The following is a 271724-nucleotide window of genomic DNA, read 5'->3' as shown; positions in this document are numbered from 1 at the left end:
GCAGTTTTTAGACATTGCTTCTCTCCTACATCCCTCCATGAAGAACAGGACCACATACAACCTATGTGTTATGCTCCAGCAGGTTAAGATAATTTCTTTTCCTTTACAGCTGGATTGGATTAGGAGACTGTTAATTCCTATAGCTCATCTAGAATGCAAAACCCCAGTGACTTCTGGTAAATCAAGAGGAGTTATGCTCAGAAGTTCAGCACTTTGGACACTGAAATTAATACTTTGCTTTCATTTTTGTTCAGTGCTGGGAGTAGCAAGTGGACAACAATTACTTCTGCAGACGAGTTATTTTTGTTCCTTGAGGGATGGGCAAAGAAAGGAGGAACAGTGTCAAGGCTGTGACAGTGCTATTCACACAAACATCATTTCAGGCTGAGTACCCTCATCACATTAATGAAGGAAGTAAGCACTCAATAAAAGCACGGCATATCGTTTTCATCTGACTTTCTACTGCCTGAATGGCTTGGCTGAAGATGGAGAAGTGCCATCACTAGGAGCACATAAAAACAGGTTAAGTGTCTACCTGAGATAAAGCACCATGGTTTCAAGCAGAAATCTTACTCGTATTTCTGTAGAGTCCTTGCTATTCTCAGAGTCTTCAGGTAGAATCTCAGTCTGGAAAATGTATCATTTATCAATGTATTAATCCACTACTTATCCAAGTTCTGTCATCACCCACAGATATGCAGAACCATTTTCAGCCTGCATGTGCAGACCATAGCTGGGGATCCTGGGGGTTAGTCCATCAGAGTAACAAGATGTAGTGCAAAGTCTACCTTTGGCTGCCCTAGGTGTCAATTCTTCAACATGGCCTGTCAAATCCATGTGTTAGCAAAAGATGGGTAGAAACAGCCCAGATGTGTGACATGATATCCTGAATTGTCACATTTACTGAAGTGGATATGATGACTGCACAAAACTCCTCCTCTGCAGGAGTATTACTGTACTGACAGAAAATTCACTTTTGCAGAGTACCTTCATCTGCATTAGCAGAACTGTAAAGTATTGGCATTTGTTCAGTACTCCTTGAGGAAATATAAGATTTTTATTTCATTTAATTGGCATAACCATTTTCTGTCATCCTTGCTGCATGACAGAACTTTATGAGAATAGAGACTGTTTCGACCTAGCTTATAGCTGCTGAAAATCACTATATAACCTGATACTTGGATCAGCTTGCAGCTAGCACTGGATCAGCTCAGTACTTGAAAGCAAAAAAAAACATTGGAAAGTACATAAGGAAGTAATATCTAGACATTAGAGCTGCTCCAGCAGAACACCAATGAGCAAGGGGCAAGAGGAGCAACACCTCACTGCAGCCAGCCCCTGCTCTGTGGTTTCCCTGCTTTGATTGAGCACATCTTTATAGCAATCATACCTTCCTTTTGTTGGTTTGGTTGGTTTTTTTGAAGGGGGAAGGGGAAAGGAAAGCTCCTGCACTTCAATCTCTTGGTAGCAACTGGTGTTAGAGGTACTTTCATTTTCCTGGGATCTTGTTGTTTGACTGGGAGGCCATGGGGTGAGTCACTGAGCCACCTACCACAAAACAACAGGAAGAGTCACAAAATTCTTCAAGAACATCAGTGTCTGGGAGGTGTCTTCATCCAGGCTAGATTGCTGGTTGCTGACAACTCTTGCAACTGCATTAGAAATATGCTCCTTTCAGGCCATATTTTTATTTTATTCCCTCTTCTGAAATGGATTTTTTTCACAAATCTTTCAAACAGTAGAGCTGATGGAACACTATTTATCAAGCTTAAAATTTAGTGAGTTTTTCTGCATTTTGCTAAAAGATCTGTTTGATAAAGAATTGCTTAAATATTTGATCATCTTCACAGCTGGTGATATATATGATTTCAATGCATGCTTTGGGGAGTAAATAGCAGTATTTGCTGAGGAATTTAATGGAAAACAATGTTTCCTGGTGCCCAGCCAGACCAGATCTGTGCTCAAGCCAGGCCAGAGCTGCTCTCTAGATAATGTTACTGGGAAGATTCATCAGATCCTTCCAGACCAGACTAACTGTACTCCCAGTGAAGTCAATGAAAAAAAAAAAAAATCCAGAACCATCCTTTCAACAATTTGGGTGAGCAGCAATAGGGCTGATTACTTTGGAAAAATCTGCTCATGTCTATTCAGTATTTACTTCAATGACAGGTTAACAAATCCATATTTTGAGTGTGTAATCATTATTCCTATTAAATTCAGCTGGAATTCTTAATGCTGAAAGTTATACATTCAAGTGTTCATAGAAACAGGTCCTGGACAAGGAACAGTGGCATGCAAATAGCAGTCATGTATTTCTATTTTCTGCAAATCTATGGAATCCTACTCCAGTCTCATATTGCTTTCCCATAGACATTACTAGGTTGGCCTCACTCAGGGTGGCCTCATTCAGGGTGGGGATTATATGGAATAGGGATAATCTTTATTTCTATTGGGCATTAGCCCAGTTTATGTGACAGAACGGAACCTGCAAGTTAGAAACAATACCAACAACAGGAATTTTCTATAACAACAGGAATTTTCTATCACATCAGATCTAGGGCTGAGGTTTTTGTGAACTTGGTGAACCATTAGCCTGTGACATTCACTGGGTATGAAAACAAGCAAGCATATGCAATTCTAGCTATCAGGGCATGGAACGAGAAGCATACATCCCATTCCCTTGGACAGGTGAGGCAGATGGGATCTCTATGTCAATAAAACACCTGATATTGCACTTCTGCAACTCAGCTGCTCCTTGTGCAGGAATCAGCTCTCTCTCATAACCACATGTGACCTCGCTAATGTGACCTCCAGATACCTGAGTGCCCAGCTGTAGCCAAATATACCCCCTTGCATACAGACTTGTCATGGCAATAAATAAAGCACTCTTAGGTGGCCAGTTCTCCTGTGTTCTATATCTCCCATAACAACATGGAGCTAAAAGCTTGGCTGAACACCTCTTTTTTCTTGCTTTGACTTTTGCAAGACTTCTGACATTTTGTTTCACAGTTTTCAGCAGTTTTGACATGCTTTCCATTTCCCTGTAACAAACATTACTTCTGTTGGCCTTTCCCCCTCTGTTGTACCTTTATACATTCTTCTCCCCTTTGTATCTGCATTGAAAATCAGCAATGTTTTTCCATGTTTACACAACAGGCAATACAGTTCATACTCAGCTGGAGTGGGTTCTGGCCATATGACTGCCTGGCAGACCAACACATCTGAGGTCGCCCTAGCCAATTTATTCTCTTGGAGGTCATGAAAATATGATAAATAATTGGCCAGGAGTGAAAAACGAAGATAAAGCTCACACTTCTGCAGCTGGCTGATATTCCTACTTAAGTTACTAAGGAGAATTATATCCAATGTGCAAAAGCTGGGGCTACTTTACTGCTAACATCCTCCTTCAGTTTAATGCAGTTTTCACTTTTTGCCAAATGCATTTCCTTGGCCTGTAAAGCAGGGAGAACTGCTGGCAGACTTCAGTCAGTAAATCTGAAATCCTGTAATATTCAGTGATGGTCTTTGGGATAGGTTTAGGCAAATGTATTGCCAACACTATCTATTAACACAAGACATTAAGAGCAGTTTCTTGTATTTGGAAAATAAACTTCACAGAAATAAAAATACATAAATCGGGAATGAGCTAAAACTCAGTGTCAGCATGCTCCAAAAATGAGTGTCTAATGTTAGGCTCCTAAATCCTTCTTAGCCACCAGGATTAGTAGCTTGATCTTTGCTACTGGTAACTGCCCAGCAGGTTCTGGGAAAGTAGCTCATTTAGGCACCTAAATGTCAGGTTTAGGAACCTAATTTTGGCTTCTAAAATAAGAGCACCAGGATTTTCAGTTACAATTAGAGTTTTACTTTCAGGTCAAACACAAAATCAGAAGGGCTCTAATTTTCTAATTCTACTTCAGATACAACCCCAAATGTCACCACTGCCATAATATTCTATAGGTGGACAAGAGAAATGATGGCAGGGTCCATGGAGGAACACTGAGCTCCAGAACAACTCTGGTGCCACAGCCTCGCTTCCTTTCCTCCTTCTGGCTTCTTGTGAAGTGCTCTCAGGTCTTGCTGTGTTTGCCCCAGTTGCTTCTTTCCTCTCCTCTCGTTATCTGTGCAAAAGGCACTCATGGCTTATCTGTCTGCCAGGGCTCCAGCAGGACCACACAGGCTGTCACATAGCTTCCAGCCCATGCAGTGGCACCATTCCCACCTTCTGCAAGACAAGGGACCCCTGAGATCCCAGGGACCTCCTACACTCCAGCAGCTGAAATGAACTGCTTCTTTCTGCTGAAGAAGTGGATTTGCCTCTGCTATGCAACTGGTAACAGGATGGTCTACAAGGAATTGGTAGAAAAAAACCCAAAAATAAGGTATTTTGATTGGCTACTTTTAAAGAGGTGCTGTATTCCTTCTCAAGACTCTCCAGAACACAAAAGCATAACTCCAGAGTATGCTTGAAATCAAAACCTAGGCTAAACTTAAGCAGAAGCCAAAGCCAAACCAGAAGCACAAATCAAAACCAAATGTGTTGCTCTATTCCTAGAAAGTCCTCTTTTCAAATAAAAATGTAATTACCCTCTTATTTTGTCATGTCTCGCCTATACACAGAGCTGTAACCATTTTACTAACTCCTTTTAGAAACTGATTTTTATTTTAATTAGTACAACCCTGTTATATTATTTTGGTTATCCTCAGAACACCTTGCACTGATTTGTCTTAATTTATTCCTTACAGACCAGGGCAGCTTTTGTCTCTGACGTCCTCAGAGTGCAAGTACTACATGTTTTCTGTCTGGAATTTTTTTTAGTGAGTACATTTGAATAATTTTACATAGAGTAAAAATCCTTCCGAACTCCTTAACTGAATTTAGTGTAAGATGAATTCACAAAAGTCATCCTCTGCAGGACTTCAATGCAGACTGTAAGATTATAGTGTTGACTGGTCATATACAAGCAGGGAATTAATCCAAAGAGGCACTAAAAATAACATAAAGAATAAGCTTTCTTAAAACTGTAGCCACTTTAAACAGTGAGTAGAGCAAGGTGGCAAATGTTTTTACTGACAGGACTGAGAAAACAAAGATCAGAAAGGCAAGTCATGTGAATTTGACGAGTTTACACCTTTAAATATTCCCTGGATAAAAGGCGAAATTATTTTTGCAGGAGATCCTTTTACAGGATCTCCAACTTTGTAGAATGACTTTGAGTTTATCTTCTAGAACTGCTTACCCGCTGAAAAAGGGCAGAAAGCAGGGTGAAAAACTAAATAAGGATGGATAGGACAAAGTGGGATGGCTTTAAAATAAAAGAGGGTGGGTTTAGATTTTATATTAGGAAGAAGTTCTTTACTGTGAGGGTGGTGAGACACAGGAAGAGGTTGCCCAAAAATGTTGTGGATTCCCCATCCCTGGGAGGGGTTTAAGGCCAGGCTGGACGGAGATTTGAGCAGCCTGGTGTAGTGGAAATTGTACCTGTCCATGGAGACGGAGTGTTGGAGCTGGATGATCTTTGAGATGACTTCTAACCCAAACAATTCTGTGACTCTGACAGTGAGAGATAACATTAAGTGAACAACTGCAGTGCCTTGTTGAAGCTGTACTTTCAAGAGCTCACCTAGGCACAGTTGCTTTTAGTGCACACTTGTGCACACTTGTGCTCAAGTACAATGTCAAGAAACTTTGCAGACCAATTTTCAAGGGCTTCCACTTGGAGCATTGCCATGTGTGCAAGACTCAGATCATTAATTCAGGAATGGCTAAATCCTAGCTTTATTTTCACCATTCTTGCTGGTAAAATACAGCTAGTAAACTGATAAGAACTGTTTAGTGGTAGATACCCGCAGTAACAGAAATGCAGAATTGGATTTGCTCTTTCCTAATGTGTCTGATTTGGTTGTGATTGAAGAGTAATTCAGTATTGCAGCAAAGGAAGCTACAATAGCAAACATTATTACAATTATGAAAATATCCCACCTATGATTTGCTTAAAGCATAGCTCCACAGTAATTAACAGAGCCTTATGCATTTTCAGCTCTTTCATTAGTCAAAGGCTTAATGAAATCTCTCTAACGAAAAGAAAGCCGGAAGGGCTGTGCACAGATTCCTGGTGATTCATTGACTTCCTTCCTTCCATCTCCAGCTACTGTTTTACTGGACAAGTCTGCACAGTAACCAGTGTGGTGCTGCACTAAGTAATGCCCAGTGCAAGAGAGAGCCACCAGCTCCTCACTTGCCTTCCATGGGAGGGCAGTGTCATCACCAGCACTGTCCCACAAATGCCCCCAGCATCTCCAGGTGACCCATTGGGCTCTCTGAGGAACAATTCTCACTTCCAGGTGTACCCTGTAGTCCCCTTCAGTGAACCCTGCAGCAGGCAAGCATGTCTGTGGCCACCAGCCTTGTCTTGCTTTTGTGGCCTGACAGACCTCTCAATTCTGTATATCTGAGAAACAAGGGGATTGATCACCAGCTCAGACCATCTCCCACAAAAGCAAGTTGTACAATAAGAAAAACATAAATTTTAAATAAATGTGAAGGTGTTTTCTTCCCTCAGCTGTCATACAGGATTTCTCCAAGGTATCTCTGCTGCGGTGATTCAGATAAACATGGTAAAACCCTCCCACAGAGACCTGTCTATTTCAGTGATATCAGAGATATCTGGTAGGGTGCTACTATGTACAAGTACTAGCTCTTGAGTCCTGATTTTTTTCTTCAAACTAAAAATAAAAATGTAAGTAATTTACTCCAGGAGATCTCAAATGTGTGGCATGACTTAAATGAGCTTGTGATGTCTGCAGGGGTATAAAAGACACAGTGTTCCCAAGTGTCCTGGAAAGGTCCTGCAATAAACTGATTTCTCCAACTGTACCCCAGTACTTCTTGAAAAACACCCCAAAAAATAGACAAGGTTATGTTTGCCTATTTCGTGACCATGAAACACACCACAATCCTCATGTCCCAGCTGAATGGCTGCTGGATAGTCCAGCTGTGTGCAGGGAATTAAATTGTGTTTGTACCTGTGTTTCTGGAATTCCTTGATTTTTATAGGATAACCTCAACAAAGAAGATCAAGAGCCTTCCAAGGTGGCTGGAATAACCTTTATCAAGCTTCTTGTACAGTAAGCTCTAGCTAGCAGTGTGTTTTTATTACTGGTCAGAATAATAGCAGTAATTAGATGTATCACAACAGTGAACCATAGAAAATTCATATAAAAATGCTAACCTTCTTTAATTTTTTTTTTCCATTAGGAATTGACATTGGGGAAGGACTTCCACTGGACTAGGGGTTGTAAGTGGGCTTTGATTTAGGTTATGTTCTCTCTACAATGTATTTCCCTGACCTGCCAATGGGAAAATCCAATTGACTTGAGAAGGAAATCTCTGTTGCAAAGGCCACCCTTAGTCTTCTTTTTATCTTCAAAGAATCCATGTAAGATCAGTGGGACTATTTCAAAAGGAAGTTTTAACATAAAAATGCTAAAAATAGCTCCACAGTTTCACTGAATTGATGTTTCAACTTGTCATTCCTCATATATCTTGATTCTTTTCTTGTAGCAACTTTTGCACAAAACAAATAGACTAAACATAATTTATGTGTTACAAACTTAGTGGCATAATTCCCCACTTTTTAAAGCCAATTGGAGTTTTCTCAGTAATGTGGAAAGGGGCAAAACCTGATCTCTCATGGCTCCAACTCCTGCCCTATTAAGAGCCAAGGCAAAACAGCTACGGATTTTAATGAAAGCTAGAGCTGCCATTAGGTTCCTACCTCCCCTATTTGAACTGCAAGAATGATTTGGGTGCTCTATTTTCCCCTCTCTTGAACAGGATTTCATCACCTGTTCTTGTCCAGACTTTTCCCTACATCAAAGTTCTGTATATTCAATTTCAGTCCTATTGCCAAGTGTGCAGTGCATAATGCCACCTTATCCTGTAAAAGGACTTGGCTCAGCTCCCAGCAAAATCAGTAAAATAATTTCCATTTCATCCTGCAAGCTGAATCACACATAAGTTCGTAACACTGAGGTTTCCTCCACAGCCCCTCTGCTCTTCAGCCTTGAATTCCCATAGGCTCTCAGGAATTCACTCTGCTTTTCCTTCCAAAGCTTTCAAAACAAAACTGATAAAGTGATTTTTCTCTCTGCACCTTTTCAAGGTTCTTTAGAGAGAGCAAAGTGTGAATTGAGAAAAAACAAAAACAAAAATTTGGCTTAGTGTTCTACAAACAGAGGTCTCAGGATTGATGTTGTGAGTAAGATGGGAACTGCTAAGCCAGGATACATAACTGCTGCCTCCGTTCCTCTGTAATTCTGTGGATTTCAGATCACACAAAACTGCCAAGCATTATTTCCTCATATTTTCCTCCAAATCAACATTGTGGATTCTGAATTAGCTATACATGAGAGGGTATTTTCAAGGCTGTGAAAGTTAAAGAGCAGCTATAGCCCTGGCCTGAACAGGAGGGTAGTGCACAAGGAAGAACCATTTACCCTTGGATTTTACACAACAGCTACAGGACATTGGAACCACTGCTAAGATTCACAACTGACTTGCTGCCCATCAAAGATCCAGCAGAGCAGCAGGGGTGCTGGAGATGTTGAAGGGGGTACACAGACCCTACTGCACTGCATAATTTCATGTGCTGAAATTCCTTACTTATGGGAAGGAATGCCTTTCTCTGTCAGACTGACACAACCAGCCTCTGAAAACTTGTTCAACGAACCAGTAGCAACACTGTCTATCCCTACAGGTAAAGTTGTGAGTCACACTTTAGTTCTCACTCATGTTCAAATCCAGATGTGTTTTCTCACTGCAAGTGGTCCAGAATGTTATAACACATGTAGAGAGGATGTGCATCACTGTTTTAATAATGTTATTTTTTTTTAAATTAAACTAATGTTTAAATACAAAATATGGCATTTTTTTCAGTTTCAAAGGCAATTTAAAAAAAATTTAAAATGCTGTTTAAGATTTATTCTTTTTGATTCACTTTTCTTGTTGCAACCCTTCCAATTCCAAAGTCAGAGGTGCAGAGCGATCCTGAAGGAATTTTCTTAACAGAACTGTGTTCCAAATACTAATAGTATTAGTATTGTCTAAACTAGATAATTGGCAATCCCCAAAGAACAGATGGGATCTGTTGCCTATATATTACAACCCCAGGGCAATGTAATGGCCAGCACTAATTGATTTTCTTTCTTTCCAGTCATGCAAGTATAAATCACAATTAATAATTATCTCAAGTCATTTCTAAGATAGTGTCTATAGTAAGCATGCTGCCACCACAAGTAATATCTTTGATAAGCTTTCCTCCTAGAAGAGACAGAAAAACACCATTCTTCATCCTGTCATTAAGCACAGACTGGAGATTTAAACATGCTTGGCCAAAGCTCAGACTACAGTGGTACATGATGTATAGAACAAGCGACTGCATATATCTGAGTTCCACCAAAAAAAAAAAAAAAAGCAGACACTATTAAATGTCATGATCAAAATGCAGCCTCCCTGGCTCCCACCACACTCAACTACACTTAACAAGTCACATAATGCAGCAATAGCTACCCTCACAAACCTTTGCACGGGAAGTGTGGCATAACTGCATTGTGGAGTTCCAGGACTGTTAAAAAGCTGGTTAATTGGACCTTTAAATGTATTAAATGTCTACTGAAAAGCCAACAGTAACAGCCCCTAAAGGAGAAGGGCATTAATAGCTTTACATATTTATGCATATATGTGTTTAGGTGCAATAAATACATAATAGAAACATTGTTATTTAAGCATGTTAAAATAGGCATCGGATGAACAACACCTTTTACAGAAACATATAAGTATGCAGATGCAAGAGCAGCACTGGTGAGTGCAAGGTTTAAACGTACAAGAGAGAAATTCTTTGGGCCAATGAAAAAACAACACATCAATGCTTTTTGTTTAAAGATATCCTGCAACATCCCTGAATAGGATATAAACAACATAGCAGCCACAATGCTCTATCTCATCAAACAAACAAATGATGTTAGCTAGCAACTGTGAGAGACTGATAGAATCTGAAATAACGTCCCAGACCTTTTAGAGCAGTTGAGCTGTGCTGGGTGCATATCACAGTGGGAAAAGCAAGTAAATCTGGCAGTAACAGTTTCCGTCATTTAGAGCTGGCTGGTGGTATCAGGAGTGGTTCTGACATTGCCTTGCACCATGCCAAATGCCCACTGTCCTCATGGGCCAGAACAGCAAGGAGAAACCATCTGAATATAAAAAAGCCTCTTTCTTTTCACCAGATTCTAACACAGGACTCCTTTTCAGGTATAACCAGGAACAGGTCCATCTGAATCAATAAAGCAAATGCATCCCACAGCACCCACATGGGTGTAATCATTACCCTGCATATAATCAATAAGCTTCTTTATGCTAAGCTACTTCCATATTTAAATGGAAGTTTTTATGGCAATTGAGGCAGGTGGACTAATGCCTGAATGAATCTAGGATACATAGTCTCAGATTAGACATATAGTCAGTGAAGCTATTTGTTTACTAGAGGTGTGTTACCTTGCACAACCTTTCTCCTTTTTTTCTTTCTCATTTTTACTCAAGCAAAGCTAGTGGGAATTTCTCCCAGGGCAAGAACTGAGTTGAGTGCTAAGTCAGTTAAGCACTCCTTTGTTTCAGGTTCTATCAAATTAATATTAATCTTATATTGATAAGGCTTTTACACTGCATAGACACACTGATGTATGTAAAAATTGCAAGTAATTTTGTTATGGTTCACCTTTCATAAAAATTCAGACCAAAAAACTATTACAGTGAGAATTTTCAGGTGGCCTGCCTCAAATTGGTGGAATTAGTTAGGATAATGTGAAAATTGCCTTTCATTTAGGTCAGTCACCCTGAGACGGGTGCTAAATTGCATCCCACTTCCAAATAAGGAATGAAGTTTCTGGAAGGGGTTCCTGCCACAGAGGGGTAGCATCTCCATCCACTGATTTCACAAGAAGTCTGGTCAGGGCCTAAGTCAAATGAGGAGAAAAGTGCTCTTGTGTACTTTTGAAACTCCCTTTTGCTTTCAGCCATCAGAGTACAGAGGTTCAGATGGGTGAATAGGTGGACCACAAACAATGATCTGTGCTTCCATATTTACTCAGGAATGCTGTACTTGGCAGCGCATGTTTCCAGCGGCGGAAATCTCACATCCTGATGTAAATATAATATTTGGCAGCAGTTAACATATATTCCCCAAAGAAAACCCTGCCACAGTTTGAACCCAATGTGCAAAGGACTTCAGTGTTCAGACAAACTGGCTAAGCTCTTATATTTTGACAAATCTTGCATCAAAATGTTCAATACAGAAGGGAGAAGGCTTAAGCATACAACCTAAACAGACTTCAGACTGTTGTTCCAAAAAACACCGAACAGCAACTATTGGAATATTTTCTTTGCATACGAATGCATTGCAATAATCCCTGAATAACAGCAGGTCTTTGGTTATTTTGTGGAATAAATATTTTCCTTGTGTAATACTGCACAGTGGATTAAAAATCAAATTAAGTACAAGCCTGTGCCTACATTATCTAAAGCTCCAGGATCCCAGGAACCACTGTCTTGCGCAGCATCACATGTGCAGAGCATCATTAAGAAATGTCAAAGTCATATTTTACTTTGCTTTCTTCAAACATACAAGAGAAGAATTTTGTTTACAAAAAAAAACTCATCTCCCTATTATAGACCAAAAGTATGAAGTTTCCTTGGGAAAAATCATGAATTCTAATTTGGTTTTGCAGGAAGTAATCTTTTTTCTTGGAGGATCTGATAAAAGCAGCAGCCCATGATTACCTAATCTGAAGGTCATGTCACATTCAAATAACTAACTTATCCACACAGTGGATGGAAGCTGTGCTGTCACCACCCATCATGACAACTGTCAGCAAAATAAAAGTAATGCTGCTCGCTGCCTTCCTGGTACATCCCAAATTGTCTGGATGATAAAGATAATTCCTAAGAACAAACAACAAAAATCTCTAATGTGTGGATTTACCAGTAAATTTTCAGAATGGAGATAAAGAGAGGTCAAGAGGAAAAGGAGCTTAAGTAATAACTACATGTTTGCAGCTGCAGGAATTTAGCCATGCTCGATTTAGACAAGCAAGAGGGGAGGATGGTGCAGGTCTGAGAAGCCAACACACCACACTGTGAGACGTGTTAGCAAAGCCTGGTCTTCCAGGAGCGTGAGCAGCCCCTCTCTTTCCCTTTCCCCACTCTTAGAATGCTCTCATTTTCCCTGTTCCGACCCCTCCCCACGTGCTCCCAGCATATATCCCTTGTACCAGCACCACCTGGGCACCTCTCCTCAGCCCAGCTTCCAAACACAACAGGGCAGCAGGGAGGGCAAAGCACAGGTCAGCAGTGTTAATTTCCCTTCCCAGAGGCACCACCTGGGGATCTCCCTCCTCTCTCCAGACACCAGTTTTCATTTAATGCTTCAGGAGTTCATGTCTCTGAGGCCTCTGCTCCCGCTGCCAGGTGTGGACGACTTCATCCCAGGCACTGCTGGGTGAAGAGGGCTCTGTGGGAGCCGGCATTCCACCGGCCAGTGCCTTCAGCCAGTCCTCGGGAAACAAAACACAAAATACCTACATCGTCCAGAACGGCGCTTATTAATAAATACCAGTGGTGCTGAAGCGCTCCCTGACCGCGGTGGAAGCTGTGAATAAGCACAAGTGCCCAGGCCTCGCTGCTTGTCCAGCTGTCCCAGGAGCCCGAGTCTGGGGTTGTTCCCTCTGTCCCTGCGCTGCCAGGGGAGGGAAGAGGGGGCAGCGACCACCCCGGGTGTGACACCATGGCTGCCAAACTGCAGGTGATGCTCCTGGCTCCTCACGGCAGCTCGCAGGGACAGAGTGCTGCCCGCAGGAAGATCCCTGCCACTTCCCCGGCCCTCAGCAGGTGGCACCAGCATTCAGCCAGGAATCAGCCAGGAATCAGCCAGGATCCAGCCAGGAATCAGCCAGGATTCCAGCCAGGATCCAGCCAGGATCCAGCCAGGAATCAGCCAGGATCCAGCCAGGATCCAGCCAGGAATCAGCCAGGATTCCAGCCAGGATCCAGCCAGGAATCAGCCAGGATTCCAGCCAGGAATCAGCCAGGATTCCAGCCAGGATCCAGCCAGGATTCCAGCCAGGATTCCAGCCAGGATTCCAGCCAGGAATCAGCCAGGATTCCAGCCAGGATTCCAGCCAGGATTTCAGCCAGGAATCAGCAGGATTCCAGCCAGGAATCAGCCAGGATTTCAGCCAGGATTCCAGCCAGGAATCAGCCAGGATTCCAGCCAGGATTCCAGCCAGGATTTCAGCCAGGATTCCAGCCAGTATCCAGCCAGGAATCAGCCAGGAATCCAGCCAGGATTCCAGCCAGGATTCCAGCCAGGATTCCAGCCAGGAATCCATCCAGGATTCCAGCCAGGATTTCAGCCAGGATTCCAGCCAGGATTCCAGCCAGGATTCCAGCCAGGATTCCAGTCGGGCTGCTTCTGCTCGCCCCGGCGGGCAGCCGGCACTGGGCACTGAACCCCGCAATGAGGCCTTCTGAAGTGAATGTAACATAAAAAAACCCCAAAACACAATAAAGCCCCCCTCCCAAACAGTCCTTGCCTATACCTGAAAAGCCTCTTTGTTTTTTTAAACGACATGTTGCCTTCTCCCTTGCAATGTGAAGGGAGCCAAAGCCAGCAGCTCTGGTGACCAAACTCTGATTCCAGGCTTCATTTTCCGTGAACCTACTGCTCTTAGTTCCTGGTTGCTTGACCCTTCTTATATCGTTTGTTTGATGCAAAAGGAAGGACAAGACTTGATTCAGTCAAACTTTTTCAGAGCAAACCCAAGCAGTGTAATTGTTAATTAAATCACCTGAACCAATTAAAATATTTGGAAAAATTAAAGAAATTGAAAAGCAAGTGGGAATGAAAAACTTTCTCCCTTAGTGTTACTCTACTGAAGCGTTCATCTGGAATCGTGGATATGTTTTCCTCCTCTGAGCTTTTGCAGGTTTAAAAACAGTGTAGCCCCCAGATCTTTTGTCTCTGCACTTGAAAACCTGGCAAGGAAACAGCAAATGAGAAATAAAACTTCTTATGGTTAATACTTAGATAAACAGCAAGTGTTTGCCACACAGCTGCAGCAGCAGGGGCTTTGTGCAAAGGCTTACTAAGTGACGTGTCCAAGGCTGGACTTGGAAGTGTGCTAGAAAGGCAGTTTTCTTTCTATTGCAGCAAAGTCTGCATGCAAAGTAAAGAGAGGAAAATAGGCAGAACATTAATTTTTAAAAAAATCACTTGATCATCCCTTAGGTCCTTCCGCCAGACTGCTCAGATCTGAGGAACCTGAGCCCAGTGCCCTGAGCTAAGTCCTGGGGAGGAAAGGAGAGGAGATGCTTCCCCCTAGTGAGGATCCAAGCGGCTTCATCTCCACTGGGAGCTGCTGGTGCTCCCCAGGCCCCTTTGTTGATCACACCTCGTGTAGCTGGTATCAAAGTGCAATGGTTTACATTTAAGCGGTATCTTTATACACAAAGGCCTCCACATGTCTTTACAGTCTTTGTATCTAAAGTACACCAACTCCTGCTGAAATTTGAACAGATATATTTGATATGCAAAATAGCTGTAGTCTAATTAACAGCACTGCAGCTAGATTGCTCTGCATGCCACACTTGGATCCAAACAAGACTTTATCCTGTATATTTTATGAGTTAAACAGCAGTTGTACGGAAGGAAAACCACATCATCATGACACAAATGAAAGGCAGAAAGGAAGATGATAAAATAATAATAATAATAATAATAATAATAATAATAATAATGATGATGGTGATGATGATGATGATGTTACAATCTTAATGATTTTGTAATTAATTATAAAGCCCCATTTGGAATGAGACCACAACAGTGCTATCACAGTTATGTCACAATAAGAATTAAAGGTTCTGCTAAGGTTTTGAATATCTTTCCTTAGTTGTCAAAGAAATTCTGCAATTACATTTGACAACCCATTCCATCTGTTTGGAATATATATTCCCACAATCTGGTTAACTTTGTATTCTTCTCTTAGAAGATCTTCATTAAGGTTCTACTATTAGAGATAACTTTTTACATTAAATACTGTACATTTGCAGTTTCCAAGACTTTCTGAATGTAGGAGAGGAAACAATAAAGACACTTTTTTAGTGACTGAACACAATCAATATTTCTTCCAAAAGGAACTTTTAGACTTTTGTCTTTAGACTTCGTGCTTTGAAAAACAGGGCAGGTTTCATACATGAAGAAGTTCATACAAATAGATTGACTGCAGTGAAGAATTTAAAACTAATTACTGCCTCATAAATAATTTTTTCTTCAAAAAGAACCCATATCTTCACATTATGACCTGTCCCTGAAGGCAAGGGTAACTCAGGTTGTCCTTAATAGATCCCTTGGGGTAAATTAGACTGAAACAACACTGAATGATCAGTGTTCATAAATATATATATGTAGGGTTTATTTTAAAACAATTTGGTTGCAATGGAAAAAATGTAGCCTTTTTGGTTATTACCTGTAGGAATACAGCAACATAAAAGCATAGAGACAACAAGAAAATATGTAAAAAAAGGAAAGAAAGAGAAAGAAAGGATAAGAGTAGAAAGATGCCACCACACACGGATCCTGTGATGAGTTGTTGGTTAACGTGATGATTGCAGTCCTGTTTCATCAGGAGTGGGGATGAAAGGCCCCAGAAAGGCACTGTGGGCACTTTGGGGGTCTTTGATGGTTTACAACCCCTTCTAAGACATGACAGCTCCTCTCAGGTCAGCATATGTGATCCAATTACTCACCTCCACAAATGGCTGATTGTTTTGAGTTATTAACCATTATTAACATTTCAGTCTCCCCTGCAGAGTGAAGCAGGAACACTAGAAAAGATTTTCCTTTCAATGCAATTAACTCATAATGTCTATTAGGGAAAACAAACTTACCTTAATAGAGATATTTTTTCCTCAAAAAAAAAAAAAAAAATCTTTATGGGACATTGCAATGGTTTTTTAAGAGTTCAATATCATTTGTATGAAGACTATCATACCATGTGTATATGCTCATACTTGAATCAGGAAATAATCTGGTATTTCACAGGTTACAACCATAAAATATTGTTTATGTTTCTAGAGTTTTCCTGTCTTATACTTTATATATTCCATAAAATTTGTGGAATCTTTTCTTATGTCTACACACCTGGACAGACCCCAGAAAACTTAATAAAAGCTCTCTGAGAGCAGAGTGCAAAACTGAAGCCAGCTCCAACCATTTCTTTAAAGAGCCCCATAATACATACATATGGTTTCAGTGAACAGAAGTATCTGAAATATATTTGAATTAGTAATACTCTTCACAGGTGAGCAGAGGAGAGAGTGAAACAGAAGAGAAGGACACGACACTACAGCTCAAGGCACACTTAATAAACTAAGATGTTGGAAGAGCAGTGTTAGGAATGTAGGAGAAACTAAAGCAGTTAAAGTCACTCTGGTGAGCTTTGAGACACTCAGTGCAGCAGCCCACAGCTATCACAGGCCATCTGCTCTTCACAAAGTCAGGAGCCACTCAAGGCAGATGAATATTATGTTCAAGTACTGAAAAATACCTAATTTGGATGGCTAGGAAAAGAGTTGTGGCTGCTCCTTGTAAGGGCAGGACCACAGAAGAAAGAGAATTTTGCATACAGCTAAGATTGTTTTCTCTTTGCAGCTTCTGTGAAAAGGCTTTTTCCATTCTAATTTGACAGTGTATGAGCTAAATAAATATGTGGGTAATGGCAGTCCCTGTAATACTGGGGACAAGCCAGAAGATGCTTTTTTTTTTTCAAAAAACACTCAGTGGAACAAAAAATACACTTAACTCACTGTTAAGAGGCCACAGAGTTCAGTCACATTTGACTAACTTACTGAAAGCTGATTCAAGCCTATTGAAGACAATTTGTTGAAGTCCAGTAAATACCTGACAAATGACAGTGATGCAGAGTCAATGCCATATAAGAGCATTTTTCAGATGAATTCTTTGGTAGTCAAACATTTTCCATTGTGAGTGCACCCTGGTCACCAACATTTTCCCAAAAGTTCATGGCCATCACACCTGAAGGTCTAAACTCTGTTTAAACTAATAGGGACTCAAATGATTTGAAAGTTTGTGTACAACTTTTGGCTGACACCAAAAAGTCACAAAGAGTGTTGCCTTTCACAGCACTTGGAACTCTCTGAAGCTGAGCAACGGTATGAGTATGGCTTTCAGGAGCATCTGCAAGTTGCTGTTCTACAACAGACAGTAGAAAATGGACACTTAACAACACCCTACCTATTGATCTTTCCAAAAAGAAGTCCCCAGTGCCACAAAGATTGTGAGAGTGGCTCCTGTGCTCATCCTAAAGCTGCAAAAGGCTGAAGAAAACTTTATTCTGATTTTTAACCATCCCCATGAATGACCCTTGGATATCAACTACACTGGGCTGGATAAAGAAAATGAGCACTTAGCATAAATATAAAAGAAGAAGGAAAAGCTCTCTCTTCTCTGCTTTTCCATTCCTGTTCTGTTAATTTCTTGGTGTTGTTATTTTACTGTGTCCTGGTAGTCATTGACCCTGTCCATGGCCCTATTTTAATATGCAACTTTTTGGCCCTCCTCAGAGCTCCTGATTATCACAATCTCCCTTCCTTGCAAAATCTCCTTTGTCATCTTTGCTATCTTTTCTCCATCTCTCCCCATCAAGCAGACTGTTTCCCAAACCTCCCACTCCAGGTTGCCTGGTGCATTGTACTGGTGCAGCGCTTTGCTTGCAGTCTGTCATCCCACTGCAGCCAGCCCCAGCCCAGAGAAGGCATAGCTACCTAGCAGAGAGCAGTCACATTTCAGCTCTGGTGGAGGTTGTCCAAGCTCCAAGTTCTGCTCTATTTTCCACTCTCTAGCTGTACCTCTGCATATAACCAAGAGGTGCCTCCTACACTGCGCTCCAGGCTTGGCAAACAGGTTTGTGAGGAGAGGATCCATACCCTGCAGAGCTGTAAGTTGAGGGAAACCAACAGGACACATCTATAAGAAGCAAACCCTTAAGCAATACAGTCTTGAGAACCAAGTCTCTGCTGAATGCAAGTGTGCTCTGCTTGTGCTTTAAGGGCTTATTGTTACTATTTTCTTTTACTTTGGCTAAATGTGCTTGGTTTGCCATATGTTCAGCAAACAGCCTTTTCACCTAACGGCTACCACCATGCCAAATCTCAAAGCAAAGAAATTGTAGTGATCTTTTAATATAGAATAAAATATTGCCCCCCGCCCCCTCACTTGGCTTTAATCTGGAAAAAATTACATCACTTTTTTTTTAAAACTTATATTTCACAGGTGCAGGCCTGTGCCATCCCAGCATGGTCAGTCTCATCCTAAATGGTTAATGCTTGGCTGAAATGTAAGCATCTAAAAACAAGATATTACAGCAGAAAACCAGATAAGTGCAGTAACAGTAGGAGCTGCAAGGCCCTTCCCAGCTGTCCCCTCTCCCCTGCCCATCAAAACAAATAGAGATAACATCTCAGTGCATTCCTGTCTAGTTAAAACCCTCTGCAAGCAAATCGACTAATTTAATGCAGATTTCTGATTTGTGGCAACTTTTGTTTGTGATTACCAGTGCTACAAAAGTTGACACAGACGTTCAGAACTGTGGTGGAAAGAGTCCCTCTTGAAGACTTTCTCATCAGTACCAGAGAAACATCATTTCCCTCCCTCCCCCCAGAACAGGAAATGGCCAGAGTGACTCCAGGCATGATGTGTCACCTTCTTTCCCACTTGCATTTTTCTGGCCAGCTGATGGGTTCACCTTTGCTGTGCCGTGCAAGGCAGAAGGTAAACAAGGCAGAAGGTAAAGAAGCATCCCAAGAGGGGACCAGCCAAGGAGTGAGATGATAAGAAGTGACAATTTCTGCCTTCCTTCCCTTCCACACCTTTCATTTGTGAACAGAGGAGGAGGGGACCACATCTGCCACTGGTCTGTGCAGATGGCCCTGCCTGTGTGAGCAGATTCACACCCAAGATGAAACCAGCCCAATATTTGCACAGTTGTGGAGTCAGGGACACAGTAGCTTTAACTCAAAAAAGTTCAGATTCTCTGTTCCCTCTGTGCAATGATGCATATAGGAGAATGAAGGGGAATGTGCTTCTCCCTTATTCCTTTCCTACCCTGAAAGAGGCAATCTACTTTTCAGCCTTGACCTCATCTTTCTGGACAGCAAGTTATTTACTTGCATGTGTTCAGAGCCAGAAACTCCTGTGGCGGCGTAGGAACTGTTGGGATGGCAGTGGATGGGAAAATATAAATGCCACACCAGAATTAAGATTTTTCTCCAGCAAAATTTTTATTTCATATGGCTCAAGTCATGTTGGCTTTTGCTGTTCAAATCTATTTGTGTGTTCATTATGTCACCAGAAAAAAGGGAGAAAATTTGTCATTCTCTAGAAATTTAATCTTTCCATGAGAATTCCTGAAGTTCCTCTCTTTATTAGATTTCCATTTAATTTTGTATTTTGTTTTGTTTTAATGTGGAAGTGCCTGGAGCTATAAAGCAAGAGGCTGATCTGCTTTTCCATTGCATTAGCTGCTTCTTGGCCAAATCTCAACATGTCCCAAGTCATGCACACTTATTCCCTGCTTTAAAAGAAGGAATCCACGTTTCCCAGAAGAGTCATGAAAAGAGGGGAACCAGTTGGATAAGCCACATTTCTTCCTGAAAGGGAGAAGTAGCAGAGAAGGGAAGAAGGAAAATCGCTGATGTAGGATGTGTTCATCCTATTAGCCTAGCAACAAAACACACTGGAAGGCAGCAACGCTTTCGGCATTAAACACACTGAAAGTCTTTATGCCAAGAAAACAAAACAAAACTGCATTTGTGATGGGAAATTTCACCTTCACTTGATGTATGCAATTTTGCCAGTACCACCACTAAGGAAATAAATCCGGCAATATCCGTTTTATGTGAGTCTCTATTTACCATAACAAGATAGATTTGTTCTGGAAAATTTTTTGTCAATATATCGTTTGTTAGGCATTACCTTCATCTCCTAGCAACAGTGTGGGGAAATCCATCAGAGACATGGAATTTAACTGCAAAATAGGATGGCCCACTGTAGCTTGTAAGCTTTTGGAAACCTGCACTGGCATGCAGATACTCTCATGCACTTATACTGTTTATGTCCATTGATGGACGGAAAAATCAAACTAGAGCGTGGAAACTGGGAAAAAAAAGAGACCAAAACAAAAACCTCTTTCTCTCATTAAAAGCATATTTCACAAGGCACATGAATACTGAACTGCTCTACCTCTTGCTTTTGGGAAAATTGTTTCACACCCATACGTATTGCCCACACTTTGTAGGACACTGGATACATACATGCACCACATTTGAAATTTTTGTGATGACACTTAAAATGTTTAAATGTCATCAAAACAGAGTTTTTCCAGGCTCAGAGATTTGTGGAGTAATTTTCCAAAAGGTACAGCAGGAATAATAAACCTCTTGCAAATATCACAGTCACTGAGCAAACAGGTACAGAAGATGGCAATACTCCTCAGGTGCCTGTGCTTTTCAGGGCATGTACCAAACTCTGCTCTTCTTCTCCTTCCAGAAAGAACCTGTGCTCCATTTCAAGGAAGTTAAAAGTGAGCTAAAATGCTTTAAAAAGTCTCTAAGGGATCTGTTGCAGCTGAGCTCTGCAATACACCTTTGATCTGCATGCCATCCTGCTGGCTGTTTTCCAAGGTTGGATTTGTCCCTCAGGCTGGTCCCAGGAGGTGGCTCCTCGCCTGCCATGGAACGGACATTGTTGCAGCTCAGCCTCTGCAAGCACAGAATAGAAAGGGATGGTACTGCAGCCTTGTGGCTTGTCTGTAGCATAAGAAAATGGGAATTCCCTATCTGTCCCAGCCTGGCCACATCTGGAGCCTTGCAGCTGACAAAGCTTAGCCATGTCTTGGGACACTCCTTGAGGGTGAGAACATCTTGGCTTCATTGGCTACTGCGCTCCAAAAACACACAGGCTGCAAGAGCAGGTCTAGCGTGTGGAAATACTTTGCAGAAGGGATATTGCCAGAGACTTTGGGGGAATGACTGAGAGGATTTCCTTTGCTCCCCAGTTCCCTGAGCATATTACCACGTATAGAAGCCTCCACATAAGTAAGGGCGGCTCATTCTAGAGATCCCCATGAGACAGCACTGTCTGAACCAGGCTGTCACCTACAGGTTCTTATGGACACAATTCAAAGCCCAGTAAAGATTCTTGAAGTCTTTGTGAGTTTATACCCATACTCCATGAGAAACCTGATTTTATAAGTAAGTTACACAGTTTAATCTCCTACACTAGCACAAAAGCAATTAGTTATATGCCAACCAGAAAAGAGGATTATTTCTGTGCCCTTTTCCACATCTTCATAAAGGGGACACTACTGTAGGAGACTGCCTATATATGTGTATGTCCCACAGATGGGAAATCTTCCAACATACATTGTAGAGGGTTTTTTTAATAAAAGAAGATGTGGCACAGAGGTACAGTCAAGCATTCTGAGGGACTGAGTTAATGTGCTGTTCTCAGAGATCCGTATTAGTTCAGGTGGGGAGAGAGGAGGCAGCTGAGGGGACACCTCCATGTGACTGAGTCAGTTCCTAGGAGGACATTAACATCATCACCAGATCAAAAGGACTTTATTAACTACATCTTATAGATGTGCAAGGGCTTTAGGGGACAGTTATTTGGCAACAAGGCAAGTAAATAGCTCCCAATACAAAATCAGTTATTCAGATATCTGCTGAACTCTGAAAAGGCATCTGGGGAGACAGGCTGGGGAGAAAAACAGTTTTGGCAAAAGTTTGTGTTTCCAAGGGAAAAATACCACCCAATTATTGGGTATTGCTGCTGCATGGGGGAAATCTGAGCAGAGACACAAACTCCCTTCTGCCCATCTCTGGAATGAAAAGACTTGCTGCAAGAAAATGCCACGACCTCTTTTCACACTGCCTGACCCTCAAATATTAGTAGAAGACACAAGAACCAACCCAAGTAAAACTCATTTTAAAAGACATTTATATTGTTGTTTCTCACTTGGGCATAACAATTTCAGTGAATGTGAATTTATTTCCATCTAAACTGTGTTTGTTCTCAAACTTTTTGCTATTGACTCGCACACATGTTCAGTACACAGAGCAAACACTTTGGTGTGAAACAACATCATACACAATGAGTCATCTGTGCTCTGGTCCACAGCCATCCTACAGAGAGCTGGGGCTGTCAGTAACTCTGTCAAATGCAAACATAGCTACAAATACTCAGAACCAGACAGTTCTCTTGTATAACACCTTATGGAGACTCTGCCTTAAGCAAATAGGAGCCATGTTAATGTATTTTTGGAAGAGCTAGAATAGAAAAATAGATTATTTGGTAAGGAAGAAGGTTTTGAACAAGTCCTGTCTACACTGATGCATCTGAGCAAGATTATTTTAAAAATAATTATAAATTAACCTTTGACTTACAGAAGAACCTGTCCTGGTTTCTATGGTGATGTGCAGCTATCATCAAGCATTAGCATCAAGCGCACAGAAAAAAATACATTTACTCATCCTGGGGAATAGCACTAAATAAATTAACAGTGTTAACTCCAGGAATCCTGATGACACAGGCAGGTGAAAGCGGGAAGAAAGGGGTAAAGAGGGGCACAGGAAGGCAGGGAACAGCAGAGAAGATGGCAGAAAAGAAGGGAAAGGGAGTTGGGGGCATGGCCTATAGTGGTTTTATAACATGGGGAACAGCAGAGTAGAGGAGGTGAAGGAGGACAGAGAAAGGCAAAAAAGGGTTGAGAGCAGTGTGTAGAGCTGGACAGGCAGTGACCAAAGGGCCAAAAGGTGTGTAAAGGGGATAAAGAAGGGCAATAAAATCAAAGAATGCAAAAAAAGGGCAGAATGGGGCAGAGCTGGGGTGAGTGCTGCAGAGAAGAGCAATGGGCAAAAGATTGGTAAAGAAGGGTGAAAAAGGAGAAGAATGGCAGAAAAGCAGAGAAGAGTGGAGATGGGCAGAGGTTAAAGAAGGGCAGAGAAAACAACAGAAGTGAAGGTCAGAGATGTTCAAAGAATGTCAGAAAGGTCAGACAGAGCTGGGTAGATGGAGCAGTACAGCAGAGAAGAAGGGTGGAGATGAAGGAGGAAGAAGGACAAAGGACCAGGAAAAAAGAGAAGGTCAGAGAAGGCTGAAGAAGGGCAGAAATAGGAGGCAGGCAGAGAAAGGAGGGAGAAGAAAATGAAGGGCAGAGAAGAAGGGCAGAGGAGAATGAAAGGCAAAGGAGATGGGCAGAAACAGATGGGCAGAGAGGGATGGAATGGGGACTGAGAAAGACAGAGAAGAGCAAAGAAGAAAGGTGAAGAATGACTCAAAGTGAAGAACTCTCAAAGGCTGTAAATTCACTATACCAATATTGGCACTAAGGGTATATTAAGGAAATTTGTCCTGTGATTGATCAGAGCTGCTTAAGGATCCACGATAAACAGAGTGAACCTCATTTCCCCCAATAATAGGGACACACAATAATAGACACACACATGCCTGTGTCTAAATCTATATCTATATGCATTTTTCAGTCTGAATGGGAAATGTGGGAGTTTTGCTCTCCACTTTCCCAACCACATTCCTTCTGATCTGGGAACAGAGAATTCAAATTCTACTCGGCCCTGTCACTGCAAACAATTTCCAAACCATCTGCTATCTAATAAAACAACTCGTCTAGACAAACCCCAAGCCAGGCAACAAATCTGATATTGTGCTTGAAGTCATCTAAGTATTAACAACCTGCCATTGCTAACCTGTCAAACTTCTTCACTGGGAAAAGCACTCACATTTACAGTCTCAGGCAGAAGGAGTGGAAATAGGAAAGATTTTTTCCATCATTAGATACAGGAAAGCTGCTTAGAAGATGGGACAGGATTCAGCCAGCCCAGCCTGAGCACCATTTACACCCACACAGTCCATGTCTGCGAAAGCAATGAGCAGTGGAGAGAGGTGGGTGCTTTTGAAGGCACCCATCTGCTCACACTGGGACTCCTGAAGCAGGTTTGCTGATAGTCACATAGCTGGGGCCCATCAATCTTGCCTACTCCAATAAGATGGAGAGCCCAGTGTATTCAGGACTTGCTAAGAAACTGCTTTTAATTTGTTATGCCTGAGAGAGTGGAAACAGATCCCAGGTTCACTGAACTCAGACTCACTTGTGAGAATTAGATTAAAAATATTGTCCGTCTCCAATGACATCAAAATCAGCTTTGTGCTGTGTGAGCTGAGAGGTTATCTTTCCTGTTCCTCTTGTGCATTTTTTCTCTGAGTTGATTTGAAAAGAAAGTTCTCGTCTTGATGACAGAGCTCTGAAATACTCAGAAGCACTGATCAAACCTGGCTCCAGTTTCTGAGCATTTCACTGTGCAGTTCAGAGCCAAAGTCAGAGGGCGGCAGTCTTTCCAGGGAAGGGCCATAGGGGCAAGAGATAAGTTGAGTTCCAGCTGCTTCAGAGAAGAGGTTTTGAAGCTCCTTTTTTCCCTGAAACCAGGGAAATCAAGTTATGGAATCATGTAAGCCATTAAAAGACTTTGCTGAATCTTATTTTATTCTGTTCAGAAAGTCAGTGAGGAGATAAAAAAGGTAAGAAATAAAAAGCATGGTGCTATAACACTTAGACACTTACTTGTCTGGAAGCTCTTATTCCCTAGACCTTATATCAGTATCTATATCCAATAGATCTACAACCAGAAAGAAAATACCTCTGGTAGGGTTTGACCAAACACCTTCTTTAAGGCTCCCATCACTCAAGCTGAGCAGCAAGAGAAATTTAATTAATAGGAATTAGGCATCTATTTTCAGTAGGGCTTCTGCCTAGCCTACAGTGCCGGTCTCCCTCAGGGTGCCGTCTTACCTCTGATCAATGGAACAGTGTTTATCTGTCCAAGGTTTTGCTCAAACACGCAAGTCCAAAACTCCCTCTCACGTGACGGCTGTGAAGGCAACAAGGGAGGGTTTGTGAGAGGGACAGAAGTTGATCAAACCTCTTTTGGGTGCATTTGGGCTGAGCTGTGACCAAGTCCCACTGTATGCCCAGAAAGTGCCTGGCAGTTTCATTGAGTGACCTATCCCAAAAATGTCCTGGTACCAGGTGGGTGACAGCAAAGAGGGATATACTGAGTAGGGACTGGTGCCCTCTAATATGGGAGCAGAGTGTGCCTGAGGCATGCTCAGAAACACACTTAGGTCCTCCCATGAAACATAGTCAAACACTGACAAAGAATGTTTATTCAAGGTGCACATAATCAACTCCACTATTCTGAGAAATCTGTGTTCTTCATTCTAAGTACTGAGCTGAGTTTGTGCTGCAGCTCTTCCCAGTGAAATTGAGCTTGGTTTTAAGAAAAATCGCGGTGAACTGGTAGACACAAATCGGGAATGGAGAAGTATATTTGGACAAGTGTAGTGAAGTGAGGAGTTGTTATCACCCTGAGTTATCACTCTAATGGGATGATAAGAGAAAGTTTATGATCCTCAGGGGTTAAAGAAGGAATCAGACAGCTGTACCCACCAGCAGCATCTCCTCTGCTGTAGGCATGGATGTGTTATAATGATGATGGATTGAGTCATTAGACGTTTTGAGATTCTTTCATGATATAACATTGCTGCTCATTAAACCAAGCCTAGGTGAAGGAAAGGCACTGGGAAATGGAAAAAAAAAAAAAAAAGAGCTAGTTATTAAGTCTTGCTGGGTTTGGTAACTGGAATTAGAATGAAACAATCGACTGTTTGGAAATGGATTCTGTAGCAGCTGGGTGACAAATTGCAGGACATCCATGTCACCTTTAGCAACCTGGGCAACACTTAAAAACCTATTTAAATTCCAAGAATTATTCCTATATTGATTAGGAATTACAGTCAATTTAGCAGTTTCCTTGTAGTAAAGTGGAAGTAAGCTGTTAATCTAAACTGTGGTAAGTGTTATAAACACATCCAGTTTTGATCGAACTGTTACCAATGTAAACATATTATTATAATGAAATATAAGTAGTAGCAAGAACTGTGGTACAAAGTTCTGGCCAGATCTCAGTGATACCAAGAAAATTGATAGAAGAGCAAAAAGTATTGATCTTCTGTGACTAATAGGCTGCTTAACACAGGGAGAAGGACTTACACAGCAAAGAACTGAAGATTAAAAAAAATTAATAGCAAATCTGAAGTGCTGCTTCAGTGCACGCTTGAAATATCACAAGATGTTGGAAAAACTAATTTACAAATTAATATTCTTTTCATATTTATGAAGTATGGGAATCTAGGGTACTATATCTGGTGTTGGTACATAGAGCATTGTAATGATATAAATTAGACATAACTATACTGTGAGAGTTCACTTATATCTGAATATAAAATAAGAATGTAATTCTGTTTAGAGAGAGCAAAAAAAGGTTTTTCTTTTCTTTTTCACTCAACACCATAAATCATGTGTTTATGTCCTTCTATTTTTCCATTTGTAAGTTGGAGCTAATATTGGTGTGACATTTAAAAGGACTGTTCTGAGAAAGGAGTCATAAAAATAACAGAGAATTCAGCTATTGGAGCACTGAATACCATCTTAATTATGTATTTTTTCTCATTACATCTTATAGGGTGGAAAAACTTGCTGTTTATTTTCCATCTGTGAAAGCTATGCCCAGTTCAAATTCAGATTTCTGCCCTGAGGATAACTCAGGGAGAATTGCTTCCAGCCTCTACATCCAGCAAGTGAGAGATGAGGGGACCCTTACCCACTTGTAAATACTGATAAATGCTCTCCCAATTTCACAGTGCTGGGTATGACCAAGCTGCAAGTCACTCAGCCACAGCAAGACAATAACTGAGCTCAGAGGAAGCCACCAAAGGCTTCCAAAAGAAACCTGCTCTGAGATGAAAGAGAAAATTATTACGGTAATCAACTCTGCTAAGAGAAAAGGAAAGCTGTTTCTCTTTGGGACAATTTCCACTGCTGAAGAAAAGTGAGGGGAGAAGGCAAGAAGGGAAGATGATAAGGTCTCACACATCTGACTGATTGTTCACATCTAACAAAAATAGCCCCAGCCTGTTCCCATTGTCCCACAGCTGCTGGCTTCATCACACTCATTGTGCATTTCCTCATGGCTGAGCAGTGCAGTTGCCCAGTTTCCTCCCCTTCATTTCCTAACAAGATCTGGGATGAACTGTAGGAAAAGCCAGCAGCCCTTCTAAACAATACCTTTCAAGTTTCCCTGAGTCCATCTAGAAACCCAGGCTACTGTCTTAGAGCAAAACAAAGCAATTTCAGACAAGTCCCAGTGCAGGTACCCAGATCCTATCCTGAATCAGGATCCTATCACTTGCATATTTTTATTTTTTATTTAATTCCTGGGGCACATCTGAATTTATGTGGACTTTAAGCTTGCTCATAAAGTGACAGGAAAAGCTTCCTGCACTCAAGGCCAAAACATCTTGAGAAAAGAATGTGCACAAAGAGGTGAACATTGTGTTTAAAAGGTTTCTTTTCCCTCTATGTATTTAACAGCCAGTGTAAATTCTCCGCAGAGACATTCCTGTATATATGGAAATGGGTTTCAGATATAGAGCAAGATGTGAGACGTGTTCCTTCTCATTCCTTCAGTGGTCTTGGAGCCATTTAAACTGAAACAAATTCACCTTTTCATGCCATGTGACACTTCTTTTTCTTTAAGAAGTGTTTTCTTCATTGAGGAGTCACACTTCAGCAGAAATAACATCAGATGTTTCAGATAAAACCAACTGAGAGAAAGATTTCCTCTTGCTCAGAACCATAGAATGGTTTGGATTGGAGGAGACTTTAAAGACCATCCAGTTTCCACCCCCTGCCATGGACAGGAACACCTTCCACTAGAACAGGCTGCTCAAAGCCTTATCCAGCCTGGCTGTGAATGTTTCCGGGGAGGGAGCACCTACAACTGCTCTGGGCAACCTGTGCCAGTGCCTCACCACCCTTGCAGTAAAGAATTTCTTCTTAATGTGTAATCTAAACGTTCTGTCTCAGTTTGAATCCATTCCCCCTTGTCCTGTCACTAAATGCCGTTGTGAGAAGTAATTCTCAAGCTTTCATGTAGGCCCCCCTGAAAGGACACCATAAGGTCACCCCAGACTCTTCTCTTTTTCAGGCTTTCAGTCAGTGCTTTGTTGTTATTCTTTACTATTTGTCAATACTTTAAATATTCTGGTTTAAATCAACGTGAACAAAATCCTGTGGGTAAAACAGAATTAACTTCTGGTCAGAAGTGCTGGATAAGAGGTCCAGACAATCTCAAGGCTATTGTGAAGCTCCCTGCCCTGATATTTCATCAAGAAATGGCCCTTTAAGTAAAAATTTCTGACACCCAGGTGCAGGTGAGCCTTGCACACAGCTGAAAGAAAGAAGCTATTTGGGAATAATTGTCAAAAGAGAAGAACACCGGTGAAAGTACTCTCAGCGAAAAAATATTTTTCCATCTCCGCTCCTCCCTTGGGGGTGTGTATACTTCCTGGATGAGGGACTTGTTAGCCCTGGAAATCCAGCCAAACAGATAATCTACACTTTGGCTCACCTTTTTTGCTGCCAGATCTTCAGTCTCAAAAATACTCAGAGCTCAACAATTCTTAATCCAAATGTCAGCCTTCTCCTCTTTCCTCTGCTCAAATAGTTTGCATAGCTTGGAGCAAGGAAAGCCTTTGTAGGCAGTTTCAGAGCTGCTCACGCTCCTTGCTGCAGACCTTTCCTGCTCACACTAAACGCTTGAAACATTTATTTGGACTCTTAAACAGGGACTTAATGACACATCAAGCCTTTAAGAAAAACTGAGAGGGTGAATAAATGCTTTTCTGTGTTTCAAATTTGAAAAGAAGAAGGTATAATATAATGACCAGTCTGTGAATTATCCATGACTGCAGGCAACACCTCACACAAAGCTCATTCAAGTACCTGAAACCCACAAATTAATCATGGTCTTCAAATTGCTCATAGGCTCTATTCAGAGCCTCTTTTCACTGTAGTTTGATCTAAATTCTCTAATAGTCACCAAAAAACCCCATTTGACTCGGGAGACCATAAAATAAGGTCATTTCAAATGCTGCTATTAATGCTCTAGCATGGATTTTAGCAGCTTTTCTAATACTTCAGTTCAACATCACAGTAATGGAATCATTCTACCTGCATGAAGTCCCTTGAATTTGTATTCCGAATGAAAGATGAAATTAAAGAAAAGAAGAAAAAGCATTAAGTAGATAACGACCGGGAAAAAAACCCAACAAAGCAGTTAATGTATCTACCTCATAAGCTTTATGGTTGTTTTAAACATGCCATACTTCATTAAGTTGAACTAAGACCACTAGAGATCAATTAATATTGATTAAATGTGAGAAAAAAGGGAGATGACATTAAATAAATGTCAAGTTCATTCCTACAGCATAAAAAGTGAACTGTGGTGTTTAGGCAAGGCATTTTCTTCTGAGTTTGTCTAAGTCTAGTTAAAGAAGGCAGCAAATTTGTTCCATAAACAATCCCTATTAATCTTGGGAGATGTAGATGTAAAAGCAAAGAACAGGTGTGCAAATGGATAGGGACTGTGGCTATGTCATGATGTGCACAGAGAAATACCATCCAGAGAAATAATCCAGTATTATCTCCTCCTAATCACTTCTTTCTTGGACATTTCTTGGACTAAATTATGCATTTGTTGTCCCTAAAAATCTCTAAATCCTTACAGATATTTTTCATTACTATGGTAACTGTTTAGAGAGAACTGGTGATACAGTCAGAGGCAAGCATCACTACACAAACTAAATCAATCATTGTTTTATTCGTTTTATTGGCTCCTTTATACTGACAGAGCTAAAATTGGAAAACAGTCTGCTTGATCCCTGGCCTGAGGAAATTTGCACTTCAGGTTGGATAGGCTGTCTAATGATGGGAACTGGGCTTTATATCCCACCAAAACCAGTCATCTCAATTGTCTCAAAGTATTGAGTCCTCCAACAGAGCACAATTTTATTCGTTTTCCTGCTACATCTTACTCCTCAGGCATACTGGGGTAAGCCTTCAGAGGGCTGTGCTTGAGATGGCCAGCCAGGAACTGGAAGCAAGCCTTGTGCAAGGAGAGGTTCACATCTGGGCATAGGCACAGGTGCTGTATTTTAGCACCTTGTGCTTATGCCTCCATTAGGCTTAGGAAACTACATAGGGAAGCTCCAGAATGAGTTTTGAGGAAGACATCCCTTTTTTATGGTTACAGCTTTGCAATTACAAAACTCTTTGGAGATCACAAATGCAGCTTTAAAATTTCTTAGGCTGGCAGGAGATTTGAATGACACACTTCTAGTATCTCCAAAATGCCTTCAAGCAAGAGCTACCACAAGCCCCCTTCATATTTTCCAAGGCAAGAAAAGCCCTCTCTGCTTTCTCACAGACCTGGGGCAGGGGGAAAGCTACATCCTCAGGAGAGGCAGGAGCTGCTATTGTTCCTCACAGTGAAGACACCATGGAAGCAAGAGTGATAATAGATATTAAAATCAAACATTTGTTTTTCCCAAGGACTACTCTCTGCAGTGTTACTGTTATATTTTCAATCAGAACCATAACCTGGGCATGCTGACATCTGATTGTTCACTTCTTACTATAATTCTCCAATTTGTTCCTTTCCTTGCTCACATATATGAGAGTTTTAAAATATTTTTTGTAATTTTTAAACAGGATTTCTCCTAATATCTTACAGAATACCACCATCCATGGATCAAAGTCTGAGAAACAGCTTGAGTAGGAGTCACTACTCTGATATCTGTTTATTCATACCAAGATGAAAACACTTACTGTGTCCCAGATATCTAGGAGTCATGCACTGCAGTGCCTGCAGGTATTTAGGCTGGTTTTTGCCCTAGTTCTACAACCATCACTGAAGAGTTTTCAGCCCAAAAACCACGCCAGTATTACTTCTGCCACCCCCAGGAGCACCAGAACTTTCTCAGTCATATTTTGGAAGGAATAAGTATGTCTGACTGGATAAGAGTTTTATGATGTTTTGAAATACTATAAATGCGTTAGGGAACCCTGCTACTGATACTCTCCTTGCCAGCAGCTGCTCATTTTTGCACATCCTATGACAACTCATAAAACTCCTGCATTGCCATTTTGAGACTGAATTGAGAATTCTGGCTAGAGACAGGCTCCCATTCTTCTGCAGGCAGCTAAATAAAGCTAAAACACACATGTACATCCTTTTTGAAGATTTCCACAACTGTAGTCATACTGTGTATCAACAGAGAGGTTTTACCAGTTTTCTATTTGGGTCTGCTGCAGATCCCTGCAATTATCAGTGCCACCTCCTGGTACAGAAAGATACTGAGATCCAGCCACTCAGGAATGGTAGGATGAAGAAATACAAAATGTTCCAACCTTCTCTTCCTGCTCAATATTTGTTGTTCTCTACGGCCTTTTATAAACAACTATGAGTCCTACAGGAAATCAAAAAGTGAAATACTTTTGTAGCTATATGTATTGAATGAAAGGGCAGGGAAGCTGTCAAAGGCAAGAGGTTACCATGGATTTTCCTTTCCAGGATATCCATAACAAAGCTAAACCCAAAAAAGATATGTATATATATGCTCATCAAACCAGCTGAAGCTGAACAAGAGAAAGCTTGTGAGTTTAAAGTTTTATTCAGAAGTGTCTGTTATTCATTTCAGAACTGAGGAAATAATTCTTGCAGCATTTATGAACCTTGGATACAAAACCTGAGATTTTGACTGAAGATTTGAAACCTGGGGAGATTCCATGTCCCCATATCTTAGGTATAGAATTTCCACTGATTTATCAAAGCAAATGAAAGTGAGAGAGGCAAGACTACAGGGTAGGACACAGCTGCTGGCAGAAGACAGCAGAATGGGACTCTAGTCAGGGTTTTGCCAATTTACTTTCTAAAAATGACCAAGATGTGCCCTTTCTTACCACAGCAAGTCAGATGTTTTCCTTAGTGCCTATCTACTTCAGTAGCCTAATCCTCAAGTAAAACGCCTTCAGCATTATTCCTCAGTGCCCCCATGGGACTGGTCACACTTTTATCAGCCTATTTACAGGAAACCAACTCCCAAAAACGCAGGTGAAGGGGAAACATATATGCAGTGAAAGCAAACATTCCCAAAAGTTGAAGCACAGAATCTATTTTTTCAGTGATACTTCCCATCCCTTCCCATCTGTCTCACTCAGAGCCTCAGAGCAAGAGAAATCACAGGCTCAGGCCTGAAAAAGCAGCAGTGCTCTCCCTGTGTCCCCAGTACTAAATACATTTTTGCTGGTGCTGGGGTACCAAAAAGACCTAGAAGGCAACAAAGCAGGCAGCCTCTCACTCCAGGAGAGGGCAGTGAAATACGGTTTAACTTGTCCAGGAAAGGGCAGGTGCACCATGAACTGCTCAGCAGCTCCTGCTTAGTCAACCCAAACGCTGACCTTGGCAGCTCAAACATGGGCAAGCTCAACAGTGGGGTCTCAAGAGTGGGGTTCACGCGTCGCAAGCTCTGTAAATTGACTTGGGTCACGATTTCCTAGGAAAAAAATTATGCAACCACTTGCTCACTCCCTGTCCACAGAGAAGAAAAAGTGTCATTAGGAGGCAGTGTTTTCTTGTGCTTAGGTTAATAGGACTTATTTGTTCTGCTAGTGTGGAGGGAGGCAGAACCAGTGGAAGAACTTGTAATTCTCTTTTCTAATTAAGATAATGTGCCACACCAACCCTCAATCATATTTTTGGGATGCTGCAGTGTCCACGACACATCTTGGAGAGACCACAGCTGTGATTAAACATTTTTGATAACCCATAAATATAACATTAGTTGCCTCAGTTAGGTTTCTGATAACATCATTCATTTCAGATCATTCAATTAGTGTAGACAAAAGGGCTCTTTCCAGGAGACATAATGTCATTGTCTCTGGAAAGGAATGTACTTCCCAATCACTGTTTATCACTCTGTAATTACAGTGCTGTAGCAGCCATGCTCTATATTACAAGGAGTCCTTTTTGTGCCCAAGGATCCAACAGTCCTTTGTTTTAATTTATTTTCCTCTTAAATACCTCCTGCTATTTAAGCAATAATTCCCTGTAAATCAATTGTTAGCAGCAGTTAATGACTGGTTGGTTAATTAATAGCTGAAAGCAAATCTGAGGGTGTTTGCCACTCTAACAAACCAGCAGACATTAACTGTGGGGTTATTGCTCATGTACCCTATAATCAAGGACTTCTCACAGCCTATGTATAATTTAAATAAGGGACTGTCTGGGTTGCAATAGGTGGTGGCATTAAGGGTGTCTTTGTTCTGCTGGAGAGCTGCATTAAGATGTTTTTAATGCAACAGCCTGCTCTGCTGCTCTCTCCAAGGAACAGATTCCCAGATAATCTTTTTCACAACATTGTCAATTAATATTTATATAAGCCTGTTTTTTCTCTTATCTTCCACGAAATAAGCTTTGGAGTGATGCTGCCGTAGAGAAGGAAGGAGAGTCTAAAGCAGGCAGTAATTGATGTTACAAAGAGGGTATGTGTAATGGACCAGCTGGCTTATTATGAACTAAAATTCTGCAGTATCTTCAATACAGAGGATGGTAATGGGGAATAAATGTTGACATTTTCATGGTGAGCAATGCAAGACCATCAAATCAAACTATTTCTGGCATATAGTCAAAGCAACATTTAAGTGGAAACTTGAGAGATAAGAGCATTTTTTTCTTTTTTCTTTTTTTTTTTTTTTTTTCTGAGTAGAAATGTGCAGCTGTAAGAGAAACTGCATGGCATGAGTTCCCCACACTGACACAAAGCCAGGAGTTCCCAAAAGGGACTGTCTGACTTGTCCTAAGAAAAAGAAAAATACCAGCAGCAAGGAGCATCCTTGCATGACTGAACCAGCCCTTCTCACCCTGACATTAACTGGTAAATGTAGACAATTTCTACTTGCTGTCCTCTCCACAACCAAAGAGAACAACTCCTTGCTGTTTTGGTCACAGCCCCCACCTCTACACTGGACATCTGCTGCCATGTTACTGTCAGCCTTCCTTTTTCTAAAGTGAACAAACCCAATTCCCTTGGCATCTCTTCACAGTTTGTGCTTTTCAGTGCCCAATGTTCTGTCTGATTTACTTGGATTTTTTTGTCCTTCTCTTCATCTGCAGGGAAAGGGAGCACCTGGTTGCAGTACCCCAGTGAAGAGAGGAAAATAAATATTGGTTGTATCTCAAGGATGATAATTCTGAACCATAATCCAGAACATTTAATTAATGATTCCCTTCAATACTCAGTCTTCTATAAATATGCTGCTGCCTGGTTATTTCCCCACCTTTCACCCACCCCTATCTATCTATATCTCTCTTTCCCAACCACAGAACTCTGAATTGTTCCTGAAGGAATTTAATTTAATTATTTGGGAGTAGTTTCTCCAAGTTGTGAAGATCATTTCAAATTCAGATCCTGACCTCCAAGGACTTCTATCATCTCCTAGTTTTGACATCCACAGACTGACTGTGTTCGCTAGTTGTTCAGTTGTCAAAAAAAAACTATTTAAAAGAACTGAGTATAAAGAAACTGCTGAATGACCTTCTTGAAATATCTTCCCTGACAGTGATCCAGTGATAGCTGTTGCTGAGGAGCTATTTTTCAACAGGCTGTGCACCTACCCCATTGTAATTATATCTATACCATATTCTTTAGTCTGTCATGTATGTCAAAAACCGTCACTAAAAATCAAGCACCAGTGCATTTGCTGCTTCCTCTTTAATCATAGACATGCTACCGTGACAAAGAAGGAAATTAGATTGATTTGAAATCAAATGTTCTTGACAAGCCTATGTTTTCCTGTATCAGCTGGCTACTTCAAAATTGATTGTTTAATGATTTGTTCCTGAATCTTTCAAGGACTTAAGTTAGATTGACAGGTCTGTAATTCCCTGGGTCCTCCTTTTCCCTCTCTTTAAAATATAATACACAGTGTATGCCCTTCTCTTGTCTTCAGGGACTTCCTCTCTCCTCTGTGAGTTCTTAAAGATAATCACTAATGGCTCAGCAATTGCTTCAGACATCACCTCTAAATACTCTGGGGTGAATTTCATCAGACCCTGCTGAATGGAGTACATTCATCTTACCTAAATATTCTTTAATCTATTCTCCTCCTCTTCCCGTCTTTATTTCTGTCCCCTTGTAAAAAGTAAGTTTAAACAACTGGTTGTATAGCCTGCTGACTGATACACTTCATAATTCAAAGCAATTGAACATTTGTCAGTACATTTAAAGTTTTTAATATTTACCAAGCTTTATATTTCTGTTCTCCACATTACAAATTCTAAAAACCCAAACTCATCAACCCCTATTCACTGGATGCTAAACAGACACACCACTCCTATGGACAGATTCATTGCTGAGGATGGAGCAGAAAGAGGATACATGACTAAAACATTGTGTTTTGCCACATAGAACTTCAGCAATCACTGACAGATCTATGCTGATTCAATAAAAGGTTCCCATTTCTGCTCAAGCTGTTCCTAAAATATAACTGGCATCTTCATATCTGGGAGTGCACCCACAGCAGTGTCCCTGAACCAAGCACTGTCCTTTGAATTGGTGAAACTGCTAGGCCTGTTGTCTAGATTTGCTCTAAATTACAAACATTAAGGCCATGTGTTGTTTGAGGTTTTTATATTAAACATGAAAATCTGTGGAAGTCATGGTGGGTTTTCCATGTAAGTACTATGTGGAGATCTACTTCCTGTGCTCTTATCAGACACCTGATGCTAGAGTACTCAGTGAGAAAATAATTCAGGTTTCTACCTGTGATAGCCACACAGAACAATCTTTATTGCTGTCTTTAATAAAATCTTCTTTTGTCTACCTCTCCCCTCAGTAGTTCACTATCATTACAGACCTGAGTGACAGTGTTTGTATACCAAGGCTCTCTCTAAAGCAGGGCATTTGTACAGTCAACACTCTCAGGTTTGCTTTTACTAGCAGTTCAAGGACTTTCTACCAGAATAAAGGATATTTCATAGGAGAAATTAACTTTTTAGAGGTCTGTAAGCTTAAGTCCCATCCCATTCCTTACAAGTCAAGATGATTGCAAAAAGTCAGCTTTTAAATGAAAAACATTGTGCTCAAGTGAGTTTGCTGACAAGCCAGTCATCAAAGGAGGAGGAGGAGAAAACTGGAGAACCACTGAAGACCTTCACTTGATCACTTGACCTGTCCACATGGCTGAGTCCTGCAGTATGGGGTTTTTTTGTTTTGTTTTTTTTTTTTTTTTTGTTTTGTTTTTTTTTTTTTTTGTCTTGAAACCGTGATCAAACTCTGATTTGAGAAATTGCCCACAGTGACCCTGATCCATGTGACTGACTCCTCTGCAAACATCCTCTTTACCTGGTGCTGCATGTGAAGAATATGTGAGAGTACCAGCTGCGGGAGGGTCCAGGGTTGCTCGCTTCTTTGCCTTCTCTGTGTCTAGAGGAATACAAGAGGATTGTCCTGAAGCACTTCTATTTCTTAGCTTTACCTTAGTGTGGTTCAGACTTTAAACTCAGGATTCAGCTGTGGCAAAGTCTGAATTTTAATGTATTACTACCAGCAGCTGCTGTGTGTTTCCAAAACAAGGCAGCCATAAAAATCTAGCATAAAGGTTGTGATGGCTCAGAGTAAGCATTCTCATTTGAAGGGATCTGTCTCTGGGAATGCATATTTGGAGGAAATAGGTAAAACAAAGACTTAGTCCTGCTAACACAAAGCTTTTCCTTTATAGAAGGAATGATGCTGACATTTGAGATAGGAGCTGGTTTGAGAATTTTCTATCAGAAATTTTTCTTAAAAAAAGAAAGTATTACAAATCAAATCTGACCCTTTTTGCAGTAACATACTGGTTTTGATGAAACTCACTGGCAACACTGCTCAAGTCTAGAACAGAAATTATATGACATTCAAGAAGGGGAGAGGCAAACCACAGAGGGGGCAATTGCCAGATGGAAGGGAATTCACCCAAGACACAGGATACTCTCCCATTTGCACTTCTAATTATCCACATCCTATATGAATACTATCCTGGTGTTCTGTCATCACACCTACCTTCTGACAGACAGAAGATTTCAGAAACCCCCACAAACAGACCAGTTCACTGCCTCCTAAATAAAAATAGATTTGCGATTCTCGTGTCTGGGATGTTGTCCTAGAGAAAACAACTTTTGAGCCATATTTGAAGGAATTAACTGCCAGATACAACTTTCCCATAATGCCTCAGACTTCCTTTCTCATTTCCTTTTTGGAAACAGCATTGTTGGGTTCATCAGCTGGGACAGCTGATGGAGTCTGTTCTCTGCTACTTGTGTGGAATGAGCCTCATGAACTCTATTTTCTGAGTTTGGAAAAATCATAAAAAGGGAGTAATTGTCTTCTCATGAATCTTCTATACCTTATCTGATATAAAAAATAAATGCTGCTTAAATGGTCCTTTTCTTTGAGCTTTACTGCCATCCTCCTTGCTTAACCCATCCTCATTCTTTCCACTATTTTTTCAGATATTTTATTTTGAAGGACTCTTAGCAGTCTAAAAATGTTCATTTTTTTTAGATTGAAGAATCTCTTCAACCTACACTTAGGTTATTATCTTGAATTTTGCATTTTTATAATATATTTGCATTTTCATGCCTAATTTTAAACTCCTACTTATAATTTTGACTTTTGTTATAAAATCCCCTTCATAACTCCTTGAGTGAGACGACAATAAGCAATACAGTCTCCACTGCCATCTTCCTCAAAGTTCAGTAACTCAGCAGGACAGATTCAGCAGCCAGCTTTGAGTTCTGAATTTTCCAGTTCTTCAAGCACTAGAGGAGCCAAGACTATAAATCAGTTTAAGAATCACTTGATAATGACCTATCAAAAATTGGCAGGCTGTTGGTCGACAGGTTGGCCTTAACCAAATGTTAAGCCAGTTAAAACCATTCATGAACTTTTTCCCTTGTCTAGAATGGCACTGAACCTTTGAATAGAGATTTTCACAGTAAGTATCTGTAACAAAATAAAATAAACCTCATCAGAATGAGGAACTTCTCCCTGTTTACTAGTATCTTAGGAGAGCAACATTATTTTTGGGAAATTAGCTGTCCATGGGGCTTTGCTTCCCACTGAAGACTCCCTAGATAGGCCCCTTATCTTCTCTGCATGAATTTGCTCATCAGCTGGAGAAGGCAAAACTTGACTACACTCATTGATTTGAGTAAACAGCTCTGCTTTAGTGATTTTTAATGCTACACTTCTGGTCCTTAGAAATGGTAAATTTTTCACTAGAATAAATTCCCTAATACTGCATGAAGGATTCAGAACTTCCCACTGAGCAGCTCAATAAAAGATTTTTTTAAAAAGGAGGGGATTCACTGTTATCTTTATTGGGATGAAAAAAATACAGCTCTTGGATCAAGCTGCTGTCCATGGCATCCAATTATTTGTTTTCACTGCACAAAAGGGGAAAAAAAGAAGAAAAAAAGAGTAAAAAGAAAATTAGCTACATTGATTGCTGGCTGGGGTTTCATTTTGGGTTTCCCCTGTGACTGCAGCATCAGCAGGAATGGTTTCTTAGTCATGAATGTGCTGCACAGCAAGAAATCAGATTGCTCCATGTGAGAAGCCTGGCTTTTTTCTGTTCTCTCAGTTGTGTGAGGAGGAAATCCAGCTCCCCTTAATCAGAGCCTGCCACCACAGAGGACACATAACTCACTGCTACAGCCTTTATTATGTGGTTCCCCAAAATGAGAAGGGCCTGTAGATCTTGGCTGTGGGGTATTGGAAATTAGTGTTATGCAAAATAAAATTCTAGCAGATCAACTTAATACTGCTTTTTAAGCTTTTTCTGAAACCAGGATATTTTAAACTGTATCTTGATAAAACTCCACCTCTATCTATAATGGGTTCCTGATTATTAAACCCTTCTTATAATATGATCACATATTTAAGCTGCAATTATGTTTAATTGAATAAACATAATTCCCCATGTGCCAGAAGCCCTACAATGGAGGGATAGGGCTCTTTCTCAAGTAGTAATTACACAAAAACATAATTTAAAAAATACAATATAGTAAGTCATTGGGAGGAAAAAACAATTCTGGGTCAAGCTAGAAGAAAACACTAGAGCAGGTCAGAAAACCAAAGTTACCTTGTACCCTGGTTCCTGTTTTCAGCTAGAAAATGGCAATAAAAAATCTCTACTCATTTAAAGGTTACCTCTATAAAAGTGAGTTTGCTACTATTTGTAGCAAACATATTTCACTTAGCCACTGATAACAGAAAAACAGTGATTGTCAGAACCTGGTGTCCCAAACGAATCATCAGTGATTACAGTGCACCTGGGCAAAAATCTGAAATCAGATTTTGTTTCTATGCCAAAAACATGACATTTCAGTCAGTGCTAACCTTACAGCAAATGAAAAATTTAATTTGCATTTTCCTTTCTACAAAACCAAAATTCTTCCTTTGTAAAAGTTTGATAGTGGAAGAGCTACATTTCAATGTGAAATTCCTAATGAACAGTATTTACAAGCATATGACAGGGCTGCAATGAGCCTAACAGAGGCTTCTCAGCTATTAAAATATTCAGAAACAGATTAAGAATTATTCATAATCAGAGCAGCAATATCCAGTGCAAGAGGGTTAAATAGATGGAAAACTGCAGAGTGAGGTGGCACTGGCTCCTAGTCCTTTACACAGCCCCTCCAATAAAGACTGCTTTTTTTGGCCATTCCCTTGAAATACTCATGCTCCATAAACCCTCCCTGATAGCCTCAGTGACATCCCACTCCCTGGTTCCTCTTACAAAAGACCTCGCAGCCGGCATGCTGAGGCTAAATAACACCATCATCTTTTCTAAGGTAGCCTCTACCCTGCAGTGTGAAGCAGTAATTTTCCACTTTACGAGCTGCACACTGTGCATTGCCTACAGCAGCTTGTTTAAACACCCTGTCCCTCAGAAGAGAGATGCTCAGAGGGTAACTCCTTGTGCTGCACCACCAGTCCCTCCTCTTCCTCCTTGCTTGGCTAGGAGGAGCAAAGGGACCCCCAGAGCGAAACAGGGAGGCTGCAGTACAGGCACAGCACCACTGTGCCTCAGCACCACATTATCCTCCAAACTGAAAGGAAAATAAACACAAGTAGCACAGCATATCTTAATTTTCACTGCTGGTAAGTGGCAGTTTTACTCAATTTTAGTCAGCTATCAAGTAATCAGAATGAATTAAGCAGCAGAAGGAAGGACTGTGCCAGGATCCAATAAAGTAGTGGGTACTGGAGTGCTTCAGGGAGTCACTGCACATCTCCCTATTATCATCATCCCCCCGGGTTCCCCATCACTGCCATCAGAAAACATCTCGGAGCAGCTCCAGAACACCAGGAAACCAGCACCTCCTGCCACTCCTATCACCAGCTTTCAGAATCGGCTGTCAGTCCAGCTTGTCTCTGTGGGATGGTTCCACACACATGCCTGCCTGTGGATCTTTATCTGCTTTGAAGAGCCTAATAAGAAGGCTTGAAATTGCTATTAATTCCCAGCAAGCCCCACTCACACCTTCAAGTGAGAGCGGTGCTTGCACTTGGTCAGCACTCAAGAGCCCTCCTGTGTTCCACCAGCTGAGATGGACAGGGTAGGTTGAAAGGTTTCATTGGAAGGCCAAAGGCAATTTCTCCTTTAGATCTTCCAAGGAAAGGAGTAGTCTTGGGGACACTTCAGTCCATGTTTGCCTTCTCTAAATATTATATCTGCTTTCAAGGGCTTTGGTCTCAATGGTCATCTCAGTTGCAACCTGCCAATTGTAGGGATTGGATATTGTTGACTGTAGTAAAGAGGGTATTTTTATTAACTCCCCATGGTCAGAGATCAACTTTCAGTCCTCAGTTCTGTGTTTTGCACACTGTGGAAGCCACAAGGGTATTTACAAATGCAAACTTCCAAGGATGTCTTTAGGGCACAAATTAGAATGACTCTGGTGAAATCTCTGACTTCAGCTGTGTTTTACTACTGCCATTAAGCTGTCACGCAGGGGCTGTAACCTGCAGTGATTCCATATATGACTGCACACACAAGGCAAATGGTTAATGGCTCCTTCCTAAATCCTGATGGTCCAGCAGTAAGGAGGCTGTGGACACAGCCTCTATGAATTTAGTCAAGCACACACCTTCTCTTTACAACACTAATAAATAACTATCACCCTTTGGGGAGGCACACAATGGAAAAATGTCCTGGCAGGCTAGGAACGGACATCTAAAGAAAAGCAAGTCTTGCTCAAGGTGGTCATTCCTCATGGCTGTGGTACCTTCCCTGATGCGGGGCGATCCTAGCCCACATTAACTCTGGTTAGAGAACAGATTTAGCCAGATAGTGGTCAAATTTATACTGAAAGGGATGGAAAACACTTCTTCTGTTGCATGAAGAACATGCAAACAGCCTTTAATTATGGAACATTACAAAACTACACTGATCCAAGACCCTGATTATTTTTTTTTCTCCAACAGTTATTTGCCTCCTCCTACGTGAAACACGCCCACCTCTCGGCAGCTCCTACTTCAAGCTCTTTGCAACATCTCAAGAAATTCAAATGCCTGCTCTTAGAGGAAAATAGTTTCTAATTAAACATAGAGTGTGGGTGTGAATGAAGCTGGGCCCACTCCTTACCTCGCTGAAGTCAACAGAAAAATGTTTTTCTTTTTTACCATGAGCATCAGCAAAGACAGGGGTGATGGGTCATTGCTCCCAGGCACAGTCTTGAGGAAACACAGGGTCACTGGTACTGACAGCTAACGTGGTTTTTCTTTAGGTTTGGTAAAAGAGCCTGAAGTTTCCTGAATTTCAGACTTAGGGTACAGTCTTGGCTGGAAACGTGTGCACTAGAGATTGGTGCATGCCCAGTGGGCAACAGCAAGCCAAGAAGATGGAGTGCTCATGTAAACATTAGCCACTTATAGGCCCACTCCAGGTGTGAGCATCAGAGAAGAACATCTTGCAAACCTTCCTCTGCACTACATCAGAGCATGGTTGTGTGAGTTTTGAACCAAAATTAAGTATTTGGGAAATATTACTCGTCCTTTTCATGGCAAAATAAGGTATTTTGCAGACTCAAAATCTACTTACATAATTTTCAAATATATTCTTTCATGGATCTGAGGTCTAAGTTTAAAAGAAAATATTCTAGCTCATAATTTATCTCTTTAAACATCCAAAAAGTAGAAGAAAGTGTTGGAAGTGCAGATAAACCCAAATCTTGCCAGCCTCACAGGACAATACAGAAAGACAAAGATAGACCATGGTTTCTATTAATCTAGGTGGCAATCCTATATCAGGCCAGAGTAGCTGTAGATGGTGTTCAAGCTCCTGATGATTTGGTCTCCACTTCCTCAGTTCTTCCCTAATCTTCCTCCACACCACTTACACAGCTCTCTGCTCCTTGAGCAGCACAACAGCATTTTGACCAGTGTGGTTGTGGCTTACATTTGGTAGTGACTATACAGAAAATACCCACTTGGAAAACTGGAGGGGAAGAGATAAGGAGCAGAAAGTTTTTCCTGACACCAGTAGGAGCCCCGTAGTTTGTTTGAGATAATTTAGCTTACAGCAGCACAATGGATCTTGGTGGTGTTAGAAGAGAGGTTCTGCCTCTACTCCAGAAAACACTCCTGCACTGTGTGCAAGAAAAGCTGAGTGTGCTGACAGATTATAGCACCTCGTATTCCATTTAAATTCTCAGTTATGAACACTCCAGTTATTTTTGCAACAGTATCTGGTAAAGTTAGGGCCTGTGTGAAGTAGGAAGAAATGAGAAATTGATTTTATTTCAGTAACACAAAATTACATTTTCCTTGTAGAGCTACTCAGACTCTCAGGGAAAAAAAAAATCAGTAGCTGATCTCCAGAGGTCCATCCAGCCCTATAGGCTCATCAAAGTTCATATTCCTGCAGCTAACGATATATTTTCCTTCTGAGCTTAGCTTGTCTGGAGATGGGAAAAAGAGATCTGTTTTTTTCATTTTGATGAGGCTAGCACTTTTCAAAGTTCACCTATGCATAATCTTGGCAGGGAGACGTGCATCTAGCTGATTTAGAAGACACATTTGTGTCAAAATCCATCTCTGCTGATTTTCACTGAAGTGCTTCAATATGCTATGGTACTTCACAAGATTGAAATAAATGCATTTCATAGCTCTCATCTCCCCCAACTCCCACCTTCCCTATAACTACGTTTCCATTCCTTTTTAGCAGAAATACCTGAGGCTGCTTTTGTTTTTCTTAACACCAGATTCATACTCAGGGTGATTTGAAGACTTCTCTCTTGGGCTTGTTTCCCCACAAGTCATAGCTTATCAGCATGGCAGCATCTCTTCTCCTGCATAAGACTGGCTCCAGGGCTTTTCAGGTGCTGAGTTTCCCTGCAGAAGAGTGAAGTGCCAAGACAATCTTCCCTTGCATTGACTATGCTTCCTCCACCACTGCCCCCCTCCCCCCAAAATGTAAACATGTCACAATGCTTGCTCTCATTTAAGGCTCAAATGGGCTTTTTGGGGGAAAAAAAAAAGTGTTTTCCCTTGTCTGTAACAGACACCATGGCAAGGTTTTTGAAATTTCACAGGATATGTTTATACCCTTTAAAAGATCCTGCAAAAGACTAATCACCTTCAGGAACACCCTGAAATTGTGGCTCCAGCTGTTTTAACTTCCTACTCAGCCTCTTGGAAGAGTGATTAAAGCCAAGGTTTGAAAGATTTCGACACAAGGCTTAAAGGTATTCACACCCCCAGCCTCATCCCAGCAAGCATTCTTTTTCTTGCAGGGAAGGCAGGAGACCAAGCTGTGTGACCACCAACTAGCCACCCTGGTTCACAGTCTTACTGTGGTCCAGAGCAGTGATCAGTGGTTTCACACTGTGTTTTCAGTGTCTGAAATGCTGGAACATTTTCTTCCTCCACCCCTGGGAGAAGAAGGGGCAGAGAAACAGAAGGTGCTGAAGGGGAATCTGCTACAGGTTCTGGTAAAACCTTGGGTGGAAAGCACAAGCCCTGAACTGCAGGTTCTTATTCTACTAAACATGGAAACCCTTCTCCTTTCTGACCCCTGTGCAGCGTGAGGGGACCTCCAGAAGGATTGAGTGTTGGGGGCAAAGCATCCTCCAACCTCAGTTTCTCAGCAGCCACCACTGTGGTTGTCAGTGACCTGGGCCCCATTACCTATTCTCCGGTGGCATTTCACACTGACTGCTTAAACACCACAGTATGCAATGTTAATGACTTTCATACTTCTTACTAGAGTAAGCTGAAGGACACAAGTAGAATACAATAAATTTTTTGACCTGAAGAATGTTTTTTTTTCTGTGTGTAAGGGTGAGCCTTTACATACAGCACAGAAATGCTATAATGATATATGGAAAGGGACAAAGATATTGATAGCAAAAGACAAAAATCTTTCTATGCTAACTGAGCAGCATTATTCCTCAGACTTATTTAAAACTGAACCAGTTCCATCTGGCTTAAAGAATCCCCCAATACTATGTTTCTGTATCATGACAGAAAAGATTTGCTGTGCCCCTGGGATAGTAGCTGGACTCCTACAGATGTCATGCAGGAAAGCAGAATAATGAGTGCAATGGGAAGAGCAAGAGAGAGAAAAAGAACAGAGGATTCTCTAATCCTTGCTATTTTTTTAAACCTAAATTTGAATTTTACTTATGTAAAGGCATGGAACAGATCTTGTTTCACCTTGGATTGCTGTGACCTTGTCACAGCAGAATGCCTGGCTTTGTCTATTTGCTATGTTCCATCAGTAAAGGGCATAACGAGTATCAGAAATCCTAGGGGATTGAACTTGGGGGTCTGGAGGTTGAAATATCAGAATAATCTTGCCAGTTCAAGAATTTCAAATAATGAGTAGAGCTGCTGAATTCTTATTCAGCTTAAACTTCAAGGGTATGACTACTGGCATGCCATGCTAACACCAGCCTTGTAGGGTTACAGGCGCACTGCATGGAAAACAGCTCCCCATCCCGCTCCCCATATGTCTGAGCTGCTCCCAACCCGAGATACAATCTGTCATGCTGATCTGAGAGGAGAAATGTGCCCTGAGCACAGAAGATATTACTTTGTCCTCCAGTAGAGGAAAATCCTTTCTGAAGACAGTTGCATTTCCTCAAAAAATGCGGAGATCTGGGGTTGGGATGTTTTGGAGCCTGAGTAATCCAGATCTCCCATGCAATAGCATCCAGGCCCCTTGGGAGGTTTTGAAGAACATGGGCTTTCTGTCAATGCTAGACCATAAAAAAATCACACAATGCATTTCTGAAGAACATGTTTCTTTGACCCTGCAGTGAATTTAATGTGGAAGGGCCTAGGGAAAGGAAAAAATTACTAAATGGGGGAAGCTTGTCAGCTGTGAGAGTTCTACCTGCAGATGCTTGAGTGACCCTCAGATAAGCTGGAATTCCTGAAAGAAAAGAAGGGCATGGAGGCAGAGAGGCCGTAAGGAACCATCAGAGGAACAGGAGCTAGTCCCTGTTTGTGCTCCAGTATCCCAAGAAAACACAAGGACGTCTTTCACCAGCATGCAGTACTATGTCTCGTCATTTCTCATTCTAGCAAAAGTTTTGGCATGTGAGTAAAATGATTGATGGCATTTGTGCTCAAAATTTTGGTCTGATAAAAAAGCCAAAATGATACAGTGGTGATTTGATCTGAAGTAGCATAAAACAGAGACAACCCACGTTCATTGTCCTTTACACAAAGCACCTTTTTTCACTGCCCCAATTTTTGCAGAGGATGCAGCACACACGTATGCCTTGTCATACACATACATCCTTGTCATTATACCCACTTTTCCAAGGGTCAGCTCTGTAAGACAATTTTCACCCTTCCACATAGCTGTCCAGTGCAAAACTGCTGTATCACATATGGTCCTCCACTTAAGCCTTCTGGGACTAAAGCTATTCATAGGTTTTCCACTGAAATGATGGAGAGGAATGAAATTCAATTCTGGCATAGGGTCTCTTTTGGCATTAGTCCTTTCCAGCTGGTAACTTCCTGCTCTTGCTTTTCCCCTCTCTATGGGGGAAAAATAGCCCAAATAATCTACACAGAAGTTTAGCTGTTGAGTGAAATTTCACAGCTTTTTATGGGTTTCACAGAATGACTAAAAGAGCCTATTAATTTGCTTTTCAGATTTTTTAGGTTTAAAAAGAAAATGTCTAGCAAGTCCTAAAATCCTTCTACAGAGCCTGGCTGGTAATGTTCCTCTTGGAGACAAGTGTTTTTTGTTCCTCTCCTCGGCTGGAAACCCACCACCTCCACCATCTTAATTTAGATTTTACTTCTAACAGAGCAATACGAGTTGCACCACAGCTTCCTCAAGGGACTGCGTGCTGGTCCCCATGAAAAGCAGCACAGAGTGAAATCTCCAGGACCCAGGGAGAGAGAGGGATGAGCTCTATGCTGCATTGGATGGAGATGTGCTCTCTCCCTTGCACAGACTCCTAAGGCCTCTCAATTTCCTTGGTTCAAGCTCAGGACCAGCACAGCTTTATTTTAACTTAGATTTCTGTGTCAAAACTAGACTAAGAAAACACAGAAGGTCCATCCAGTCCTGGAATTAACTTAATTTTACTTTGGTGAGAGAAGGTCGGGGGGAAAAAACCAGTCTGCCAGTCTCTGAAAAATGCTGATTAAATGCAACTTGGTAACAAATCATCATGGAGCATCTCTTGCCAAACATGATCTTGTACTTGCAACTTCCACTGAATTTCATTCCTATTGTAGCTGAACTTGGGGGAAATTATAGGGGAAGGATATTAATATATTAGGGGCTGAGCGAGAGCTGTTTTTCAAGTGAGACAGGAGCAATGAGTGTTTCAAACCCCTCATACTTCAGTGAAATCCAATTTTCTGTCACAAATGTTGCACTAAAGAAAGAATGCACTTGGAAGTCAGAACCTGGGATGCTAAGCAGCATCTATAAAATGCCTAGGAGATGAATACTTTCTGTGCCCCTGCTGCTTGCAAATGTGCCCTTCAACCTGCAGAAGGAGCAAACATTAGCCACTGGTGCAAGGCTTTGTAATCAGAGGGCTTTGCAGAGAATCCAAATGGCAGCTTATAGTTCCCTGCAAAGGCTGAAGAAAATGGCTGTGAATTCCCATGCTCAGGAGTAATGTGTGCCTTTAAACATTTCATAAAAATAGGGATCTCTGCTGAGACAACAGCTCACAAAGGCAGGCTCAGCCTTCAGCTGATATGAGCTCTGGCCAGCAAATTTCTGTGCTTAATCCTTGGAGAGTCCCCTGTGTCATGCCTGCTGGCAAGCTCTAGTTGGCTCTGAGTGAGACTCAAAGGGTAGATGGAGGGAGTCCATGTGATGGGTTACAAGCTTGGATTGTCTGGGATGGGATGGCAATCTGTAATCTTCTGACCAAATTTGTCCTGCCAAAGAACATGATAATAATAACAGCCCTCTTTAAGGATAAAGGCAAATCCCAGCACTGAGATTGGTGGGATCTCTAAATTCTTTGCAGCTTAATCACAGCAAAGCAGTCAACCATGAGGTTAGTTCTTAAGGGTTATGTGACAAATGTGCTGGCCTTGAAATACAGCAAACCTACAGCTATTTATTATCTCCTGGCTGTTCTGCAGGCAAGAGACCACCGTGGCAGCAGTAAGATGCTGCTGCCCCTGCTCCTCAAATCCGACAGCCTGAAAGCATTAATGGAGGGACTCCCATTGCCACCCCAGTGAGGGCAGTTCCTTAAGTCAGAGCCTTCTTGAACTGAAATATTTCATTAGCTTCGGCTGAATTGGATATAGCTAAGCCCTCAGACCGTGTCCAGAAGAAGTAATATGCATTTTACCTCCTGCCCAATTCACCACTATAAACAATTTAGAGATACACTTTAAGCATGTCATAAACCACTCCTGGCTTAAATTTATGCAGTCTTAATAGCATTGCATTCAGAATAAACTTCCAAGTAAAATAAACACAGTTAGAAAATAAGGCTTTTGCTCTCCTGGAAACAAAATATATTCTTTTGTCACTACTAAATAACGAGAACATTAGTTCAAAACATCAGGAAGCATTTCATACAACTAGGAGAAGGATTTAGTAAAAAAGAGTATGTAATGGCAATTCTTTTCTATCCAGGTAAAAACCACCTGGGTGAAGCCATGCCACACCAGACACCAGCATGTGGCCCTAGCTGTCACTTCTGCCTTCCCATCCTAGGAATGGGAGCCATGGACAAGCACAAAAGCCTGTTTCTTAAAATAGGGTCGGTGACCTGAATGCAGGAGCCGCTGGAGCTTGAAGCTTTGTTTTATTAATCAGTTTTCATGCATTTACTTGAGGATTAACATAGGCTGCCAGCTTTATCAGCATTAATTTAGAGTACCTTGAGTTATTGAGGACAGAGCTGTCTGCTGCTCATACAGTGTCAGCTCACCACCCCTGCTCCCCTCCTGCTCAAGATTAAGACACCATTAGGACAAAGTGAACACAGTGCAGAGCTTGCTACAGCTCTGCACTGTGACAGAGCAGAGGGGAAAGGGAACATGCCAGAGGCAGCACTTGCAGGTTATTTTGCAGCCAGAGGATGGCTGGGGCTGTGAGGCTGAATGAGCAGCAAGCCCTGTGTGCTGCTGTCCCCCCGAAGCAAATCTGATGCCTCCACAAGAGAGCACAGCTTTCCAATAGCACAGAGGCCCTCAGAGCTCAGTACCTGAAGCATCTTTAAAACACAACACTAAAAAGAATAGGACATGAGATATGTCCTCTAGACTGTGGTACAGAGGCTCAGCAGGCACCCCTGCAGGTCACCCCCCTTCTGGCAGCCTAAACACCTCTTGCCAAAGCCAGTCCAGTAAGCCTGGAGGGGCACTCGCTCCTCTTCTATCCTTCCTGTACTTTCAGTGGATCCTCTGCCATGGCAAAGGTTTCTGTGCTGCAGCAATCCACATGGACACCAGGAACCATCTTGGGGGTGGAAGGTGCTGTGGCACAGTTTGTTTACAGCCTCAACTAACCAGCTGTAGCTGTAACAAGACAGCAATTAATTGTTCTTTGCTTCAGATGGACACCTGGACACAGATGTGCTAGAAGAGCTGAACATCTCCAGTCATTATCTAAATCCAAGGGCCCTGAATCAAGGACCACCACCCACAATGGCAAATCTTCTCCTGACTGAATCCAGGCATCAAGTCAGGTCTTAGTAGAAAGTATGTAACAAACCTCTGACACTATTTAAGCAGCTCAGACACCTGTGGAGTGTAACTATCTAGTCTTAATCTAAAGCACCTCTTTGGCATGGGCCAGAAATACAGTCTGGGGTCTTCAAGAAGAAGGACTGGGAACTGTGATCAGATGAGAGAGACAGTTTATGCTCTGGGAGTGACTGAGCATCCACAGAGGCCTCTTCTTGGCAGAACATATGGCAGACCTGGAAGAGCAACTGTACTCTTGTGTTTGTCTACAGTACACTTATCATTTCCTCTGGGATGCAATTATGAGATGAGAATAAATTAAATTCAGAAATAGGTGCACCAGTTGCACAGCAACATTGACAACCTACCAAAAAACAAAAGACACAAATCTCTAGAAAGTCACACCAAGAGGATGCAATGAAATAGCAGCTATGGTTTGTCCAAACCAAGCTCCTTTAGACCCAAACCTTACTTGATCCAAGAGATTGTTTTTCCAACACTGAAGAAAGGAATGAGGGGCTGCCTTGGGTGAAGCACATTTCTTGGCTGAAAACCACAGTCCCAAAACCACCAGAGTTTTACCTCAGGCATCCACATAGTTTGGAACCTCTCCTACAACAGCTGTGCTCCCCATTGATCTCTGCCAGATGCTGCAGCCCTCTCAGATCAGTAGCCTCTTATCATATCTCAGTTACAATCAGCTGCATCTCTTTTCTCACTTCCTTTGGACGGAAGGAAGTTTGAGAGGACCTACGTGATCTCCCACACTGTCACGTTGGAGGTGGCTGTCACAGCATGTGAGGGACAGCAGCTTCAGCCAGCACCACAGCAGCTGGAAAAAAAAAAAAAAAAGAAAAAAAAAAAAGAGATACAGTTATAAACCAGGAAATATTTTCCCAGGGTGAGGTACCTTCTTCTCTGGTCACACCCAGGGCCAGCATATCTGGGCTGCCTGCTTCTTAGGGGCTTTGTATGAGATGGTGTCATGCATTTGTTCCACTTAGATTTTGGCATGTGTCAGTCACAGAAATTACTTCTGGACTCATGATTGAGACTTTGTGTTGATCATACAGATGAGGGGAAATCTACTGATTTACTGTTTGGGTCTAAGACAAAAGCTCCCTTGAAAAAATATTTTGTGGCCTATGGAAAGAGTAGGTTATGCAGTCAGTTCTGGTTAGCCTGCTCCCTCGCAGGAGGGGGCTGCTACCGAAAGGAATGAACCTGCAGGTACTTACCAGTGTTCTGTACAGGCCCGTGGGACTCTAGACATCTGCCTTCATCAGTGCCTGAACAACAGGAATGAGGAGTCACACAAAGACAGTGAAGTGCTCCAGGAGCAGCTGTTGTGGAGACGCACAGGGCACTAAGGCACAAACCCTCTGACCACCCAAGGAAGCTGGTTGTGGTCCTGAAAACCAGCTGGCCAGCAAACCAGGTACTGCATGGGGCTGGAACCCAAGTTAATGTAGTTTCTGAATTGCAGCTGGCTCCACTTTCATTGGCTCAGGACACAGGCAGTGGCCTGTGTGCCCACCCCTAACCACTTCACCATGCCCTGGGACAGTCACCATCGACTAGAGCAGTGACAGTGGCCAATGCTCAGCAGCAAATAAAGCCGTCTCAGGGACAAGCTTCCCATTAATTGTTTCTGAAACAATCAATCAATCAATCCCCCCTTCTGTCTAGGAGGGCTGCCATGAAATCCAGCCAGAGAATAAGATGATTGCTCTCATGCCACCTTGTGTGACTCACCAGAGAGAAAGGAGTACAGCAGTACAGGGAGGATAATTACCCTTTTGTGAGTCGGTGCCTGGTTTCAGTGTATTTAAGTGTTGTTTAAGTGTCTAGTTCTTGGCTATTGTATTCAATCTTATTTTTATTAGGGTCTTAAAATTTTTACAGCATGGAGAAGTTTGTACCTCAATGGGAGCTTTCAGAATACAGTGAAAAACACAACCATAAAAGACAGAAGTACAGGTTGCTCCCTGGCATTTACCTATAGTGCTCTTCTCTTGCCTCATTAATTTTATAAGCATCCAGGTTTGCTAGAACTCATGGTAATTTATACTAAATCAGTAAAGCAAGCAAACTAAAATGCAAACATGCCGACGCCACTCTTCCACCACGCACGAGAAAAGTGGTTGCTTGAGGGAGGGCTGTCAAGGCCACCACAGCTGTGCTATTTCCCTGACAAGCATCTCACTGGACATGTACTGAGGGGACCTGTGGGTAGGGACATGACTACAAAACTCCTGTGGGCAGGAGCAGCACCACCCAGAGTCCAGGATGTCTGCCAACCTGTGGATCCAGGTGTGCAATATCCTGTCTTGGGTGCACTTTCTTCTTTCTGTAGTTTTCTGCCCCTCAACTTGTTCAAGTGGTTCAAGTCTGAGGAAGGAAAAAGGCCAGCCTGTTTTGCTTTGTGGGCTATATTTCTATGGGATGCTGCTCCTTAAAGAGCACAGCTTCATTGCTGCCAGGCAAACACATCCGTCCGCCAGGACTCAAGTTTGTTCTCTATGGGTGGCCAGACTATATTCTCTAAAAAACATTGAAAAAACACCCTAACCTCACAAAAAAATTACCAACAGGCATGTAAGCACTTCCACATTCTTCGCTTGCTTGTTCTGTATAAACAGCAGAATTTTATTTTTCTTTTTGCCACATGCATTTTTAGCCAGCTGTATATCACTCCTGTTTTAGAAGACATTGCACAGAAGAAAAAAAAAAAAGAGAGTGTGAAGAGACTTTGCTTTTTATTGATGGAGAAATACATTATCAGGTGTGGTTCATAGGGCTAGTCCCCCTGGTCTACCAAGAGGGAGATTTCAAGACTTTGCAGATTTGTTTTCATATTTCCTCTGACCAAATAGGTCACTAAAATTGATACATATTGATGAAGTCCAATCAGCCCACTATCCACTATTCCCTGGGAAGGAAAGCAATGAATGTAAGGAAATAAGAAAGCGCATACCTCTAAGAAATCCTACCTGTTCAACTTCCTCATACCAGCAACTTCCTCAGTGGGATGCTGTTCATGTTACTGTTTGCTTCCAAGCAGTCCAATCAATACCACTTCTAAGCAGGAAAAGTAGATTTCAGAAAGAATATTGTTCAGCATTATTGAACATAGACTTCGTCCCTCTCCCCCACAACCGCTTTTTACAAAAAAAGAGCTCATCTAGCAGGGTCTTTTCTTAGCTAGAGTACAAAGATGGGCTTCTCTGCACCACAGGTCGGGAGTGCTGGGTAGCAGTGAGAGGATCTGCAAAGAACTATCAGGACATCACAAGCCAGTTTTACTGAGTTTCACTCTGTGTTACTCTCTGAGAATACCTAATTCCTCTATTTCTAAAAGCAGGAAGAGATAAAAATGCCATAATTACCTTGGAAAGGTATCAAAAACTTAATGAAATAATATTTGTTAAGCACTGAAGGATCTTTAAATATTGTGAGCGCTTTTGTGGCTTTACGTTGTCCTGTGGTGGTCATTTAGAAAAATACTGAAATGAAGGGCAGAATTTGAAAGTGACTATTTCCACAGACCTCCAGCATCCCCCAAACCCGCTTGTCTGAGCATGCTCTGAGGTAGTTAATATTTGCCAGGTGTTGAAATGCTCAGACACATTTCTCCCCAAGGTATTTAGAAATGCAATCTGTGGAGGCAAATGAAAGGGACATACTAGGAAACACATTAGAGTTCTTCCTGTGATCTTGTGATTTTTTTCCCTTAACGTTTTTGCACAGTTTCAAACCAATGATTAACTTTCCATTAGCAAAATCAGGGCTGTAAATGTCCGGGGAAACTTGCTAGACGTGCACTTGCACTCACGCTTGGGCTGAGCTGGCTCACGTGCTGCTCCGGCACTGACGTGCAGTGGGAGTGCGCAGGCCAGAAAGAGAGCCGTTAGTGCAGGGGAAAGCCAGGAGAAACTTCAGCTGCAGAGACACTAAAGACTGGGCCTTTTTACCTCCACAATAACTGATCAACCAGATTAGGCAAAGCTGGAGTCAGCTGCCTGTGCTGTGGGCTGGCTGCCCACAGGGCACGAGCCTCCCAGAGGTGCAAGATACTCAGGTGACATTCCGCTGCGTCCCTTCAAGACAAGCAAGGACAAGGATCCTGAGGGGGAAGATGAGGGGACTTCTGCAAAACGTTCTCTCCAACACAACCAAGAAAACTCCCAATGTAAAACAACAACAACAAAAAAATCAGCCATGAAGATAAGACCTGTTGAGGATCTTGAAATGGTGGTGGCTGTGGCAGTTCACCATGGATGGGAATGGGGGGAAGCCTGCCGGGGACTAGGACATGGAGTCGCTGCTCTGGCACGGTGGGTAGGGGGTAACACAAGTCAGGAGTGCAGAAAGCAACTGCGTGGTTTTCACCCTCTGCTGATGCTCACCATGGTGGCCTTGCAGCCTCCAGGATGCTGGTCATGGAGGGGTGACACACGCAGTGTGTCACCAGTGCACCATGGTTTGCTCACCAGCTGATTTCAGCTCTCAGCAGTTGCTAAATATGGGGAACAGAGGTATGTATGGTAAAGCTCAGTGCTTTTCCACTTGTGTTCAGCCACGCTGGAGCTCAGCTTCTGTGTTAGGCCCCTTCATACAACGGGTGGTACGCCAATAAAATTGCTCACAGGAGAAAATTCTGCTAGGTGAGGGTAAGAGTGGCAGAATGAGGTTCTTAACAATCTTGATAGAGGCTGTAAGCAGTCTAAAGAGAAGCCTAATTCAGATGCCTCGGTATGCAGCCTTTTTGATTACACCCACAAACCACCCACAACCTCCAAATTGCTATTCTTTAGAAACACCCTGCAGCATTTTCTGGTTTCCAATATACAGCAGTGCTCTAGGCTTAGCTGCTGGATTTGTGCATGCACATGCAAAAATAACTAATGGAGAGCTTGATCAGACAGCAGGATCTTTTCTCAAATGACACATTTTAGTAATAAAGGAAATGTATTCTGTTATCCTGCTAGCATGGAATAATGAAACCATAGCTTTCCCTTCACAGTTTTTCCCCTTCCTCTCTTTTGAGTGTTGCAAAGCAGAAATGATCCTTGGCTTGTAGGCTGCAGCAGCCCACAGGAGCTTTAAGAATAGTGTCAGAAACCCACAAAGCCACGCTGTTAATTGGGGACTGGATCATTGGTGACACTTCGGAGAGCTGTGCTCTCATTCCAAAGCAGCAAGGTACCCTGCAGGTGCCAAAGCCTGACATTTCTGTGCAGAGGGAGGAGGGTCCGTGCTGCTGAGACACATTAGTTTGGCAGCTTTGTCAAGCACACCGTGGCCTGGGAGATCAACCCTTCTTCCTGCAGGTCCGTGCCCATAATCTCTGCCCCTCCACACCTCTGGGAGGTGCAGCCATCACACAGACCAGTGAACACGATGTTTCCATGTTTTCTTTGTAAGACGTGTGCTGTTATTCAAATCTCTGTTTTCACATTGCTGCCTGTATTGCCCAACTGCTGTAACTCTCAAAGCAGAAGGCTAAAGGAAAACAAGATGAGGTTGATATTTAGGCCACCTTGTGAATTTCTGTTTTGTTTCTTGGGCAGCTGGGGCTTTGTGTTAATTGCAATCTCAATTTAACGCGCAGGATGGAGGGAGATCGAAGGGGAAAAAGAAAACCTCAACTAATTTTCTTCCCTTTCTTGCTGTTAAGTGTGGTTTAAGAACAAAGTCTTCCCAGAGAGCTTCTATAATCACAAATAAAAGGGACAAGAAAATAAAAGTTTTCCTGCTAACACTCCTGGGTTTTAAAAATTTTAAAAATATTTCAGTGGTCTTCTCATGTTCTTATTAATTTCAAACCTCCATATTACCTCTTGTAACCACTATCCACACACAGACCTAATAAGGTGGAAAATTCCAGAATCTGCAAATCCTCCAGAGATATCAGAGGTAGGAAGCTGGCTTCTGCTGTCATGTCAGAAGCAACTGGGAGGTATAACTACACATTTATTGGCCTTTTCACCCAAGGAAACTGATAGCATGAACTGCAACTTGTACTCCATAATACAAACTCATCAAAACAAGAGCACAGGAAGCTCATCAGCTCAAGCTAACTCTCAAACAAAGCTCCCTCCAAGGCTACCCCCCAGACTTCTGCCTCCTTGGCTCCCAGGTCTTCAAAAAGAGCCTCCCTGCCAGCCCTGTGGCAGGAGAAAATCCCATCCATCCTCTCGCAGAGAGTTTTCCCAGTGCAACTCACGCCTACATGTATAACGCAGTTTCTTGCCTTGCTAATGATTCTATAAGCTATCTCAGAGGCCAGCTGCCAGAAGCTGATGTCTCTGCAAAGTGAGAATTGTTTGGAGCATGCAGGAAGGTACTGTGCTCTCCTAGCAACCATAGTTGTAAAATAATGTAATCATATCCAAGATAATGTGATAAAAGATTATATGATGCTTGTATCGGGTTGTTATGGCAACTGAAATAAGCTTAAATGCGTGTATCCAACATTTTAAACAAATAATGTAATTGTCTGCAAAATTACCTTCCTAATTAACCCCATTCAGTTTGCCATCCTCTCCATTCATATATGCCTACTGGAGGGTTGTTGTGAAACCTTATTTTCATAGACTCATAGAACGGTTTGGGTTGACAGGGACCTTAAAGATCATCAAGTTCCAAACCCTTTGCCATAGGCAGTGACACCTTCCACTGGACGAGGCTGCTCAGAGCTCCATCCAGCCTGACTTGAACACCGCCAGGGATGGAGCATCCACAGCTTCTCTGGGCAGCCCGTGTCAGTGCCCCATCACACTCACAGTAAAGAATTTTTTTCTTGTGCCTGATCTAAACCTACTCTCTTCTAGTTAGAATCCATTTGCCCTTGTTCTCTCAGTACAGGCTCCTGTAAAAGACCCCCTCCACCTTTCTTTGATCTGTCCATCCTCTCACCCACCAGCACCCCAAGTCCTTCTCAGCAGGGCTACTCTCGGTCTGTTCATCCCCTGCCTGTGTTGATACCAGACGTTGTTCTGACCCAGGTGCAGAACCTCACACTTGATCTTGTTAATCCTTATGAGATTGCCATGGGCCCACTTCTCCAGCTTATTCAGGTCTCTCTGGATGGCACCCCATCCTTCAGGTGTGTCAGCAGCACCACTCAGCCTGGTGTCATCTGCAGATATGCTGAGGGTGCACTCAATCCCCCTGTCTACGCCATAATGAAGATATTTAGTAACTCTGGTCCCAGTACAGACACCCAACTCTGACATCCACTGACCACTCAGAGCCATTGACCACTACCCTCTGGATGTGACCATCCAATCACTTTCATATCCATTTGACAGTCCACACATCAAATCCCCCTCTCTCCAATTTAGAGAGAAGGATGCTGTGGGGGATGCTGTCAAAGGCTTTACAGAAGTCCAAATAAATGGTATCTACAACCCTTCCCTTGTCCACTGATGCAGTCCCTCCATCATAGAAGGTCACTGGGTTGGTCAGGCAGGACTTTTCCTTGGTGAAGTTGTGCTGGCTGTTCCAAATCACCTCCCTGTTTTCCATGTGCTTTAGCACACCTTCTAGAAGGATCTGTTCCATGATCTCTCCAAACACAGAGGTGAGACTGACAGGCCAGTAGTTCCCAGGCTGCTCTTTCCTACCCTTTTTAAAGATGGGTACAATGTTTTTCCTGTTACCTGGGACTTCACCTGACTGCCATGACTTTTCAAATACCATGGAGAGTGACTTGGCAACTACATCAGCCAATTCCCTCAGACTCTGGGATGCATCTCATCAGATCCCAAAGACTAAAGCACACTCAGGTTCCTCAGACTGTCATGAGCCAGATCTTTACTTACCATGGGAGGGACTCTGCTCCCTAGTCCCCATCCTGCTGTCCATCCACTTGAGAGGTGTGGGAAGAGAGGTTGCCATTGTAGACTGAGGCAAAAATTTCTTGAGTACCTTAGCCTTCTCCTCATCCATAGTTACCGTTTTTCCAGCATAGCTTACCTGGGGGGGTAAGGGGGAGCATTGCACATTCTCTGACCATTTTCAAGGCCTTTATCCTGCCTCTGCCCAACTCTGTTTTTATTTTGTTTGCAACCTTCTTTATTTTGACCCTGCTGATGTAAAATTTGTTATTTCATCCCTGCACGTTTGAGTCAACAGCTATTTGCATTTCAGTGCATCATCTAAGATGGGCTTATTTTATTTTCCTTTTCAAAACAATTTTGTTGTTTATGGAAATGTCCTAAGGTGGTAGGATTTACTTAACTCCTCCCCCTCCCTGTATCTTGATGAATAACTAAAACAGAACATCCAAGAAGTGAATATACCCAGCCAAAGCCCAAGTGAAGATGACCCATCATCTCAGCCATGCTGACAGCAGCCAGGAAAAGAAAGACATCCAAAAGAGGGCACACTGCAGCCTCATCCATGCTGGCAGAATCTGGCACCCTCTCCTCAATTTCAGTTTCCCGTACCAAAATAATAACCAATTTCTCAAGAAAAATCAATTGCCTTGCTCCAAAATTTCCAGTTCTTATCACAAGATACACTTTTAAAAAACATTTTCCACGTCTTTTGATTCCTTCCCTTTGAGCTTTCATAAAAGTCTAATTTCCATAGAGTGCCGTTCTGAAATCAACCCATCTTCTGTAATAGTCCCAGTGGGCTGATGTGGGGAGATAATTGTTTTCTGGATCAGAGTTTTAGTCTATGGTTCATTTCTGAGCTGTGATTTTTAAAGTGATTCTAATAGATACAATATTTAAACTGATACCACTGTCAAAATTTTGGTTTTTTTGCATTTTCTCTCTTTCCCACTTCCCAATCCTTGCTGGATATGGGGCCAGTGGTGGTGGGTAGGGGCTGGGTCCCGTGCCACAGCTGTGGGCAGGAGGGTACAAACCACCCTGCAAACCCACTGGAGCTGTGCCCTCCACAGGCTGCTCCTGCTGAAGATGCCAAGGCAGCTCAGCCAGAGGCGGCTGCACGGGTGAAGCAGCAGCAGCCCTTTCCCTCCACCGCGATGCAGAGGAAGGTGGTTAATGATCTTTTCCCTCTGTTCTTCACTACCTGCCCTCATGCTGACAGCACAACCTGCACTCCAGGTGCTTCCCCTGCACTTCGTTCTTTCTGACCTGCTAACCACTCACCCGAAGCAGCACTAATGTACCAGAGAAAGCTTTGCCACTTTCAACACCTCAAAGAAAAAAAGTCCCCATAACAAAACAAAGCAGCAGTAAAGAAGTTGGAAAGAAGGAAATGGGGTTAATGAATAACCTCAGCTGCCCCTGCAGAAGTGTATCAGAGGGCACCACCTGCCTGGCCAGCACTGTGCCTGCCTGCTGGGAGAGCCCAGCGGCACACCCAGACACAACCCACTCTCTGTGCCTGCTTTCCCGTCTGCTGGAATATTTGGGGTGTTTACCCTGCCCTTCATGGGCTGGCTCTGAGCTCTTCCCCATGTGATTGCAGTGTCAGCCAAAAGCAAAGATAAGTGAGCCCAGCAGGTGCTGTGTGGAAACCAGTGTTGGCAATGGGCTAAGCCTAAAAGCATCAGAGCAGTTTGCCATGTACGCCTGACATGCTGTTTGGTTTTTAGCCCTACCAGCAGGTTCATTTCTAGGCTGCAGAAAATTCCCCAGAGGGGATAAGGAAAAGGAGGGAAACAAACCCTTTGAAAAGATAATTTATCTAGCTTTTATTTCTTTTTTGCACAACAACGAAAACAAGACAGGTAATGTTCTTTCTGTAAAGGCACAAGTAGCTCTTTGGATGCACTAACAATGCTTTTGTGAAATAGTAACACAAGGGCTTTTAAAATAGTATGCTCTATAGCCAAATTTCAGTAGCATCATGCATAACACTCCTTAAATTTACTGATAACTTCCTAGCTTCCAGTTCTTCTTGGGGATGGGAACTAGATTAATTTAACTTTGATATTGCACTAAGACCCAGGGAAATGCCTGAGTGGCATTGTGTACATCATCATATGTTTCGCACCAACTGCACCATCCTTCTGCACTTGCTACCAATTAACCCTGGGCTGCAATACCTTTCCTCCATCTAAGCATGATCCAAAAAGCCACCCTGGGAGCTTCAACAGCAGCAGCCAACACATAACAGGAACTCTGAAAGACATAAATTATAGTGCAAGGTAGGCATTGCACCACACAGGTGCCTGTTTTGAAGCCACAAACCAGGAGCTCTAATTCCCTGAGAACATGCTGAAGGACACCCACAATATGGTCAGCAGGATAAATTTTCTTATTGTATAACTTAAGTGCCTCCAGACAGTTAGGGTTAGGATTCATATTTATTAGGAATTTACCTAAAAGGGGATACCTGGACACAAATTTAATCTTTCCATAGGTCTGTTTTGCAGACAAGAAAATATCAAAAATCAGCCTATAATTTTGTTTGCTCACATATGAACATTAAAATGAGAAGAAAGGAAAAATATCCGTAATTTTTGCCTCCTTAGAGCTCACAAACTTAATTTGAAACTCCAACTCTTGACAATAATTCTAGTGGTGATATGTAAAGGGTTGGAGGAGTTTCACACAAAACGATCTTGCTTTAGCTACTTATTTCTGTGAGGCTTTTTGCATTCGCTCCATCAGAATGAGTTATACTGGCTTTATGAGAGTGGATCATTTATAAAGCTCATATAAATGATGTATTCAGAGAGCATTTTGTGTTCCACTTGATAAGCATTAATTGTACGCAAAATGGCATATAGCAACTAATCACACCTCTTTCTTGCCAGGTAGTTGTGGCCACTCAGGTAGGAAGCCCATTTTTTTTGGATATTTCTAAGCTAGTCTTACAAGCATTTTAAGCTCTTTCTTTAAGAAATGAGCAAGGTAAAATTTGTCCAGTTGTTATAAATTAATAAAAGATGCAAATCTAGTCATCTGCATGAAGAAAATAGGAAGGTAGGAGAAGCTCTTTCTAATCCAAATCCCCACGCTGACTCCCTCTGCAGCAGCAAGGAAATTATTTTCTCTGCTCTCAGCCCCAGTTTTCCCCCTCAAGTGCTAGTGCTAATTATACCTGCCTCACTGAGGTTTTGTAACAAACAGCCTGCGTGTGAAAACTACTTTGATGCAAGCAAGTGCCAAGTTTTAGTAATAAACATATGGTGAATGACATTTTGCCTGGATTTATGCATTGGAAGAGTTTATTTAAATCAGATTTGGAAACCGATAGTGAGTCGAAGAAACACTGCACCATTTCTCAATCAATAAATAAATACTTGCTTGTATGCTCTGCTCTAAATACATGGAAGTCTGGCTCTGTGCCAGGCATTAAACAGACGGTGTGCTTGGAGTTTTTGCCCTTATCTTCATTTTTTTTTGGAGCTCATCGTCCTCTCTTCCAATGCTTAGTTTATGGGCAGAGGGGGAAGGTGGGAATGTGCTGGGACTATCTAGGGCAGTGTTGCAGCACCAGTGAGCCAGGGCAACACCCTTGCACAGGGAGAATTTTAAAGCCAAAGAGCAAGGAGAGGGAGATGGACTGAATCTAGATCCAGCCATTCCTAAAACTAGGCAGAGATGGAAATATGCTTTTTAAAAACTTTCTCCAATAACCAGGCTACTCTAGCCAGAAACCCTAAAATAAACCCTAAAATAAAACCTTACCTGGTGTCTGTAATCCTGAACTTCAAACTACCGTACACATTACATCAGTGCACTTAAAGACTCTATCTTAAAAGGGTAGCCACTCACTTGGACAATTTACAGACTTCAATTATTTATAATTGTCTCTTTGTCAAAGCAGGAGGAGAAGGAGGAAGGGAGAAGAATGAACCCTGACAACGCTGCAGTGACCTTGTGCAAACCCATGAGCACACAGAGGTTTTCAGCAAAGAGCACAACCCCAAAATGCTTTGTTTTAACTGCAAGCCTCCTAAGAGGGAAACTGCTTTTCTTTCCTTCTGTGCTCTGTAAACTCGTTTTTCATTTTCAAATTATTTGGGCCAGGCTGACTTTGTGGCCACGATCTCAGCCCTGCCAGGGTCCAGTAGCTTTCCATGAGGCTGGGAGCACCCTGCCCTGAGCATGCAGCCTCCCACAACTGCAACCCCCTGTGAACACTTTCCTGATGGCTCCACAGGCACACCAGGAATGCTCAGCAGAAATTGCTGTTGTTCTTCTGTTAATATTTAATGCAAAAGTTTCATCTTGGAGGAGAAAGACCTTTTGGTTCAGAGGCAAATCTAAAATGATTTTCATATTAAGGCTCTCAATTACTCCTTCTCAAATAAGTGTTTCCATATGGACAATTGTATGACAAGTGGGATAGAGTGGTTTCTGCTTCCTTCAGCTGCAGTTACTGATAATTTCTGTAGCACAGGATGGATTCCTTCACTTCAGACACAAATTAACTTTCCAAGATACTTGCATCTTCTCCTCTCCCTTCCCCCCAGTCTTAAATTACCAGTACCACAATCCCACTGGGGAACTGGGAAAATGAGGGTATAAAAATGTTTAATTTTTCTAATAGTTTTAATTACCATGTATTTTTAAAGCCCTGTGATTTCCCACGTCGCTGTGGGATAGCTGTTCTAATTTGAGTGGTGACAATGTATGTGGGTATGGAATTAAATTTAAACCTTCCATGGTTACTAACAGCTATCGTCACCACCCTGCACAGGATAACCCTGATGCTTTGCTCTGGGGCCTCCCTTGCCATGGCCATTTTCCTATCTCAAGATTTAAAAGGGATCTCAGTGCCTGAACCTCACCAGTTCTTCTAGCCAGGCTCTGGAAACCAGAGTCACTTACATATCACCCTGGGACTTCTTCATCAGGCCATGGGACTGCTCTTGATGAGAAAATGAGACATCAGAGTGTCCAACTGAGCCACACTGTGGGACTCTGACATTTTTCCTCTGGGCCTACTTCTTCAGTCCTGTTATCTGAGGTTTGGGACACACAGACATGAGAGATGGGTTTTTGGAGTTAGTCAGGATGGGCATGTCCTGGAGAACAGTTCTACCAGATAGAAAAGGGGTAATAAACCACCAGCAGTGCTCATCACAGAGGCCCTTCTCTGGGTTCTCTAAGTCTCATGCAAGAAAGGGGTTTAGGGCAGTTTGTCACTACCCAGAGTGGCAAAATTTGAAAGCCCCAGTGACTGCAGAAGGGATTTGAGGGTACCAAGGGTCTGGGTGGTAGAAGCAGAAAAGCTCCCTTAAGAAAGGTCATGCTGGCAAAACAGCCTCACTCCTCGCAGTCTAAAAACACTCGGAAAAACAAGATAACCAAGCAGCTTTCTTTCAGTAAAGACAATGATCACACTGCCTTGCCTCCTTTTTTGGTCTAACAAAACATTCTAACATTTATGAATGGACCCAAGCCTACAGGAGCAATTGGGATCATCCCAAAGCATAGACCAGGGAGTCCCACCTGCAGCATGCATGAGTGCCCTGGCTTTTGGGCAGGCAGCTGAGTATCCTGTCTATGCTAACAGAAGATTAAGATGTCTATCTTAACAGAAGATTAACACGTAAAAAGAAAAGCCAAACGACAACAAGAAAAGTGACAAAATAACAGCATAAATTACTATGTAATATGAACATATTCATAAATTACAGGGATAATGATTTTTAAATTACCACTTCATAGATGATGTATTTTTGCATTAGGCAGTATTTCACGATCTGTATGAATTGTGCTGCTTTACAGATGTTGCTTTTTATAATTCCCATTGAAAAACTGAAATGCTGATCCAGATGACACAGCTGGTTAACATAAGTATTGTATTTTCAAATTTCCAAGAAAACTGTCAGGATTACTTGAAAAAAACATTTGGTTTATTATTTATAAGGAACGCTAGCTTTCCAATGCCAGCTAATTCACTTAAAATGCTATACCAGTGTGCTAGGTTCAGCTGAGCAAGGGATTTCCAGCTTTGCACAATTATGGCTTTGGCAGCTAATACTGCTTGCAGCAGGGTTTTTTCCCTTTGGTTTTTGGTTTTTTGGTTGTTGTTTTTTTTTTTTTCCATGCAAGTTAACTGAATCCCTGAGTTTGTTCATATGCCCTAGAATATAAATCTGCTGGTTTCAAGGCAAATTTGTTTCATTTCAAATCATGTTAATTTGCTTTTGAAGGTAAACCAATGATTATTTAACTGCTTGGATATTCTCAGCTCACACTTCTGGATGTGTGTGCAGTGTCTGTCCTGCATGTTGAAACCTGTGGGACCAGAAGATCAGCAATAGGAGGATGAGGACAAGAGGAGTGGGGAGATGTTGGGGTTTGCAGTGCATGTGACTGCATGGAAAATCTTCAAACCAGGTCCTGTAGTGGCACAGCTGAGGTGAGGGCAACTCCATTGGGAAAAAGCAGGGCCTGGAAAGCAAGAAGTGGCATTTTCTTTCTGTCAGACACCGCAGAAGGGTGGTGAGCCTTGAGTGCATTTTTAATACCTAATGGAAGACAAGTAATTAGTAACAACATTAATGATCATAAGCATTGGTAGTTTCAGCCCTCCAAGATTTTATGATGTGGGAAGAATAACTGTACACGTCAAAGGTTGGAGGTATTTGGACTCTTTGCTTTTCCATTGAAAAATACAAATATTGACTTCCATTTCTGTCCTCCAACACTTTTGTTCTCTGAAAAGACAAACGCTGATGGAGGAGCAATAATCTAATACTTCCCAGTGCTCTGTCTTCTAAAGATGGAAATAAAAGAGAAATACCTCAGTTTTCAAAAGCAGGATGAGGGGTTTATTTCTCTCTTCATACATAATTCATTAGGAGCCATCAGGTCTCAGGGGGCATCAGAGGCACTGGGACCAGTCAGGTACCAGCTCCCAGGCTGTCTCTGAAGCTGGCACGGAGACAGAAATGGAAAAGGGCATCACCAGCACATCCCCAAGGAGCAGAGCTATTGCACAGCTCCTTGCCAAAGGAAGGAAGGTGTGTGTGGATAAAGCTCCATCACCCCCAGAACTCTTGTGAGTACTGTGCTCCCTGCTAGAGGGAAGAGAGCAGATGCTGTCCCACAGAAAGTGCCTCAGGAATGCATGTTCTCCCCTCATCCACCAGCCCCTTGTGCCAATGTGACCTTGTGCAAATCAACGAAAAGCCCCCAGATTTCTCCCAAAACCTGAAACAAAGCAAAAGAACTCCATCCAAGGAGGAAAAACCCTGCTGGCAGCTGGCCACCGCACTACTGCTCTGAACCATGCCAAGGTGATGGGCTCAAGGACATGATGCAGAGAGCTCAGCCAAACTTGCAAGGCAGAGCACTGAGCACAGGAAACACTTATCACCCCCATTTTGAGAACAGCTTGCCTGATTTTTCACTGGCCTGAGGCAGCCTGCTGAGGGACCTGCAGCCAGAAAGAAAAGTGAATAAAAACAGTCATGGATTACTTGCCGCAGGGAGCCCAAACTGACTGAATTGTGGATCTGATAAGGTGCCAGAAAGCTTTATTAATTAATTGACTGGCAATGGGAACCATGCAGGCAGCAGCAGCTCCTACCTGCATCCACTGACAGCTCCCTCTTGCCAGCCCCACCAGCCAAGACACCAAGAGTTTGTGGGGAGGAAGCAAAAGGAGCATCCTGGGGATGCACGTGCCCACCACTGCTCCCTCCCTCCTCATGCTCCTGCTATCAGGCTTGAGTCCCTGCCCAGAGGCAGTGCAGGTGCCTTCACATTTGTTTTTAATGAAGGATGCAACTGTGCAGTCCAACAGCACATGGATGCGAGGAGAGCCTGGGACTTTAAACATAAGCTCTTGAGATATGCTTGCCATAAAAGCAAACATCCCTGCCAGCACACACACTACGCAGCACACAGCGCTTCCCTGGGCATCCCCCAGCAGCCACCTGTCCCACCCTGCAACTAGCAACAGCCCCAAAAAACTGCAGGGCTGGGGCAGATGCCCCCAGACAAGACCCCGACACCAACACATTTTATCTTGTTTCAGCAGTGCAAATGATGGAGACCAAATGTTGCCACCAGTCCAATCCTGAGCCAGCCAGACTCTGACAAACTGCTGCCAGTAACTTGCAATCTCCCTGGAATACAACAGTGGGCTTTGCAAAGAGTGGCACCTATATTTGTGGATTATGGTGATAGGGCTTTTCATTTATTTATTTATTTCTCTTTGCCTCTCTCCTCCGTGTCCAAACAGCCCTGGGTTGTAATTAGCAGCATGATGCTTTCCCAAATGTGCAGAGAAAAACCAGAATGTGGTGGGTAGGGAAACACAAGCAGGATTAAATACCAACATAAATCATTCTGAGGGTGTAGGACCAGGAACATTTTTTTCACATTTCACTCACTATTTAAAAAGTACAACCACCTCCAACCTCCAAAAGACACCTCCTCGCCTCCATTGTGAAATGGAAATGAGGGTGGTGTGTGATTTCCATCCTCCAGGCTCTCCCTCTGATTCCCACTAAATTCTTCTCTGCCCCCTTGGATGCTACCAGCTACGGCCCAGCCCCAGCCCCATGTGCCTCAGACTTGGCCAAGTGTCTTGGAGCAACCTGGAGACCAGACCCAGCACAGAAGCCACTGGTCATGTACTGGGGCACCCGCTGAGGGTGGATGTCCCCGATGGCCCTTACACCATCTTGGTAATTCCTGTTGCTGACCTCTCTTTATGTATACGTGTTTTTCATCTGCAAAACTGGTGTGCCTGGCCCCCCTTTCCTCTCTCTGCTTTTCTTGCAAGCAGCTGTCTATTTCAGGGCTGCCTCACAGTCTTCTCTCCCTCTCTGCCTTTACTTCTAGGTTTGCTATGTAGCAGCTACAATGGCTTCTGGAAGTTTTGCAGTATCATTTCTCACTCTTTGCCCTTTTTCTCCCAATGTCTCATACCTCAAGAATGAGCTATTTGTCATTATTCAGGAAATCTGTCTTACAAAGGTTTTGGCTGCTCCAAGAAGCTGGGAAGCTCTAGGAGATAGCTCAAGCAGGAGCTGTAACCTCTGATTCCCTTCTCCACCTCCTTTGCATGCTGTGAGGCATAGGGGGATCCTTACCTTGCACCACTTCCCTATATCCCTCCAGCTCCATCTCATCCCATGTGCATCTCCCACAGTTTGCAGAGATGAGTGTGTGGCTCCTGCTGGGCTGCCTCGCTGGCTCCAAAACCCGAGCAGAGCTTTCGTCAGTGGGGGCTGGACGTCCATATCCTGCCCCACACTGTGGGGAGCCTTGCACTGAAATCTGTTGGGAGGGGAGCCCAGAAGCTGCTCAGGCTGTCGCAGGGAGCTGGGAGCACTGTGGACTCATGTCCTGCTGCTCCAACAACCCCCAGCTCAGTGTGAGAGCTGTGCAGATGGGCAGACAGCACAGAAAAGCTCCCACCTCCTGCGAGCAAACGCCACCCCCGTGCCTGGGAGGGACGAGCATCATGGGGACCGCCAGCGCGTGAACCTCCTGCCTCTCCTCAGTGGGACACTGCCGAGCAGAGCTGGATGGACACACACACAGCCAGCCCTCCAGCCTCGCACACCTTGCTGCATTTCACACCACAGCTCTCGATGAAAGCTGCAGGAAAAGGACTGGCAAACACAGTCTTCCTTAGCCTGTAATATTCCCACGCCTGAATCTTACTAGATTCGTACAGTAAACCCAGGAGAATGTCTGGGGCTGCTCCATGCAATTACAAGACTGATAATTGTATCAGGTGTATTCTCACCCTCCCTCCATTACAGATAAGCATGGGAATGGCTACGTTGCTCTAGGCAAGGGACCCTGCCATGTCAAGGCGTGAAAAGGCTGCAAGTCCCCCCTGCACTCGTCAGATAAATCTACAGCAGCCTCTTACCAGCTGCGGCGCAGGGTGCCCGAGCCAGTCTGCATGATCTGGGGAGCACCGAGGTGCTGTGGACGATAAAAACCAGCAACCCATAATTGACACCACCACCAGAGCAGGGCTCTGTTCACTCACCAGTGCAAACACCTTCCCCTGTGGTGAGCCACACCAGCAGATTTCTGGCGTCGGCAGCGACTCTGTGCGCACCTCAGCTGTTACCACCCACGAGATTTTGGGCATCAGAGGCCATATTTAGTAAGCCCCACTGTCACCATGGCAACCAGTTTCGCTTAACCGTAGGGATGCAGAGGCCAGATGCTCCGAACCTCGCATGGCAGGGGGCGATGGCACAGCCAGCTCCTCACCGGGGCTACGCAGCTCCCGCCGTGCAGCAGGGCAAGGCGGTGCCCATAAATATTCTGGCCTCTCTGAGTGGTTTTGCTGGATGTTCAAATGAATTGCCTGTCATGAAAAAAGGAAAAAGAGAAAGGAATTACAGTTCTTTTTTTCCCAGTAGGGGCAATTCAGTTCAGGGAAGGTTCAATCAGGACCCCCTTGAAGGATGTACCTTACAAGCCTTTGTTGTTCTGAGCTACACTGTGAAAATGCAGCTCCAGGAGAAGGCTGTGGAAGACATCAGGCAGCCACCAACCACCCTGCACATTACTAGGGATGGTGGCAGCTTTTGAGGAGGACGAGATCCTTACCAAAGGCCTGGAAGTCTAGGTGATCAGCAGGAATTATTAAGGTTGGAAGAGAGCTCTAAGATCATTGAGTCTAACTGCTAATCCAGGACCACCGTGTTCATCCCTAAACCACATTCCTGAGTGCCACATCCACACGGCTTTTGAACCCTTCCAGGGATGGTGATTTCCAAGGCATTGCATTCCTCAGCTCTCAGCAGCCACTATGGATGTGATCCACTGATGGATCAGCAGCCTGCCTGTAACCAGGCAAGCCCATCCTACAACAGACATCCCAAAGACTTTAGTACCCAAGCCAATTGCAAAACCCCAGGGTTTTATTCCAGTGATGTACAAATGCTCACACAAGCATGACTTAATTTAATTTTCAGTGCTCAGCAAAACGCATTTTTTGTTGCATCTCAGCTGTGTTGCAGAGATAAATGATGCGTTTAGACTTTTGACAATTTTGCTAAAGCTTCATTCCCAGCTGATGTCTTTCAAATGATGTATATTGCAGGGATTTTTATCCTTAATTAATCTTTGTTATAAAAAGAAAAATAAAAGTTTTGGAAAAATGCATTTTCTGCCATCAAAATCATATTTTCTCTCATTCCTCTCTTACTTCCTTCCATTCCCTGAGCCTTGGCCTTTCACTGCCCTTGCAAACAAGCAATCCCTAAGACCTCTCCAGTACATTTGATACTGCAGGAGCTTGGAAATATTTCAGAGCCAGGAAATAATGACAGTTATTCCATTAGATACAAAGATATTCCTCCACAAGCCTCACTAAAAAAGCATTACACCGTTAATAATATTACCCAAAACTCCCTTCCAGCTCTAAGTAGCCCAGATATCCCTTTGTCCTGCTGCTCTGCACTGTATCCCTCTCTTCTCCTGAGAACACTTTGGCAAAGTTTGCTGAACTGCACAGAATATTTTTGCCCTAACACATGTGCTCTCATCATCCTGATGTGAATCCCAGGGACTGACCGAGCAGCCCCCGAGCTCCCCCAGGCTCAGGTTTTCTACAAACACCTGCAGTGTGCTCTGAGCAGGTGAGCTCCTGACCTGGCTGCTGGCTTTGGCTCCTCTGCAGCACATCCTCACCTTATGGGGTCACCTCTGGCCTCCTGCTTCACCTGAAGGAAGTGCAGGCAAGGGCAGGCAAGGCTGCCAGACCAACAACAGCAGGAAAAGTAACAATAATGTTACCCACAAATACACTTTTCAGCTCTAAAGTGCTGTTTGCTGGGCTGTGCTCTGATTCCTGAGAAATTCTGGCTTAGTGAGCTGCAGTTATCCCTCCCAGCCCCAGTCCCCTTGGACCCGGTGCTGTGGGGATGGGCTGCAGGTGCTCTTGGTGCTGGTGCTATTGCCACACAGGCTGAGAGGCTTTAAGCCATCACTGGGTCATCTCTGTGCATCAGCTTTCCCAGAGAGGGACTAGAAAGTCCCTCAGTTTTCCTAGCAGAGGGCAGTGAAGAAACCAGAGGAAGGGCCAGATTACACGTGGGGACACAGCAAGGAGGGGAAAAGGCACACATGGCAATATCCCACTTTTACCTCTTGTCTCTTGATAACTGTGTGATACTGAGACAATCTAAATGCTGAAAAAAGATCATGTTCTCTCCCCAAAACACCCATGCTAGCTAACATACATACATGTATGTGTATATACACACACACACACACACATCTATGTATGTAACTTCTTGGAGGCAGAGCCTGTGCTGACGCTACATTCACACTCCTGATGAAGCTGTGAGGAGCTAGGAGTAATTCTGATGCACTACATACAAAGGTGAACTTGGGTTAATTGTGTTAAAAAACAATAATAAAAGCACAATCCACAGGAAGTGGAGAAAGTAAAATATTTCTATAGATAGTTTTACTTAGATCTTCATACTCTCAGTCTGGCATGGGAGCAAAGATGCCAAAGACCAGCCCAGCAAGAAATTCCAGGCAGTGTAGAGCAACTGTCCATTCTGTAACTAGTGCATGAATATCTTTATTTTACTGGCTAGCTATATCTTAATAGAATAATCACTATAGATGATAGAATCATAGAGTGGCCTGGGTTGGAAGGAAACTCAATAGTTCCAACCCCTCCTGCCATGGGGGAGTAGGTTGGAATTAGATATCACAACAGATATTCTCAGTCATTATAGAAGACCACCCCAGAGGTGCTCATTCACAAGGATGAACCCCTTGAGTTTCAGACAAGCCACATGATGGCTCTGGTGGTTTTAACAGAAAACATGTCATTTAGGAGCTGCCAGCCAAGCCCCAGTGGGAACCGTGGCTGGAAAGCTGGGTGAATCAGGACCACAAGTACTGACACATCATTCCCCCCACTCCCCATTGGGAAGCTGCAGACAGCACATCCCCAGGGAGCCTGGGCCAGGGCATGCCTGCTTTTCTACCACTTTGGGTGTAAAGCTTTTGGTCCCCACAGAAGCAATTTGCTCTGACTTGGTGGGCTGGATGGCATCTCCTGGTGCAGGCTCTGCCAGGAGCTGCTTCCCTGGCAGTGAGCTCTCCCTGTGCCCCCTGGCAGCAGCAGCAGCAGCAGGGCTTTCTGGGGACGGGAATCCCTGCACCCCCCCAAAGCCTGTGTGAGTCATCGAGCTGTTAGAGATGGAAGGTTATTTCTGGATTTAACTCACTGGACTGAGGGAAGCACTGCGGTGTCAGCGCCCAGCTGTGCTTTTAGGAGGTGCGTTGTTTGGCAAGTCTTGCAAATCTATTTCCATCTGCAGGCACACACATGAATCACTCCTTACAAGAAAAATCTGCAGGGGTGAAAGGGCCAAGACAAAGTTTGCTGGGAGATAGTGAAGGCAAAACCATTATTTTTTTTTCTCCACTATAAATAAAATAGCCAGACAGAGGCAGAAGAGGCCAGAAGCCCCCTTTCTCCCCTTACCCAGAGCTGATCCCTCTGCTTGTTTTCCCCACCAGCTCCTCAGCAAGGATCACTAGTATCACCTATTGATGCCAACCTACTTCTGCAGCAATGTCAGCACTTTTCACAATGTGTCTATAGCTTATTACCAGGATTATTTCCCCATCTGCTAAGAGAAAAATTATCTTCTTCTCCTGTCCAGTCACTCTTTCCCCACAAATATCAGTGTTTTCCTAACACCACCTATTCCCAAGGAACAAAAATAGGAGCTGTTTATAGGAACAAAAAACCTGAGCCCAGCACGCAGGCAGCAGCAGCACCCCAGAGGATCTGGGAAAATGAACCAGGGGCAAAATGGTGGCTTTGATAAAGCAAAAGAACAAGGGAGAGAAAAGAAAAAGGGGCAAGAGAGGAAGAAAATAAAGAACAGGAAGAGAAACATGTGGAAGAACTTCCCTCCAGCAGTGATCCCTGCTAGGAAATCCTGATGCCCCTCAGTAATCCTAGTCTCCCTAGGAAAGTTGAAACCTAGGAAAAGTCTCACCTAGGAAGCTGAAAGTGGACAGAAGCAGATGCAAAAAAGGAAGCATGAAACAAACTTACAATGCCAGAAGCATTTCTTGCTTGGCTAAATGTCTATCTGCTACATCTGAGGAAGCTTTTCAGTATCTATAACTTCCTCTCCAATGTTGACATTTGTGATCTTCCCTCCATCTGGCTCCTTTCTGCTTCAGCTTTCATGTACGTGTTCCTAACAGTCATTTGTGTCTGTTTGCCCCACAGTGCCCCACAGTACTGCAGCAAACAGTCCCTCACACACATTGTGGTCAGTAGTTCCTTCTAGATTTAAATCCTTACATATGATTACACTCAGACCAATCACCCTGTGATTGCTCCCGATTTATATAAATTTCTGTATTTACATATTCTTCAACTATATTTTCAAAACATACCACCCATTTAGAGAGCTGTAAAAGAGTATTGCTATTTGATGAGCAAGCAAATGTGGTATTTCCTATTGTGACTAGGAAAGAAACTTTTGCAACTTCTTGGAATAAGTGCTTTCAACTCTTAACTTGCTTCTGTCTCGACTCCTGTAGTCCTTGTTTCCATACCCTAAATCTCATTCTTGGCTTTCCTTCCACAGTCCTTTAGCCAATACTTTAGACCTCTCCCTTATCCTCATTGCATCATTTCCCACTTATTTAACCTTGCTTTTTCTATTCAAGTGTCTGGAAAAGTTTTCTGCTGCTTTTCAACCATGATCAGCAAAAATAACTTAGCTGGACTCATGCTGGTTTTCACTGTATTCCTAGACTTTACTGGTCATGTCCAACTTACTTGGCTAACAGGTCATTTTTCCATTCCTTGTTAGCTTTTTATTTTTCTCTGACATGGTTAGTTGCAAGCCTTACCTTACACAGATACCTGCGATTTAAGGTCCTCATAATTCCTGCCCTCATATCCTGCAGAGAGCCCCGGCTTTAGCCAGTCATCCCAGCTGACTTCATGGCAACTCCCTTGTACAAGGTCCAAACTCCTTAGTAATATCATCCTTGCACCAAGGCTGAACTGATTCAACTCTTCAGCATGTAATAAACATATCACACTATCCCACAATCTGTGCTTCTTCCTCTGCCAGGGCTCTGAATCCCAGCTTGTTCCTTATCACAGGTCTGCCCTCCAAAACTTTACTTCCCATGCCATTGCCTGCTTTCCTTTTCTACATGACTGCCTTCAGGTCAGTGCCTGAACTCCACTATAATTTTTAAGTGCCCATCTAGTCTAAGATGAATTTTATCAGCCTAGTTTCTGTCATGGCCTACTCAGAGCCCTGGGAGCTTGGTATGGCTTCCTTACCTTATCATCTCAGACTTGCAGTGTAGCACTGCTACCATCGTCTCTTCTCCTAGCTACCTTGAAAAAGGAATGAAATAAATAACCCAATCTCTCCTCCCAGTTCCACTACTCATTCCTTTCCTTTCTCTGGCACTCTGGTCCATGACTGCAGGTTCTTCGCAGTCCATCAGCTCTGCAGCTTTATTTAAGCTCAGCTAGAGTGTCAGACCCATATTCCCTTCAGAGTGCTTTTTCTCTTTAGAAAAATGCAGTCTGAGTACAAAGCTTATTAAATATGTACTGAAAACAATAAACAACCAAGTGACAGATAAACAAATTACCTCCTCCTCAGGCAATCTTGTCAGAAGGTTACTTCTTCCTCCCCAGGGAGGCACAAGATCTGTCATTTGTGTGATGTCGGGATAACGTGCAGATCGGCACCACAATAATGACTTTATACACATCACATGCTTCAGGGCTTCAGCCACTTGCTTGCTGAATGCAGGAAGGGACTATTTCCCTCTGTACAAATTTGCTGAGATTTTTTTCATGACTACTTCACCTTCTGAAGGATCAGCAGTAGGTAGGACACAGGAGTGGACAAAGAGTGAAGAGGGTTCTCCCTCTTGCAATTGATACTTACCTGGATAATCTGGCAATCAAATTTATTACCAAACCTGGCAAACATCTATTATTCCAGTCTTTCACTGTACTCTTAGTCTGGCAAGGCATTAATTTTCTCTTACCTTCTTGGATCTGTACCTTAGTATATCTCAGCTCTGCACTTGCAATGTCCCTCTGCTTCTTCCATTTTTTGAAGTATGGCTCTCATCTCTGCAACTTACAATGCCAGAAATGTCTTTACTTGTCTTAAATTACTGGCATATATTGTGGAAATGTAATGGCACGTACAGGCAACCAGGTCAAGTCTTCTCCCCTCTCACTCTCCACTGGTCAGACACACCTGGAGAGCCGTATCCAGGTCTGTGCTCTCCAGCACAAGACAGACGTGGACTTAATGGAGTGAGTTCAACAAAGGACCACAAAGGTGATTAAGGGACTGGAAGACCTGAAGAGACGAAGAGAGCTGGGACTGCTCAGCCTGGAGAAAAGGTGTGTAAGTACTTGATGGGGGGAGTAAAAGGAAAGAGCCAAGCTCTTCTTGGTGAGACCTGGCAACAGGACAAAAGCCACTGGACACAAGCAGAAATACAGAAAATTTTTAAATGTAAGAAAAAGTCTTCTGTACTCCAAGAGCTCTCAAGTACTGGCACAGCTTGCCCAGAGAGGTTGCAGAATCTTCATCCTTGCAGATACTCAAGACCTGACTGTACATGGCCCCAGTCATGTTCCAGCCGGTCTCAGCAGTGCCTGCTGGCCTCAGTGACTCTCAATGCTGTAACATAACAGCAGTTATGATCTATGCCAGTCTCCTCTGGCATAGAACACTGGGAAATTAGCCCAGGTCACAGTGTTCAACTGCTCATTTAAAGCAAAGGAGATTATTAAATAGCCAAATGTTGAGAGCAGTGGGCTTGCTCAATCACAGCATGGTCATCGGCATCAAGCGCCTCAGGAATGCAAAAGCTAAAATATGAAACAACCACCTCTTGTTCAAGTCTTACCGCTGTAAGAATTGCCTAACTGGGTATCCAGACCCAAACTTCCAGCAGAAAACCATGCCAGGCTTTGCCCAAAAGGGAAGGGGAGCCATGGGGAATCCCAGAGCAACTAGTGATGGCCACAAGTGGGGCTGCACAAAGGAGCAGACACTGTCATGTCTGTCACCATGCCTGCAGGCTTCCCACTGGTGGCTAAATCAGTCCTTTAGCACAATCTTTGCCAAGTTACTTTACCTAAAACAAGCTTCTGACAGGGATGACAGAGCCAAGGCAGCCTTTGCCTTTGCAATCATTGGCAGAATACTGCAGAATACTGCCCAGAGCACACAGCTATCTGTCAGCCTGATGAAACCTGGTGTCACATGTAAAACTGAAACTGTTCTTGAGTTATTTAAAAATATAAAAAAAAAAAAAATCAGAGCTGCACAAAACTTTTTATTATATAAAGTTTAGCAGGCCTGATACTGCAACGTCAGCTCAGCAAGACACAAAACCCCAACCCCTATCTCTAGCTCCATCAGCTCACTTTTCTTACTGCCAGGAAAGTGCCTACAAGCCTGAACATTTACATATGAAAATGTGAATGGAGATATATTTTTTCCAAAATCACTGAAGACCAAGAAAGCTCATCCTTTTGCATGCCCAAAATGGCCACTTTTAAGGGGATTAAACATCATTCCAAAAGCAACTAAGAAAGCAAACTGAAAACTATTTTTCAAATGGTTGTTTTGGTGCTTGTGGTTTTTTATCATTTGGAATAGCTGATTCTCACATCCCTCTCTTAGTCAAAGAAGTGGGAAGACTCATCAATCTGACTAATCTGAGCAACAGTATCTTGAAAAGAGAAGGGAAACTGATTTCTAAGGAATAAAATTGTAAATTCAGCTTGTGCCCAGAAAATACCCCCAAATTTTCATTATTTTACACTCTGAATGCCATTTCACTAAAAACTTAAGCTAAGGAGGAGAGAGGTCAGGACTCCTCGAGGCTTCAGAAGAGGAAAATGCTAAAAGAATTCCTACCTGTGCTCAACAATTGGCAACACTGGCACAAGCATAAGGAGGGTTGAATCTACTGCAGTTTTGGAGGAAAATCCAGAAAAGATTCGAGTGTTGTCTTCTGCAAAAAATATACACTAAGAGCTAATGCACTTCATGCTTAATAGCTGTTGAAAAGCAAAATTATGATAGTGCAGAAAATATAAGACACTATATCAAAGACTACCTCACACAGCAAGATTCAAGTGGTTAAAAAATACAGTAAATCTCTCAAGTAGGCACCAATGATGGTTTTGGCATTAAGGTGGGCAATTCAGTAAGAAGGAAGAAATCTGTACTGGGAGACACAGTCCTGTGCATGACACGTCACTAATGAGGCCACAGAGTCCAAAACAGCCTTCAGTGGCAGCAGAGTTTTTCTTCAAATTAATCCACAGTTTCTTCTGCATTAGGAAAAAAGAAGGAAAGCTGGAAGACATTGGATGCCCTGAAATGAGACAAGCTTTGGAAATTGTTTTTGGTCCTTCCAGGAACATTTGAGTATAGCTCAGACTATCCCTTGGAGCCATCCAGAAACTGCCCCTCAGTAGGATGGCAGGGCTTGCTTCAGGAAGGAGCCAGGCCATCCTACCTGGATACACAGGACACTGCTGTTCTGCATGCTCCAGACACTTTTCATTCTTCTGAGATGCAAAAAGTTCCAAAATCTCCTTTGTGACCAGACACTGTGTACATTCCCTAGTGGATCACTCATTCTGGGCTGACTTGCTTATCTAATAAATTCATCAGCAACTACAACAGACATTTCCAGCCTTACTGCTGATTGGTAACACGGACCTTTTGGGTTAAATCTACCAACTGAGAGCCTAAGCACAGTCACTGCTGAGCAGAAAACCCCCTTCTGTACTGTCAGATTGGTTGGTGGAACCGCTGGGCCCAAGTGAAATGCAAGCAGACAGCAGACACTGCTGCGCTGCCCAGCAGTGCTGCCGTGTGCGGCACAGGGCGTATCCAGAGAAGAACTTACCTCAGGTAACCTGCGGTATTCAGTGAGCACACAGGGCTCAGCGGGCCAGCAAAGTGGTCATGCAAAGTGTCACCATTCCCTTCTGCACACAGTGTGCCCGTGAACCAGGGGGACAAACAGATGAACACACAGACTCTGTGCATCTGTGCTGTACCTCTACACAATCTGAAATGAAAAATTACATCTGAAATAGTCCCAGATATTATGAAACCTCTTTATTTTTGCCACCTGTCATACTTTGTCAAAATTTGTTGAAATTAGTAAGAGCTAAAGTGGGAAAAACATAAGAAAGCAGGCATTGAGCCTATATTTAATAATGGTACCTGAAAGAAGGGCTAAGGCAATACCCACATCATTGCACCATTTGGCATAATTTGTCAGTTCTTCGCAGGATGATGGACTTGGGAAGGATGCTGAGCACAGTTAGGGAGAAAGTGAGAAGGCAGAGCTGACAGTTCTTCTCTGACTAAAAAAGAGAGCATTTGAAATAAAATTGTAATCATTGTAAATGATACTTGTTGACCTTTTCAAACACTCCAGATAAGGGGAAAACACACAGAGGGCTTTTTTTCTTGTGCACTCTACTTGTTGGTTACATCCTACTCATTTTAATGAAAACCCAACATTCTAACCAGGCTTTGGGGGAAGTCTGCAGACATTCAGTAGCCTAGAATAGCTGGGTTTATTTCTTAGTAAAGAACTGACCTTGAATTGGGAAACAAGTCACTCATCTCTCATACCAGAAGTCCTCTCCTGTCCAAAGCAAAAGAGAGCAAGAAGCACATGTGTGTGGTGCCTGCGCGCTTCTGCCACTGAGTCAGCAAGAAAGGGCAGAATGCTTAAGTTCATGCACATTTTTATTGAGTAGTAATATAAAATGCTTCTTTCATTGTTACAAGTGCATGCTTTGATTGCCAACATTTCAAAGTCAAATTACAAAGGCAAGGCTGTAGGCTGTAGTGAATTACTTGGGCACTTATACAATTGTTAAAAAATATCAATGGACTGTTTGTTTTGTTTCCTTTTCTTTTTTTTAGAATGAACCAGTTGAAACCCGTAACTGATATACAAAGGGAAAAAAGTGAAAAAATTACACATTTTGTGGCACGTGACAAAACAGAACAAAATGACTAAACCATTATGACATTAACAGTTATCATGCATTTAGAATTTCACATGTAACTACAAACTTATTTAAATTTCACAAGGTTTGCTAAACATGCTACCCATCTATATGTGCACTGACAAGCTTATGTTAAAAACTTTAAGAATACTCTCCCCCCTTAGATTTTTCAAAGCTTTTTTTTGATTACAAAATTTCAAAGGCATTAAGCATTTTCTTTTTAGAGAATATAAAGTACGCCAGTATACATACATTTCCAGTATAAGTCAGATCACTAAGCGCATTACAGTCCCATACAGGCCTATACAGCCATTTTTTCTTAAAAAACATGCATAGGCAGATTTTTACAGAATATAGATGCTTTTCACTGCACTTAATATGGTGTCTTGTTCACTATACTTAAAAATGCACCACTCATAAATATTTAAATTTAGCAAGCCACAACCAAGACTTGTTTTACCAAAAAAACCCCAGAAAACCTCCCAAACCAAACCCCCCTAAATATAAACAGCAAAAAAAGATAAATGTTATTATTCCAGTTTTTTTTTAACAAAGAAAAAGATAATTGCTGCCAAATTAGTAAGGTATGTTATATTTAAAGAAGGGCATTGAAGCACACTAAAGAAACCTGAGGTAAGCATAATCTGTACAAAATTAAACTTCGCTCTCGCTCGCTCTCTCTCACTCTCTCTCTCTCTTTTTTTTTTTGGCATTTTAAACAAATTTCCAACTTTTTTTTTTTTCTTTTTTTCTCTATATTTTTAAACAGTGCCTAATTTATTTCATAGCCATTGTCTGACAAGAGTAGCAAAACATTATCAATAAATAGTCCTTATTTAGTTTGTACATTTTGTTAAAAATGTTTCGATGTTGTAGATGTTGAGTGCTGCAACTGTAAACGTACAATAGTTAGTAAGAAATTAAACAAAGTTTTCATGTCCAGTAACATAATAAAAGGCCTTTCAGTAACATAGCTAGACGTTCCCAATGTAGTAGGAAAACATGTTCATTCCCCTAACTTTGCAATATATACCAGCATGAGCTTTCATTTTTCTACAAGCATTTAAAGGCATATCCAAAGGAGGTGTCTCTCCCCAACCCGCCCTCCCACCAAATTAAAGTTGACGATCTCTTTGTTGATGATTTTTGTAAACTGAATCCAACAGCTGGCCCCCAGAGCAAATAAGCTATTATCAGAGGCAAGAACATCCCACTGCTGACGTGCAGCAACCCCATCGCGCCCAGCAGCTCAACCCCCCTCCTGGACAGTGGTCACTGGATATTGCTGCTATTACTGCCGTTGCTGTCCGTGCCATTAGTCTCTGTGGAGATTGCCTTGTTGATGGAGTTAAGGTTGGCATCGGATGGCACGTCTCTGCGCGGAGGCATTCGCTCATTAATTCGATCTAAGCCTTTGGCCTCTTCGAAGCTAGTGATCTTATGCTGGGGTGAAAATCCTTTGATAGCTAAATAAAGGATTATTGAAAAATAAAATTAGCAAGATAAAACTCTCAGCAGCTTTTCCCCCAGTTAAGCAACAAGTGTGAGAGTCCTTCTTTGGGAAGGCAGCAGTGAGAAGATCTGACACCACCACCAACTCCTTACCACACTCAGAAAGAGCTGGGGACTCACCACCACCATCCCTTCCAACACAACTATTGTTTTCAACACTATCAACTTCCAGTATTTTGTTGTCCACTGTGGTTCAGCTTAGAACACCAAGAGGCTGACATGAAACTACAGTTTGCACTTTGGAACCATGCTGAGGGCACAGCTGTGAGCTGGTGAGTTGGCATTTGCTTCATCACTTACAGCCTTAAGGACACTGTGCCTTGCCCTAATGCTCTCCATGAGGCAAAATTCCCACCTGACTTTCAAAGTTCATGCAAAAAGTGCTGGCTACTTCCAGATGGTGATGACATGGTGAGGCCACTTTGTGGGATATACATCAAAGCTAGGGAAGATCTGGGGTGACCCTACAACAAGTTGCCTTCTGTTCTCAACACAGGTGAGCTGCTTGTTGATTGCTTGGGGCAATTATCCCCCCAATACAACCCTGGACTTCTAGAAAGCAGCTTGAGTCAAACGGCAGGAACACTGCAACACGGATCAGGGATATTGTCATTTTGGAACAGCTATACAGTTTAGCTTAGGAAACGCACTGACAAAGGACCAAAGTTCCAACTGATCCTGAGGATTTATGATCTACCTTTTAGCAGCGACATGGGTGAGGCCATGCCAACCTCAGAAGGAAGCCACAGGCTGAGGAATGTTTTCACAGACTGTGATTTTTATTTTAGTCTCTCTAATTGAAGTGTTGCAGATATTTAGATTTAAAGCAAAAGAGAAAAAAAGCACTGTAGGCAAACAGCAGGTCACAGCCCTGTAGATCAGCCTTCTGTGTGTTTTTTCCTCTTATCTGTACCAATTCAATGCACTGCACTTCCAGAACTGGAATTTCTGCTAGGCCTCTATCATAACATGCCATAGAGCAGAAATGACGCGTTAGTACCAGGAAACCGCAAACTCCCTGGGGAGAAAACAGTAGGGGAGTTTCAGGGATCCAATTCAGTATTCCTTCTCCCCTTTTCACCTTACCCCCAAGTACTCTCCTTCCTATGTGCAGTCCCGATTCTGGACAAGCTGGTAACGTCTGTTAAAAAAAAAAGCCTAACATCCAAAACCTCAGAACATCTCTGATACCAAGCAACCACTCCCTGTATTTAGTGGGGAGCAAGAAAAGGCTTTTTTTCATGCTGATTGTGCCAACCTTTCCTGTGAAAAATTATAGATCCTGTTTGCCTCAGGACTTAGTTCTTTAGCCAGTTTCACAAATGTTTCATTGGAACTTTATGAAGTGCACTTTTAACATGTATTATACTTCAACTCAGAAAAACAACAACATAATGGTGATTAGTCAAGTGAGCAGGGATGGAGCAGTGAAAACAAAACAGGTTGTACAGTGAGTTTTCTTAATGTTTGCCCTTTGGGTTGGCATTTTTTTATTTACCTTCTACCACAAAATGAAGATGTCTAATAAGCACCCATGCCAATCCCTTACAGCAATAGTTTAATGGATGGCTGCACTGAAGCTGAAGCAGTTGCCGTGTCCTGGAGCTTGCCAGCAGCACAGCCCAGTTGGTGTTATTGGGCCCTGAAGGACAACTGGTGAAACTTCTCCTGCACCAGAAGCTTCACCTGTGTAGAGCAGTAGTTGTGACTATGGTGACGGTGCCTAACTAGCAAGGATGGCAAATCAAGAATGAACTTGAGGGGTGCATGTTGCTGGCAGGGGGGCACATTAAGGGATTGTATTTCCAGCAGACACATTATTGTCTGCAACACTAAGGAAGGTGCTCTGCTGTAGTTGCTGATCAGACAACAAATATTAGCAGGTTACATTGAGAGTCTACTAAAACACAACACAGAGTCACAGAAAATCACAGAAAACAGCCAAACTGTCAACAAGAATGCACACTGCAGATTAGAGATTGCTGATAGGAATAGATAATTCCAACATAAATAGCAGCTTACTCACTGCTATTTAGAAAGCAGTTGTATTTTCTCTTACTTGTTTGTTCTGTAATTTTATTCACTGCTTTACAAAATTCAAAAACAAATTCAACTGGCCGAAAGGGCACATCTTACCAAAGGACAACAATCACAATCAAAGATTTTTTTTTTTAATTAACTAAAAAAAAATACCCACAGAAAATTTGAGAGGGGCAAGAACAAAATACAACTGAAGAATTTTGTTTTAAAGGGGAATTCTGAAAATTCTTCTTCCAAAATTTTATAATACTGAACAAATATTGTACATCTACATTGCAGTACATGGTTACTTAGATTTTACCTGATGTGTTAAAAATTGTTAAGGGTTAAATTAAGAGGTCTGTCAACAAAACACCAGTTTTCAATACTGAACATTCAGAAATCTTCTAAGGCAGCCAGTCACTTTATATGCAGCTAAAATGGTGCCTGTGTTAATGGTTGCTCTAACGTAAATATCCAGTGTGTAAACTGCCACTACCAAAAGAAGCAGACATCTTGCAGACAAATGTCTCATATTGTTTTACTTTTAAAGGGAAACAGAAACATGCTGTATTATAACAAAAGACCAATAAATTTTTTTATTAGTGACCTAAAAGAAAGGAAACAAACTGAAGCATAAATAAAGAAAAAGTGGGAAAGAAACAACAACAAAAGGAGAGAATATATAAAAAGCTATGTGTTTTCTTTGACCAGAAATTGCTGAGCATAGTTTGAGCGAGCCTCCAGTGCACAGCTTTTGAGCTATGTGTCACAAAGCATTTACGAGCTGCTGCCAAGTTATGTCCCATGAAATCCACGTTCCCTGATCTCCTCCTGTGGCATTACTCAGTACTTGGTTCAACATACAGCAATTCCAACGTGTTTGTAACTTACAGAAAGAGAAAAATCTCAAGAGCAGCAACAGAAAGAAAAACCAAAAAAACACTTTTCCCCTTTAAAGCAATTACATTTTGGTTAATACCGAGCCACAATTGTTAGCCCAACACCCACACAATCTGTACAAGCTACAGCAAAATGAATACACCCAGCAGAGCCCTTATCTGTTGTGGCACCAACAGAAAGGGGACTGGCCAATTTACCTTCATCAGCCTCAATAGCCTCAACAGTAGCTGAAGAGAAGAAAGGGGTTGCAAAACGAATGAGAAAAAATGAGCAGAGGATTTCAACTCTAAGAACAAGTCAGTGAATAGCAAAGGAGCTACAACACTAATGTTACTGTAAGTGCTGGATTTTGGCAAAACAGACACACAGAGAAATGTTTACACAAAAACAATAATTTGCAGATTGAATTAAGCTAGACTTTGTTTTAAAGCAGAAGTTTCACAAGCTAAAAGTTTTTAAAGACACATTTAAGAAGTTTTCTTTTGACTCAAAAGAACTACAAAATGTAAATGTCTTCCATATTGCACATCTGACCTGAAAAGGTCATTATATAATTGTCCCAACTCTCAGTAAGAGCAGTTTGACTTGTCCTGTCAAAATAGAACAAAAAAATGGCATAAAGCCATCACACAAAATTCATACAACTTACAACATCAGCTTGAAAAGTACTGATGCCAGTGGAAGGCAAAGGAATTCCATATACAACTTAGAATTATTTTTTCCTCTCTCCTGACTAAAAGAAACATCCCCACAGCATGGGATGCTCAGAAAGCTTTGCCTTTGCTTGCAACCTTGCCCAGTCTGCTCCATCTGTAAACTTTATTTTTGCCAATCCAGTCTCTGAAAAACAACATTTTGCTAATATTTTATTTAAATCAATGGATATAGACCTAAGATTGACTGTTGGACTTCCAAAGTTGCAAAGCCTGGTCAGAGAGAGCAGAACTTGTAACTGGGAGATTGCTGCAATGTTATGAATACCATGTTACCACTGTTGTGAAACCACTAATCATTATTAAACATACTTCCATTTGAATTTCACCCATCAGCTTTGGTATGCTTTTTTTTTTACCCTCAGAGATTTAGAAGCTGATGCAAATCATTAAATGCAATCCAATATCGAATATGATTTAAAAGAAAATTTGATTTTCAAGAATTTCTCTGGTTTAGAGAACAGCTTAAGAAATCAAGTTTTCAGGAAGTCCTCTCTTGTTTTTTGTCTTGTTTTCCCCTACATAAAACCCATTTTTGTTTTTTTTTTTTCCCAGTTAGGATGTTAAATATGGATTAAGATATATTCTAAAATATCTATGCTATTATCTTGCTGCATGGGGAAATGAGAGGATTTAACCCTCATGCACCAAGGTAAGCCTATGCCTCTCAAGCAGCAGAGCGAGAGAGATGGCCAAAAAACAAAGAACAAAACCAACACAAACTTTAAAGAAAAAGAAACAGGATAACTAGGATGAAAAACTAAAATGAATAACCAGATCCAAACCAGCATTGACACATTAGAAAAAATGATGACTAAAATGTATACTTCCACAACAGAACATACTACTCACATTTTCTGTTAATACATATGGCAATATGTGTGCTTAACAGAAACTATATGAACTTCAGAGTATTTGGTGAATGGGGTACTATGTGTTAACTAATGCAGAAGCTTGTGTATAGTAATGTTTTACTGAGCCAGAATACTGCAGTATGAGGAGATTTTACTTTTAGCCATTGTAACATGAACATTTGGCAATTTTCTCAAATTCATTTCTATTCCTAATATTTTGCCAGGGCAACAATAGCATTTACTTGGACCAAATTTTCTGACAAATGTAAAGCAACTACGTGGAGAAAAGCCTAGGTGAAGACCACAAACCCATTAAGAAAGGCCTCATGTGAAATCATATTGCAGCATTTCCAAAGCAGAACGTTACTATGTCCATAACACACAAGTCATCAACAAGAAAAAAGAGAAGGGAAAAAAGGGGAAAAGAGGTTTACCACCATATACCTGAATCTTCTAGATAAAAAGAGACAGTAAAGGGAAAAATAGAGAAAGAATGCTCCAGAAAGGAAACAGGAAAACAAGAGGCTGAGACTGTGTCAAGGTTATAAAGCATTTCGATTTCTTACATCTACTGCCAACAGAACCTCAATAAATGAGAGACCTTTATGTGTGCCTGCAATATACTCTACAGCAGTACACACAGAAAAAAAAAGGAGAGCTTCCAGTAATAAATTAAACACTTTGCACTCCTTCTTCCAAAAGGAAACAAAGGCAGCCCTACCACAGACTTACCAATTTCCTGTAACAAGAAGCACTTGGTATAAAATTGACAATCTATTGTGTTTGTGGACAAGGCAAAGATGGTGTTTGTAAGAGCCTCCCTTCACTTGGGCTTAAATCAGAGTGGAATTGTTCTCACGTTGTCACCTAGAATTTCTAGGAGTGAAAATCTAATTCTAGACTTATTTTCCGTTGGTGACTCTCTATGAGGAAGAACAAATTAGATAAAATAAGGGTTTGAGTGTCATTAGCTAAGCCGAACCTTCAGTACTCCATGTATCAAGGTCTGCTTTTTAAAAAAAAAACCCAAAAGATGCTCTGAACTGTGGAAAGAGTGCATTTCACATACAATCCTGAGCCACCGTTCTGAATAGTTGATTTTCAAGGGCTCCCCCCTCCCACCCTTTCTCTGAGAATTGATGGTATGTAGTAAGTCTTGAGATGTGGCCTTACATGAACTGCTCTCAAATGCTCCAGCACAACGAGCTGCCTGTTTTTTTCTGTCCTTTGTTGTTTTTGTTTTTTTTTTTCCTGAGACAGCTGTGGTTACTTTTCTTAGGTTCTGCAGTTGAAAACCAATTGTTTTTTGTACACAGGACAAGACACAGAGGCAAACAGGCTTACCGCTTTGCAGTGTTTGCTTTCCTCCAGAGAGCACACCACTGGGCAGCATTCCTGTTGGAGTCAAACCTTTCAGCGTCAGCACACTCTCACTCTCTTCTCTGCAAAAGTCAAAAAACAAATAAAAAATAAAACCACCAAAAGTAAGTAAATGTCTTTTTTAAAAAACATGACATATGTTTTAGACATCTTAAGCTACACATGCCCCGCAATTATTTTGTCATCTCCAATCTCCTTGTCAAGAGAGACTGAATTTGGTGATAACATCAACACCAATGAAGTCCTCTTCACTGCTGTGTACATGGTTAACCTTAGCATCACACCATATGCAACTCCTACTGTAGTTAACAATATAACCTGTACCGACAGAACAATACATCTGTCAACTCAAATCTGACAGGAGAAGGACCGGAAGGACCAGATATCGCCAGCAATGCATGTAGGCATCTTTCACTGAGTGGTCCAAAATCAACTTAAGCTGTTAGTGTGCTCTTGTCTGCACTAGCAGGCAGGTGCATTATTTATTGATGATCACCAGCCACTTAAAGAAAGGCAGCTATAAGCTCATTAAAATTAATAAGCATTTCCATCCTTGCTAGTACTGTCCTTAATAGTTTTGTATGCTAAAAATAATATGGATTAAATAAAATTGTTTTAGGAAACCGAAATATGCTTTGCTGGTCTCCAAATACATCCGAGTTTTTAAATACACGGCTACAGGAATACAATAGCTCTATCCAGAGAGGCCTTTAAGTAAAGCTTTCTACAAGGACTGTAATGCTGCCTGTGATGACATACTTTCTCAGCAGCAAAATTGACCCAAATTCCTTAAGAGAAACCTATTTTTAAGTGCTTTACTTTGAAGTCTATAATGACACTAAGCTAGAGGAAGCAAATACAAAGACATAATTTAGTTCCACATTCACTTGAGGATAATGTGGTTTTGTCTATAAAAAGTGTCTCTCATCAATTCTACTACTTACAATTTTCTTTGGACCTACATGCCCTGAATTACTCACGTATTTGAAACAACTCTTGTTTACCTACTATATATACTCTTCAAATTCTATTTTTAGTTTGAAAATAATTCTGCTTGCACTCACTTTTCATTATGTAATAGTCAAAATCAAATTGTGACTATTTTGCTTCCAAGTTTCCCAAGCAATTAGAACTAACGCAAGAGCAAAATATTTTCAGAATTAACACAGTATTTTAATCATAAACAGTTACACAGCAAAGCTTTTGCTTTCTCTCAATTATTCAGTGCATTAAATATATTTCTTTTTTTTTTTAAATTCAACTGCAATGGCACTTTTAGCTTCACCCTCATGGGTGAAGTTTACCGACTGTATTTTTACTACCATTAAACCACATATGCACAAGAAAGACATGTGTCAAAAATATCAAGATGGTGTTCCTTCATTTCTATTTGATGTCATTTATTTTTATTTCAAAAAAAGGCTAATAGACTGACTAAGTATTCTTTTAACCTCTCTCCAGTCTAAATATACCAAAAGAAAAGTCAGACTTGAGAAACAAAGTCGGAGAGAGGCAATGACAAGGAATTGTGAAGTCTTCCATTTAGTCAAAGTCAATCTTTCTACAATATCTATTTTCATCAAAGCTCATTTATAACTTTTGAAACTCAATACAACACTATTTTGATGTCAATTTTTTTTCACTAAAATGGCTGAAATTATTTCAGCTTTACATTCAAGTTACATCACTGAGGAAAGGGACCACTCAAGACCAAAGTTCTTTGCAGATGGTCAGATTAGGTGCTAATCATTCAGAAAGATTTCAAGAATTAGTGAGATAAACTTCATAAAACACAATGACTTGAACAGGAACACCAAAGTTTTCCAGAGCTGGCTGGTATATAGATACATGATAGATGACGGCGTCACTGCAGTCTTAGGGTTACACACAACTACCTGACACTTGTGTCTTACCTGGATTATGCTGGCAAGACAGAAAAAAATATCCCAGGTTTTTCTACAGGAATAGTGTTTACAAGATTACCTTGTGAATTTTTTACTGTCCAGCAGCCTGCCACCCAACTGAGGAGCATCAGCCTTTCTCACAAAAAAGAGAACAAGTATTCCCAGTGGTGGCTGGGATGAAATGTCACACTCACCCCCCCTGGAAGACTTGTCACCAAAACCATGCATTATGAGGACCTGTTTATTTGCTGAATATGCCTTGGATCACAGTGAGAATGTGCTGTATTTGCTGGTTAAATTTAAGGGAGATCAAATCTACTCTTCATCTTCAGTCTTTCCTGCAAAGCTTTCAGGACCATCAATAATCAAGAGCTGTAAAAGGCTGTAGTGGTTTTGCCTGGGGTAGACTTAATATGAGGCTTATGCATATCGTTGTAGACAGAGCACATGCAGGAATTGTTCTGTATCCCTCTTCCATCCTTGAAACCATTGAAAAGCTTCTGCCCTACAGATATCTTTGAAAAAGTCTGACACATGGGTGATGTCAATCATCTATGAGTTGTAAAACCTCAAACGTATCAACTGATTATCCAGTTTCAGATCCTTCTGCTTATTAAGGTTCACAACTCTTGTGAACTAATCCTATATATAAAAAGGCGGTTCACAATGGAATACAGTCAATCCAGAAGCTGTGGTTCAAGGTTATGGGAGAAAGCCAAATTCCCAAATTTTGTTTGTTCAACTATCATTAAAGAAAAATAGTTGTGCTGTTTTATGAAGGTGGTAGCAGCCACCTCCAGGCTCCCTGCCAGAATTGGTACAGAGAAGCAGGTGGAAACATTTGATTGCTCCCCCATCTGGTTTAGGGAAACACATGATGCCAAACTATTTTTATGGGCATCACTTTGAAGCAGCTCCTGCATCACCAGTAAGTCACTTGTAACACTTTGGGATCCCCAGGTACAAAGCCCTCCATCTCAGTTTGCTATTTAAAGCTATGCTGCTGCAATCTGCAAGGTGTGGGTGAGCTGCTGTGCCCATGCAAAGCCCTACAGAGAGCCTGCCCACGGCTGGCATACTGCGTTCAAAGCAAGCAAGTTGGACAGTTTCCACTGAAATTAAATAGTAGATTCTTCAAGTAACTACTTTATTTATTCTTCTTAAATCAATCATGAAATCATAACAGTAAATGTTTTAGAACTCTCTTGATTTTTCATTAAGCATAATAGCCATCAACTGACTCCAGCAGACCAACATCCAGCTTCCTAAGGACAAAATCGCTCGCTGAAAGGGAAGGAGAACTGTATTTTCTATATTTAGACTTCAGCACAGTACAGCATGTTTTCTCTTCTGCTCATAGACATCAAATGGAGAGTTCTAAACATTGGGTAGCAATTAGTTACTCATGTTCATGTGTTTGGGGGAGTGCAGCCCAAAGGAACAAGCTGCTGTTGCCTGCACAACCATTTCCTGGATTTCTCTGTAAATAACCCTAACACTTTCTTCTTTAGTCATTGTTACTTGTGGCTGTAGCAACATCTGTGGGTGACAAAGTGTGACAGTTGACTTCTTTTTTAATGAGAGGTGATGTATAACATACCCTTTGCCCAGATTTAATGCTTGCCTCACAGTGGCTAAAAGTTAATTAGTACACTTGGTCAGTAAAAGTTTTTTAAAAAGGTAACTGGAATTTTTTTTTGCTGATGTTTTTGTTTGTCTTTTTTATATTCAGCAAAAGCCCCAAGGAAGACTATTTAGAGCCAAAACAAATAGCACCATTGTATAAATAAAACAATCTCTAAAAGGTTTCAGTAGAACTCAGTTGGGTGATATACTAAAATAGCAAATTTGCTGTTTGATTAACAGTTGAGTGCTCTGAGTAACCATTCAAAGATATCATTCAACACTAAAAAAAACTAAACCAGCATAAAACTTTACCTTAACACTGAGAAAACTCTAGCCATTTTTCCTATTGCTCGTATCTTGTTCCTTATAACCTCCTTTCGAGCAGCAGCTGTTGCGCCTATGGAAAAGATATTAAAAACTGTTATAGGGATTTGTAAACAATTAATCACTAAATACTCTCAACAATAAATAAAAGAAACATCTTATTAATGCTACAGTTTGCCAAACTAAGTCACATTTGTAATCAAGACTGAAAACACTTTTTCTCATTCCTAGTTAAAAATCACTCAAAGATAATAAAACCTAAGGGCAGAGCCCTGGAAACGAGCATGAGATGGTAGGGGTTGTGTTGGCTGGCAGCGGCTAAGAGAGTTCCACAGAGCAACTTCCTCCTAATCACTGCTATGGACTGCTCAAAATTACAATTTCTTGGAAATTTGTGAACTCACACAAGACTTTGCCTTAAAAAAAAGGTATAGTGTAACACAGACTACAGTTTGGCTGAGTTTGAGGTGTACTTGTTACTTGGATATCATCAAAATCTGTACATGCAAGAGAGAACCACCGGAATGGAAAAAGCAAACCATACTTATTACAAAGGATCCCCCACGTCTCCAAGAAAATGTTCTGCTATACTCAGAAAGCAGTTTCATTAATTATCACAATCACAACACATACATCACGAAGATTTCTCCTAAAGGTATCTGAAGGACAGCTAACCTGACTTGTGTGGATGCTGCCTGACAACTCCTGCCTGTTCAGACACCACTACACATCACTGTAACGGTTCCCTCTTGTTACTCCAGAATTCAAGGGCAAAAATGAAAATTTCTGTTTTCAAATCTTATCAAATTGATCCATTTTGTAGAGCCCATCAGGGAAGATAAATCAGCAGAAAGGGGCAAAAATGAGGAGGACAACATTAGTGAAGAATATGCTTGGATGAAACCGGACAAGTGGCAATGGAATCAGAACTGGCTTCAGCATGCAACAATCAAACACCTCACAACACCACACACCATCTTTCCTGCCCTGAAAAACTGTTATGACAGGAGCCCAAGGTCATGGAATTAATGAACTCAATGGATTTTTTTAGGGATAGCCCACAGAAAAAGGAGAATTATACCTGTGTGTTTATCTATCAAAAACAGGAAAGGTGATGGTGTACTGGAAAATGTGGGACCTGATGTGATATACCAGGATACTGTCCTGGTTCTGAATGGAATAAAGTTAGCTTTCTCCTTAGAAGACACTCAGAATGATGGCTTTCAAATCTCCCACACATAAAGATAAAAATATAAAGTAAATATTAAAACATATAAAGATAAAAAGAGATATGAACACTTGGGCATAAATATCTAATTCTAGACAATAAAGAATGGGAGAAACAGCTGTAACTCAGCTGTAACTGAATTAATGTAATATACTTTAAACAGCTTAATGAAAAGTTTAAATAAAACAGCACTGATTCAGCTGGGTTCTCCAGGAACAGAAGGTGGTACCTTTCTGCCTCAGTACTATGATCTCACAGAACTGTACTCTCAAGACAGACAAGACATGGTTTTCAGCCTTTCCCATTCTGAAAACAGTTAAGCATGATTTGTCTTCCTTTCTTCCCTCTAAGCATCACAATCCCTACTTGCTTATTACAAGTCCACACTGTTCTGGTGTATCTTATAAGAATATTCAAAAAGTTGAACAGCAACTAAGACTACTGTCTAGAATATTTGAGAACTGAAAACTGGAACTATTATTTATGACTGAAGTGAAATATAACATCCTACACTTAAGTACAAAATAAGAATGGAAAAAAACCCCTTCCTTAACCATAAAACACAACAGGCTCAAAAGGAGTATTTTGTATCTCATTGATACACATAAAAGTTATTAAAAAAATATACTTTAATTGGTCTCCACTGAATTTCCTAATGCAACAAATCTGTGAAAATTATATATGTTTAGTAAATATTAGTAATAATTTTATTTATCCTCTATGGCTTTATTAACAAATGCACCTGATATTCACAATGTTTTATTGCTCTGTTAGTTTTGACTGAATATCACTAACCTCACAGCATATGGATTTCTTAACTATTTATACATGAATCTTAGACTCACATTCCAAGTGTGGCTAGTTTAATATTTTGACATTCACTATTACTGAAAATCCCGATGAATTACTTGAGCTACACTTAAGCACACACCTATGTGAAAGTAAATGAGTCAAAACCTGAGAACTGGCTATAGGTAAAAGGGTTAATTTTAGCCCTTGCAAACATTGCCTGATATCCTCTTAAGAGTCTACCTTCCTTTCTTAAAACCATAGACTCATTTAGGCTGGAAAATATCTTTAAAAGATCTTCCAGGATCTAAACAAACCCTTTTTGAATGAAGGAACTTTAAAAAAAAGTTTAAAGTTGAAGTGTGAAAAGTACTTAGGTGGTAATATAAAAGCTTTGAATCTTACTTCAGTGATTTAACAAGTTCTATTGGATTTTGGATTGGTATCAAAACAGAATCTGCAAGCTGGATATGAAGGATTTATATGAAAGGTAATTTAAATCTTCAGATTAAGAAGCACAACAAGGCAAAAAAAGACTGTAAATGCTGACAATACTCTGAGACATAGGATTGAACAGATTTAAAACAGTGCTGAGTAAAAAAGTCAACCCCAAACCTCTCACTGGTATCCTAATATATATTATGTAGTTAAGCATTAGGAAAATTAATAAAACTTGAGCCTTCCAACTTATTGAATACCTTTCTTCTGCGCACAAATGGGATCTTCTTATGAATTCCAAAGAGGGGAAAAGAAAAAGATCAGTGATGTTCGTAGAATGAAAATAAAAAATAATACAGAACATTTGACAACATCAACGGAAATGTAATGTTTAAGTAAAGTCTGAAAAACAGAAAAGAAACAAATTAAGCAGAGAACATCCAAAAGGAAAGAAACAGATTGAAAATGAGAGGGGAAAAAGAAAATAAAGAAACCTTTTCAGCTTAAAGCCTTGTTAGTAGGTTTTGCAGGAAATCAACATGCAGGCAGGAGACCAGCAGCAGCGTCACCACCTGTTGAACACAGGCTTTCTCCTACATTATTGCTGCTGTTTTGATAAGGCTCATCACTTCTCAAAAACACACCCACCCTGGCCACATGGGGTGTGCCTGCATGATGATGCCTCTTTTGTTAAAAGGGTCAAACTGAATCCTCCAGTTATCTCACAGAGTAGCCTACTGTCACAGCCATGTCTGCTGCTCCTACCAGCACTTATGCCACCCGCTGCACGCCTGCCTTTGTCCAAATGCTCCAGCAGCTCTCAGTCAGCAAATTCAAATGCCACCACTGTGCAAGGTACTGCATTTTAAAATCAGCTGTTTGAGGGCAAGATAAGTGCAGCACTTGGTGCCCAGGCACAACTGCACCATGGCACATGCTCTGGGGACACTGGGCATCTAGTGCATGCTGCTAGGTTGGTCCAGAGGCAGAGCACACCGATGTGCCGTAATGCGGCTCACAGGAAAAGTGCTTTGGGCATGGAAACAACCACATCTGGCCAAATCATAGAGTGAATAAAAAATACAAAGATCACATTAAATTTCACTCTGTCACCAATTCACAGAAATTAAGTATGCACTGCAGCCCAGCCTTGCTGGTTTGGAGGAAGAACAAATACAAACCACTGGGAAAACCCCTTCATTTCTCTCCCAGCTAAAAATCAACTCATTGGCAAGCTAATACACTCTCATCAGGCAGTACCATAAAGATCTGTATCAAGATATTGGTAAGTAACAGACCTAAGGACAAGACCCTTGCTTTTGCTCTGTCAGTCTCTGTTGGTTGCTGCTGAGCTGGCTCCAGGCACAGTTTACTGTACTGAGAAGATGTGGCAAATATCACATACTATTGCTTACAGCAGAACCAGGTTATGATTGGCAGGAGACATTTGACTTGGGAATTCTCTTTAGGTTGGAATTACAGCACTGTATTGGGAAGCTGTTTTCCAACAAAGGCATAAATGCTGTAGCTAATGGCTCTGACTGTGGCTTTTCTGTGAGAAGGCTGAGAGCTACAATGTTGAAGGCAATACAAAAAAATTTGTAGATAATTTAGGAGAGTCTTCATGCCAAATCATGATAAGGATGCATACAAAACAAGCAGTGCATTTGTGTCAAATTGTTTATTGCATTATTGTACCCTTTTAATTAGCAGTTTAGTTTATTCAATCAAATGCATGAGGCCAGAAATGTTGCTAATTAAAACAAAACAGAACTCTGACTGTATGCTCACTAGGTAGAGGTATTTGCAGCTCCTGTTGCTAAGTGATATGTTTGATCCACAAACATACAGCACATGAACTAACATTTGCCCAATACATTTTTTTCTGGATCAGATTATATTGCAACCACCACAGCAAACAGGAAAGAGAAAGTACAGCAAGAGGAAACTATCAGAGATAAGGAAACTTGACCTATCATGTTCTCTCATTTTTAAAGTGAGTGAAACCAAAAGGCCAATACAGGCCAGCAGGGACATATGGGATAAAGGGCATTACGATATTTAGGCTTTTTTCACAGTAAGCTTACACAGAAACTGCCTACAACAAATTGATCAGATCCCCATGATGTATTTCCTTAGGGGGGAAAAAACAGTGAGGGGGCAGGGGAATAAAAAAAGGAATACATGCTGTTGAGCATCCTGCTCATGGCTAGATGCAACGTACATGACTCAGAACTAAAAATAATAAATAAAAAAGGGCTCACAAGAACACCATGCAGTGAAGTCAGGCAATACTGATGGGGCTTTGTTTTGAAGGAAGGAATGAGAGGGGAAGATAGAAGGCAAGAAAATGTAAAAGAAGGTAACGAATGATCAGTGCAAACCATAGTGATGGACCATTCTCACTACATGTGGGAACCCAGGTCAGGGCATGTTCAAACTGCAAGGAGAGAAAGGAAATCAGCAGTGAGCCCTGAAAACTATTGATGATCTAAAAATAGCAATGATTTTTAAGAATCATTCCATAAAACAAAATGCATCTGCTGTTGCAGATATCGGGCATTTCCTTCTAAGGAAAATACTGCTAAAAAATATCAGCAGTTAAACAGGACTAGTCTTTCAAGGAAGCTGGACAGAAATTACTGAGGAAGAACAGTGGAAATATGGAGCCACTAGAAGACTGTCAGCAGACAGTCCTTAAAGAAACAGTTCTGATTAAGCTGGTAATCATTCTGGTCTGTTTCACTGAGAACATAAATGAAACATCTTGTACTTCTCTTCCCCAAAAGGCAAGGCTTTCAGGGAAATAAAAGAAAAAAAAGAAAAACGAGAGGGAACTCAACTTGAGAGAAAGAGAATTTTTGTTTGCTGTACAGATAAGAAATCAGAACCCAATAAGAAATCATTACAGATATCAGCTTCTATTTAAATTTAAATCAACCTAAAATTTACTTCTATGTCTAAATCCTTCAGTCTCTTCCATGTGTACAATCCCCATGAGCCTAACATGTCCAATGGGCTGTAGGTAAAAGTGTGAGCCCACAGCAAGCTGCAGCACCAGTGCCACAGAGCCCATTTTACAGCTCGAAGGGGACTGATTACCTGGGAAAGCAGACATGAACATATGTCAGCTCTGGTTTTTAGCTACACATGCTAAAGACAACTACATTTCTATTATCTTCCTTACCATAATGTTTTACACAGAGAAATCATTCATACAAAAAAACCTGAGAGCAGATTTAGGTAACTGTATTAGTGGTACAGTAGTAGGAATGGTTTAGTTATTCTTCAGCTGGAAACTCTCCTGCTGTTAGATATTGTTACTCAGTACACACACATGCGAGCCCAGAGGATTCCAGCCTGTCTCCCTGCTTAGACACCTGCAATGCTGCAAACTCTAAGTGTGGAGCAGTGCCATGGCAAAACTCCCAGGGAGGTGGGATGGGGGTTCACTCTCCTCTCAGAATCCCTAACACCTCCCTGTTTCTGATTCTGCTTTGGAAAACATGCCCTTGAACTGTAACTTAGGGATGGGAAAGTTGACACACCAAAGTTTTAGAAAATGAGTACAGGCATTGACCTTGTCTATGCCCAATGGAAGCTTACAGTACAACTTTAAAAGGAAGTATTAGGCCAAGGCTGAATTAATTTAGAAATCTTTCCCAAAAAGTTTTTGCTTTGGCATTGCAATCAGTGGGATTTTAGCCTGTGCTTAAGAGCTTTCCTGAGCCAAAGATTTTAAGCACATGGTTTGTTACTACTGTATTTAACTTGACACAGTTTTTACTCATCGGATGCCTCCACACAATTTCACACGCTACTTTAATTACACAGTAGTGACTTATTTAAATTTAATGAGAAAAAAAAGGGACACAGTATTCAAACACGTGTTTTCTTCTCTTCACTGATTATGAGTTTCAATAATTCAGTCTATGTCCCAAGTCCTGCAAGATAATTGTTCATGTCCGCACTCTGTGGCCGATGTAGAACAGGGAATTCCATCCGGTTTTTCAGAATAAAATCAAAGTACTATCATCTATACCAGTCTTCTCCATCACAAAGGAAACATTTTGCAAAACCGGTGATCTAGGTTCCTGTTCCACAGATTAAAAATAAATGCTTTGAAAGAGAATCTTAATTATTAATTACAATTTCATTAAATATTTGTCTTACTTTAAAGTTCTCCATTCTCCTAGTTCATTCATTCATTCTGCCTAAAAACATCCTGAGAATATTCAGTAGTGTTGGATTTTTCCAGGTTCTTCTTTTTTAAAATTATTTCTTAGTATTTCTGTCCTTTTCATGGATTCTTTTTTGTTAGATAGATTAGCTATGATTACTTTTCCTAGATTTTTTAAAAACTGAGAACATTCAGAGTAGGAATGCCAGGGATACACGGGATATTTTTCAGCTTTTCTCAATTGAGAAGGGACATTTTAGACAGTTGATATTTATTCTTGCAGAGCCTAACAGAAAATTATGTCTAAGAAAATAAACTGACTTTTAAGAATCTACAAGTTTTAAGATACAAAGTACCATTTACAGTCAAACCAACAGCTACAGGGCAACTAACCATCAACCCAAAGGATAACAGAACTGACCATTTCTCTCTTGGCAGAAATGTCAGGGTAAAAACATTTCTATCTGTGTTTACATGCTTATTTTTAATGATTCTATTGCTCTTTAAAGCCTTTTAGACTCACAAGTGCATCAAAAGAAGTGACTAAAGAAATACCTCAAGTACAAGTCTTCCAAAGTAGCAGTACCTGTATTTTGGGAAGGAACTCCACAGGAAGCTTTTTTCATTGCAGGCAGAATATTTCTCTGACATAATTAAATTCATTATGAGAATACCCGTCATCTTTTGCATGAAATTATCTGACCCCTTCGTGACAACACAACACAAGATTTTGTGGAGGGAAATGCAGGTTTTTTAACCAGATGACTGGGATAAAGAAAAGATTTAGAACAGGGCAGATCCATTAATTCTTTCTGAAGCATAATAGAAGCAAATCCCTTGGAGTCTGGCACAACAGTTGCTTTCAGTGGCATAGAATTCAGCTGGGACTCAGAAAATGATTTCACAGTTAGTAAATAAACTTTTAAAGTAATTCCAAGGCAAACAATCTCAACTAAGGGTAGAGGTTCTTACCATCAAATCCATCTTCCTCTGTTCCCAGTTCATCATCTGAGCAGATATTCAGCACGTTTACCAGCATCTCTGTCACTAAAATGGAAAACAAGTGCAAAATGTTGATATTAAGCTTCCCTGGTCTGTCAGAGAGCCAACTCCAGCTGTAGTAGGGTGAACAAAAATTCAGCACAATAATGGCACCCGCTTTTTAAACAACAGGACCTGTAGTATTAGAAGCTGAAAGTGTCCTGTGTAGCTAATAAAAAGTACAAGTTTCCACAAATATTTTTCCCAAGACAATGAAGAAAACAAATAAAAAAAATTTTCTCATGATCTCTCTTTTTGCAGCTTTCAGTGATGTAGGTAACATTTGTTTTCTCCCCCTCAACACATTTTTAGCCTTTCGCTCAACTTGGATAACAAAGTGACCCCTTTCCTCTTGCTCCTAATGGGAACATTCCAGTGGAAAAAGGTACAAGAGGGAACATGCAGTATTTCTTTATTTATCCAGGTTTTGGACACTACTTTCAGTTCATTAAAACATTAATCTTTGTAAGATGTCCTCGATGTCCCTTGAATTCCAGTACAAATAGACCAGACAGTGAACATTCCTTAGAGGTGGAACTATTCTATATTCAACAGATACCTCATTATTGGAGAATTTAGACCATATTCAGCTTGCTTACTTTGCAACTTGAGCATGAAAAGGTCAGCCACAGGCTGTTCTTACCCTGGTCTCATTTCTTCCCAGAGAGACAACTGTGAGACACTAACCAGAGAGCACATAGAGTAAGAGCAGTGAAAAAAACAATCCCAGCTAAAATCAAAACCAAGAAAATGCAACTTAGAGAACAAAAAGGCCAAAGTTATGAAGTAAAATGTGAAGCAATTAGCAGATGAAGAAAAACTTCACTATACCTACATGTAGTAAGCAACATTAAAAGTGTTACCAGGCTTGTCTAGCCTTGTACTAACTACACAGGTTGAAACTAAATTTTTTAGTCAAGTAGTTATTAAAATTCTCTTCTGTAACTACTATGAAGGCTTGGAAAATTAGAAGGGTGGGACAAAGCCAGATTTTTTTCCTACTTTAGTGAAGGATTTAATGTTTTCCTCTGACAGTATTAGTGGAAAGACTTTCCACATTAACAACAACCACTGAAGCTAACAGCTTCCTACCTTGGTTGGCCTTTGAGGGAAAAAATCTATATTAAAAAAAAGGAAACAAATAACAAGTTGTATAGAACACCAATTCTTACATCCTTGAATACTGCTTTGCATAGAAAGGAAAATACTGATTTCACTTCTTTGGTCTCTAAAATTTCCAAGAAATTGCTAAGTGTGACCACAGGAAGACTTGAAGGAGAAAAAAACACCCCCAAGACCTAAGAAGAATGAGGAACAGCATGGTCTCAGAACCTCAACAATTCTGACCATGCATCCTGCAGCCCCACCTGAGCAAGCTGCTGATGGGAAGCCTCTGAAAAGTGACCTTACAGAACACCTTACAGGACTGCAATGTGTGTGGTGAACACGCCCAACCTAAAAACAGCCTGGCTGAGTTTACAGCCAAAAAAATGAAAGCGTTTTATCTGCTTCACAAGAGTCTACAACATGCATCAGTGAGGATTATGTAATATTTCCATTAGTGCAAGCAGCTGCCTATTCTTTGTTAATCCCTGTTTCATTGTCTAGCTGCTTTGTTCACAGAGACCTCAGGTGTCTCCCCAGCAGCTTTCCTCAGACAAAAGAGTAGCTCAAAACAAAGCTGGTCATGACTGCAGGTACGAGACACAGCTGGCTGTATTTCCAGTTGCCTATTAAGAGAGAACTGTTATTCCAAGCAGCTTTTAAGAGTTTATTAGAGTTTTCTGGCAATAATTGCTGTTGCAGCAATACTCTATAATGGATGGATCAAAGCAAGCTTCATCTCGGGCACTGAATAAATGACTTGGGGTTTAGGCAGTTTGTATTTTGTATTAATGTAATATGCTAGACCAAAGTGTTTTCATGCCTTTTGTGTGCTTGCCATTCACAGCGTGAAGCTGCATTTAGGCAACATCAAGAGCATCAGGTTTCAATAAAATATCATTTGTGTTCTTTAGACTCTTCTTGCCAGCGATGAGGCACCACATGTACTGTACAGAGAAGGGGCTGAAGAGCAGGTTTTCCTTCCTACTGGCATCCCTCTACTCTCTCCAGGAACAGTTAGCCAGACTGTTTCTTAATATCACCAGCTCTGTGTTTGCTGACGAAAAGGCAACCCACTCATAAATGTAATGTGAGTAAAGACATGACCCCATGTAGTGAAGTCTGTTGAGACATCCACTCAGCAGCAAGTGATATCCAAGGGAACGTTCAAGAGCTTATAATGGAAAAACAAATCAGAGTTTTGTTTAGTGAGTGCACCTCTGGCCTGCAATGCCATAAAATCTATTTCTGCAGCAGAGCGATAATGGCATCATCACCTAGAAAGAGTGGAAATTATAAAAAAATATGAGCAGTGTGATTAACCACTGGTAATTGCTTGCACCTCTGAACCCCACTTCTACAACTTTGTCTTCGAAAACAAGACACCCGTCTTCAAATTATTCTTGTCCTTTAAAATAAATGAGGCCACGTGCACAGTGACTAGGAAACCACTTTGCAGTTTTTATGAAGAGGACCAATTTATATACATACCCTTCTCACCAACAAACGGCAAGGACCAGGTAAACACATCCATGAAGTTTGGAAGCCAGTATGGATGAGGGGAGCAGTTGAACTGCCTGATATTCATAACATTGTTCTCGTATTTCAATACTGCAGCTGGAAAGAAGAAAGAAAAGAAACAGAAGAGACATCAGCCATGAGTGTGACTGGCTACCAGACCAGGAATGCTGACAGCATGCACAGCCCACAGAGCTGCTCACCAGCTTCCACCCACTTGATCCTGTGGCACCACCTTAATGCTAGTTATAGTAGGATAAGGCCTCACTGAAGTGGAAAACCATTTTCAGTCTGAAAGCAGTGTCAACAGCTTTCCCTGCCACTAAGATGGGCTGGTAAGTGAATTAATAACTGAGTAGTCAAGAACGTGAGGTCTGGGATCCACCACCAGTGAGGAATGAAGCAGAGTATTCAGAGTCCCCCACTTCACACAGTTATCTGAGCTCCTTACAACCATGCTTTGGAGATAACAGAAAAAAGCATTTATGACTCAGAGTCTGAGCACTGCTCTTCTGATGGACATTTTCAACATATTTCATTCACAGTATTGTACCTGAGATGACACTTGCTTCTCACATTATGCAAACTCTGGGCATGCAACACTGTGCTCCCTATAATATGAACCAATACTAATACAATTTGTCTTGCACCATTTAACACTCTCATCGTTCTTATCAACACACAAACACACAGACTACGTCTGTTCACAAGCAGAAATACAGATATTTATGCCACACCCACTTTTTAAAGCACTGCACCAAGGCCAGTGTTAACTTTTATTAATGGACTTCAGGCTCATATCTTAAATGGCAATCCAAAAAGGCAATTTTGAGATTATCACCAAAGTGACTTAAAATCATTAAATTCTTTAAACAAGGCCGTTACAGGAGACTGCATGCAGGATATAGAATCAACACAAGCAAGAAAAAAGTCAACAAAAGGTGTGTCATTCTATGCTTTCCCCTTTCCTCCAGCCCTCCCACATCCATCTCCCAAGAGAGGAATGTAGTTCCAGGGACTGGTTAAAAATTAATAGCCACCAATAAAGTTGCACAACTGCAATGCGAGACAGCATTGTAGGAAATGCAGTGTGGGCTGACAGGGCTGAACAATTTCTTCTGATTATTTCTCTCTTTTCACTGACTGTATGTCAATCAGAGAAAAACCTTTTTTATGCACTAGGCTGTTACTTCACAAATATTTAATAGGATGTTAAATGTCTTCCATTTTGTAGTCAATGACAGAGTCCAGAGTGACCTGGGAGTTTCTGAAACATACTCACTGACAGACACAGAAAAGCTTGCTAGCAATAATGAGAACTTTTGCCAGGCAGACACCCTCCATTCAAATAAACCACATTTGACTCTTGCACCATCCCAGTCTGACAACTGGCAGTCAATCTGCTGCTCAGTAGAAGAAAAAAATGGCTTAATACTGCTATTAGTAAAAATGAGAAAACTAGTGTCAATGCTCTGAATATTTCCAACAGATTTTGGCTGAAATCACATGCAGCAGATTGAAATTCATTCTTCTTCTATTACTGTTACACAATTGCATAATAAAAATAAATAGTTTGTGGCTTTACAGAAAAAAATGAATCAAAACCACACAAAAATAACCACTTAATGGTTGTAAAGATTCATTTAGGACTAAAACTTCAAATTCATCATCTTAGTGAGCTGAGGTAGTTCCCCTTCCCACTACTTCTTCAATTTATCTATTAAGTCTATTTCTAAATTCTGTGAAATTTGAATTAAAAAAATCATTTTTACAGGGAACTTTTAAAACTGGCCTCTGAAAAAGCCTGAACCCTATGCAGAACAGTTGCAAAACAAAATTAAATAAAAATAGCTTTAGTTGGGTTGTTTCCTTTGAAAGGAAGATAATTTAAGATTACTATAATAAAAATATCCTCACAACACCTTATTAATTTATATACCTGAATATCTTACAAAAGAAAGTTCTGATAATAGTTCTGATAATTTTAAAAAATTCTCCCCTGTAAATGGCCTGTAAATCTCCTCAACAAATTACTCCAAAATAACTTTGTACAATAAAGCGGGGTAATAACAGAAAAACCTTCTAAAATAATCCTCCTCTTGAAAGAATCAAATAAAATAGGGTAGTTACCAGTATCACAAATACTTTCTGGCATTTTAAATTAAAAGTCTATCATTTACAAGCACAATGCACACAAAATATTTTTATTAGGTAAGTAATGAAGATGATATTTTACATCAAGCAAATCAGCTCTTATTATGAATGTAGAGTTCTGATTACTACTTAGTAGTCAGAAGAGGAAAACTTCCTCTGGGCCAAGTAGAAAATGTTTCTCAGGTAACAGCAGGAGTTTCCCTGAGCTTATCTGCCTCTGTGCTTTCTTTTGGTCATAGCTTTCTTCTTGCTCCTCTCTGTTGGGGAGAAGACTGGGGCTTTCACCTCTGCTTCATTCCTTAGTCCATGTTAGCTTGATGCCTAAGAAGCTACAGGGGAACCAGCAGCCTTGAAAGAGTACACAGCTTTTGAAGGTTACAAGGGTGGAGGTCACACAGTCGCTGATGGAGAAGACAGAAGTGGAATGTGTTCTTTCGGTTATGAAACCAAAGAGAAAAAGGGAAAAAGAGAGGAAAACCTGACTCTATCCAACATTTGCTTATTATTCCAGGCTGCAACCTTGATACTTTTCTTTCCAAACACATACTCATATGCTAGCAGTCCAAGCCACCAGCCATTATCATGTATAATCACCAACCAGAGCAAGAATCTTATTTTATTATTCTTAACAGACACACACATTTTAACCTCATTTTGATACTTGCTGTTGTAAATCAGTTTTAAAAGCTAATGTTTTGTAAAGTGAAGATGTGCAGATAGCCCAAATGACATTACACTTCTTTCCAGTCCTAGTAAACGGAGATAGTGGATGCTGAAATCACATCAGAGTGAAATGAAACGCTAATGCAGCAGGCAAAGGGCATTTGTACCGTTTAGCTTGAAGCATTTAACAGAGCTACCCTAAGGCTGGAAACACGGGTGTTGAAAAGTGTGCAGGTAAGAAACCTCCTTCTTTTGACAAGAAATGGAGACAGCCCTTCTAATCTTTTCAGGGTTAGATACAGCAGCTAGTGCTGCACCTCCTTGGTCTCCCTCAGTTATAGATGAGCCTGGAACAACCTGTCACATCTGAGTGGATGTCTCAGACCCACTGGCATCTCAAATAGGGCTTTAAATGATTATATATTTGGAGGTAGGTTAAGGCCTGAAGCCATGTGAACAACATTAAACTGTGTGACAGGCAATTCAGAATTTCTCAAAGACATTACATATCCTGCTTCAAGATCAGCCAAATCATTTTTCAATATAAATGAACTGATAAGATTTCCATCAGAAAAAAATAATCAGAGGAAAAAAATAATGAGCTTGGTAGAAATACTAGCCCAGCATATTTTTAGATGAACAACCTATAAAAATTTTTAGCAAACAATTTAACTAATTTTCTTGTAATTTTCTTTCAGAAAACTTATCCTACATTTAGAAAATGAATCAGGGAAAAGTCCCTCAAATTCTTCACACCTAAGAAAGAATTTCAATTTCTGATTTAATGCCAAATTAACTTCAGCATTAACTGTGCAACTGGAAACAATGCCTTCTCAATTAGAGTTGCTAAGTAACCATAGCATTTTCTGCCCAAATCTGGTCAGGGATAAGGGTTAGTAAAATGCTCAAAGAGTTTAAATATTATCAAAGGACAAAAAATTATTTAGGAAAAAATTATTTACTATACAAGGCAATGGTCTAAATAATCCAATACAAAAGCAAAGATAACTGTAGGTGGAAATATCTTTCCTTATAAAATTTTAAAGATTATTTTACATGTGCAACTGCATGTAGCAAAGAAACAGCAGAATAGCATTCAAGATTTAATCAACGGACTGCAAAAATCACTTTTGGCAAACTTCTCTGCATCAACAATGAGATGGCCTAGATACCCAGACAATTCTTCTTTAAAAGCTTTTGTTTCCGTGACAAGAACTCATCACAGCAGCAGAGATAAGGCATAAAAGAAAACTGATAGGCAAACAGAGGTTACATCTCTCTTCTTCCCCTCAAAGGGCTAATATTTCTCAGAGATCATCGCTGTCTTCCAGGTATACTGCTCTTATTTTTTCCGGGTGAAAGTAATTTTCCCGTTAGATCCATCTGGATCAGGTACACTTCTCCATGGTATACTTCATGCTGATACTTTATACACACTTCACTGACATATAACTTATGATACATTAACAGGCATAAAGATTTACAGGTGGTTTCAATTTCTCTACTATCCCAAACTCTCCTGCATACTGACTTTCTTTTCTTGCTTTTTCTTTTGGAAACAATGCAAATATGTTGCAGCATGCTGGAAGAAACTTTATGCTGGGGATTTTTTTGATAACTTTGGATTCTCTGGTGGTTCTCTCTCCACTACAAAACCTAATCATTTAAAAGTGGTCAAAAGATAATAGTCTGTCTTTAAACAGCAAGTTAAAATTGCTCACTCAGCCAAAAAGCACACACTGAAGTGACAGCCAGACACAAAAATGCCAGTATAACCAGTGTTTTACAAGTAACTTTTCTGCCTCTATAGAACTTCTGTAGAATCTTTCATTTGATTTTTGGAATTTTTTTTAAGTTTTTGGGGGGTGTGCATAAACAGCATTACAGCAAGCTCTAATTAAGGCTTTAAGAAATACTGAATGCATGAAAGAAAGTTTATACACAATACGAGGCCAGATCATACCACAAGGTAATTTTTGGCACCCTCTTATTCTGTTGCTGTTGAGAATTTCTCCTAGTTATGGGCACCCTGGAGCCCAGGGGCAAATCTGTACTTACACAACTTTCTCAGAGTTTCTTGATCAGCACAGATGATCTCTGAGGCCCTGAAGTTACTGGTAACTACCACAATCCAATTAACATTTATCTTCTTGCATAAGCTTTTTCTCCAGAAGCAGTAGTCTTAGAAGAATCACCAATGCACTGGTATGTCTTGTAACGAGTACTAATAGCAATCTTTGATTATCTTTATGCCTTTTAATAAAATAAATTAAAGCAGAAATGTTTGAGAAAGCTATGAAGATACTGAACAGTAGCTCAGAAGTTGCCAAAAAAACATGTAAAAATTCCCTCCCTTTGCCAATGCTTTCCATTATAATGAAAATGGAAAGAATTAATAACAGTAATGGAGAAGGATAATAATGGAAAAAGGAAGACACAAGGCTCCCAATATCGATGCAGTTTCTGAGTCTCTGAATCACCCCCTGAAAGCCTCTCTCTCTGTCTCCATTATTAACAGAGGGAAGCCCTGACAGGAGCCTCCTAATTGCAAAACCTCACTCTGGCACCTGAAGCTGCGTGTGTGTGACCGGGGGCTGTGACAGGAGCCGCAGCCACGTGGTGCACGAGTAACACACACAGCCTGCACGAGGCCACAGACAGCAACCAGAGGGATACAGAAAACTCCCTTGGGTGCCAGAACCCAGCACAACCAGGAGAGGTTCCCAAGGTGGGTCAGCACTGTGAGACAACCCATGCAGAGGCTCCATGGCAGCATTATTAAGAGTAGATTTGCTGAACACAGGCTTGTTCGGGTAGCTTATCTTCAGCCACTCCTGTAAAGCCTTTTGCACTGAGATACTTGCCTCCCTACTGCTCTTTGAGGACATACCTGATCCCAGATCTGATCCCATGGCTGCTCTCCAGCAGGGACAGAAGGAGCCCCTGGATAAAGTTGGCAAACAGGTCCACTCCTGAAGTACTTTGAAGAAGCTCAAGAAACTACATCTGTTTTAACAGGTGTGAGAACTATAAACCCGGGGTAGAAAATGAGCATTCTTAGCCTCTTGCAGCTTTAAAAAAAATTCTTTATCCTAAACAATACTGCATTTAAAAATGACACGTTTCATGTCAGCAGGAGCTGGAGCCTCTCAGGAATTTATTCAGGGTGACTTTGTTGGCTGACAACCAGAGGAACACTGAGAATGCATACTAGACAGGAAGGTGCTTACTAGTAGGAGAGTAACTCCTTTTCCAAGGACTTACAATAACCAAACCTCCAGATGACCTGTAGAAATCAATCAGGTTCTGCACCAATGCATGATGAGTCAGCTAGAGCAACTGCCCTGACAATTCCTCTGGATGGAAATATCTTCCTTTTTCTCCCGAAATCAGTCAGAAACTGTGCTCTCAGTTAATTCATTTGCTGCAAACCAAGGAAGCCAACAAGTAGCCATGTTCTGGACTCATTCTATATGATAGTGGTTTTTTTCCTTGAAGAGGGAAGCAAGCACCCATAGACTATCCAGATAAAGATGTATGAGCAATGCAGCATGATAACTATGCATGATGTACTTTAAATGCCAAGAGCCAGTGCAATCAGTCACATGAAATAATGTGTCAAAACTTCTAATGAGAGAAAAGGAGGCAGATAAACTCAATGGAGATAATTTCAAAGCTGCTAAAGGTCAGCCTCTGAATTTACAAGAAGTTATATATTAAGGAGTGCCACAGGGGTGCTGATGTGGCATCAGTGCTGATTTGCCTGAGCTCACTCTGAGCAGGTATCACTGGCAGTGTACACCAACTCCAGCTGTGGCCACAGATAAGCTCTCAGCAAATGGTGTACAGCTTTCCATCAAAATAGGCTTTCCACCACCTATAAGACCTGCCTGCCACAGTGGAGAATCCTGGAAGAAGGGAAATGACCCTCTCTTTGGAAATTGAGATAATAGAGAGGCACTTCTCTTTACCACCCAAACTCTGTAGTTTCAAATTCAAGGTTTTGAACATTTCCTTTTAACATTTGCCTTCAAGACAAAGTTTCACATAATTCACCCATTGCCTTCATTGCACAGAACTGCTTCCACGCCTAAGAAACAAAAGGTGAACAGCTTCTACCACCTTCCTTGTACAGACTTGTGATCCCTCAGCCTTCGACCCAAAGCAGCCAACCAGGAGAGTGAACACACTTCTCCACCAATAGCAATGATCCTACCAAGAAAATGACAAATTCCTTACTTCATCCTGCACTTCTTAGGTTGCTAGCAGAGCCCCTACATCCTTAACTTTTATAAAAGTAGCTACTGACGGTTCTGCTTGCATGGTTTTCTAGAATAACCTATGAATTTTTCCATAAGTTAACAGGCATATTGAGAAATCTGAGGTGTACAAACCCCTGTATCTAGCAGTGAAGTGTTTCCTTCCCTTGCATACAGTTCATGGCATAAAAGCTTTTACATTATAAATTTTATAACGTAAAATGATGCCTGAAGAAAGCTTTCTTTTGCAAGTGTAAAAAGAAGTATTGCTTGCTTCCTCTGCAAACAAGCATCCAGATTAAAAATATCCCTTCACAAGAGAAACTGATATCTTTGCAAGGGAGCAACTTTCAAGAATATAATTGAGAAATAATTATTTTACTTTGTTTACAGAGAAACAAAAATAATTTTATCATTATGGGGACTAGGAGAAAGTAAACAATACTGCTCATTTCAAGATACAGGAGGACAGGTTTATTAGAAAACTTTATTTTTAGAAACATGATTCTTTTTCCCAGTTCATTAGAATTTTCCAGGAATACAATAAATGAATAAATTCAGAGGAGCTGCAAAGACTTGTATTCAGTGGAGCCTTTATACAGTGACCAGTGACTCTTATTTCTGTAGTAACCTTTTTTTTTTTGGGCTATTTATATTTAATTTCCTATATTTCAGTGGTCAAGGATTAAAAACCCCAAAACGTAAAGGATCTCGGGCATCCATCCCATGCTTTAGCCACTCATGACCTGTCAAAGTTTAACTGGCTAGACAATTTCTACATATAAACTCCAACAATTTCGTTGGAAAGAAGTAAGGAACAGGTAATTAATTATAAGGAACACTAGGCTCTAAACATCTCACCCAGAGCATTTCTTAATATACTTCTTCGTTAATAGAGCTGTTTTGCTTCCCGTGTAACATTTACTTAATAACTTGCAGTCAAAATACAGAAATATCCTAAGGCATATTAAAATACACAGTTACATTCAAAGACATACATCTGCCTGTGACAAATTTAATTAGGTTTGTATTATATAATAAGTGGAATGGGCATGAACTAATAAAAGAGGATGAAAATGGGCATGAACTAATAAATAAAGGAATGAAAAGACACCAACGTATTTGAGTAAACAGAAGTACAGTCTACTGTACATTAGCAGGAATTAAATTCTTACCTTTGTTATTGTATACATCTAGATAGTTTGGTGCTGAAAAAATTGTGATTAGCGAAGGGAAGCCTGTTGTTTGGCTTTTCCTGTACATACGATACCTAAGAAAAAAGAGAAGATACTAATTACTACCCAGAGTTGAATGTATAATTGTCACTGACCACATACAGTGCAAAAAATGCCTTGTACATTAGTGCTCTGGCTGTTAGCAAATGCCAAGACTGAAAAACACGCACACGAGCTATTTAAAAGCCACAGGAAAGAAGTATTTCCTGCAGATTTTCTCATTATAACCATTTGACATGCCCAGGGATCTATGCTTGAAAGTTGTGTCTCTGTCTAAAATTCAGTGAGCCAGAGGTGGGTTTTGTTGTGAATCTGCTTAGTGCCCAGGACATTCCCAGACTTTCCCTCGGTGGGACTGTGGGTGAAGCAAGCACCAGCAGATGCCTAGGAAAGGTCCTGCCTTCAGAAGGGAAGTGGGTGTCCCCCATGAGCCTCCCACTGCCTGCCCTCTCCAGGCATGGAAGCCATGGCAAGACCAGAGGACATGGAAGGTGTGAGAAGGGAAGGGGAAACGGGGCATCCGATACTTTCAGTGCCGTGTCTAATCTTATCCACTCTATCAGCCAGTTTATTAATGTCTGCATGCTTTCATTACCTAACCATACTGCCTCATGAAAAATAAAAGATTTATTGGACCAAAAAAAAAAAAAATCAAGCATTAAACCTGCAAGTAATTGGAAAGAAAGCAAAGAGTACTTAGACACAAGTACACCAAACATTGCTCTTTAGTCCTCAGCTACAAGAAACCTAAGAATTTAGCAAACATCCACAAAAGTTGTATAGTTTCAATGTAATCTCTTCAACAAAATTTTCTTTTTCACCCTTTACTGGAAAGCAATACAAGAAAAATGAAATTTCATTACCCTTGTGTATTTCATGCTCGGTATTTCAGGCACAGTAATAGCTTACTTTTAATTGCATTACCATTTTGAAGTCATGACAATTCAAACGTTCAGAATAGCCTTTTATATGCATAGTGAATATTGACCTTATTCCTACAATGCCACTTATTTATCTTTTAATGCCGTTCAAGTTGTGTAAAGTTTCTACCTCCAAACAAACACAATAATATTAATTTATGCATGATATGCAAAGCTATTCAGATTCCAGTCCTTTATTAATATCGAGCAAGTATGGTACATTTCAAATAAGAGGGGCTTTTAAAGTAATTTTTTTAAGTAGCATAAAAAATTCTATCTTTAGAATGACAATAGTTTCATGGGGAACCATCAACACCACTTCATGCTTGACCTGGACTGTTTTTGCATACAATGGCTTAGATTTCTTGAATTCATTAATGATACTCCTGTAGAAAAATTGATGTGCCTCTTGAGTTCCCCAATTTTTATCTTTTTATGAAGTATAAAACCAGTAGGCCCAAAAGTTTCAGGCAGCTGAAAAAGTCCTAAAAGATGGCAGTTCTGGCCTTTGTGAGCCTAATCACTTCTCTGGCATCATGGCAACCAGTAGGTTAAAATACTCTGGCACATTTACAAACCTTTTTCTGTAATGAATTTGTTTTTCTTTCCATGTCTGTCATTGTTTGGCATCAAAAAATTTTGGTCATTTTATATCAGTTAAAATCACTAAGGCTAAGTAAGTGGCATATATAAAGATTGATTAAGTCTTCTCACTAATAATAATGTAAAAGACATTGTAATGCCAGTGTGTATTTTTGTAGCATTAGTCAAAAGTGAGAGCTATTGCAACTTATATTTTCCAGTTCATTCTCACACATCTGCTCTTCCTTTTTGTGCTTTGTTGGGGAATGATAGGCCATTATACGTAATTATTATTATTGCCCCTTCTCCACACATACTTACCCAGCATCCTGGGCTTCATGAGCTCGGAGTATGGATAACAAGTTATTGTGCTGTAGGAATTCACATACAGCAGGGTAACTGTTAGAAAAAAAAGTAATAGCATCTGTTTATGGCATTATCAGAAGCAGCACACAGAGCTCTAGCTTTCAAAAAATGTATCATAAAACATACATCATTCATTAAATCAGCGCCTGCTCTGCAGGCAGATTTCAGTAGAGACAACATCACCAGCAGCATCTTTTTTAATCTCACCTCATAACTGCTTGGAAAGGAATGCTAGAAACTGCAATTCATTACATAACAACAATCAGCCAATGGCTTGTCATAAAACAGGTACTTTCTTTTATTAATCTAAGATTTAATGTAGTCAAAAAAAGCAAAATCTAATATAGCAGTTGCTTGTAACAGAAAACTTCACCCACTGACTACTGCATGCAGTGGCTACTCATGGACACCAGAAAATAAGGTGGTTAATTGGAAAGAGAGGGAAAGAGAGGGAAGGAGACAGAAAGAAGAAAGGCAAATCAATCTTTAAACTGGAGATGTTTATCTTCCTGAACTTTATCTCTTTGATAAACAAATTATCTTTCACCTTGACAACTTAAAAGCCTGTGACTTTTGAAACCCCAAAAATGTGCTCACTGAATACATCTGTGCTAAACATACTGAGAAAGATAAAAAAAAAAACAAAAAAAAACCACCTCAACTATACACGATTCAAAAAACTGCTGTCCCAGGCATGATTTCATGGATCACCTTAAGAGCCCACTTGCACTCAATTAACAGTCCCATCCATTTCTAATTTCATGCATGAAAAAGATGAAAACTTACATACTGTGGTCCCCCAATCTAATACATTATCTTCCTTTAGTTTATCCAAGAGAAATTATACTACTTGCTTCCAAACCATCTGAGTATTTTGAAGCTGAAATGTCATTTGCAACTCGAAGCTACAAACCCGGTGGAATGCTATACTGCTGTTTCTGGACTTAACCACCTAGCATGTATTCTCAGATGCAGGTCTGATATTTGGAATTGTCTAAAAAGATTGCCATTATAAAACAATTTCAATTCCCAAATTACGTGGGGTAACGTTTTGGCAACTGCAATAATCTCAAACAATCTGCTGACAGGCTGCCATTCAAACCACTGGCAAATGAGAATTGATTTGCATACATTTCTTTTCATAATTAATTGTGACTAAATGCAGACTTATGGTACATTTTGGTTCGAAATTTTTACATTAACTTCTGAAAACTGGGGTCTATCATGAAAATCTGATAGACAGGTTGATTATGTTCATTATCAGTGCAGCTGCTCAAAATGTCTAGGCTATTACATTTTTTTCATCCATAGTATTCTTTTCATCCAGTGTTAAGTACTGCTTTTAAAGAAGATATAATGAAGTGGTAAAAAACACTCCTAAATAGATATGATAGGTTCTTCTTACCATTTCAAGTACAAAAGTGGTGGGGTTTTTTATTGCTTAATTATCTTGTTCTTCATAAATTTGTGGAAAATAAGAGTTCTGCTAGCAGAATTTGGCTGATTCTACAGGGCCCACACCTACAAAGGCAGAGGTGTCACACAGTGCTCCATGCAAATTTATAAAAAAAGAATCTTCCTGCCTTGTTTTCTTAAAAGTGAATAGCATGGGACCTTCAACATGCCAGCTGCCCTATTACCCAGACCACCACAACCCATGAGCAGTCTATCTGGATATTTTATTTTAAAAAAGGCAAAGCAACTTGCAGGCATTTTTCTTGACCTGCTTGTTGAAGCAGAGGCTGGGAAATAGCAAACTTTGCATCATTTGCAGCTATTACACATGCTATCCAGCATTTCCTTAGTATCTGTTTGCTTTAGATTAAACAATATTCCTTTACACAAAAATACAAGTCCTAAAAAGCAGATAAAAATAAGAAGTCCTACAAAGAGCCAACAAAACAGACATTATGGCAGAAGCCATCAGAAACAAACTTTTACAGAAATTACTTCTGCTTGGAAATCTTTTTTCTAATATTTTTTATTAAAATGACTGATTTGCACTCAAATTCCCTACTAGTTTTTCAGAGCGCTACCCTTCCAGAAGCACTCTCCTCCTTGCCCTGCTTTGCAGAGCCCAGACTGTAACTCAGATGAGCCAGAAATAAAGCAGTTGGCCAAGAGGGAAAACAAACAAACAGAAATTCCCCACGCAACAGGCTTTTCCAGAGCGACCCAGCCTCCTGCCTTCATGTGTCATGCTGAATCACGGAGGAGCGGTGACTCACAGAGAAAACAAAACACCCCTCTGCTAAGCTAGAGAGATGTTATTCCCCATGGAGTACGTGACTGCGATATTCCCTACTTGGGCATCTTCTTTCATTAACATGCCTCATGCATAGTTTACTAGTTCTGAGGTCTCTTTTGCATGATATCTGATTACTTCTGGCAGTTTTAAAAGAGAAGCAATACTTTGCTAACATGAGCCAAAATAGCAAATGTTTTCAAATTGTTTTTCCACCAATAACTGGAAAAAATAGATGGAATTAACATAATTTTTTTCATGCCCCTCCTCATGCCATTAAAAGGGAGGCATAAGCACTTCTTTCAAAAGAGAACATTCAAATTTAGTCCAAAAGCTTCTGTAACATTACATGCACACATAAAATAGGATTCCTGCAAAATCCATTGGGCTCACACTTGAGTCTCCAAAGGCAAATGCTTTGTTGCTGTGCTGTCCTCAGCAACACTCAGAACATCTTTTTCCACCAGCTTTTGCTTGCTCTTAGCTGTGCAGTCTGCAGAGCTGCACTGGGAAGTGGGACAGGGAACTGCATTAGAACAAATAAACACATATTTTTTGCAGTGTCGTTCTTTCAAATCTGGATGCTTTCCCAGGCCTGATGGAGCACACAAGCAATTCTACCAGTACATCTGGGCAGACAATGTGAGGGCAGCAAAAAGCTTCTGGTCTGGGAGAAAGAAGAGCAGAAAAGTGGGCAAAAGAAGCTGTTTAAAATGCTATTACTAAAATAAATAAATAAATAAATGAAAATCATACAACTGTGCCTCCCACCCTGAGCTGAAACACACTACAGTCTTCAGAGGCTTTAAGCAGATATTTCTTTAATCTTTGCATGCTGACAAACTTAACTTGCATGTCAAGTGCATCACTGAAATCATGTGCTTCTAGGGCCAAAATTATTACTCTACCCCAGAGTATCTGTAGGTTGAATTATTTCACTGCTATCCAAGGCCAGAAAGTGTTTTTTGAACACCTCCAGGGAAAGTGACTCCACCACCTCCCTGGGCAGTCATTCCAATACCTGACCACCCCTTCAGTGAAGAAGTTCTTCCTGGTGTCCAACCTCTTTCTTACAAAATTGCCTGAGTGTTACTGTACCACTAGCTTATGAAAGAAGTGCAAAGGGTCATTGGCAAGATCAATACCAATTTCTAAGTGCAAATAAGTATTTGCTAGAAAAATTCAAGGCAAGAACTAAATAATCTGGTAAACAGGAAAACTTCTTTACTGGCTGGATCAGCCAAAAAACTGTGTGCCTATGGGTCTAATATCACTCTGGGACAAATTACTTCCCTCTTGTTTATAATGTACTCTGAACACATTATTTTGGGTATGGATGAAAGAAAAGCTTAACTCATGATAAAAGAACAATTTAAACCACCAGCATTACATTAATTATTTCTATTTTTTCCACAAAATTGCATCAGACATGACCACAACTACAAAGGACATACAATTTTAAACTTCAGATAGGGAAAATGAAATCCCATCCTTATCATTTTTTGTTCTCTTTAAGGTATAGAAACTTTAATATATTTTAATTAATTCCTTATATTCCACAGTTAACGTTTCACTTTGGCATTGTGCTATTTTGACAATCCACAGTACAAAATGCTGCTAGATGCTAAAGGTGTGCACTAAGTGTTGACTCTGAGCACTTCTGAAAAATCAGACTATTCTTTACATCTCTAAATGACAGGTTATGCCTATGGTTCTAAGATCTGACATTTTACAACTAGCCAAAGCAGTTTCAAAAACTCTTATATAAAGGGACGTTTCTTGAAAAAATAGTGGATCAGTTTGAAATTCAGTAGGCAGTATGAGAGTGATCATGTAAGAAATGCAGTGAGAAGCTAGTCAGACTACTGTAAGCTACGGTCTCTATACTTTCTCATAGAAATAGCCCAACATTTCACAAATGGGTTTTGGCTGAATGCAGAGGATTTCGTGCACTTCTGAGATGGAAGGTCCAGTTAACGTGGTGCATGCGCAGTTAGAAAGCCACATTACTGTTATTTTCCTCACAGCACTTTTGTATTAGGAAATAACTTTAAGTCAGAGCAAAGTAACTTGCAACTTGTCATTATAAAGAACATCTCTGATAAACAAAAGTTATTTATTACAGATATTTCCTGCAATTGATTAGGAGACCTTAATCAGCTAGAAATTCTTTTGCTGATTCGCAGGCATGACTGAAATCTTCCTGACCTTCATTCAAAATTTTCATTGCTATCTTTCAACTTCCCGTTCTGGAAATGACTGAAGAAACTTAAGAAATTTTATTCAGTGAAGAATAAACAGAGTCATTCTATTAAGAGGCATTCTTGAAGGAGGACTGAGTAATTCAGTCCTTCCTTTACGAGCCAAGCTGCCTGTTGAGGGAAATTTGTTCCTTTACTCAGGAAGTAACTAGAAAAGGCAAGGAAAATTAGACATTCCACACTGATGGATACCTTTTATACCAGGTATTATTATTAGGCAAGCAATTAGTCATATTCCAAGGCAACTAGGTACTTCTTTTAAAAGGAATGCTTACCTTTATATAAACTCAGATAACGTGATTCCAAGCTAGCCTACTGACTGAATCATCAAGCAATTATATGTCCCTCACACGACCTGATAATTAATTAGCTATCTTCTGAATAGTTCCTCTTCTCCTGAAAATGCACTTTTCTGAATATGCGTCAGGACACAGACTAGGTTTGATACATTTTCTGGAGGAAACTGATATACGTATTAAGGAAATTTTATGGCAACTGTATGGAGAAGACCTCTGAAAAAAACCCCAACCTAAAATCTAGAACTTTCTCCAGTACATAAGCAGCTCTGTATTTAAGCACAAGCCATGTCTGCCAAAACATCAATGAGCGGAAATCACCATTATTCCCTGCGTGTGCAGTGCCTGGGAGTCTCAGGTACACTCCAGCATTTGCTGCTGCTGAGAGGATAAGCGATGATTTCACTCCTCAGTCATAGCCCATTTCTACACTGATCAATTGTTTGCAGCAGTGTACAAACTTTCATGATAAGCCCAAACACATCCACTGAGCACCTCCCAGATGTCACAGACCCAAGCGTGGCTGCCGGACTTGCCCCCCGGGGGCGGGTGCCAGCAGCCCAGGCTGCAGAGCCAACTGCTCTGTTCTTCACTGGCCCCACGCTGCAGCAGTAGGGCTCCGAGAAGGGAGCCAGAAATCTCATTTCTGAACATCAAACCATCTGCCACCTTCCTGATAATGTTACCAAAAAGGAGGTTGATTCCAGCAGCTCTGTCACCTGGTTGCTGGTGGAAGCCACTGAATTACTTTTGACATGTTACTAAACAGCTACAGTCAGTGTAAAAGGTGAGATTTTCTAAGGCAAGTGAAAGAGCTGGATTCCTCCCTTCCACTGCGTTTGCTAAGAAAACTTAGATTTGTGTGTAACTAGCAAGGGCTGAAGCAGAACAGCTTCACTTCAAAAAGTTCAACAACCTCTTAACATTTCAATAACATCTTCACATTTCTCCTGAAAAAAATGCATTTTTAGATTAATGTTTCATTGAATACATTGCTCATTTTGCCATTTAACCTCCTCCCCTGCTAGTTTTGCTACTCTGGTGTCCTTGTATGTTGTTCTTAACTACCATAATAAAAAAAAGAAATTCCTTAAAATCTCTACACTGTCAGAGCAAGGTACATATATGTCTCTGCAAGAATATTACAGGCACTTGTCTGCATTTCAGATATTACTAAGTAACATTTAACAAAGGCTCTTCAAATACTGAATTTCTTAGTAAGAATTACTTACCAACAAAAGAAAAAGTTTGATCAAACTGAGAGGAAAAAAAGGACCTCCATAGGGGAAATCACAATTTTTACTTACCCTGCAGAACCATAGGTAATCAGTTTTCCAGTGCTGGTGTATTTCATTGGAAATGAAGTTTTAATTTTCAAACTAGATATGCAGTTATGTACTCCTTTTTGAAAGTGACACATTCATTCTCTAACTTATAAGAACAGAGGCAAACTACACAGGCTTTGGTGAATAAAATTAGGTGATTTAGAGTTTCCCCAATGTCGCATAACAGAAGAGATTCAAATAAAGCAAGCATGAATTTTTCTGAAAACAAGGCCAGCCTGCAGAAAAAAAGGCCTAATTACCTAAGTAGTGCCACAAAGTTCAAGCAAACATTTATACTGCAAAACCAGAACCAGTTTACCAATAGAAATCTATTCAAAGCAGCAATAATCACCTGTAGAAGTACGAGCACCCCCTGACTGTGTTGTGAGTGAAGTGTTCCTGAGTCTTCTCATTTCCAAAGTCCTCCAATGGGTCTGACCACAGGATGTCACACATAGGTCCATATGCAGGTGGTTCCTTGAATCGATCTAACTAAGAAAAATAGGAGACAAAGAAATAATAACTTCTTTCAACTATGTATCACAGAAACATTGAAGCAAAATTACTATTTTTCGCTCCGTGAGCAGGTGAACAAGAGACTCATAGCAATCTGTTCTTCAGCTTTAAAGCAATGGAGTTTGAGTAACAGCACAACACTCCTTGCAAACATTGATGGGGATAGAAGGAACAGAACTGAAAATTAAGAGATACAGTGGAGTCCCATTCTACATGAATTTTTGTTTGCTTTTTTTTTTTTTGCCTTTCTACTGGTTTTTGCAAGCATTCCAGTGGACAAGGGAGAATGTAATATTTCTGTATTTCATGATTTTTCAAACCTTAGAACATTCAATTTATGTAAGTGGGACACCTCAAGAAAATATAGTAGTTATTTCAAAGCAAGTTCCCATTTAGATTTTTGTACATTTTCACAAAAAATTGTATCTAAATATCAAGACAATATCTCTGCATTACAGCACCTTGGCATGACATTCCTGTTGCTCCTGTAACCTCAACCCTAATTAAGAAGCTAAAAGCTTCTCTTTTTGGTCTTGCTATGGTTATTTAAAACTTCAAATTACATAGAATCACACCGCAAATAAGATGAAGCATGGCAAAATAATGAAATAATAAAAATCAGTATTCTCCTGCAAGAACTCTTTAATATAAAAACATTAGGTGTTATCTCAAGAATTCTTTCATATAACAACAGCCCTGTTAAGATAGTGTATGAACACGGCTTGCAGTCTGAAATATTCTCTATTTTGATCTGAAAGATCAAGCAATGATTCAGTGGCTAGTTGATACCTTCTCCCCTCAAAAAAAAAATTCAAAGAGAACAAATTGATTTTGTAAGTTTTCAACAGTCAAAGTTTAATAAGAGACCTCTACAATTTTACCTTTGCGTTCTCATCTTGACATATTCACAGCATAGCTACAGTTCTTATTTCAGCCCTCTCCGATTAATGCTTATGTAATTACAATTCATTTAAACTAAACAAAAAATCATAAATATGCAAACCCAATTTCTGCTGATTGCCAAAAATAAATAAACCTGCTGGGTTGGGCAGGGGGAAGAGAAGGTGTTAATGAACCTAATCTAGATCTGAGAGCTAAACAACTTTACTCCGCCATCATGCTGTTGCAGAGCCAGCTAATTTTTACGCAGAGTATTTTTATTTACTGAGATAGCGAACCTTTACCTCAGAAACAAAACTTTGCATTCAGTAATTTTTTAAAGTGCAGTTAATACCTTAAGCTAATTGCTTTTAAGCCAAAACATGTAATTACTGGCTCAATTTGTTTGTTTTTTTTTTTTTAAACTATATTCATTTCTTAGGAGACTACAAATTAACCTCAGAATATAAATTACCTTTTACTAACTTGAAAGCTCAGAAATAGATATCCATGTTTGCAAGTCTCAAAGAGCAAACAAAAAGTTGTTTTTTTTTTCTGGGAACGCTAAGAATGAATGGCTTAAATATCTCTTAGAAATATCTATCAATTGAGATCTTTTCTACAAAACATGTGAATAAAAAATTAATCCTTGATAACATGCAATAACACTGTATTATGTGAAGAAGCTGTTTGACATTTTTCTCTGAACTTCCATGAGATTTCTGAGAAACGTTTCAGAACATAAGGGTACAACAAGCATGAACTTATTAAGCCTCAATTAGACCATCTGCTGGGCACTCAAATGCAGAACTATTAAAAATATGGCAGGACCTATTGAAAATGAAGCTCTTGATTATTTAAAAAATACCGACTATATTCATTTCAATCATATGAGCCTCTTTTGTAAGAGGCTCATATTGAGAGCCTCTTTTGTTTGCATCTTTGTATATAGTGAGGTTCTTCTAGAGCTCTTTTCTATCTTCTCCAAGAAAGCACAGAACACTTAACAAGGCACAAAGAGTTGTCAGATGGGGCTTTACATTGTGCTAATAGGTAATACCTCAAAGACTTACTTTTCTGATGTCATCTAAGGTGTTGATCTCCGGAGACAAGCCACCATGTACACACAGGAATTGTTGGTTCATCAGAGCAGCCAAGGGAAGGCAGTCAAAGGCATCCATGCAGGCATCATATACACGTTCTGAATATTTGATTTTACCTTTTAAAAATTAAGATGGTAACAGAAAGTGCCATCAATATTTAAGAGGAAAAAGGATTGTGCTTAATAACTCAAACTTTTTCCTTTCACTATTCTATCTGGTATTGAGGACTGTACCCAAACTTTTGCTTAATACAAAAAATATCCTCAGGAATCCACTGCTGGAAAAATTCCTCTTCTGAGGTGAAATGAATAAACTTTTTTGTATTTTCTCTAAAAAACTGTAAACAAACAACTGAATATACCATTACATTCTACCATTTCTATTCAGAATGAAATCTGTAGAGCAAGCCTTAAAACATCTGCTGAATGGCTATCATCATTATCACTCAATATACTCTCTGTGAAATAGTCAGAACTTTAGCCCAGTCCCTTATAATTAATTATCTACAGAAATGCCATTAGGAAATGAACGAGGTGGTATAATGAAGCTGAAATGTTAATTTACCAATATGCATATTAAACTCAGTAAACCATGAAGCCTTTGAGCCAATTAACATTTCCTTTATCCCCAGTGTAAAAAGAAAACACAGACTTATGGCAATAGTTTCATCTGACAGTGTCACAGGGAAAAAAAGCTTCATTGTGCAGGTAAAGGTCTACATCTAATAAGCTTTTATGTGTCACTGCATCCTTTCTTGCAACACAGAAAGGAATTCATATCAAAAGAGCATCTTGAAAAGTTTAAGCCTACACACAGGATAAAGGTGAAAATGCTATACCTTAAGGAAAAACAAAATAAAAATTCCTTGCATTTTTCTCCTGCTCCATGAACTGAGACCCAGTGAGATGAGGTCCTCCTTAAGTAGCAGTCACAGGTGCCAGGACTGGTGTGCCATCAGGTTTTGCCTGCCAGGCTGCTGCGTGGGGCAGCAAACCCTCAGCTGCTGCAAGAAGCATCAGCAGCAGTACATGCTTCCAGAGAGCATCCAGGCCCAGATGGGCCCAAGCAGCCCCAGGATGCTCCCACACTCCAATATGGGGGGGTCTAAGCCCTTCCATTCCACACCACTGAGAGGTGACTGGCCCCTCAGGGAACAGGGACTACTATTTAAAATTAATGGCAGTTAACATGAAAAGTACATGAAAATCTACTAATAGTGAACCAGTATAAAATATTTACAAAATAACAAATTAAGTTCGTGAAAAAGGAGTTAAGGCAACAAAGGTAAGATAGACTTACATTCTTGCTTAAATGTGAAATACTCTGTTAAATGTCTACATTCATGGTTCCCACGAAGTAAAAACAGTGTTTTGGGGTAAAGGATTTTCAAGGCCCACAAGTACAGCACACACTGTGAATCAGAACAAGAAAGAAAATTAGAATTCAAAATTAGTGACAGAACCATTTACATTCCCCTCCATCACAAAACCTAGCAGAAAAAGTAGAAGTAATCTGTGCAAAGCATTTATTTTCAACTAATTCACTTAATTCTTCATATACTACATTCAAACACTTCTCTGCGCTTCAGCCTGGACTGGCTGAAACTCGTGCGGGTATATTCTGCCAGTTTTACACCTTTTGCTGAGTGGCGCCTCCCTGGTCAGCCATGAGCTGCCTCCAGCAGCCCCAGCTCTCAGCCAGCAATCGCTGTGCATCCCTCTCCACCTGCAAGGTTAGGCAGAAACCTCCTGTGGAAACAATGCCACCGGAAGACCTGCAATTCCTGGCTTCAGGAAAATCTGCCTCAGAACAATTTAACTCACACTTCAGGAAATACCTCAGCTTCCAGAATTATACAGCTTTTACATGAAAGCTTGTTAATTTTTCACTTAACATTGTTCCCTACACACCACTGGAGTAAAAAGATCCACAAAGCTCTTGTATTAAATGAAGATACTACAAAGCTTTTATAATGCCTTTTCTTTTTGCTAAAGATTTCTATTTGAGATTACATGTCTTCTAAACATTAAAAAAATAAGACATGGAGAGGCTAAGCTATGCTCAGACCTCTCTAAACCAGCCAATTAAAAATATCTGTTTTGAAAACGAACTCACAGCTCTAAGAAAATTGATGGAAATAAGACCCACTCATCCCATGAGATGAGTCCACTGCCTGCAAGTACATTGTACAGACCACAATGTCCTCTCAAAAACTAGAAAGCTAGAAACACTGTCTGAATGGTTTTTCCCTCCAACTTTTCCTTCTTATATAACCATTAACTGCAGAAATTAACTTATATAACCATTAACTGCACAAGAAACAAAAGGTGTCCAAACAACCCTTTTTTTAAAAACTACTTCCTAACACTCCCCTTTGTTCCATTGGGAAAAAAAAAAACTTTAATTTAGCTTAATAATCAATAGATTGGAAATTCAGAATGTACTCTATAGTTTCAGATTAGAACAACATCAGCATTGCTGTCAATGCAATGCCTCTACATTACAGTGTGAACTCCTTTCTACAATTCGGTGTCTTGAAAAACTTTATATATATATATATATATATATATATATATATATATATACACACTTTAATCATCTCAACATGTAGATTTCAGCTCCCTTGTTTGCTACACAGTCAACATATAAGAAAAACAAGAAAAGATGAAGGGGTTCAACATTTTAATGTTTGTGCTCACACTATCCACAGGTAATCACACAGCAGCAGGAGTTTTAGACTACTACTCGTTGCCTAGAATTTATTAACATGTAAACATCTGAATGCTCTGTCTGTCCTTTATCTGTAATTTCTGTTCTTCTACTCAGAGGGTCTACAGACAGAAGAAAACAACAAAAACACAGGCAGTATACTTGAGGAATTGTAAAACCAATTCTCCCCCTTGGAAACACACGGGAGGCCTCCCAGCTCATGCCAATTCTTCCGCCTCCCTGGCGCTATTGCCACTGCAGGAAGTGAGAAGAGATGTCAGAATGCCAGGGAAATCATGCTAATGTAATCCAGCATGGAATTATGGTTTCAGGTCACAGGAATCATCTGTTGCGGCCCAAAACAACCACAAAGGGTGTGGGTGAAGAAAGTCTTCTGTCTCTGTGTAAACTCTGGCAGACTTGGGTTTGAGGGTTTCACTCCAATGGGGCAAGAAACCTGAACTTGTCCACACCACCAGAGCAATTCTCTCTTTGATGATGACTCCTTCATTCCTCCAAGAATTGCCAGAAGATTCCACTTCAAACTTACTGACACATGCAAAAATTGGATGTAAATGTTGTGAGACAAGAAGTCTAAAGTGACACCCCATCCACACAAGAAGAGCTCCAGTTTTAAAGTCATATCCAAGTTACCACAGAGCTTCTAATCCTGCCAAAACATGGTTAGAAAAGCACGATTCATGATTAGATGAAACAGTATATTTAAAAAAATAAAGTGGTGTACATTGCCCTTGTAACTAAGTTTTTAATTTTCCTAAAGCTCTGACAAGATTAAACCAAGCACTCCATATTTTAAATATTTTGTCCAGATCTGGAAAGCAGGGAAAATAAGGAGAGATGGAATTTTTGACTTTTTGGCATTAGGTACTTGTTTACAGGTTGATTGCTCTATATTTGCTTATCATAGATTTTTCTTTTTTTTTCTGTGCTTCCTTTGAAGTACTCATGAGAACCAGAGAGAAGATAACAGAGAATAAATACAGTCTAGAAAGTTCTATTTCTCTGCCACTATTCAAGCAACATAAGCCCACTATGAATAGTGTTTTTGAACACAAATGAACATTTTGTGTTGTTTTCAGCAGTACTATATCAAAGGTTTATTTTGTTTAGATTATTCCTTTAATTTTCTTCCTTTTCTTTTCAGTAGCTCAGTGAAGTAATGTTGTAATAGTAAATAAGAACTAATTAGAGGATTTTTTTTTCACGCAAACTAAAGAGCAAATACAAGGACAATGATTTTCATGGCTTTTCAGCTTACAGTCATTTACATACAAAAAAACTTTATGTCCAAACAACAAATAATGAGCAAACATTCTGGTTTTGATTTTTTCCTACCTGTGCTTTGCATATCATAATTCTTACTGAAATCAAAATATTTATGATAAATTGCTCTTGTTGAAAATCCAAGCTTGAAGTCTTTATGTATTTCATAATACTACTTCCCTGCTGTAAAATTTTAAAGTACCTTTCTTACTTCAACATTTTCATTAAGAACATACTAAACATCAGCTCTGCTGTAACTCTATGCAAAACGTACAGTGGGGACCTTGCAATCTAGACATCTCTAATGTATTTTTGCCTGTTTCATTTCAACCTATCAAAAAACCCCTATTTTTAATAAATATATGTATCTAAGAAGTTACAGTTCTTAACTGAGGACCCTCAAACCCCTCTTACTTGTTTAGTGTCTTTCAGCTGTTGAAATAGCAGATATGTTAAGTTTCTAACAAAGAGGTAATCTGTTCACCTCCCAGCTCCCAGAGTGCTGTTTTCCTGCTGAGGTTCTGGCAGCCTCAGCTTCAGGAAAGAAAACGTCTGTGCAATTAAGCACTGTGTAAGCCAAAGGCCCACATTTTCAAAACAGACTTGGGATTTAACTCCACTGAGTTGCATGCTGAATTGGAGCATTTGCACAATTCCACATCTCAGCCCATCCTGGAAAGGAAAACCAAAGGCCCCATGGCTCTTCTATGCATCTCAAGTTATGTGATATTGAAAAATCATCACCATGGCCACTTGAGTACAGCCACACCACCACAGTGCTCACTTCTGGGTGCTCTGGCACTGGTAGTGCAAGAAAGAGAGAGATGCAGCTCACTGCCAGTTGTGTGGCTTTGCAGGGGCCACAAAAGATTAACTCCCCCTCCAAATGACTGACAGCACTGGGCACTCCTTAGCAGATGAAATAAAATGTGAGTAAGTGTGAGGTAATTCATACTTGAAAGGATAATTTAAGCCACCCATTGCTAAGGTCTCTACTGATGCTCTGTGACCTGTGGAACTGGCATAGCTCCTGCACTAACACACACCGCACCTGAATATAAAAATTGCGTGACTGTAGGTGCACTGAAATAATGATCCATCACAACATCTAGCAAAGATACCGCTTCCGAAAATGGAGTAACCATCCCAATGGAAACCATGTACCTTTTTAAACACACAGCTGCATTCACGCTACTGAGACGAATATTTATTACAGCATGATTTCAGAGACAAATAAAGATACATTGCAGCTGTAACCAGAATACTCACATGAGATGCAGCTTACTGCCATTTCTGAACTACTACCCTTGAGCACTAAGAAAATTATGAACACTACTGCAAATAAAGAAAAAGTCATATTGTCTTCACTACAAGTAGGATTTCAGCACAATCGCAATATACTGTTTGCTAATATTTAGACCACATTACTCCCATTTCAGCCTTTGAAAAGTTAAAAATATCCAAAAATAAGTACCTCTTTTTCAACCAAAAAGTGACTAGGAAATTATTTTTGTGAAATGTTCCCATAATTCTTATAGCTAGCACTTTCTAGACAGAGATGGCTCCTAACTCTCCTTTTTGGGATCCTGTGTCTAGGCTCCAGCTGTTCTCTGAGAAGATGAGTCCCATGGAGAGATGGCATCAGTGCAGGGGAAATGGTACCATCACATGTTCTCCCCCTGCATCCAAAAGGGGTTCTTGGCATGCTGGGGACTCACACTGGGAACAGCTGGCACAGGACCAGTCAAGCTGCAAGGACAGCCCTGACACAGATGTTCCAGTCCGGGAATCTAATACATATAAAAATAATCCTAATTTTGCTGAGTTACTGAATATTCACAGCTCTGAGGAGTAATGCATACAAAAACGAGATCTCACAAGATGCAAATTGTTGCTATGAAGAAAGATATTTTCTGCTGGTCTACAGAAGAAAAGGGCAAAGAAATTCAGGATAATTGAAGTCCTAGGATTTTCTTTGCTTTAAGAGAACTGAAAAAAAACTATTGACTTCACGGGTGAAGTATTCCTGACCAGCCCAAATTATTTTAAATTAAGCTGTTTACTGGAAAACATTAACACACTACAGTAAACGACGATGCTGAAAGGTGTTTATTCTTCCAATGAAGTCCTCAAAAGTTCACAGAGACTTGAGAGATAATAAACACACAACTTCGCCAGCATTAAATTCACCCACCATTTACTAAAATAAATTTATTTAAGTGTAACTCTTTTCTTGGGAGACACAATTTAATTTCCAACAGTTCACTGAGTTCAGAAGCATCTCAAGTGCCAGATGCTTTTTAAAATTTGTGTAAGGTCCAGTGGTCAAATTCTAGAGTCACTCCAAACACCTCACTTTGTTCTTGCTGGAAATACCACAATACCAGTTTCACCTTCTGCAAAGTCAGTCTATGCATTCAGGAAGGGAAATGTATGCATGTTCTAAACCTTAAAACATAACTCCACTTTTGTTAATTTTGAACGTTGGTTCAATTCTCCATATTTTAACTCTTTCCTCTGCCAAAAATGATCACTACATACCTTATAATGGTCAAGTGAAATATAAGATGGTATGCTGTTATATGGAATTAAGCAAGAAAATAATTCCAACAGTTAGTTTACATATTACTATTCTTAATGCACTATAGTTGGTTTTTACTCTGTAATTTTCCTAAGACTGTAATGAAAAATAGTCTGTGTGTACACTCCTCCCTACACTGCACAGCATTTGTATGCTTTTCAAAAAAGAGTTTTCAGACTCAGGTAGAGAGATTAGTCATTCTCCCTTACAACCTATTCCTGCAGAACCACTTAGGCTCTAACTATTCTTTACATTTAAAAATAGCCCTCTGTTTTGATCATTTGGGTTTCTACTCTCCATGACCATAAAACTTATTTGAAAGTGAAAACTAAGGGGTTTCTTCTACTCTGGAGTCAATCCCCTCAAACAGTGCACAAGCACAAGAGGGGAAATGTTAGCGGTTATATAGCCAAGGAAACTAATGCACTGTATTAAATTGCAGAAATTTGTTATTTTAAGTGAAGAAATGCCCAGGATCTGCCAAAAAGTCAAACTGAAAAGAGAGTGCAGATAGAGAATAAAGATTCCATCTGTGCTAAGAAACCTTGTCTCATTCTACCTACAACTTGACATTTTTTAATTTTACCTGTTGTAACTTCTCTATCAGTCTCTCATCCTTTGACGCATTGCTTAGAGCGAATATAAAAAACACAAAACACGCACCCCCCTTCAAGCAGTGAAGCTAACACCAGTAAAATGAAGCATGCACATGAAGAATAGAGCCCTTGGATCAAAAGTTCCATAGAGCAAGGACCAACATTTCTGCTGAGTGCCTTATACAAATACTTTTCTCTTTTTCCCTAAGAATTATCAAATGCCTTCCACCTACCTTATGCAATTTCTTTCTCTGTTCTTAATGATAATAGCTTGCATTATGTAGTACCTTTCATCCAGAAGAATCCCAAATGCTTTGCAGCCCACAGAGAAGGATTATCTCGCCCACTATCAGAACTCAGCTCGGTCTAAGCTCAATGGTGTCACTTTTACACTAGAGATCACACAGCAATCAAAGGGAATGTTTTTAAAGCTTGTATTACTCATGATTAGTACCTTGGACCAGCCACATAATTCTTTTGGAAAGACCCCAGAACTGCAATAGTCTCCTGTCTCCGTAGCAGAAAGGGGAGCCAGCAGATGGATGGAAGAAAGATCAGTATGTGATTGGTGCTGTAGAAATATGAACTCAGGCTAGGACTGTTTACCAGCATGACTTCCCCAGCACAACGTACTGACAAAAGTTGGTGCCTGATCTATGTACTCAGGTCCCCTCCTCCACCAGAAACATCTTGCCTCTCTAAATGCCAAGTTGCATTCTTCACAATTTTCCTTTCCTTGTCACTACTTATTGTGCTGAGTTCATGCCTGAATGCACAGCTCTACATCCAAATACACTTATGAAACAGAAACTTGCCTTTCCTTTTGAAGATATCCTTTAATCAAAGTGACAGGTGGGAAAAATCAGTTATGTGACCAAAAAAAAAACGTAGTGATTTGAGAACCTAACTTAAAAAAGAAATAATATAAGTGACAGCTGAGATACTTCCTTGGCGCTGGCAGAAGCTAATACTCCTTCCAGTGAAAAAGCAATGCTCCTGAATGGAAAAACTGAATTCGGAATACAATTTGCTAAGTATGTATGCACAGGTTGCTAAATGAGAGATTTTAAGGAGATTATTGCCTATACATAGGCTGTTTTCTTTGTTTCATATGGCTTGCTATTTCTTTAATTGGTAATAGCCCTGGAACAGATTTTGGTAAACTGTCAGAGAAGCACTTGAAAGCTGTCCTATTTCTTTTATTAAAAGCCTATGTATATAGAAGTGAAGAAAAAACTTTCCTCTTCCAGACACATCTTGTCTCAGTCAAAGACTGCAGGAGATATGAATGAGGTTATCACAACTCAAAAATGGTAGTTCAAGACAGAACTGCACAATGGTTTAAGTCTGTGAAGCTCTTCCTGCTCCTCCTTCCCAATCCTCCCCAAGCAATCCAGCATGGTAATCCACAGGAGTGATTCCACTCAAACCTCACTTGAAATGAAGTCTTAAAATGAACTAATAAAGCAGAAGTAGTTTTACTGAATTTAATTTTTCAGAAACTTCTTACTTTAAACATAACACTGGCAAGATAATACACTGATCTGTTTTCCACACACATAAACAACTCAGCTGCTTGGCCATACCAATATGGCAACAGGGTAATTTCAATGTGGGATGTAGAATGAAAGAGCAGTGGATGTGTTCTCACATGACGCCATCCAATCTAGACAGACACACAGACATGTATCATAGGACCTATATTGCTTCCAACAGGTAACGGGCATTCTGCCCTGACTCGGAGTTCAAGTCTGAACTTCTCACAGGAACAGACAAGCTGTAGATCAAGAGCTCAGCAAGGGTTTCTGATTGACTGTTCAATGACTAGACCAGCTATAACCTAGATAAACAAATCCACATCAGGTTTTATTCAATAGTTGTGCGCTTCATCTTGACAGTTTGTAAAATCAAGCAATAACAAAGGATAGAAGAAAACATCTAGCTTGTTTTACGAGCACTGGAACACAGGATTTGGGCTTGGTATTTGACTCACTTCTAGTCAAAGCTGGCAGGTTGGATAGGACACTTTCTTTCACAAGCCAGCTAAAGAGGCCATTTGACCTCCATATTCTATGGTCTTACCTGGAGACTACACCAGGTCTCAGCACCACCAACAGGGCACTTGTGCATCACTTCTCTGTGGATTCAAGTGCTGCATCAAAAGCCAGAGATCATGCTCTCCTGCATGCCATATCTAAACAGAACTTACTCATTCTCTCCAGCACAGCATGCTGTGTGCTGGCTTTTTGTCCCATTTACCTCTCATCTAATTCTTCCATTCTCCTAAAATGTCACATCCAAGAAACTCAGATCAAATAAACCTAAAAGTCAAACTAAACTATGGGTCATGGGTTAGGTTTTTCTGTTATGTCTCTTTTCTAATAGATCACATCTACTCAGGCTATTTAACTTTTGCAAGCAGCAGAACATGCTGCCTTCTGTGCAATATTTAGATGGCCACTAGTTAGCACCATTCTGTGTCAGCTTTCTAGCACAGATATAGTGGGATTTTGCTGCATCCCAAGCAACCTTTATAAATACACCTCCAGCAACATTAACATGGTATTTGTGAAGAGCCTCAGTATTCCTGAGCTAGTTAAGATATGATGTTAAATATACAAAATATGCTGCAAGCAATTTTGCACCCAAAGCCAAAAGTTAGAAACTTACTTCAATGCTGAAGTACCCTCTGTCCACGTAGTCCCCCAGGAAGAGGTACCGCGTGTTGGCAGGAGAACCTCCCACTTCAAACAGTTTCATCAAGTCAAAGAACTGACCATGGATGTCTCCACAAACTAGAACAGAAGAGGAGCAATATTTAGATTCACCATGCAAAAATCATCTTAGGTACAGACAATCCAAAGTCCCTGTGTTACAAGATGTGTTACAACAATTTTGTGCATCATTCACCAGTTAAACAGCAGCTGAGCACTGGCAGCTGCTCAGCAGAAGCTGATGTACATCTATATATATGTGCGTGCAGAAGGCTACCAAGTAACTGAAGGAGAGCCATCAGGTAAATCTGGTCTATAATTATTTTCATACATACTGTCCATTCCTGGTACTGCCACCAGAGCGCACAATACTGTCAACAGCAGTAAGACAAATCAAAGAAAAAAACAATATGTTCAAAAAAGGTTACTCTTTCTTTTAAAATTACTCCTCTATTCTTCCTAGTCTTAAACCCAAAGGAACAGCAATGGGCTTTCCATAAAAGCACACCTGTCCTGTGTACGCCTGGTTAAACTGACACGATTCTGACTTCTGCTGTCAGAACAGAAAAACATCCTGCTTGCTTTCCCAAACCATTCCTTACACAGGAGGACACTGGTGTTTCACACTTTAGCTTCTACCCCTTTAATGTAACAATTTAATCTCCTATAATTATGATTTGTTCACCTTCAATGCAATGAAGTCAATCTAAGAGGCTGGTTCCCTAGAAAGAGAAGCCCAAATAAACATGACAGACCAAGCACAAGTGACACGCAGCCTGGGCTAGGTGGAGATGCCTCTGTGCCTTCAGGGCAAAAGTTTGGCTCTGCTCTCTTGTGAAATTTTAAACTCTTTGGTGGGTGATTTCAAGCATCTGCAGGAAGACAGGCAATGCTTCTGGGAGAACCTCATGGATGCCTAAGAGTGCAGTGTCAAAACCTGCTTTGTTTCTTCTACTCAAAAGAGAACTTCCCCCACACACATCCCATTTAGGGTCAAACCCGGATATTTTATGGCAATGATCCTTAACCAAGGTGATGTTAATAGCCCTGGTTGGCCCTGAGGTCAGTTTAAAATGGCCCTTCAGTGACTCAAAAAAATCTCATTTTCACACTCTAAGGGTGATTTTGAAGTAACTGAAGAAAACCAAGGGTCCAAGACAGGCTTTACTGTGCAGCAGCTGCCCACCTTAAGAAAAAAATCAGATGCTCTCTTTCAGGTAATGGCTTTGTTCCACTGCAGAAAAGCAAACCTCACATTTGCCAGCATGCCATGGAGAAGCTGAAGAGGTCACAACTCCATATAGATACAAAAGGACTATATACAACAGCTGCAACACCAAATCCAACAAACTCCCAGTTCAAAGTGTTCATATGCTATTGTCTTTCATCTCAGTCAAGTTCACATTATAGTTTTTATACTTGTATCACTTTTCCCTGAATGAATACACTAAGATCCATATAGTGTCATTTCATCAAGAAAAACTAAATACAACAGCCAGAAAAACTCCCCATCCAAACCAAACCAACCACCCACCCCCTCTGGGTACAGAAAAATCCCACTGATATCTCAGTCACTGCTTTCATGAATATTTATATGAAACTGGTGACAATTCATGATTCCTGGCTAGCTGACCGTTCTTCTGTGATTGTAACATGATATTTTCCACATAAAATAGAATATTTTATCTTATCACCACTGTGATACACTGTATAATCTTTTTACTAGTTGATTCCCCACTGTGAGTTTCAGATGACCACTTTCATACTAAAAGCCATCAACAATTACAATTTCAACCTAATATCTGCCATCAATTATGCAAAATAAGTACTATTTAAATCCCCAAGTGGTATGACACCACCACTATTTCTCTTAAAAAAATGTTTGTACCCCGAAGGAAATTTTTTGGTAACATCTTTATTTGAACACATTAATCTAACCAAACCAGTACATATTTCTTGACTGTACTCCTCTGCATGGACACTGTGGGAAGATTAAAAACACGTGTCGTAATTTGATGGCCAGGCAATCTGCTCTCCTAACTTGCAGCAGAAAAGCTTTTAGTTACATAACTGTACAGCTCTACCAATTATCGCCCGCCCCCATTTGCTCCAACTGCAAAAACCTGAAGTTGAACAAGACTTACAGATTTTAAAATGGATTTAACTATTTTACTTGCACTTAAAGCACAAAGAAACTAGACCTTTTTTTTTTCTTTTGATATGCAGACATGTGTGAACAGGTAAATACACTGGGCCCATTACAGAGAAACTACAAAGTTTAGAATGCTTTCTGCAAGGACCTGCATGTCCCTGAATTTGTCACAAGTCAGAAAAGCAGTGTGCAAATCAGTGAACAGGACAGAAATAACAAGTGCAAACCTCTGCAATCCCACAAGTTGCAAAAGTCTGATTTGGTCTCAAAAATGGGTACTTGATGGGTATTCTAGGCACTTTGCACAGAGCAGCCTGTTTCTTTTATACTTAGCAATAGATGCTGAAATGTATCCAGGAAAAACAAAACAAAACCCCCCACCAAAGATGGAAAGCTGAAAAGCCCAGCACTCAAAACTAACCTTGTCAACTGAAGTAGTTCCAAAAGAGAAGTTTAAAATCAGCAGGTAAAAGCAGAGGGAGGAAGATGCTCAAAATCAGAGTTAGCACTGAGGTTTAACTGATTATGGCCAAATCCCAGAGTTCGTACTAGAAAATGACAATGTTACATACAGTTAATCCAATTAGTATTTTGCCTGGAATAGGATGGAATAGCTTAGAAACTTTCCAGGTCTGCATGTATAGACTTGAAATGTTCTTGTAATATAAAACCCATATACTCATATTCTGACTAACAGCCTGATTTACAAATTAATTAAAGGGGCAATTTTGCATGCATACACTACTATGCTCCCTTCATCATTTATAAAGAACAGCAACTGCAACTGCTTCTAAAGCTACGGTTCTGCCACCTTTCTTTTCCAACTCTAAATTCCTATGAACTTCAGATCTGGAAGATTTCCCAGGCTGTTGAATCAATGCTTTATCTTTTATTAGGTGGGGGCAAAAGAGATCCAGCATTATATTTCCATTCATAAAGGCAAAAACATCCACCAGCCAATAAATCTACTATAGTCTCCATGTCATGTTGCAGCTTCATATTACTAAGAAAGAACTTGCAGCACTGTCCCACCAAGAGCCCACAGGAGAGGTTCCATATCTTCTCCACACTCCTAAGACCACTACCGTCATCCTTCTTGTTACAGGACAAAAATAATTAAAAGCACACTACTTATTATATATTCAGGTTTACTCTCTTACAAGCATTAGCACTGAATCTGTAATTTTGCCAGACACATCCTGTTTTGTTATGCCTGCGCAGGCCCTCTTTTGGTACTGGAGCTCTTACTATTAAACAACACATGTAAAGAGGTATGAACAGTCTTTCCTCAACCAATAACAAAACAAAAAACAAAAAAAAAAAGAAAAAAATCCCCAGCACAGTAAAGCAGGAAATTCAATTTTTAATTAAGATCTCCAGGATCAACATACTTATGGATCTAAACTATGAACACAGGGAACGTAAAGCATGGTTTCTATGTGTGCAGGATTAACATTAAAAGCAGCTGTGTTCATATTAAAAAAAAAATCTAAAGGGAATTCACATACTTTCCAATATTACTGATTTCACGGAAATGCCATCAAGTCATGGCCTTTGTACAGTCATTAATTTATAATAAAGTAATCTGACAGCAATTTTTTCTCCCCTAAGAGGACAGCGCTCCTTAATTTACCCAGTGGTCTTCAACTTCCTTTGTATTCTAAAATTGTCAGCTGGAGACCAACAAAACTTTTTCTACTCACTTACTATTTCCAGAGATCAGTTCAGGCACCAGATTTATTGCTTTAGAATATGTCTATCTCAGCCTATCAACATCCTACCTGAACTCTCAGTGCAGCAAGCTCCAGAACTGCACAACACACTAGAAATGTTTCAAACGTAAAGAAATTTTTAAGTTATTTGAAACTAATGTCCTGATCTTCAACAAATTAACTGCTAGTACAATCAGAAAGTTTGAGAAACACTGGTTGTTTGTGGACTCAGAAACTGATCTCTGTTGAGGAAGTTTTAAGGGAAGACATGGGCCCCTTCACAAGATTCAAGTCCACAGGACTGCCCTTGCAATTCCTGAGAAATGTTTCTGAGCAGCTTTTTCCACTTGTTATGATGGGTATTTTGATCCACTGCACAACCTTTACCTATAGTAAAGGTAAATCTACCTATAGTAGATTTTTTCCAATTAAATTGCCTACAAAATACCATTTTATTATAAAAATAGAAATTGGACGTAGGGAGACAAAGGATAAATGTTTTTGTTATCCTAATACAAATTAAATTATGTTTCTTATGGCTTCACTGTCAGGATTTTTCTTTGATTTATGTCAAAGGAACAAGCAACACTGAAACAGGAACCACTGATTTCAAGTGGTACTAGCAGCGAAGGAAATTTGAAGCTGAGCAGTGCATTTGCCAGTTTATTTATAGATGACAAAGTGGTATAACAGTGATTTAGAGTGCAATGTCTATTGGCACAAATAAAAAAGTCTGTGAATGCTCTTCATATACCTTCCTTCAGATAACTAAATGCTCTTCAGTATGTACAAACTCAGTCCAAAGATTATTCTGTATGGTTTCCCACTCCAAACGGACATTAAGAACAAAATTTATATTCATTATATTTATATATATAATATATATTCATATATTATATTTATATTTACATTAAACACTGTCAATTCAAAAATTTTCTATCTGCAACAGTTTGGATATGCTGCACTTATTTTCTCATTTATCAGGTACATAATTAATTGGTGTAACATTATAGGCTGACAGTAAAATACAGTTACTGTTTCAAATGAATTTTCATTCCATGTATCACAAGCTTATATTCTCATCTTCAAATGCCATCAGGTATTAGGAGCAGGTATGTAACACTATCACCAGCTCCAGAAGTAACATTTGCAAACACATATATATATGACAATTAACACCAATCAAGCAAAGATATCTTATAAACCACTGTGTAGGGAAAAATATCCACCACTTGACCACTTGTTCTTTACATTCACTGAGCTAGGGATGTTTTTGCACTGAGTTCCAAGAGACTGTGCTTGAGCAAAGCAGCACGCAATACTAAAAAACCTAAGGGAGGAAAACACCCTATTGAGTTACACTGTAGAATGCAGACTGCAAATCCCAAAGGAGGTTGCTTTGTACAATGTTTTGGAAGCATTTAGCTGCTTACCATTCCATTAGTGAGCACATGCTTCCAAGAGCTTACTGCTTTGCAAAGACACCTGGTACTTACAAAGCCTTTCTGACAAAGAAACGATTGCACCATGTAAACCGGCACGTGTCTGAGCAGACTTGTGGCTGCTCATTTGGACAGATCTACAATAGCATGGTAAAGAGGCTGCGTGTCCAATGAGAAGTATGCCCTAAACATTTCTCCAGGCAAGTAGTTTGAAGGAATGAAAAGGTACAAAAGGCTAAGTGAAGAAGCCAAGTGGGAAGGAGTACTTACAGTGGGCACACAAAGGCAAAGCAAAATCAACTAAACCAACTTCAGTAGCTCAGTTATCAAAGACTGAGCTTCCTCAGAAAACTCGTAAACATGAGGGAAAACAACTACAAGAGCTATATGAATGAAATTCTCATGTGCTTCGAGAACAACTACTGTATTGTTTTTGAAGGGTTCAACTATTAACCATAAAGCTCTGACTTCCCTCAAAATTCAATAAAAAGTCACATATAAGGGTTGCATGTCTTCAATTACACAACCTTACAGCTTGAATAAGGTTTGTGTGCAAGTATGTATCTGAGGAGTATTATATATTGCTGTAGCAAAATGAAATGTTCAGAACACCACAGTTTCATTTTTTTTTTAATCACTAAAGAAAGAGCAATTTTCTTCCTTATTTTCTGGAGAACAACAAGGAAGAAGTACAAAATAAAATAAGAAACTCCAGAAATTTTTATTTGCATCTGCTCATGAAAGGGCAGCTCAAGACACAAAGTTTGTGGTTAAGTTACATACATTGTTTCATTGCCATGCAGTTCTGTTCCTGTTTGTGAGCTGTTTAAAGAACTTGCAGATTTCATTACTTACTGAAATTAAGGTCAGAGTCATGTAGACAGCTCACTAAATAACTCTTCCAAAGAAAACAAGTACAAGACTCAACATAATGGGCTTTAATATAAATGTTTGTTATACTAAGTCTATTGAACAACACAGCTCTATTTCCAAAAGAAGCATGATCTCATTCATATTCATATCTGGTTATCTAATGTGATTATAATAGGCTTTCATCTATCTTTTCCCTTCAATCACTTCATGCAAATTGATGAGTTTATACAACCAGAGTGAACTGGCATTAACAAAACACTTCAATTACGCATTTTCATAAAGAGGCCTGGTTAACCAAAGATAAATCCAGAAACTACTGACCATACAGGTACAGCAAAGGAAGCCACAAATGAAGCATCAAGGCCACATTTGCCAATGTTATTTGACTGATAACTTTCCTTCTTTGCATAGAGGAAAAAAAAGGCAAGGAGCATCTTGGGAAAATCTGTTTTCTGTGCAAACTATGAGGACACTATACTGTGTTCTGCTCTGCCAACACTTGCAACTCCAGTGTCTGTAAAGATCACCCACGCTCACTCCTTCTAATAGGAGTTAGTTTTCTCCCACCATCCCCTGAAGGTTAGAACAAATTAATGACAATTGATTTGAAGAGGCAGAGTGAAAGAGTAGAGAAGGGAAAACATCACATCAGAGAAGACCTTCAGGACAACAGTCATTAATATTCTCTGATAGAGGAAGCAAAAAACCCCCAAACTCTAACCCATGCAGCAGAAGCCCTTCAAAATGTTAAGCCTTGAAAAATATCTTCAGCACAAAGATTTTAAAAATAGCTCTACATATTAAATCTCATGTCACAGTATTATTTGCAGTGTCTCAAAACAAAATAAAAACCAGGTACATAAGTTTAGCAGGCAGAGGAGTGCCTTTGTGTATACAGGAAATACCAGAAACAAGTCTCAGGAAGCAGGCTGTAAGTGCTGTAAAACCTACAGTGGCAGAGAAAAATCCCTTCTCTCCATGTCCCTACCCCAGCTGAATTTTTCAGCAGAGTAAGTTGCTATCATTCGATGGCAATGAGGTACCAAATGAAAATTTTCAATTCCAGATCAAAGCCATTTAATGGAGTGGTAGTAGAAAGGGGATGGTGCTCTAGTGAATTTTTTATATATCTTTTTTTCCAAGATCCACATAGGTAGGTGCTTTCATCACATATACAAAATGCTGAATTAGGTCACAAAGGGAGAAACAAAACGTGACAGGGCTAAATCAGCATTCATTCCCGTATTCACCAAAGAAACAACCAGCTCTTCCCCTGCCATCTTCTCAAGGTCAGCACTGCCCCTGAGGATCCTCCTTAGCAAATGTAAAGCAAGTATACTGTCATTATCTCCTGTAAATACATCCTTAAAATCAGGGAGCAATGCATATTCCACAAATAACCCCATAAGAAGGATTACTTGTGCGGAAAGTGTTTCATTGGTGTTTGGTCAGGATTTCCAGCTCATATCCTGAGATCAAGGTTATTTTTAGTAATAGGAAAATTCTCTTATCCTCAGTTTTACAGATGGGAAAAACAAAGGCCCAAGGAATTTTAACAATTTATAAGGTTACAGGCTCAATCAGCAGGGATAGCCTGAGAGGGAGCAATGCATCCTTATATTGCTGCATCCAATTCAACACACCAGAAGCAGACAGCCCTCTCAAGGAGGAAGGAAGATCATGCAGAAGAAGCAGGCACAGCCCGACTTTAAACACAAAGTTCCAAATGAAATTTAGGGAAGGTGAAACAAGGCAAAATGAGTAAAGGATTTTTGAAGAGGAGAATCTCAAATAACAGGATATTTTTTTTTTTGCTGATGATTTAATTCAACTCCTAGGAACAAGTTTCTCTACAATCAGTATTCTTCTCAGCAGCACTAATCTCAACCCCAGTAAAGCTAAAATACAGGCACTAGTATTAAATGGATCCAGTGAGAGTTACATAAAGCCCAAAGAAAGCCTCAGTTATTTACAGGGGCATGATGGATAGTATAGTTTGCTCTTCTTACTACAGAATTTTAGAGCAGTATTGCCATCACAGACTGCAATCCAACCACCTTCCAAGCACCCAACAATGTACAAGATATTACAGGTAGCAATATTAGCATGTCAAGCTTCAGTATATGAATGCCTAGTATCTAAAAATCCAGCCACAAAACCTTCATGTTGGCTGGTAATACAGGTTCTCCATTTTTACCTGGGGATAACATTTGCTGTCACAGTTTCCTCATTCTGTGCCATCACAGCCCTCCTTGATGTTTCATCCCACCCCCACTAAGTGTTTAATGAAGAATCAGAAGCAACACTATTACAAAGAGCATCCTCCTTCCCTGAGTGCAACTATTTGTCTTATCAGTGGAAAACAAATATTTGCTCACCACAAAAAATTGCATTTGTTTGTTACCTTTGTATCTGTAGCACTCTGTACTTCTCAGAAACAGAAGTGAAATAAAAATAATATTTCTCGAATTCCTGTGCTCTTAATCAGTATCAACATGGATACTCATATGCCTCCTGAGTTGGAAGAGCCAGCACAATTAGCTTAAAGAAATTCAGTGAAGTGCAGCATTTAGGCTGTATTCAGAGCTTTTAATCTCAGTTTTTGCACCCATCCTGTAATCCAGCCTTTCTATACTATGGGTGTTCAGGTGATAGTATGTGGGTATAACGTACAGGAAAGCAAGCAATGAGCAAGTTTCCCCAATTCTAGTTTAAGACACAGAGACTTTTTGAAATTATAGAATCTAAATTACATAACTGAAGTCTTATGCAAATCTAATTCTGGTGAAAAATGCTTAAGCTCTGAGAAAACTGCTTTCAAGAGAAAGCTCTCCAAAGTAATTTTTTGTCCTGCTAAAAGCTCACAGGATAATTAGTTAGGAGAGTGCAAGGAGGACTTGACCACACCTATTTCCCCTTGATGAAAACATAAACCTAAACATGATCTTGAGTAGATGGTTAAATCCATATGCTGATCCTAAATCAACATGAATCAAAGAATAGTTGGGGTTTAAAGGCACCTTTAAGAATACCTAGTTCTAGAAACAAACTGCTATCACTTAATGATCATTATGAAAATAAACACCAAGAAGTAATGTTGATGAACTGAATAGCCTGAATTATGTTTCTTTGTATAACCTTGTTATTAGGCAGAGTGCAAGCAAGTTAAAAAGGACTAAGGGCAGCACTAAGGGGTGGCAGCCAGGCAAATCTGGGCTAGCTCTTGCTCTGTGCTCCTCAAGCAAGCTAACCAGTCCCTCACACCATATTAAGAATTGTTTTCCTAATGTCTGGCTAGAGAGGGGAAAAATCCCAAGAAGTCAGAAGAGGGGAGTGACAGGAAAGAAGTATTATTTTAGCAGACAGCCACCAACCACATCACATGCAGTAAGTTGCTCTGGGAGGTAAGAGAGTATTACTGCTCAAAAACAGAGGTGAGAAGAAAAGGCCACCAACTTGCAAAGAGTATCAGGTGAAAAAAATCTGAGAAAAATTCTGTTAAACTGAATTGGCATTTATGGCACTCTTCTGGTCTGTAGTCTACCAGTAACCTCAAATATGACATCCTTTCAGGCTCCTAATGTAGAGTTAGTTAATATATTTTTAATGATTACAGACCAGACATTCCAAGGGGAGATAAGTAAGTGTTTAATATGCTGCCTATCAGTCAAAAGATTTCATTGACATTTGGTAAGTGAATTAAGTGTACATGAATTCAGTATCTCCAACCAAGGACCTCCACACCTTACACTTTCACTTGCAGGATAAAAGACTCTGCTGTTTGAATCAACCCCAGTCAAACAGATAATACAATTATGTATAACAATCCCATCAGTGCAGACACTAAAATAATGCTTGAATGGAGCAGTAAGAGATGAGCATTTCCCTGTTCCCATTCCATGCAAGTTGGGTATTGGTGATTTTTTTTTTTAAACACAACACTATGCTGACACAGAGATTGAAGAAGTTAAACCCTTATTTCAGAAGAACTTTCTTCTTTAACTCTCTTGCTCCCTAGAATGACTCACTTTTCAGAAAGAACATTGTCTGCTTTTGGCTAAGACCCAATACATTATCAGTTTAAACCATAACAGAAAATGTTCTTTCCAACTATAATATACTACAATACTAACCCCCAAACCAGCCATAGATTAGTTTACTTTGGTCCTGAAAAAAGAAAAAATCCTTTTCATGATATTAAAAAAAATTGCATTTCTCTTCCTCATCTCCCTTTAGCATGCAGTTCCTGCAGCTTTAAATTCAACTGTAAGAAACAAAGACCATGAAAACATTCCTGGTGAAAAATGATTTGACAAAAGCCATCAGTTGGAAATGCTCACAGTATCTTTTTTGCTTTTAAATTCTTCATCTAGTGTGTTAATTATCTGTTTGTGACTCCTCATAACCACTAAATTTCAGAGAGAAATGCCACTTTTCACCACCTCTTACAGGCTGTGAGGTTCCATCCCGTGAGGGCTGGTGACAAGCTGACCTCTGCAGTATGTGCTTCTGTTCAACAAAGCAGACTCAAGCAAAATCCCAAGGAAGCGCTCAAAACCACAAACCCTTATCAAGGCAACTCCAGGAGTCTCTCTGACCAGAGTCCTTCACTAGAACAATGAAATCATCAACCAAAATGGTGAAACATCATGGGAAGCTGAACATTCACTAAAACAAAAGTTACTATTACCAAAAAAACCCCTCAACACCCAAATGCCAAATGAAGAGATTCAACTTTCACACACGGTCAAGGCAAATGCAGTTAACCCAGTGTTACTAATTTTCTTGCAACAGAATTGCTGTCATTGGTTAGGAAAACAGCCAACACACAAGATGCCATTGTGTTTTTAAGCAATCATGTCTGCATTTAACCTGGATTTATAAGGCTGTATAGGTCCATTGATACTTACAGATGCTTAAATTTTACACTGTTGCTTACTGCCATCCATATATTGTCAGCCAGAAAGTTTGGACTCAGGCGCCTTGAAAGCAATTGTAACTCCAATTCAATACTCCTTTGCTACAAGGAGTGGGTCCACTGCAATTTCCTGTTACTAATTTTCTTGCAACAGAATTGCTGTCATTGGTTAGGAAAACAGCCAACACACAAGATGCCATTGTGTTTTTAAGCAATCATGTCTGCATTTAACCTGGATTTATAAGGCTGTATAGGTCCATTGATACTTACAGATGCTCAAATTTTACACTGTTGCTTACTGCCATCCATATATTGTCAGCCAGAAAGTTTGGACTCCGGCGCCTTGAAAGCAATCGTAACTCCAATTCAATACTCCTTTGCTACAAGGAGTGGGTCCACTGCAATTTCCTGTTCATTCATTTCTTTACTGATGTCTAATTCCCTTTGTTTTCTATAATGAGTAGCTTAACTAACTTTTTTATAGGAGAAGAATAATGAACCTGGTATCTTCTACATTGATGGCATTTATATTATTTTTATGCATATTTCTAGCTACTCTATTCCTTGCTTGCAAACAGGCAAGAGGCTTTATTCCCAAGAACATGATGCCTTGATTTAATGAAACAAAATCCTTTGCCCTTGTTACACATTCCTTTATGAAGTACCAATTGCTGCTGCTGCTTCTCCCTTGTAACGGTTAGTACAACTGATCAGTCAAATTTGGCTCTCAACAGTCCAACAATTTTAGGGAAACAATTCTTTTGTGGATTTGATACTGTCAAGTGAAAAATGTGTATTAAGAAAAAAAGTATTCTCTTTGCGCTTCATGGACTATCCAGGCTGCTTTCTTCTCTTTTGGACTGCAATAACCTGGTTATTTGAAGTGACCTAAAGGCAGAAACCTTTCAGGCACATAAAAATAATAAAATTCTAATGTATTCATATGTTTGTTAGAGCTTGCCTGTGCTTCACTGAAACTGTAGATATTGCCTGGCAGTCTCTCTTTAGCCTCTTGCATCTGGCTAAGTAATAAAACTAAAAAAAAAAAAAAACCCTCTTGGGTCATAAAACTGTACTTATTGTATCCGAATGTTTTCATGTACTCCAGAAATTTTATAACCTATATATTCATTGAAAATTTCATACAATATTCTTGTGTATCTATATTTCAAGTTGAAATTGGTAAAGAAAATTCAATAAAGACTTCAACAGTCTGTCTACTATAAATAGACTGCTAGAAAGCTGAAAAGCATGTGACCAAAAGAAAAAAAAAAAGCAAAATCAACAGAAGCTTCTTATAAAAAAAGGAAGACATATCATTGTGACAAAAAAAAATGAGTCAGTGCAGACAGGACCTTATCTTCAGAAAACACACAAGCAAAGCAATCAGGTTTTAGAAGATCATCACCCACAAAAGAAGATAATTGTGTGTGTGTCTTTTTGGTGACCAAACAAAGCAGAGAAATCTATGCATCACAGGAAGTAGAGCTGATGAAGGTGCTATGAAGCAACACAAGTAGAAAAGAACAGGCTTTCAACCCATTTTTCTCCTTTTTCATGCTGTCTTGGACAACAGACAATTCTAAAACAAAAAAGAAATTTAAAAACCAACAACTAATTCCCTTACCTAAAAAGAATGCACATACAGCTAGGAAAGCTACTTGAGGTTTTCCACCAAAGAACAGACATATATATGTTAGTTCTTTGTTTAAGAATTATAAAAGTCTAAAATACTATTTTAAGAACTAAAAAAATGAAAAAAGTAATATTTGTTTATTTTGAATACTTTTCCAGCTTTGATTAAAGGCTCACTGAAACTGGACCACATAGAAAAGGCCTAAAACTCTAGAAATGTTTTGACAATTTCTCTTAGAGGACTGAGGATTAGAAACTTGCCATGGACACCATTACTTCCATCAACAGCACACAACAATCATCTCTTCCATTGAGGACTGAGCAAGCTACAGGGGATCCCAGGATCTGGGCAGGGTCTAGAAGATCCTTCTTCAATTCTGGAAGTGTCTGAGCTGTCCCTTCCAAGCTGAGCAAGGAACCATTTCCAGTCCAAAGCTTCAGCAGGAAAGGACTCAGGACTTTGAGCCCCTCTCATTGATCTACTTTTAGAAACAAACAGCAGCAATAAGGGAACTGAAAGAACAAAGCCACATCAGACTTCTGCAGCCTAGCAAGGCTTCTGCACCAGGCACAAATCTTGCAAGTTCAGAAAACAAGTTTTCTCCTTTTTTTAATTTTAAATTTGTTACAACAAAGTTCTACTCCAGATATTCATATCTCTACTAAAAAATCCCAAACCAACAAAACAAACAAATAAAAAAATCCAACAGCAAAACTACAAAACAATCTATTTAATGTTATTTAAACTGGAGCAAGTTATCAGAAGTAGTATGGATAACAATAAGGATCAGATGCAATTTGCATTGGAGCAATGATTCTTAATAGTCCCTGTACTACCTGTCACATAGATCTCATTTACATACTAGTGTGTCAGAAAAAACTACCTCCAGAAATGCTTGCAAAAGAGAACAAAATACCTAAATAAACACTGCTTGTTTTTTTTTTTTTGTGGGTTTGGTACTCAAAGTTAGTAAATATCATTGTCTTGCTTTGCTTTAATTATACTGTCCTTTCAGGCACAGAAGATGGTGTTGTGAAATGCCGAAAAAGTCTCACACCCTTGGAAAGGCATTACAAGATAGTGTCATTAAGAACTGGACCAATGCTGTAATCTTTCTGTAGATAATGATTTGTGGGATTATTTCACACCTGACTAGCCAAAATGCTTTTCTATATTGAGGTTCCATCTTCAACAAAGGTTTTTATTTGTCACCTACAAGAACAGTATTCTGTGAAGTTCCTTTTTAAGTAAAAGGGTAAAGAATCATCATTTAAGGTAATTTTTCAGTGGACTGCAGCACTGTTGTGGTTTTCAAGGCAGCCCTTGAACGTGGATGCTCTAATTATCTAAGCTCATTAGATATAAAATCATCATTATAGCAGGAAACAGAGTGCAACATTTAAAACTCAATTAGCGACAATGCAAGCAAGTGGTAGGCTGCAAAACCTGGCTTTTCTGTCAAATTAAAAATTTAATAGAAGAATCAGCACCTGCCTCTTCTGCTATCAGGAGATATTTCTCTGTTGGAAATAGCAACAGTAAAGGAGTTTCTTTGGTAACTTTAAAGGCCAGTTCTATTCCTTGTACCTTCACTTTAGTTTTTATAATTCTTATCTACAATACTCTAATACTCATTATTGGCAGATGCAGTTTTTGAGCTGCTAACCAGCATGAAGTCATTTTTTTATCATTTGTAAAAACAGAAAGCTATTTAATATTAAGAGCGTATGTTGGTTTTAAAATACATTAATTCACTAAACTTCTAGAAACTGAAAATTTGTATTTTGCAATTGTTGATAGATACATTCTTCAAACCACAGAAATGGAGTGCCAAGAGAAGAGGAAAGCACAAGGTGTAAGACAAATAATTTCTAAGATGCAAGGACACTTTACCTGTTCTTCAAACTCCCTTCAAAAACAAAGTGATCATTCTACAAAAAAGAATGGCAATGTTCTGCATTCAGGAGGAAACAAAAAAGGCTGTATTCTTCTTCAAAGACCATGTGTATCCTGAGCAAAATACATATTAAATAACACAAGTAAAACGTTTGTTTCTGCTACCTGGTTAGGTAATCATTACAGGATAAAAAGCGTGCCTAAATACAAACAGAGGGAAAATATATTGTTTTAATCACAGTTTAGCTGTCTTTTGTTGCCTGTTTAGGAATGGAGATGGTGAGGGGTTCAGTGTGACAAATGAAGACTTTGCAAGAAACTACAAAAAGAGCAGCACTAAGGAAAAAAATATGATCATGCAAATGTATCTATAAACTTTTGAAATAAAGTATAGGCACAGTGTTAAAATTGTTCTGAATATATCCTTTACAACTGTGATTTCCTACTTTAGCTTTGCTCTTCCCCTTGTGTTTCATTTCACCGTATTTTTCAATATGTCAGGACAAAGACAGCAGAGCTACAGCAGGAGAGAAGGAAGGGAGCAGTTTTCTAGCTCCCTGCTTGTCCTGACACTGGGACTGCATCAAAACCAGTGACACACAGAATTGATTCCCAGTCTCAGTGCTGGAACAAGTTCACACTTAACTGAAAGGCCAAGAATAAATGAAGTACAGATGTGAAAACAAATAAATTCCTGAACAGAATTTTAAGACAACAGCTGTCATCTAATAATCTATCACTGTATTTTATTTTTTAAATTATGTAAGCCAGAAAAAATCTGCTATTCCGAAAAGAATGAGTAAACAAAACCAGTGTATATTCTAAGTCAGAATCAAGTTTCATGCTTAGCTCAAGACATTTTTTACAGAAAAAGGGTCCTCTGTAATCGTCAGTCTAATGCTACCCATGTACGTGAGTCACATACACATTTTGCATCCCAGACAAAAATTCTCCCTCTTTGCTGCTGCATTATTAGACAGATATTTATTTCAACAGAAAAAAAAAAAAAAAAAAGAGAAGTATGTTGTTGTTTTCAGTGAAAACCATCAGGAAAAAAAAAAGGTGAAAAATAGCATATGAGGCTGCAAAACAGCACTGAAGTTTAATACTCTCTCCAAGGCTTTAAACTCTGCTAAATACTGTCATTCTTATACTTTATCTATCAAGAAAAGCTGCATCAGCTCAGACTCTGATTTGAAATGAATCAAGCACCTGTGTAAGAGTCAGCATCAAGGCCTCCTCATCATGAAGGCAGCATCCCCTCGTGCACTGGACTTAACACTGCAGCACCACAGGTGACATGTTCATGGTGGCACTGCAATGACTGCTGTGCAGCCAGGTCATCCTGCCTTGTGCTGCCAGGATGAGCAAGGACCAGAATAGATAGCCAGTAGACTCAGGAACTGCTGAAAAACATGTGATGGCCTACAGCAGGTGGTATTCCTTTCCACAACTATCTACATCTCCTATTTTCTTGTTAAAAAAAAAATTAAAAATACTTCTTCAGAAAGATTTTGTGCTGTTAGTTAATCAATGCATAGTACTCACAATGAAAAATGGCTGTCAAACATTAGGTGGCTACTCTGCAATAAAGTAAGGCAGTTATCTGCTGGCTGCACTTCCAATTCATTTTTAAGGACTGTGAAGGGCAGTGTCCATATAATGCAGGGGTCAGGTACCGTGCTGCACTGAGGAGCCCCATTTACACCAGCCACTAAATTGAGCAGGTGTACAGCCTACAATACACTCAGCCCTCACTTCAGAAACCCATGCAAATTCTTTTTCCTCTCAATTCAGCTTTATTTGATTTTCCCATTCAAACCTAATTCTGCTTCTCTGCACCTCTGGGGGAAGCAGTTCCTGCTTTATTAGGTTTAGAGAGGGCATGCCTGATGCTAATACTGCTTGGGAATGCATCAGATAGACACACTATTAGAAAAGGATTTACAGCATTTCCAGTTGAAAATAGAAAATGTAAACCAGAAATTACTAAATCTAAACAAAACCTGTTTGCAAGACGCCTTGGCATGAACAAGAATTAACAAAAGCATCCCAAGTACTACCTATTTTTACAACTAATTACCAACAAGTGTCATTAGATCATTTCCTTCACCTCAGCTGTTCATCTCAAGGGTTTACCTTTGGCAGGATGACAGCAAAAGGAAGCGAAAAAAATCCACTTACTCCAAGCCTAGAGTCAAATTTGCTCAGAAAGCTGAAGTCCCCAGCTCAAAATACAATCTACTGCATAGCACAGTAACTTTAGAACAGCGTTATTATTTAACTTAGACTAGTAACAATTACAGCGGGTAGTTGTTACAGACTAAAAGCCACAGAAGGACCGGAGACACTGGAAGAAACATCACCTTATAGATTTGAAATAAAGGAAATGATAGACCCATACGGTAAAACTTTACTTTCATGAAGTAAAGATTTAACATCATCAGCGGCATAATCCACACAGGATTAAGTACTAACCAAGATGAACTGTCACAAATTGAAGACAGACCAAGAGACTTTACAACTAAATAGAGAGTTCACAGGAGGTAACATGCTCCTCCTGCTCCCATCTCCTTTGTCCTGTCAGTGCCACTCAGATGCTCTAACCATGAATGGATCAAAGCTGTATTAGAGATTTGCAGCAGCTGGCCAGCAGGAATAGGGAATCTCCCCAAAACACAAGGTAAATTAGCCCACCCGAAGCTCCACACTCAAACCAGTGCAAGTGTCCATGCTAACCAGTTTGGCTAGTGACTCTTGGTTTCCCTGCAGCAGATCACTGCAACTGCAGGTAGAAAGAAAAAGGTTTCCAGGTAGGAGGTTTCACTCACAGGTGGGAAGTGCACACTGAGGGAGGCACCTAACTCGAGTGTGTGGTGGTGGGGATGTTTTGGTTTTGCCTACCCATTCGCTTGCTAGCAGAGAACACACACCCAAGTTAAAGCAAGCGGACTGCCAGCAAACAGACAAGCCCCGAACAAGCATATAAGCAATGAGTAGAGAGGAGTCATTCCCCCCAGTCTTATGAAATACTATCCCAGTAACACCAACTCTGTAGAAATCTGGACAGTGTTACTGAATGCTATGTTGCTCTGTGCAGCTTATGTTGCTCTCCCACAAAAAAATCTCTTATCGCACACTCTAAGATGGAGAAGAGTCCCATTAGCATTTCTATTAAAAGGGCTTTGAAACCAAACTCTGGAGTTAACAAGCATGAAGCATCAACCACAAAACACATCTAAAAAGCTTTTGGTTTCCCAGGAGGGTTTTGGCTTTTTTTTCCTTGCTACTTTCCTTAACAGCAAATCAAATAATAATAACAAATAGTTCTGATAATTAAATGCCTCCACATGTTACTGGAGGCGTTCATTTTATTGCACTTACATAGAAGTACAATAACTGTATGGTATGCTGCAGCAGGTTTATTCTTCAAGAGTACTCCTCGTGTACTTCCTCAGGAAAGAAAATTATTAACTCACCAGATGCAAGAAATACTGACATTTCTCTATTATCAGGATCAAGCCAAAACACAACATAACACAAATTATTACATACTAACCTAAACTCCTACATTAAAGAAAAAAAACAAGAGCTATAAATGAAAAGACCTATTCCTAACCGCATGATATTTCCTAACTATATATCCCTTGAAGTGTAAAGGAATTTCAACAATATCTTTTTCACTTCAAAGACTTAACTTACATCTTCATGTAATAACTTCTGCTTGGACTCATAAAAAGGACTTGGTAGGCTATGTTGGCTTTGCAAAACAAAAGCTAGAAGATTCAAAAAAAGTCACAAAAGACAGCATGTTGCCTAATAGGTCCTAATAGAGGACTAGGCAAGCTACTGTAAGGGACAAAAAAAAAAAAAAAAAAAAAAAAAAAATCTAAGTACCACAGAAAACATTTCTTCTTCCATACTACTAGTGAAAGGAAGTGCTTGTGACTTCACGACACTGACAGTTATAAGAGGAGACAATAACTTTCAAGACAGAACCTAGAAAAGTGCAATGACTTTGAAAACCTCATAAAACTAATAAAAATGCTTCAAAAATATCAGTATCCATCTTCTTACTACTCTTAATTACTCATAATCACTGTTACTTAATAGTAAGCAATCTTATACTGGAATTTGTCCTCTATTTTTCACTTACTAAACTGACTTAACAAATTATATACCAGAACTGTAATTTACTTCATGGGTTGTAGAAAGCTGACTACCTTTCCACCTTTGACAACTTTACATCTTTCTGACTCACGGTGATACAGTAAAACAAGTACGCAATTCACTTGCAGAAATAAATCTCTATCTCCTTCAAATAAGCTCCTTGCAATTCATTCCTCCAACACATAATAGCAAGGTTTATAACCACAGCAGGAGGCTGGGTTAATAGCACTCCTTTTCCCACATGGGAACAGCAGCTGTGAGAACATGTATACTAGCATACTCAAAACATGCAATTATTAGTTTGAATAAGATACCAAAGTGTTAAAATACCTTAATGCGGAAAAAGAATAATTTCACTTGGATGCTGAATGATCCACAGCAAAGACACCTCATTTTCTTTTTTTTTTTTAACTCCCAAATTGATAGCATCCTATTCTGGCACAAACTGTTGTTATTAGTCACAGAAGCTTTTTTAAGATTTACTTATTAAGTCAAGTTTCTCCAACCAAGAAATCACAGGCATGTAACCTCATCAGCATGAAGAACAGATGGACATTCCCAATAGGGTCTCCTATTCCCCTCCAAGCCCAGCCTCCTCTTCCCAGCATGCTCAATATTCTTAAGTGACGGGATAGAGGTTTGGCTCCCAGCACTACTACCCATGTGCTCAATTTGCAGAGTGCCCACTTCAGTTACCTGGCTCACTCAGTCACATTGCAGGAGCCAAATATCAGTGACTTACACAATGTTCAGGCTCCTCTCATTTTCCGCTGACAAAGTACTACTGTTCCTTCACTGGATATGTATTGCCAACAGAGACAAGAGTAAATAAAAATAATGCAACTGACCTAATCTTTTAATATACTGTCAGTGGCTTAAACTACAGTTTTCCATGCAATAGAAGTTCAAACCCCTAAGTTTGCCACCAGTTTTGAAAAGGAAATCCTACTAAATTAAATCGATAGCTCATGGACCCTCCTGTTTTTCTTCTTAATTCTGCTCCATCTCCAGTGAAACCCCGTAAATCAAGCAGAAGCACCAACTCCCACAAGTACCTACAACTGAAAGACTTCACAAGAACAGACTTGTGCTTCTAAATTTCCAATATACTGAAGCAAATTTACTTTCAAGATTTGTTGTTCTTCAACGGGCTCTTTTCTCACTATACTCTAAAGCTGTTTCAGAGATACTTTAAGGAGGTTTTGAATTTTTTTTTCAGAATTTGCATACAGTTCCATCTTGATATTGCAATATGAAATATCAAAAGAAATCCCCAAGAATTCTGGCTCCTGTTTTAATTAACATAAAAAAATCATGTGGCTACTTCTACCCTAATGTTGCTTTCTGAAGACTTCAGATGGCTAACTAAAGACTAAAGACTTTCCAGTGATATCACACTATGGGAAGATATGCATGCACTGAGAACAGATCAGTCAACTGTGCCTCTCATCATAGACAGGGAACTTTTCTTCCAATTCCAAACTGACCTTTTATCGTTATTAAGGGGCAACCACCTACTTTTGTAACACAACTGGCTTTTAAAGAAAATAAGCCATTGTTCCTCTGGCTTTTTCTCCTCAACCTTTCCATATGCACTATTCTATTGCTTCTGCATCCTTCATCCTTGGAGCATTTCATCTATACTTGGTTTCATTGAATTTCAACTTGAATACAATCAGAATTAGGTTTTCGTTATTCCAGAAAAGTTTAACCAGGGCTTCTAACCACACATGGATAAAAATCAGCACAACACTTGCCTGTGTTTATTAGAAATGTCTTCTCAGACAAGACAAAATTTATCTTTTTCACACTTACAGCCATTCTGCCATTAACTGTGAAAGCCAGGACTTTCTCCTCCACAGACAAGATGATGAGCAGGATGCTAACAACAGAAACACTCAGCTTCGTGAATAAAACTAAGGACTTCATCCCATTTTTACTACTGCAACCTTTAATACATTCCAGTTCTTCCCTCATTTCTAGCCTCTGTTTGACAGTGCCTCCCACAGAGTGTCCTCAGCAGAATTTATTAGCACATGCCCACTCTCTTATGCCAAGATAATTAATGAAAATATTATATACAATTTGCCTCCTGATGAAGCTCTAAGCCTTCTGGAAAGTGGCACTTCCTTCAACAGGGCTCAGGACACCTCATATTACAGTTGAAAAGTTGGCAGAGTTTTGGTGAGAGCCACAAGCCTGGTGACCTCAGTCATGGCTTGACTCCCTAGATGCTCAGTCTATGCTGAAGCTCTCATGCAGGCCTAGAAAAAACTGACTGCAGTATTATAAAGGTTATGGTATCCTGTGATACTCTCCTGGAACGAATTGTTACGCTCAGTACTAAGTTCCAGCTTGGAAGGATTTGACCTAGCAGCTTTCTTTGTTGCTGCTATGCTTCTTCAGAGCTGTCTCCCATCTCCAACACCTGTACACAGACCAGCAGCTGCACTTGCATATGGAGAGAACGAAGATGATAACTTTGCAAATTGTAATCCATCAGCCAATATGCCTGCTCACTTTTCCTACTTGGCTTCCCTCTTCTTTCTGATCAACCTCTTTGTTACCCCCCTGTTACATGTTGCAAGGGCAGTCATTTCATACTTGGCAAGAATGCTTTGTACAGACCACCCTGCTGGCCAAACTCATACTTCCAACACCTTTTTTCCATAACTCTGCAATCTGGGATCAACATTGTCCTCAGCATCCTGTCCTTAATTAAGATGCAACCTGTGTCCAAACAACAACAGAAAAATTGGATCATACAACTGCATTCACTGAAAGCAGACAATACCAATGTCAGTGCAGAATTGCTGGGTTACCCTTCACTCAACACACGCCTAAACAAGGACTGTAATGACATAGTACCATATAGTTCTGAAACTGTAGGGAAGAAACTGTAGTTCACACAGCTATGCACAAGAAGCAAATGTGGTTAATCTCCTAAAGTTACCATTAAAAAACATCTACAGACAGCAAGCCTAAATCAGTCAGAGGGCTGACCTAGGTAATCTTCAGAGGTCCTTTCCAACCTTAGCCATTCTGTGGCAACATGAGAGCAGGATGCCCTAAATATCTTAGAAATGCCTAATATATCCCCTCTCCATCTCCCCTCCTCCTATTTGATCTAGAAACACAGTACAGCTGTGACATCTCAGATGCATAACGACTGGCAGCCACAAGCCCTCTAACTACTGACCATCAATCCCTCTGTCTTTGGAAACAGCATGGTACTGCCAACACAGCTTTGGCTCAATAAAAAGCTTTACTAGCTGTGGTACTACACATTAGTACCATACACACAGGAAAAAGTAATAAAAAGAAAAATCAAAGCAAGTCTCAAGAAAACTTTCACAGCACCTACTAATCCCAGTGAACCACAGCTACAATGAAGCAGAATAAAGGAGCTCCTCTTTTTTTCTCATCTGCCTGCCAGATACCTGCTCCTAGAAAATATTAACAGCTTGCTTTACCTCAAGCACACACAAAATTATTAATTGTACCTTGAAGACCAGCAAGGTTTCAAAGATGCACTGACAGCACCCTCTTAACAGTAAGGCAAAGCTCCTACAGAAAGGCCTGCATTATGGTCCATTAGGATGACCAAAGTTCAGCTGGCAAAAGTACAGATGGACAGCAAAAGCCACATCCTTCTTCTAAATATCCTGCAAGGTGATTTCCTAATTGCACACTGCTGCAAAGTCCTGGAACTTCTTTTGATATCTGCAGAGAAAAGTACCTTGTCATCCCAAATGTTTGTAACCCATATGTTCTAGATCATCCCCGGTTTGACGCAGACTCTGCTCCTGCCAATCAGCACTTATCACAGGGGAGAGGCTTTGTCCAGGAAGATGACTACAACTCTCAACAGATGGTTGATCCTTTTGACCTTATTTCTGTTTGGTGCAACTTCAGACAAGAGACATTGCTGCTTGCATTACTGCCAAAGCTGCTGGTCATATGAAGTTCCTATGAAGTTCAACCAGGGAAAGTGCTGGACTCTGCACTGGGATGGGGCAACCCTGGATGTACAGGCTGAGGAATGAGATGCTGGAAAGCAGCGCTGTGGAAAGGGAGAGGGTCCTGCTTAACTGACTATGAATCAGCAGTGCCTTGGCAGCCAAGAAAGCCAACCATGTTCTGGGGTGCAGTAGGCACAGCATCTCCAGCCAGCCTGAAATTGTGTCAGGGGCAGTTTAAGCTGGATATTAGAAAACGGTTTTTCACCCAGAGGGCGTTTAGGCACTGGAACAGGCTCCCCAGGGCATTGGGCACAGGAACAACCTGACAGAGTTCAATAAGCATTTAGACAATGCTCTCAGGCACATGGTGTGACTCTTGGGGATGGTCCTGTGCAGGGCCAGAAGCTGGACTTGATGATCCTTGAAGGTCCCTTCCAACTCAGCATATTCTATGATTCTATGATTTCCTAGCAGCATATCAGCTGTCTGGCATGACACAGCCACCACACAGAAACAGGGCAAACTCTGCACAGCATCCAAGTACTTCCCCTGGCAAGGGAGAGTACTGCTCACCAGCACCGATCTGTTACCTATTTGACAAAAGCAGCAGCTACATTTCCTGAATCAGGCATCTCCATAGTGACTCAAGAGAGGAATTACAGGTTGGTTTGTTTTTCTTAATATTGACAACCCAGGCACAGAATTTCAGACCCTATCTTGACCCCCATTCTGCATGAAAAGCACCCCAGAGCACAGACAACCTCTCTGCAGTAGAGCAAGCAGGGGGCCACCCACTCACATCACTGAGCTCATAGCTTAGAACCTGTTTAACCCCTCTAGAAAGAAGCTTGCTCTGACATACAAAAACTTCCGAGAGGCACCAGCTCCATACTATTATTACAAAGGCTTTGCCATATATATTCTTGTTAAAAACCCAAACACTTCCCATAGCTAAAGGTATAGCACTAAAATGCTATTTTAAATCCTGTTGTTTGGCTAGACCTGGTTGGTGAATGTGCAGATAGGCATACTGACTTTTCCACACCAGGTGAAGTCATGAAGAAGGGATTCTTCTGCTGGCATTTGAGTACCACAGTCTAGTGGAATGTGCCCCTGTTCATTAATTTAAGGTCCTTTCTGACCCAAACCATTTTATGACTCTATGATTTCAGTTGCTGTTTTCAGTAGGTACCATGCCTGTCTCTCAAAAACCCCTCACGTGTACCAGGTAATGGGCATCCTGCCCTAGCAATGCACTACCGATATTTTGGGGCAGCCCCTGCAACCTCAACTACACACCTAGGATCTAAGTTGTGCTCCTTAAAGAATGTGCTAGCAAAGACCAATCAACTGTTTGTATGGTTCTTGGATTTTTTCCAAGAACAGCGGTTTAATAGTTGCAGTTTCTAGAGACTAGTCATAAATATTTGGTGTACATATCAAATGCAATAACCCAGTGTGCACTAACAATTAGGAAGAGAGTGATGTAAAACAATATTCTGAGAAGAGCAAATTAATGTTTTTCCATCACATTTAGAAATCCCTCAGGTTACTTTCATATACATGCATTTTGTTGAGACAGATAATTGTTAGTTTCCACAATAGTCCCTTTCTTTAAAATTCCTCGATTCCTCTCAAGGAATGTTTTACAGATGCTTGTTTGCAGATGCTCAATCACCCTGCAGAAATGTAATGTATCTGGATGCAAGTAAAAATCATCATCTTCAGTAATGGCCTCTTGAAAAAAGTTTGCTTGAAGATGCACATTAAAACTGTGAGACTCAATTATGCACTGTCAGTCATTCCAGCAGCTTCCTACTGTGGTAGGTGTCTGGGGATAAAGAGCTGGAACTAATTTCTCCTTTTAATTCCATTTTAAAGATCTCTATAATCTCCATATGCAGTTCTTTGACCTTCTGTGGCAGTACGAGCTATACCAGCCAACCTTGCAAAAGCTGCCTTACACATCTGCAGAATCAAAATGGTCATAAGGTCCATATACTATAATCTTGACATCATTTTCATGATACTGCCTGTATTGAAACTCTAGGTCTAAAATCTGATTGAGGCCGTGGAAATACTTGTAAATCAAAAATTTGCAAAAATCATGGCAAAGGTGCTTAAAATAAATTTTCTAGAAAACATTAAATTGAACTGTTACATATATGCTAGAGATGTCTTTTTGCTGACTTTATACTACTGCAGATTTATCCTTTGCTTTAATGTAATTATTCCAAAGCAGAGTCTCCTCTTCTGTGACATGGGCAGCATCACAGATTACTACAGTCTCATAGCTAAAGCTGAAAAAATTGCTTAACTATTTGTCCTGGTTTCAGCTGGGATAGACTTAAATCTGTTCTTAGTAGCTGGTATAGTGCTATATTTTAATTTAGTGTGAGAATAATGTTGGTAACTGCATCAAAATTTGACAAGTAATGTAGTACAAAAACTGTTTTCCTCCAAATGCTGTTTAGTTCAAACTCCTATCCCAATTACTCAGCACCAAAAAGGACCCCCTTGCCCCAGCCTACAACAAGAGAGGGTCAGGACTTAGTGGAAGAGATTGATTTGTGAAGCAGAAATTGTCTTTTACTAGATGACTGCAGAGAGCTTGGCATAATACTACTGCAATCTGATTAGCATGGCTCACTACTTCTTTTATTAAATAATAATTTACAATAACAAACCCTCCGATGACAGAGATTAAAGTAATTTAGTATTATAGTAAATTCAGGTGGTACTAAATACTTGACCAAATTTGATTATTAGAAGACATTTTGTGATACATTATGTGACCATCAGGAATCTCCTTCTCTGAATTTACTGCTCCATGTCAGCAGTGTGTACTCCTCACATCAGGGTCAGTTGCCTCACCCCCACTTCAGCTATCTAGCTGACATAGTGACACACAAACACCTAGCAACAACCTTCCTCTGCAGTGGATATATAGATAAGCCCACTCATCACCCCAAGCCCTCCCCTTCACAAGCAGCCAGAGGCTGGGCACCGTGGAGACCCAGCACAGAAGTTAAAGGTCTGTTCAGAAGGAAACAACAACCACCTCACCCAGAGCACGCACCAAAAGGCCCCAAGGGAGATGCTTGTGTTTCAACACTGCATTTAGCCCCATGATCATCTGCCTTTTGCCAGAGTCACCTACAGTCAGATAAACAGGCCACCACCAGCAAAGCTTTGGCAAGAATCCCATGTATCCCACCAATGGACAGGACAGAGGGCAAGTTCAGTCCTGGAAGAAAATAAATATCGGTACCTGCTCTCTCAAATGTTTCAATATAGGAAAATGCAAAAGTCTTATTCTAAACAGTACATTAAAAACTCAGATTTCTTTCTGACAGTCTCACATATACATGACCAAAAGGATACATAAAAGCAAAATATAAAAAATGCCTCAAGTAGAAGGCAACTCATGCTTATAGATAATTATATTCTTTCCACTATTAGCTGCTTGAAAAGGACAACTGCATAGATCAAAGCACTCTGTTATACACCAGAATTTTACTGCTGCCAAGAGAATTAATTCAAAAGGAAAACCACCCCACTCATCTTAAATTTTAGGATAGAATAACCATTAATCCTAATTTTCAACAAGAAATTCTCTCCAGCCAGGGATGGTATAAGACACATTCCTTCTTGCTTTCATTCCTAGTTGAGTGTCCATCTGCTGCCAGACTTCCACCAAACCTAGCTACTTGCCATGGAAATATTAAATTGAAGCTTGCCTGCATTTGCAGCCTATACTCTGAGATGCAAACCCATCCCTCCTCTCAGACTGGACACTGTAAGCCCCCTGAGGGAAAGCATGATGCAGATATGCCAAAGGAGATGAAAGCAGCAGCTTATGCAAGCAAGCCCAAATTTCTTATGCAGAGGTTTTCAAGTTATACTTGTATGTTTGCTAAAGAGAAAGGAAATTTCCTCAAAGGCTAAAGAAAAAGATGCTCCCACATTGATAAGGAAACCACCATTTTGATACAAGGCACAGTTACATTATTTTCAGGAAATTTGGCAGTTTAGATTACAACAGAAATGGCAGGAAAGAAATCCTTCACATAAATGAACATGAGACTTCAGAAAATGACTGGATTCTGCCTTCAGGGAAGAGAAGAAAGCAAAAACCACAAGATTTACAGGGATTGCTCCAACACCAGGAAGGGAGGTACTCCTTCTACAGCTATTTGCTGATGCTCAACAAGCCACATATTTCTGGGTTTATCACAGAATAGGGGCATGGATTTTAAAAGCAGTTGTCCTACCCCACTGTAATGTTTAGCAACTCAATAGGTAAAAGCAGCAAATAAGCCTCAAGCACAATTATATATTTAAAATTCATTCTCATCTGCTGCTATTCAAGTACTGCTTTGTGTTCCCCAAGAAATAATCCAATAAATTATGTTCAGTCCCAGCTTGGCCAGTGACCATTTTTCATCTGTTAATTCTGGGTTATTCCTGTTTTGCTTTTAAGGCAAGCTCAGGCAGCAGATTGTCCTGCATGGTCTGGCACCATTAGATTGCACTCTGCAATTCTGCATTTCACTCTCCTGGGGAGAACCATCTGGTCTACAGGTTTTAGATGATGACCACCTGAGTGGAAGCAACTTCATTAAAAACTTATGTCAAAAAAAAAAAAAAAAGAAAAAAGAAAAAAAGAAAAAAGTACTTCTGCACAGTACTTCTATTCATTCAGCATGCACCTGTGGAACAAATACACACTCTGTTTTTAATATATTATAAATACACTTTCTTGTTTCTACAGTGTTTATAATGAAGGAGTTTTTGGTTATTTTATTTTGATTCAATTTACTTTATTTTTCTAGAGTGCTCTAAACTTATGCAGAAAACTGATGGATCTTTTCACATCAGCACCATTAACTTCTCATCGGAGCAGACAGAAAATACACATATGAAAGCTCTAAATTAATTTAGAATTCCTAAGATATAGTCAATAGTGAAGTCTGAACAAGTAAACAAAATATTTGTATTAAAGGGAAAGGAATAAAAAGGGACCTTTTTTTTTTCAATTGAGAAGCATAAACAGCATATAAAAATTATGCTCTGAGCTTGGAAGTGCCTCATTAATTTTGTCAGCATGTATGAATGGGGACCTTTTCAAAACCTTTTAACATCTGTCTGATTCTGTCCCTTGTCCATTTCAGCAGGATGAGACAAAGACCTAGGCAGACTACTTTCTAAATGCCTTTGGCTACAGACAGCCCACTGCACACATCATTATACACAAATCCTCGGGGTGGAATAAAAAAATAGAGTACAAGGAAATTAACTCAGTCTACATATCCTACCATTTGCTAGGATGTTATTTCCTGGGAGCTCATAATCCATTTCAATTTACCTTTTTAACCCCTGAAATCTTCTGTTTTCTGGAATGCTACCATTGTAATTTGTATTGTTTGTTTGATAGTGTGTTCCTTTGAATAGTAAATAAGCAAACTACATATTTCATCCATATTCCATTGCCTTCACAGAGTACTACATGTGGGCCAGCTCCTCACACAACCTTTTTTTGACAAGCACCAAATTAACATACCTTTTCAAAGAATAAAGCCTCAAACCTCTACACGCTTCAGGAGAATACAAATTACCACCTAATTTTCCAGGTTTTTTTAGCATATGAGGGTTTTTAAGTCTTCAGCACAAAGACTGGAGCAACATATCTAGCCATGCTAAAGAGAAAACATGTCCTGCTGTTCCCAGAGGTACATGTTCCTTTTCATTTCCATCACAGTATCTGAACTGGGTCAGTCTTTAGCTCTTACTCATCTCTGCTGGTAAGAAAAAGCAGCCTAAATGAACAGAACTAGTGGGAGGGGGGAAGAGATGCACTTACACTAGAGGAAACTTAATAAAAACTAGAGGTTTAATACCACTGAGGATTCATCTGTTCTGAACAGTATAAAATAGCATTTGCAGCCTCTGACTGTGCTTGACCCCTATGTTCAAGAAGGGAAATAGCAACGTGTCAAAGAGCAGGATCACTAGATATGTTTTGACTAAGGAATTAACAGGTTGACATATTCTTCCTAGGTCATCCCACAAAATGATGTTTTGGTGTTTTTTAGCTTTCCTTAGAGAACTTCCAGTTAGTTTATTAACCAAACATTAATTTTCCCAGTGATTACTATGCACCCATATTTCTGCCCTTCCCCAGAAATGGCTGCATTAAGATGCCGTGTCACTGACACAACCACAACAGAGTTCAACCACTGTTCCCCCTACAACCTCTGGAGATCACAGCTAACACAGGCTTCACTTAGCCTATGAGAAATACCTGTTTTCTTCTCCTTTGAGAGACAATCCAGTGACAAAAATATAATCACAGGAAAGATGTTCAGTAATACAGCCACCCGAAACCAATCCAAGTGGTTGCTTCCACAGAGGATACTGTGGCAAAGCAAAAAAAATTAGTGACTACTTATGCTAACAAGAGCAAACAGCTGCCAAGAACTACCAGCACGCCCAGGCAGTATATATTGAGCTAACAAACAAAATAAGGGCTGGAAAAGGCACATTACATTCCAGACAAAGTTGCTACTAATGTAGGAATCAAAACAGTGTTAACACCAAGGTCTCCATGATACTTCTTGCTACATACCACAGCCACCTCGTGGAATAAAAGAATTAACAGAACTCAGTGTAACTTTATCCAGCTTCTAGAAATACCAAGCAGGAAGGTTGTACTGCTATACTGTACCTTGGGACAGAAGTAACTTAAAGAATACTTACTTCAAGTTTGTGTGCATGCTATTAAAAAATTAGGAGACACCTAAAAGATATTTGACAGAAAAACATTTGGAATAAAATGTTAATAAGAAAAGCACAGCTGAAAGCTCTGCAAACATCAGCAGTGAAACAGAGTGATTTGTGCTCCCTCTGTCAGAGTTCACACAGGTACCGAGCCCTTAAGCTGTTCCCAAGACCAGAGCCCACTACACCACATGAAAACTCTCCAGCAAACCCTCTACCTAGTTATGAAATATTAACTACAGCAAAACACATTGTTCAGGACTAACAGCAGCTGTCCATTAAGCAGGGGGCCAAGCTTTATGTTTCTTTTCAGAACCACAGCAAACAGCACTTGCTGTCATTCTTATTTGAAAAAATCAACCTCACTAAATGAATTAGAAGTTCATTATTCCTCAAATGGAAGAAAAGAACACAAAAGCCCAATTTCCAAGAGGGCAAAAAAGGCCTTTTGATATCTAATTCCAGAGGAGAAAAGACATTAAACATCCCTTTAAATGACATATTATACTAGGTGATTCTGTGGTGTCACATCTGTTACTGAAGTCTATCCTGGATGTAGTGTCTAAAATCACTGCATAGCATTATTCCATCATTTGCTGCAGTACTACTATTAACATTACCAAATGCAGAAAACCATATCTCACACTATGGGACACAAGATGCAAAAAAGGCCTAATAGCTTCAGAAGCCATACCAGGAGCTAATGCAGTTCACCCGCTTAATTCCAAAACTACATGAGTTGTAAAAAAAGTCTGAGATGAAAACTGTAGTAAATTTAAGCTGCTCTGTAAACAGAAGTATTTTAGTCAAACTTTAAAAAACCCTCTCAAACTCACAAAGTTTAATTATCCCTAATTCAGAGACATCTAAAGCAGGCTCCGTTTTCCTGGAGGGAAGAGACAGGCACTCTCCTTTACATTATGATTTTGCCAGCTTCTTCTTTTTTTTTTTTTTAATGTTGTATCTTTCTACAGAATTTACTAAAAATTTTTAACAAACATACTTGAGATTAAGAAATGCATCTTCACATTTCCTCACACCCTGGGAGTCAATTTAAACACGTTGTTAAACTGAAACTTTGTGTTACCTTCATGCAGATGAATATTCAACAGGTAGTAAGGTAGCTCTTTGAGATTCACTGTGAGCCTATTGAAGTGACCTGGATTAAAGGCAGAACTAAAAAGAGATTTCTTTTCTTTTTAAAATGCAACTTTCAACTCTGTTTATAATGAACCTTCATAAAATCTATTAAAAAAAAAAGGAAAAACTGCATTTGCATTGCTGCAGATATAACTAGCTACTACCATAGGTGGTGGCTGGAACTCTTCTCCAGCAGTTGAGAGGTTGTGTGCCTTGAGGCTTCACAAGGCACCTGCCTACATCCAGGGAAGGGGTGTCTCAGCCATCTGCCTTTGGAGCACCTTGCCTCCAAAGACATTTCCCAGACTTTAAAGGGCAGATCTGACTTTCTGGGGCGGGGCACGAGTTACTGCCTTGCTCTTGATTTAGACGACTGAGCTTTGTAGGTAGAAGATCTCCACCTTCTCTATGGGGGCTCTGATGTTTTAAACCTCACATGTAGACCACAACAGCTGATAAAGAACTGGCACACTGGTATCAAAAATCTGCAACTCAGTTCCACAAATTTAAAAAACTTGCAGAGGAAGTTCTATATTATCCATATATCAGTTCCTAGACAAAGCATTTAAAGGGCAGCTGAGATAAAGTGAAAACTTGCACGGATTCCACGTTTCTGAGGAAAGGAAGTGACCAAGAGAGGAAGGGAGCTCGAGAGACAGCAAAGAGAAACAGTGGGAAGAGTCAAGCCCAGATGCATTGAGGAAGCAGAGATAAGTGAACAGTAAGTTGGTTGCTTTTATCTTTGAAAGCCGATACAGGAGGGAGATGTGGAAGACAATTGGATGAGAATTTGCACAGGGCTTTTGACCAGGCAAAGGCAATGTTCTGCTCTCAATATGACATGACTTAGTACAACCCAGATTGCTCCAAAAACGTATGGCATGATGCTTTAAGAAACAGATATTTCTGAGCGATTTAGATTTTCCTGGCTGAGAGACACTGTCTTCTAACCTAAGAGAGCGCTTGAGAGAAAGTGCATCAAGTTCTCCCCAGAAAGAGAAGTTTAACTTTCTTTCCCCCACCATACTGTCAGCAAGAGGTTCTGGTGAAAGAAAATTTAATAAACTAATTTAAAGAGAGTTAAGTAGTCCTCAGTCTAAACACTCTTCACCCAGATATGAAATAGAAACAGCCAATGCTGAGTGCCTGTACCAGGAAGGCTGAGAATGCCACAATAACTGCTTAAGATTCTGCAAAAGAAGACAACAGAGAGAGGAAGAGACAACACCAAAAAAATCACTTCAAGTCTCCACAGCCTAGATCAGAAATATAGTATAAGGCTTCCCATCGGAATTGAACATGTTAAATACATGTTGGCATTCATTAGATGAGGTTAGCTGGCAAATTAAGGACATCCTGGCCTGTATGAGCAATAGTGCGGCCAGCAGGGCCAGGGAAGGGATCATCCCCTTGTACTTGGCAGTGGGGAGGCCAGTGATCTGTGTTCAGTTATGGGCCTGTCCCTGCAAGAAAGACACTGAGGTGCTGGAGTGTGTCCAGAGAAGGGCAACGGAGCTGGTGAAGGGTCTAGAGAGTAAAGCTGATAAGAAGCAGCTGCGGGATGGTTTAAGCTGGAGAAAAGGAGGCTCAGAGGAGACTTTGTCACTCTCTATAAATGTCTGAAAGCAGGTTGTGCCAGAAGAGGTTTAGATTAGATATTAGGGAAAATTTCTTCACTGAAAGGGTGGTCAAGCATTAGGACAGGTTGCCAGGTTTGTGAAATCGCCATCCCTTGAAATGTTCAAAAAACGTGTGGACGTGGCACTTGAGGACATGGTTTAGCACTAGAACACAGTATTGCTGTGTTCTAATGCTAAACTGGTTGAACTCAATGATCTTAGAGGTAACAGTTCTCTAATTCTGTGATAAAGAGGATACAACCTAGAGTAAACATGTACTTTATCACTAGAAACAAAAAGTCTTCATAATCTTTGAAAAGGAGAAAAAGGAGCAAATAGATGCTAAGACACCAATTTTTTTTTTTTTAACTGATATTCCTTGGAGTATCAGAAAATGAAACCTGCAAGGATGCTATTCAAAATGCTGGGAAAACTGCAGCAAAATATGGACATACCTCATCAAGAGATGCATCTAATAAATAATCAGCTAGTATTTAGTATACAAGCAAAAAACACAATTGCAATCCACGCCATAATTTTGAGCACTGGCACATCTAGTGTTGTTACTTTTGAAGAAAAATGTTACCTTATTTTCTATAAACATCACAAATACAGAACCACAGACTCACAGAATGGCTAGAGTTGAAAGAGACCTTAAGAATCACATGGTTCCAGTCCCCCTACCATGGGGAAGGACAGCCCCCTCTAGATGGACATCCACAACTTCTCTGGGCAGCCTGTTCTAGTGCCTCACCATCATCTGAGCAAAGAATGTCTTCCTAATACCTAATCTAAACCTGCCCTCTTTCAGTTTAAAATCATTGCTCCTTGTCCTAACATGCCAATATAAAAACTCCTTATTCCTCCTTTTTATAAGCTCCCTTTAGGTACTGGAAAGTGCTGTAAGGTCTCCCCAGAGCCTTCTTTTCTCTTGGGCTGAACAGCCCCAGCTCTCCCAGCCTGTCTGCAGGAGAGGTGCTCCAGCACTCTTGAGCATCTTCATGGTCTCCTCTGGATCCATTCTAACAGATCCATTTAAAATAGCTTCCAAGAGTCAAATGGATGCACTGTCTGATGCTTCACCACAATAGAGTGCAGTAAGTGTGCACATATACAGACAAGTGCCTGAAGCCCAGCTCAAAGTGGGTAAGCTTCGTATCCTGTGTATTTCATACACACACCCCGATTTGATTTTCTTTAAGCCTAGAAGTGAAGAGCTCCTCCCTTATACTGGTTCCACAGAGAATTATTTCCATGAAAGCATATTCAATCTTTTCATGTTTTGAGCAAATTTCACAAGTATGATTTTGGTGTATTTACCAGATAGAAATCATAGCGAAGAAGCATCACGCTGTACTAAATTTCTTGATGACAAAAGCATCACAGTTAATTTGACACAGGATGCCTCAAATGTCGAGTTTAGTATTATTCTGCAAATATTCAAAAAAACATCAGCAGATTTTCCATTCAGTAGCAATTTAAGGATCATAGCTAATTTATTTTCAAGAAATTATGCATTACTCCTATAATTTCACTATCATAACACAGGAAAATTTTGAAAGCATTACATGCACAGCCAAAGTGTACTGAACATGCCCAGACTATACATTTGACTTTACCAGGTACAGATACTGATTACCAGGTATTCTTTCTCAAGCACTGAGAAAAATAATTTATTTCAAAGAAATGACAGAATACCTTCAACTTCCCTAATAAGAAAATGTCATTTCAGCCTTTGGGTCTGCAGCAGCAGCCAATCATGCTCCCGGCCACTGCAATTCCCCTTGCTCCCTCACTCCAGCTCCTGGTCTCAGACATCCTCAAGTGAAATGAACTGCTTAAGTGTACTAAACCAGCAAAAAGCCAGGCCCTACACTAAATTACAGGACTTCTGCCAATTTAGACTTCAGTGGGCTTAGCAAGCTGGAAAAGATGAACACGAGTGGGTCCAGGGGAGCTCCCCAGTCCAGGGATCCAGGCCAGCCAGTGGACAGCTCAGGCTGCTGCCACAGAACAGCCCCAGCCAGCCCAGCTGGCCACAGATGCCACTCAGGAGGTCAACAGCCACGTTAGAGAAAAGGGTCACTTACACTGGCCCAGCATTTCAGGAGGATCTACATGCCCAGTTCTGCTCAGCTGAGGAAACATATTCTGTAGGTCTTAGTTTGCTATTTTCAACCAACAATATTTATAATGGTATTATAATAACTAAGTGATTGCGTCAGACCAAAAAAGGTATTTGCAGTTATGTGGCTGGCAAACTAACAGCAGTGACAGTACAAGAACATGCTCTAAACTCATTATGTAATGAGCTGAATTTACTACTACAGCCAGTTGTACAAGAAATGTCTCAGCATTTTAATTTTAAACCCCCAAAAAAGCATCAGCATATAACACCAAAAAAAAAAAAAAAAAAAAGTATGAAGAGCAATCTCTTCATCATACACCTTAAAAAAGGAAGCAATTAAGACCTGTACTTTTCCCGATATCATCAAGGACACTGGAAAATTGCAGAGAAAATAAGAAGATTGCCAGGAATTAGACTACTCTGGTAGATGAAAGGATGGGGAAGAAATGGGAGGAGAATGAGCTATTTTCCACACTGTGCCGTTAATTTTCCAATTGAATTGTCATTGCAATGCTTTTACTTAAAAGTTTACCACACAATTGCAGAAACATGAACTGCTATGAAATCTTCCAAATGCAGCTCATATTTTCAGTTTAAAACTCATTATCATCTTTATGTTAAACATCACAAAATAAGCCATTCTGAAAACTCACAGAAAAGTGAGGTTGCTCCAAACCCCAATGTGAAAGGCATGTATTGATCAGCTAATTTCTCTTTCTGCTTTTTCTATCCAAAAACTGAGGGTTTGGTTTTTGTTTTTCTTTTCTATATCTAAAATCAAGACACAGTCTACCAGCCATAACCATTATATTACTGTATTTGACAGGATGTAGATCATGTTTTGCAGGATGTAGTTCTCTCTCCTGCAAAAAGTATCAAAGGCTACTGAATTTGGACTCAAAAATGCATTGCACAAAGTGCTTCAAAAGTCCATTTATGAAATGGAGAAGAAAGTGTGGAGGGATAACAATAAAAGACCATCAAGCATTAGCACTGTCAAAATCCTCCTCCACTAGATACACTTACACAGCTTGACTGCATCTACAGAGTAAGAAACTACTGAAAAATATACACCTGCATGGTATTTAAAAAATACACTTGCTCCCTTCTGCTTGATCCAAGAATCTTCCCCACACCATATCCCCCTCAGTTTGATTAATGTATTGACATAATGTACACAGCAGGTAACAAACATGGAGACCAAGATTAAGGAGCCATGGAAATGAAGACTTTCCACATATGGAAAATGGTGTTATTAATATAGTAATTATTTTTTCACAATTATATTTAAACCTTCCTAAACAGTCAGAATAATTAAGGAAAGGAAAGAGCATTTTTTCCTGTTATTGTATTAACCTTTTCTGCATGATTAAGCTAAAAAGACAGCCATCATTTATCATAATGTCTATCAAAAGATTTACAAGTCACTGGAATTGTACGATGATAACAGAGAATTAAAAATTCCTCATCTCTCAAATAATCTTTCCTGGACCACCTTACCCAACCTTTTATCCTCAGGAAGAGGATAAAAGGCTCATGTACTAGACAACATTTAGTAAGTGAATTGCTGGTTTCCCTTACATAGTTTATTAAGAATGAAAATATAGTCTCAGTTTTAAAACTTTTTCATAGCTGAAAAGACTAAGGTTTTCCTTTATCACATGATTTTCACTATGTGTTTTTTCTTCTCATTTTTTACTGATTCTTTTAAAACCAAACAAATGTTTTATTGATACAAAACACATGAGACTTCAGCCAAAATAATGATTAAAAAATCCGATCCTTCCACCTTACTGCGTCATACTTACTGCATTTTGTTCTGTTTGTTTTATAAGTTCTATTGTCACGGCAGTGAGGAATGCACACTGGGAACATCTGATGGATAAAAATTTGAAGGAGTTGGGCAGAAAGTTACTTCTTCTGTAAGAAGTCTCATAAGATAAAGGGTTTTTTTAAAAATACATAAAACTATGAGATTTTGCTCTTTCATCAAAGTATCAAAGCACATCATATAGTTGAACTACAGGAATCTCTGACACCCCAAATTTTGTGATGAGGCTTTCAAGCCCCATTACTCAACTTCTGGTAGATTTCTCAGTGAAAACGAACTGAGCAATTCAAAGAATCAGCTTTTGAATTCCTATTGGTTAAGTTTTCTGAATTATTCTCCTTTTCTTTCTCATTTCTAAAATTTATTTCTACAACAGGCTTTCCATGCCTGTTTATAAATTACATAGATATCATGTGAGTAATCTCTTCTGGTTGAAAATGTAATTTATTTTAATTGGAACTGAAAACCTGTTTGAGGGGTGGCAGGAGGAAACTGTTCCTATTTCCTGCTATAGTTCTCTCAGCATCTAATTACATCCATAAAGAGAAACAATGGGGAGGCTGTGTGTTATTCAGTTTAATGTGGTTAATTACACTATGCCCCCTATGCATGCAAATACATCAGAGCCTCACAACCAATACAGCACCCACACAACACATTTATTAGCTGTAAAAACTGTGCTTTGGGATCACATATGATACACACTCTAGATATAAATACTTGTTTACTGGAAAAGGCTTCTAGTTCACAAGAAAACATGTAAAATGCAGCAGAACAGACACCAAATAAAAAATTCTACCCATTAGCATCTAATGGTTTAGATGATTTAACAAAATTCTTGTCAATATGAATTCAATTGCTGCAACTCAAAACATACTCTTCCTACTGAAATACCTTTCTCTATGCTTTTCTGTGAATAAGATACTTTGGGGAAGTCCTTTTTTTATACCCCCATATCCCAGTACACTAACAGGAGTTGAACCAAATACTTCACTTCCAAAATTTTTAAGAGATTTGTGCCACATCAGAATGGAATTAAGGTACCAGTCAGATCTTTCGCAAGACAGATTCAGTGTCTAGGTGTCCCTGAGGACACAAAATTAATATTTTAAATAATATCTATCCCTGAGCTAGATTCATTTGGCACAGTGACACATCAGCTGAACATATCTTCTTCATTATTACTCTTTCTTCAAAGTCATGCTTGCATCAGCAATGGTCTGTGAGTCCAAAGGCAGACAGAGGGTAGGTACTCGAGGAAGGTGCAGATGAAACAGCTGCTGGCACCCAGAGCAGCCTCTGAACACCAGGCTCTCCTCCGTAATCTCTAGTGGGGAAGAACCATCATTGCACATTGCAGAGCAATAGCTTTTGGTGATAGCTTAAATGTTAACACCGCCTTTCCCACAAAGCATGAAAGGACTTGGTCCTGAGAGAAGAGACATTTCAGTGCTCAGACAACTCTTCCAAGGCCAGATTTTTCGAGTACAAAATCACCAACAGAAAGAACAAAAAGGTAAAAGGAGCTGCATATGTTCCTTCCTCTATGAAAAATCAAAGAAATGTTTCAGAGGCTTAGAATGAAACCATCTGAGCTCAGATGAGTCACTGGGGTTCTTGGAGCAAAACAGACAATATGGATAATTGATAAAAGAGGGACAGACAGTAAGAAGCATAGTCATGAGGGACAGTCGTGATGCTTGAAGAATATGATAGCTTTTGTGAGAAGTTAACCTCCCTCAGAACACAGTTGGACTAGTAGGAGGTCTGTTCAGAAACATCATGTTACAAGGGAAGGATGAATGTGTCTAAGTTGGAAAGAAGATGGATTAATTAAGAGAAGTGGCAGAATTTACTCTGATCCACCTTTGAACAAGAGGCAGCATAATGTGATTTTCAAAGGTACCGGTCAACCTAAATTATTTTAAGAAAAGGGCATAATGTGGGAAGAACAAAACAAATATAGCATTATCTTCATTACTGAATGAAACTTATGCTGAAAAAAGCTTCAGTCTGGAGAGTAGGTCACTGGTGCTGAGGGAAAGAGTGTGATGAATTAAGTGCCAAAAAACCTGCAAATGTTATGAGAAGATAGATGTCTTTTGGCAGACTAATGCTTTGGTTTTGTTTAAACTAGCTAAACTGAGTAACTTCGCTTCAACAGCATAGTGAGTAACTGCTCCTGCTATAAAGTTTTAACCTTTACCCATTCAATTAATGTTAGACCTGAAAAGCTCTCAAAGAAAAAAAGCTTCACTGAATAAGTAGGAAAGGTGATATTCATATTCCAGATATTCTTAAAAATAAAGGAATATACAGACCTTGAGGTTTTAGAACACACAAACATACCCCCAAGCTTTGTTTATACAGTTGAAACACATTTCCTTCTACCATAAAAATCTGCAGCAAGCAAAGGCTTCAGATCTTCATCATTTCATTGCTGCCTCAATCCAAAAGAAATCCAGTTTATTCTTCACTGCCTCCCCAAGTAAGGTAACCTGAAATTTCGTCCTAAATGCTTATTGAGAAAATGAGACTCCAAAGGCTGACTTGCATTAATTGCTTATACTTATCTTCTCTCCCACAGTTGTGGTCATCTTCCAGCCTGTTCCCCTAGCAACAGCTGGAGACCTCTGTGTTCTGGCCTTATCACTGTAGTTACTCTTCCTCTCTTGCATATTGAAGAATATATGGCTTTGATGGCAGGTGCATCAGGAAGCAGCCAGACACACCAAACACATGCCACCAGATGGCATCTTCAACCAGTTACATTTTAAGATCATGCCTTCAAGAGGAGATCCTGCATTTTATAAAAGCCTTGATATTCTGAAGCTTCAAGCTTCTAGACTAGAAAAAGCAGAAGCACTGGTGAAGACCTAGATTGGCATCAACGATTTGAAAGTCATTTTTCATTGCTAAAATAATAGTTTTACTGGGGATACATTTGTTCCCACAACAAGGATTCTGGGAGCCATACGAGTATTCTGCACCATGCCTGATATCTTCTCCCCACATCTCCTTAATGATGTCTCTCTAATTTTACAATTAAAATCTAGGGGCAACGCACCGGATTTTCAAAGAGGGAGTACTGATTTACACAGGATTTTATTAGATTTGATACTGGTCCCCTGTTAAGAGGTGGTTTTGGCCATAACTACCCTCTATGTGTAGTTTCTATGTGTAGTACCCTCTATGGAAGTTTCCATTTTTCCGCTATAATGAGAAAGTCTATTTCCCTTAGCTGACATCTTAATGAAAACAAAACAAACAAAAAAACACCCCTAACTCCAAGTAATTCTACAAGAAACAGTAGAAAAGAAAAGAATCTTGCTTTATTGTACTTAGAGAGTAACCAAGTCTTACCTCAACACTCTTACCATGCTCTTCCCCGTTCAAGTACAATTTTTGGCTATTTCCTGCCATAGGCATTGCTAGTTACCTGCCTTTTAGAGACAAATATTTTATTTGTCCAGAATCTAAATATGATTTTCTCTTCAAATGAGTTTTACTCTTTCAACTTAAGTTTTTTAGATTGTTTGGGGAATAAAATATAACCTAGATTTACGTATGCAGGCTAATCTCACAAACAGCTCTTAGGTCTTCCTCTCTATACTTTCAGTTGTGTACCCTGCACTGAGACTAGTTTCCCCCCCCCCCCCCATTAAAGTCTGATGAGAACCAAAGGAAATGAAGTGGAACGAAGAAGCTACATTAGCTTTCACCATTTAGTGCTCTAGACATCTCCAACTATTGCCTTTGACAGGAATCAGGCCAAGCAGAAAGCAAATGAAAGTGTTCTGCCACTTTGTCAACAGCTGAAGCCACAGGATTCATTTCTATGGCCACCAGCAATGTCTCCAACCCCCACTGCCACACTAAGCTCTTGACCTGTATGTACAGGGGGCACCAAATACAAAGGAGAACATGCATGAAAAATGAATTGAAATGTGTTATGTGTTGTTTTCTTCAGTTTTTTTAAAATGATACATTTAAGTGTTCTTTCTTAATACAGGTTAATAAAGAATAAATCTGACAGTTCACTGAATTTTACCTCATTGATTACTCAGAAGATTTTTTTTTTGTTTGGATGAATAAACTCCTGTAGTGAACTCTCACAAGCTGTTCATTTTGACATCTAAATTCAACCTATTCTGATTGAAGCAATACTTTTGTGGTGTTTTCCACTTGTAAAGATAAAATTTTTTGCAGACGTAAACTTGGAGTGAGAAGAGGTGTAAGAACAAATGTCAAAAATTCAACATGGCAACTCCCAGAAATATCATCTGAAAGCAGTAATGCTGATACACCTAATGAGCAAGAAGGATTCTCCACAGCACCTTCCCTTGTGCTGAGCACTGTGGCTGGTTTTGACTCACACAAAGGCTTTGAAACGGCTTTAAAGATGACATAGCTGTATCTGTGAAACTCTCACAGGAAGGAACAACACTGACATAAGCCAAGCAATCCACAAGGTTCAACACAACTGCTAAACTCAGCATGCAATAAAGAAAGGGAAAGACAACATGTCATAGGACATAGATGCCTCTTGAAAGCTCAATTAGTGCTGAATCTTTAGTGGACGAGAAGTAAGATCCTCTTCACTTATCAAGAATATTTTATCAGGAAGAAATTAGCACCCCAAGTGGTATCAATACATGAATTTCAACTAGATTTAGATGCCTAAAGCTGAAAAGAGAGAAGCACGTGCAAACACAGTGCACAGAGAACAGCAAGGAAAAATTTGAAACTCACAGTTTAATGTTTTGATGCCCTACAAGATGCACATGACACCTGTGTCAAAAGAAAATGTTATGGCTTGACACACTACCAGTACAAATCCTGTACATTATTGCCAGAATCCCCTGTGACACTTCCCAAGACTTTCTGAAATCAACTGCAGATTGAAAAGATGTTCCTTTTCAGCAAAACTGATCTTCTTAACTGGAATATTTATTTGGGTATCATGGATTTTTTAGGTTGTAAAGAACATTTAAAAACACTATTTTTTAAAAACTAATTAAAATGTTTTGAAAGATAGCAGCTTTCTTTTTCATTTAAAAAAGAATCCATCTTCACAGAGGATATTATATACACCTGGAGATTATTCTAGAAATGTTTTCTCTAGATAAATGCAGAAAACTAAGTAGAGAAAGCATCTGTCTCAGCTCTGGTAGTATTTCTTAGAATAATTAAAATGCTAATGCAAAAGCATGAAAAGGCAGGAAGAAGTAGAAGAACCACCCACCCCAGAATAACATCCTTCTATAAGTATCATTTCCAACTTCTAATGTTCTCTGATTTATGCTTTAAGTGATGACAAGTATGTTTATAATATCTCTTTAAGAAGGAACCTATTAGTTATCTCCTTTGCACTTGCCAGTGCTCCTCAGCAGATTTTGGTGAAAGGTTAGACACACAAAAATAGGGCACAGATGAAGACAAGAGACAGCTGGTGTTAGCTCCAAATGCACAACCAGACTCTGAACAACAGAGGCACACCTCTGCACAGCGATTCCCAGATCAGATGAACACGGTGGTACCTCCAATGGCAACGATCAGCTGACACAAAATGCTGCTTGTCTCTGGCTTGCTATTAGTCCACCCCCTCACACTCCTCTGACTCCTTTTCTTGATTTCTGTACTGCAGCCACTCTACAGCTGTTGCAGGTACAGTGTGATTAAGACCAAATCAATCCCCCTTTCAGCCTCACACACATATAAATCATGACTCTGTAATTATTTCACATTCAAACAAAATGGGGAACTCTGTTTTGTTCACCTGTGACTGGTAGGTTTTTTATTTTCCAAGGGGGAAGGCAAACATAGGCTGGAATTTCCCTCTGCCTCCTTCTAGTTCTTACTCATTTCAGTAGCTCCTCCATCCAAAATGGATGGAAGGAGGAACATGGGTGGCTGTGATTTCAGCAGTGATCCCACTGCATTCCCACATCCCTTACTAATATAGACTACAACCTAAGACTGAGTTAAATTTACCGAGGTAAGAATCAAAAGGAGGAGTAACTAGGTAAAGCTAAGAGAACACAAAAGGCAAGAACAAAGGGTCACTCTTTTAAATGAGGATTACACAGTACAAACATCATGGTTATTTTCAAAAAAGAATCCAAGTGTCAAAGACCCAGTTCTAACTCAAGCTGTGTCACTGACTATAAAATTGCAAAGCAAGTAAAAACCCTGATTTACAAGTTTCAGAAAAATATTTGAGAAGCTATAATAAACAGCACTGCTATGATGTATGCTGTCTGCTTGGAATAGTCCTAGAAGAAATGCTAATGTGCTATACTGTGCTGTCAGTATTTACATGATGAACCACCCACACGCTAAATAAAAGATGGTAAGAACAAAGTCCTAAAGGCTTAGGTGTTTGCAAGCAGTTGTTTTTGTATTTTTGCTGGTGGTTATTTTTTTAATCAATGCAATTTCTGTGCTGACTTGAAGCCCAAAATATATTTGATCTTCCATTTCACAGCATCAAATTAAGCTCCGTATCTGAAGGAAATCTCAGATTCCACAATTTCAGTGTGGCTAATTTGACTACAGTTTTTGCACCAAATAACATGAACCACAGATAGATCATTTCTAAGAACAACTGAGGTAGCTGTAAAGAATACCATCATAGTATCCACTGTCCTGGCAATAATGATAGATTTAAGCAGCTGCTACTAGAAAACATAGGCTCTGCCAAAATGTCAGATGCTAATGGCTGAAGCAGCTCAATTAAGCTACAAGACACAATTGCTTTGTTCTACCAGGGATGCAGTCACACATATTTCAATCTATATCTGGAACCAACAGAAGCACTTAGGGAAGGAACACATAAAAAAAAAAAAATCTGATTATATACAGCCTTACATCTTCACCTTCTTATAGAAGACCCAGATTTTAAGCCACAAGTGATTTGATGCATTATGAGTTCTCAATAAGGCATTCAAAATAGCTAGAGTAGTGTCAGTTTTAATCAGCAACCCAAATAAAGGATCCAATAAAGTTCACTTTAGCTGTTCAACAGTATGTTTATATGGTAAATTATTTTAAACATAAGTTTAAATGCAGGTTTTCTGTAGTTGAATGTTGTTCAACACTGGTAACATAATGGGAAATAATTGTGAAACAGTAAACTGTGTTTATGCTACATTGACAAAAGAGGAAACCTAACACATTTTAAAAAGTTATGGCAAACATTTCTTCATAAAGTCTAATTAATCTGAGAAAGCATATCTGCTTTCTTCTTGCTGCTTCTGCTTTCTTCTTCTATCTGTTCCTATATAGTAAAAACATGTAAAAACAACTGGACTATCATTTGTTTTCAAGACAGATACAAGAGTAGGTGGTTCTCTTAATATTTTCCCTTTCCTCCACTTCCCAGTTCCAACCTGTTCTGCTGAAATCTCATCTATGCAAATGAGATTGTATATTGATGTTAAGAAAGAAACAAGTCAAAGTTCATGTCAAACATTACCTCACTCCAGGCAAAGTTAACTTTCCTATGATGAAGGAGAATTAACTGCAGGCTACTAAATCTGAGTGAGACTAATTTGCATAAATGTATCCAGGTCTCAGGTGTTACTGGTAACATAGCAACTCAAACTGATATACCAGGAACATTTGCAACTCTCACGCATCTCCAAGATACAGAAAAAAGAGTTGTACTGTAACCAGCGTCCTGTTCTGAGGGCAGACCCCATCACATGCTCACTCTTAGTACCACAAACAAAATTAAAGATGCTTTTTAAAGATAACTATACTGAATGTCTTCATGCAAAGAAGGGAAAAGTGCAATTTTTATCCTCAGAAGTTGCAGGTATCAAGGCTTCAAACCAGCAATTAAGCTTTAAGACTTGTGTGTCTGAAGACACCAGCCTTATAACACTTTACAATTTGATCATGTATGTGATATTTTTCATGGCACATATGTAAAACTTTTAGTTATACATATTCTGGGAATTTATTAGTTTCTTCAACAGTGTTCGCAGTATATAGGGTTTAACCCTAAGTGTGAAATAAAAAAATTTTAACTATAATTACTTTTACTGGACTGTTAATGTCAGACAAACTCTGCTGTGCAAATATGGACAGATCTAACAATGCTTGTAGGTCTCTAATAAGCAACCTTGCTTATTTTCCACACTGAAATTTTATCTTAAACTGCTTCAGAGGTAAAACCAGAAGGAACTGGTTTAGCTTGACTCTCAGATTGGGTCAGATCATTCACATGCATGCTACAATTCAATGTAATTTTAAATGCTATTCTCACATTATAGTAATATAATGTGGGCATAAATACTTTTATTAACTCATCTTAACATTGATCACTTTAGCTAGAAATTCTTGCTGTTTACAAAGTTTTAGCTTGCACAGCATTAGCAACCTACTAATATTATTTCATGCTACCAAATGAGAGAAATTGGACAAAGGAAAAATATATCCGGAACATGAAGAAAAATTCAGGCCCAGGACACCCTACCATTCCATGGAATAATGTACCCAGAGAATATCTGGAGGCCTCACAGATCATAAAGGCACATGCTGGCAGGAAAGGGCTTCCCCTCTAGTTTTTATGGACCTGTAAAGGTCTTATATGGACAGTTTCCAAAGGTCAACCAAGCTGTCACAGTTGTTCCCACACAGGCTTGTCCATAAATGCCTACAACCTTTACCCTCTCATCAATTTAGAGTTTGAATTGCAAAAACTCTGTGTGTTCACAAAGACACAAACATCACAAGCATTTCGAGCATTTAAGTTAGATCACCATAATGCTGTGGCATCAACCAAGCCAATGGAATTTTTCACCCGAAGACACTGCAATAATAGTGCAAGTGGGTGTATTTCTCCTTAGCACGCACAAGGTTAGTACTTCCAAACCTACCAGGTACAAACACCCTACCTTACATTATGTGATGCAAAAGGAATAACAAGGAAGACTCTGCAAACAGCAGTGGTTTCCTTGCACCCACCACAGCCACAAACATGGGAGCTGCAAAAAACAGGACTAGTAGAACAAACCATAGCCAAGGAGTTCTGCAGAGACTGAGAGAGACACTTTCTACACTACAAGAAGAAGCTTTTATTCTGTCTTCCCCAATCCTCTCCTCTCTTCATCTATTGAGCTGCATGCACCTGGCAATTCAGAAAGCTTTGTACACAGGCTAACACAGAGTCAGGACTTCCTCAATGAAGCATGTTTAGAGTGAAAGCATATGCTGTTTTCACCTATTTTCCATTTTTTTAACTGATAGAGTAACAGATGCTGGGCCCTGTGCCTGCGCATAGCCTGGCTACAGCCACCAAGCCAGAAACCACTGTCACGGACACTGCTGGGGGGGCAGCCACACAAAGAGAGTTGAGAACATCTGTACACAGACAGCTGCCTCAGTAATATTCATACACTGTATTTCAGTATACATACAAAAAAGCACAGTTTTATAAAGGTGTATATGAGATAGGTGTTCTTAGTTTACTGGAGGACACTCGTTAGTACTGATGGGCAGAACTAGTTAAAAGGACTGCACACTGAGCACAAAAGATGAGATACATCAAGTGCGACAAGAAAAAACACACATTAATTACTTTTAAAAGAGATGTCAACAGGGAAAAAAGACTTATCTTAAAACACCAATATATAGCTTACAAGCTTATTCACTTGTGCAATCATATGTGCAAGAGGTATCATGCTATTTTTATTCACTATCTGTAAATCTAACAATATCCTTAAGGAAAATAATCTAAAAAGTGCAAGAAAATATGTGCAATGACAGACATTAGATAAATATATCACTTTACAGTTCTAGGTCTATCCTGTAGTTATGTATACCATTTAAGGAGGTCTACATTAAAGCATAAATAGAAAGTCACCGATGCACCCATGCACAAAGAGACACATGCTTGGCATGCAGTTAAGAATGGTCAGTAGCCAAGTAGCATATTTTAGATTTGGAAGTGAGAGCCCATAAAACCATGCAGTCAGTCATCATGCAAAGAAAGTGCAGTGTATATCACTCGCCCAAAATCACTCTGTAGAGTAATGAACCTCTGTAATAAGGCTACCTAGTCAATCACAAATCTGGCATTCCCAAGTGTACTTTGAAGTGTGACTTCAGTAAATATTGCCATCAGAGTGATTCAGAGATATACTTCCTTAGCCTTCTAGAAAAAAAAAAAAGCTCCAAATATTAAAAATGAGCCAATTTCTCCATGTGTCATTATACTGTTATGAACATAATACAGGACTGGAAATCCTAAGGTTGCCATAAAGACATCTGTCCACTGAACACCTGTAGTTTAGTGGTAGATCAACCTCATTAAACACACAAGCTTCAAATGAAGTTTGCATTTCTCCAAGTGAAGAGGTTACAGATGAAGTAAGAGGTACAGATGAACATTGCCTCAACACTTCCCAGATGCAAGAAGAGTCCTGATAGCAGAGCACTTGGAGCCTCTTATTTCAGGCTTATGCATATTCCCACCAGTGTGCAGCAGCCCAGTGTAACTGCAGGAACAGCTCACCATGTCTGTAAGCCAGACCTGCAGTGAACTGTGCATGCGTGTATGCGTGGAGCAAACAATGACAATTTGAGCTATGCTCACAAATGGGTTCATCAGGAATACTTACAGCCTTGCCAAATTTGAAAATAAAATGTATTAATTCAAATGGCATCACATTGATGGTTCCAGCTAACCACAGATACAAAGTAAGTTTTATACATAAATGCAAAATAATTGACTGTGCATTTCACATTAAGGCTCTTTGCATGACTCACACCCAATTATCATTTTCTCGCTCAAATTCAGGCTTTGTATGTACCCACTTCATTGCACATGACTTATAAACAGAACTCTGATGCTTCTTCTGAGTACAATTTTATCACCCCTTAAAAAAAAAAAGTGAAATTTCAAATAACTGGATGGCACAAGGCTTTAACAAAGAACTTTTCATATTCTTTAACACTTATCAAGTATATCACTCTAATAATCCACAATGCTATTACTTCTACAGTTACACTCTTCTATTTTTCTTCTTTTTGATGATCACCATCTTATAAGCTAATGACAGGAATATATTTCTAAAAGATGAATGCCTCTTCCACAAAGAATCCCATATTAGGGGGGTTATTAGTGGTTTATGACTGTCATTCTTCAAGAAGATTACTTCTCTTGTATTGAATTCTAAAATTTATTTTCTTATCCACTCTATCAGTGGTTTTGTTTGTTCTTCCCAATGTTTGAAAAAAGCTTTCCTCTGCTGCACAGCTATTTCCTGACTGCCTGTACACCTGGCACTTCCACTACATCATCAGTCAATTGATATTCTCTTTATCCAGTCACCTGCTGTCATACTACTCATACAAAGAAAATTGTCAGTCCCACAACAACCATGCCTCACAAGCTTTCTCAACCTCCTCCTCACAATTTAAGTTCTTCCTTCTTTTGATGATCACTTTCATAAGTACAGCTTTCATGTTTGTTCATACAGAAGATTAGCACTTCTCAGCTACCCTGCTAACACACATCAGGAGCCCAGCTTTCCTATGCTGGCTTAAAAGAAAGTAGCTAGCAGCCACCCTGAAGAATGCTGCAGTATCACAATCACCGCATGAGAATAATTTCAAAAGCACGAACAAAGCAAGGTGTAGGCTCCAATAAAAAAAGAATCAAAGACTTATATTATACCAGTGTTATACAATGGGGTAAACTTCAGGAGATTAATCCCTAAAATAAAATTCAGAACAATTCCAACACCTTCAAATGCATTTAAGAAAAAATTTTAATAGAAAAATTAAAACATTAAAATAGGCTTATGGAGATCAGCTGGGACACAACACACCAGAGCTGTCCTCCTACAGTCTACATCTCTCAATGGATTGAAAAAAGTAAAAATGACACTTAAAAAAAATCCATAAACAGGCAGAATTTTCTGTGTGTTATGGACAAGGGTACTGTACCTCTACAACTTCTTCCATTTATCCTGAAATTCCAAAAAAAAAATCTGCAGAATTTTATTCTTAGTTAACTAAGGGTCCTTTTATTCATTCTGTTTTCTTTATTCATCCATGAGCTGCAACATGATTGACATCTTTTCCATCAGAACTGTACAGCAGCATGACAAGCTAATTATTACATAAAAAATGATACACATTACCTCTCCAGGTCAAGCTACAATCCTCTAGTTGGATGTCATTTTTAAAATTACAAGCTTTAATAACTTGTGCATCATTCTAGTCTAGACACTACACTCAGCTTCAGAGAAGGTTTCCTGAAAATGAAGGTTTATGTAGGTTTTGGTGATTGCTACCAGTATTGCTAATAAAAACTGGTAACCCTTCTTCTGCAGTAAATGACTATTTCTTGTACTTTTATCAGGGCTCTTGAGAAGCAAAAGTGATGAAAGAACCTGACTTCTCAAACCAGGCTTTATACTTTGGCTTCATAGTTTAAACTGGCTAGAATTAGATATCTTTTCCACCCAGATAACTTTCTATGCCACAGATCAATAAGTTGTCAAAAATGATTTCATATCTAGTAGAAACAATAAAATATGGGAGGACACACATTAGAGCAAGCAAATGCATTCATACATTCAGAATGCAGGCAGAGGCAGGAGACAATTAGAGAAGGAAATTCAAAAATAAGGCATTTCCTGAGGATTAATGAGTGGGTGGTAGTGTTTGATAGTCAAGGGCAAGATGGGCTCTGCAACCAGCACAATTCATTAATTCCCCAGGCAACATAAACTGCTGATTTTTTTTCTGCACTTCTTATTTTCCTTAACATCTAATTAAAATTTCCACTAAATCTGACACCATAATTCCCTCACAGAATTACAGAATGGTTTGGGTTGGAAGAGACCTTAAATATCATCTAGTTCCAACCCTTCTATCATGGGCTGGGCAAGTCCCACTGGACCACGTTGCTCAATGCCCCATCCAGCCTGGCCTTGAACACTTTCAGAGATGGAGCATCCACATCTTCTCTGGGCCTGTGCCTCACCACCCTCATAGTAAAGAATTTCTTCCTAATATCTCATCTAAACCCACCATCTATCAGTTTGACAACACTCCCACTTGCCTTGTCACTACATGCTTTTGTAAGAATTCCCTCTCTCACTTTCCTGTAGGCCCCCTTCAGATACTGGAAGGTGCTATATGGTCTCACCGAGGCCTTTTCTTCTCCAGGCTGAACAGCCCCAGATCTCTCAGCCTCTCTGCAGAGGAGAAGTACTCCATCACCCTGAGCATCTTCATGGACCTCCTCCAGACTTGTTCCAAGAGGTTCATGGGCTCCTTATGTCAAGAGCCCCAGAGCTGGATGCAGCAGTCCAGGTGGGGTCTCCTCACCAGTGTAGAAGGGCTGGAACAGAACCCCTTCCCTTGCTCTGCTGCCCATGCTGCTTTTGATGCAGCCCTGGACACAGTTGGCTTTCTGGGCTGCAAGTGCACATTGCCAAGACATGCTGAGCTTCTCATCCACCAACATTCCCAAGTCCTTCTCATCACCTCTGCTCTCAGTCCATTTTCTGCCTAGCCTTTATCTGTGCTTGGGATTGCCCCAAGCCATGTACAGGTTCTTACACCTGGCCTTTTTGAACTTCATCACATCCAGAGTCCAGTGCTGTCTGTACGTCTCAACAGTCCTACTATGATAATAACACCTATAAAATTACAGAATTAATACCTGGTGCAAAAGGCCAGGTAACTTTTCAAGTTTCAGAAAGTAGTTCTAATTTTCTCCTGAAGACTAAAAATGTTCTCTGCCTTAGAAACAGAAAGGTCTCAGCAGATGTAATCCTTTCCTTTAAATTAAAGCTGCTTGATGGCCTCGATTATCCAGTGGTAGCAGACAAAGAGTGAATCAAGTATTGGAGAGAAGCACTGATTTTCAAGCTGCCTTTCAGTGCCTTAGGAAGCCACATACACTAATGGGTCACCAAACATGTCCCAGCCAGCAGCCATTCCTCCCCTCACCATAACTCCACACTAACCTGTGACAGGTGCATCTATGTCCAGCAAATTCTTTTCCTGGCGGAGAATCGAAGCTCCCTCTGTTATTATTCTCAAAGCAACGCTCTCTTCCAGTCTCCCTTCTTTCATAAGGTGCGCCTTTAAGATATCCACACGAGGTTTTCCATCATTATCAAACACTTCCTTAGCTGTGAGACGATGACTTGGAGGAAATGGGACAGCTAGATTAAAAAAACAAAAAAATACATGGTCACTCTTTATAGAAAAGCTTCTATCACTGACACATTTAAAAACATATCTTTGCTGCAGAACAATGTTACAGATTTTCTACTGCCTCTTACAATTTGTGGTTTAAATTGTACATAGATTCCCAAAGATACCATTAAAGCACATATATCCTGCAAGATACATTATTCACACATGCAAGAAGTAATTCATGCTTATAAAAAAAATGAGAGGAGTATTTAGGCCATAATTACAGGTAGATACATTCAAGTAAAGCCCCCAAAAGGCATGGGAATACCAGGGAAAGGTGGGAACAGTTTAAACTGCTCTGGTAGAAATAGAGAACATTGACATCCCTTCCATTAACAGCATAAAACGCACAAACAAGTGCAATATTTAATATCCGTGCATCGACATGCATAGATACACTCCAATTAAAATTCTAAAACCAAGACAGAGCTCTCTCTAATGACTTTGGGTAAAGGGACATAAGAGGTTTTCTCTGTATAAGTAATAGCTTGCTGCACAAGATACATCTGAAACCCAGCAGTGCTGAATAGACCATTCCAGCACAGACAGGGCAGAGGATGTATCAGATTGAAGTTGAAAATAAATGGATAAATACAAAGCTTGTCCTGGCAACATGGCAGCAACCTGCATACTGTCCTCACATAAGGTCAGAGGCATAAACTTGTATGTTCCTGCTCTCCTGGGGCCAGCTGGAACAAGAAGGCTCGGAGGTGATGCTGTCAGTTGCCAGGATGAGGCTGGAACATTATCCCAGCTTAACCCCCTTTCCCACACAGTTCAGTCGGAGTGGCATTAGGCAGCGCCCGCCTCAACAGCCACAGGGTAATTATCCTGATCTCTGCCACAGATGCAAGAGGGTCAGGTTGTTCTGGAGCTCCAAGCAGGGACAGGAGGTGGCTGCTGGGCTGGTTTCAGCTGGTCACATCTGCAGTGCAACCCTGTCCCTGCCAAAGGGTCTGCCATGGAATGTCTCCCTAGCAGCTTTGTCCCATCACAAGACATGAGACCCTAACACAGCAGATCAATATATCCATTAGTTTCAGTTTTCTTCTAATTTCACCATCAGCGGACTTCAAAAACCCATAACTCTCACTCATCATTTAAAGTTCAAACCAAAGGCTCTTCTCTTACACTAACAGAAGTAACAGAGCAGAAAAAAAAAAATTTCACTTTACACAGTTATTTTCCACTGATATTTTTGACACAAACAGCTTCAGAAAATGCCTTCCCCTTCACCTCAATCTTGTTTTCTTTCCTTTTTGCTGCTTCAGCAGTCCATTCACTGAAATAATCTGGTGGGGACTTATGAATGTGAGTGTCTCAAATACACTGAAGCCTGACTGCTCTCAGACTTAAACACAGGGTAAAGGGGGGAAAAGGTGAAAAATTATTACATAAACAATTTATTACACAACACAGAAAAAGTATAGTATTTTCTAAAAATCAGAAGGCGAGTGACAGCTCAGCAGTTCTCCAAGACTCCATCCTCTTTTTACAAAAGCAAAACCCTGGAAGGCTACCTAGTCCAAAAGATCCTGCGTTTCCCAGCATGGAGAAAGGAGGAAAGGGAAAGGTTGGTACATATCTGCAATCACTTGGCTGGAAGAAGCACATACCATTAGCCTTCATTCCTTAGCAAAATAATGGCCACTGTTCCTCCTCAAAGGCAAGAAAATGCACAAACCTATGCAGTGCACCAGTACTTTGAGGTAACCAACATATATGCTTGGATGGTGAGAGGAGATTTTTACATTTATAAAGACAGAGCAAAACACAGATGCAATGGCAATAACAAACAAAATCCAGGACATAAAACCTACTGATATAGAAAAAAATGACATATGCTGCAGCACTGTAAGAGTTCTGCAGGCAGAGCTCTAACAAAGATGTACCCATACCTAATTAAAGAAAAAAAGATACTGTTCCAATAGCAGATGATTCATGATTAATTAGCAAAAACATGAGTAACTGAATAGACCACAAATTGCATCTTCCATTATGAGACTATTAACTTTGAATGTACACATGCACAGAGGTTCCACAGAAGAACAATGTAAGAAATGGTCACATTCATGCAGAAGTCAGTTAAACATCATTTTTACTAGTAACACCCACAAATGCCTGTATCAACCAAAGTCCTTTTATAAATACAACAAACATTTAACTTCCATCACTTTATACAGAGCAATGTTACCATCTGAATACACAGGTATCCATCTGTTTCTCCTTTTTTTTTTTCTTTTCTGCTTTTTTAAACCTATCGTATTAGCATATATAAAGTAAATAACAACAAATGCAATAAACTTGACTCTTATCAGAAATAAACCCTAGGATCTCCTCAGACACCAACCGTGCACACAGAATACACAACGAGGAAGAGCACAGAACTGGGAGAGGAGGCCACCAGGGAAAGGCAGAAAGAGGAAGGAGTGGGGGACTGAATTGCCAGCATTGAGCTCCTCGCCATGGCACAGGCCCAGGGGATGTTTTTGTAAAAACAGGCAGGAATCTGTATTAAGCAAAGGCCATAAAAAGGGGAGAGGCAATAAAATGTGCATCTACATATAAGACATATTTTTAGAAGTTTAGTGACAAATCTCACTACAACACTACCACACAAGACTCATCCATGCCTAATCATACTCTGTAAAACTTGAAACTTGGACTGGTGTCCACCTCATTTACATTATTTTCTTTATATTGGCATAAAAAACAAACTAACAACTATTCACCAAGTGAAATACTACCCTGGTGGTTTGGCCATAAAATATGGACCACAACGAAATGCAAAGAAAACAAAGTTTAAAACCCTTGATTTCAGCCTGTCAGTAACATTCTCCTGAGATCTGAAAACACAAGAAAATTCTCTTTAACAACTTACAAGTGGGAATTTTTCTACTTGTGCTTTCAGGTCTCTTGAGCATGTTCCAGCAAATGGAGGAAAAAAATCAACCTGTTCTTTTACTGTTCTTGCAGGCTCCTGCAAAACCCATCTCATTGTTAACACAGCCCCTGCAAAGGTCAGACATCATTGCTGTTTCTCTCAAATATTAAGCAGCCACTCTGGAACAAATAAATAAACCATAAAGAGCTCTGCTTAATTAGAGTGGACCATGTGTGCACGCATAAATAAAATACAAGCATGTGGCAAAGCAAGCATTATTTTGTTTATATATTATTCATTTTAAAATGAAGCTGTACACTAAATTAATACTCTCAGAGGAGGCTGCCCATAAGAAAAACTCTTTCATCAATATTCAAGTTCCCAAATTATCTCCCCCGTAATGCTTATCCTATAATTTTATATAACTTATGCTGTATGGCTGTACGTAACTATAGCACACCATACTTTTATGACAAATACATGTTTGCTTTTTTACTTGTAAGGAAAACACACCAATAACATCTGCTAACACACAGCTGCTAGCATCTCAATAACCCAATGCACTGCATTTGTCTGACGGCAATTTGCAATTCTCCATTCTGAGAAACATTTGCACTACAGCCATACCTAGAGCACAAGTTATTAAACACATTGACACTTATGCCACAGGTGCAAAAAAATTAAAAGGTCACTCTGCAGCTTTGGGTTTTTTAGATCTACTTCTTCATAACCTTCAGACTCAGTATGCATAGAAGTTTCCTAAAACTATGATAAAAATAATCTCCGAACAAAACTGTATTTTTTAAAGACAGGAACATTTTTAATAGTTAACTAACAGGTTTTGCAGTCTGACTTTGAAAATCTACACCCATTTTATAATGTGTTTGAACATATAGCATAATCTTGAGCATTCCTGCTGACCAATAACACCCATACTGGAGTTTTTACTATTTGATCGGGGTTCTGCATTTCTGCACCATATCGGGTCTGACAAAACCTATGCGGCAACACATAGACGCAGCCAAAGATCAACTTTTCACCCTGAAGACATGAGTTTAACATTACCTAATTCCTGTACAGTTGCCTATGAACTTCTGGTTTACTTGGTTTCCTATGAACCTAAGGGGAAGGAACGATGAATTTTTTTTTTCAAGAACTCTACTTAATTCAGGTGACAGACTGAAACAACAAGATGAGTCACCTCCATCCACAGCTGCTAAAGGGGAACAGAGTGAAACCCCCAGGCAGTGCAGGGCTCACTAAAGCAGTGGAAAAAGGAAAAGGAACTGCCAGAGATGCTCAGCCATGCAAGACGTGGAATTCTCATGTGACAAACATCCCCCCTGAACAGATTTCCTCAGGCACCACATGGATAATGTTTTCATCTCCATACACAAGTTCTCTGGAGACAGATTCAACCATTCCAACACACTGAATCACTCTGATCTCTTTTTTAACCTGCACATTACTTCCTTAGCAGTTTTTTTTTTTTTTTTTAGGAGTACCATACAGGAAGTTGAGTTATTCAGAAGAAAAAATTTCTTTTCAATATAAAATTTTGTACTACAGCATTCATACCATGTGCAAGTTCTTATTAGCTTTTTGTGTACTTGGCAGGAAAATATCTACACCTGATAAAAAAAAATCCAACTATTTATATGACAGCAAAAGAGTCAAATCAAAATCATCTCAGTGGAGCTAAAAGTGGAACACGTGTTCTGATGTTTTCTAACAAAAAACTATCAGGTTTCATTTTACATTAGCTACTGTCATTAGAGTAGGCACTGGAATTGGCAATCTCTCTCTAAAAGATCAAGCTTTCACCTGCTATTTTAAGACATGACATATTTGAGGACTGTTTTTACTAAATCTGCTCACCAGATGGTGAAAGTGTTGGAAATCAGAATCTGGAAAATAAATCTACAGTATAAAATAAGAAGCAGCTATGAGGATTCCTATAGAAATTTAGCATGAATTTGTCTTCATTGCCAACAAGTTCTTGCAGCGTAATCAGAAGAGCTCACAACCATATTTGCTAAAAGACGTAATTAAATTAACATCAGACATGAGCAAGGCACTTTGCTTCACAGAAAGCTGAGGTTTTCACAGGGAAAGCCAGTCAATACTGCATAAAGGAAGAAAGAAAGAGTCCATCAAAAAGAATGTTGCATGAAGACACCTTTGAGTAACAGCACCTGTATGTGAACTGAACTGGGAGCAGACAAGAGAGTCATACCTCAACAAAGCCCACATATACCAAATTTAGAGAGAAAAGAGAAAGGAGTTCCTTTCACAGATATCTCAGCTGATAACATGGAAAACAGGCCATTTGACATGAGGCAATAACACCTGTGGCCTAGAAAAAACAGAAGGTACTACAGGTTGGCAAGGAAACTGTTTTTCATGAGACTGAGATGAGCCATTACTTTTTGATGAACAAAAGCCCAAATTATAAAAATTTTAAAAAGTAACAAAAGACACTTCATCAAATATGCCAGTTCCGATGACTATTTTTAATATATTCTGACACTTCAGTCAAAACTGCATAACAGCAAAGACAGAATTGCCTCAGAGAAGCATGTCTAACTTTGGACAATAGCTGTGATAGGACAGTGTTTGTAAAAGGAAGAGCTGTGTCAACCATGTACTGATCCCCACATATTGCCATGTTGTTTCCAGGTCCTAAGGCTGTGGTGTTCTCATCAGTAGGCTGCACTCTGCCAGTGAAATGTCCCACTCTAAGACAACCCATTCCAGCACACTACAAGCAGTCCTCATGCAGCATAACTCTATGATACCTCAGGAAGCAATACACCTTTACAGAATTTGAGCCTTGAACTTAAAAGGGGAGGATGAAGTCTCACCCCTGTGCACCTTGCTACTTCACAGAAGGGCATTGCCTCTGTGAAGCTGGGACTTGCACACTATGCCACAAGCCAAGTCAGCACATCTCAACCATACCGGTAAGTCTTTGACAGGATGATCTCCTCTCAACTGCCTCTGCCATTTTAATGAACATAGAGGGATCTTTTTGCAAACGCACAAGTGGCACAGCAGAAAGGAAGGTCAATAAAAGTCACCTTAAACTTGGGACAACAGAAGGGGGATGAAATGCTGTCATTTCTGTCTAATTACCATCCTGAAGTATGATGGGTTGCCCCTGTGTGGATGCCAGGTGCCTGTTCTTACAGGATGAAAGGCTAGAGTACTACCACTTCCCACCATTTCAGGAACTGCTATGGCCTTTTCATGGCAATACTGGCCTCCTCCAGAATACACAGTGCCTAACAATAAGGAAAGTATATAGCAACGCTTTTCTTCAACTCTATAAAAGAGCATAACCAATCTCCTCGTAAACTCAGGTCAAATTATACTTGGAAAGAACCACCATAAGTAGCTATGTCACCTTCAGTCACTTTAAAAAATCCATTAAAAACAATACCCACTACTTTAGGATTTGATCTTCTTTATATTCACGTCAGGAAGCTTTAAAACCATAAAGAAGAATTTACACAAAGAGGTTCTTCCAAGAGGTTTGAGCAGTGGCCTATTATTCTTACTCTGGGCTCAAATGAAGAATAGTTAGGAAAACCACCAAGGCCTGGAAAAACACACAAGATTCCCTTGGCGGTTTGACCCTTGACTGGTGAGTTGATTGACATGGACCCATCTCAACCACTATGAACACTTTTGCAATAAACTGTAGAACTGATATCAGCAACATAGATAAATGTATATATCTGTAACAATCCAAATCTATCTCTAATTTTCAATCATTATCAAGCAATTAGCAATAAAAATGGTTTTCAGTTTTTCAGAAAAAGTCAGAGAAAAAAATACATCAGAACTTTTCCAGAACATTTACAGGCAACAGACACATCAGAGAGCATAGGAACCCTGAGAACCTTGGAGGAGGTACAGGCTGGAAAGGCAAGAAGGAAAAGCCTCCCAATTCAAAGAAATGGGTCTGTATGAAATATCAAATTGTAGTGTATGTGGTTATACAATGGCAGCATTCCCAGAGTGTCTTTTGGCCAACTACTGTAATAAACAAACAAATCCTATCAGTCTTAAAGAGCACAAAACAACACACATGTCTATAAAGTATTACAAAAAAGTATTCTTTCCTTATGTTTGAGATCATATGCAAGTATCTTTGACATTTACAATCCACTGTTGTCCACAGTTCATGGATAAAAAAATCAACTACAGTATAAAGTGGAGAGGAAAAATTCAGTTCAATAGGAAACATTCCCAGTTAGGACCAACACATACAGTAAAAACTGGAAAATGTGATCGTAGCTTCCTGGCCTCATCAGAAAAGTTTGTTTTTCTACTTTGTTACACCCAAGTTTTTCCATAGGCCTTGAACTGAATACTGTTGAGCTTTGTTTTTATTAGCTTTTGGAACACAGAACAATAATTACCCAGAGTTTAAATTCCTTTATGAGAACAATTCATTTGGAGAAAATAGTCCTGTAACAATGGAAAATACCAAAGGTCTTCCAAGACTTGGATAAGGAATCAGGCACAGTCCTCCATCCCCCAAAATACTTGAGTGATGGATAATTTCTTTTCTATGGTAAAGCTTCACTATTGTTCCTAATTAGAGGCCATTAGGAAGTGATTGCATGTGAAATTATTTCAATCTACAGGGAAAAAACCCCAAACAATCAATTCTAGGACCTGAAAAACCTTCAGGTATCAATTCAAATTTATGACACCATTTTCTTCTGATTTTTTGGTTCAATTTCAGTCAGTTGACATTACCAAATTTCAGTCTCTTATATGGCAAAGGTAGCTAAAAGAGGGACTGCAAATAATCCCTCACCTACAAAAAAGAATTCCCTTTCCAACCATCTGAGCATAATGAGGTACCTTTACCAAATTTGGTCAGAAATCAGCTTTGGCTAACTCAAAGTTTCTAGTGACATGCAGAAGGGCAGGAAGAAAACACCATTTCCTTTCCAAAGCTGTTCTATCAGGGCAAGGTTTAAACACAGCCAAGATTTAGCTTCCAAAAACTGACCACTGTACACAGTCTGGCACTTGTCAGGCAAATTTGTTAAAACAAGTCATAGACTCATAGAATGGTTTGGGTTGGAAAGGACTTTAAACAGCATCAAGTTCCAGCCCCTCTGCCATGGGCAGGGACACCTTCCACTAGACCAGCCACCCAGCCTGGCCGTAAACTCCTAAAAAGAGAGATGTGTAAGTGCAAGTAAAGCAGCCTTTATTTGGAGACAGTCTGTTTTCTAACACTCCTTAATTGCCACATTACAGAAATTGCTCTGCTTAAATGTCAGCCTGCAGAGGTTGATTCCTGGAACAAGAAACACCAGCACATCTCTGGCTGCTACAAGGAAGTTCACTGGGAAGAGGAAAAGAAAATTCCTACTAGCAATACTAAGTAATCATTTAAAAAATACATCTCACATTTCAAATTTAAGGCTATTTGGCACCTAGCAATTGATAACTTTCCCAAAGAACGTGCAGCCTAAGGACAAAGGACAAAGGACAAAGACAAGGGGGTAGGGATGCTAACAGACCAAGGTACTTTACTGCCATGCTGACCAAAGGACTTGCAAGTAGCATCTTTGAATCATAAAAGTTTTATTTTATTTGAAACTTTTTAAAAAGCAAAGTTTTGGGGAAACAAACAAACAAAAAACTCAAACACCTTATCTAAGTCAATAAATATCAGAATGTGAAAAACATTTAAAATGTTAATGCCTGAACTATGCCCTACGAACTAAATCAAAAGGACATGCTGACCTTAAAATGTTAACCTGGTTTATTATTTTGCTGATTATGAGGCATGCAATAAGTAGCAGATATACACCAGCACCTCATAAATCAGTCAGACAAGTCTAAGGAATAAGCCTTACAAATATAAGTATGTGTAAGGACCAAGTGTAGCTGGAGCCAAATTGACCTGAAGAAGAAGTTGGAAATAGCAGTAGATGTGTAGGTGTTTTGTTTGTTTCAGGTTTTGTTTGAATTTTGGGAGATGTTTTTTTTTTATTTTAATCCCAAAGAGATTTGCTTGTTTAGTAGCATTCTAGACTTTGACAGAAGTTTTAAATCAGCATACTTCTGGATGAGTGAATCTATAGTGACTCACACTGTTTTAAGGTGTACAAGGAACTGGCCAAGCTCTGCACATACTAGTGTGAAAAACATTAATTCCAGAATTCCACTGAAACTGAATTCTGCTTGTTCAGCCACAATCAATAGACAGGAAACACACACACACATTAAAAAAAACTGCACCTGATTACATAATAAAACTAATTTGTACTAGGCTACATGTATTATTGATCTAATAACAGCCCCTTCTTATTTAGAGGTCAGGTCATATACTTGGAAAAACAGCAACATAAAGAGGTACTAGTAATTTTTTTTTTTTTCCCATGCAGTTTAATGTCTAGATACCAACTAGTCCTCACAGCATGGTTTGGCTTTGTCTGCATTAGGATTTAGAGACATACACTTCACGTTACACAGAGTCATATTTTAAACAAACAAACAAAATCCTCACCTCTGTCTTCACTATACCCAAAGAGTTGAAATGGCTGGCTTCTCCTGGAACTCAGCAAATGCTTAGTATAATTTGTTTCTTCTTGCCTGGTATCAGAGATACTGCTTACCAGTCCATACTAATACCCCAGTTCAAACGAGAATATTTAATAGGGGAATTCAACCCTTCGTTTACAGAAGGGGCATAAGCAGAAGGCAAAGTCAGCCCTCCACAGGCCCTGTAAGCAGGTGCCTTTCTCTCCTGATGAAAAGAATTCAAACTCTTCCATGAGACTGCTATAAATAATTTCATATACAACTTGCTCTTCTTCCAACATGCTCAAAGGACTAATTTTCCTGTGGTGTTATTAGAGTTCACATAGATGAATTCTAAAGATTATGGACCACATTCACCACTGTGCTATGCTGTAATGACATTAAACAAATATCCTTTCTAATCCAGCATTAACAGATCACACTGAGCTTTGAAACCGGGTTCAGCCTGCTCACAGTGTCTAAATAAAACTTACCAAACCAAACCCAGTGACACTGACATTAATCTCAAGCAATGTGGCTATGAATCAGCCCTGGTATTTTTGTTTGGTTTTCATGGCTTGCCTCTACCAGCACTTCTATCACGGAACATCCGCATGGAACTTCTGCCTTGGACTCATCATCAAAGCACATTTATTTCCATCAACTGACCTGGACTTCTGTAAAAAGTTTTATTTATTTTAAAAGTAACACAAGCAGAATTTTTAAGGAAAAAAAAAAAAAAAAAAACCAAAAAAAAACATTTTTAAAGGCAAGTTTTTGTTGATTGGAATATTATGTAGTTTGATAGGCACTTTTTTTAAACTGTTTTTTTTTTTCCTCACTACATATGGCAGCAATAGTTTCAAAGTTGTCAGTAAAAGCTTCTACTCCTGTATTTAAAAGGATATTTAACCCAAATCCTCCTGTTACTTATTGTAGATGCTTTTATATCTTTTGTAAACCGTATCTTCTCCCAAATTTCAATTGCTGTTTAATAAATGTTAGATAAAAATAAATCTGTCTAAATTTACCATTTTGCTCATATTCTCTGAAACGTCCTGTTCTTAAGCAGAACATCGGAGTTTTAAAAAAAAACATCTTAATGAAGCAGTGGGAGAACCAGACACCTGTGCTTTATTCCCAGACCTGTTGTGTAAAAGCAATTATTTTTTTGCCAGTAGCTAAACATACAAAACACACAGAAAGAGCTCAGCACTGGGGTGCTCAGCTCTGTCATGCACCATCATGTGTTGGTCATGGTGATATGAAGACCAGCACAGCACAACAGGACTCCCAGCACACTTCCTCCCCACCAAAAAAAGTCCTAAAAGCAGCACAGCTACCAGAGAGACGCCAGGAAAATAGGACTCTCTCATTTGCTAATGCTGAGGTGGCATCAGACACTTTCTGTCACATCTTGGGTCTCAAATCCTTTAATGCAGAACAGGTCACTATTATTTCAAACCAAGATCAAAAGAGATTTCAATCAGCCACTTATCCAGTGAAGTGCTGGCTGAGAGACCTTAGCTCAAAATACCATCTTCCCCTACCTTGACCAAGACCAAAATATTTTTCCACAGATGACTCAAAGCTATGGATCAGATAGCAAGAACGGAAATGTGATGCTGAAGCCTAGGCAGCTGTGCAGGCATCAGGGAAACTAAACTCATGTCTTTGGCTACAAAGGCCATTTCCACATTTGACATTCACTGGTCCCTAGAACCAGTAAAAATGTTTGCAGGGTCAGGTCATCTGCAGGGTCAGGTCATCTGTTGCAGGGTCAGGAATTTTGATGTCAACATTCCCCTACTGCATGAATATTTTTTCTCTGGTCCTAAGGAATCCAAATCCTTTCTTTACACTAAGCAGTTAACTTTTTGAGACAAGCTGAGGACACTCTTCTTTCCTCCAGGAAGAAGTAACAGAGTATTAGTGCACCTTCCCAGAGGTAAGAACCTTTACTCCTCCTTGAACTCAAGTTTTTTCTAGCCTGAGATGAAAGTATGGCTACAAGATTACGGGGGGAGAAGAACAGAGGGACAACTGTGCAGGTTTTTGCTGCAACATGGCAGTATTAATATCAATAGAGATTAGTATTAATAATGAATATTTGGACAAATAAAATTAATACATTTTTCATATAGGGAACCATAAAAAGCAAAAGCAGAAAACAGGATTCAAGTGCTCTAGAAAATAACTCAAGTTTCTCAGATTTATGCTTATACATGAAAGAAAGGACTGTGAGCCAGAGGAGAAGCCTCAGATGGTATTTATCACGGAAATATATAGAGAGGTCCATTCACTAATGGATTGCAAATGACAAGACACCACCTACACATTTCACTGGTTCTTAATCTCTCAAGTCCATTAACTCACTGGATTACCAAGAGATGAGCTTACCTGTAAGGTGCATCAGAATTTTTTATTAAATTACCTTAGCAAGAAACATAACTTCACCTGTGTCATATATCACTATACTGACATTACTGATCCAATTAACATAGCTGACCTGCTTCATTATTATATATTATTATAAGGAAGGAAAGCAGGATCTGGAGAAACATGCCATAATCACAACCCAGCACCAAAAAGCCATCTGGCATCTAAAATCCGTGATGTGCCACTTGGCTTTTCTCACTCAGAGTGCTGCACTGTTCTGTTTTGTTAGATGCATTACTTCATTTCAGTGCATCATCCTGACCTAAGGAAAACAGTTCTGACTTAAGTGGAACATGGGCTTGTTTCCTTCAAATAGATTCAAAGGTCTAGCTCCTGCTACTTGCAAATCAAAGCAGCCTCTTTCCAAGAGCAAGGTCACTTCTCATGCTGAGCAATGGGCTTGCACTAAGCATCTAATAAAGACCTGCAGATAAAAGGCACATTTCATGAACCAAATGATGGAGTACAAGGACAGAGAATTCACTGTTCTTGCTTCATGCAGATCTCCCACTGTTACAAGAGAGGCTGCAGGAAGGTCAGAGATGCTCAGGAAAAAAAAAAACACTTTATAGCCTAAACAAGCAGTGGGAAACAAAAAATATTTTGGGTGCACAACACTACCCAAAACAGATCTGTAACCACACACACAAGACTTCCTCCTGTTTGCTCAACTCTTCTTCAGTTTTATGCAACGGTTTCAATAAAGCCTAAAGAAACAATGATCAATGAAATTACTTCTCACAGACTTCTACACAAAACCATCTCCAAGACCTCCAGTACTGCTGGCCTCCAAAATCAAACAGAGTAACAATACTAACGTAAAAATGGATAATTCCCAAGGCATTCAAAATTTAGGAATCATTAGGGGTTCGGAACTGTCCCCTCTTGCATTCTGTTTTAAAGGCAAATTTCCAATGCAGCACACATTGAAAACCCCTGGCAGGGCCTCACTGGGTTGTAAGCTCAACTTGTGGAAGGCAGAGTCAAAATCTGTGCCTTAGTGACCTGAAACATACATGGTGATTTGCACAGCCAGTACCACTTCTCTTTGTCTCACCAGTAGTGACCAAGGCAACAGTTACTCTGGGGACCAGCATAACTAAAGGGAAGTGCCTTCCCAACCTGCAGAGGAATTCCAAACTGAGCAATATGCCTTACACATTTCCTGCATCAAGAGATTTTGTGGGTTTGTGGAGAGTTTTTTCAAATACATTCAGCTCAGCACCGCTAAAAATAATTGCAAAAATTACAGTGATTACACTTCCTGAAGTGATTTCTAACTTGTTACCCTGCACCATTTGCAGCAAAAGCATTAGTACGTGTATGGGGGACAGAGACAGGCCAGACATAAAGTATTTATAACACTTAGCTACACACTATTATTGTAAACAAAACTCTGATATGTTTTTTATTTAACAGACAATCTATCAAGGAAATAATACACACCATAGTGGTATCAAGACAGACTGCTGATGGCCTTGTTACACACTCTTACATGTTTAATAATAAAGGAGTGAATTACAACTACAGAAATCGATATGAACTTAAATACTAACTGGCCTGTGTTTGCATGTACACAAGTGAAAACTCTACAGATTACAGACTGTATCTATAAAGCTATATAGAACTAGAAAGAAGTACCAAAGGATACACTGACATGTATTTCCCCTCTCACACAAAAAACAATCTACATCACACACAGCTGAAAAAGTTAGAATGCTTTTCCAGGTTTGCTGATAGGTAGTGTTACACTGCACTGATGTGAAAAATGGGTCACCTCTGATAGTGGTGCCCTAAGAAACTAAACTAGTTTTGTAAAGTTTGGGTATGGATCTTTAAAGTCTCCCCACTTCACACAAAACTCCATCTGAATTCAAAAGGTACTGGACACTAATCCACATGCTCCCAGAAACCTCAAGGATCATATTTAGCAAAAACACCGAACGGCTGCAAGGCTTCTAAATTATACTAACTCTTGATCAATACAAATACAAGCACAAACCCCCAAAAGCACACAACACCCAGAAACATCTATTCCACCTGAGACATTTTTGCGGGAATGGTTAAAAAGAAATGCATCTCAGGGCTGTGAGCACCCCAGGCAATTTGGATCCTCAGAACCTTCCTATATAATGCATTATACCCGAAGCGTATACCAGAAGAAACTCCTCAGCACAGGCTACATTCACCTGGACCCAAATCACTACAGCAGCCTTGCCTCTGTTGACAGTTATCTCCAGCAAAGCCATTATCTCCCAAAGCAATATTGCTCTGAGAGGAGAACACAGGAGTCTCCCATGTTTATGGGCAGCCAGTGGGCAGCTCCTAGCTTGAAGAACTGAAATGCCATCTTTTATCACCAGAGAACTTAAGGGAGAAAATGGGTCTTCCAAAAGCCCTCCCTGTTCCACAAAAAAAGTGCTTACAAACAAACTAAACCCAGGCAGACATTGCAGGTAAGGGCCCACTGAGGGACAGATGCCTGTTTCCTCCCTACCTTAAGGGCTAATTCTTAATCAGGTATAAAACATTTGCCCTTCTATGAAGGTCTTCAATACATAATCAGAAAAGGACAGAAAGCTTTTGTTTCCAACTTAATAAACTAGTGTTTGAGTAAGTTTTCCATCACAGAACAAATTAGTAAGAGTTCCCAGCCCTCCCATTCCGCTAACTGTTCCTCAGGAATACCACTGGAGAGCTGAAAAAATATTTAAACTTGCTTCCACACTTTTAAATAGGAATTTTAATATTTGTGACAAAACAGATGATAAGCAGAGTGAAATGCGTGCTCTTCTTGACTTAACTGCAGCTTTCCAGAATGGCCTACAGTATTGCCTTGTAAATGCAGCTGAAGAGTTGCATTATTAATCTACTGTACGAACATCACAAAAAAGATAAAGTATTCCAGTATAAAAAGAAAATAGCTTAAGGATAAATAAATTTATAATTAGTCAACAGAGATCAATAATCACCTCTGCACTGAAAAATAGTTTTTTCCCCTAAAGCCTTTTATGACCAGATACAGAAAACTATTTTTCTATACTTGTTAAAACCAGCTCATTGTAAACTACGCAGTAGATGTGAGAACAAAAAAAAAAGACTATTTGAGACCAAAATGTCCCCAGTCCATTAATCAGGTTCCACTTCTAATACAGAGCAAAGCCTATCTTTTGCCATTTACTTCACACTCTTCTAGTAATATTCATCTAAAAAGACTGCAAAATCTGCCTCTCTTACTCTGCTCTCTTCCCCATATACTAAAACATCAAAATTACTAGAAAATAAAGCTTTCTTTTTCACAATACTTATACTGTACTGCATCAAACTTACTTAACAGGACTGATTCCTGTCACCCAACACAGAAAATCTCAATGGGAGCTGCAAAGGCCTGAGTCATTTTCATCTAATTTGGTTTTGAAAATGTGTCACTGTGTATCTTCTGAACACTGAAGTCTGATTTACATATTTTTATTACAATGAAATAAACTGCTCTGACCTGGGGGGTGTGTGTGTGTGGAGGTGTGTATAGCCATTACTCTCCAAAACTCAGCTAGCATTCCAAGTGTCATTAGTCCTATGCATTCCACTTATCACCCACTTGTGGCCACCTAATCTATAGAGTCTGTGAAAAGAGAGTTGTTGGTGGGATGGTTTTGCTGTTGTTGTCTTGTTTTTTTTTTTTCCCCTATGTGGGGGAAGAATATGTTTCACCTCAACTGCCAAAAAAAAAGAGATTTCATTTAAACTACAAAATGATAGATTTAATTACACTCATTGTTTGCTTAAAAGTTTTTTATTTCCCCTATCTAGCTCCTTCAAACTTTGTTAATCTTTGAATGCTCTGCTCAAACCAAATCTAATCTTCCCTTTTTTTGTTTTCCTGAATAACTTTAAAGAACAGTCTTTAATAAAATTATCACCATTTTACTAGACAAGACTGAGACTACTTCCTAACAAAAATAGCAGTGAACAAAAGGGAAGAAATTTGCTCTGTTAAAGGCAGGTTAATATTTCTAGTGCTGTCTTCTGGGGGAAAAAAACACAGAACAACCTACACTGAATTAGAGTCACTAAATAAGCCCTGAGGAAAAACAAAAAAAAAAATTATGGACATGCAAGTAATACAAGAGTTACCTTTTTCACACTTTCTACTGCCAAGAGGATGGTAATGACTGGGATTATAACTGTTAAGGCAGAACCAGCACCAGTTTGCCTCCCAGCAAACTACTGTCTATTGAATTTGCAGCAAAACCAATCCCAACCTTTCATGTGTCCCTCCCAGCCTGAGTTACTTCTACAAATGAATCAGAAGACACTTGTTAGGAAAATCAGGAACTCATCATATATTGAATCAATTATTAACCACCTGGCAGCCAGCAACACCTTCCTTGTATTACCAATTCAGCGTTCCCACTGTAAAATACAGATTAATGAAACAAATACATTTTAGAAGCACATTTATCTGAGTGCACCATCAGTTCTGAATTGAGTCCATAAATGGCCTACTTTCCTACAGAAGTCACATTACAAATAAGATCCACTGACCTTTAAGAAGGTGCAGGAAAAAAGAGCAAGCCAAAGCCTGATTTAACTACAACTTTCTGAGCACAAGTTGAAGCATTTTCAATTATCTTTTATCAAATACTCAGTGAAACAGAGGAGATTAAATTAAGCACACTTCAACTGAATCATTTTCTGCAGAATCAAGCAGTCTCAAATTGCTCTGCAACTTGATAAATAGTAGAAAATCTTGCATGCAAGTGAAAAGCAAGTGCAAATGTATTATATATTTGTATGACACAAAGGCTTTTCTAAGATTAATATTATCTTAGCATTAAGAACATAAAGATACTAATGTGTACTAAGTAGGATTTATCACACAAGAAACAAAATCCTTTGTGCTCATTTCTTGAACATGTATTAACAAAGTCTAAGACTGCCACTGGGAATTTCCCAAAGCACCCATTTCTCCTGCTTTAAAGGTTAGACTAACAACTTCAAAGATTGCTGAGTAAACTGCAACATCATCCATAAGGAAGAATGTGGGTCTAAAAGATCTATCCCCCTGCTCCCCTAGACGTACATAATGTTATAGTTTTCAAACTTCTTCATGCTAGCTCTGTATAGCATGTCCTAATTAAACCTTAAAAGTTAAATAAACACATTGATTTTTAGTAATGTTTATTTTTGCTCTTGCTTTCTTACTGTTTTCTACCTGAAGTACCATTAGACATGTACTTTGGCAAACTCTGATTCTTGATGATGATTCTCAAGACCCCTGCCCTGATATTATCTGGTACAGGTCTAATCTTACTGAAAGCCTGTGGCGAACATCTGAAAACCAAGAGACTCGACTGCACAAAGCCTTAAGAGTGTTACCACACTTTTAAGGCCATTGAGTTCAAACTCAAACTTGTTTAATGGTTGTGTTCTGTGGGATACATTAAAGAAATACAGTACATGGATATCCAGTCTTTTTTCATTATCTGAAGATCTTAAAACCCACGTTCCTGCCCTAATAATTTGAAGATATGTAAATATTAAAATGAATATGTAATGGCAAACTTGGAAGGATAAATTCTGCATTTCAAGTTTTACAGTCAAACTTAATTGCTTCTGATCTAACTCCTCTGGGGGGAAAAATCCCACCTACTTACCAGAATCTCAGTCTCACAAAAAAATCAATTTCTAAATCACTCTAGTCCTATGTTCATACTTCGTATGTTGGCGATATCATTGTCAGAATCTACCCTGCTTATAGTCAGGGGCAGATACACAGGAAATTCATTAATCCAAATTCACAAACCCTTAACCAGCAACCATCAGTTGAATCAACAACCCTGCATGACAGGACAAACAAAATACTACTGAATTAATGATAGTATTTCCCTCTTACGCAGGCAGCCAAAATAATTTTGACACATTTATGTACATCAACTTTAGCAGATGTCAAGTGAGTAACTTGTTTGTCTAGTCCCCATTCATCCCAAGCTTAAAACCTTCCAAATGGAATCCCAGAATGCTTCCTGGCTAGAAGCTATGTATGAAGCTATGTTTTCAAGGGAAAAAAAAAAAAAAAAAAAAAAAAAAAAAAAAAAAAAAAAAAAAAAAAAAGAAAAAATTGTTTGGGCTAATCCAGCAATTAAGAAGAAAATTATGTTCCTCACAGCAAATGCAAGGCAGGGGATGATGAATGGATTTTCTGAGGTTCACAATGTCCCAGAGAATGGAAAGAAAATACTGCATATCCATCTTTTCCATATGAGGGACTGGAATTTTTTTTCTTTATATATATTGAGATAACATAGATAAAACATATTATGCCTTCCTCTGCAAATGAAGGGCCTTGGCAGAGATCTTGCTAAGAAGAACTGATCTAGTTTCCATAGCAGTCCCTCTTACCTCAAGCTTCCCCCTGAAATTTTTTGGATGCACATTGGACTGCGTCCAAATTTACTCTTCTCTTTGGAATTTCAGACTCAATAATGAGATGAACATTGTGAAATCACAACTCCAGCAATGCTCAAATACAGCAACTTCAGAATGAGTTAGATGTAACTGGTAGACATTTTAGCACAGCAGGGCTGCTTCTCTGTGCAAGGAACCAGGTCTATAAGTAAGGAATAAAGCATCACTTTTCAACCGGTGAGGAAGAGCTGCATTGCATGAAATACTTAACAATTCACTTAGCTGAACAAAGTTCTTACATTTTCCAGCAAAATACAAGCCAGAAGCACACTAAAGATGTATTTATTGCAAAAATCTTGCCACAGGGAAAATAATGACTGTCAAAAGCAAAATATATACTCAGATATACATATGCTAATGGAAATAGCTTAAAACCCTCTCCCTCTGGAATTCAAAATGAACCTGCAATCACACTGCATTCTGTTTTCTTCTTCCATCACTGTGAAGTCTGCCATTCGCATCATTTAACTCAGCCTGGTTACCTGAGAAATGACATTTCAAATACAGTATTTGAAAGACAGTCTTGGCTTCATCTTCCAGTGTTCTGAAGCACATATTTGAAAAACCCTAATGGCAAAACACAAGCACAGAATAAATGCATCTATGAGGCAAGGACAGAACAGGGATATGCATGTTTCTCTGAATAACAGGCTGGTACAGTTAACTAATAACAGAAAAGGACAAACTAAAACCACATCCGGAAACAAAAAATAACCTCTACTGAAGCAGTAACAGACTATTTCCAAACAAATACTGAGGAGCTTTATAAAGTTTATGATGATGCACAGACAAGGTTAGCATTTAAAGAGGAGGCTGTATTGCCTGCCTTTGCCTTTTTACTATTTATGTTTCTTTCCTTCCCGTAATTCCTTTTTGTCAAGGCTCAGGCCCAAGGAAAGGCTTACTAATTTACAGAATTGAAAATAACCCCAACATCTGGTAGATTGCATTAGCTCAGCCCTTCAAGGTTTGCCACACAGCAAGGCAACATTCATCCTCACAGGCTCCACCAAGAAAGTTCTCAATGATTTCTTCCCCCTCAATATAAGGCTTGCAATATTTTCGTTCTTATTAACAAATATTTGTAATACTGCATGTCAGCCTGCAGGACTTTATAGCTGTCATTGTATGAGAATAATTGAGCTTTGTTTTGTTTTGGTTTTTTTTTTGTTTTCTTGTTGGTTTTTTTTGAGGGGAGTGTGTTTCTGTGGTCTAACATTTCAAAACAAACACCTAATATCTCACTACGTTTCTGTAAACAAGAATCATCATCATAATACAGCCAAGCTTTTTGGTAGATTAGGATTAATTCTTACTTTTAAAAACAGAAGAGTAGAAAAACCTGGAGCTGAGGAACCTTCTAAACCAAGTATACTTTTTGCACTTGCTATCAATTGATTTCTCCCAGAATCACATTTTAAATTCTTCAATTTTTCTCATGGTTTACCCCAGCATTCAAAACAGTCTTTTAGTTTAACTACGCACTTTGGTAATCCAGAGCTGCTCCAAACACATGAGCTGTAGGCACACACGGTACAGCCATGTCTTGGGGCTTGTCCTTTGTTTTTCCCCTAGTGACACCTGCCACTCCATTTGCTGGGCACTACTTGGTCCTACTGAGCTTCAGGCTCCTGCCTTCCCAGAGTGACCCATGGGAAGATGATCCTGGAAATAAAAGGGACAAGAGCCAGGTCCAAACTTAGCAAGGTAGAACTGTAATTTTCTCATGTTTTCCATTCCTATGGGCTCACTCATATTTATCTACATCAAACTTCATTTACAATGTGGCGGCTTAGTTAAGCGGGACTGTAAGAGTATTGTGCAATTCTTTAGAGCTGGCCTTTAACTACCCTGAATAAATTGGTACTTCATTACCTCACTGTTCACCTGCTCTTCCAAATCCTTTATACAACCAACACAACATGGAGTAGAAATCTCATTTTTTCCAGTATGTTATTACAATGTTTCCAGCTTTCCACAGTTGATACTGCCTATTTCAAAATTTATTTATACTTGAAAGTTACTGTTTAATTTGACATTTAGGGCTACAGAACACAGTGCTTTTCTGCAGGGGAAAAACACCCCACTGTCTTACTCATACTCTTCATTTTTGGCAGTCTCTCTCAGAAACACTTTGTCTCATGGCAGAGATCATTATCCTGAGATGATGCAGCCTGTGTGCAGGAATGAGCTATGTGCCATTATGACTCTTGCAGTAACAGACCTGATTCCAGTTTCACACTGTTACAACACGTCACATTTTGTCCTTTTTTTATTGCTCTTGAGTCCATTAACAATGACAGTTTGATCTATTATCAGGGACCTGGCTCAAACGGAATGTAAAATAAGGAACTCCACTTCAGGATAAGTACTGCACCATGCTACTCAGAAAACCAGAGTAAGCTCATTTAAATGTCATTTCAGTACACAAAAAGCTTTTTCCACGTTTACAACACCCATTTTGGCTTTTGCTAATATCCCATTTTATAAAATTTCAAGTTAACCTGCTACCTTCAGCTTCACTGCAAGATGAGCTAACAATCTGGTGGGCCTCCTGTCCTGAAGACCGCTGCAGCACAGGGATTTATTCTGAAGAGCTAACACAAGTTAACAAAACACAGAATGCAGATCTGGTAAGACTTCACACATTTAAGCAAGGTAGTAGGTAAGGGGAGAGAGGAAAAGCAGTGAAACAGTTGAGTGCTTACACTTGTAAAGAAATCTAACTTAGCAGCTTATGCCTACTAAGGAGACAATGAGAGGCCTGCAATTCAGTTACTGAAGATAAATAAAGGAGGAATTTCTCATAAACTAGAAGTACATGGCCAAAGCTTAGATTAATGCCCAAGACCTAACAGATGGAAGATGAAATTAACAGCCACCGAATTCAGGAATAAGACTTCCAGTCAGCGTATCTTGGTTTCATACAGCACCCTAGTTAAAGATAATCATGGATTTACCTCCATGCCCATCAGCTTCGGCAACTGATAATTTTTAACCTGTAAAGAGCAGGTAGAAACTAAAATCTGGGTCTAATTATAAAAACAATATGGGAAGTGATAATCTGCAGAGCAGTTAGAAGTTTGCCTGAAGCACAACAGCAAAAGGTGCATATTACATGCTATAGCAGCCAAGACCAGAGGAAAACAGGTCTCACATGAACTGAGAAAAGGTAAACTTTGAGCACATAAGTAAATACCTTGTCAAGTATCTGCATAAGTCAGGGGTGTGAGGAGGAAATCAAGAGTGATTATTCTTCTGTACAGTGAAGAACCCCAACAGTTCTTGCTATCTCTTCACACTACATAAATATTTCAGAAGAATATATGAGAGGCCAGCATAGGAGGGCTGGGGTCCAACTCACTACGGCTTACCATGTCTCATAGCTAGAAACTGCTTTGAAGACTGAAACATGAAATTAATCTCTATTCATAACACCATCTCCCTGTACTGTAGCCATTTAGCATCATTCATTAGCAGAGATTTCCTGAAATATTTGAATAGGAAGATAATGGTAACGTGAGATAGAAGGTACAGGCAAATATGAGTAACTACTGTGAGTTACAAACTAGTTAATATTTCCTAAAAATTCTCTTCCTTCTGTGATTTTCTTAGTGGTTTTTCAGTTTCATCTGCCTTTTCACATTTTAACAGACATTGCTGCTTGTACTAGAATGCAAGAGAGATAGTGCAAGACCTCAATAAGAAATTCAAAGAATGGCCTAAAGGAAGACTGTTTTTTCTTCTTCTAACTCTGAAGTCTACATTCGTTTTGTCTAACTTCTTCACACAGGTAACTTATCTCTCCCTTTTTCCCCCCTCCTTAATTACAAAAGACAGAAGTGGTCCTACACTTCTGTGTGCCCTTTTTTCACGTAACTAATTGCTTTTCAGACTCCTACTCAGGAGCATTTCAGAGGCCTGCATAAAACAGTTGGCTGCCAAAATACTTACTTTAATGATTTTTCAACCCATTGAAACTGCTTATCATGGTATCATTAAAAATCTCTTCACACATCACACTTTTGCAGTCTTTCACTGGCAATGCATCTTCATAGGCAGAATATTTTCAGCACTTCAGTACTGGGAGGAAGGGAGAAGAAATTGAGAACCGCAAGCACGCAGTACAAAGAACACAGGCAGCATGGTGTATCCAGACCTCAGCTTGTCAGAGATGCAGTGTCTGCACAGTTCTCTCCCTATTCACCCGAAGTATAAGGCTTCTGACAGTCATCCAGTGATGCTTGTTTGCTTGCACATGGATTGAGACAGCCCTAGCAACACCAATCTGTCACTTCAGTCTAGTAGCGAGGGGACCATCAACTAAGGGAGTCTGCAGTGGAAGACACAAGGAGGTCAAACAGGAAGAACAAAAGCCAGAAGAGGCAGCAGCCTGTGCTCCAGACTCCTGTAACTCCAAATAAAGTGACACCAGAAAAACCTGCAAAACAGCATTAATTGATAAATGTGACTAAACAACCTAACTTAAAGCAGAAACCTGTACTACTCTAATTTTGAACCTTAGTCTCCAACATTTTCATTTATCTTGCCTTATTTATTATTTATATCTTTAGAGTCTCACAAGTGGGAAAAGTTCTGAAGCTAAGGACCGTGTGGACAGATGGGTGCTGAGCATCTCCAATGATGGAGACTCTACAACTTCTCTTTAACATGCTCTCATTCCAAGGGGACCAAAAACCCTAGACTGCTATCAAAAGCCAAACTACACAGGGCACACTCAGCGTGACTGAGGGAGGAGTCAATTCAAAGACAGACACTTTAGCTATACCTACAGAAGAATGAAGTGAGGTGAGTATTATTTCTGAAATAAGAAACCAACCAGCATGTTCTTGGAAATGAAAATTAGGTAATGACAGGTTTCTGGTGTGATACTGCTGCTTCCAGAAGAAGGAGGCCGGTCAGTATTTCTCATTCTCTGTTTTAACATATCCTCCCAGTCAGTAACAGTGAGAACGGAAAGATGTATCAGACCATTTCCCAGAGCTGTATTCCCTACTGCCCTACTTCCTAGGAATTGTCAAGAGAGTAAAATGTGGTCTTCCAAAACCTCTCTCTTTAACACTGTTAGAGTAGTAATTACAAAACTGGTTGACAATCATGTATATACAAGACAGAAGAGCTTTATCACTTGAATATTTAGCCTTTACACAGGCAGTCCCTTCAAAATCCTTCTTCTTCAGTGACTACCATCACTGGCCTTCCCAATCAGATTTAATATTACTACTCATATACTATAAAATTCTCTTTAAACAGAATAGACAGCTGCAAGAAGCCATTAGAAACTTCATTCCTTTGATCACTGGTATAATTGTCCCTTGTTAACAATCAATAAAATAAATCCCAGCACGTACCCTTCACTTGGCCACCATCAGAAATCAATAGTGAGAGGAATGAGGAATGGTGTGTTCACCTGCCCCTCTCAATGCTGCAGCCAGGGAAGGGGAGAAAAAGCCGTCTGGGGGACCCCTGGCAGCTACTTCACATCTACTTTATAAATCTGCAAGTGCCAACTGCATAGATTACACAGCTTTTTATCTGCTTTACAGCAAATAAAGCAGTTGCCAAGATAAAGCCACTTTGCAACCCAGCAGGGTTACAGACACACAATGGCAAATTTAAAAGGTAATAGGAAAAGCAATAACCTACCACTACCCATCCTCTCCTGCCACTGTAAGACTGTATTGGAGCTAGAGTGGTTGGTTTCCAGCCAAGGGATAAAAAGAAGTGGATAATCTTCAGGTCTTTATGCAATTCTGCTCTTCAGACAGAGCTGTCTGTTATCTTCCGTACCCTGACGTGGGTTTGATTTTGTCAGGGGTTCCCTTCCACTCTCATGTACTTCTTCTAACATTCCCACATACAAGGGACTACAACAACTCACTTCCAACAGGTACTCCTGCCAAATACTAGCATTTGAAAATCAGGTTGAGATCACATAACAAATCACAAAGGCACAAACAAAAATATTTCATTTAACATAGTGTTCATTCCAGTCATATGTTTTCGACACTTTTCTTTTTCCTTGTCAGATTTTTTGGGACTAGGATAAAATGCAAACTAACAGAAAATAAGGTTTTAGCCCAAACCCCAAATATGCCTGAATCTACCAGCAAGATGTCTTCCTATCCCTTAAATCTCTTGTTATCCCCCATTAAGGACAGGGATTTACAAAGCAGAAATTAAATGTCAGATTTTTAAAATTACAGTTGTACATTGGTTTCAACATGCTTTCGTCACTGTAAATCCATTTAGCTTGCTGCTGTCCCCATGACTTTCTTGCAAATACAGGTTTCCAGTTTGAGTTTATGTCTAACAGTAGCAAAAGCTGTCTGTTTTCTGTGTTTGGAGACAAAATACAGGAAATTATGCATCTAATCTACAGATTAGCATAAACAGCATAACCATCTTTTCACAGCACTCAGGAGAAAGCAGCTGAAACTCAGATGAACATACCAGATATGTTCATTTCCAAGTAAAATGCAGAGGAAATAAGGGTTTGGTCTGAGCTCTTTCACATAGAAAGGAGGAGTAGGGGAGTGCACTCAGGGTTTTGTTTCTCAAAATGTTGGACCTCCCTTATTTTACTGAAGACCTCTTTACAACCAGTATGCTAAAACTAGGATGAAAAAAGAACTAATCTAGCTCTGCCTGACCCAGATATGAAATTACAATTAGGCCATATTTAAACTTTCAAAGATGACCTAATATACTGAACATCAAAGTTAGACCAACCTGTTTCTTTATGCTTTGTTAGATGAGCCTAGAAGTTTGTTCAGTCAGAGGATTGGTTGTCATATGCTCTAAACATTTCTAACTCTGCAATGAACCTGCTCCATGACAGCAAGCAAATTTCACCACTTTGCCATACACTCTTTCTTTGCCTACTCTGCATTTTGTGTGAGAACCCAAGAAAACCATAACCCAGATCACAAAGCCATCTGGGTGACCATGACAGACAGAACTATGTTAAAGATCTTTTCAAGTCTCTTTGAATTTTCCATTGACATAATAAACGCTGAGACACTGGTCCTAAAGTGAAACATGTTCCGGAGCAGAGACAAGACCATCCAGGCAAATCTCATTCCTAACATACAACTGCCAACAAATGTGCATGACTAACCCAGTATCTTTAGACTCCCTCCACCAGAATTTTGACAGCACAATTGAGCTCTTTTTACAGTATGAATCTTAAATAGGTTAAATTGTTCCCCATGAGCGTGTTGCTCTCCACAGCCTAGAAAAGGAGATTAAGGCAATTAACTAAGGTAGAGGCAAAAGGTAAAATGAATCCAGACCCTGGTCTCTACACATCCCCCATAAAATCAACTCTTCTCTCAACTAAGGAGCTACTACCATCATACGTTTCTCACAGTCAAGCCAGTTGAAAGATTTGAGTCAGCAGAGCAAACCAAAGAAACACAAAACCCCACCAGTCACAGTCTATCCTCTGGCTATATAAAGGTGACAGCAGTACACCTACACCTCTAAATGTAAAAGCTGGGCCGTCCATGCATTTGGTTTGAACACTTGCATGCCAATAAGGAGAAATGAGAAGTCTTTTTTCCCCCTATCTATGGATCTTTCTGTGAATTTCTTTTGAAGATGGCAACCACACTACCCACATGCATAATGCCTACAAGCTGAAGAAAGTGTCAATTTCCACCAGCCTCCCACCAGCACAACTGACACCATCTGAGCACTGAGGTTTAATCCGATTCAAGTCAACCAACCTCCTGAACCACACTCAGCAAAATATATTTTACTTTTTCCCCTTCAGGAATCCCTTCTCCCCTCCCAAGGCTTTAGAACACTGCTCAGAGTGACTAGCTCTTTTGAAAACAGATTTTGCAAATGACATGACAGACTGACCTGCGAGGAAGGCAAAATTAATGCCCTCATTTTCAACCCATATACTCAAGATGCAGTTTTCCATGTCTTCACCTAGACAGCAAAAGTAAGTATAAGACCATGACAGTCTGATAGATATCCTTTTGAAGTAATGGCTATACTCTAAATGCACCTTAATTAGAATAGAACTGAAAAGTTAAGAAGCCATAAAAAAAAACATGAATAAAATATTGTCCAAAGGTACAGATAATGGATTAAAAAAACCCACAGAAAACTACTTTTTTTCTCCCTACTCCTTTGCTCAAGTCTTTCTTTAAAATCTGTTGCTTTGTTTTTACAGACATGTTTTGCTCCACCATGCATTTGCTAAATGCTGAGTGCTGTAAGGCTTTGCTCCTAGATTAAAAATTTGAGCTGATTTCTTGTTCTGGTATAAAAAGCCTCTGCAACAAAATAAATTCTAAGAGGGCAGAAGCAGCTTTCTGCCTCACCTCATGGATTTTCACATAGACACCTCCCAGCTGCGGGACTCCAAATGACCCCTCAGAAAGAGGATGACGAAGAACTGTAGGAGCAGTACAGTCATGCCTACACTTAACCTTCAACCACTGCTTTAAAAAGACCTGCTGATGTAACCCCACATGTGAATTACAGCAAGTGTAATGTTCAAGTTGAGGACTGTACCATTTACAGGCTAATGTCTTGAAAACTTAACAAAACAAAACTAGCCTTGCGCATCAAATATTTTTAGATCGGGAGATGCATGACTAGACAAGCAGCAAGTTTTCTCAGTATTTCAGCTTTACTTTCAAACCTGTGTTGATATTTTGTTCTTTTAAAGGTAATAGCAGATATTCAGAAACAAGGGAGTTTTTATGGAGGCTGTCAAGACAAGAGTCTACATTTCCAGCTTCCCTCAGAGCTGACAAAAGAAATTTTGTGTGTTTCTACTAGGCAAGATTAGAGTCACCTCAGCCTCCCATAAGAATTCTTGCATTTAATGAGCCCTTCTTCCCCTTTTTGTGTTCAATTACTACAGCCCAGTCAGAGTTTAGAAGCACCAGTGCAAGTAACAAAAGGCATCAATTATCGGCACTTGAAACAAGCAAAATACTTCATATGTAGGCAACTCTCCACAAAGTTAAAGATAATTTATTCATTTGGTTTAGTACAATGCAAAGTTTTGGAGTAGCTGTCCTATTTACTTGTTTCTCAAAAATCTATTATGAAAGTCTTCTTTTCTGCAAATGCTTTATTTAATCTCTCGCTCATTGTTAAATTTGAATGCCAAAAGAAAAACAAATGCAACTTCCTGCTACTGGGGAACACTGTGCTGAGGACTTTTCATATATTTCCTTTATACTTACATTCTTACAAATTTTGTATGTGAGAAGCAGATGATGAGCAGCAATTTAGCAACACTTCACCATCTGCTATTTGCAGATCTAGTCAAATTCAGAGTTAATTAAAGATTAAAAACAAGGACCGATACTTCTGAAGCAAAGAGCCATCTTCTTTCCTGGTATGACTGTAAATAAATAACTTGGGTAGGTTGTTCCCAACCACTCACTCCAACACAATCATAAATCTGCAACATCATAAGGGCAACACAACTTGCACTCATAAAATACCTGCATATCTTCTATTTTAATTGAAAAAAGATACTAAAATCATGTCAGCTTTTTTAGAATGCCACAATCACAGCAGGCTATGCAAGGCCCTATTCAGGAAAAAGTCTATCTACCAGTAAGGAACATAAATTATAACTGAAAGACTCTTACAGGAAGGGCTACAGAAAACATTAGACAGAGAAAAAAAATAAGTCAGCTTGTAGCAATTTTTACCTTTTATTACACACATATTTAAGCAAGTAATATTTAATTAAGGGTGAATGAGGAATAAGATGACCCTGACAGGTCTCTTGCATTACTACATTGATTGCAGGCCACCTTCCTGTTGTTCAGCCTACATCTCCTATGCTGCTTCTGCAGGAACCAGCTCATGTCAGAAATCCACTCTCCCTCCTCAGGGCTCCCAGACCCTCTTCCCTACAGCCTTTCTTCAGCTGCCTCCCTCATTCACTGAACTTTTCTGACAGATCTGGGAAAGAACAATGAAAAGATACAAAACTGGAAAGGGTGCAACAAGTCCTCCCAAGATGCTGGCTCAGGTGTATGAAGCAAAGGTTCCTGCTCAACTCTTAAGAGCAGTAACATGAGCTTAGTGTTTCAGAATGGGTCGGAAAGCTCTGCTCTGTTTCCTCTGCTACCTGAGCCCACAGCTGAGCTGTGCCAAGTCCAAAAGCTCACCAGACTGCTGCACAGCAGCTCACTGTGGCTGGCTGCCAGGGAGAGAGAGTAGTGCTGGTGGAGCTGAGCTCCCCAGGACACCGGCTGCCAGCTGCCCCTGCCTGCTGCTCAGCGCTCCTCAGCCAGCTGGAGAGCGAACCATGGAAACACCACAACTGCTAGGGTGCAGGATGCAGGGGTATGGCAAGAGACTCAAAGATGGGGAGCCAGCTTGGAGAATGTTGGGGGACAGAGCAGGAGAGGACTATGAACTGAAAAAATGGCAAACTGTCCTCTCCCCAACAACCAGAAGCTAGTGATAGGTTGAGAGATAATTACTTAAGAGTAATTATAGTAGAAACAGAGTACTTCTGTAGATTGCAAACATTTTATTTTAATTCAACGTCAAACATCAGTCTTCTTGCTTTCTCCTCCTCATTTTTGCAGCAGTAAAATCTTCAGAAGTGGTTGTGCAAGCATCATGGCAACAATCGAGCTTTAGTTCACCAGCACTTCACTGAAGCTTACCTCCTGTGAGACTGTTACACAGACAACAGGGCAAACAGGACTTTATGGAGCCTGATTTGGGTTAAATACTCTTTTGTTTCAACTAAGAAAAGTTGAACCAATGGAAATTTTATGTCAAAATAGTAAATTTCTAAATGCCAACATTAAATTTTCCCCAACTTTTAAAATATCTCTCTGTAAAAAGTTGCCCCACACAGCTGAGGCTTACTCAGTCCTCCCATGTAAGGATAGGGGAGAGAATCAGAAGAGTAAAGTGAGAAAACTCAGATTGAGACAAGAGTAGCTTAATAGCTAAAACAAAAGCCATGCACACAGGCAAAGCAAAACAGGGAATTAAATCACCACTTCCCATAGGCAGATAGCTATTCAGCCTTTCCCAGGAAAGCACAGCTCTGTAACACCTGACGCTGACCTGAGAACGCAAACACCATCACTATGAAAGTTCGCCCCATCCTCCTCCTTCCCCCCACTGCATACGCCAAGCAAGATGCCATTTGATGTGGGATATTCCTTGGGTCAGTTGGGGTCACCTGTCCCAGCTGTGTCCCCCTGTTTGTGCATCCCCCAGCCTCATTGCTGGTGGGGTGGGATGAGGCAAAGAAAAGGTCTTTAACTGCGTGCAAGTGCTGCTCAGCAGTAACGTAAACATCCCTGTGTTATCAACACTGTTTCCAGCACAATTCCCAAAACCAGCTTCATACCAGTTACTCTGAAGAAAATTAACTCTATCCCAGTAAAATAAGAGTTGAACACTCCCCTCAAGCTGGTTACTGCACTTAGAGACTTGGTGTATCACATCTATGACCACTTTTTTAAGCTGACCACTTTTTTTCCATTGCAGTCTATTTAGTTCATGCTGTCTCTGTAGAAGTGAAGTGAATATCCTGATATTCCTGAAATGAATATCAATTATATATTAGAGAAATACTGAGGTTAAAAAAGGAAATGTTGATTGTATCATTCAAAACATTCTCCTGACAGGGCACGATTTCACCTGTTTTGCACAGTTGAATTTAAAAATATCAGGCAGTTAACTTTTAAAATTATTCCTGTCATTGGTATCAATGTATCAGGAGAGGTTTGAGGGTTTTCTGCTTTCTTCTTTACAGACTTCAGTAAAATTAGTAATTTAATTAGTCAAAGTTTTATATTTCTATTTCTTAAACTTTCTAATTTCAAAACATTCGTTGGTTCCAGACCTCAGCATCAGGTTATTCCTCATTAAGTTAGCTACATCCATTCAGTCCTTGAGTTTCTAAATACATTTAAGAGAGAGGAAAGACAGGTAGCAAACAGCACAAATTACTTAATATGTACAACCCTGGAACATAATAGAATTATTAAGGTTGGATAGACCTCCAAGATCAAGTCCAACCTTTATGAGGCAAATTTGAGATACTATAATTGGGAAGGCTGTGGTGAGTAATCAGTGGGAACACCATCCACAGCCCTGGGGACCTGCAATAAAGAAATAAACTCATGCGTAACAGGTGCAGAACAGGGCTGTGACAATGATAGCAGCAACCCTAGGTCTGTTTTATGAGAAGCTAAAAGACTTTGCCTCCTTCAGCTAGGCAAAAATGAAGGTGAGGGAAAGAAAGGGAGAAGATGGCTCTGTTGTCCCTACAACAGGCAATAGAAGTGGAAGAAATATGGGCTGGAGACAAATACAGGAAATCTGGGTGGACAGTGCTGACCAGAGAACAAGTGTGTATTAATTGGGTCATATTAATCAGTAAGAAGCTTGCCAGACATGAGCACTAAAGAGGTCTCACACAGTCTTTGAATCCAGGTAGACTGAGAAATAAATCTCAACAGTGTTAAAGTGGAGCTGAAAACATTTTTTGAGAGGGCTGCAAGAATGCTAGAAGTGACAGATGAGTGGATTCAGTGTTCCAGGAGAGGTCCTTCCCCGTCCTGTAGTTCCTCCTTTCTGCAATTTTAAAACAATCCCTCCAGACTCCCTATCAGCTGCCATTAACTGCTCTGCTAATTTCATCACTGGTGTCATGCATGCCTTGCTCTGATTTTGCAAACAAGCCCCAGAGTTCACATAAGCAGCTTCCCACAGGACTAGCACCTGCTTGCTCATTATCAACCAAAGATTTACATATACAGCAACACAGGGAAGAGCCCTAACAGCCATAAGGCTGATAAGGCCACAGGTTACTCAGGGAAGTTGTGAATGTCCCATCCCTGGAGGTGTTCAAGGCCAGGCTGGACAGGGCTTTGTGCAACCTGGTGTACCTGAAGGTGCCCACAGCAGGGGAGATGGAACCAGATGATCTTCAAGGTCCCTTCCAACCCAAGCCATTTAAATTTTTTAAAAAATAAATTCAAAGGCGGCACTGCTACAACAGAAAGAAGACAGAGGCTTCAGATTTAGAGGCGGGAATTTCTTTGGAAATCAACACTTGCAGTCTGGCTGCAGCAATACTGCCCAGCACAGGCAACCCTCAGGCAGTTGTCACTCTAGCAGCTTTACTTGATAGTCACTATCTTTATATTTAATTTTATAAGTATTTCCTGTATGTGATTTTAACAATTTCATAGCGTGGATACATATGCAATGACTTTATGTATGCATATATATACATATATATATATATATATATATATATATATAAACAATCATGCAAAAGTTAATAAATATTTAGGAAAGTACTAGTATACAGTAACTTCACTACTAAATATAAGGCTGAAGACTGTTCACATACAGTTTTACTGAAAGAAGAATTCTTATATTAGGTATAAAAGTATGAATAAATTATAGATAGTTTTCCAATGTGGTTTAAATAACATTATGCCCCATGTGCCTTTCCTTAGAGTGCTTTCTATAAAAGAATCTATTTTGTTGAGTGAGACACTTGCTTTTTGAGCCAGTAAGTCTCTTCTAGCTCAAAAACCCAGAAAGAAATTTCTAAGCAAAGAAAATTTTTGTCTTTTCTTTTTCCTACTTACAATATATTACCCTCAAATACGCTCTTTCTACTGTTTCCATTATGAAATCCTGCTCTGTGTTAGGTATTGCCACTTCAGAAAACTCATCTGATGTAAGAGGACAACTATTCCTATTTTCTTTTTATCATGTGGGTTATTTCTGCAATTTAACACACAGATGCAGGGAGAATTAATGATCTTAGGACCAGCAATTTCATTCAGGTATTTGTTTATAAAACTGACTGCTTCCAACTTGTATTGAAGTCTAACATTTTGGAACGTCTTCCACCACTATACATTTTGTCACACTTAACTATGAAAATAAAGAACATTTCAACAGATTTTGAGCTTAAAAATCTTAATAAACAAAACCAAAGTCCAATTTTTACCTTGGGTGGATAAAAAGCTTTGCATTGCATAGAAAACATACTGCCATGTTTCTCTGAGAGTACCTAGTTTAGGGCTGGGTGGGGGGTGAGTTTTTTGCTTTGTTTTGTAGCAACCATACTTTTTTATCACCAAGATTCATTTAACAGCTTGAAGCACACTGAACACCTTGGGTTTAGGAAACACCAGCATTAAGTACTTAAAGCCTAATTATGCCAATATTTTTTTCCCCGTGTTTATGCATTTCAAGTTCCCTAATACATTCTATTTGAAAATGCAGGCATCTCAAGACTTTTCTTTTTGCTAGACTTATTTTCTTTTTCTTAGCAATGAATCATTACTATAAATACCTGAATTAATTCTAACTAAATTTTTAATAGTGGCATATACTTGAAACCGCTTCATAGTGATTTGAGAGATCACTTTCTGAACTGAAATGTTGATGAAATTTTCAGTAAAACTGAGGTGTGTCCCTTAAGATGGCAAGAGAGAAAATGAAAATTGCTCAGAATTGAGCATATCTGTGTTTACAATTCACATATTTCCTTCAGTAAAACTGAGGTGTGTCCCTTAAGATGGCAAGAGAGAAAATGAAAATTGCTCAGAATTGAGCATTTCTGTGTTTACAATTCACATATTTCCTTTAGTTGCCCTTTAGTTCATTTTTTTCCTTCCCTTTTCACTAGAAATACTGCACACAGATTTATAATAAAAGATTTTCCATTTTTTTGGTTAAGGGTTAAAAGGATAATGGTTTACCAGTTTAAGAAAGGAAAATAAACCATATGTCTACAGAACAAACTGAAAAAGCTTCCTGTATATTCTCATATTTTGCACAGTTCTATGAACTAAAAGAAAAGGCAGACCAAAATGATGGCCTGCATGCAGCCACAAACAGATACAGTTTTGAAGCCTATACACTGATCAAACCTCTTCTTGTAGTAGAGGTTTTCAAAAAACATACAATAACAACAAAACCACACAAAATAATGAGACCATCCAGGTTTGTTTCTAAATGGATTAGGAGGAGAAAGGGCCTCTCTTGTGAAATATTTTTCAGCAAGGGCAGCTCTGTGCTACATATGACAAGGATTACAAAGGTCAAACTACACAGAAGTCTGAAACGAACAGATGGCATCAGTCTACTTTTTTCAAACTCAACAGGAACAAGCAAATCTAAGCTAGGAAAGCAAATACTTACACAGTGCTAACAATTATCTGAGGAAAGAACGAACACAGATCAAAACACCCACACATTCATGTCCTGGTACATGCACAGCATGTTACTGCAAATGTGACATTAAGAAACCAAGGGGGAAAAAACTGGTTAACTTTAGTTATAGAAAATAATAGAACAAATGCCAAAAGAAAGCCAAGCAGTAGCACTCGGACAGTGAGACCAAGTAAATTCTAAGTATTTGATCCTGTAAAAGACTATTCTGAAAAAAAACATCTTCAAGAGATCACTTGTATCTTTTTCACTCCGGTACAAAGGTCTATCATGTTTGTGAGCTGGGGAAATATTTTTACATGCATTTGTACCATCCTGTATATTTCATATTAAAAAAATAAGGTGGCAGCTTCACTACTGACTTCAGGAAAAAGTAAATACCTACTTTATCCCTCCTTTCCTCTAATTATTTCTAGGAAGTATGATGCATGAACATTCAACCCTTACTTTTGATTTCAAAATGCATTTAAGCCTTCTATATTTTGATGCAATAACACATTAATTTCATATTTAAAGAATACAAAACAGTAAGCTATTGTCATCATCAGAACTCAGAATATTTAAATAGATGGGGGTGGGGGAGAGAGGATGTTTATGTAATATCTCACCTTACAGTTCTGAATACAAATGGCTCAACTGAGAGAAGTTTGATTTGTCTGCATTACCTTCTTAAAAATATGTTCACTGCTCTTACGGCCTTAAAATGCTAAGCCTGCCTGGGCAGAGCTTAGTTACTTTCCCTCCTCTCCACATGCCTTCCAGAGGCTGAAAATTACAATTCTGCCCTGGACTCTGCACTTGAAAGTTGATTTGCAACTTTTGGTATTTTGCTGCTCTCCAACAGTGTTCTTAGTACATACGGACTAGAAACAGGCCAAAGAGCTACACTGAGCTCCCACCGCGACAGAAGCGCGCTGTGAGTGTAACACCGCTGCACGAGAGTGAGGTGTGCTCAACTAATTGCATTTGGTACACCCCACAAACCATCTCTCCGAGGCCCAGCACTTCACCCCATACATTTGCACTTAAGACACCCCTCTCAAGCTGGAAGGAGATGTATCTTGTCCCTCATTCCAAACACACAGCTCAGAAGGTCGCTTGAGCATCGTGCGTGAGGCCAAGTGCTTCGTGTCCGTGGGGCTGGGACCCCCGGCCGCCCCCACCACGGGCACACGGAGCGCCTCGCTCTGCCGTGCTGTTATGGCAGACATCACTGGGTGGCACTGTTAGACAGTGTTTGTGTCCCTGTCAAGGTAAGGAATATCCTCCCTCCCCACCTTGCCAATTTTTAGCAGCCGGTAGTGCAGCTGTGTGCAGGTTTTCCAAGGATGCTGCTGCAAACGGCGGCAGCAGCAGCGCTGCTCTCCGACATCCCTGCTCCCATTACACGGGAAAAAACAGCACTTGCTCATCGAGGAAATGAAACCTGGTGCTTTGAAAAAAATTCTAGAAAGCAGTTTTGCTTTTTTCCACTTTCAATAATGTAGGTGTAGAGTGTTATATTTACAAGTCCCCAAATACAAAACAGTTCTACTGAAGTTCTGACATTATTCCCCATAACTGTTTTGTCAATAAAGTCAAGTGTCTTCACCATCTCAAAAGCTGATGTCTGAAGGGCTACATGCACTAGTACTGTTAGAGATGCTCCCAGTCTTATTCCGTCTACACTCCAAAGTTCAGTTTTGCCCAACCAGAGAAAACACTTAACAAGTATTTTTTATTGCTCTGCTCTTTAAGGTGCTGTCACAGGTTGCCCAGAAAAGCTGTGACAGCCCCATCCCTGGCAGTGTTCAAGGCCAGATTAGATGGGCCTTTGAGCGATGTGGTCTACTGGAAAGTGTCCCTGCCCATGGCACAAGTGTTAGAACAAGATGATCTTTAAGGTCCCTTCCAACTTAAACCATTTTATGATTCTGTGATAATTCTTAAATAGAGGTAACTTAGTTGCAATTAGAACGCTTTTTAAAATTATTTATGAGAGTAATGTTCTTTACAAGTTAGCTTATTTTCAGTAATACGCTCAGAACTACAGTAAGTTACTTAACTAAAAGGTGGCAAGGCTACTCCTGATGGTCCAAAATGTGTGGGTTAACAATCATCAGAAATTCTATGCAGGATTTTCAACCTCCAGCACAAATTGAAAGGTTAATGTAATACTACAGAATAAGGAAAACTAGACGCCAGTGCCTTGATAATGACTACAGGGCTTCAAATACAGCTATTGGGCTAAAAGCGGTCTCAATTCACACACAAAAAAAAAATTCAACTCTACAAATATGTCTGAGGGTCAGAAGTTAACTACTGTACTTCAAGTTGCAGATGAAACATTAGTAACAATAGCTAAAAGCTTGCTTAGTACTATTAACTGTGTTCACATTATACAATTCCATAATCAAAACCAGCAGCTCTGCAGAAAAAACACCTCTTACTTTTCCAAGAAATAGGATGGGAAGGAGGCTGAAAAATTTTATGTCAAGATATAACAATTTGACAGCTTACAGGTTTTCAATGCTGCACCGTGTACAAGGAATTTGGAGAAGGCAAACACTGAATTCAGAGCTGCAGAGGCCTCATTACATAACGTCACTGTAAAGTGGGGTATTAGAGATGGGAATGATGAGATTGTGACAGCCTTGGTCATTTGAGGATTCCAACACAGCTCCCACAGATACATACACTGGATATTACACATGGTATTCAGCTTCCAAATGGACAAAAATGGCAGCTTCTGGGTGACTTCCACAAAATCAGAACTTGATGTCTTGATACAACATAGAGTTTGTCTTAAATTAAAAGAAAACTATGAACTTTCACATCAAAACTGGTAAGTCAATGGAAATGCAACCTTAATTCTGAAGATAAACTGACCCTTAAAATCTGTTTTGTTCTGGTTTTTAACTTCACTCAAAGAAACCAAACAACCAAAAAACAAAACACACAAAAAAAACCTCCAAACCAAAACAACAACAACAAAATACCATTGCTTCAATAAGTGGAACCTTTAAGTCTTCCTACATATTATCTCCAAATTACTTGGTATCTACCATTTGAACAGTCATGTTGTACCATGAATTTAGGAGTCCAGACCACCAGCAGCTTGCATCTCAACACCAACATGAGCTGCTTTACATGACAACGCCTTCATTAACCAAAGCAGCTACAATGAAGAGCTGCCTTTAAAGCATGTTGACAATATTTAGTCCCCTTGCTTTTCCTCTCCCAGTTGACAAATGTTTGTCTTCTGCCTTACACATTGCTTTCAAGTTGGTCAAACCCATAAAATTTTGACTCCAAGAAATTGTCATCAAGGACAAAAGGGCCACGAGCAGAAGTTTTTTAAAGAAACAAATATTTCAGATCTAACAGGATAAACACATTAAGGGTCTATTTTTAAAATAGACAGATGCATAAGGAGACACCTGGGTTTTGTCAGGAAGCATAATTACCTGGTTTCACACATTTTCAGGTCCCAGAAGGGGAATGCTGGCCTTCACACCAGTAAAAGCTGTGCTTTGAGTAGTTACATTTGTCTCTTCTCTCTTTCATTCTTTATCTCTTCTTGAAGATATAGGATAAAAGCCTAACTAAAAATATTCTAAGAAGCTGCACATGGCTCATTATTGCCTTTATCTTAAGCTTCATAAAAACATCGGTTTCCTCAAAGAGCAAAGGACTGGGCTGCACAGTATGACTGGCTGAAGAACACACTCAGCTCCAAGCACACACTCATGGCCCAGTGAGATGAAGATGAATTAATTGTTTTCCCTCCTCGGGATGGCTGCCAGAGAGAGTGCAAGGCATGCAAGACATTTACAATCTCACTTGACTTAAAAGACCAGCATACAAGTAGTAATAAATGAAACTCCTACTGATGTGCCTACTTGGTCCTTCTCCCTCCCTCCCCCTGCAATTCTGAAAACAAGTAAATTAGAATCCCAGAGTGATAGAGCTCTGCTGATATTGATAAGAATTAATACATTCATTGGAGCAATTAGCAAGTTAAGAGACAGGAGTTAATCATGACTGGAAGTAAAAGAACCTGAATGCAGACTTCACCTTACACAAAATAAGTAAATCTTACTTTGAAGAGTTTAAAAGTGAGGCTTTTTTATTCTGACATTCAAAAAATACTTTATTTTAAAGGATATGCAAATCACTGTGTTAAGTGGTATAATCTACACAGCAGATTCTACCAACTTTCAGTCAGCAGATACCTTTCCTTTGCACAAGCTGAAACCACACAGGCGTTCTGCGAACTGTGTCCCTTTTATCTCTCCTCCCTTGGGTACGGGGTTTTATGAAGAGCACCGAACTGTTGCCAGCGTGCTGGTTTAAACACCGCCACTAATTACACTGGAGACAGATGATTTCTTGTAGGGCAGGCGGGCAGGGCAGGGGCCCCGCGGCGCGGCTCTATGTCCCTGTCGGGCACCAGGCCTGGCCGCTGCTTTTCCACGCGTCTGGACTAAGTAGGTCAGCTGTCACCTGCGCTGGGGTTCAAGCTTCTCACACAAGAGTACATTATCAATCTTATCTCAGGATCAGTTTTCGACAGCTGAGACTGAAATCTTTTTGCCTTTAGAAAACCCCTGTGTATTTTTCAGCCAAGAAATCCGCTTTCTTTCCCCCTTGGTTTTGTAAGGGAAAGACGGCGACTGAAGGAGCGCGCCAGGCGCAGCGCTGACCACCTCTCCCCCTACCCACCTCGAGCCATCTGCTTTGCACAAGAATCGTGATACAAGCATAGATCATGTCAAAGCAAACAAAAACTAATACACCCAGTATTTTCAAGTTTGAAAACACATCCTAACAACAAACTTTTATTTCCTCTAGATCACTTTGTGCCTCAAAACAGAACTGGGGAGAGAAGTCATACTTGCTATTTCAAACAACTGCCTAAAGACTTCTCCATTTGATAAATATCTATACTTCTGATCCTGCCAGCAACAATAAATGTTGTAACATTTATTTACAACATTTATTGTTGTAACTTTTTTCTCAGCTACAGTTTTATCCCAAACCTGATCTATCATAACCAGTACCTCTAGAGCAAACACTACCCTAAACATGAGATCGCTGGACCACTGTGGGACAACAAACAGGAAGGTGGATTGGAATTCAAGTGTTCTGGTACTCAGGCAAGTGAATCAAGGATACAGTTGGTAAAGTTTGTAACTCCCCAGCTGCTGGTCCATATATACCTCCTGTAAAAAAATATTTTATTACATACCATGAATAGGAAAAAAAAATGTTGATTTCCCTTTTGCCTCTATAGAAAGCCTTTTTCTTCCTCATATAAAAAAACATAGGTGTCAAACAGCTACATATGGGCTTCATGTCACTCACTTCCCCTAATGATACTATCTAATCATTGGATATGCAAAAGGAGAGATGCAGAGTATCCAAGAGGACCAATAAAATACATATTCCCCCTTTGCCATAATTGCAACTGTAGGCACATTTATTGTCAGAATGAAACTTCTCAAGTGCCATCCACTTGGAAAACAAGGAAATTAAAATATCTTCTCTCTTCCGTTCATTTCAAAAAGCTTTTAACTTCCACTTGAAAAGAAATACAAAATAGTCTTCAGGACAGAAAAGAGTGGGTGGACAGTTTAAAAATTCAAGACCAAGCCTGCAACAAGAGTTTTGAAACATTATTTTTTCAGGCAGTAAGAAACATGTAAGATACTACATCTTTGCACATATTCTCTATGAAAAGCATTTTACAAGCTCTCTCATCTCATCTGTAGTAATGGGGTTTTCCCTTCTTGCCATGCCAGCAGGAGACTGCTGTGCAGATGAGATGATGTCACCTCCTGGAATCCCCCTCAAGTCCTGCCAGCTCAGTCTTCCCAGTAACAGAGATACTGTCTATAAATAGTTATCTGGTGAAAACAAGGTTAGCTAAGGAATTGTGAGGAAAACAAGAAATGATGAAGACCTAGAAAAAAAACCAAAAAAACAACAAACCCACATTTTAAAAGATACTGATCTTCACCTATGAACATCAATATTTAAAATTCTTATGAAGAGAACCTTAGAGAGAACACCTTTGCTATGTGATAACTCTACAAAATCCATCATCTAAATTTGCCACTCTTCCTAAAATGATCCCAGAAATAGAAGCAGTATAAAGGTACACAAGGTTATATTCACATAAATGTACTTATGTCATAAAAATCTGCTATTCAGAACCATCTCTAACAAAAAGGGATATTGCATACTGAGAAACATCACTCCATGCTTCACAACCTTGAAACACAAAGCTGTAGACTGAAAAGCCTCATTTAGGTGAGTGCTGTACTGTTTTCCCAGCATGGCATAAATTTCCAACACTACATCTGCATGTCTTAAAGAGTATTTCAAAAGTTCCACAGAACTGTAAACATGGTAAATTTTCTCTCAAAATATATAAAGTTTTAGTAATTCAGAAAGACCGGAAGACTTCTGCAGAGAACTACATAGAATTACAGGTTTAAAAGCCCTTCTATGCAACTCTTTTGGTGATTAAAAATTGTTGTTAAGTACATGATATTCAAAGGGGGACTGAAAGCAAACACCACTCACAAAGAATTTCAGCAAACTTCTACCAGGCAGGGCCTCAGATTTGGAAGACTCTAAGACATACTAAGATATACACTGACAACAGAGTGTCTCAAGCATTAAGTTTAAATCAGTGTATCAAGGCATGTGACATTTAAGTAGTATATTTACACCCTGCAAAAGTAGCAGGCACTGCTGGTATATACAAGCCTATCAGATGATAAGTAACACATGCCTTTCACCTAAGGTGAGAAGTGTTCAGAGTGGTTTAGGGGGATTTTCACAAGTGCTGTGTGCAGAAACCCATTGCAGAGCTCTGCCTAGGCTGGCAAGAGAAAAGTGGTCTCATTTTAGTGCAACAAGCCTATGTTAGATGCATATAAAATATTTTTGAAGCCTGAATTTACAACACTCAAAATTATTACTTCAGGTTTTCAGGGAAATCAGGTTCATCACTGACACCACTTGATATTACACCTGCCAAATCCCTTGATGAAATACCTGCTGCACCTTATGAGAGCAGAAAGTGTCATAAAGAAGTAAGAGACTAGACTACCATAAACCAATTGTCTTAGCAAAGAATTGGCAAAACAAGCCAAATGAATTAATGAGTTAGCTTAAGAGCACAGTGTCAGGCTAGTAAAAATATCCTCTTCAGTGCTGTACTGACTAAAGGAAACAGCTGTCTAAATATTTGAGTTTTTCTGAAAAAACATTACTATACTATTGCAAACAGTGAAGGTAATACTTTCATACAGTGAAGAAAAAAGAAGTGACCAGAAGCAAAGGGAACCCTCACAGTGATGTTAGCTAATTAACAAAGCTATTTTCACTGGAGAAAAACTGCATGAGAAACTTCTGTAGGTATTCTGTCAAGGAAGGAAATGAAATTAAAACAGACTAGGCTAATGCAAGGTGCTAAATGAAGGCGTCAGTTCAAGTAAAACCAGCCTCACTGCTGACAAAGTGCACTGAGAGAGCTTATTAGAAGAGGGCTGCTGTCGTTTAATCTGCATCTCAATGACTGCCACAAAACAGATCTAAGCCTACCTGAGAAAATCTTGACATTATTAATTTTACTCTGAGCAATGAAATGGAATTTCAGTGAAATCCTGTAACACACTGAAGAGGCAACTACAACAAGTGTTGTACCTCAGATCTGGAGCTGAGATACAAAGACCTCAATAAAGAGAAAATGTGGGCATTAAGACTAGTCTTCATTTCATGTCACAAGACATGCAGTCTAAATACCACCAGGTCCAGCTGCCAAATGAACAAGGTTTTCTGAAGTAAACGCTCCTTTCTCCACAAGAAGCACCTGAGTAAGAAATTAACAGCAAATGCATGGAAATTACACTGTGCTAAAAAGAAATAGTCATCTCCTGTAAATTATCCAGAACATATCCCTTCCGTACCTGACATTTTAATTTGACTTCCCTGAGAATGAAATGGTAAATAGTCTCAATGTTGAAAGTCAATGTTTTGGGTTTGTACGCTTTCATTTGACTAAAATAAAATAACAGAGGTAGAAATTTCATGTTTGTAGCACTGGGACAATCACTTATGAAGTGACAAACACAAATATTAGAGTTTTAAAATTTTAGCCCCTGCAAATTACATAATCAAAGTATAATGATTGAGTATAAACTTTTACTTTTATGCACTTCCCTCCCCCAAAGAATAAATTAATTTCACAGAAAGCTCAGATTAGTCTTCCCCTCTCAATTTACCAAAATAGGCATTCTTCTTATTTGCAATAGCACCTAAATTGAAAGCAACTTCACTGAGCTCAAAAGCCAATCTCAAGCATGCCTCAAACTAAAGCTCTAATACCTTCTATAAGAACTATTAATTTCCTTTGCCTCAAAACATGTCTCGTTCCTCCAGTTTTGTGCAAGTGTCAAGATATCCATTTCAAACTATCATATTTAAAAAGCAAAAGAGTCATTAGGTTCTGTAAGATATCTCACTCATCAGTGCAAGCAGCCCCTACAAGTCACATCAAAAGGCAAATAAACCATTTCTCCAAGTCCAGTGCTTTGTGCAGTTGGATAGACCAGGAAAAAAGGATAGGACAGGAAAAAACATTCTAACTACAACCTAATACTCCAAACATAGTAGTTAACATGGTCAGGCTACCTCAAAATGAGTAGTCCTGCCAAATACAGGGCAGAGGAAAGACTGCTTTTCCCTGTACCACAGGGCTGGGGAACATGCCCGAGACTCACGCAGGACACTGCTGCAGAGACTTCCAGACCACTTCTCAGAGCATTAGGCTCAGGTACCAGAACCAGTTCAGCTCTTGTAGCACAGAGCCTCCTGTAGGCAAATGTACCCAGCTGAGCAGCTAACCCTGTGTTGACTCAGATGCGTATACTACAGCCTGCTTTGTTATTTTACCTGCTTCTGAGCCGGCTAGTGACAGCCCCTGGCAATCATCCGAGCCTGTTCTTCCCAACTTGAGAGGTGTAACTCACCCTTGAAACACTGCAGAGAACAAGTGAGGCACGAAGAACCTTCCCACTCCAAGAACCACATACTATAATAAGTCAAGAATTTTCAATAGTAAAAATTAGATATGGACTAGAAAAAGCTGAGAAACCCTGACTAATACCAGCCCCTACACACTCTGCCATCTTTAGACTATCTCTACCACGCACAGTGTAATTTCTCTGCAGAAGCACTGCAGGCAGCTACAGGAACAGAAACAGATATCCCTGGCTACATCAGTGTAGCTCTAAAGCTGAGCTGACAGGCTCTCAGCAGGGTTAACTTACTGCTCTGTTGCTTTCAGAGTCCAGCTATGATGTCCATTTCCATGCTGTACACCACAGCTAGGGGACTGAGAGGGTTCCCTTCTTAGGGCAACTTTTATATGTGCATCTTTGCAATGGTGTCAATGTTTCATCAAGCTCTTGTAAGTCTCTGGACTATTTTTTTCAGACTGTGAAATATATCTGTAATTGGAAAATTTCAATCTTGTGTAATCTAAAGCTCCACCAAAGCAAATTAAAATAATTTATTTCAGCTTCAGTAGAAATGAAGAATACAGAATAGATGATCTGTATCTTTCTTATACCATCTTTTTGAATCATTGAAGGTTCAGGCATTCTTAAACCTTTTTGTTTTCTAGGCTAAAAAACCTCAAAGCCTTCTCATATTCCCTAAAGACTGAGTTTTTCAAACCTCATGTCCAAGCTTTGTTGGTGCCATTGAGACCCTGTGACTTTATCTATCACATCCTCCTTTAATTATAAGTCTAAACCAAAGGCTAAAAGCACACTGCTGAGCACAGAAGAATAATTATCTCCTCTGCCATTTATCTGACATGTTTCATCACTTATACAGCCCTAATGAAATCTCAGTGTAATGCACACCACCCCTGACAAGTTCACTTTGCAAAGCCACTGTGATTCCTGGATCCTTCCTGGCCAGCATGCTGCCTAGCCCATTTATATCTGTACATTTGATTTCTCCTAAGCATAACACTTTACAGTTGTCTTTATTAAATTTCACCTCATTGATTTCAAACCATTTTTCCAATTCATCATATGAAATTCTAAATCTGTTCTCCTGTTTATAATCCCTTCCCGCTTCATCTTCCAAAAATACTCAAATTATCCTCTTTGACAGCGATAAATGGATGATGAATACTGAGAATATCGACTAGTAAACAACTTATGCCAACCTCCTCCAGGAATTAACTTAATAGTCTGAGAGCAAACAACCGAACCTAGCTCAACATTTCAGACTGATTTCTCAGTGGACTGAAGCATTGCCTGTCATCATCCAGGCATTCAAAAGAAATAATTTCTCTGGCATCTGCTTTAACCAAACTAATGTAATCTCATTTCTGCGACTGCTTCCTTCCTCTCCTCTATCCTGTAGCTAGAGTTTTAAATGCTACCATTTAGTTTGGTGGTCAGAGTTTGAACAGGGCCTATTTTTACAATCATATACCTATTTACTGTTCTAAAGAACATTATCATTGTCAAAAGTATGTAATTAAGACGGAACCAAAAAATTACCTCAAAAAAGAAGTCATTATTTAAGGAGTGACTACATGAGCTACCTATGAGCTGAAGACCCCTTGTCAAGTTTTCAGATGCAAGACAACACTTCCAAAACCATGTGCTGCCCTAAGCGGGGAAAAAACAAAAACCACCCACCCTCCCCAAGGACACAAAAGACACTCATAATAAAAGTATACTAAATGATCCATGTGTATCAAATAAAGCAGAAACACACCTATGTAGATCAGAAGATGATTCACTTGGCTGAGGAACTATTTCATGTTTGCAAAGATATACAAAAAAAACCTCTTACTGCTTAAGTCCCAAAAGAGCAACTATTCTTCCGCCAGAAAGCTATGCAAGCTTCAGCTTTGTCAACAGAGATCAAAATAATTTTATTTAATTGAAGACCTACATCTTCAATTTAGATCACAGAACCTTGGAGAAAAAGCCGTATAAACAAACTACAGTTTAATCTATCAAAATTCTGTAGCATCAGCAGTCAACTGTAACATTATACAGATCACTTCAGCAGGAGAAGTGCCAGGCTTTTCAGGAGCTATGCTTATCTTCCTGTTGCTGTGTTTGGCACACTAACGTTCAGCTCTTCCTTCCAATGCCCATTATTGGCACCATTTCTTAACTCTACAACCCTTTAGATTTGCTTCTGGGTTTAAAACAAGAAGATAATGAATAACATCCCTTCTCATAGCTCAAAACCCAATCTGTGAATTCCCTCACATCCTGAATTTTATACATGGGACACACTCGAGCACCTCCTCTTGAATCAGGAGAGCTTGTGAGAAGCCCAGCTGCAGATGCCTTCTGCAGCCCACCCAGGATCCAGCAGCTTTGGCCAGGGTAAGGCTGCACAGCACCAGGCACCCTGCCAGACACCACGCACAAGCTTCCTCTTGTTGGAAAATACAACACAAGAGAGCCTGGCAGAGGGAAAGATACACTAGCGATAATTTCTCATCCCGAGATGGAGTCATGGTGTAACTGAAACACGTACGTGGACCTGGGAAGCTTACCTTGATCCCACGGCTTTGGGTGAGCCCAGGCACAATTCCTCTCCTCATTCTTCCACCTTAGTATTAAACCTTCTCTGTAGTTTTGCAGACTGCCCAAAGAAGACTCCAAAACTGAAAACCTAACTTATAAGTCACATCAGTGTTTTTAACAGTTTTTATATAGTGTTGCAATTTTGTAGTTTGAAGAAAAGCAAAACTTTTGCATTTCTTTTTCCTGTTTCATGCAAGACTGACCAAGGGAGAACAGTAATGTATCTGTTACATTCTAAAAGGAGGTATACATGTATAAACTAAAACCTGTTCTTTAGGGGAGCAATTAAATCCTTATTTATTCATACAAAAAGAGAAATGCACATTTCTCACACTTCAGTCATACATGTTTTTTCTCTAAGTTAAATACCAAAAAGTACAAGGATCACCTACTAATAACTAATTAAATTAAGGTTATCCATACTTCATTTCCTTTGAGTGTGGTAAAATAAAGAAGTGTTTCATAATTCACAATATCAAGTATCACAATATAAGTAAGCCTTTTCATGGACCCATTAGGGAGTTCTTCAAAATGCAGAACAAATAAGCACTGTCATGCAAGTTGGCAAATTTGCTTCAAAAGGATGTTTTAGGTCATGTGAATCTTGCCACTGACAAGTTAAACACAAAATAATGATAAAACAGGAAACACATGAACACTGGTCTTCCTTTTCAGTGGTTTCTATTTCATATCACTATGCATCTGTTTAACAAGGTTTGGAAGTCCACTTCCAAAAAAAAGAAAAAACATCTAACAAAAGCATGCTTAGAGTTTAAATAAATTTTCTATTCTCAGTTTCTACAAACTTCATTTTAATTGTCAACAAGTAGCCACCTCAGCAATCACAAAAATTCCAAGAGCATTGCTTCTTCTTGTTAATCACTAATTGCAATCATTATTCGGATTTTATTTATTTTACTTTTAAGGTGAGAGACAACATTAATACAGAGTGAGCAGCAAGAAAGCCATCTAAAAATAAATGAAACCCCATTTTTTGGATCAAGCCAAGTTTTTCATTTGTTACATGCTTCACACCAAGGCTCCCTCAGGAGCCTGAGGGAGAGCCAAGGCTTTACACCCAAGTTGTTAAACACACATAGAAAAAATTTATCAAGGAGAAGGCTTTCACAAATGTGCAACTAATAATATCCAAAACTGTTCTGAGAGCATGTTAGCATCTGCATTAATCTGAAAGGCTGACAGAGAAAATGTTCAACAGGTCAGGTAGATGAATATCCTCAACATAATATCCAGCAAGAGGCTCCTGCTGTGCTGCCAGCAGAACCATACACCTCTGTCACTGTCCTGCTCACCCCCTTGGGGCACAGAGCCTTCAGCTTGACACCTCCTGGCATAAACACCCAAGGCAAAAGGCACCGACATTACTGGCATCACTGGTGAGCCATATGCCATGTTACACTGCATGGGAGCAACTCTCCCTCTCTTTTACTTCCATACTATAATTACAGCCACAGCTCGAGAAGACACAAAGCCATGTACCAAGAAACACAGTGTACTTTCCAATCTGTGTCCCAGGCAGATATCTCCACATTTAAATGGAAAATAACTGAGGAAATCTACTGAGACATCATCCACACAAGCCAGGTGTGGGAAATATTTCTGTCTTCTGACTTCATGACCAGGAATACCAGGCACCAGAGCATGGTGTTCAGAGAAGGGTGGGAGATGCCTGGGAGCAGTTGGACAATACTCAACAGCCACTGCGCCATCCCTGGAGGAGCTTTCCACCCCCCACTGCCAGACTGGAAGGAAGCACAGGCATGCAAAAGAAGGTTGTCAGTATCCCATACATGCCATGAATCCTCCAGCCTTCTGAAAGTTTTGAGTTTTTCATGCCAGTCTGGAAGGTTACAGTATGTTGTACATATAACTGATGCTACATTAGCGTGGGATAAGTTTCTTTCTGTTTTTGTTTTGCGGTTAGCAGACTCCAATGGATCTTTAAACAATTCAATACAGGGGAAAGACCTTTTATCCGTCAGATTCATGTCTTTCAAGCTTTATATATAATGTCAGAGAAACCAGCTAATATACTACCCACAGGAAACCTGGCAGACTTTAGAACAATATGTGAAATATATTCATACTGCACCTGTAGACATTCAAGTACTGTATTTATTTTTTTCTGAATGTTAAAGGACAGTCAGGAACTAAAATCATAGAATATGCTAAGGTGGAAGGGACCCATCAGGATCATCAAGTCCAACTCCTGGCCATGCACAGAACACCCAAAGAATCATACCATGTGCTTAAGAGCATTGTCCAAACACTCCTTAAACTCAGACAGGCTTGCAGCAGCAACCGCTTCCCTGGGCAGCCTGCTCCAGTGCGCAAACACCTGCTGAGTGAAAAACCTCTTCCTGATACCAAACATTCCCTTGCTCATTGGTCACAAGAGTGAAGAGATAGGTAACTGCCTCTCTGCTTTCCCTTATGAGAATGCTGAAGACAGCAGTGAAGTCTCCCCTCAGCCTCCTCCAGGCTGAACAAAACCAAGTGACCTCAGCTGCTCCTTGTAAGGTTTCCCCTCCAGACATTCACCAGCCTTGTTACCTTCCTATGGATGCTCTCCAGTAGCTTCATGTCTTTCATTGTGGTGCCCAAACTGTCCCCAGGACTCAAGGGGAGGCCACCCCAGTGCAGAGCAGAGCAGGACAATCCCCTCCCTGGCCTGGCCAGCAATGCCATGCCTGATGTACCCTAGGACATGGGTGGCCCTCCTGGCTGGCAGAGCACTGCTGACTCATCTGCAGAGACTATAAGAAGTTTTCCCAGCATCATAATTCCAGCACAAAACAGTGTTGGTCTTCTGTGATTAGCTAGTTTCATTTTTGGTTCTTCTGCTTTGGAGTTCCCTTGGTATATTTCCAACATATGAATGACATGTACATTCTCTATTTAAAAAAAAATCATAATGAGGCACAAATCATCAGGCCAAATGTAACTTCTGTTCAGCCTGGAGTATGTGGTCCCAAAAAGAGAGATGCATGCAAAAAAGATCAACCTGGAAGCCCAGGTCTATAATCTTCCATGCTCTAACTACTAAGGATGTCCAGGATTACAGAAGATTCCTACAAACACAGGGCCCAAATAATTCACCCCTCAGTGAGAAGGAGACTTCCCCAGGGGAGGTGGAAATCACTGGAGAAGGTCAACAGGCAAAGGTCTGACCAGTGGCTCAGCTTTCTCCACTAAGAACAGAGAACACCACTGGGATTTCCAGCTGGGTGAAATTCAGCTGACCATGGACAGTGACAGGGCTGCTATTAGTTTCCAAATATCAGTCAAAGAAGCATGTCTGATTAATTCAATTTTGCAGCCCTTTGAGTGATGTTCGAGGCAGCTGCTTGTCTCAAGATATCACATTAAAAAAACACCATAAAACCTCACATGTTCCCACCTACAAATATGGATTTGGATCTATTTACAGAGGCCTCATTCTCAGTGTTGCACTCATAAACAGTAAGGATTATATTTTAAAGTCACAAGAGCCTATGCTCTGAACACAGCTAGAAGAAAGTTCTGCTACAACACTGGTAATGAGGTTTACAAGGAAATGTTCCTACACATGGACAAATGTTCCAGTGTAAAGGCAGCTCTGCATCCATTCAGGAGTTTCCAGTATAGGAAAAGATTTATGTGTGAAACCAAAATGTACAGAATATTCTATTTTAAAGGCAATATAGCAAGTTTACTTCCTCTTTTGTTGATTTTAAAAAATGCACAACTTCTTTGTTACACTTCATCTTTGGAGAATATTTCATATACTGCACGTAGTCATTTAAAAAGCCGAAATGCTCAACCCAATTAAGCCTTTTTAAAGAAGTTACTGCAGTTTTTCAAATATGCAAAAGTCAACAAAAAGGGTCAAGCACATCCATAGCTATACTTTACAATTTTCAGATGTGCTATCAGATGTTCTACAAAATGGTCTTATGATTCTTCATTTTAGAATAGATATTTAATAGTGACTTTAGTCAGTTATTTTAGTTAGTTATTTAGTTGGTTAAGTAGTTAGACTTGTGCCTTGCATCACAGATGAAATCATTCTAAGTTTTAGCAATCAGCTAATGAGCTTCACACTGGGAAGCAAAAAGCAGAAGACCCTCACCTTCTCTCTTTCCTCTTTCTAAAGAAAGAAAAACATTTTAGAGTGGTACAGAGGCTCTTAATCCTACATCATGCAGAGTATCACAGGTCCTTCCTAACATGAGGTGAGAGTCTCCTGACCTGTATTATGTTACAGGAATCATGGCAGCAGCACCAGAAATGCTGAAGCTGCTCTGTCTGGATGGTGGAAGACTATAGAAGGAACCAGGCCACAAGCAGCAAGTCCTGCTCTCACATGGAGGGGAACAACAGCCAAGACACCCATGGCAAGCAGAGGTTACTGGTATTCAGTAGTTAACCCGGGCAGTCACCCTCCATCCCCCCCCAGAAGGATAGGTGGCAGTAGAATTCATTTAACACATACTTTTCTTATATATTATAAAACAAAAATCATTTCACAGATCAAGAGAAAATGGATGTCAGAGATGTTCCTAGTACTTTATATCAGTTAAAGCAAGAAGATGACAAAGTTTAAAAAGAACTGCAAGTTTTATATTCATCAGCAAGACATTGTAAGATGAACAAGACCTGGCACCAGTACCAAAAATACATCATTAAGTTACTAAACCAGCATTTTGGACCTGGCTTTAGGCAAGACTCCGAGAAAACAGGTCATCTTCTAGGCTTTTCAAGAAAATTTCAAGGGTTGTACCTCCCTCACAGACAGGATACTACGCCTCTTAATTATCTTTGAGCTGACCATGGAACAGAAAATGAGGCATCAGCAGGAAAAAGTGCTTTAGTCCTACTCCACTTCTACAAAACAACAAAGTATCAAACTCCAGCCTCTTGTAGATGTTTACAAAAGCACTACACAGAAATTGCTCTACTAATCATTCTAAGCGCAAATAAGTTTTTTAGGTATTGGTAATAACTTCCGAAAAACACCAAATTACATCATTCTGGAATAACTAACCTTTTAAGAACAGAAAAACTAAAAGAGAAAACTTGGTCTTTGAATTAAAGATTCCTATTACATTTAATTAGCTTGTCTCAAGACCACCCATATATGATTTTGTGATTTATTTGAGAATTTACCATCACAGACAAGTAAACTCCTTTGGCCTCTTGAACTAATCTAAAACTAAATGCTTTCTTTTAATAGAACTTAGTGAAGATCATTTACCAGCAGCCATTTACAGAAACTGTTTAGGTTAGCAGAGATAAGGCAAACAGTATTTACTAGCCCTTAAGTGAATTTACTCAGCCCTCTATAAACTGTTTTGCTTATCTGATACATTTAGAAAGGACTGCCTGCTGGTACAGAGAGAACCACAGCCAATATGTGGAGCCACTGGTTCCTCAGCCATATCACCAACCTGCATCAGCAAATAAAAAAAAAAATAAAAAATGGGGAGGGGGAAAGACAGAAATGGCTGCACTTGTCACTTCAGTTAGCTGGATCAGGCACAAACTCAAGCATAAGCTTGTCACCCTTCCCCAGAGAGGTCTTTCTGAACAAAGTCCAGGTAAGCCGCAGGGGCTGTGCTAAGCCACCCATCCTTGTGACAGCTCTGCACGCTCGGCAGCCAAACCACTGCCTCTTGCAGATATGCAACCACTTGACAGCCTTCACTGGCTCTTACATTAGTTGAATTACAAACAAAACAGACTCCCTGCAGTTGAAGCAAGTACTTTATTAGACAAGATTAAAGAGACTGGTCCATTTCTGCTCATGTCCAGTCCAGTATGGGGAGGCTTAGGAATACTGCTCCAATATGAAACACAGAAAAAGTTATATAAACATCTGCAAATATCCCCTTCAGCTTCTTTTCAGCTAATTGAGTTTAGATGGAAAGTGTTGTTTTTTTTTTTGTAAAAAAGCAACAATAATTTTAAAGTGACATATATATAAAAGGAATCCCAACTTAAACCTACAAAACCTTTTTTACTTCTGTATGCAAATATTCCCATACGAATGATTCTCTTGACAGTGCGCCTCAGCTAAAAAAGTGCTATACGAATATAATTTTCTTCTCCTTTGCAGTGACCAAAATGGAAGTAGTCTCCCACATAATATTTGATCTGATTTTCTGTACCTGCTAGAATTGGGTATTTTTCCAAAAGCTTTCTGGCACCAGATCTCAAAGAAAGAACACCAACCTTTCAACACACTTTTTCTTTGTCTTTGGGATCATGTCACAAATCAACACAGAAAAAGTGGGGGGAGGATGGGAAGAGGCAAGGGATAAAAGTGGAAGGAAAGATAAAGAGGCAAAGGGTCTCCTCTCCAGACACCACCACCACTCCCTCTGCAAGCCATCATCTCTAACCCATAGAATGACCTGTTCTGCAAACAGATAGGACAAATCTTGGTCCTTCTTTTCATTAAATGCACAAGTCATAAGACTTTATGAAGAGCAATGTCAACTTCTACTTGAAATGCAAAACTACTTTTTAAATTGTTGCCACCTGATCAAGGTAAAAACATGAGCAATTATTTCTTAGTAGCTCTCCCTAATGCTGTAAGCCTATGATGCTTTCAGTTTTTAACAACACTTTCTCTGAGAAGTTGCAAGCAATTTATTCTCTATATACAGCTCTTCTATTAATTCCACACAGATTTTCTTGGGGGAGAAAAATCACCACAGAAGATTCAGATCTTAAAGAATACTCACTTTGCCTTAGGAAGGTATGTATTAGAGAAAATAAAACTTCTTCATTCTAAAAATTTAAGAGGCTTTTCAGAGAGTATTTGTTTTAATTAATTACTGCTATATAAAAACAAATTACTGCAAACTATACTGGGATCCAAGCAGTTTTCAAGGGTTGGGATAATCTGTACTTGGCTGAGTGCCCATGAACATCCTCCAGGTCTGAGGATAGAGCACAGCAGTGTACACTCGGTTCTAAGATACAACAAAGCCTTTGGAGAGTTAAGTGACTGCACATCTGAGTCATTGTCTGAATTAGACATTTTGGCCTTTCACACACTTCCCAGTGCCAGAAAGACTCTGGATTTCAGTGAAGTTATATCAGAGAGAAGACAAATCAAAAACAAAAGGTGCTGCAAAAGCAATAGACTTAAACTTTTCTCACTGTAAACTTGTAAATATTATTCTGCAGGCAGCCCCACTACGTTCCATCTATAACAATTCAGGTGAAGTTAATAAAAGGTAACAAGTATTCCAGTTTAAAAAGAGACAAAAAGGAGAAGCTGCGACTCCTCCAGAGAAGATGAAGAAGAGATTTGCTACTGAAAACACAACTTATATCGGAGTCAGTATTTGGAGTCAAGGCTTCACAGTACCAATTCATGCTCTCATTTAAAGATTAAACCTTGCTTTTGTTCTGGAATCCTAGTTGTGGAGATCATGTTTGCTACACCTGAGGGGAGGTGGCAGGGAATATATATACTCTAAGTTAAGAAAAAACAAAACCCTACAAGGAGAAGACACATATGCATGCCAAATCCATTGCTTTCACCAGACAGGTAATAACAAGTGGCACTATTTTGAAAGCAATATTGATGTAACAGATTGGGGCACTAGATTCCAAATGAGAAGAATAAAATGCCATTTGTGACTCTGCTGTTGGGATTTTGGGAGACTTATTGTAAGGAAAATAAAAGTCAACATTGGATTAGATTCTGCATACAAAGAAATAAACATGATTCGTGACAAATCTTCCTGGCTGTTTTACAGGGCATAGGAGTGAACAAAACCAAAAGGGAAGTAAAAGGAATACCACTGACCTCACTGCACTTTTCTCCTGGGAGAACTAGTGGGCTTGCTTCCACTATTCTTTAAGAAAACCTTGAGGTAGTTTATGTACATCAGCATACAAAAGGCAACCCTTAGGGGAGGAGACTGTACACATTAAAAGAAAAAAAAAAAAAAAACTGCAAAATCGGAAATTCTCAAAAAGAGATTTAAAAAACCTGTTACAGCCTGTTAGGGAAGACAGACTGCACAGCCCAACAGGGCAGGGCACATCAGTCAGCCAGGCATGAAAGAGAAACACTCAGTTCTCAAGGAAGACAAAAGCTACACAGCCACACATCCACAAATGAGGGCATGATTTTCTAACAGTATTTGTTTTCACTTCTTGTTCTTACATCATCCTCTTTTCACAAAGAACATGAATTTAATTAAGCATCAACAATCTGCAATGCAAGGCCTAAACTCCTTCCTTTTCCATAGGAAGAGGGGCAAGTAAAAAAAAAAAAAAAAAGAAAAAAAAGCACTTCACTTTTGGTACAAGTTACATGAAACCACCCAGGTCTGAACAGACTATAGACTGCATGAGAAAAGCAAAGGTCAAACATAAATATTTTACACAGGTGCACAGAGCATAAGATCTAGGATCACCCTTCATCCCAGCACAGAAAAGGAGGACTTTATTCTACAATTTCAGTCTAGCAATAAAACAAAAATCCATATCCTCTTGCTGTGGCTATTGCCCTCATGCCAGGAAAGCAAAACCACTTACAACAGCCTCATTTTAGAGCTCCAGGCACCAGCATAAAAAATTCTACAAGATCCCCAGCAAGGAGTAATCCAAGTTTCTTTGACTACCACTGGGTAGGCACATTCTCTAATGCCTCCTGCAACAGATGCCTAGCAATCTGATTACAGGAGAACACCACCTATTAGTGCCACCCAATCCTCTCCAGTTTCATGCCCTGTACTCTGTCCAGGTATGCTCAGTTTAGAATATGGATTCAATTAAATGAGTCTGTAGTCATGCTTTAGAAGGTTTTCTGTGAACTTTGCCCATCAGACAGGAAATACTACAGCTGTAATTATTCTGGGATACCTTATTATTTCCCATTGGACTGACTATCAGGATCTGAAAAAAGAAGCAGGAGTAGTGTCTACAAAGAATTGGCTTTTTTTAGCCAAGCATGGCACCAACTGGTCACAGCTCTTGCACACAACAGAAACAAAACATAGCAGACCAACAGGTCTTGCCCTGAAACTCCTCTGCATCTCACACCTACAGAAAGTAACATAGATGGGTACTTTTTTGTAGGTTGGTCCTGGTCATTTGAGGTATCCTTCCCAACAGGCCTTTCCAGCAAATCTGTTCCAGGATTTATTCCCCTGCTGCTCAGTTCCATTCACTGGATCCATGAAAAAGTTTTAGACTCTTAACAGACAAGCCCCTAACACAGAATTTGGCACCTTCAAATGACATTGGAGTGTTTGGTTTTGCCCTGTAAAAAACTTCAAACTTTGCTCTTTTCTCCCGTTTCACTGCACTAGGATATTTTCTAAGTGTCCACATGGCAAACCTCACATAGCAGATAAAGAAGTTCATATTTTATTTATTTTTGCCAAGCATCTTATATAAAAAAACAAACTCCATATGAGATTAGGAGACAAATGAAGATGTAAACTTGAAAGGCCAAAATATATAAGGCAGCTACAGTGTGTGTATGTGTACATAAGAAGCCTTCCTGTAATCACGGTATTGTAAATATTTCAAGTACCCTGATTACAGAAGTTGATGACATGCATTCCAGTCATCACCATTTTCCTGGTACAGGAGAAAGACATGACATTAAACAGTCCATATTAACACAGGTTTTACAGCAGTTAGGCCACCAATGCAAGAAAACATCCTTTTTTAATGGAAACTCCAAATTTGCTTATAAAGGGAAAGAAGAAAAGAAGTCACATACATATGCATCATTTTTTCTAAGATGTTTGTTGATTTGGGGAGAGGGGTTTGTGTTTCTTAGGTTTGGCTATTTTTTATTTTAAATAATCAAAAGGCATTCATTTTGGTTAACTCAGGAATTAAGACTTCGTAACCTGTGACCTAAGGCTCTTACAGGATTGGAAACAGGCAAAAAGTCTTCTAAAGCTTCAGAATCTTTTCAGTAAATAGCACAACGTATTAATGCTTTTGCCTCTGCAACATCTGCCTGGCAACACAGCTACCCACAGCTATTTCCCTATCTGAATGGGAAGTTAAATGCTACAGAGGAAATTGGTGGGGTTTCAAGAAGAAAGCTTTTAACACCCACCTTTCCCTTACAGAGTGGTTCTGGTACACATACTCCTTTCCAGCTGCAGTGCCACTGAACCAGAAACAGGCACAATTACACAAGCAGGGGATGCTATTATGTCAGAAACTAAATAACTGCATGCCGTGTATTTACTATCCAATCACAAACATCCAGGATTTTTCTATTTCCAGTTCTACAGTAAAGTTTAGGAGCACCTGCTGATCTCAGGAAGATGTCTGTAGGATATTATAGTCCTACTGTGTACAAACACATTGCCTATATGGACCATTTTTCTGGTGGTTTCTTTGAAGAGAAATTAGACCTTTGACAGAAACTTCTACAGTGCTACAGATACACAAACATGAATAAATAACTAACTATCCTCTCTGGGTCATTTATCATATTCAGCAGTTCTCACTACTAAAGGTTAGTACTTCCTTCTCCTTTGAATTACTTAAATGTGTAGATGCTGAAGCAGAAAACAAAAGATAATTCAAACTCCTCTTGTGTCTTTTCCCTAACTTCAAGCAGCATCCTTTCTGATGGTTGTTTTATACTGAACCAGTAATAAATTCAGCCTGTTGCTTTCCCAGCCTCCTACAACACAGAATATTTCAGAGCTTCTTTCATGGGGATGTATGTTTGCCCTAGATTTTTATTTATGTTATGATTTATAATACACCAGGCAATTCATGCTTTAAATTACAGTATCTGTCTTTTTCCTCAAATGTCTCTAGTCAACTGAGCAACCCTGGAAGCTACACTTCAAAACCAAAATATTACCTCCATTATCCAGACTACTTATCCATGAAGGTGATGCCACCTACAGAACTTGTTCAAAACTTCTAATTTGGTTGCTCTACTAAATTTTCTGAAGCAATCAGCATAATTTTGTCGTACTCTGAACTTTTCCAGATGCTTATTTTCTGTTACCCACATCAAGAGATTCCCTTATCTCAGGTTTGATTTTAGATTAGCACATGCAAGATTCAGTTTAAAGGGCAACCTAGTCAGGTTTAAAGGGCATCATTCACCCTCATAAGGAAACAAATAAACATGAGAAAGCAGCAAAGAAAAAATATGCCAGTGTCAGTGCTGAAAGACAATTGCCATCCCTCTCAATTTCAATTGTCATGCCACTATGAATAAATCAGATGAACCATGGACTAGGAAAAGATACCTACTTCCTTCCAGTAATTAGAAAATGGACATTTCTGATAGTCATATTAGAAACACTGGCAGTAACTATAGAAGATTTATATAAAAGCTTTCTTTCCCTTTTTCTTACAGTTGTCTAAAGTGAAGTTCAGTGGTCGTACTAGCTGTCCTGCTTTCAAGCTATGCCAAGCTCCAAAGCTGCACATGATCAGGAGATTCTGAAAAGTCTCAAGAGTGATGTGTGCAAATGTTTTGCCAGCAACACTACTAGCTACATATGGATGCATTAACTCAAAAAAAAAAAAATATATATCTTCCCAATGCAACATATCTTGCTGCTATGCCAAGATAATTATTTACATGGTGGACCCTCTGCAGCACAAAGCATTCTTCCCATAGAACACCTTATTAGCAACCATAACTTTGCATTTTTAAGGGAGATTTCTGTATTTCATGTTTGGTCAAAAGGTCTCTGAATTGATCAAGCATTTTAATTACCCACTTAAGAGAGCTGAGTAAAAGGTGATCACAGAAAGGTTGAGGTTGAAAGGGGACCTCTGTTGGTCAGCTGCTCCAACCAACACCTGTCTTCAAGCAGGGCCAGCTACAGCCAGCTGCACAAGGCCCCACCAAGATGGCTTTTGAATGACTCCAAGGATGGAACTCCACAGCCTCTCTGAGCAACCTGTGCTAGTGTTTGAAAAGCAGAAACTTACTTACTGTGAGAGCTGCCAGTTAGTGCCCAATACTTCTCGCCCTGTCACAGGGCACTACAGTAAAGGGTTTGGCTGCACCTTCTCTATTTCCTACAACCAGCTTTTATATAGCCAGGTAAGGCCCCTCTGAGCCTTGTCTTCACACTCAGTGGCCCCAGCTCTCTTGGATTTCCCCAGTCCCAGGGCCATCTCTGTGCACCAGCACTGAACTTGTTCCAGTATATCCATGTTTTTCTCATACTGGGGATACTAGAACTGAATCCAGAACTTCAGGTATGGCCTCACCACTGCTGAACAGAGAATTCACCTCTATCAACCTGCTGGCAACAACTGTCTTTATGCAGCCCTGAAGGCTATTGGCAAATTCTCTAAGACAACCCATAAAAACCTCTGTCTCCATAAACCAAGAGGTGAATGCAAAGAGTTTAACACACTTTCAGAAGCCAGAGCAACTGGATTATAACCAAAAAGATATCTGCAGAGTAACTTGCTGATGGGCAGTATTTCTAAGATTAGCCAAGGTTATACAAACAACCTATAGCAAAATATTGTCTGTTACAATAGGATACAAAATGTGAGGTTAAGTGTACAGAAAATTTACATGCATTTAGAACTTCTGTTGATGACAGTGATATCCCTCATCTTCTCTGTGGTAAACAAACATTATTTACATATGAGGTAAGTGTCACCTGAGATTCAGAGCTCCAGGGAAGGAACAGTACCTTGTTAAAAGGATAAGAGTATGCTATTCCCTAATGTACAAGCTCTCTGTACGTATAAATTAACTTTCATGTACTTTCACATGTCCCACAAATTGTGAGATATGGACCAGTTACCAAGAGCCCCAGCAAAGTGCCACAAAGATGACTTACAGGACTAAGGCAATCTCTTCTATGATGAAAGGCTGAGAGAGCTGGGGCTGGCCCAGATGATCTCCAGAGGTCTCTCCCAGTCTTAACTATTCTGGGCTTCTGTGAAGCTTGTCAGAGCTTGTGCTTTTTCACTGAGATTGACTGAGAAAGGTACTTTGACACATGATTCATAAAAATTACGGATACACTATTTCTCCAGTGAAGTGGAAAGCAGAAAATTAAATTATAAAAGAGGGGGAAAAACCAAAAAAACAAATCAAACCATACCTGATGAGGTAGTCAACAGCCCAGAAGCTAAAATTGATCTTTCAACTGAATCCAGGTTCTTCCCCTTTTTTAGTACAAGTATGGGATTTTTTTGAGTTTACTTCTTTCTTCCAATTACCAAAAGTAACCTTATTTCAGGATGCTCCAAACATAGCATCCTAAAGTCATTTTCCTCTCCTTACTGATAACATAAGGATAGAATAAAAGTTGTTAAGGTTAACAGAAACTATAAGCACTCATCTCAGCAAACATTTTTTTTTTAAACATGCAGAAAGTTCGTTCTCTGATAATCTAAACCAAATTTAGAGGTATACACACAGAGCATATGACTAACTAAAAATTTCACCAACTGCCTTTGCCACTTCTCTGCTTGCTGAGAGTCACGCTCCCCAGAAGCTACCACCCAGCTTCCTTGCCCTGCTGCACAGGCACCTCCAGGACACTCACCTGAGCCAACAGGGCTCATGAGGCAAAACAGTACCAAAACCGCTCCCTGCTTTTGGATTTCTAAACTACCTTAGTTCTAAATTCCCTTAGTAACACATCACTGCACTGAACACACACCCCCCTGCCCACTGTGCTCCTCATTTCCTCTTCCCAAACTCTCCATCTGTCATCCTAATACACCATGTTATGCCATTAGGCTCCCCTCTAGTAATCACAGACACCACCACTTGGGTGACACACAAGAGCAGGTTTCTCAGGGAAGTAAATAATGCTCCCATACCTGCTGGCATGTATATCTTTAGTACTACATATGTGATTTTAAGTTATTCTAGTCTATCTGAAAAATTAGTTTAATTGATTTTATTTAAGGTGACCCAAATGTGTTCATTACTGAAGAATACTTCTTTGTAAAGGGACACAGAAAGAACATATATACACAAAGTCTGCTTGTTTTTCCAGCAATAAAGAACAACCATATGCACATACACAGAAAACATTTTAGACTACACTTCTGAAGAGAGAGCAACAATGAGGCAAACTTCCTTGGCAAACTAGCCACCTACAAAAAGACAAGTTCATCCTCACTTGGTAAGTGAGCATTGCAAAGTAGAAAGGCACTTATCTCACTCTTAAAATAAGTGCTAATGCTGTAAAAGATCAAATATAACAAAGTAGTTTAAACCAAAGAGAAATCATGCACTGAAAAAGGAAGGCCAAAATAAGAAATCCTAGGATGACAACTTGATTCACAGTTTACTCAAGTTAATGAAAGACTCCAACTCCCACAGATTTCAGCGGGTTATGAAACAGGTCCTGCAGAGGGAAATGTTCCAAGACACAAACAGCAATGCCGTATTTTGATACGTAATTGCCACCACTGCCTATGAAGAAATCCCTTGTGTAAAATAGAGAACAAATACAGTAATCTCGTTTTCTCATTTTAAAAATGGCATGAAAGAAACAACAAAAGAAAGTTATTGAAGAGAACTTGATTGTTCCCAGCTGTTGTCATAAAATACTACAGCTGTTCATGTCATTGCAGCTAATGACCAGTTGCACTTTTTTAAAAATTGTAACACAGTATGACCGTTGTAATCTACATCAAACTGAAACTTGGCAAGCATCATGGAAAAAAGACCAAGAAATCATTTAAATCCTGTTTGATTTTCTTTTTTAATTTCTCTTCATGGGTTGGTTCTGAGTGTTTTGGGGGGGATAGGAAGGGATTTTATTATGAATGGTTCTTTATTCAAATTGTCAATTATGTTAAACTACATACAAAATCATGGTAAATAACAGGTATGAAATTATCAAAATTGTCGTTTCCAGTAATAAAAAGATAATTCAACTCATAAATCCTGTTTTGTTTTTTTTTTTTTTTTGAAAAGAGGTGTGCTGACTAAAAGTCTCAAGTTCAAAGATGATGATGAAACATCTTTTCTCTGGAGCCAAGAACAGGGTAGGCAACACCATCTAGAAACTTTTGTTTTGTAGACTGAACTATACATGAACCAAATCAGATTTTTTTCATAAAGATTCAAGTACACAAATGCAAAAAAATGGTTAAAATAGAAAAATTCATATATATATATATGTACACACATATAGGTGCGGAAAGAATTTTCAGATACAACTCTCTCTAATGGAGAGCTAAATGGAGAGCTAAAAGAAAGCATGTGTTCCCACATAAAATCTCCACAGAACTTGAAGCATACTACTTCAAGTAATTTCATGTAATTTCTCAAGAAAATGAGAGAATATAGGTTCCTCTCTAGCAATGTGTCCTCCCCTACAAGATCATCCATATAGAGCTATGGACCAGAAAGAAATCACAATCCTGCACTGCTTTTTATCTTCCCTATAGTTACCAAGAAAACCAGTAATTCATGAAGAAAATTAGAAGTCATTTTACCACTTTCTCATTTTAAGACACAAAAACGCTGCCAGAGAAATTCCAAATACTTTGGAAAGATGATGACCTAAACATACACTGCTTTGACCCATTTTCGTGGCAGCGGCCTGGGACTCAGTAACAAGTAACAAACACAGCCGCAACAAAAAAACCTATGACAATGAAACTTCCTTATCCAAAGGAAGAAATAATTGCTAAACATGTACTTACAGCCAAACTTAGCAACCGATAACAAGCTAGAAGATGAGCCTCTTTTCCTCACTTTGGGACATTTATCTAGACTGTAAAGGATTTCTTTCCAAATGATGGTTACTTCAAAAATTGAACAACACTGAAACTTTATGCAGCCACATAGTTACTCATCTGTCACTATCACCAAATTAAAAAAATAATTAAAAAGTTAAATTGTAAACCCTACCTTCAAAAGCACTCACAAAAGTCTAAATTAAAAATAAAAATCTAATCACACACTACATGAGGCCAAAACTCTAGTTTTGGATAGTTTGGATTCTATTAATTAAGCCTATTGAACAACGCCCAGAGTGACTGTTAAAAGACTCTCTGTAGCATCACATCTGCATAAACCATTATTAACACATGTTATTTTCACCATTCCAATCAGAAGTTCAAAGTGCACTTCCTTTCTTATAGCAACATTGAACAAAAAGATCAAGTCTGCACAATTAGGAAGTATTAGACAAATACTGCAGCAGAATTTGTTCTATAGCAATTTTGTTTGTTTTTTTTTCCTTCATTCCATCAGCTCTACATTGTGCAAAAGTCAAGATAATTCCAAGTATTTTGGCCAACAGCAATCTGATGCAATAAAATGCTTAAGCTGAATGCCTCTAAAAGACGAGATGGCGAAAAAGAATATAGGATAGAATTCTGTTATACCAATACCTGTCTCCATCAGTACATGTTTGATCACATTACAGCACTTTTTAATTTTGAAAGCTTGATTTTTTAACCCAGATATGCCTATCTAAAAGATGAAAAATACCTGCTACTTTTTTAAAAGATTTTTTTAGTGTGATTTTTCACTTTCTTTTCCACAAAGGTTTGGTACAATCTCCATATAGACTAGGTTCTGCACCTTCTAAGCCTAAAGTTTAAGGTGGGAGTTTTAAAATTCACTCATCTGTGGTGAACCTCAGGACTCCTCTCAAGGATTACCAACTTCACCAAGTCTTACCTTTCATTGCTAAATTCCATGCCTGATTGTAAAAGCACCAAAGCACGAGGGCACATACCACCTCCCTTCCAAGTTAACCGAGAACACGCTGTCCATCCATGCTGGCTTTGCAAACCACAGAAGTTGAAACTAAAAGCCATACTATGAGTGTTCAACATAAACTGCAAGAAACCTGCAAGCAGCAGCTGAGCTGTAGAATAGAGACATCCTTCTGTGACAAGCTGGGTAGAGCTTGCACAGCATACTGACAGTGGAGCTATTCACTGAAAAGAAAGCTCCAGTCAGCAGCTGGCTGCAGAGTTACAACAGAAGTCTGAGAATAGGCAGAATATATTTCCCTTGTTCTCACAGGCTTCCCCAGGCAGCTACAGATGCACCGAAAGGAAAGATACAGTGTTCTATGAACCTCTTCCATTAAATAAATGCACCCAGATCAACCAAATCTACTAGGCAGCACTTAGGCTGCTCATCATATTTAGCAATAAGCAAATAAGCACAAGAGCAATATGAAAAGAAGAGGTTTTAGAAATGCAGGACAGGAATAGACAGGAAAAGGGCATTTTGAAACATGAGAGGGAGAAAGCATTAAAAACCCAACTTGCTGAGAAGAAAAAGGAGCTGCAACAGAAGTTCAGGACAGCTTTTAATTACAAGTAGAAAGAAGTTTGATTGATAGACAGTTTTCAAATGAAATGTTTTTGAAAATTGGTTAAATACACCCTGAAGTGAAAGGACACTATCTACACCTTAGACACACAAGACATCCCAAGACACACAAGAACTAACTTCTAAGTAAAACCACCATTTTTAATGTGTGGTGCCTTTCCACTCTGCTTCTCTTCCTCTCCAGCTCCAAACATAAATGGTGTTAGTTGACAATTAGCTGGAGATGATGCTGGCACCCTAAATTGATCTTAAATAAGACAGTCATGTTCTCCTCATACGGCAGTGTTGCTGTATCAATGTTACCATGCCTCAGCTCTCTTATAAATAGAGCTATCAGTCAGTTTAAAACACACATAGATGACTGTCAAGGAGGTACTACTCTGGAGGTGTTATTTCAACAGTGGCAGCTTTCTGAAGGAATAGTAAATAGGGTGGGAATCAGTTGAGATTTTTACCTTTAAGAGAATGATTTACCATCATGGCACTTATCTTCCTGGTTTTCCACATCTTCCTGGTTTTCCACATATGTTCTCCAGTCTCTTCCTTCACTCAATAATTACAGGAAAGCAGTAACTATGTACCTGGAGTACCACCTCCAGCAATTATACATCTCAATCTACAACCCAAGTGGCAGACCACTCAGTGAGCCACACACTTAGATGAACGTGCATACTTAGGCTGCACATGCAGTATAATGGTTTTCAAAACTGGAATGATACCTTCCACCATTACTGAGTAGACAAAATGATCTTTTATGGGGGAAAGTCAAGGTAAATGACTGATTATCAGAAGAGGAAATCATTTGAGTGTTCAGCTGAAGAACCATTGTGAAATCACAGCCTATATTTGATTCATGAAACCACATACAAAAGAATATAAGAAGGAACCTTTTCATGAAGATGATTTGAAGTGGCTTTTACTTCAGAAACTTGTGGCTTCTTTTATGGCATGCTTACAGTAAATGTTAAGCAGTATCTCTCCATCTTAAAATACTTTTAAGGAAGTACTTTTTTCCACATTCCTTGAAGCTATGAAGAAGAAACTATTCCCCACTATAAACTGCTTCAACATCACTGAGAAGCCTAAAATAAGTTAATATTCACACTTAAATGGAGTACCAAATTTAACTTATAGTCCTGATTTTGTACTATAAGTAGTAGCCACTCAGCCAAACATATGAAACTGGAAAAAAAACAGGGAAGATGATGTATACAAGCTACAGGTACTTACTTACTGACATTACCCAAAATTACTTTTGATAGAAAATTCCTTTAGAAATACCAGACAGAAAACACTGTGCTGAGTTCTAGAAGCCTAGAACTACAAAAAACATAATTTGAAATATCAAGTTATATAAACAAAGGTAAATATACTTTGCACGTGATCTTCCTGCCACAATCTGCACTGAAATGCAAGCATATCCATGCAACAATTATCATCTCTAAGTGGGATGCATGTGGTGGAAGTACATACCATTCAATTTGGGTATGGATAACAGAGAGAAAACAACTGTTCTCTTCAACATCCCCCTATAGAAAATGACCTCAACTGGCTCATACTTTCCAATTAAGTTAAATGCTGATATCATGCAGTATGTACTCCTCTTTCAAGATTATGAACAGTGGTATTAAAAGCACCAGCTCCCTACTGAGGCTCAGTCAAAAAGAGCAGGCAACAGAAGGCAGCTTTAGCCAACTTGGAATTCAGAAGCATACAAAAGGGTTTTAACACAAAAACAAAGCAATTTTGTGCCTCACTTCATATCAGTCCTACAACTCAGCAAGCCACTCTCATCGTACAGAGCATGAGAAAAGCCTCCCACCTATGGATTGCAGCAATAACTCTGTAGGAAAGGCACCCTTCAGCAAGTGCACAATTTTCCCCCTATGCCTATACAGTAAAAGACTTGTTTCACTAAAGGGCTTATTTACAGAATGATCTTAATGACTAAGAGGCTCAGTGAGTTCATAAATCAAAACAAATCACCAGCGTTATTACACAGTCAAAGACTGTACTTTGGTTTTGTTTCAATTTCTCAGCACCACACTCATAATCCCTCAAGAGCATTTACACACGTACCATATACACACACAAGTTTGCACAATATAAAACATACGAAGACTGCAACACCTAAGTGTCATCCAATTGATAAAATCTACTGGTCTTACAAATATTAACTTAGTTTTGACACAAGGTAAGAACAAATCAGTTACATACATAAAAAACCATAACCAAACCATAACACAGCAACAATGGGATCTCTCCAAGTATATTCAACTGTTTTCTGCTCCTAGGTGCCTCTCGCACAGCTTGTTTCATAAAGGTACCAGGAGATTTGCAACTATGGAGTTACTAAAACTGAGGTGGATATACATCTGCTCCTTCAGCTGAAGGTAATAGTGGACAGGGAAGAGAATCAATCCCCAGCTATACCAGCGCCACCTTTCTGGCATAGCTGTGGGTGGATTCTCTAGTTAATAGTACACCACCTTGAACCCAGATGCAGTCTTCCTCAGGATAAGCAGTATATTCCTAAGTACTACAACAATAAATTAATTAAAAGTAAAGTCAGCTTTCCTATGCCAACAGGAACAGCTACAAAAAAATTCCTACTTTTTCCTCATGAGGATCAGATAGACACAATCTTCAGCATCCTCAAAAGAGAGGCATATCATCCTTTACTCTACTGTATCAGACAGTTATAACTATTTAAGTAACCCTGGTCCTTGCCATAAATAAGCAATACTCAAATTTATACCAAATCCACCAACATTACAGACGTTCAGGTCAACACAATTGCTCAAAAGCCACTGAAGCACTTGCAGGACACATCTATGCTGGAAAAATTGAACTCATTTCAGAGGGAGACAGAGGCAGGCTTCTGCAACTCACCAGTGCTGGATTCCAGCCTGGAGCACAAGCCTTTGGTGAATACACACAAGTCTCCCTGGACTCATGGGAATTACCAATGAAATTTAGAGTTTCCATTATTGACATCAATTTTACCTCTCACAAATCTGAAATTAACACTGATGGTTCAATATTGATTGTGAGCTGGCATTCATATTATATTACAAACAACTGTCAGCCTGCACTTTAAGAGAGCTTTAACAACGACAGTTTGAAATTCAGAGACGGCAGTGTCTGGTTTTATTGTGTGTTGTCAAATGCTGATATAACCGTGTACACCTCCCCATGCAACACAAAATAGGAAAGGACAACACTAAGGATCACAAGCCATGGCTACAGCCCTTCTAAACAGCTGAGACAGAATTATTTCATTAAAACTCCACTCCCGATAAAAAAGCACCAAACAAAAAAACCCACACAAAAGCATACAACCATCTGACCTGCCCAGAAAAAAATCAAAACAATTATTGTACCTAACTAATTGCAAGATTTCCAAGAAATACTGACTTCACTTTTTTTTTTGGTACGACTACTATAGACGACTTTCAAAGTTTTTATTTAGGATTACTATGCTTTAGTGCAGTATTCCTCAGAGGCAATAATGCAACACTAAATACATTGAGGAGGTCAAGTAACATGATACATGGCTTCTCCTTCTCCATGGGTGGGGTTCAAATCTTGCTAATGTCCGTAGTGAGCAAAAGCTGTTGACATCAGGCAGCTCAGCCATGTGAAATGAGCTACTATCCTCAGTCCAGTTTTTCCTGGACAGGTATTCCTACCTTCACAAGAACAACCAAGCCCACACTCTGGCTGGAAAGTCTCAGGAGTTAGAAGCAGCACGGATAAGGAATAGCTTCCTCAGTCCTGAAGAAAGACTAACTTTTAAGACAGTTCTGTTCAAGTGAAAGCTGCACCATACCACTAACAAAAGGTAAGGAACTTCGATTAATAATAAGTACATCAAGTCAGCACCTCCTGCAACAGTATGTTGTCCTGAGCCTTGACCCCACAAACTTCTCAATGCATCTGCATATATAGTTTAGTGTATTTGCAGTCAGACCAAAGTGTTGCTCCTCTACAGCATGACAAAATCCAGAGTAAAGATGAATTGTGTAATCAGCATCACAACATACATACCATCTTCAGGAGAACACCAGAGTAAAATGAAAGTACCCCACAAACTGTAACTGCAGTCTCTGGATTAATTTTACTTTTTTTTTAGCTCAACAAAACAGACAGTTTTGTCAATTTTAACTGGAGTTAATTTGCTTCTGGAAACTTACTATGACACACAAACCTGAATTTTATCTTTACACTTCTCATCGTATAACAGTGTAAGATATGCATAACAAAGCCAGAAGACCAAGATGTTAAAAACATTAGGGGCTCCCAAGCCTTTTTCCCCTCATCCCAAAAGCATGTTTTATTTTTGAGTCAAATCAGTTTAAGTACAGTTCAGACAACTCAAAAAGCAAAGAAAATGAGTGTGAGATTAAATCCTCGCCTATGGAAATACTCCACTTCTCCATATATTTGAGCTTTTTAAGCACCAGAAGCAAAAAACAAAACCAAACCCACAGCAACCCCCTGAAGAAGCAGCTCTCAGCCACAAGCAATTTGCACAAAGCTGCTGGAAGTGTAATCCCCCCAAGCCCATCCCACTGTTACGTAACAGTGCCAAGCCAGGATTTTTCACCAGCCAACTCAGTTACTGTTAGTAGGAAGCATTTCCCTCTCACACACCAGCAATAGAGAGGGTCTAAAAAAAAATCAACAAAACATAATAAAATCAAACAAAAAAAAATCCCACACAGGCAAGCAGAGGGAAAAATTTAATCCAGAGACTACATCCATGTTAAAGGCATTTCCTTTAAGTAAGGTTTTATATGATATTCTAACTCAGAAGAACTTAACTAACTTGTCTTCTCAGGTTACACCTTACCAGTGTTAGAATATCTGGTTTTTCTCTCTAAAATAAGAAGACTTCAACTACTTACATAGGTGCTCACAATGTAACTTTTTATTTAATTATTCTGTATTAATTTAACATTGCAAGCCCATTTCAGTTGTTCATCTCAAGAGGGCACAAATCACATCCTATAAGACAGAAACAACGAAGTGATCTTTCCTTTATTACCACCAGTTTCTTGATTTCCTTAATGTCCATATGAAGACAGTGTGAAGTGCCTATGATACAGCAAAGAATAATCCTATGAACAATCCGTTTACTGCGTACTACACTCTTCGGATGCTATTTTAAGATCTTAAAAGGATTTCAATATTTAATGGAGGCCTGAACCAGTTAAGCAGATCTTCACATCTACACTGAAACACTGACATTATGAGACAAACAGCAGGGGCAATGGACACCCAAGCAGCATCTATGTTTTGTTCAAGATTAACTCAGTTTAACCAAGCTGATTTCTCTCTGAGCTGCATTATAAAAGTATTTAACTACACATACTGCTAAGTTTTCTTAGAAATAGTGGCTTTAGATATTTGAGACATTTACATGTGGGAAAAATACAAAGAGCAATTGCTGACAAAACACATTTAGATGAGCTGAAAGCACTAAAGGTTTTGTAAATACTGAAATAATTCCTATTCATTACAAACACTGTCTTAAGCCAAAGGAAGTTCTGCCACAGCAAAGATCAGAACGTTTGGTCATGTACTAGGACTATGCAGATTAAGGAAATTAAAAAAAAAATAGATACCCCATAGTCTCCTAACAGGATGGCCATATGTTGTTTCTACAGGAGACAAGTATCAGCTAAACACAGGCTTTAAAGTCTACTCTTGGGGTGATATAACAGACTGAAACTTAAATTGTAAATATTCCAGATATTACAAGTTAAAGGTGAATTTACAAGTGATTTTCTTAAAATTCTTGCAATTATGTTTCTAACAACATCTACACTTTCCTTTGGAGGGGCAAAAAATGAAGTAAGAAAGGAAAATGCATAAGAAGGTAAATGTAAATATAAACACAAAACCATAAATAACACATCTTCCCAAATAATATTTACACTGAGTGTTTCATTCTGGCATACACTCATGTAAATACAGAAGTGTATGTATTTCAAGGCCATTTCCATTTCTAGCTTCCCAAGGTGTGGACACATGCATGCTGCACCTAGGATTTGTGCTGTCCACCAAGGCATGCGGGTTATAACCTAACTGGTGAAGTACACTAGAGCTGGGTACACTTGGCTGTGTGCCCAGTGCGGAAGGAAAGAAACAAAAAACAAACAAACAAACAAAACCCAGACCACTAAATTCACGTGCACTTCCTACACATCGGAAAATGCACATGTGCAATTTACATCAGGCATCACCCCAATAAATAAAACCCTGGTCTGTACTGCGGGGCACAACGTGTTGTCAACCCAAACTCTAATTTGTTTATACGGCCGAGGCTGGCAGCACACGCGTACCTCCGAAACAGAGAAAAGATCATGGAGCCCATACGTGTTTGTGCCGAGCACCCTCACGGCCATCTGCACGCACACGCGGGAGTACGGACACGGTACGCCCGCTGGATAACTTCACATGCTAGCAGGGCCGGGCCGTCAGCAAGAGACGGCGATGGAGGAGGAGGAGAAGGAGGAGGAGGAGGAGGAAGCAGCCTTCGCCGCCTCCCACAACGCCCGCGGCCCGCTCCCCCTCGCCCGGCATCCCCGCCGCGGGTGCCGCGGGGGCGGCCCTGCGGGAGCGGGGCACTGGGGAGCCGAGCGGCGCAACCGGTCCCCAGCAGCGGCGCTCGGTGTGGGAGCGCAGCCCCGGGGCGCGGGGAGGTTGCCAGGCATCCTTGCTGCATGCGGGGAGCAGAACGGCAGTGACAAGCGGCGGCGGCGCAGCCGGCGGGGGGGCTCCGGGGAGCGCGGTCCGGAGGAGAAGGAGGAATGGGGGATGCCCAGAGGAGCCGGCTAGCTGGGGGAGGGGGCCGAGCCCTGCCCTCCTCTCCCCCAGGCACCGGGGCGGGGGAGGAAGCTGGGGCTCCCCCTCTCTCTCACGCCAGCCCTGTGCAGCGCCTTCAAGGCGGAGGGGGGGAGGCGGCGGGGGGAGGAAGGGGGGGAAATGCTGCAATGTAGCGCCGGGCAGGCAGGCGAGGGAAGCCGCAAACCCTCCACTGGGGCCCGGCTCAAGCCCCCGGGCCGAGCCCACCCCTCCCAGCTGCCGCGCCGCCGGCAGCCCCGCAGTACCTGCCCGGGGCGGGGAAGGGGGGACGGACGCGACCCCTCCGGGGGCCCGGCGGGAGGACCCGGCCGAAAGGGCGGCGAGGGCGCAGGACCCACCTTTCACCACCCTGTCCGTCGTCGATAACTTGGGATCAACGGCCTTATGCTCCGACATGTCCGGCGGCCGGGGAGGCAGCGAGGCTCTCCCCCCTCGGGCAGGGCAGGCGCGGGCTGAGGCGGCGGCGGCCGCTGCGGTCACGGCTCCGGCTCCTCCGCTGCGGCCGAAGTTGCCGCGTCCCGCCGCCGCTCGCTGGCTCGGCTGGGCTCTGCCGCGCGGTGCCTTCCTCCTTCGTCTTCCTCCACCCCCGTCCTCCTCTTCCTCCTCCAGTTAATTATTGCTCGCTTTCAATCACGCCTCCGGGCTGTGCAGGACGGCTCGCTCTTCCCCCTCCCGCCAAAGACCCCGGCGACAACACCCGCGGCGAGCGGCTGTCAGGCAGCGCCGGCAGGAAAAGCCGCGAGTGGACGCGGGCAGCAGGAACAGCCAGGGTGCACACGCAGCGGCCAGCCCTGTGCTTCCTTCCTCCACGGCGCGCCGCTCCGGCTCCTCCCGCCGCCGCCACCACCACGGCCGCCGCCGCCGCGCGGGATCGGGATCCGGATCCGTGTCTTCCCCGCCGCCCCCCGCAGGGTCTCTCCCCAGCTCGCACCGGCCGCGGCCCCGCGCGCCGCTGCACACGCTCCGCCGCGCAGCCCCCGCGCGCCGCCCGGCCCCGCCCGCCCGGCTCCCGCTCCCGCGCGCCGCCATTGGCCCGCGCCGCGCTGCCACTCACCGCCAGCGCCCCGCCCCGCCCCGCGCGCGCCGCGCCGCGCCGCCCAGGTGCGCCCGCCCGCGCCGCGCGGAACCCGGGGCCGCGCGTCCCCCGCCGAACGGCCGCCTGGTACGGCCCGGCCCCGCCCGGCCCCGCCCGGCACGGCACGGCACGGCACGGCACGGCCCGCGTGTGGCCGCGGGAAGGAGCCTACTACCTGCCGCTCACGGGGGCGGAGGCTGCGCGCAGGGAACCGCGCCCGGCTGGCCGCGCCTGCGTCCCTGGCCACCCCGGGCGGGTGCGGGCGGGCGCGGAGCGCCGGCCGCTCCAAGCGCCTGCCCCGCGGCGTGCCCGCCCCGAGGTGCGGCGTCCCCGGAGAGGTGACACGCAGGTGGGCACGCGGCCGGGGCTGGCCTGCGCGGAAGGGGAATCTTAAATAGCATCCCTGAGCCGGGGTGTTGCTGATCCATCCCCTCGCATAAAGGAAAAATATTTCCATCGCCCCTAGCTGAGTGTCTTGCCCAGCGCATCTGGCACACGCCAACTTGGGGCGGCCTGCAGCGCCCGGCCTCGATGCTGGGGCACCACCGTCCCCTCAAATGGGCCTGCGGCGACAAACGGAATGGCCAAACATGGGTGAGAAGTGTTCGCCGCCCCCAGCTGGAAGAAAGATAACAACTCTTGCTACATGTTTCTCAGAGGATTGGAAAATACATCTGTGAAGGTGTCCTCCACCATTCCAGACAACAAAATATTGTTATGGGCTTGTTTATACATGTTGTTCAGGAGGAGCTATTCCTGACTAATTTCATGACTAATTTCCAGAGTAAGGCTGCGCTGTTCCGGTTTAGTTTAACACTGTGAGTTTTAATTAAAAAGAAAATAGGGCATACCTATTCTGGAGAGAGATGTTTACAGAATTGTTGTTGAATAACTTCTGTGTAGATGAGCCAAGAATCAACAGACACCTTACCCGGCTTCTCATTTCCTTCTGGGGTGATGTACAAGTTGCTTGCTTAGCAGATACTATAGCTTTAGAAAGCCACCAAGAATATAAGATGACAGTTGTGGCACATACTCCCTGCTTTGATTTGCCTGACATTTTTAGGGGACGTTTTGTTGGCTGTCCTTGTGGTATTTTCTCTGAGCATGGGAAGACATTCTATGTGACTGACATTTAGTAGAACAGCATGAGTTCTCAGCTTGTTCCAATAACTGTGGTGAGCTCCGTGTGCTGTGACCATCCTCTTGTCCCAGGAGCACAGACTAGCTGGGTAATAAAGCTGCCATCTGAGGTTCCTATTGCAGTGCTAACACGAGAATGGGAAACAGAGCTAGGGCTCAAGCGAGTGTGTCTTATATGTGCCCGGAAAAATCCTGAAGCCCATGACAAGTAAGCAGACATCTCCCCATATGGTAGACACACTTCATGAAGTATGAAGTGCACAGAAGAATCTGGACAGAAAAAACCCCTACATCTTCATCCCCACTGCCGGGAAACACTGCCCAGCGGCACTTGGTGCTTGGGCATGGAAGGAGAGGCAGCATTTGAGGAATGCAGCATGGCCAGTATTGCCTACATATTGTGGGCCCCAGCTTCATGAGGTGTGGAGGACCAGTTTGGATCCGTTCTTCTGTGACTGCGGGCGGTTTGCATGAGTCATCTGGATTTGTCTTCATAGCCTGGAATAACAGAGGCTCTGGAACTCTCGAGTTTACATTTGTTCCCCCATTAATCACAGGGCAAGACTTCAGCTCTGATTTTTTAACAAGAAAGTATCATTGCTGCTGCTGCTTATATAAGGACATCTAGTGTCACAACTCCAGCATGTTTGTATTAATTCTGAAGGCTATATAGGAGTTCTTCTTTTTAAAGGTTTTCCTTTCCATCTGGTTTTCAATTATAATATGCCATCCAGGCTACATAAAGCTCTTTCATTTTATCTTGTGGAGAGTCTTGATTATTCATCTGTTGAATGTATTTAGTCTTCCTTGCCATGGTAGAATCCCCATTTCAGGTCATCTCTTCTTTAGGAGCATTCAGACGAGCTTTCATAAGACAAAGGTCAGTACCACAGCCAAATACCACGAATCATGCCACTTCTGCAAGGTATGATACAGCCAAGATTCAGATCACAGGCGTAAGACCTCATGGTGTGGTGAAATCTTAACCCCATAACTTGTTTCAGTAGCATAATCCTTATCTCTCCTGTGATGGAGGGAAAGGAAGAGAGAAATTGCCAAACATTGTCATTGTTCTCTGATAATAGTAACAAACTAGAGATACTCTGTTTCAGATTTGTGTTGGTAGTAAAGGTATAGGCATTCCTTATGACTTAAATCTGCCCTTCAAATCCATCCACAAAGGTGGTCCTTCAAATTTTCCTCACACTCCTTGGTCACAGAAGGATTTCTTTTTCATGGGATCTGAGTCCTATTAGATTTCTTTTTATCATTTAACAGCAGGAGGAGAATATGAAGATCACATCTTTGAATGAAAAGAACACAGTCAGCGGATTCTAGGAAAATTCTAACACATTTGACCTCTTGCATCACTAATCCCTCATAGCATTGTTAGTAATTTCATCCCCTAGTAGAATAAAAGCCCAGCATGATAAATTGGAAGCTCTGATCTTCCAAAGAGCAGTCACTCCTGATTACTGATTTTGAGGACAAGCTCTGTGAGATCTAGGGGAGAGATTTTTTCCAAGTCTGGAATAAGTTAGTACCCACCTCTTTGCCTTAGACGAAAAGTTCTCTTCCATTTTAGCTGAGACATGACAATTCTTTTAAGCACACAGCAGCTCTGGAAAGTAGCAGCATCCAGCTGAAGCGGAAAGAGGAATAAATGCCCATACAATGAGAAGTCAATAATGTAAAGCCAGACTTTCATAAAGACATACAGACTGAAGGATTTCAAACTGTATCATAGATCCCATGAAAAATTAGCAGTCAAGTTGTCTTGACTCGATTTCAGCAGCAAGGTGAGGATTATTTTATAGACATGTAGCAATATTTTTGCCCACTGACTCAACCACTTAAGATACTGTTTTAAAGTATTGATTGCAAGAGACAGTGTTTAAAATTTTAATCATTATTGGAGAAAGACTGTTCTAGCTACAGGGAGTCTGTCCCTCCTGCATTATTATTAGCCTCTGGAAGTTCTGGCTTCACTTGTAATAAATGTAAGTTTGACAATATCTTGGAAGTAAAGGGGAATTAGCAAGGGCCCTTAAGTACTATGATGGCTGGATGGAAAATACGTGCAACAAGGTTAGTCTGGATATTGGTGCTACCTAAAATAATGATTTTGCTGATTTTTCTTTCAGGAGAGATGTGCAATTGCTTTGGTTTACTTCCCTTCAATATTAAAATTACTGGAGATCCCCAACATCTTTATACCTATGTCTATTGCCTAGGCCATAGCCTCTATAGCATCGTCTACAACATTAAAAGCACTACATACTAGTCTATGTTGATAGTGTGTCTTGAGGAGATGCTCCACAGTGAACTCAACGTTCTGTTACAGCTCACAGTCACAACAGTGACAACAAACACCTAAATCTTTCAAAAGAACTAGATTCATCTACATTTAACTAAAATAAATTTGATACCAAATGTCATATACTAGTCTTGGATAGGCAATATAATTTATCAGCACTCCACATGTTGTTTGGTTCCATTATATCCTCAAGAGAGGAAATTTACCCCAGTGTATAGAGCCTAGACAAAGGACCTCATAGTAATTTAGATCACTATCAAGGGGCACTGTCTGAGGATTTTTTTGACAATAGTTTTCCCCCTCTTGTTCTACTTCAGTACAAAAGAGGAAGATAGATAAAGGGCCTGTAGCAAACAAATTCTTTGTATCATTGAAATGCTTTCTGGTTATGTTGGCAAGGAGATGGAAAGTTCAGATGGCAAAACACAGACACATAACCCATCACTAAATGTATCCTCTCCTTTCTTCACATGTAGTCTTCATGGATCCACTGTGGGCACTTAACCTGTTGATCATCACTCTCTCTGGAGTGTTGCATGTTTTTCCCAGCATTCATCTGTTGGGCTTTTGGCTTGGCTAATTATGCAGGTTCTGGATTTTGTCCTGAAGCTTTTAGCAGAGTTTATAAGCACTGTTAATGATACTGTGCCTGGCTGAGAAAGCAAAGCTAAATAGATAATTTTGTAGAGAGTCTTGGAATGGATGATATCAAAATGAATTGTGTTGCAATAAAATGCAAGCAATGGCATCTGGAATACAGAAGAGAGAAAGGTTAGCTACAAATTCCAAGATGCTGAATCAACATGGAAAACAGTAACAACTGGTGCCATGAACAGTTATACAGAGCTTGACTGACATTTGAAAAGTCAACAAATAGTGAAAGAGAAGAACACAAGTGGGAGAAAATAACCTTGAGCCCTGGAAATCGTCTACCCCATGCCAAAACTGGCCTGCTAACAGGTTTCAATATAAAAGAAGCATAACTGTGGTCGTCTAAGGCTGCAAATTAATATTTGCATTCAGATTAGGCCTATGGTACAAAACTGATCCACAAGTCAGGCCTGTAATCCCTCACAGCATGCAGACTCAAGAGAAATCATGCAAAGGACTTCCATATCTGTCCCCATTCCAATACTGCTGAGTAGCAGCCTAACACAAGTTTCCTCCACTGCAGTTTCAGATTTTCTAAGAGGCACGTACTTTCATCAGGCTACTCCACTAAGCCCAAAGGTGAAGACCAGATAAAAATTGAGTTTGGATGGGAGTGAAGCCAGCATAAGAATAAAGCAAAACACCAGAGATGGAAAGAATCATCTCAAATTGAAAAGCATAGTCAGAAAGTCACACAGCCAAGTGTTTGAAAACCAGAGTCCCTATTCTAACTCAAGTCAGGATTGGGACAAGGTGAGGTATAGGAGCATAACACAAAGGAAGTGGGAACCAGGAATCAAGACTTAGCAAACAAGAATGAAAGGCAAAAGAGTCAGAAGCAAAATTACAGCCAAATGGCACTGCAGGCTGCCAAGAACAACTGGTGGAGTTGCCTGACACATCTGCTATTAGAGGAAATTAGCCAAGCTTTAGCTCCTGCACAGCTGGGCCACAGTCCCAGTTGCCCTATTGCATCCAGCTGCAGGGCCAGTAGCCCAGGCAAAGCCCAGCAGTGTGGTTAAACATTCATTGACTTAGAACTTGATCTGCAGGAGTAGCTTGTCCCTATAAATTTATTGGTGCAAGCAGCAGGTTTTACTCAATTTATGTATCCAGCAGAACACTGCACTGATTTGCCTTAATGTGTTTAAAATTATTGCTTTAATTAAGCACTGCAAGTTTGTGCAAGGAAAATGTGTTACTGTAGAAAAAAAAACCAAAAAGCTGTGTCTCAAGGCAGGCAACAGTGCCAAGGTTCCCAGAAGTGGAAAGACATCCCCTCATCCCCCCCTACTGGTGTGCCCGTTCCCGAGCCTCTGCCAATCCGTTGTGAAACTGAAAGAAAGGACCCTTGGGAGCAGCTTCCAGCATCGAACTGTTCTCGAGATGTTGGCAACAGCTTAAAAACACAGTCCTGCTATCAAGAATTAGTCATTTGCTCCCAGGGAGTTCATCCTGCAGGTTTTGGTTGTTAATTAGACATCGCTTTTAATAGGAGTCTACAGAATACAGATTTTGCAAGGGGCTTTAGGATGTTATCCCAGTAAATATTAAAATCTTCCAGAAAATATAAATTAAGAAAGGAATAGAAGGAAAGATCACTGAATTTTAAAGATGTTCTTTCATTAACAAACATCATGACAGACCAGTGCCTGTCACCCTATTCTTTTAAAAGTTTTAAAGTTCTTTTAAAAGTTTGCTATGCCTTCTGATGTTTACATATTTCTACTAGAGTTCTCACGCACTGTTCATGTAAATAATGATTGTCTTGCATTCTTCTTTGTGGGAAGAGAGAATTGATGGACTGTTAGTTTGACCAGTGTGGTTAGAGAAGTGGAAATTTCATCCTCCAATCCACTATCACGTTTGGAATTCTATATATTACGAAGTCAAAAATAAAACTTCCTCTTTTCCTTTTTTTACATCTTGAGTGAGTGCATAAGTTATTTCGTGTCATAGTACAACAATGCCTGTTGAGAGAAATGAACAATATTTGAAGGAAATGGGAACAGTAAAATAACTAGATATATACTAATTTTGTATTATAAGTATCTATATATAGCTGATTTACCTCTGGTGTGTTATTGAAAACTGCTAGTGACAGAAGCAGCTGAACAGATCCTGAAGTAAGACATGATACACAGGGTGTTTAATACCCAGGATGCTTTTCTGCCTCCTTTTTAGGAGTAATGCTGGTGACAGAGACATAAGAACAAAGAGGAATGTGTGTAATTACTTTTGCGAGAGTAAGCCTGATTTGTTTTCATAGAGATGCCATGATTTATTATTTAGTTTTGCTGCCTATATGGCCTGAAAACAGTGTAGATTAAATCCCTGCCACTTTAAAGTAACATGCATGGAACACATCCTGGAGTAAATTATTTTTTCAAGTGCCATCAGTGCCAGCTGAGGGCTCAGTGGCAACACACCATAACTGGTGCTAAGAGTGAGATAATTAATCACAATAAGTTGATACTCAAGGAGCAAACACTGAAAACTTTGATTTAGTTGCCAAAACTCTCATACTGTAAAGTGTCTTGTGATGTGTTATTTAAAGAAGCATAGTGAATATGAAAAGGAACAATGGACTAGAAAGTGTTTTCCAAACTGACCTCCTGTGCTATGTCTTTTCTGAGGAACTTTAGAATAGATAAAAAAGGACAGAGCAATGTGATCTCTGAATGTATGTTTGTATGTAAAATTCCCAAATATTTTCAAAGCAAAATGCTGAAAACTAGAGATTACCATACAGTTTAAGGAGCTCTAATTAATATAATTACAATATTGAATTAGATGTAAATAACTTAGGTTGGCTTTGTGGTAGCACTACAAAATATTAAAATCTTCAATAAATTTTCAGACTGACCATAATTTACACATTGGAAATCCAGATTCTCACTATGCCCAAGGTTTTAATTGCTGTACAATGCAAAGCTGCTTTTTAATGGTTATAAGTTACACTTACACTCACTTAAAATACATTTTATGTTCCCAGGGTGATGCAGAGCAGCCCTAAATTAAGGGAAACTGGGTTTCTAATTGACTACACACATTCGCAACCAGGGATGCAAGTTCAGTGCTGCTGTCTTAACCAACTGCAGCAAAGGAAAAGGAACTCTGTCACTGTAGCAGTGCTTTACTAGTCCCACTAGGCTTTCCTGCAGGGCAGCTTGCAGGACTAGGTATTATTCTCATGGAAAAAATATTGACAGAAATATTGACAACCAATCTCTCTCCTTCTCTCCCTTGCACCTATATCACTGAAAAAAATATCAGCCTAAGGCATGCCACAGAACATCCTTTCAATCATATTTTAATCAAATGGCTTTTCATCAGCTCCTCAAATTTTATGTAAGAAGCACATGAGCCCCTTTAATCTTTCTTCCTCCTCTCTCACTTCTTAAAGTTTCAGTGCTCTGTGCTTACACAAAAAATGGCATTCAGCACAGCAAGAGTTGCATAAATCTTCTGAATTGCTAAAAAAGTGGTACCCAGAGGCTGTTTTGGCTCTAGATGATGACAATTGAAATCACAGGACTGGAGAACACCATTTTAAAATACTCAGATAATAAATTTTATTTTTAAAGTATCCTTAGCAGCAGAGACATGATGTGTTACTGATGTGTTAGAAACAACGGAAGTGCCTGGGAATGATCAGGAATTAAGGCTTCACCCCTTAAAAAGGTGGCAGGATCAATAGCTCAGCTGACATGCATCTATACCAGTGTATGTGGCATAGGCAAGCAAAAGGAGGAGCTGGAAACCAAGGTGCAGCAGGAATAGTATGACACAAGCTGCCATCATGGCAACAGCGTGGGTTGATTCACACAGCTAGAGTGTTGTAATGGATACTACAGTGGGTGTAGGGATAGCAAGAAGGAGAGGAAGGGGTAGCCATGTATGTGAGAGAGTGGTTGGATTGTCCAGACCTTAATGATGGTGGGAGTGTTGATCTGCTGGAGGTAGGAAGCCTCTGCAGAGGGATCTGGACAGGTTAGATCAATGGCCGAGGCCAGTTCTATGAAGGTAAACAAGGTGAAAAGCTGGGGCTGTCAAACATTGGAACAAGCTACCCAGAGAAGTGGTGGAATTGCCATCCCTGGAGGAATTTAGAACACTTGTAAATGAAGCATTAAGGATGTGGTATAGTGATGGACTTGGTGGTGCTGTGTTACCAGTTGGACTTGATGACCTTAAAGGTTTTTTACAACCTAAATGATTCTATAATTCTTATTGGTACAGAAAACATCCATTCTGTAAATAGATGTGCTCTATAGGCTGGGACAATTTCATCATCTTGACTGTAATAGTTTGTGAAAATAATTTAAACTTAAGGCAAGGAGCAGACATTAACACTATTCACAACTATTAGGATGTTTCTTATTGAGTGGAAGCAAACACTTTTCAGTTACTCTTGCTGTCTTAGCTTTGCCAATAAACCCAGCACTTGCGTTTGTTCCTTTATATGACACTGCTTGCTGCCTAAGAAGGAAATATTTCTCTAACTCTCCTGAAGTTCACAGCTATCCCAAGAGTAATGACTTCTTGCTGGTTGTCTTCCAAAGGATGTTGTCAGCCCCTCAGCAGTTCATTTCGGGTGAAAATAACCCTTGTGCCAAGGCCAGGCCAAGATCATATACCAAATAAGTCCCATTAAAATCTTCAGATAAGGCACAAATGACATTTAAGTACCACAGTGCTGACCTTCTGCTCAGTAGTGAATTAGTCGAATGTCTGCAAAAATGGGTTTGCTCAGGGTTAAAAAATTGACAAGTGCTTATCCTGACCTCAGAGTGGGATTGCTGAGACTTGCAAAATTGAGTAGTCCAGGACATGCATGCTCTGCCAGATTCTCAGGAGTTTTCCACTTAAATATATCAGCTGAGAGAGGCCTGATGACATCTGTACCAGTGAAGGATCTGGATGCTGTTACAATACATTGGTCCCTGGATACTTGAAGGCTGGGAGCAGCCCTGGCACCATGACTCGTGCCAAACACAAAAGTCACAGAGGGTGCTAGAACCATGTGCTTGCGCCATGTTCCCCCCAGCTGGGAAAGAGTGTTGTGTCATTTCATCTCTGAATCTACCTATTTTAGTCATGGAGCTTACAGGAAGAGAAAGGGAAGGGAGATGAGAGAGAGGAAAGTGATTGCTGCCATGCAGATAGACAATTAAATGAGGTCTAGCAGATGGCAGATGACCTGAACTCCACCTCTTCACTAAAATGCTTTCCTTTTGCCTTCTTCCTGTCCAGACTTAGCTTGAGCTGTCACTTTTTATTCTTGCTCCAATTTTTTTTCAGTCATTGGGTCAGTTGGGAAAAAAAGTGTTGTTCACTGGGAAGAAACAAGACAAATGGATGCTTCTAACACCATATAATTAGAGTGCAAAGCATAGCCACAGATAAAACATAGGTGCATGTAAAATATGGGAACCAGACCTTCTGCCTTACTAATGCAATTATTCATATGCATGGCAGCACAAATATGCTGTGGAAGGGAATCTGTGTCAGTAATAATGTTTGTTCAGATATTCACTTGCATATTCATGGTCTCAGATGGAGAATATGCAGTGGGGAATGATTGGTTCACCTCCTTCCATTTCTGTGTCCTCAAAATTTTCCTATTTGGTTTTCCCTTCTTTTCTCTTTTTTTAGTTTGTATTTTTAATTCCCCCTCCTCCCTCATTTTGGAAGTACCTGGAACAGTATTTTAGAAAAGTTTTATAACAGCATGCTTTCCTTTAAGGATGTAGACTGCACCATGCAGTAACCATACACATTCTTCTAGAAGAACATTACAACTGCTGTTCCTGCCTTCCCTCCCATCCTCCCTCTTCTTTTTTTTCACCCTCATCTTCTTAGCTTTGTTGTAGCCCAAGGTGGGCAGTGATAGGGAGGGGTGATTAAGACACTGCTGTGACATTTTCCAGTGATTCTTTCTCAGGAAGGAACCATTTCACAGACTCCCAGCATATACTCTCATCATGTCCAGAAGTGCTTTCCAAAGTATTCTGGTAATTCTTAATTTTAAACTCCATTATTTTAAGTGGTCACCAATTTCTCCCAATCAGAGTGCATACTTTGAATGTCTTCAAGCTTTCTCTGGTCTTTGAACTGTCTTTGAACTATCTACCAAAATAAATTAAGGTAAAATCTGACTATGTCACTCACAGAGATGAGCTTAGTAAATCTGGGTTTTTCCTATTTTAAAAAAATTGCTAATACTGCTCTAAATATATAGTCACTGCCAACAGTAACACACGTAGCAGCCAGCTTCCATCTGCATTGAGATTTCCCAGACAAGATGTATAATATCACTCCAGAAACTACTAAGCCTTGGCAATAATCTGAAGATTGGTGGTGGTGAGACAATCCAGAAACAATGGATGAAGCTAATCAGGGAGGCCAATGAAATCAATACTAGCACAAAACTGAGGAAGAAGAAACTGCTGACATACTAGGAGCAGACACTGGCCTTTTACCTCAAAGTTCTTAATATTCGGCATATCATTCATATATAATATTCCCATTCTAGAAAGAGCATATAGGAAAAATTGTATGGAGTAATGCTAAAAACATTACATTAAATTTCTCCTAAGAGTATGCTGATTTTCCAAATGGAGGAAGAAGAAGAAACAATACTAATACCCTTCTGTCCATCCTACTTGCCAATTGCAGAGAATCATTTCCTTTCCTTGTGCAGACAAGCTATATAAGAAATAAACAACAAGAAGTTTCACATTTCACATTCAAAGATGCAGATCTTGGAAGCTGAACTCAGCAAAATTCACACTGGAAACAAGACACACATTTTAACACTATGAGTAATTAACCAGTGGGATTGCTTGCCCTGGAATATGCTGGGGCACTTGGAACTTTTAAATCACGTCAGGGTGTCTATAAAAAGATGCTGTCTACTTCAGTTGCAAGATACTGAACTCAGTGTAGAAATTGGCCCTGCTATGAAGAAGATTGGACTAGATGGTCCCAAGGGCTTTAGTGATTAGGAAATACACTCAGGAAAACATCCAAATGTAATACCTAGTTTGCACAAATACTGGTAATTCACACAATTCACTTTTGCTGAGAATGCCAAGCATTCAAATTTAGAGTTAGCTCTCTGTGGTTGCACTAGACAGAACGTATGTAAGAAGAAGAAAGTGTGGCTTCAAGTGCAACCAAACCAAAATTCCAATTAAATGTGAACACTGCATTTGCACATTTTTGTTTATGAATTCATTTTTTTAAAATAATTTCTTTTTAATAGCCTGAAAATGAAGAACTGTATTCCAGTAAAAATAACACAGTGACCAGCTACAGCTAGAGAATGAGAGTATCAGCTCAGTAAAGCACTGCTTAACCCTGCAGTGACCAAAACCAAGCTGTTGAGACTCCCAAGCACCACAGTCTGCATTTCTTCTGAGACACCTATGTGTCTTCATCATTTAATTTGTATCATCCACAGTAAACCTGAGTATAATTACAGTTCCATCAGTCTTAGCGCCCTGCAAAGCAAAATCCTTGTCCCAGAGCATAAAGAGGAAAAACTCCACTTTGCTCTCATCAGCCATTACCAGAAAGAAATTTCAGCCCCCATTGATGGAGCTTTCCCTTGGAGCACTGGTCATCAAGACCAGGCGGCAGGAATGCAGTGAAGCAGTTTGCACAGCTCATGCCTTGTTGGTTTGCATAAAAGTTTGGCTTTTATCCAAAGAGCCAAACCATGGCAGCTTCTGCCAATCCATGGCAGCTTCTCAATCCTAGGAATCATATATTTGAGTGCTGAATGCCCTGCCACCTCCAATTAATTCAGAAAGTTCTTTATGGCATTTTATGCCAGCAAATTTATCAATTCAGCCTGCTGACTATGCGAGTCTTTTTTTCTAAATACTCTGCACTGAATATCTGTAGGCAAGTAAAAGATGCCATGCATGAAAGCACAGCACTTTTTCTTGGAAGTTCAGTGACAAAGTCTCTTTCTTGGCTGCTTCATGGCACTGACACTTAGGACATATTTCTAGTGGTACTGTACAGGTTATTGGTCATAGTCCATAATGATTTTGCTTAACTATCCAGCTATTCATTTGAATATTGTCATTCATTTGTCAGATGAATTTCACCGATCAGACTATCTAGATGGAATATTTTAGCCAGAACTTTGCCCTAAATTGCACCTTGTTTACGATTTTATCAGGAGAAAAAAAAAGGAAGGAAACATTCAAGCCATTAAAGTCAGTGGTTTTACCTTACTCCTCAATTAGTCCATTTATTTCAGTGAGGCTCCACAATCTTCCACTAAGAGCTAAATATGTCTCTCAGTATATTTTTACTGCCGGGAATAGTCCTTGTGCAATTCAGAGTGCCCTGGGCTGCCACTGAAGGAAGGTACCATGCTGATCTCTGAGAAACCAAACTTCTTAGGTGGGATGTCAAACTGAGGTCCCCAGAATTGCATTTCCACAACAGTAAGACTAAACTGAACTAGCTGGGGACACCATAGTTCTCACTGTACAGTCCTCCTGTAGCAGTGAGATAGTTGTTCATCATTTTGCAATACAAACTCTACTCTAGTGTTTCTACATTTTTGACTTTGAGACTTGAGAAGTCTGGAGCTCAGTGCTTTTTCAAAATGTAATACATGCCAGATGCATATTTGTCCACCACATGGTTATGTAAGAGCGGCTCAGCAAGTCTCTCTGCTTCTCCCTTCCCATGGCACAGCAGACATGATTTAAATCCCAGTCTGTGATGTTTGCTGTGTGCTGATGTCTTTCCACATGAGAAGTTTGAGATATCATAGGCCACAGGACCACAGATAGGCAGCTAGCTATCAGTGCTGCAAGATTTCCTAGTCTGTGGCTAGATACTAAATAGCTGTAATGAACAACAGACTCCAAACCATCTTTCCTTAAAGCGTAACTCCAACATCCTAAAAACTGCAGGGCAGGATTTGGTCAGAACTGATCCCCCCATCAAAGAATTCGGCAGAATTTTAGGAAATATTGACCTATCAATAAATGAAAGTTACGGAAGAAGAGACATACATCCTTTGATTTTAGTGATTTGGTTTTTTTGCTCTCTTGTCCCCCATTTATATGGGTTTTTAAATCTAGATGATCATAACAATATATATTGTAGCAGTACAGGAAAAAAAAAGCCCTTCACTCTCAGTTGTTCAGGCCCACACACTACTGCTGAGGTACCATTTTGATGTCCTGTTCTGGCAGCTGTGTAATTATATCTCAAGTAGCATAATTAGATTCACTGTGCACACAATCACTGAAAGAGAGATGAACAACTGCAGTGGCTTTCAAGATAAGATTTTTATATTGATGCTCTTTCTGCTGCTATACGAAAATTCTTGTAGTGAAGTCAGTGAATCACAGTAATATGTAAGTGTTGACAGCTATTTATGTTAGGTCCTTTTGAATTTGTAAACAGAATATGACAGAACTAAAGCAAACACCAAGAGGTTATTTTGCACTCTGCTGAACTATACAAAGCGAATAAAGACATTTCAGAAAAGTTTTACAGAGCTGGAGAAAAATGCTGCGCTATAGGATGAAAATTCAAGATAGTTTTGGAGGAAAAGCCTTCACCTGAGAAAGTTCATCCTTGTAACATTGTGCTGGTTCGTGTGAGCTTTCCATTTGTATAAAGCAGATGATTCCAAACCAGGCGTGCTCAGCGCGCGCACATGGACAGGAGGGTGCAGTGCCAAGGCACAGCCTTGGTATGAGCTGCACACACTCATAGTCAGTGTCACCTCAGCACCCAGCACACACACACAAACCAAAAGGGTGTGCAAGTTCTGCCACAGACAGGATGTAGCCCACAGAGCATTTCAGCAGCCAGCCACATCCTCCTCCACCATTTCTTTTTTAGATTTTATGGGAGTCCCCAGGATCCACATAGAGCAACACTCATTCATTCTTCATACTGCTCTTTCCTTTAACCTCCCACTCTCATTCCACTAGAAATCACCGAAGAGAGAAAAATACATGTGGACCTGGGTATAAGAATATGAAAAGCTTGCTCGGTGAAGCTATAGACAAAATAGATTTAGAATTAAATTTCACAAGAAATCTCTGCTCTGTGTCCCAGTTCTAGTTTTCAAAGAGTTGACTGTAAGGCATTCAAGATTTGGGGTATTTGTTTGTCTGTTTGTTTCTCCTGCCTTGCCTTGCCACATTTCTATTTCTGAACATGTCAAGGCAAAGGAACAGAGTACTTTCATTCAATCAAGGCAAATTCCCATTTTGATAGTGCAAAGACTTCAAGTGTGGCTCGGGCTGACCCAAGGTATGCTCAGACTAATCTTCAGATGTCATTAAGCAATAGAGATGATGGGCATAAAAAGATTAACATGAGAACTAGCCAGTCTGGCAGCACGGATTTCTTCACTGCCTCAGCTCTCTATGTAATTGCACCGTGTGCCTTTCCATGTCCAAGAGCTTTTGCTTGATTCTTAAAGTAAAAAAGTAATATGGAACCAGTAGGAAGGGGCAGTGATCAAGTAAGTTCTAACAGGTGAAAAAATGCATTATTTTTGTCACACATTATATAATTTATTTTTGCAGTATTCTGAGTTACTTATGGTAGTATAAAGCAAGAGTAACTCGGCCACTCAGCCAGCATGGAGTTCTGAGATACTTTGTGTTTTCTCAGCTCAGAGGAGGTCACAATATTTTGTGTGAATATCTCCTGTCACTTCTGCCCTCCCCGCAAGAAAGCACATTTCCTGCTAGCTATAGAAGAATGCTTGAAAGTGCAAGCACTCTGGGTTAATAACTTCTAAATGTATTACTGCTTAAAGCATTATAATTTTCAAGCCAATTTCATGATTTTGAGCACTCAGGGTTGGCAACAGTAAGCAAGTCGAAATAAATGAGGTGTAAATGCTAAGTAAGGCCAAAGAAACATACACTGCATGAACAGCATCACATATGAATCTCTTGTCCACAGTTCTATTGGCTGACCTCTAGATAATGTCTGGAATGCCACTTACTGAATGCTGCTTCAGTAACCGCTGTCTTGCTGCCAAATCAATATTCCTGATTTTGGTAACATGGCCTGTTATGATACATGTTTTTTAGAGGTGAACTGATCATAAAGAACCTGATGAAAACTTGAAATATTGAGAGAACAGACAATATTTTCAGGAAAAAAATATAAGACATGGAAAATTTTACTTATTTGGGCAGCTGAGCACAGCAGATGGCAAGATCTTCAGGGAAATAAACACAAAGTTTGGGAAAGCAAGAATGTGTTCTAGCAGTTGCCAGTGATCTCATGCAGCAGGAAAATCAGTCAAAAATTAAACAGACACTCAGTAGCACCAGTGTTTTGTCAACATTTAGTAAAAAATGGGGACTTGGCAGCCAGAAAGGGTAGGACAGAGGAGCCTAACTGGCTTCGAGGGCCAGTGTTTGCAAAAATAATTGTCAGGATCAGATGGCATTATAAATTTAACGATCAGGAGGTTTAAATGGAGATTCACCATTGTAAATCAAAGAGTGTGCAGCTATGAAACTGTATAAACTAATCATAGAACTATGAAGGTTGGAAAATACATCGAAAATAATGGAGTACAACCTCTGACTGAACACGACCATCCCAACTAAACCACAGAACTAAGTTCCATATCCAATTGTCTCTTCAACACTTCCAGGGATGGTGACTCCACCACTTTCCCAGGCAGCTTGTTCCAATGCCTGAACACCCTTTCAGTGAAAAAATTCTTCCTGATGTCCAACCTGAACCTCCCCTGGTGCAGCTTGAGGCCATTTCCTCTCATCCTGCCACAGGGTGCCTGGGAGAAGATGCTGACCCCCACCTGGCTACAGCCTCCTGTCAGGGAGCTGTAGAGAGCAGATGTGAACCTGCTACAGTCCACTCCCAGGATAGTGACTGTCAAGTGATGAAACAAACCATGAGCAGGACCTGGACGTATTACATGGTAAAGCAAATAATATTGTCCCAAGGACACATTTTTATCAATTAATATGGCTCTTAAATATTTAAGAATATGGTCTCTAAATAAATGATTAAGTTTAGAAATACAAATACTGAGTGTTCATAAATCCATGTTATTCCATAGAAGGCCCATAACCATCTCTTTCAGATAAAGACTGCACAATATCTCACCTATGATTTATCTTTTCTCCATTCATTGCTGCTCAAACTTCACATTCCACATATATATGATAAATAAGAAAGGCAAATTTTGGCCTATTATGTCAGACTGAATTAGCAAGTGATTTCATTTAAAACAAGAAATTTTGGATGGCCAGAATTAGCATTGTTGCACTTGTGTTTCACATTTCAAACTTTACTCAAGGTCTCTTTGTACATGGGACTTTTTCTTAGTCTTCATTTTAAATTACTACCAGCATTTGAAATTACTACCAGCTATCCAGGTGCCAAAACTTGAAAAAAGTATAGCTATGCATGCAAGGAAAAATGATGATGGAGGTAAATTATACATGCTTTCTGTATATAGATGCTTGAAGTGTCATCAGTGGAACTGAGTTGATCATTATTTACAACCATACAACTTTTATAATATCTGCCTCATGATCAAGTACCAATTTGAAAAGACTGGGTAAAAAAACAAATTGGACAAAACCCTTCTCATGTATCTCATGTACCTGCATGTGATACTTATGTCTGCATGTACATGCCTGTTGCAGCTGAGATGAATGAAGTGTTCTTCATGTTAAAATTAACTCAGTTGCTTTTTATTTTTTAATTAGAATTTACACATTCAGTAGCAATTCTGCACTAATGATATGGGTGAATTCCTTGTCTACTGGTGCCAGAGGTTTTTCCTGAAAGGGAAAAGGATTTCATGCAGTGTTTGAAAATACCTGAATCAAGCAAAATGATTAATGATACATTTATGCGTGTGGGTATCTTAGGCTTAGATCTAAGTACAACAGGACCATGACCAAACAATAGTAATCCATACGTTTTAGCAGGAATTGTGGACAATTTGTAGTACTTTTGTAATTTACATCAGCTTTCAATCCTGTGTTAGGTATCCCAGAAATGTAACATTGCAGAAAACAATCCCTTTAATTTTTGACCATTCTTTTAATTCATTGGACGTTCCAACAGTTTAGAAAATTTCACAAGAGTCTTAGACTCTCAAGTACTTCAAAAAATTAAGGCATGCCATCTACTCCAAAGCTTTGGGCCACTTGAGTAATCAAGACATATTGTTGTTCGTCTAATCTAGAATTTTGCTATTAATATAGACAAAAAAAATTACACAATGGTCAATTTCTGAGATATATCTCCAGCAAAAAAATCCTCCCAAAATTTAGTAATTTGAAATTTATTGGTTCTCTGAAACTTGGGTTGATTATGTACTTCCTGTGCTTTTAATATTATAACTGCAAATATATTTGGTTTTGAAGTATTTTAAAATATTCTCTTTTGTACCCAGATAAAGAGACTGACCTTGAATGTGGCTTCCACTGTTGAAACCAATAATCTAAATATTTGCACAGAAAGAGCAAGCTTTCCATCAGTTCTTCATTTATAGTTGTTCAGTTGCAATGAATCTTGCTCACCCCTTGGCCAAGTGTCTTATCTGAATGCAATTAACATTTCTTTGTGGTTTTTAAATTTTTTTTCAATAAAAGAGCATTTCTAACCCTCACCCCAAGTTCTGTATAGTATGCAGAATGTTTTCCAGAAAAAGCTTCTGTACCCACTTCTTACTCAGCAGACTCAAATCTCCTTCAGAAATTACTTGTAATAATCCAATCAACCACCTACCTTGGCTCACTGATGTCTATCACCAGACATATAAGAACCCCCAAACCTCTGGAAAGGTTTATTCCTCACCCAGTGTGTCTACAAACTTAGCACCCCTGTGGAATTGAATATATGTTAATGTCTTTCCTATGAGGATCTGCAAAAACCTGAGCAGATTCCAAGGCAATAAATATTCTCCCTCCCACTGATTCAATGGGAGGGACTTGGAGACACTCCCCATCTCTTCTGTGCATTCCAAACCTTGCAGCATAAGACCTATGAGTCACTGAGCAGGGATCTCATCTTTACGTTCATCTTAGTGGCAAAAAAATAACTTTCATTCCTCATAAACAGATTAGTGCATACCTATAAACATATGCACATGCACATTTCTGGCATATAAAATAGGAGATAAATAAATAACCTGTGCTGTCAAATATATATGGCAGGTAAGTCTGAAGTGTTTCAGGTATTTCTATTTTCCTAGCTTGGTGGCAATTTTCTTTGCATTTAGCAACAATTTTATAGTCTTTAATAATGTCACAATTGTCTTGAAGATAAATAACTTATTTACACTAAAATCACTTTTGCAGCTCAATGTTTTTCTGGTCAAATATCATGATTCAGTTGGGAGAGACAGAATATACACAGTGTGGAGAGATTATGTCATCCTAACAATTAAATTCATCATTACCTAACATTTGAACTCCTAGGAATACGGATTTGCTCGTCTCTGGTTTGCAATCCAAAGATATTCAAAGTAAACACGTCCATGAGTAAGTTTATAGCCATCGCCTCCTTCCCCTTCAAACTTTTGATTAAATGTCCATGTAATGTTTTTGATGAAAGACACATGAAAATACAATATTTTAACAAAGCAGTTCTATATAATTTCCTTTCCCAAATCTACATAAAGGCCCAGATTCATGGGTCTACTGAGAGGGAGGTTTGTAGCAGAAGGTCTGCACTGTCTGTTGGCTCCTGAGGGAAAATGCAGTTCACATTGATGGCAGTGTAATCCAACCATGGGAGGAAGCAAATGTACCTTTTCAACACAAATGTCAAAATTACTTCTCATTTTCACCAAGAATGTCAAACATAAGTTCTGAAAATAAATACATTTACAATTCAGGCAGTTTTGTTTCCATATACTCTATCACAAAAAATATTGCATTTGTTTGCACTTGGATTTCATCCTAAATTTATTTGTGGGCATATCAAAAAGGTGTTTTTTTCACATCTGCAACCCATTTGAATTTATAATAAAAGACAGCTTACATTTTTTAAATGAATCACAGAATCATTAAGGTTGGAAAAGACCTTCAAGATTATCAAATCCAACCTTTGACTGAATACCACCATGACCACTAAACCATATTGCAAAGTGCCATATTTACTCATTTTTTGAACGCTTCCAGGGACTGTGAATCCGCAACTTCCCTGAGGAGCCTGTTCCAATGCTTACCACTCTTTCAGTGACCCAGGAGTTCTGCTGAACTAAAGAGGTTGAGACCAAAACTACTAGCAGTTGATACTCCTGGCAACCATGAGAGCATACTTATAAAGAATTCAACTTTTTTTTTTTGTAAACCTGTATAAGTTACTAATTTTTCACTGGGTCATATCTGAAACAAAAATTCATAGCTGTGTTTCCCAACTCACAGCTATTCTAGAAAAAGGGAGATCCTGAGAAATAACTTTTACAAAAAATTAAAGAAATATCTAATTAATTCAGTGAATATGTTGACATGCCTGGCAGGCTGTTTCATGAAGTAGGGATGCAAACACCATGACTGTGTTCTTTACAGAAAAATTTATCATTAAAATACAAAGACATAACACAACCCCAAATCTACTCAGCTGATAAATATTAGCCTCCTCTCTTGCCTTCATGGCAAACCTTGGCTTGCTTTGCTTCATGGCTTAGCTCAGACAGATAGCCACAAATCTCTCTGGACTGTTCCTTCATTCTTTCAGCTATTTGGTTTAGGCAGAAACTGGAAAATATCCAAATACCATACGTGCAAACATGTCCTAGACAACCGATTTTAAATTTTGACCAGTAAAGAACAAGTTTTAGTGGCAAGACTAAAGCTAAACTGTTGGATCAATATAATAGGAATTCTTTTGCAGTGTCTATTTATAAATTCATCCATATCATAGCAAAGCAGTTACACAATTTCTATTTCTCCAATATACGTTCACATGCTGGTGACTATTTAATGAAAATAGAATGATAAGAAGAATTATCGCCCACTGATTGCTTCCAGTTTAAGCTTGGGGAGGAGGGTGTATAAGCCTTCAATTTCACATTCTGTTCCTTCAGCTAAACATACAAGGCTTGGTCTGTAGATCTGTATCATGTTAAATATATATAGCTTGTGAGGTGGCCATAGTGCTGGGATGTGCAAATCCAGCTTTGAAGTCTACACCTCTTCCTGTTTATAAATAGAGTCCTGAATGTTAAATACTGCACTGGAGCAGATGGTACCTTACAAAAGAAGCCATTAAATAGCTTTAATTTTACTGTATCCTTTATTGTACATACAGGTAGAAAATTCTTGCACATTTATGTGGATGAATGTGCAAATTATGTCTCTTCCTCACACTTTTGACAAGTCCCTAATGTTGCAAAATTTGTGTTTTCCTTAGAGTAAAAAAGCTCCTCACTCTATTAGGAACAGCATACGCCCTTTATGCCTTAAACAGAGAGAGCCAGGGCCACACCTGCCAGGGTTGCTGTGGGAGGGGACAGAACCAGGAGAAAGTTGTGCTCCCTACCCCAGCTGGGCACAGGCTCTGCAGCCCCACAGTCCTGATGCAGTTCTGAGCTACCCTGCACTATCTGCATGGCCAAGATTAGGACTTTACTATTAAGACTTAAATCAGCAAAAGCTACCAGGACACAAACAGCAAGTATCTGAAGAGATCCTTATGCATCAGCTGCAAACAGACTCAGTAAAAACATTACAAGACTGATAAAATAACTGTGTTTAATGGGGCATGGCAAAGTTAATATTGAAGTCCAGAGGCTCCTTATTAGCTGGAGACCGGAAAGGCAAAGGGGCAGAGAGGTGGAGAGACTTCTGGAGCCACACCTGAAAAAACTGCAAAAGTGACTGCAAAGTCTCTGGAAACTGACAGACACAAGCTCTGGGAATCAAACCACAGAGGAATTTTAATGGTGTTTGGTCCCCAGTGAGCTATTGTAAATGAAGATGACGACTGCCAAGCACATTCTCCAATTAAAAAAAGGCAGAGCACAAGAGGTGGGTATTTCTAGATCAGACAGACTGGATCCCAAGAAGCTACAGTGCTGATTTACTTGTGAAGAGAGCTGGGTAAAACAATGTACTGTAATAAGAGTTTAACACCAGCTGGAACAATCTTGGGAGGCTAAATTCCCTTTCTTTTCCTGGGAGATTCCAGTATGATTGTTTCATTCTCACTCAAAGTCTGTTTGATATATTCCACTTTCTCTCCTAGGAAATAACATTTTATTTATGCTGTTCCTTTCCCATATATTCAATAATTTCTTGTTTTATGCACTCAGTTAAGCTGACAGTGGTTTCTGGCACCTTCTGTGCTGCAGGTACAATTTGTTCAGTACTGCGTTGTCCTCAGACATCACTGAGCAACACAGTAATGTTATGATGCCTGAATGTGTCACAGGCATGAATGACAATCCCAACCTCCCCATAAAAGCACAAGTCTAATCTTCAATTTGAAAATGCATTTTTAACAAAAGGATATATTTTGTTTGGAGTAAACCATGCAAAACTTTCTTAATTTGAAGTATTCAAACTACTTCTAGTTGTTAATTAAATGCTTGTCCCCATTAACCTCTCCATAGTTTCAGCAACATAATTATATCCCCATCTCTCACAGCAGTGCTCATTTGTGAAAGCCTTGCATTAAAAATGTCAACTACATAATCAGAAAATAAAAAACATCCCATAATAATTGAGGTGACTAGCACTGGTAACAAATATAAGAGCACAGTGACGGTGAGTGATTCCCAAGCAAACCATAGGTTTTTTAGTGGGACTACTTGGGTAAGCATTACAATTAATGAAAAAAAATCTGGGGAAACTGAGAGACTAGGACATGAATAATTGTTTCACCAAAACAGAGCCAATTAATTAATTTAAAAGAACTGATTGACCTGGAAAAGACTATGCAGACAGTAATTGTTACAGAAGCTCTATAAACTGGAAGATATTTTGGAGTTATAGTAGGTGTGGGATGTGTAAAGATAGAAGTGCTTCTACTTTATATGGAGGATGAGCAATGCACTAAAATTGCACAGGGATGTGCTGATATAGTTCTTAAAATCAAAGATCTTTGTTCCACCATTATCAAAAAGAGTCAGCAGAGAACATAGTTCTGTAAAGCTGCATTTCAAGCATCACAGAACAGCCCTTGTTTTGAGATGCTTCATTTTCAGTGAGACATTGAAAATGTTACATCACCAGAGTTACTCCTAATTGCGTTAGATTGTAACAATAGATGACTTTGTGCACTTTAATTTGCCATAACAATCATTAACTAGATTTGTAGCAATTAGTGTTTTCCATGAAATGAAGATGGTCAGGTCAGTAATGAAGGGTTTGCCATGTGTTTGCAGCTAGGATTTTATTTGCTTTATCAGAACATTCATGCTCACACCATATGTGTTTTCCCTTACCCTAGTGACTCTGGCCACTTTGCCAACTGAGCATTGCTTCAAATGGACTAAAGTTGGAAAAAAAATTCAACTCTTTTTTGGTTTTAATTAAAAAAAAAAAAACCCAAGCTTCTAACCTCAAAATTTTGCTGCATTAATTAAAAATATTATTGATCACTGGGTTAATGCGGTTAATGCTGCAAGTAGTTTTGCCACATCTGAGCAATGAACCAAATCAATCCCTCTGTCACTTTTGGTACTACTTACTTAGCACTGTTCTAGTTACCATAAGTCATACAGACAAGTAATAATGTAGAATTCTCAGTCCATCAGGGAAAGGTTCCCTTATAGGGAACCTGTGCACTGATGACAATTATTTGCCATGATATAAATCTAAGGATTTATAAATCTAAAATATAATTGTCAATCTGGAGAAAATCACCAAACAAATGGCATGCCATTCCACATCAGAGCAGCACAGGGAACACTGGTGGTTTACACACATGGCTACAGCATCACAGTACCTTGTTACATAGGGAGACTGAGAGATGCTCTGAAATTCTGGTGGAAAAAAGCTTTGTCAATGCTGTGCAACACGACCTTCAACTTTGAACAGTCTTAGAGAAGTTTGCTTACAACTGTGTTTGCAATCAAACCAAATAAAGAATTGTGCTG

General features: G+C 40.0%; 1 protein-coding gene and 3 long non-coding RNA genes across 5 annotated transcripts; 1 reads left to right on the top strand and 3 right to left on the bottom strand.

Moving 5' to 3' along the window:
* Positions 1-13682: 13682 nt before the first annotated feature.
* Positions 13683-16133, bottom strand: LOC137473375 (uncharacterized). The gene is made up of 2 exons (XR_010998736.1): positions 15857-16133; positions 13683-14086 (listed from the first exon to the last, which is right to left on the bottom strand). It is a non-coding gene; the product is annotated as an uncharacterized lncRNA (long non-coding RNA).
* Positions 16134-23630: 7497 nt separating this feature from the next.
* On the bottom strand, positions 23631-50165 carry LOC137472431 (uncharacterized). The gene is made up of 3 exons (XR_010998182.1): positions 49923-50165; positions 24994-25072; positions 23631-24620 (listed from the first exon to the last, which is right to left on the bottom strand). It is a non-coding gene; the product is annotated as an uncharacterized lncRNA (long non-coding RNA).
* A 26866-nt stretch (positions 50166-77031) lies between these two features.
* Positions 77032-248390, bottom strand: PPP3CA (protein phosphatase 3 catalytic subunit alpha). 2 transcript variants are annotated; one of them, XM_068187497.1, is made up of 14 exons: positions 247769-248390; positions 177790-177990; positions 127493-127617; positions 118952-119063; positions 117623-117768; positions 115507-115646; positions 108983-109060; positions 107100-107194; positions 98822-98947; positions 96158-96232; positions 88539-88623; positions 84661-84758; positions 81947-81976; positions 77032-78781 (listed from the first exon to the last, which is right to left on the bottom strand). In XM_068187497.1, the coding sequence occupies exons 1-14, from the start codon at positions 247824-247826 to the stop codon at positions 78588-78590; spliced, it is 1563 nt and encodes a 520-aa protein (XP_068043598.1). In that variant the 5' UTR covers positions 247827-248390; the 3' UTR covers positions 77032-78587. The 2 variants fall into 2 exon arrangements, with proteins under 2 accessions (XP_068043598.1, XP_068043599.1); XM_068187498.1 differs by lacking the exon at positions 81947-81976.
* Positions 200054-200390, top strand: LOC137473374 (uncharacterized). Its single transcript, XR_010998735.1, has 2 exons — positions 200054-200163; positions 200265-200390. It is a non-coding gene; the product is annotated as an uncharacterized lncRNA (long non-coding RNA).
* Positions 248391-271724: the final 23334 nt, after the last annotated feature.

The sequence above is a fragment of the Anomalospiza imberbis genome, chromosome 4, assembly GCF_031753505.1.
Source record: "Anomalospiza imberbis isolate Cuckoo-Finch-1a 21T00152 chromosome 4, ASM3175350v1, whole genome shotgun sequence".
Classification (NCBI taxonomy): Eukaryota; Metazoa; Chordata; class Aves; order Passeriformes; family Viduidae; genus Anomalospiza; species Anomalospiza imberbis.
This window is presented reverse-complemented; position numbering and strand designations above follow the sequence as displayed.

Bases quoted from the DNA above. Each gene is read 5' to 3' on its own strand.
- PPP3CA (XM_068187497.1), bottom strand. From the start codon at position 247,826: ATGTCGGAGCATAAGGCCGTTGATCCCAAGTTATCGACGACGGACAGG. The intron at 109,061-115,506 runs GTGATTATTGCT...TTTTTCTAACAG, and splicing joins GGGTGCTCGTACTTCTACAG to TTACCCTGCTGTATGTGAAT. The intron at 84,759-88,538 runs GTAAAGTTTTAT...TGACTTTTGCAG, and splicing joins AGAGTTTTCTCAGTGTTAAG to AGAAGAGAGTGAGAGTGTGC.